Raw genomic sequence first — 250559 nt, forward strand, 5'->3', positions numbered from 1 at the left:
ACCCTAACCCTAACCCTAACCCTAACCCTAACCCTAACCCTAACCCTAACCCTAACCCTAACCCTAACCCTAACCCTAACCCTAACCCTAACCCTAACCCTAACCCTAACCCTAACCCTAACCCTAACCCTAACCCTAACCCTAACCCTAACCCTAACCCTAACCCTAACCCTAACCCTAACCCTAACCCTAACCCTAACCCTAACCCTAACCCTAACCCTAACCCTAACCCTAACCCTAACCCTAACCCTAACCCTAACCCTAACCCTAACCCTAACCCTAACCCTAACCCTAACCCTAACCCTAACCCTAACCCTAACCCTAACCCTAACCCTAACCCTAACCCTAACCCTAACCCTAACCCTAACCCTAACCCTAACCCTAACCCTAACCCTAACCCTAACCCTAACCCTAACCCTAACCCTAACCCTAACCCTAACCCTAACCCTAACCCTAACCCTAACCCTAACCCTAACCCTAACCCTAACCCTAACCCTAACCCTAACCCTAACCCTAACCCTAACCCTAACCCTAACCCTAACCCTAACCCTAACCCTAACCCTAACCCTAACCCTAACCCTAACCCTAACCCTAACCCTAACCCTAACCCTAACCCTAACCCTAACCCTAACCCTAACCCTAACCCTAACCCTAACCCTAACCCTAACCCTAACCCTAACCCTAACCCTAACCCTAACCCTAACCCTAACCCTAACCCTAACCCTAACCCTAACCCTAACCCTAACCCTAACCCTAACCCTAACCCTAACCCTAACCCTAACCCTAACCCTAACCCTAACCCTAACCCTAACCCTAACCCTAACCCTAACCCTAACCCTAACCCTAACCCTAACCCTAACCCTAACCCTAACCCTAACCCTAACCCTAACCCTAACCCTAACCCTAACCCTAACCCTAACCCTAACCCTAACCCTAACCCTAACCCTAACCCTAACCCTAACCCTAACCCTAACCCTAACCCTAACCCTAACCCTAACCCTAACCCTAACCCTAACCCTAACCCTAACCCTAACCCTAACCCTAACCCTAACCCTAACCCTAACCCTAACCCTAACCCTAACCCTAACCCTAACCCTAACCCTAACCCTAACCCTAACCCTAACCCTAACCCTAACCCTAACCCTAACCCTAACCCTAACCCTAACCCTAACCCTAACCCTAACCCTAACCCTAACCCTAACCCTAACCCTAACCCTAACCCTAACCCTAACCCTAACCCTAACCCTAACCCTAACCCTAACCCTAACCCTAACCCTAACCCTAACCCTAACCCTAACCCTAACCCTAACCCTAACCCTAACCCTAACCCTAACCCTAACCCTAACCCTAACCCTAACCCTAACCCTAACCCTAACCCTAACCCTAACCCTAACCCTAACCCTAACCCTAACCCTAACCCTAACCCTAACCCTAACCCTAACCCTAACCCTAACCCTAACCCTAACCCTAACCCTAACCCTAACCCTAACCCTAACCCTAACCCTAACCCTAACCCTAACCCTAACCCTAACCCTAACCCTAACCCTAACCCTAACCCTAACCCTAACCCTAACCCTAACCCTAACCCTAACCCTAACCCTAACCCTAACCCTAACCCTAACCCTAACCCTAACCCTAACCCTAACCCTAACCCTAACCCTAACCCTAACCCTAACCCTAACCCTAACCCTAACCCTAACCCTAACCCTAACCCTAACCCTAACCCTAACCCTAACCCTAACCCTAACCCTAACCCTAACCCTAACCCTAACCCTAACCCTAACCCTAACCCTAACCCTAACCCTAACCCTAACCCTAACCCTAACCCTAACCCTAACCCTAACCCTAACCCTAACCCTAACCCTAACCCTAACCCTAACCCTAACCCTAACCCTAACCCTAACCCTAACCCTAACCCTAACCCTAACCCTAACCCTAACCCTAACCCTAACCCTAACCCTAACCCTAACCCTAACCCTAACCCTAACCCTAACCCTAACCCTAACCCTAACCCTAACCCTAACCCTAACCCTAACCCTAACCCTAACCCTAACCCTAACCCTAACCCTAACCCTAACCCTAACCCTAACCCTAACCCTAACCCTAACCCTAACCCTAACCCTAACCCTAACCCTAACCCTAACCCTAACCCTAACCCTAACCCTAACCCTAACCCTAACCCTAACCCTAACCCTAACCCTAACCCTAACCCTAACCCTAACCCTAACCCTAACCCTAACCCTAACCCTAACCCTAACCCTAACCCTAACCCTAACCCTAACCCTAACCCTAACCCTAACCCTAACCCTAACCCTAACCCTAACCCTAACCCTAACCCTAACCCTAACCCTAACCCTAACCCTAACCCTAACCCTAACCCTAACCCTAACCCTAACCCTAACCCTAACCCTAACCCTAACCCTAACCCTAACCCTAACCCTAACCCTAACCCTAACCCTAACCCTAACCCTAACCCTAACCCTAACCCTAACCCTAACCCTAACCCTAACCCTAACCCTAACCCTAACCCTAACCCTAACCCTAACCCTAACCCTAACCCTAACCCTAACCCTAACCCTAACCCTAACCCTAACCCTAACCCTAACCCTAACCCTAACCCTAACCCTAACCCTAACCCTAACCCTAACCCTAACCCTAACCCTAACCCTAACCCTAACCCTAACCCTAACCCTAACCCTAACCCTAACCCTAACCCTAACCCTAACCCTAACCCTAACCCTAACCCTAACCCTAACCCTAACCCTAACCCTAACCCTAACCCTAACCCTAACCCTAACCCTAACCCTAACCCTAACCCTAACCCTAACCCTAACCCTAACCCTAACCCTAACCCTAACCCTAACCCTAACCCTAACCCTAACCCTAACCCTAACCCTAACCCTAACCCTAACCCTAACCCTAACCCTAACCCTAACCCTAACCCTAACCCTAACCCTAACCCTAACCCTAACCCTAACCCTAACCCTAACCCTAACCCTAACCCTAACCCTAACCCTAACCCTAACCCTAACCCTAACCCTAACCCTAACCCTAACCCTAACCCTAACCCTAACCCTAACCCTAACCCTAACCCTAACCCTAACCCTAACCCTAACCCTAACCCTAACCCTAACCCTAACCCTAACCCTAACCCTAACCCTAACCCTAACCCTAACCCTAACCCTAACCCTAACCCTAACCCTAACCCTAACCCTAACCCTAACCCTAACCCTAACCCTAACCCTAACCCTAACCCTAACCCTAACCCTAACCCTAACCCTAACCCTAACCCTAACCCTAACCCTAACCCTAACCCTAACCCTAACCCTAACCCTAACCCTAACCCTAACCCTAACCCTAACCCTAACCCTAACCCTAACCCTAACCCTAACCCTAACCCTAACCCTAACCCTAACCCTAACCCTAACCCTAACCCTAACCCTAACCCTAACCCTAACCCTAACCCTAACCCTAACCCTAACCCTAACCCTAACCCTAACCCTAACCCTAACCCTAACCCTAACCCTAACCCTAACCCTAACCCTAACCCTAACCCTAACCCTAACCCTAACCCTAACCCTAACCCTAACCCTAACCCTAACCCTAACCCTAACCCTAACCCTAACCCTAACCCTAACCCTAACCCTAACCCTAACCCTAACCCTAACCCTAACCCTAACCCTAACCCTAACCCTAACCCTAACCCTAACCCTAACCCTAACCCTAACCCTAACCCTAACCCTAACCCTAACCCTAACCCTAACCCTAACCCTAACCCTAACCCTAACCCTAACCCTAACCCTAACCCTAACCCTAACCCTAACCCTAACCCTAACCCTAACCCTAACCCTAACCCTAACCCTAACCCTAACCCTAACCCTAACCCTAACCCTAACCCTAACCCTAACCCTAACCCTAACCCTAACCCTAACCCTAACCCTAACCCTAACCCTAACCCTAACCCTAACCCTAACCCTAACCCTAACCCTAACCCTAACCCTAACCCTAACCCTAACCCTAACCCTAACCCTAACCCTAACCCTAACCCTAACCCTAACCCTAACCCTAACCCTAACCCTAACCCTAACCCTAACCCTAACCCTAACCCTAACCCTAACCCTAACCCTAACCCTAACCCTAACCCTAACCCTAACCCTAACCCTAACCCTAACCCTAACCCTAACCCTAACCCTAACCCTAACCCTAACCCTAACCCTAACCCTAACCCTAACCCTAACCCTAACCCTAACCCTAACCCTAACCCTAACCCTAACCCTAACCCTAACCCTAACCCTAACCCTAACCCTAACCCTAACCCTAACCCTAACCCTAACCCTAACCCTAACCCTAACCCTAACCCTAACCCTAACCCTAACCCTAACCCTAACCCTAACCCTAACCCTAACCCTAACCCTAACCCTAACCCTAACCCTAACCCTAACCCTAACCCTAACCCTAACCCTAACCCTAACCCTAACCCTAACCCTAACCCTAACCCTAACCCTAACCCTAACCCTAACCCTAACCCTAACCCTAACCCTAACCCTAACCCTAACCCTAACCCTAACCCTAACCCTAACCCTAACCCTAACCCTAACCCTAACCCTAACCCTAACCCTAACCCTAACCCTAACCCTAACCCTAACCCTAACCCTAACCCTAACCCTAACCCTAACCCTAACCCTAACCCTAACCCTAACCCTAACCCTAACCCTAACCCTAACCCTAACCCTAACCCTAACCCTAACCCTAACCCTAACCCTAACCCTAACCCTAACCCTAACCCTAACCCTAACCCTAACCCTAACCCTAACCCTAACCCTAACCCTAACCCTAACCCTAACCCTAACCCTAACCCTAACCCTAACCCTAACCCTAACCCTAACCCTAACCCTAACCCTAACCCTAACCCTAACCCTAACCCTAACCCTAACCCTAACCCTAACCCTAACCCTAACCCTAACCCTAACCCTAACCCTAACCCTAACCCTAACCCTAACCCTAACCCTAACCCTAACCCTAACCCTAACCCTAACCCTAACCCTAACCCTAACCCTAACCCTAACCCTAACCCTAACCCTAACCCTAACCCTAACCCTAACCCTAACCCTAACCCTAACCCTAACCCTAACCCTAACCCTAACCCTAACCCTAACCCTAACCCTAACCCTAACCCTAACCCTAACCCTAACCCTAACCCTAACCCTAACCCTAACCCTAACCCTAACCCTAACCCTAACCCTGGGGTGGCGTTTTTAAGACACTTCTCTAACCCTAACCCCAGGGGTCATTAAGACACTTGGAGACCAGGGTTGGTTCGGCAAGTTACTTGGGAAAGGGGGAAAACGCAAACTCCTGGGATTAGGTTTAGGCTGCAACTCCAATGGTTAGGGTTAGAGTAGAAAACAGGGGAGGGATAGCACGTTCGATCGCATTAAGACACTTGGAGACCAGGGTTGGTTCGGCAAGTTACTTGGGAAAGGAGGAAAACGCAAACTCCTGGGATTAGGTTTAGGCTGCAACTCCAATGGTTAGGGTTAGAGTAGAGAACAGGGGAGGGATAGCACGTTCGATCGCATTAAGACACTTGGGGAACCGGGAAAACGCATTAAGACACTTGGGGAACCGGGAAAACGCATTAAGACACTTGGGGAACCGGGAAAACGCATTAAGACACTTGGGGAACCGGGAAAACGCATTAAGACACTTGGGGAACCGGGAAAACGCATTAAGACACTTGGGGAACCAGGAAAACGCATTAAGACACTTGGGGAACTGGGAAAACGCATTAAGACAGTTGTCGAACCCTAACCCTAACCCTAACCCTAACCCTAACCCTAACCCTAACCCTAACCCTAACCCTAACCCTAACCCTAACCCTAACCCTAACCCTAACCCTGGGGTGGCGTTTTTAAGACACTTCTCTAACCCTAACCCCAGGGGTCATTAAGACACTTGGAGACCAGGGTTGGTTCGGCAAGTTACTTGGGAAAGGGGGAAAACGCAAACTCCTGGGATTAGGTTTAGGCTGCAACTCCAATGGTTAGGGTTAGAGTAGAGAACAGGGGAGGGATAGCACGTTCGATCGCATTAAGACACTTGGAGACCAGGGTTGGTTCGGCAAGTTACTTGGGAAAGGGGGAAAACGCAAACTCCTGGGATTAGGTTTAGGCTGCAACTCCAATGGTTAGGGTTAGAGTAGAGAACAGGGGAGGGATAGCACGTTCGATCGCATTAAGACACTTGGGGAACCGGGAAAACGCATTAAGACACTTGGGGAACCGGGAAAACGCATTAAGACACTTGGGGAACTGGGAAAACGCATTAAGACAGTTGTCGAACCCTAACCCTAACCCTAACCCTAACCCTAACCCTAACCCTAACCCTAACCCTAACCCTAACCCTAACCCTAACCCTAACCCTAACCCTAACCCTAACCCTAACCCTAACCCTAACCCTAACCCTAACCCTAACCCTAACCCTAACCCTAACCCTAACCCTAACCCTAACCCTAACCCTAACCCTAACCCTAACCCTAACCCTAACCCTAACCCTAACCCTAACCCTAACCCTAACCCTAACCCTAACCCTAACCCTAACCCTAACCCTAACCCTAACCCTAACCCTAACCCTAACCCTAACCCTAACCCTAACCCTAACCCTAACCCTAACCCTAACCCTAACCCTAACCCTAACCCTAACCCTAACCCTAACCCTAACCCTAACCCTAACCCTAACCCTAACCCTAACCCTAACCCTAACCCTAACCCTAACCCTAACCCTAACCCTAACCCTAACCCTAACCCTAACCCTAACCCTAACCCTAACCCTAACCCTAACCCTAACCCTAACCCTAACCCTAACCCTAACCCTAACCCTAACCCTAACCCTAACCCTAACCCTAACCCTAACCCTAACCCTAACCCTAACCCTAACCCTAACCCTAACCCTAACCCTAACCCTAACCCTAACCCTAACCCTAACCCTAACCCTAACCCTAACCCTAACCCTAACCCTAACCCTAACCCTAACCCTAACCCTAACCCTAACCCTAACCCTAACCCTAACCCTAACCCTAACCCTAACCCTAACCCTAACCCTAACCCTAACCCTAACCCTAACCCTAACCCTAACCCTAACCCTAACCCTAACCCTAACCCTAACCCTAACCCTAACCCTAACCCTAACCCTGGGGTGGCGTTTTTAAGACACTTCTCTAACCCTAACCCCAGGGGTCATTAAGACACTTGGAGACCAGGGTTGGTTCGGCAAGTTACTTGGGAAAGGGGGAAAACGCAAACTCCTGGGATTAGGTTTAGGCTGCAACTCCAATGGTTAGGGTTAGAGTAGAAAACAGGGGAGGGATAGCACGTTCGATCGCATTAAGACACTTGGAGACCAGGGTTGGTTCGGCGACCAGGGTTGGTTCGGCAAGTTACTTGGGAAAGGAGGAAAACGCAAACTCCTGGGATTAGGTTTAGGCTGCAACTCCAATGGTTAGGGTTAGAGTAGAGAACAGGGGAGGGATAGCACGTTCGATCGCATTAAGACACTTGGGGAACCGGGAAAACGCATTAAGACACTTGGGGAACCGGGAAAACGCATTAAGACACTTGGGGAACCGGGAAAACGCATTAAGACACTTGGGGAACCGGGAAAACGCATTAAGACACTTGGGGAACCGGGAAAACGCATTAAGACACTTGGGGAACCAGGAAAACGCATTAAGACACTTGGGGAACTGGGAAAACGCATTAAGACAGTTGTCGAACCCTAACCCTAACCCTAACCCTAACCCTAACCCTAACCCTAACCCTAACCCTAACCCTAACCCTAACCCTAACCCTAACCCTAACCCTAACCCTAACCCTAACCCTAACCCTAACCCTAACCCTAACCCTAACCCTAACCCTGGGGTGGCGTTTTTAAGACACTTCTCTAACCCTAACCCCAGGGGTCATTAAGACACTTGGAGACCAGGGTTGGTTCGGCAAGTTACTTGGGAAAGGGGGAAAACGCAAACTCCTGGGATTAGGTTTAGGCTGCAACTCCAATGGTTAGGGTTAGAGTAGAAAACAGGGGAGGGATAGCACGTTCGATCGCATTAAGACACTTGGAGACCAGGGTTGGTTCGGCAAGTTACTTGGGAAAGGAGGAAAACGCAAACTCCTGGGATTAGGTTTAGGCTGCAACTCCAATGGTTAGGGTTAGAGTAGAGAACAGGGGAGGGATAGCACGTTCGATCGCATTAAGACACTTGGGGAACCGGGAAAACGCATTAAGACACTTGGGGAACCGGGAAAACGCATTAAGACACTTGGGGAACCGGGAAAACGCATTAAGACACTTGGGGAACCGGGAAAACGCATTAAGACACTTGGGGAACCGGGAAAACGCATTAAGACACTTGGGGAACCAGGAAAACGCATTAAGACACTTGGGGAACTGGGAAAACGCATTAAGACAGTTGTCGAACCCTAACCCTAACCCTAACCCTAACCCTAACCCTAACCCTAACCCTAACCCTAACCCTAACCCTAACCCTAACCCTAACCCTAACCCTAACCCTGGGGTGGCGTTTTTAAGACACTTCTCTAACCCTAACCCCAGGGGTCATTAAGACACTTGGAGACCAGGGTTGGTTCGGCAAGTTACTTGGGAAAGGGGGAAAACGCAAACTCCTGGGATTAGGTTTAGGCTGCAACTCCAATGGTTAGGGTTAGAGTAGAAAACAGGGGAGGGATAGCACGTTCGATCGCATTAAGACACTTGGAGACCAGGGTTGGTTCGGCAAGTTACTTGGGAAAGGAGGAAAACGCAAACTCCTGGGATTAGGTTTAGGCTGCAACTCCAATGGTTAGGGTTAGAGTAGAGAACAGGGGAGGGATAGCACGTTCGATCGCATTAAGACACTTGGGGAACCGGGAAAACGCATTAAGACACTTGGGGAACCGGGAAAACGCATTAAGACACTTGGGGAACCGGGAAAACGCATTAAGACACTTGGGGAACCGGGAAAACGCATTAAGACACTTGGGGAACCGGGAAAACGCATTAAGACACTTGGGGAACCAGGAAAACGCATTAAGACACTTGGGGAACTGGGAAAACGCATTAAGACAGTTGTCGAACCCTAACCCTAACCCTAACCCTAACCCTAACCCTAACCCTAACCCTAACCCTAACCCTAACCCCTAACCCTAACCCTAACCCTAACCCTAACCCCTAACCCTAACCCTAACCCTAACCCTAACCCTAACCCTAACCCTAACCCTAACCCTAACCCTAACCCTAACCCTAACCCTAACCCTAACCCTAACCCTAACCCTAACCCCTAACCCTAACCCCTAACCCTAACCCCTAACCCTAACCCTAACCCTAACCCTAACCCTAACCCTAACCCTAACCCTAACCCTAACCCGGGGGTGGCGTTTTTAAGACACTTCTCTAACCCTAACCCCAGGGGTCATTAAGACACTTGGAGACCAGGGTTGGTTCGGCAAGTTACTTGGGAAAGGGGGAAAACGCAAACTCCTGGGATTAGGTTTAGGCTGCAACTCCAATGGTTAGGGTTAGAGTAGAGAACAGGGGAGGGATAGCACGTTCGATCGCATTAAGACACTTGGAGACCAGGGTTGGTTCGGCAAGTTACTTGGGAAAGGGGGAAAACGCAAACTCCTGGGATTAGGTTTAGGCTGCAACTCCAATGGTTAGGGTTAGAGTAGAGAACAGGGGAGGGATAGCACGTTCGATCGCATTAAGACACTTGGGGAACCGGGAAAACGCATTAAGACACTTGGGGAACCGGGAAAACGCATTAAGACACTTGGGGAACCGGGAAAACGCATTAAGACACTTGGGGAACCGGGAAAACGCATTAAGACACTTGGGGAACCAGGAAAACGCATTAAGACACTTGGGGAACTGGGAAAACGCATTAAGACAGTTGTCGAACCCTAACCCTAACCCTAACCCTAACCCTAACCCTAACCCGGGGGTGGCGTTTTTAAGACACTTCTCTAACCCTAACCCCAGGGGTCATTAAGACACTTGGAGACCAGGGTTGGTTCGGCAAGTTACTTGGGAAAGGGCGAAAACGCAAACTCCTGGGATTAGGTTTAGGCTGCAACTCCAATGGTTAGGGTTAGAGTAGAGAACAGGGGAGGGATAGCACGTTCGATCGCATTAAGACACTTGGAGACCAGGGTTGGTTCGGCAAGTTACTTGGGAAAGGGGGAAAACGCAAACTCCTGGGATTAGGTTTAGGCTGCAACTCCAATGGTTAGGGTTAGAGTAGAGAACAGGGGAGGGATAGCACGTTCGATCGCATTAAGACACTTGGGGAACCGGGAAAACGCATTAAGACACTTGGGGAACCGGGAAAACGCATTAAGACACTTGGGGAACCGGGAAAACGCATTAAGACACTTGGGGAACCGGGAAAACGCATTAAGACACTTGGGGAACCGGGAAAACGCATTAAGACACTTGGGGAACCAGGAAAACGCATTAAGACACTTGGGGAACTGGGAAAACGCATTAAGACAGTTGTCGAACCCTAACCCTAACCCTAACCCTAACCCTAACCCTAACCCGGACCCGGGGGTGGCGTTTTTAAGACACTTCTCTAACCCTAACCCCAGGGGTCATTAAGACACTTGGAGACCAGGGTTGGTTCGGCAAGTTACTTGGGAAAGGGGGAAAACGCAAACTCCTGGGATTAGGTTTAGGCTGCAACTCCAATGGTTAGGGTTAGAGTAGAGAACAGGGGAGGGATAGCACGTTCGATCGCATTAAGACACTTGGAGACCAGGGTTGGTTCGGCAAGTTACTTGGGAAAGGGGGAAAACGCAAACTCCTGGGATTAGGTTTAGGCTGCAACTCCAATGGTTAGGGTTAGAGTAGAGAACAGGGGAGGGATAGCACGTTCGATCGCATTAAGACACTTGGGGAACCGGGAAAACGCATTAAGACACTTGGGGAACCGGGAAAACGCATTAAGACACTTGGGGAACCGGGAAAACGCATTAAGACACTTGGGGAACCGGGAAAACGCATTAAGACACTTGGGGAACCGGGAAAACGCATTAAGACACTTGGGGAACCGGGAAAACGCATTAAGACACTTGGGGAACCGGGAAAACGCATTAAGACACTTGGGGAACCGGGAAAACGCATTAAGACACTTGGGGAACCGGGAAAACGCATTAAGACACTTGGGGAACCGGGAAAACGCATTAAGACACTTGTGGAACCGGGAAAACGCATTAAGACACTTGGGGAACCGGGAAAACGCATTAAGACACTTGGGGAACCGGGAAAACGCATTAAGACACTTGGGGAACTGGGAAAACGCATTAAGACACTTGTCGAACCCTAACCCTAACCCTAACCCTAACCCTAACCATAACCCTAACCCGGGGGTGGCGTTTTTAAGACACTTCTCTAACCCTAACCCCAGGGGTCATTAAGACACTTGGAGACCAGGGTTGGTTCGGCAAGTTACTTGGGAAAGGGGGAAAACGCAAACTCCTGGGATTAGGTTTAGGCTGCAACTCCAATGGTTAGGGTTAGAGTAGAGAACAGGGGAGGGATAGCACGTTCGATCGCATTAAGACACTTGGGGAACCGGGAAAACGCATTAAGACACTTGGGGAACCGGGAAAACGCATTAAGACACTTGGGGAACCGGGAAAACGCATTAAGACACTTGGGGAACCGGGAAAACGCATTAAGACACTTGGGGAACCGGGAAAACGCATTAAGACACTTGGGGAACCGGGAAAACGCATTAAGACACTTGGGGAACTGGGAAAACGCATTAAGACACTTGTCGAACCCTAACCCTAACCCTAACCCTAACCCTAACCCTAACCCGGGGGTGGCGTTTTTAAGACACTTCTCTAACCCTAACCCCAGGGGTCATTAAGACACTTGGAGACCAGGGTTGGTTCGGCAAGTTACTTGGGAAAGGGGGAAAACGCAAACTCCTGGGATTAGGTTTAGGCTGCAACTCCAATGGTTAGGGTTAGAGTAGAGAACAGGGGAGGGATAGCACGTTCGATCGCATTAAGACACTTGGAGACCAGGGTTGGTTCGGCAAGTTACTTGGGAAAGGGGGAAAACGCAAACTCCTGGGATTAGGTTTAGGCTGCAACTCCAATGGTTAGGGTTAGAGTAGAGAACAGGGGAGGGATAGCACGTTCGATCGCATTAAGACACTTGGGGAACCGGGAAAACGCATTAAGACACTTGGGGAACCGGGAAAACGCATTAAGACACTTGGGGAACCGGGAAAACGCATTAAGACACTTGGGGAACCGGGAAAACGCATTAAGACACTTGGGGAACCGGGAAAACGCATTAAGACAGTTGTCGAACCCTAACCCTAACCCTAACCCTAACCCTAACCCTAACCCGGGGGTGGCGTTTTTAAGACACTTCTCTAACCCTAACCCCAGGGGTCATTAAGACACTTGGAGACCAGGGTTGGTTCGGCAAGTTACTTGGGAAAGGGGGAAAACGCAAACTCCTGGGATTAGGTTTAGGCTGCAACTCCAATGGTTAGGGTTAGAGTAGAGAACAGGGGAGGGATAGCACGTTCGATCGCATTAAGACACTTGGAGACCAGGGTTGGTTCGGCAAGTTACTTGGGAAAGGGGGAAAACGCAAACTCCTGGGATTAGGTTTAGGCTGCAACTCCAATGGTTAGAGTTAGAGTAGAGAACAGGGGAGGGATAGCACGTTCGATCGCATTAAGACACTTGGGGAACCGGGAAAACGCATTAAGACACTTGGGGAACCGGGAAAACGCATTAAGACACTTGGGGAACCGGGAAAACGCATTAAGACACTTGGGGAACCGGGAAAACGCATTAAGACACTTGGGGAACCGGGAAAACGCATTAAGACACTTGGGGAACCAGGAAAACGCATTAAGACACTTGGGGAACTGGGAAAACGCATTAAGACAGTTGTCGAACCCTAACCCTAACCCTAACCCTAACCCTAACCCGGGGGTGGCGTTTTTAAGACACTTCTCTAACCCTAACCCCAGGGGTCATTAAGACACTTGGAGACCAGGGTTGGTTCGGCAAGTTACTTGGGAAAGGGGGAAAACGCAAACTCCTGGGATTAGGTTTAGGCTGCAACTCCAATGGTTAGGGTTAGAGTAGAGAACAGGGGAGGGATAGCACGTTCGATCGCATTAAGACACTTGGAGACCAGGGTTGGTTCGGCAAGTTACTTGGGAAAGGGGGAAAACGCAAACTCCTGGGATTAGGTTTAGGCTGCAACTCCAATGGTTAGGGTTAGAGTAGAGAACAGGGGAGGGATAGCACGTTCGATCGCATTAAGACACTTGGGGAACCGGGAAAACGCATTAAGACACTTGGGGAACCGGGAAAACGCATTAAGACACTTGGGGAACCGGGAAAACGCATTAAGACACTTGGGGAACCGGGAAAACGCATTAAGACACTTGGGGAACCGGGAAAACGCATTAAGACACTTGGGGAACCAGGAAAACGCATTAAGACACTTGGGGAACTGGGAAAACGCATTAAGACAGTTGTCGAACCCTAACCCTAACCCTAACCCTAACCCGGACCCGGGGGTGGCGTTTTTAAGACACTTCTCTAACCCTAACCCCAGGGGTCATTAAGACACTTGGAGACCAGGGTTGGTTCGGCAAGTTACTTGGGAAAGGGGGAAAACGCAAACTCCTGGGATTAGGTTTAGGCTGCAACTCCAATGGTTAGGGTTAGAGTAGAGAACAGGGGAGGGATAGCACGTTCGATCGCATTAAGACACTTGGAGACCAGGGTTGGTTCGGCAAGTTACTTGGGAAAGGGGGAAAACGCAAACTCCTGGGATTAGGTTTAGGCTGCAACTCCAATGGTTAGGGTTAGAGTAGAGAACAGGGGAGGGATAGCACGTTCGATCGCATTAAGACACTTGGGGAACCGGGAAAACGCATTAAGACACTTGGGGAACCGGGAAAACGCATTAAGACACTTGGGGAACCGGGAAAACGCATTAAGACACTTGGGGAACCGGGAAAACGCATTAAGACACTTGGGGAACCGGGAAAACGCATTAAGACACTTGGGGAACCGGGAAAACGCATTAAGACACTTGGGGAACCGGGAAAACGCATTAAGACACTTGGGGAACCGGGAAAACGCATTAAGACACTTGGGGAACCGGGAAAACGCATTAAGACACTTGGGGAACCGGGAAAACGCATTAAGACACTTGGGGAACCGGGAAAACGCATTAAGACACTTGGGGAACTGGGAAAACGCATTAAGACACTTGTCGAACCCTAACCCTAACCCTAACCCTAACCCTAACCCTAACCCGGGGGTGGCGTTTTTAAGACACTTCTCTAACCCTAACCCCAGGGGTCATTAAGACACTTGGAGACCAGGGTTGGTTCGGCAAGTTACTTGGGAAAGGGGGAAAACGCAAACTCCTGGGATTAGGTTTAGGCTGCAACTCCAATGGTTAGGGTTAGAGTAGAGAACAGGGGAGGGATAGCACGTTCGATCGCATTAAGACACTTGGGGAACCGGGAAAACGCATTAAGACACTTGGGGAACCGGGAAAACGCATTAAGACACTTGGGGAACCGGGAAAACGCATTAAGACACTTGGGGAACCGGGAAAACGCATTAAGACACTTGGGGAACCGGGAAAACGCATTAAGACACTTGGGGAACCGGGAAAACGCATTAAGACACTTGGGGAACTGGGAAAACGCATTAAGACACTTGTCGAACCCTAACCCTAACCCTAACCCTAACCCGGGGGTGGCGTTTTTAAGACACTTCTCTAACCCTAACCCCAGGGGTCATTAAGTTACTTGGAGACCAGGGTTGGTTCGGCAAGTTACTTGGGAAAGGGGGAAAACGCAAACTCCTGGGATTAGGTTTAGGCTGCAACTCCAATGGTTAGGGTTAGAGTAGAGAACAGGGGAGGGATAGCACGTTCGATCGCATTAAGTTACTTGGAGACCAGGGTTGGTTCGGCAAGTTACTTGGGAAAGGGGGAAAACGCAAACTCCTGGGATTAGGTTTAGGCTGCAACTCCAATGGTTAGGGTTAGAGTAGAGAACAGGGGAGGGATAGCACGTTCGATCGCATTAAGACACTTGGGGAACCGGGAAAACGCATTAAGACACTTGGGGAACCGGGAAAACGCATTAAGACACTTGGGGAACCGGGAAAACGCATTAAGACACTTGGGGAACCGGGAAAACGCATTAAGACACTTGGGGAACCGGGAAAACGCATTAAGACACTTGTGGAACCCTAACCCTAACCCTAACCCTAACCCCCTAACCCTAACCCTAACCCTAACCCGGGGGTGGCGTTTTTAAGACACTTCTCTAACCCTAACCCCAGGGGTCATTAAGTTACTTGGAGACCAGGGTTGGTTCGGCAAGTTACTTGGGAAAGGGGGAAAACGCAAACTCCTGGGATTAGGTTTAGGCTGCAACTCCAATGGTTAGGGTTAGAGTAGAGAACAGGGGAGGGATAGCACGTTCGATCGCATTAAGTTACTTGGAGACCAGGGTTGGTTCGGCAAGTTACTTGGGAAAGGGGGAAAACGCAAACTCCTGGGATAAGGTTTAGGCTGCAACTCCAATGGTTAGGGTTAGAGTAGAGAACAGGGGAGGGATAGCACGTTCGATCGCATTAAGACACTTGGGGAACCGGGAAAACGCATTAAGACACTTGGGGAACCGGGAAAACGCATTAAGACACTTGGGGAACCGGGAAAACGCATTAAGACACTTGGGGAACCGGGAAAACGCATTAAGACACTTGGGGAACCGGGAAAACGCATTAAGACACTTGGGGAACCGGGAAAACGCATTAAGACACTTGGGGAACCGGGAAAACGCATTAAGACACTTGTGGAACCCTAACCCTAACCCTAACCCTAACCCGGGGGTGGCGTTTTTAAGACACTTCTCTAACCCTAACCCCAGGGGTCATTAAGTTACTTGGAGACCAGGGTTGGTTCGGCAAGTTACTTGGGAAAGGGGGAAAACGCAAACTCCTGGGATTAGGTTTAGGCTGCAACTCCAATGGTTAGGGTTAGAGTAGAGAACAGGGGAGGGATAGCACGTTCGATCGCATTAAGTTACTTGGAGACCAGGGTTGGTTCGGCAAGTTACTTGGGAAAGGGGGAAAACGCAAACTCCTGGGATTAGGTTTAGGCTGCAACTCCAATGGTTAGGGTTAGAGTAGAGAACAGGGGAGGGATAGCACGTTCGATCGCATTAAGACACTTGGGGAACCGGGAAAACGCATTAAGACACTTGGGGAACCGGGAAAACGCATTAAGACACTTGGGGAACCGGGAAAACGCATTAAGACACTTGGGGAACCGGGAAAACGCATTAAGACACTTGGGGAACCGGGAAAACGCATTAAGACACTTGTGGAACCCTAACCCTAACCCTAACCCTAACCCTAACCCCTAACCCTAACCCTAACCCTAACCCTAACCCCTAACCCTAACCCCTAACCCTAACCCTAACCCTAACCCTAACCCGGGGGTGGCGTTTTTAAGACACTTCTCTAACCCTAACCCCAGGGGTCATTAAGTTACTTGGAGACCAGGGTTGGTTCGGCAAGTTACTTGGGAAAGGGGGAAAACGCAAACTCCTGGGATTAGGTTTAGGCTGCAACTCCAATGGTTAGGGTTAGAGTAGAGAACAGGGGAGGGATAGCACGTTCGATCGCATTAAGTTACTTGGAGACCAGGGTTGGTTCGGCAAGTTACTTGGGAAAGGGGGAAAACGCAAACTCCTGGGATTAGGTTTAGGCTGCAACTCCAATGGTTAGGGTTAGAGTAGAGAACAGGGGAGGGATAGCATGTTCGATCGAATTAAGACACTTGGGGAACCGGGAAAACGCATTAAGACACTTGGGGAACCGGGAAAACGCATTAAGACACTTGGGGAACCGGGAAAACGCATTAAGACACTTGGGGAACCGGGAAAACGCATTAAGACACTTGGGGAACCGGGAAAACGCATTAAGACACTTGGGGAACCGGGAAAACGCATTAAGACACTTGGGGAACCCTAACCCTAACCCTAACCCGGGGGTGGTGTTTTTAAGACACTTCTCTAACCCTAACCCCAGGGGTCATTAAGTTACTTGGAGACCAGGGTTGGTTCGGCAAGTTACTTGGGAAAGGGGGAAAACGCAAACTCCTGGGATTAGGTTTAGGCTGCAACTCCAATGGTTAGGGTTAGAGTAGAGAACAGGGGAGGGATAGCACGTTCGATCGCATTAAGTTACCTGGAGACCAGGGTTGGTTCGGCAAGTTACTTGGGAAAGGGGGAAAACGCAAACTCCTGGGATTAGGTTTAGGCTGCAACTCCAATGGTTAGGGTTAGAGTAGAGAACAGGGGAGGGATAGCATGTTCGATCGAATTAAGACACTTGGGGAACCGGGAAAACGCATTAAGACACTTGGGGAACCGGGAAAACGCATTAAGACACTTGGGGAACCGGGAAAACGCATTAAGACACTTGGGGAACCGGGAAAACGCATTAAGACACTTGGGGAACCCTAACCCTAACCCTAACCCGGGGGTGGCGTTTTTAAGACACTTCTCTAACCCTAACCCCAGGGGTCATTAAGTTACTTGGAGACCAGGGTTGGTTCGGCAAGTTACTTGGGAAAGGGGGAAAACGCAAACTCCTGGGATTAGGTTTAGGCTGCAACTCCAATGGTTAGGGTTAGAGTAGAGAACAGGGGAGGGATAGCACGTTCGATCGCATTAAGTTACTTGGAGACCAGGGTTGGTTCGGCAAGTTACTTGGGAAAGGGGGAAAACGCAAACTCCTGGGATTAGGTTTAGGCTGCAACTCCAATGGTTAGGGTTAGAGTAGAGAACAGGGGAGGGATAGCATGTTCCATCGAATTAAGACACTTGGGGAACCGGGAAAACGCATTAAGACACTTGGGGAACCGGGAAAACGCATTAAGACACTTGGGGAACCGGGAAAACGCATTAAGACACTTGGGGAACCGGGAAAACGCATTAAGACACTTGGGGAACCGGGAAAACGCATTAAGACACTTGGGGAACCCTAACCCTAACCCTAACCCTAACCCTAAAACCCTAACCCTAACCCTAACCCGGGGGTGGCGTTTTTAAGACACTTCTCTAACCCTAACCCCAGGGGTCATTAAGTTACTTGGAGACCAGGGTTGGTTCGGCAAGTTACTTGGGAAAGGGGGAAAACGCAAACTCCTGGGATTAGGTTTAGGCTGCAACTCCAATGGTTAGGGTTAGAGTAGAGAACAGGGGAGGGATAGCATGTTCGATCGAATTAAGACACTTGGGGAACCGGGAAAACGCATTAAGACACTTGGGGAACCGGGAAAACGCATTAAGACACTTGGGGAACCGGGAAAACGCATTAAGACACTTGGGGAACCGGGAAAACGCATTAAGACACTTGGGGAACCCTAACCCTAACCCTAACCCTAACCCTAACCCGGGGGTGGCGTTTTTAAGACACTTCTCTAACCCTAACCCCAGGGGTCATTAAGTTACTTGGAGACCAGGGTTGGTTCGGCAAGTTACTTGGGAAAGGGGGAAAACGTTCGATCGGTCGCATTAAGTTACTTGGAGACCGGGATTGGCGTCATGTTCCCCTAACCCTAACCCTAACCCTTTTTTCTGCTTTTTTAACCACAAATAAAGTTAGTTTAAAAAAAAAAAAAAAAGCCTCTGCTGAGGTCATTTCCTGTTACAACCCCCTCTTCTCCATTTTGCCTTCTTGTTGCATTCAACATGCCGCACATTCAGCCCCATTGGCTTCTTTCCCCACAACTAAACCATCTTTTGTTGCTGACAGCACTGCTTTTGCTGCACCACCACAGCGAGCAGGTAAGATAATGTTATTGGATGTGCTCACTTTGTGGATTAGACTACTTTCACATTACCGTTGGCCCGACGTACCGACGCACACTGTGCAAGCGACATACAACGGGAGCAGCGGATGCATTTTTCCAGCGCATCCGCTGCCCCATTGTGAGTTGCGGGGATGTGGGGGTGGAGTTCTGGCCGCAACGTAGCAAAAAACGTTACATGTAACGTTTTTTGCTGCCGATGGTCCACCAAAACTCGATGCAACCGTCACACGACGGTTGCGACGTGTGTCAATGCGTCGCAATTCGTTGCTAATGTTAGTCAATGGAGAAAAAATGCATCCTGCAAGCAATTTTGCAGGATGCGTTTTTTCTCAAAAACGACGCATTGCGACGTGCAGTGCACAACGCTAGTGTGAAAGTAGCCTTAGGCTGCAGATATGCAGCGCTTCTGATGCCGTGGATTATTGTACTTCACACTTCTGTCTGAGCTCCGCCGCAATTTGTCGTTTTTGGAAAAAAACGGATCCTGCAAATGGGCTTGCACGATGGGTTTTTTTCCCCATACACTTGTATTTGCGATGGATCGCGATGGACTGCCACATGTCGCATCCATCGTGCGATGGATGCGTTGTGTTTTGGCGGACCATCGGCACAAAAAGTCTTCCATGTTACTTTTTTTGTGCATCACGTCCGCCATTTCCAACTGCGCATGCACGGCAGAAAATGCACCCCCTGCTCCACGGACTGCAAAATGGGCAGCGGATGTGTAGAAAAACTGCATCCGCTGCCCTCGTCGTGCTGTTATTTCACAACGTCCATCGCTACGTCAGCCCACCTTATTGCAACAGGCCAGTAACGCGTTTTTCCATGCGTTCAACAGTACCATGTAATAATAAACACTATATTCTCCCATAGGAGCAATCTCGGAGAAGGAGTAGAAGATGTCCAAAACGGATGTGGGTTCATCCCATTGTTCAAGACCGGGAGGAAAAGGGACACTTCCATGTCATTTACCAAGATTTAAGGAGGTAATATATATGGAGAAAATATATATTCTCATCTGTGTTCAGTTATTATTTTTATTGCTGTTATAGAATGTTGTGGTACATAATATCTGTGTGTTTAATTTTTTTTTTTAATTCAGTTATCCCAAGAAATTTATACAGTTTTGCCGGCTTAGGATTCAGGCATTTGATCGGCTTCTGATAACTCTGGCTCCACACCTCAGCTACAAACACACGGTCATGCGAAGATCAATCTCTGCAGAGGAAAGGCTGCTCATCACCTTGCGGTAAGGCCAATTTTTTTTTTTTTTTTTTTTTTTACATACTCCCTGACACATTGCCCCCACAGTTAATGCTGCCACTGCACACATAATGCCACTGTGCCACAATGCTGCCAGTTCCTGCCCCATAATGCTGCCACTGCCTGCCCCATTATTAATCCTATAGTAATAAAGGGTTAATAAAACACACCCACAATATGAAAAAAGTATTTTTAATGAAATAATAACACCACGTTTTTGACCATATTTTTTATTGCACAGCACATGAAAGCAAAGGGTTAACAAGTTTACAACGGGACTGGTGCTAATGCTGTAAACCACTCCCCGGCTGACCGGAGATGAACTGATAGTGTGGGAAATTCACCTCCGGTCAGCCGGGGAGTCCGCGCAGCCGCAGTGACTGCCGAACAAGTTCACCGGAGCAGCGCGAGCTGCCTTCGGGAGAACTCGGTATACAGTGAACGGGATCGCTTTACGATCCCATTCATTGTATCGGCGGCCGCGGTTTACAGCAGCCACATGTTATGTGGCTGCTCTAAACTCTAGATCATCGTGGGACACTCATTTAATTGGATGCTGCGGAGGGTAGGTATACATTGTGGTTTGTTTTCTTACTTTTTTCTAACAAGGGATTCGTGGAATTGGGCGTGTAGGTGAGTATGGAGTTTGTTTTTTTAATTTTATTTTAGGTGGTGATCGTCGGGGACAGGTATTTATAATTTATTTCACAGGTAACCACTGGCCACCAATGAACCTTTTTTTTGGGGGGACGGGACACTGGCCACCAATGAACCTTTTTTTTTGGAGGGGGGATGGGACACTGGCCACCACTGAACCTTTTTTTTTTGGGGGGGATGGGACACTGGCCACCAATGAACCTTTTTTTTTGGGGGGGGGGGACGAGACACTGGCCACCAATGAACCTTTTTTTTTTGGAGGGGGGATGGGACACTGGCCACCAATGAACCTTTTTTTTTTTGGAGGGAGGACGGGACACTGGCCACCAATGAATCTTTTTTTTGGAGGGAGGATGGGACACTGGCCACCAATGAACCTTTTTTTTTTTGGAGGGAGGACGGGATACTGGCCACCAATGAACCTTTTTTTTTGGGGGGGGACGGGACACTGGCCACCAATGAACCTTTTTTTTGGGGGGGGTGGGACACTGGCCACCAATGAACCTTTTTTTTGGGGGGGGGACGGGACACTGGCCACCAATGAACCTTTTTTTTTGGGGGGGGTGGGACACTGGCCACCACTGAACCTTTTTTTTGGGAGGGGGACTGGCCACCAATGAGCCTTTTTTTCTGGGGGGAAGGGGGGGGACGGGACACTGGCCACCAATTAACCTTTATTTTTTTGGGGGGGGATGGGACGCTGGTCGCCAATGAACCTTTTTTTTTTTTTTTTTGGGGGGGGGGGGGACGGGACACTGGCCACCAATGAACTTTTTTTTTTGGGGGGGGGGACACTGGCCACCAATGAAACTTTTTTTTGGGGGAGGGGGGGAATAAATAAGGGACACTGTCCACCAATGAGGGGGGGGAAGTGTTTTTTTTGGGGGGAAGCAGGAACAGTTCGATGGGAAATACTGCTCCCATCGAGCTGAGCCTGCCGCGACTATGATAGGGAGCAGACATAGGCCGATGGGAATAGTAGTAGTAGTCTCATCGGCCTATGTCTGGCAACACACATACACAATATACACCACACACAGAAACACACACACACACACACACACACATAGACACTTAACACACTAATCATTTTAAACACATCCAGCGCCATATGGTCATACCAGTCCATGTTGGCAGCCATCATCCAGGAAGACGGATATTATCTTGTCTTCCTGGATTATGGGATGCTCCTGGCATGGAATGATGGGATGGACATTATGGGATGGCCATGTTACTTCCTGCGTGCCGCATTTTTTTACCACTTGAATTCCGCAAACATTTTTAATATTTGCAGAATTCAAGCGGTACAATAGAAGTCTATGGGCGCAGAATCGCGGCAATTCCGCAAATATAATGAACATGCTGCATATTTTACCGCAAATCTTTTCCGCTGCGGAAAAATACTCAGTATGTGCACAACATTTGCAGAATGCATTCTAATTAATAGGATGCTTAATATTAGCGTTTTTTCACAGTTTTATAACGTTTTTATAGCAAAAAATATTCTACAATGTGACTGTGGCCGGTGATTGTCAGCAGCTCATCTCCTGTCTGCTCCATAATATTCTACAATGTGATTGTGGCCGGTGATTGTCAGCAGCTCATCTCCTGTCTGCTCCATAATATTCTACAATGTGACTGTGGCCGGTGATTGTCAGCAGCTCATCTCCTGTCTGCTCCATAATATTCTACAATGTGACTGTGGCCGGTGATTGTCAGCAGCTCATCTCCTGTCTGCTCCATAATATTCTACAATGTGACTGTGGCCGGTGATTGTCAGCAGCTCATCTCCTGCCTGCTCCATAATATTCTACAATGTGACTGCGGCCGGTGATTGTCAGCAGCTCCTCTCCTGCCTGCTCCATAATATTCTACAATGTGACTGCGGCCAGTGATTGTCAGCAGCTCCTCTCCTGTCTGCTCCATAATATTCTACAATGTGACTTTGGCCGGTGATTGTAGAATATTATGGAGCAGACAGGAGATGAGCTGCTGACAATCACCGGCCACAGTCACATTGTAGAATATTATGGAGCAGACAGGAGAGGAGCTGCTGACAATGTGACTGTGGCCGGTGATTGTCAGCAGCTCATCTCCTGTCTGCTCCATAATATTCTACAATGTGACTGCAGCTAGTGATTGTCAGCAGCTCCTCTCCTGCCTGTTCCATAATATTTTACAATGTGACTGTGGCCGGTGATTGGCAGCAGCTCCTCTCCTGTCTGCTCCATTATATTCTACAATGTGACTGTGGCCGGTGATTGTCAGCAGCTCCTCTCCTGCCTGCTCCATAATATTCTGCAATGTGACTGCGGCCGGTGATTGGCAGCAGCTCATCTCCTGTCTGCTCCATAATATTCTACAATATGACTGCGGCCGGTGATTGTCAGCAGCTCATCCCCTGTCTGCTCCATAATATTCTACAATGTGACCCCAAAAGTTGTTGTCCAGTTTCTCCTGAGTACGCTGATACCCCATATGTGGGGGTAAACTACTGTTTGGGCACATGCCAGGGCTCGGAAGTGAAGTAGTGATGTTTTGAAATGCAGACTTAGATGGAATGGTCTGCGGGCATCACGTTACATTTGCAGAGCCCCTGATGTGGCTAAACAGTAGAAACTCCCCACAAGTGACCCCATTTTGGAAACTAGACCCCCAAAGGAACTGATCTAGATGTGTGGTGAGCACTTTGAACCAGCATACTCAGGACAAATTGGACAACAACTTTCGTGGTTCAGATTCTCCTTTTACCATTGGGAAAATAAAAAAATTGTTGCTAAAAGATCATTTTTGTGACTAAAAAGTTAAATGTTCATTTTTCCTTAAATGTTGCTTCTGCTGCTGTGAAGCACCTGAAGGGTTAATAAACTTCTTGAATGTGGTTTTGTGCACCTTGAGGGGTGTAGTTTTTAGAATGGTGTCACTTTTGGGTATTTTCAGCCATATAGACCACTCAAACTGACTTCAAATGTGAGGTGGTCCCTAAAAAAAATGGTTTTGTAGATTTCGTTGTAAAAATGAGAAATCGCTGGTCAAATTTTAACCCTTATAACTTCCTAGCAAAAAAAAATTTTGTTTCCAAAATTGTGCTGATGTAAAGTAGACATGTGGGAAATGTTATTTATTAACTATTTTGTGTCACATAACTCTCTGGTTTAACAGAATAAAAATTCAAAATGTGAAAATTGCAAAATTTTCGCAAAATTTCCGTTTTTATCACAAATAAACGCAGAATTTATTGACCTAAATTTACCACTAACATGAAGCCCAATATGTCACGAAAAAACAATCTCAGAACCGCTAGGATCCGTTGAAGCGTTCCTGAGTTATTACCTCATAAAGGGACACTGGTCAGAATTGCAAAAAACGGCCAGGTCATTAAGGTCGAAATAGGCTGAGTCATGAAGGGGTTAAAGTGAAGCAGCCTGTTTAAGAAGCAAAAAGGGACAAAGGTAGTTTGAGATAAAAAGAGGGGACAATAACAAAAGTTTATATTTTTGGTTTATCGCTTTCACTCCCGCCATTCTCGCAGCCATAGCTTTATATATTCATATAGTTTTATGACCAGCTTATCTTTTTGCAGGACAACTTATAAGTTCTAATGGCAGTGGAGGGCAATGGGGTACTCGGATCCGGGCCCTTCTTCTGTACTCAGTGGGGATGTCACGGTGGCTTGACTCGGTCCGTGGCCCTTTGAGGGGTGTCCAATAAAAGGGCAACAGTTTATAGTATAGTGTTCGTGACGCCACCTGTGTTATTCAGTCAGGGTGACCGACGCTGCTTAGGGGTCCACTGGGGTGATGTTATGGCAGCTAGATGGTATACCTTCCCACAGGTGAAGTGTACCCCCAGGGCTTCCCAGAGTGTAGATGGTGGATGATGTGAGGCGCAGGAAATAACGAGGACACAAGGTTGCAGTCTCTTTACCTTTACTGAAGGCTTCAGCATCCACAGTCCAGGGTAAGGACCACAGGGCCAGTCTGAAGGCAATATCCAGAGTCTCCTTGTCCAGGAGGAATTCAGTAGCCTTCCCCTAGCGCACAGTAACACAGTAGGTCCCTACTTGCATAAGGTTCCATAAGGTCCTCAATGTTGTTACTCCTCTCTGTCCCCCAGATGGTGTGGATAGGACAATCCCATATGACTGATGGCCTGAGGCTTTTTATAGGGACCCTAGAGACGCCACGGCCCCCACAAGTTGTCGTGTCTTCTTAGGTATAAAAGGTCGGGCAGCCAACTTGGAATTGACTGTCCTGCCAGTCTCTGAAATAATGGGATAGAGCTCTTTACTCCCTCGGTGTTTTGGCTACCGGTCGTGCGCTTCAGATAGAGGCAGCCTGCTTCTAGCTGGTCTCCCACTAATGTGTTACTCCTCTTGCTATTGTGGCACCCCTAGGGGTATTTGCCACAAAAATAGTTACTGACACTAAATGCGAATACTAAAATAGCAAGACTGCACTACCACCTCCGGCCAGAAGGGGGAGCTCCAGAGACTCCCCTTGATCCATTCTGGTCTGAGAGAAGAAATGGCAGTTGGGCTAAGGAGCTGATAGTGAGAGGTCATACAGCTGAATTTCTAACAGCCCTATGACGGTTTCCAGGCCCAAATCACCGGCCTGAGGAGAAGAGGGACAGAGAAAAGGGACATTGTGAGAACCGGGTAGCATTAATCACTACCCAGAACAGGCGCAAAGACGGATACCGGATCCGTGGCTGTATTCATTATATATAATACAGCAACCGGAAAAACGTGAGGTGATATCAGCTTCACTAGGGCCGGACGCAGCAACAGACACAGAGTTCAGCAGTACTCCCGGAGGGGGTAAGCTGATAAAAGGACTCGGGTTGCCCGTCGAACCAGGACCCGGAGGGGACAGATTGGGCCGGCAGCCAGTTCACATACAGCAGCAGGGCCACACAGAAATTGCGCACAATAAGAGGCGAAGACCCCGGCAGGGTCAAAGTAACTCAGAGTTCCCATACAGACTACGGTGACAGGACTGGTTGTAAATCCTTTTATGTTAAAGTAAACTGGTTAAACGTTTCAGTGCCTCAGTCTTTCATTTGGACAATAGCTATCTATCCAGGATCAGGATCATCACCGCTGAGAGAACTTGCTGCTGATCAAGTAAGTGCCTGTTCCCTCATGATACCCCTTACACTGTGCATTGCCTGAGGCCACAGCACCGGGTCAAGCCACCCGTGACATTCCGCTTAAGAGACAGACCCCATTGGTCCGGTGCTGGGTACCCCGGTCTCCTGGGCGTCACAATTGGCGTCACGAACAGGATTCAGCCAGCCCGTATACCGGGTATTGTGTGCCGTGATTGGAGCCCAAAACTGTGAAAACTTGGATGAAAAATCTTGAAAATTGACTTTATTAAAGAAAATTCCATTTCCCATTAAAAACTATTGAAAGTGACTTTTCCCCATTGGTTATAATGGAGTAAAGATGGCCGCCATCACCTCATAACCGTTAGGCACGAGACTGTTAATTGAGCTACGCCATTACCTGAGCCCCAGTCTGACTGAAAAGCTTCAGAATCCGCCATTACAGAGCGCGCGGCGGGCGGGAGCAGCAGGGGGCGTGTCATTGTGGGCGGCACCAAGCTGAGCGCTCTGACGTCAGAGCAAGGGGAAAACCAATCCTGCTGCACAGCGGAACGAATCTACACTATCCCGACGGAAGCGGAGGACCGGAAGGGTCCGGATTAACTAAGGGGGCACAGTATGTCACAGCACGGAGACGCCGCAGCACCCGGCGACGCTAATGCAGCTGAAAGACAGAGTGTCGATAGAGAGTCCGGTAGCGCAGCGGTGCAAGGAGTGGTGCCCATCATGCCTGTGCTGATGCCATATACCCCGGGTGGCCCATGGCTTCCAATGTATGAAGGTGAGCCTAATACCCTTGACGATTTCAGAGAAAAGATGCTGGCCCATTTTAACATGTTCCCCGTGGGTGAAGTTCAGCGTGTAAGTCTCCTGATGATGCAGTTAAGTGGCCATGCTAAGCGAGAAGTCACAGCATGGGCAGCTGATCTAAAAGGCACTGTTGAACGCATATTTGCTGGATTAAAAGCTACATTTGAAACCACTGCCAGCAGCAAAGCTAAAGTACGATTCTTTAATTGCAAACAAAAAGTTAATGAGGGCGTGAGAGACTTTGCCTTAAACCTGCAGGAAGCCCTTAAATCACTTACACTGGCTGAACCCATTTTTAACACCGGAGCGGATAAACTGCTAAGAGATCAATTTATTGAGGGACTCTACACCCCTTCTCACCGGGGGCATGTGAGTATGCTTGTTTTTAAGAACCCTGAATTGACATTTGCCCAATTAAAGGAGAGCGTTATACGTCTCCAGCTGGCAGAGGCACCTCGGGATCAGGAGCCTGTGCAACCCATGGCAGAGGTTCCTCAACAACAGGGAGTGCCAGTGACATCAGCTATGTCCGGGGCCATTGCTAAGCCCCTGGGGCCCAGTACTAATGAGGCTCTTCAACAAAAGCTTGACTCTTTAACTGATGTTGTTGCTTCAATGGCTAAAATCATGCAGGAGATGAGAGGACCCAAGATGGAGTTGGCAAACCGTAGAGAAGATGTTCCATGGATGAGACCCCGGAGATACCCGACATGGAGAGGACGACCCCGCGACCGCTACCAACCGGATGGACAGCCCATTTGCCGCCGTTGCCAGCAGCCAGGCCACTTTGCACGAGATTGTGATTTAAACGGGAATCCCCTGGGAATGCGGGCCGCTTCGCAGGAATGAACTTTCAAGGCCCAACACCCTGGCACGACAGGTACATCGGAGGACGACCCATTATCCCTATCGTGCTGGACGGAATTCCCCTCAACGCTTTGCTGGACACAGGTTCCCAGATTTCATCTATACCGTATATCCTTTATAAGAGGTACTGGGCTGATGCAGATATTGATAAAGGGCCCTCTGATGTTGAACTAGATATATGGGCCAGTAATGGTAAGTTGGTACCGAAACTAGGATTCAGGGAGATGACCATAAAGATTGGTAAAGTAGAATTGAAGAAACAGGGTATAATTGTTGTTGATGTTGACCGGCGGAACTGTGAACCAACTGTATTGATAGGAATGAATGTGTTAGAGAACTGCTTTGCCGAAGTTATTTCTGTCTTACAGCAAATTGCTGAAACTGCCCAATCCTACCAGCAGAGAGTTCTCCGGAGGGAAATAAAAGTATTGATGTTAAGGCAACAGGTAGAAGTTGCAGGTGGAAAAATCGGCAGTGTGAGGGTAAGTGATCCGACATCTATTGTAATCCCACCAAAAACAGAAATGCTGGTATGGTGTAGAGCAGCCATTGGTACTAAGGGACGAGATTATCAAGCCTTAATAGAACCAGTGTACACCGACAGCAGGCCCACTATACTCACAGCACGAGGGGTAGTCGAGGTACACCGGGGACGAGTGCCGGTACGACTTTTGAACTGTGGAGAGGAAGAGGTCACTTTGCCAAGGTATGCTACAGTGGCAAAGCTATATACTGTTGACAACAATGCCATCACAACCATTGAGCCCTTAGAACCAACCTGTCAGGTGGAAGTCAACGGCTCAGATGGAGAATTGGAGGATTGGTGCCAACAGCTACACGTGGGCATAAATTCAACACCTACCCATCAAAAACAAGGGGTGTATAGGCTAGTGACGGAATATGAACAAGTCTTCAGTAAACACCCATTGGACTTCGGACGGATAGAAGGGGTAGAACACACAATCCCCACCGGTGACCATCCCCCAATAAAAGAAAGATATAGACCCATACCGCCCGCTCACTATCAGTGTGCAAAAGATATGCTGAGGGAGATGAAACAGGCTGGGGTAATAAGAGACAGCTGTAGCCCCTGGGCGGCCCCTCTAGTGATTGTCAAAAAAAAGGACGGAACCATGAGAATGTGCGTAGACTACCGGCGGATTAATAACATCACCCATAAAGACGCCTACCCCTTGCCTAGGATAGAAGAGTCCTTAACTGCTTTGAAATCTGCTAATTATTTTTCCACCTTAGACTTAACAAGCGGGTATTGGCAAGTCCCTGTGGCTGAGAGAGATAAGGAAAAGACGGCATTCACTACACCAATGGGTCTATGTGAATTTAATCGCATGCCGTTCGGACTCTGCAACGCATCCGGTACCTTCCAGCGGCTGATGGAATGCTGCCTCGGACACAAGAACTTCGAGACCGTCCTCCTGTACCTAGATGATGTGATCGTCTACTCAAAGACTTACAAACAACACTTAATAGACCTGGCAGAAGTGTTCGAAGCCTTATCCAGGTATGGCATGAAAGTCAAGCCATCCAAATGTCACCTTCTCAAGCCAAAGGTACAGTACCTGGGACACATCGTGAGTTCGGAGAGAGTAGCACCAGATCCCGAGAAAATAAGCGCCATAATGGATTGGCCAAGACCTACCAGCGCAAAAGAAGTGAGACAATTCCTGGGATTGGTGGGTTACTATCGCAGATTTATAAAAGGATTTACCAAGTTGGCAGCACCCTTGCAAGACACCTTGGTAGGGCAGAGGAAGAAACCGTCAAACCGAAACCCTCCTTTTCAGTGGAAAGACGAAAGGGAAGACTCATTTGAACAACTAAAGAAGGCACTAACCGGAGAAGAGGTTCTGGCATACCCAGATTACCATCAACCTTTCATCCTCTACACCGATGCCAGTAATGTGGGACTAGGAGCGGTGCTGTCACAAAAGCAAGAAGGTCGGGAGAAAGTCATCGCCTTTGCAAGTAGAAAGCTCCGGCCTACTGAAAGAAATCCAGAAAATTATAGCTCCTTCAAATTGGAACTACTGGCAGTAGTTTGGGCTGTGACTGAACGTTTCAAACACTATCTGGCCGCTGCAGAATTTATTGTCTATACTGACAACAATCCGTTGACCCACCTGGACACAGCCAAATTAGGTGCGTTTAGAACAGCGATGGATAGCCCGGTTATCTAATTACAACTTCAAGATCAAGTATCGAGCAGGTCGCAAGAATGGAAATGCCGATGCCCTATCCCGGATGCCACACTTGAGAGATGTAGAAGAAGAAACGGGGGAGCTTGAAGAAATTGAACTACCAGCCTTCCATCATCCCAAGGAAAAAAATCATCAGTCAAGTACCTATCAGAAACAACAAGAGGTGAATTTTAATCCGTTAGCACACCATAGATGGGCTGACACCCAAGACAGCAATCCGGCTGTGAAGTTGGTGAAGGAACTGTTAACTGAGCAAAGTGCATATCCCGATGAGGATGCCCCAGAAGAGACGCATCAACTCTGGAAAGAGAGAGGCAAAATGTTCCTGTATCAAGGGAAGCTCTGTAGAAGGTACACCAATCCGAAAACACATGAATTGGTTTGGCAGATTATCGTGCCTAAACAAGATGTCAAGATGGTCCTCGACGCTTACCATAATGGTGCTGGTCACTTTGGTTGGAAAAAGTTAGAAGTACTTCTAAGAGAAAGATTTTATTGGGTCGGGATGAGAAAATCAATCGAACAGTGGTGCAGAAATTGTGGCCCGTGCAACCTCAGAAGAAACGATCAAAAGAACCAAAGAGCACCACTGCAGCCCATAATCACCAAACAACCACTTGAACTTGTAGCCATAGACCACGTGAAGTTAATACCAAGCCGGTCCGGCTATGTCTATGCCTTGACCATCGTGGACCATTATTCACGCTTCTTGGTAGTAGTACCCGTAAAAGATCTGACAGCAAAAACAGCAGCCAAAGCGTTCCAAACGTACTTTTGTAGACCCCATGGATATCCGGAACAGGTTCTCACCGACCAAGGTACAGCCTTTGAATCAGAGATCTTCAGAGAATTCTGTAATATGTATGGTTGCAAAAAGATCCGGACGACGGCCTATCATCCACAAACAAACGGCTTATGCGAGAAGATGAACCATATTGTAATAGACCTACTAAAGACTTTACCTGAGACAGAAAGGAATCAATGGCCAGAGAAATTGCCTGACTTGGTGGATCTGTATAATCATGTCCCGGTGAGCTCCACCAACTGCACCCCAGCTTACCTTATGCGTGCAAGACCCGGCCAATTACCAATCGATCTAGAAATGGGAATTCTGAAACCAGACGCAGAAGTTCAAGACTCCAATTGGGATATCATACGGCAAAAGCAGTATCGCCAAGTGCAAGAGAGTGTGGAAAGAAGCCTTCAGCAAACTAGAGAAAGACAAGAGCGAACTTTCAACCTGAATGCTCTAGCGACCCCATTAAGACCGGGTGACCAAGTGCTCAAGAGAAATCGTCGAACCAATAAACTGGACGATCAGTGGGAAGCCGTACCCTACACAGTTTTACCAACAAGAGTGGATAATCCTAAAATGTGTCTCATTAGCAAAAACGGAGGCTTAACATCTGTATTAGTGTCAAGAGACAATCTTAAATTGTGTCCGGAAGCATTGAAAGAGCCAGAAGTTGTCCAGCCAGAACCAGAAGTTATTCAACCCATGCAGGTCCAACCAGTAAAGGAAAAAGAAGAGGAAATGTATCACACCTGTATAGGAGACTTTCCCAAAACCCTACTAACATACCATGGTGCAGTAGTGGTTCCCATGGTGGCCTTTTACCCAACACCGAACCCAATACCAGAAGTCCCAAGACAGGAAGAGGCTGACCCCGTACTACGGGAGGTTCCAGGCCAGGAAGAACAGATTCCTGATCAGAGTAATCCCATTCACGGTGGACTTGCCAACTCCATAGTCGTGGAATTATCTTTAGCAGAGCGGGCAGATACTACATCCGCAGTAGACAGTAGTACACCACATGAAGAGACACCGCTATTACGTAGATCACAGCGTAGTACCCAGGGTCAATTACCGGCCAGGTATGCAGATTACCAACTATAAAGCTCATAATGTGAATTGTATATATGTTATGCTGTATATAGTTAAACAGAAAATGTAGTATAGTCATTGTTATCAGTCTGCAACGTTTAAGCCCAGTGCCTACAGAGACTTGTCTGTATGAACTTCTTGCATATTCTTGAACTTTTTATCAGCCCGGAGGCACTAAATCAAAGCTCCGGAAAGACTGCTTTTTGAACTTTGCTTTTTGCTCTTTTTGAACTTTCTTTAGACTTTATATTAATAACTCCGTTGGAAAAAGGGAACTAAATTCCTGGACACAAAGTGCAGTGCCTTTCCTAGTACCTTCAAGAATAGAACTGTATTAATAGACGCTATTTGAAGTGACTTTTTACATAACTCTATTTTTGTTTCCTTGAGTGGTTTTTGTAACTTTTCATTTTTAAGACTCTGTACATATTAATTGTTATTTCAAAATGTTATCGTCCCACAGTCCCGGAGTACTGTTCTTAACTAAGGGGGAATGTGGCACCCCTAAGGGTATTTGCCACAAAAATAGTTACTGACACTAAATGCGAATACTAAAATAGCAAGACTGCACTACCACCTCCGGCCAGAAGGGGGAGCTCCAGAGACTCCCCTTGATCCATTCTGGTCTGAGAGAAGAAATGGCAGTTGGGCTAAGGAGCTGATAGTGAGAGGTCATACAGCTGAATTTCTAACAGCCCTATGACGGTTTCCAGGCCCAAATCACCGGCCTGAGGAGAAAAGGGACAGAGAAAAAGGACATTGTGAGAACCGGGTAGCATTAATCACTACCCAGAACAGGCGCAAAGACGGATACCGGATCCGTGGCTGTATTCATTATATATAATACAGCAACCGGAAAAACGTGAGGTGATATCAGCTTCACTAGGGCCGGACGCAGCAACAGACACAGAGTTCAGCGGTACTCCTGGAGGGGGTAAGCCGATAAAAGGACTTGGGTTGCCCGTCGAACCAGGACCCGGAGAGGACAGATTGGGTCGGCAGCCAGTTCACATACAGCAGCAGGGCCACACAGAAACTCACAGGCCACTCAGAGTTCCCATACAGACTCCGGTGATAGGATTGGTTATAAATCCCTTTATGTTGAAGTAAACTGGTTAAACGTTTCAGTGCCTCAGACTTTCATTTGGACAATAGCTATCTATCCAGGATCAGGATCATCACCGCTGAGGGAACTTGCTGCTGATCAAGTAAGTGCCTGTTCCCTCATGATACCCCTTACACTGTGCATTGCCTGAGGCCACAGCACCGGGTCAAGCCACCCGTGACATCCCGCTTAAGAGACAGACCCCATTGGTCCGGTGCTGGGTATCCCGGTCTCCTGGGCATCACAATATGACTTCTTTTCTCACTCACTACAGCACAATTCTCTTTGTGTCCTTTCCTGGGATGCTGCCGCATGGGTTGCAGGCGCAGCTCTGTGTACCCTCGTCCTCCTCAGACCTCAGTCTGGATCTGACACTCCAGCCAGCTCGACCTGGAGACCTTTCCACGTCAGTCCCCAACCAGGAACTCTCTCTAACTTTCCTCCAACTACCAGTTTTACCCTAATGTGAGGAGTGGCCTAGTAGATAGAACTTTTTGCTCCCCCTGGTGGCTAGAGTGTGAAGTGTGTGTGGGGCTATGATACCTGGACAGAAGATCTCCTTCATTGCCTTCAGACGTAACATCACTCCCCCTGGTGGAAGAATAACATTACTGCAACGAACCAGGACTCTGGGGCACTGCAGCAGCACTTAATATTAGGTACAAGTGGAAAGCAGAAAAAAAAAAATCAAAATGGGGTGCAATTTGAAAAGAAAATTCAATTTTTCCAGTTTTATGGCTTTTATTTTAATGCCGTTCCCCACGTGCTCTGAGGAACCTGTCAGCAGGATTGTGCTCAGTAAACTACAGTGTCAGGTCGGCGCTGATATACTTACAGTGATACCTGGTGCTGAAATCCATCTTGTGGTTGTTCTTTAATCTATATTTTCAGTATTGAGTTAATGACATGCTCGTGCTTCGGGGCGGCCTGTGGTGGGTCTTCATGTGGTGCTCTGATTAGCTATTCATAATGCAAAATGCTGACAGGTCACTGATCCCTCACTGACCCGCCCCCTAGTTTCCATAATGAATACCATGACATAGTGAATAAAAAAAATAAATGCTTTTGCAGGCAGATGCCAGCCTTGGCCCCTGCACTTGCAGCATGATCACATGGTTACTGTGCACTTAATCCATTTTGCAGATTTACTTGAGCAAAAATGAAATATCAATTTTGTCAGTGGCACTTGGGGCACCTGTGCAATAGCAGCTATCGGTTTGTATAGAGATCCGATAGCTGCTACTGCGCATGCGCCGGCGTCGACATCTTACTGGAGAAGATTTAAAAAATCCTCATCAAATATGGCGCAGCTCGCGCTTGCGCAGTAGCAGCTCTCAGGGATCGCCAAGGGATCAGTGACCTGTCAGCAGTCTGCATTATGAATACCTAAGCAGAGCACCACATACATGAACCCAGTCTTAGGACTTGAGCATATCAGCACCACAAAACTGGAAATAAAGATTAAGAAACAACAAAAAGGATTTCATCACCAGGTATCATTTTATTCAGTATAACGCCATCGACCTGACACTGTGTGTAGTTTACTGTGCACAATCCTGCTGACAGGTTCCCTTTAACGCCCTTCTCCAGGTCACTATGACTACAGCAGCACAACAATAAGTAGAGCTTTACTTGTGTTTACTAGAAAAAAAACAAAACTTTGGAACATTTTTATTCTGCTTGTTTCATTGCCATATTCTAAAATATATTTTTTTATATTTCCGGATCTGTGTGAGAGCTCATTTCTTGTGTCACAGCCTTTACTTTTTAGTTATATGATGATATAGTGTGTATCACTTTTTGAATACTTTTGATTCGATATTTTCACAGATGTGAAGTCACTAAACAAAAGGAGAATCAGCCATTTAGATTTCTTTTCTATTATGCTGTTTGCCGTATGGAGGAAAAAAATATATTGTAATAGTGCAGGCAACTTCAGCTGGTAAAACACTTGGTCCTTGAGCATAAGACCAAAAAGAAAATCTTTTCTTGCAGCTGTGGGGTGACCCTTCAAAAACACTTGGACAAGTTGAATGAAGGTATCACTTAGGCCGGGATCACACATGCGAGAAACACGTCCGTGTCTCGCATGTGAAATCCAAGCTCTGGCGCCGGCACTGTGGAGCGGCTCCATGTGTTGCTATGTGGCCGCACACTCCGCTCCTCAGTACCGGCGCCAGAGCTTGGATTTCACATGCGAGACACGGACGTGTTTCTCGCATGTGTGGTCCCGGCCTCACAGAGAGAAACGATGCTCCGCAGATCTGTGAGATGGCAATGAACAACACAGGCACGGCCCCTGCAGAACCAGATAGTGCAGGATTCGCCCATATGTCCGGCCCCTGCAGAACCAGATAGTGCAGGATTCGCCCATATGTCCGGCCTCTGCAGAACCAGATAGTGCAGGACTCGCCCATATGTCCGGCCCTTGCAGAACCAGATAGTGCAGGACTCGCCAAAATATGTCCGGCCCCTGCAGAACCAGATAGTGCAGGACTCGCCCATATGTCCGGCCCCTGCAGAACCAGATAGTGCAGGATTCGCCCATATGTCCGGCCCCTGCAGAACCAGATAGTGCAGGATTCGCCCATATGTCCGGCCCCTGCAGAACCAGATAGTGCAGGATTCGCCCATATGTCCGGCCCCTGCAGAACCAGATAGTGCAGGATTCGCCCATATGTCCGGCCCCTGCAGAACCAGATAGTGCAGGATTCGCCCATATGTCCGGCCCCTGCAGAACCAGATAGTGCAGGATTCGCCCATATGTCCGGCCCCTGCAGAACCAGATAGTGCAGGACTCGCCCATATGTCCGGCCCCTGCAGAACCAGATAGTGCAGGACTCGCCCATATGTCCGGCCCCTGCAGAACCAGATAGTGCAGGACTCGCCCATATGTCCGGCCCCTGCAGAACCAGATAGTGCAGGATTCGCCCATATGTCCGGCCCCTGCAGAACCAGATAGTGCAGGATTCGCCCATATGTCCGGCCCCTGCAGAACCAGATAGTGCAGGATTCGCCCATATGTCCGGCCCCTGCAGAACCAGATAGTGCAGGATTCGCCCATATGTCCGGCCCCTGCAGAACCAGATAGTGCAGGACTCGCCCATATGTCCGGCCCCTGCAGAACCAGATAGTGCAGGATTCGCCCATATGTCCGGCCCCTGCAGAACCAGATAGTGCAGGACTCGCCCATATGTCCGGCCCCTGCAGAACCAGATAGTGCAGGACTCGCCCATATGTCCGGCCCCTGCAGAACCAGATAGTGCAGGACTCGCCCATATGTCCGGCCCCTGCAGAACCAGATAGTGCAGGACTCGCCCATATGTCCGGGCCCCTGCAGAACCAGATAGTGCAGGACTCGCCCATATGTCCGGCCCCTGCAGAACCAGATAGTGCAGGACTCGCCCATATGTCCGCTTTGTGCTGCTACAGAAGGACGCGGCCTCCCACACAGCGGATTAGTGAGACTCTAGTGCTCATGACTTTGCAGCCAGTTCTTTGGTGGATGCAAACAAAAAAATTCTATAAAGTAATTTGATCAGTAGAGCATTTCCTATAACATTAAATGTACAGTCACTTGAACATAGATATATAGTAAATTAGTGCCTCCCACCCAATTTCTTTGGCCATCTGATTTTCCATGTAATTACACAGCATGTCTGAAACTCTTTGCTATCACGTCAGAAGAATAATAAAAATGTCAGATATTAAAAGTGGAACATGATTGGAGTTTATGTGGTAACCTGCAACCTTTAAAAAAACAGTCAAATGTGGGATTTGAACCCAGAAAAAGCTCCCTTGTAGAGTCCACAGCCGGCAGACTTACCATTGTACCACAAGCTCAAGTGATATCTCACAGTGATTTTCTTTACCTATGAAATCTATGCACACTCTCTGGAACTGGAACTAAATCATTTTGATTTTTTTTCTGACATATGGTATGTGACTTTCTTAGGCTAGTTTCACACTTGCATTCGGCAGGGCTGCGTAGTTCCTCCGTGAAGCCCCGCCCACTGCCGCGCCTCTTCATTCAGCTCCGCCTACGGCTGCATGCGACATGCGCACCCTATCTTTACCATTGGGTACACAGGCCGTGCCGATGTATGCGGATGCCTCCGCATGCGTCGATTTGATGGTGTGGCAACCACACCAAATTGCAGCTCGCTGCGTGCGGCACAGGTCGCCGCACAGTCAAAATGATGCATGCGGAGGCATCGGCATACATCGGCATGGCCTGTGTTCCAACGTAGACGGAGCTGACCGGAGGAGGCGCGGCGGTGGGCAGAGCTTTACAGAGGAGATACACAGCCCTCCATCTGCAAATGTAAAACCAGCCTGTGAAACATCTCTTTGATTAGTGCAGAATGTCACATATCATAGGTCACGTTTAAAAAAAATAAATAAATAAAGAAATTTACTTTCACTGGGGATAGAGCCCACGTTTCCCACTGCCCAGTCCAAGAGATTAACCACTCAGCCATCAGCTGCACTAGCAGGTCATGGCTCCCTTTTCTTATGAGGTGAACAATTCATGTACTGCATTGAGGGTATCTGAAAAACCTTTTGACTTTGATGTTTGAAAGTAGTCAGGTATCAGACAAAAACCATTTTGATGTTTGACAGAAGTCAAGTATCAGACTCATTTATTGAAATCACAGAAGTAGGAGTGTCTGCCACGTTTACATTGACGGTGACATAAGCCAACTAGACGACAGGTAAATTACAACAGAGTGTATAGTATGGTGGTAAGGTGTGCAGGCTTGGAAACAGAGAGCTGTGAGTTCAAATCCCAGCAACAGAAGTTATTATTTTTTATTGTTATTATTTTTCTTATTATTTTTAACCAAAACTATGTGATAAAAAAAAGGATAAGGCCATGTTCACACTATGCGGTTTTTACTGCGGAACCGCGGCGATTTTGCCGCTGCGGGTCTGCAGCAGTTTTCCATGCAGGGTACAGTACAATGTTACCCTATGGAAAACAGAAACCGCAGTGCACATGATGCGGAAAAACCCAAAAAAAACCGCGCAGAATTGCTGTGGAAAAAAAGGAGCATGTCACTTCTTTGTGCAGAATCGCAGCGATTCTGCACCCATAGAAGTGCATTGATCCGCTTACTTCCCGCATGGGGCTGTGCACACCATGCGGGAAGTAAGCGGATAATGTGCGGGTGGTACCCGGGGTGGAGGAGAGGAGACTTTCCTCCAGGCCCCGGGAACCATATTTGTATTAAAAAAAAAAGAATTAAAATAAAAAATCATGTATACTCACCCTCGGAAGTCTCAGCGCTGCACGCGGCCGTCCGGTCTCAGGTTTGCTATGCGACCAGGACCTTCGGTGACGTCGCGGTCACATGACCGTGACGTCACCGAAGGTCCTGGTCGCACAGCATCTTTGGAACCGGACCGCCGCCTGCAGCGCCCAGGAGATCGGGACATCAGAGGGTGAGTATATCATCATGATTTTATTATTTTTAACACTACTATTGATGCTGCATATTGCTGCATATGCAGCATCAATAGTAGGGGTAAATCCCGCAGCGGAACCCGCAGGACAAACCGCGATAAATCTGCGGGGATAACCGCAGCGGGTTTGCCCTGCAGATTTATCAAATCCGCTGCGGGAGAACTCACAGAATAAAAAGCAACATGTGAATGTGGCCTAAGGCTGCTTTCACACATCAAGTTTTTGCCATCAGGCACAATCCAGCGAGTTTCGCAAAAAACGGATGCTGGGGGAAAAAAACGGATCTGGCAGAAAAAAACAGATCCGGCAGAAAAAAACGGATCTGGCGGAAAAAAACGGATCCGGCAGAAAAAAAACAGATCCGGCGGAAAAAAACGGATCCGGAAGAAAAAAACGGATCCGGCGGAAAGAAACGGATCCGGCAGAAAAAAACAGATCCGGCGGAAAAAAAACGGATCTGGCGAAAAAAAAACAGATCGGCGGAAAAAAACCATCCGGCGGAAAAAAAAAGGATCGGCAGGAAAAAAAAGGATCATGCGGAAAAAACGGATCCGGGAAAAAAACCATATCCTGCGGAAAAAAGGATCCGGCAGAAAAAAAGGATCCGGCAGAAAAAAAAACAGATCCGGCGGAAAAAAACGGATCCAGCAGAAAAAACGGATCCGGCGGAAAAAAAGGATCCGGCAGAAAAAAACAGATCCGGCGGAAAAAACGGATCCGGTGAAAAAAAAAAAAAATGATCCGGCAGAAAAAAACGGATCCGGCGGAAAAAAACGGATCCGGCAGAAAAAAACGGATCTGGCAAAAAAAAAACGGATCCGGCAGAAAAAAAAACGGGTCCGGCGAAAAAAAAACAGATCCGGCAGAAAAAAAAACGGATCCGGCGAAAAAAAAAAAACGGATCCAGCAAAAAAAAACGGATCCAGCAGAAAAAAACGGACCTGGTGAAAAAAAAAAACGGATCAGGCAGAAAAAAAACGGATCCGACGAAAAAAAAAAAACGGATCCGGTGAAAAAAAACGGATCCAGCAGAAAAAAAAACGGATCCGGCAGAAAAATAAAACCGATCCGGCGGAAAAAAAAGGATCGGCGGAAAAAAAAACGGATCCTGCGTCTACAGACCACAGCCGTTGCCTTACCATTGCACCACAAGCTCAAGTGATCCCAGGTACTAATTTTAGCTAATTTTACTAATTTCATGTATCAGACTCAGGTATCAGACTCAGGTATCAGACTCAGGTATCAGAGTCAGGTATCAGAGTCCATCCTCTCAGCGTCGCTGCTGCTTGTCCTGTATGAGCGGTCACATGGTGCCGCACATTACAGTGATGAATATGCGGCTCCACCTCCCATAGGGGTGGAGCCGCATATTCATTACTGTAATATGTGGCACCACGGGACCGCTCATACAGGACAAGCAGCGGCGCTGAGAGGATGGAGGCGCCGAGGGAGCTGGGTAAGTATTTTAATGCCAGCGGGCGGGCGCACAGGGGGTGGGAGGGGGCAGATTACCAGCAACTTTATTTTAAAAACAAACCAAAAAAAAAGATTATTCATTCCTTCTTACTAGTGAACGCTGCTAGTGAATGCAAATGTGGTGCCAATATTCAAAAAGGGCTCTAAAAGTGAACCTGGAAATTATAGGCCAGTAAGTCTAACCTCTATTGTTGGTAAAATATTTGAAGGGTTTCTGAGGGATGTTATTCTGGATTATCTCAATGAGAATAACTGTTTAACTCCATATCAGCATGGGTTTATGAGAAATCGCTCCTGTCAAACCAATCTAATCAGTTTTTATGAAGAGGTAAGCTATAGGCTGGACCACGGTGAGTCATTGGACGTGGTATATCTCGATTTTTCCAAAGCGTTTGATACCGTGCCGCACAAGAGGTTGGTACACAAAATGAGAATGCTTGGTCTGGGGGAAAATGTGTGTAAATGGGTTAGTAACTGGCTTAGTGATAGAAAGCAGAGGGTGGTTATAAATGGTATAGTCTCTAACTGGGTCGCTGTGACCAGTGGGGTACCGCAGGGGTCAGTATTGGGACCTGTTCTCTTCAACATATTCATTAATGATCTGGTAGAAGGTTTACACAGTAAAATATCGATATTTGCAGATGATACAAAACTATGTAAAGCAGTTAATACAAGAGAAGATAGTATTCTGCTACAGATGGATCTGGATAAGTTGGAAACTTGGGCTGAAAGGTGGCAGATGAGGTTTAACAATGATAAATGTAAGGTTATACACATGGGAAGAAGGAATCAATATCACCATTACACACTGAACGGGAAACCACTGGGTAAATCTGACAGGGAGAAGGACTTGGGGATCCTAGTTAATGATAAACTTACCTGGAGCAGCCAGTGCCAGGCAGCAGCTGCCAAGGCAAACAGGATCATGGGGTGCATTAAAAGAGGTCTGGATACACATGATGAGAGCATTATACTGCCTCTGTACAAATCCCTAGTTAGACCGCACATGGAGTACTGTGTCCAGTTTTGGGCACCGGTGCTCAGGAAGGATATAATGGAACTAGAGAGAGTACAAAGGAGGGCAACAAAATTAATAAAGGGGATGGGAGAACTACAATACCCAGATAGATTAGCGAAATTAGGATTATTTAGTCTAGAAAAAAGACGACTGAGGGGCGATCTAATAACCATGTATAAGTATATAAGGGGACAATACAAATATCTCGCTGAGGATCTGTTTATACCAAGGAAGGTGACGGGCACAAGGGGGCATTCTTTGCGTCTGGAGGAGAGAAGGTTTTTCCACCAACATAGAAGAGGATTCTTTACTGTTAGGGCAGTGAGAATCTGGAATTGCTTGCCTGAGGAGGTGGTGATGGCGAACTCAGTCGAGGGGTTCAAGAGAGGCCTGGATGTCTTCCTGGAGCAGAATAATATTGTATCATACAATTATTAGGTTCTGTAAAAGGACGTAGATCTGGGGATTTATTATGACGGAATATAGGCTGAACTGGATGGACAAATGTCTTTTTTCGGCCTTACTAACTATGTTACTATGTTACTATGTAATACCGGCTTCAGCACCGCACGCAGGGGACAGCGCTTAACTGTAGCGCTGTCTCCTGCACGGTCCGTGTGGTCCTCAGTCGGCACACGGGCGGCACACGGCTGACGCACGTGTGCCACACTGATGTGCTAACATTATATTACGTTTTGTGTTTACATAGTCCAAGCAGCCCGCCAAAAAAAAAGGAACATTGTGGTTGACGGAGAGCCCTTGGACATACAGAACGAGACGCTGATCACTCTAGTGGAAGCCAATCCGTCCATATGGGACCAAAGTGACAGCTCCCACCACGATATAATTAAAAACAGGAAGTTGTGGGATAAAATCATATGCCATTTTGACCCACGATATATGGAGAAGTCGGCATCCTCTAAGAAAAAAATTGGTAAATATTGATTAAATTTTAACTTGCGAAATGTAAAGATTGCAAGCTGCCGAAATTTTAATTTTTTTTACTTTTAAGCCGATGCTGTCCATACCCGTTGGAGATCTATTAGAGATTGGTTTGTACGGGACTTCCGCAACAGCCAAAACACCCCCAGTGGATCTGGTGGCAAACGGGTCACCCCTTATGTGCATTATGAGCAACTGCTGTTTCTACAAAAAACTTTGTCACAGCGCTCATAAGTAAAAAGCTTTAGGTGTGAGGGACAAACTAGTATAAATTAAAATAATTTTTTCTTGTTTTTTGTTATAGAACGATATGCAGTACTGCTGCGCCTAGAGAGGCAGAGGAACCGGAGCCATCTCAACTGTAAACAAGTCAGCAGACGAGCGCTGAAGATGTGTCTGGCATGAGCGAGCCACGATCTATGGAGAGAAGTACTGTGGCTTCTGTTGTCAGTGCCCGTTTGCAAGCACAGCACGGACGCAAGCGAGCATCCAAAAAAGATGAAGTCAATGCCATAATTGTAGATGGACTCCAACGGGTAGAGGATCTGTGTCGCAGTGAACACAGAGACCTGAGGCGGGAAATTACGGACTTGCAAAGCCGTGAATCTGTATATGCAGCCAATGAGTGGAAGCGCCTGCTTTTGTCATATGTGCCTGTAGTTCAAAATACCCAGGCGCACAGAAATATAATGTTTAGGCAAAGACTTAATGACCTCGTTGAGGAATTTTTTGGCCCCCAGGAACCCGCTTCCTCGAGATCAAGAAGCATGGACATGCCGGCCTACAACCCACAATACAGAGGCCAGGGTGAACCGAGTCTGGAACAGCAGAGGCAATGTAGCAGTCCATCGTACAGTTGGGCAGACAATACGCCCGTGCAATATCACAGTCTATAAGTACTGTTTACTTTCACCAACCTGTTGCAATTACAGCGTTTAAATTTTTTTGGTAAAATTTTAGTTCACCAAAGTTTTTTGTGTATGTTTTTGTTCATCCCTATGGGATATTATATGTTAAAATGTCTACCAACACTGAGGTTGGAATATTTTCTATGATTTTTAGTAAACTGTTACCATAAAATGTCATATTCTTGTATGACTTGAACTTTTTACACTAGATAAGGTTATATAAACTCAAATAAAAATTGCCCCACACATTTCACCAATAACATCAGGCTTCAACATTTTCACACGTGTATGTCTTGCCATGGAACAAGGCCTTCATGTGTGAAGTAATTTGCAAATTGATCACAAATCCTCATAATTTCAACTGTAGACTGAACAGCAGTCGAATCTATGCTGATGAGGTTCGAATCACAGTCATGGGGGTCAACCACCTGGGGTTCATGCCTGGAAACAAAATTGTGCAGACAGACGCATGCTTTCACTACACGGTCCACATTTTCAGGTTGAAGTTGCATGCAAGTTAGTAATATACACCATTTCAAGGTCAAAATACCAAAGGCACACTCCACATAACATCTTGACCGGCTCAAGCGATAATTAAAAATGCGTCTTGTGGAGTTTAGACTACGGCTTGAGTACGGCTTTAGGAGATTGCATCCGAGTTGGAACGCCTCATCCCCAACTACAACATAGAGCAAACTTGGGCCTTCGGTCTCCGGAAGAGGTCGTGCTGAGGGTATGTTGAAGTTGTTGTACAAACATTTCCCCATGTTGGAGTCTCTGAAGACTCTGGAATCGTTCGTCCGTCCATATGCACCAATATCCACAGCAGCAAAACGGTATCTAGCATCCGCAATAGCCATCAATACAATAGAAAAGTATTTTTTGTTGTTATAGTATAGGGATCCACTATGCGCTGGTTTCTGAATACGAATGTGCTTGCCGTCCATGGCACCAATGCAATTTGGGAAATTAGCCACATCCTTGAAATGTTTGGAAATCGCTAGCCACATTTCTGTTGTCGGGGTTGGTAGCACATGTGGTTGATAGTTGTTCCAAATGGCATCACAAGTTTCACGAACCAGTTGGCAATTGGTTGATTTCCCAAGTCTAAATTTAAAATGCAGTAATGCAAATGATTCTCTGGTAGCCAGATATCTGTCGGCAATCACAAAGAAAAAAAAATTTTGTTAGGATTTTAAAGGACAACTAACAAAAAGGCAAGTTAAAATTGAATGCTACAATTGCCTAAATGTACATAATTATGCCCCACAATAAATTACATCTTGTCTTTGTCAATAGAAGAATGTTAAAAAAAGGATAATTACCTCAGTCACCACTAAACGTTGCTCCGCACAAATGCTTTCACGGAAAGTGATGCGCTGATGATGTATCTCATCCTTCACATGCGAGAGCAGAACATCAAAGGTCTCAATGGACATCCGTAGATAACGTTGAAATTTAAATGGATGATCCCGAAGCTGAACATACAGGGTGTGAAAGGCACCATGTATATTCCGTCAAAAATTCACTTCATGGGGGGCGTGGCCTGGACTGCTATGGCGTAGGTTGTGCGGTGCTGGAGCTCCTGAGAAAAATCCTCTATAATCAACCAAAATCGCCTAAAAAACGTTTTTATTGTCAAATCCTTGGTTGGATCTTATCCAGTGCCTCATCTGGGTCACTATGATCCAAAAATTATTTTAATTTTACCACATAAATTTTTGAAATCAGCCCTAGAAAAGTTTGGGCCTTCAAACTACAGGGTTGAGGTAATCCAGCCTCAGGAAGCTAATACCTTCTAACAAGCAGCTCAGCTAATAAGCCAAAGGACCTGAGGTAAAAAACATCAGATTTTATTATAAACTCCCTCTTTGGCTTTGGTAGTGAGGAGGAGGGAAGTGACAGCTACAGGGACACACTATGGAGCCGTCTCTGCACAGCTGCTGCTCCCTCCCCTATTGCCTGGGGATATACCGCCCTGTGCTCATTAGCATAAAGTGCTAAGCCTCCCCGGATTGAAAGACGGAGGCAGAAGAAAGCGATCCAGAAGCATCGGGGAAGACCCGGAGCAGTGACGTGATATCAGCTCCACACAGAAGCCGACGCTGACACTCCCCCAGACCTTGGAACAAAAGGCGGGAAAAGACGGCTGCCATTTTATTGGTGGACGGCGACAGATCAGAAGGCGTGAGAGACTAGAGTACACCAGCGACAGCAAAGAAGAAGATCTGCGCTGGTCAACACATCGCAGGCTCCGGGTCCAAGCACCACCGGACTCAAACAGCGGTAAGTTCCGGCCCCCTGCTGGGAACGAAAATACACCGGCGGTCCAGCGGGGAAGACAGCGACGACCGACGGCTCCTGTGCAGGACAACGGTGGAACCACACAGACAGCCATCTCTGCAGGAGCGACAGGAAGACTCCAGTGCAGCATAAACTGTTGTTGAAACAGCTAGGAGCTCTGCAGGGCTCACAAAGCAAAAGAGCTATAGCCTACTATATCAGTCTCTGGCAGGATCTAATCCAGGTAACCGGCTATTTTAGTGAAGCTGACTGGGAAGTCCTAAATCCAGTCATATTATTTGGAGAGTTTTATTTCTACCCTGATTCCTTCCTTATTAGCACATGTCTCTAGGAGAACAATCAGTTCTTGAAAGATATTTGTTTGTTTTGGGGAATTAACCTGTACCCTTTAACTAACAAACACAAAGTGTTATATAAGCATGCTCTGTTAGGAAAAATCTATTTGTATGCCCCAGTGATTTAATCTGCACTTTTTAATTCTCAGGTGCTAGGTATTATCTAAGCATATTCTTCTGTAATTACTGTGAAACTATATACACCACCTGTTGACACAGCTAATTGCTTGTTTATATTCAGATGATTTCTATTACCACACTCACAGGGGTATTTCCATAGTTGCTCCCCTTTTGCTGTTTGAGACCACTTTGTGGGGATTTTTTATACACCAGGGCCAGCATCACCAGGATTAACCTGAGATCAACATAGAGGACATTGTCTACAATTCCAGCTTTGCTTGGGGCTACTATTTGTGGAAAATCTTTAATCTTTATTCTGAGACCGTCCTAAGTAGACACTCTCTGCAAATCAGGCTATTGCTTGGGGATAACAATGAGCAAGAACTCGTCTAAACCCCAATTCTTAAACATGGCCTCATCTATACCTCAAAAACCCCAAAGGTACAAAGGTTCTGGGCGCAATCCATCAAAGGACTTAATAACCACAACAAGTCCCAATAGATCCAGGTCTCCATTAAAAGACGATGAGGAATTAGACTATGATAAACTCCCCAATTCAAACAGAGTAAAAAAGAACCTCCCAAACACTTTTGTAGAGATGGACTCATCTACATCTTTAAAGAGGAAAACTCCAGGGGCTATAGGAGAGAAATACACCACTCCTAATGATTCATCTGACGAGGTCTCAGAGATATTCTCTCCTAATACAAGCCCCTCCAAGCCAAAACCAAAAAAAAGTAATCCAAACCCCGACAATACTCAAGGATTTGATATGAATTCTGTTGGGAAACTTCTGTCTAATTTGACAGAAAAAATGGATAAGTTTGAAAACAGCATGAACGAAAGGTTTGATAAGCAAAATAAAATGTTCAAAGAATCATTAATCCCTCCTAAGCAATAGGATGGACAAATTTGAAGATAGAATTAAAAAGATAGAGGAGAGGCCAGATAATATATCCAAAGTAAATAACGACATCATCAGAGAGATGCTAAAGCTTAAGGTAGCAGATCTGGAAGACCGGAATCGGAGAAATAACATCAAAATTAGGGGGATTCCTGAGAATATAGGCCCAAATAAATTGGAAGAGTACACCAAGAAGTTATTCAGAAAAATAATCCCTACCCTGACTGATCAAGAACTAGAAATAGACAGAATCCACAGGTTGCGAAAACCGCCCACTATTCCTAAAGATCTACCTAGAGACACGTTAATGAGAATCCACTTTTTCAAAAGAAAAAATTCAAAATTACTTTAAAGAAAATAAAAACTTCCCTGAGCCATTTGAAAAACTCAAATTATATGCCGATCTCTCCAGAGATACGATCGAAGGGAGGAAAGCTTTCCAGAATATCACCATACCTCTCAGAGACAATGAGATCTCTTATAAGTGGGGATTCCCGCTAAAATTATTAGTAAATTACAGAGGCAATGTTATCGCCCTAAACTCCCCAGAGGAAGGCAGGGACTTCTTAAAATCCATCAATATCCCATTATATTCACGACACAAAGTTCACCCTGATTCTGACAGCAAGACATGAAAGGGTTTTGATATATTTATATTGAGTGATCTAAATGGGAAAACACCCGGGTACAATGCTATAACTTGCCCTAGGATGTTTAACTATTCTATTAATCTGTTATTGTTAGTAACGAGTTTATGTATTTAATATATTGCGTTTATGTTCATCAACAAAGAGGATGTTGCTCGGGAGCGAGTAACACGGACTTTTTCCCCCAACAGGTGAAGTCAGGTTCACTGAAGTGAACCCCTTCAAGTGGACATTCCAGTTTATTATTTATTGTTACCACTTGTATTAAACACTTATAGGTTTGTTAAGATTTTCTTCACAGGTTTGCAAAATAGACTTCCATATAATTTAGATCATAATGAGTTTAAAACTACTATCCTACAATGTAAGAGGACTTAATAGTCCACACAAAAGACATACACTTTGGAAAGAAATAAGTAAAAGTCAAGCTGAAATAATTTGTATACAGGAATCCAAATTCAAAGACAAGGCCAACCCAAAATTCTCACATAAAAATTTCCCATATATTTACAAGTCTGACAATGTGAAAAAGAAAGCCGGAGTAATCACAATCATCAAAGGCACAATTTAATTTGAATTCATAGAGGAGGTCAAAGATGTTAAAGGTAGATTCCATATTCTTATTTGTTCATTAAACAACCAGGTATGCACAATTATCAATATCTACGCCCCCAATACGGGTCAAATAAATTTCCTGAACAAAATAAATAAAACAGTCATGTCAGTTAAGAGAGGTGCCATGATTTGGCTGGGAGATTTCAATCTGGTCCCAAACGCAAATATGGACTCCTCCACCCCAAATAGATACAGACCAAACAATTTAGACAACTGGATCCATCATAACGAATTATTTGACATCTTTAGGTGTCTTAACACCACATCAATCGAATTCTCCCATTTTTTTGACCCTCACCAATCAGCGTCACGTATTGACTTAATTTTATCAGACATTTTTACACTTCCCAAGTTCCATAGAATTAATATAGAAAGGAAAACCTTCTCGGACCACTCTCCAGTATCAGCTGAAGTACAAATAGGCCACACAATTAACAAAAATTCATTATGGAAATGCGACTCTAATCTGTTACACCATCCTGAATATAGATTACCAATAGAAAAATCATTAATAAATTATTTTACAGAAAACTCCCCTACAGATACAACCCCATTCATAAATTGGTGTGCCCATAAGGCGGTTATAAGAGGTACCATGATACAGATCTCTGCCAAAAGGAAAAGAAAATTTAGGACTCAGATTGAGGACCTTCAAAATAAGATAAAAGACAAGGAAAACGAGCAAATAAATTTAAATTCCCCCTCTACACAAATCTAAATTGATTTACTAAAACTCAGGCAGGATCTCAAAAGAATCATATTTTCATCATACCATACCATGGTCAAAAACTCCAAAATGAAGCAATACTCTTCAATAAATAAGCCAACACGATACATGGTTAATAGATTGAAAAAGACTAGACAATCAAATAGGATCAACAAAATAAAGAACCAAAATGGAATAACGGTATCTCATCCTCAAGACATAGCTAATTCCTTCGCTGATTTTTATAATAAATTATACAATTTACAGTCACAAACTTCTACCCCAAAACCCCATACCTCTGACATTGAAAAATTATTGTCCACAATTGAACTCCCCAAACTGACCCATGACGATTTAGAAAACCTAACTTCCCCATTCTCCCAAGAAGAAATTGAAAAGACCATTCTTCAACTCAAAGATTTTAAATCACCAGGCCCGGACGGTTTTGGGAATGAATACTACAAATCCTTCTCCAAAATACTTTCCCCACACTTACAAAAAATCTTTAATATAGCTAGTTCCTCAGGAAATTTCCCAGAAGAAATGTTAGAATCCACAATAATATTGATCCCCAAACACAATTCCGACCTGACTCTTGTAAATAATTACAGACCAATTTCCCTCATAAATGCAGATTTGAAGATATACTCCAAATTAATAGCGAATAGGCTCAAATCCTACCTACCATCATTGATAAATGGGGATCAGATCGGTTTTATCAAAGGTCGTCAAGCGACAGATGGCACTAGAAGACTGATTAATTCAATCAAACTGGTACACTCCTCTAAATTGCCAACGGTAATTATAACCTTAGATGCCGAAAAGGCTTTTGACCGCCTAAATTGGCTCTATCTAACATCAGTTCTAAGTAAATTTGGTTTTAATGAAAAATATATTAACAGCATCATGGCACTTTACTGTAGGCCAAAAGCCAGAATATATACTAACAATTATTCTTCTGCACTATTTGACATATCAAATGGTACAAGACAAGGTTGCCCCCTTTCTCCACTTCTTTTTATACTGTCAATGGAACCATTGGCGCAATCGATCAGACAAAACAATAACATAAAAGGTTTGAAAACACAAACACGTCAGTATAAGATTGGCCTTTTTGCCGACGACCTGATATTTACCCTGACTGATCCTTACAAATCAATCACAGAACTGCAAAAAACCCTTAAAACGTTCTCAAATATTTCCTTTTTTAAGATTAACGAAAATAAATCAAAAATCTTGCCATTTTATTTGAGCGACTTAGAAACAAAGAAAATTGAGAATATATCTTCACTAAGCTGGTCAGAGGGGGACTTAGAATATCTAGGCACGATCATCTCAAAAAACCTTGAGGCAATAATGAAGAAAAATCTGGACAAACTCTTAGAGACAATTAACAATGACCTTAATTTCTTTGGTATAAAAGACCTATCATGGTGGGGTAGAATATTGGTTATCAAAATTTTTATCATCCCAAAAATCTCTTATATACTAAGAACACTCCCCCTAAAAGTCAACACATCTTATCTAACCAGTATACAATCCACAATTAATTTGTTCATCTGGAATAAAAAAAGGGCCCGAATACCCACAAACATATTATATAAGTGCAAAGAATTTGGGGGTATAGGCCTACCCAATATAACCGCCTTATACTTATCAAACCTTATCAAACAAAGCCAATATTGGTTCATGCAAGAGGACTATCCAAATTGACTTGATCTAGAAATTACCCACAATCATAATAAACCTCCCAAAGAATTAGTCTTCAACCATATTCTAAACAGAACCAATAATATTCACCCTATTTTCTCTTCCATTATATATGCATGGGACAAACTTTCTAAAAGGAAAAGAGGATCCAACAAGAAAATTCTACTCTACAATACCCCTATAGATATTATTACGCTTACCCAAAACGCTGACCCCTCTCCCATGTGGCGAGAAAAAGGGATCCTAAAATTAAGCGATATTCATGATGGGGTTAAATTTATCAGTTTCAGCTCTTTGAAAGAAAAATTTAACATTCCCTACTCAGCCTTTTTTCCTTGTATGACACTGAAAGAACAAGCCCAAAATTTTATCATTAAAAAAACAAAAATCTCCGAAGCTACTACTAATTTATTAAAAAACCCCAAACATTACTTATTTTGGAGTAATAAGCAAATTTATCGGTGGTTCAACAACGACACAAAATTTGACAAGTTATCTTACATGAATAAATGGGAAAATGATTTGAACACGACATTTACTCCAGAACAGTGGGAAAACGCGATCCATTTCACCTATGCATCAAATATTTGCACGACACTACAAGAAGCATATTTTAAAATCATCACAAGGTGGTACTTCACTCCGGCTCGCCTCTCCCACCTGCCATCGGGAGGGTCTCCCCTGTGCTGGAGAGAATGTGGAGAATACGGAAGTTTGCTACATATGTTTTGGAAGTGTCCAAAGGTGAAACCCTTATGGAGACAGGCCACAAAACTAATCAACAAAATATTAAAAGATGACATCATAGTTACCCCAGCAATGGCCTTGTTGTCTTTACAATGGGAAAGCATTGACACAAATGCGAGACCTATTATAATCCACATTTGTTTAGTGGTTAAACAAATTATAGCATTCCATTGGAAAAATCCAATTTTACCAGCCTTTACTGAAATCATAGACCAAATTAACCTACATAAAGCATATGAAGAAAACTTTGCAATAGCAAACAACTATTATAAGAAATATGATAGGAAATGGAAGAAATGGGTTGAGGTATATCCCAACTTACCACATTAAAAGGAAAGGTGACAATTAATGTATACCTGTGAAGGTAATATATGTTAACCTGTTAATAATTGTTAATAATTAATCAAATTCTGTTATGACTGGACAGCATGTCCACAATTTTTCTCTTACCCTTTTCCCATTCCCACTTCCCTCACCTCCCGCCCTCTCCCCACCCTTATTTCCTTGAAAGTTGAATATATGATTATCTACAAAACACAATATTAAATTTCAAAATGCTTAATAAAAATTATTTGAAAGGGAAAAAATTCACTTCATGCATCCAATATCTCCTTTGGGAAAAACGCTTGCCTATAACTACTAAGACCCTGCAGATGAAAGGCGCAGATAAGTGTCACTGCTGCCTGTAACGACTAAGACCCTGCAGATGAAACGCGCAGACATGTGGCAGCGCTGCCTGTAACGACTAAGACCCTGTGGATGAAACGCGCAGATACGTGTCAGCACTGCCTGTAACGACTAAGACGCTGCAGATGAAACGCGCAGATACATGTCACCGCTGCCTGTAACGACTAAGACCCTGCAGATGAAACGCGCAGATACGTGTCAGCGCTGCCTGTAACGACTAAGACCCTGTGGATGAAACGCGCAGATACGTGTCACTGCTGCCTGTAACGACTAAGACCCTGCGGATGAAACGCGCAGATACATGTCACCGCTGCCTGTAACGACTAAGACCCTGCGGATGAAAGGCAGATACGTGTCACTGCTGCCTGTAACGACTAAGACGCTGCAGATGAAACGCGCAGATACATGTCACCGCTGCCTGTAACGACTAAGACCCTGCGGATGAAAGGCAGATACGTGTCACTGCTGCCTGTAACGACTAAGACCCTGCGGATGAAACGCGCAGATACGTGTCACTGCTGCCCGTAACGACTAAGACCCTGCGGATGAAACGCGCAGATACGTGTCACCGCTGCCTGTAACGACTAAGACCTTGCGGATGAAAGGCGCAGATACGTGTCAGCGCTGCCTGTAACGACTAAGACCCTGCGGATGAAACGCGCAGATACGTGTCACTGCTGCCTGTAACGACTAAGACCCTGTGGATGAAACGCGCAGATGTGTGTCACCGCTGCCTATAACGACTAAGACCCTGCAGATGAAACGCGCAGATACGTGTCAGCGCTGCCTGTAACGACTAAGACCCTGCGGATGAAACGCGCAGATACGTGTCAGCGCTGCCTGTAACGACTAAGACCCTGCGGATGAAACGCGCAGATACGTGTCAGCGCTGCCTGTAACGACTAAGACCCTGCGGATGAAACGCGCAGATACGTGTCACCGCTGCCTGTAACGACTAAGACCCTGTGGATGAAACGAGCAGATACGTGTCAGCGCTGCCTGTAACGACTAAGACCCTGTGGATGAAACGAGCAGATACGTGTCAGCGCTGCCTGTAACGACTAAGACCCTGTGGATGAAACGAGCAGATACGTGTCAGCGCTGCCTGTAACGACGAAGACCTTGCGGATGAAACGCGCAGATACGTGTCACCGCTGCCTGTAACGACTAAGACCCTGCGGATGAAACGCGCAGATACGTGTCACCGCTGCCTGTAACGACTAAGACCCTGCGGATGAAACACGCAGACACGTGTCTCCGCTGCCTGTAACGACTAAGACCCTGCGGATGAAACGCGCAGATACGTGTCACTGCTGCCTGTAACGACTAAGACCCTGTGGATGAAATGCGCAGATGTGTGTCACCGCTGCCTAAAACGACTAAGACCCTGCAGATGAAACGCGCAGATGCGTGTCAGCGCTGCCTGTAACGACTAAGACCCTGCGGATGAAACGCGCAGATACGTGTCAGTGCTGCCTGTAACGACTAAGACCCTGCGGATGAAACGCGTAGATATGTGTCACCGCTGCCTGTAACGACTAAGACCATGTGGATGAAACGCGCAGATACGTGTCACCGCTGCCTGTAACGACTAAGACCCTGCGGATGAAACGCGCAGATACGTGTCAGCGCTGCCTGTAACGACTAAGACCCTGCGGATGAAACGCGCAGATACGTGTCAGCGCTGCCTGTAACGACTAAGACCCTGCGGATGAAACGCGCAGATACGTGTCAGCGCTGCCTGTAACGACTAAGACCCTGCGGATGAAACGCGCAGATACGTGTCACCGCTGCCTGTAACGACTAAGACCCTGCGGATGAAACGCGCAGATACGTGTCACTGCTGCCTGTAACGACTAAGACCCTGTGGATGAAATGCGCAGATGTGTGTCACCGCTGCCTAAAACGACTAAGACCCTGCAGATGAAACGCGCAGATGCGTGTCAGCGCTGCCTGTAACGACTAAGACCCTGCGGATGAAACGCGCAGATACGTGTCACCGCTGCCTGTAACGACTAAGACCCTGCGGATGAAACACGCAGATACGTGTCTCCGCTGCCTGTAACGACTAAGACCCTGCGGATGAAACGAGCAGATACGTGTCACTGCTGCCTGTAATGACTAAGACCCTGTGGATGAAATGCGCAGATGTGTGTCACCGCTGCCTAAAACGACTAAGACCCTGCAGATGAAACGCGCAGATGCGTGTCAGCGCTGCCTGTAACGACTAAGACCCTGCGGATGAAACGCGCAGATACGTGTCAGTGCTGCCTGTAACGACTAAGACCCTGCGGATGAAACGCGTAGATATGTGTCACCGCTGCCTGTAACGACTAAGACCATGCGGATGAAACGCGCAGATACGTGTCACCGCTGCCTGTAACGACTAAGACCCTGCGGATGAAACGCGCAGATACATGTCAGCGCTGCCTGTAACGACTAAGACCCTGCGGATGAAACGCGCAGATACGTGTCAGCGCTGCCTGTAACGACTAAGACCCTGCGGATGAAACGCGCAGATACATGTCAGCGCTGCCTGTAACGACTAAGACCCTGCGGATGAAACGCGCAGATACGTGTCAGCGCTGCCTGTAACGACTAAGACCCTGCGGATGAAACGCGCAGATACGTGTCACCGCTGCCTGTAACGACTAAGACCCTGCGGATGAAACGCGCAGATACGTGTCACTGCTGCCTGTAACGACTAAGACCCTGTGGATGAAACGCGCAGATGTGTGTCACCGCTGCCCATAACGACTAAGACCCTGCGGATGAAACGCGCAGATACGTGTCAGCACTGCCTGTAACGACTAAGACCCTGTGGATGAAACGAGCAGATACGTGTCAGCGCTGCCTGTAACGACGAAGACCTTGCGGATGAAACGCGCAGATACGTGTCACCGCTGCCTGTAACGACTAAGACCCTGCGGATGAAACGCGCAGATACGTGTCACCGCTGCCTGTAACGACTAAGACCCTGCGGATGAAACACGCAGATACGTGTCTCCGCTGCCTGTAACGACTAAGACCCTGCGGATGAAACGCGCAGATACGTGTCACTGCTGCCTGTAACGACTAAGACCCTGTGGATGAAATGCGCAGATGTGTGTCACCGCTGCCTAAAACGACTAAGACCCTGCAGATGAAACGCGCAGATGCGTGTCAGCGCTGCCTGTAACGACTAAGACCCTGCGGATGAAACGCGCAGATACGTGTCAGTGCTGCCTGTAACGACTAAGACCCTGCGGATGAAACGCGTAGATATGTGTCACCGCTGCCTGTAACGACTAAGACCATGCGGATGAAACGCACAGATACGTGTCACCGCTGCCTGTAACGACTAAGACCCTGCGGATGAAACGCGCAGATACGTGTCACCGCTGCCTGTAACGACTAAGACCCTGCGGATGAAACGCGCAGATACGTGTCAGCGCTGCCTGTAACGACTAAGACCCTGCGAATGAAACGCGCAGATACGTGTCAGCACTGCCTGTAACGACTAAGACCCTGCGGATGAAACGCGCAGATACGTGTCAGCGCTGCCTGTAACGACTAAGACCCTGCGAATGAAACGCGCAGATAACTGTCAGCGCTGCCTGTAACGACTAAGACCCTGCGGATGAAACGCGCAGATACGTGTCAGCGCTGCCTGTAACGACTAAGACCCTGCGGATGAAACGCGCATATACGTGTCAGCGCTGCCTGTAACGACTAAGACCCTGCGGATGAAACGCGCAGATACGTGTCAGCGCTGCCTGTAACGACTAAGACCCTGCGAATGAAACGCGTGGATACGTGTCAGCACTGCCTGTAACGACTAAGACCCTGCGGATGAAACGCGCAGATACGTGTCACCGCTGTCTGTAACGACTAAGACCCTGCGAATTAAACGCGCAGATACGTGTCACCGCTGCCTGTAACGACTAAGACCCTGCGGATGAAACGTGCAGATACGTGTCAGCGCTGCCTGTAACGACTAAGACCCTGCGGATGAAACGCGCAGATACGTGTCAGCGCTGCCTGTAACGACTAAGACCCTGCGAATGAAACGCGCAGATAAGTGTCAGCGCTGCCTGTAACGACTAAGACCCTGCGGATGAAACGCGCAGATACGTGTCAGCGATGCCTGTAACGACTAAGACCCTGCGAATGAAACGCGCAGATAAGTGTCAGCGCTGCCTGTAACGACTAAGACCCTGCGGATGAAACGCGCAGATACGTGTCAGCGCTGCCTGTAACGACTAAGACCCTGCGAATGAAACGCGTGGATACGTGTCAGCACTGCCTGTAACGACTAAGACCCTGCGGATGAAACGCGCAGATATGTGTCACCGTTCTCTGTAACGACTAAGACCCTGCGAATGAAACGCGTGGATACGTGTCACCGCAGCCTGTAACGACTAAGACCCTGCGGATGAAACGCGCAGATAAGTGTCAGCGCTGCCTGTAACGACTAAGACCCTGCGGATGAAACGCGCAGATACGTGTCAGTGCTGCCTGTAACGACTAAGACCCTGCGGATGAAACGCGCAGATACGTGTCAGCGCTGCCTGTAACGCCTAAGACCCTGCGAATGAAACGCATGGATACGTGTCAGCACTGCCTGTAACGACTAAGACCCTGCGGATGAAACGCGCAGATACGTGTCACCGCTGTCTGTAACGACTAAGACCCTGCGAATTAAACGCGCAGATACGTGTCACCGCTGCCTGTAACGACTAAGACCCTGCGGATGAAACGTGCAGATACGTGTCAGCGCTGCCTGTAACGACTAAGACCCTGCGGATGAAACGCGCAGATACGTGTCAGCGCTGCCTGTAACGACTAAGACCCTGCGAATGAAACGCGCAGATAAGTGTCAGCGCTGCCTGTAACGACTAAGACCCTGCGGATGAAACGCGCAGATACGTGTCAGCGATGCCTGTAACGACTAAGACCCTGCGAATGAAACGCGCAGATAAGTGTCAGCGCTGCCTGTAACGACTAAGACCCTGAGGATGAAACGCGCACATACGTGTCAGCGCTGCCTGTAACGACTAAGACCCTGCGAATGAAACGCGTGGATACGTGTCAGCACTGCCTGTAACGACTAAGACCCTGCGGATGAAACGCGCAGATATGTGTCACCGCTGTCTGTAACGACTAAGACCCTGCGAATTAAACGCGTGGATACGTGTCACCGCAGCCTGTAACGACTAAGACCCTGCGGATGAAACGCGCAGATACGTGTCAGCGCTGCCTGTAACGACTAAGACCCTGCGGATGAAACGCGCAGATAAGTGTCACCGCTACCTGTAACGACTAAGACCCTGCGGATGAAACGCGCAGATACGTGTCAGCGCTGCCTGTAACGACTAAGACCCTGCGAATGAAACGCGTGGATACGTGTCACCGCTGCCTATAACGACTAAGACCCTGCGAATGAAACGCGTGGATACGTGTCACCGCTGTCTGTAACGACTAAGACCCTGCGGATGAAACGCGCAGATACGTGTCACCGCTGCCTGTAACGACTAAGACCCTGCGGATGAAACGCGCAGATACGTGTCAGCGCTGCCTGTAACGACTAAGACCCTGCGGATGAAACGCGCAGATACGTGTCACTGCTGCCTGTAACGACTAAGACCCTGCGAATGAAACGCGCAGATACGTGTCAGCGCTGCCTGTAACGACTAAGACCCTGCGGATGAAACGCGCAGATACGTGTCAGCGCTGCCTGTAACGACTAAGACCCTGCGAATGAAACGCGCAGATACGTGTCAGCACTGCCTGTAACGACTAAGACCCTGCGGATGAAACGCGCAGATATGTGTCACCGCTGTCTGTAACGACTAAGACCCTGCGGATGAAACGCGTGGATACGTGTCACCGCTGCCTGTAACGACTAAGACCCTGCGGATGAAACGCGCAGATACGTGTCACCGCTGCCTGTAACGACTAAGACCCTGCGGATGAAACGCGCAGATACGTGTCACTGCTGCCTGTAACGACTAAGACCCTGCGGATGAAACGCGCAGATACGTGTCACTGCTGCCTGTAACGACTAAGACCCTGCGGATGAAACGCGCAGATACGTGTCACTGCTGCCTGTAACGACTAAGACCCTGCGGATGAAACGCGCAGATACGTGTCACTGCTGCCTGTAACGACTAAGACCCTGTGGATGAAACGCGCAGACACGTGTCAGCGCTGCCTGTAACGACTAAGACCCTGCGGATGAAACGCGCAGATACGTGTCAGCACTGCCTGTAACGACTAAGACACTGCGAATGAAACGCGCAGATACGTGTCACTGCTGCCTGTAACGACTAAGACCCTGCGGATGAAACGCGCAGATACGTGTCACTGCTGCCTGTAACGACTAAGACCCTGCGGATGAAACGCGTGGATACGTGTCAGCGCTGCCTGTAACGACTAAGACCCTGCGAATGAAACGCGCAGATACGTGTCACTGCTGCCTGTAACGACTAAGACCCTGCGGATGAAACGCGCAGATACGTGTCACCGCTGTCTGTAACGACTAAGACCCTGCGAATGAAACGCGCAGATACGTGTCACTGCTGCCTGTAACGACTAAGACCCTGCGGATGAAACGCGCAGATACGTGTCAGTGCTGCCTGTAACGACTAAGACCCTGCGAATGAAACGCGCAGATACGTGTCACTGCTGCCTGTAACGACTAAGACCCTGCGGATGAAACGCGCAGATACGTGTCACCGCTGTCTGTAACGACTAAGACCCTGCGAATGAAACGCGCAGACACGTGTCACCGTTGCCTGTAACGACTAAGACCCTGCGGATGAAACGCGCAGATACGTGTCAGCGCTGCCTGTAACGACTAAGACCCTGCGAATGAAACGCGTGGATACGTGTCAGCACTGCCTGTAACGACTAAGACCCTGCGGATGAAACACGCAGATACGTGTCACCGCTGTCTGTAACGACTAAGACCCTGCGAATGAAACGCGCAGATACGTGTCAGCGCTGCCTGTAACGACTAAGACCCTGCGGATGAAACGCGCAGATACGTGTTAGCACTGCCTGTAACGACTAAGACCCTGCGGATGAAACGCGCAGATACGTGTCAGCGCTGCCTGTAACGACTAAGACCCTGCGAATGAAACGCGCAGATAAGTGTCAGCGCTGCCTGTAACGACTAAGACCCTGCGGATGAAACGCGTAGATACGTGTCAGCGCTGCCTGTAACGACTAAGACCCTGCGGATGAAACGCGCAGATACGTGTCAGCGCTGCCTGTAACGACTAAGACCCTGCGAATGAAACGCGCAGATACGTGTCACTGCTGCCTGTAACGACTAAGACCCTGCGGATGAAACGCGCAGATACGTGTCACTGCTGCCTGTAACGACTAAGACCCTGCGAATGAAACGCGCAGATACGTGTCACTACTGCCTGTAACGACTAAGACCCTGCGGATGAAACGCGCAGATACGTGTCAGCGCTGCCTGTAACGACTAAGACCCTGCGAATGAAACGCGTGGATACGTGTCAGCACTGCCTGTAACGACTAAGACCCTGCGGATGAAACGCGCAGATACGTGTCACCGCTGTCTGTAACGACTAAGACCCTGCGAATGAAACGCGCAGATACGTGTCAGCGCTGCCTGTAACGACTAAGACCCTGCGGATGAAACGCGCAGATACGTGTCAGCACTGCCTGTAACGACTAAGACCCTGCGGATGAAACGCGCAGATACGTGTCAGCGCTGCCTGTAACGACTAAGACCCTGCGAATGAAACGCGCAGATAACTGTCAGCGCTGCCTGTAACGACTAAGACCCTGCGGATGAAACGCGCAGATACGTGTCAGCGCTGCCTGTAACGACTAAGACCCTGCGGATGAAACATGCAGATACGTGTCAGCGCTGCCTGTAACGACTAAGACCCTGCGGATGAAACGCGCAGATACGTGTCAGCGCTGCCTGTAACGACTAAGACCCTGCGAATGAAACGCGTGGATACGTGTCAGCACTGCCTGTAACGACTAAGACCCTGCGGATGAAACGCGCAGATACGTGTCACCGCTGTCTGTAACGACTAAGACCCTGCGAATTAAACGCGCAGATACGTGTCACCGCTGCCTGTAACGACTAAGACCCTGCGGATGAAACGTGCAGATACGAGTCAGCGCTGCCTGTAACGACTAAGACCATGCGGATGAAACGCGCAGATACGTGTCAGTGCTGCCTGTAACGACTAAGACCCTGCGAATGAAACGCGCAGATAAGTGTCAGCGCTGCCTGTAACGACTAAGACCCTGCGGATGAAACGCGCAGATACGTGTCAGCGCTGCCTGTAACGACTAAGACCCTGCGGATGAAACGCGCAGATACGTGTCAGCGCTGCCTGTAACGACTAAGACCCTGCGGATGAAACGCGCAGATACGTGTCACTGCTGCCTGTAACGACTAAGACCCTGCGGATGAAACGCGCAGATACGTGTCAGCGCTGCCTGTAACGACTAAGACCCTGCGAATGAAACGCGTGGATACGTGTCAGCACTGCCTGTAACGACTAAGACCCTGCGGATGAAACGCGCAGATACGTGTCAGCGCTGCCTGTAACGACTAAGACCCTGCGAATGAAACGCGTGGATACGTGTCAGCGCTGCCTGTAACGACTAAGACCCTGCGGATGAAACGCGCAGATATGTGTCACCGCTGTCTGTAACGACTAAGACCCTGCGAATGAAACGCGTGGATACGTGTCACCGCTGTAACGACTAAGACCCTGCAGATGAAACGCGCAGATACGTGTCAGCGCTGCCTGTAACGACTAAGACCCTGCGAATGAAACGCGTGGATACGTGTCACCGCTGCCTGTAACGACTAAGACCCTGCGGATGAAACGCGCAGATACGTGTCACCGCTGCCTGTAACGACTAAGACCCTGCGGATGAAACGCGCAGATACGTGTCAGCGCTGCCTGTAACGACTAAGACCCTGCGGATGAAACGCGTGGATACGTGTCACCGCTGCCTGTAACGACTAAGACCCTGCGGATGAAACGCGCAGATACGTGTCAGCGCTGCCTGTAACGACTAAGACCCTGCGGCTGAAACGCGCAGATACGTGTCAGCGCTGCCTGTAACGACTAAGACCCTGCGAATGAAACGCGCAGATACGTGTCAGCGCTGCCTGTAACGACTAAGACCCTGCGGATGAAACGCGCAGATACGTGTCACCGCTGCCTGTAACGACTAAGACCCTGCGGATGAAACGCGCAGATACGTGTCACCGCTGCCTGTAACGACTAAGACCCTGCGGATGAAACGCGCAGATACGTGTCAGCGCTGCCTGTAACGACTAAGACCCTGCGGATGAAACGCGTGGATACGTGTCACCGCTGCCTGTAACGACTAAGACCCTGCGGATGAAACGCGCAGATACGTGTCAGCGCTGCCTGTAACGACTAAGACCCTGCGGCTGAAACGCGCAGATACGTGTCAGCGCTGCCTGTAACGACTAAGACCCTGCGGATGAAACGCGCAGATACGGATTTCTAAGGTGATCTCTTTACTTTTCTATCCGGATTTGTGGCCACCACCCAGTGAGACGTGCAGACATGTGGAAGCCCCGGACCACCGTACACCTCTCCTGCGTCAGGTGGGGTTGGACCAGGAGAGGACCCACATCTCCCACAATGCTACGCTAACTTTCTTAGGTGACGGCCCGACTGAACACGTGACCCAGATATAATATTCACGGAAAAGACACGCCCATGACGTGCCTCACGCATTAACTACTTGAGCACCGGAACAGCCCTTGTACTGTGAGCTCTATACCAAAGCTGTATGTACGCAGAAGTCTCGCGCCTGGAGGAAGTGACGTGACAGTATGCACAGCTCCTGGCGGAAGTCACGTGATAGTATGCCCAGCTCCTGGCGGAAGTGACGTGGCAGTATGCCCAGCTTGTTGCGGAAGTCATATGATCGTGTGTCTTTCCTGGCGGAGGTGACGTCCTCATGTTTCAGTCCTGGCGGAAGTGTCCGAGTGCTCTTGACGTAGCTGAGTATGGAGGAGGAGAGTCTAGAAGCCCGGATCAGTAAGTGTGGGTCTGGGGGGCTGCGGTCACAGGACAGACGCTGCTGCAGCTTATAGGGGGCGCCCCCTGTACAGAGATGAGCGCTCGGAAACTTCATCAACTCGATTATCACATCACTGAGCCATGTACTGAGGAATCCAGTACAGTGACATGACGGGTCTGTGTCACGATAGTATAGTGACGGGAAAGATGACGGGTCTGGGTCACGATATTATAGTGACAAGGAAGATGACAGGTTTGTGTCACGATAGTACAGTGACAAGGAAGATGACAGGTCTGTCACGATAGTATTGTGACAAGGAAGATGACGGGTCTGGGTCACGATAGCACAGTGATGGGAAATATGACAGATCTGTATCACGATAGTACACTGACAGGGAAGATGACGGGTCTGAGTCACGATAGTATAGTGACAGGGAAGATGACGGGTCTGGGTCACGATAGTACAGTGACAAGGAAGATGACGGGTCTGTGTCACGATAGTATTGTGACAAGGAAGATGACGGGTCTGGGTCACGATAGCACAGTGATGGGAAATATGACAGATCTGTATCACGATAGTACACTGACAGGGAAGATGACGGGTCTGGGTCGCGATAGCACAGTGACGGAGAAGATGATGGGTCTGAGTCACAATAGCACAGTGACAGGATAGATGACATGTCTGGGTCACGATAGTACAGCGACGGGAAAGATGACGGGTCTGGGTCACGATAGTACAGCGACGGGAAAGATGACGGGTCTGGGTCACGATAGTACAGCGACGGGAAAGATGACGGGTCTGGGTCACGATAGTACAGCGACGGGAAAGATGACGGGTCTGGGTCACGATAGTACAGCGACGGGAAAGATGACGGGTCTGGGTCACGATAGTACAGCGACGGGAAAGATGACGGGTCTTGGTCACAATAGTACAGCGACGGGAAAGATGACGGGTCTGGGTCACGATAGTACAGCGACGGGAAAGATGACGGGTCTGGGTCACGATAGTACAGCGACGGGAAAGATGACGGGTCTGGGTTACGATAGTACAGCGACGGGAAAGATGATGCGTCTGGGTCACTGTAGTGAAAAATGTAAAAATATACATGTGTGCAGTGAACTATGTAACCGAGTAGAAAGGGAACACTTGACACCTCCTAGCTCTTTGGAAGGGAGATGTCAATTACTGCCTGACACTATCTGTGGGAAGCTTTACACAAAGGATCTCAAAGAAAATAATATATTCATTGGGGGCGTGGCCATGGTCCAATCAAAAACAAGCAATTAGAAAATCAACCTGAGGGGCTGGTCTAGAAATCTGACCTCCAGGGTGACTCTATAAATTTGGCTTGTACACATTTAAAATTGTTCACACGTGAGGGCAGCCTGGGAAGCTGATGTGATCCAGTCCATATTCACCCCCCTCAGGGAGCAGAAGAAGACTACAAGTTAGCTATTTCTGTACGTTTCCACCTGTTATTTTATACTGTTTTGCATACCTGTATGTCTTTTTATTACCATATTTTTATACCTTTTTCTTTACTGTAAGCACTGAAACTTTTTTGTATTAAACCATAAAACTTTAACAGTTGAACCTTGTATGTTCTAAAGAATCCATAGCCTGAGGTGTGTGAGCCTTGAGTGGTAGACAGTATTAGTAATATTTCCGGGACTCATCGCCCGTGTATTCGGTGAGTGGTGGCAGCGTGTATGAGCGGCTGTGTGGCCTGGGTCGGTATGTGATTTATGCTCCCTTGAATGCTGGACTGAGAGTAGGGAGATAGATTAACCCTTGCAGGCACAACCCCAAGTCACGTGCTGAGAGCGGATACGTGACGAATTAATGACAGCACGGAGACGAATCCGTGACAATTCGTGGCAGAGCGGTGGGATAGAATTATTTCTATTAGAGCACTAGTGCATGGTTTAAGCAATTATTCTGTAGTAAAGAATTGGTATCCTTGCGAGGAGTGCACCAGTTCTTCAAGGTTCAACTCAGTGCTTACTTAGACATACTTGCAAACAGTTTCCCCTCCCCATTTTTCTTTTCTATCTTTTATTTGGAAGGCTGTTCATCGATATGGCAGCCCAGTACAAGAAGCAGAGCAAAGAAGCTCTGACCGGACTCTGTGAGCAGAGAGGAATAGAGACAGCCGACAGATCCAGGGAGCGGCTGACACGCGCCCTGGGCGAGCAGGACATAGAGCAAAGTGCTGGAACATCTGGGCAAGGAGAGAGCCCACCTCAGAGAGACCCAGCAATGCCAGCTCTTGCATCGGAGATGCCTGAGGGAAGTGCCAGTGCTGAGGAGACTATGGACTGTACTTTACAAATGGACTTACAATGGCTGGGAACAAGTGATCCCAATCTGCGCATGCAGCTGATTTTACAGTACCAACAGGCTGAGAGAGGCTGCAGAACGTCGGGACCGACAGGCTAAGAGAGAGGCTGCAGAACGTCGGGACCGACAGGCTGAGAGAGAGGCTGCAGAACGCCGGGAGGGCAGAGCTTTCCAGCTTCAGATGGCTCAAATAGAGCAGGGTATCAGTCCTCAGATAACCCCCTCCCAGGACATAAATCCGAGGAGACCACATCTGGAAAACTTCCCTGTGATGGAGAAGGATACAGACTTAGATACTTTCCTTCGGGGGTTTGAAAAAAACCTGCAGGCAGTACCATCTACCCCGTGAGCAGTGGGCACAGTATCTAATCCCAGGGTTGAGAGGCAAAGCCCTGGAAGTTTTTTTTTTTATACAGTACAAACCAAAAGTTTGGACACACCTTCTCATTTAAAGATTTTTCTGTATTTTCATGTCTATGAAAATTGTAAATTCATGCTGAAGGCATCAAAACTATGAATTAACACATGTGGAATTATAAACTTAACAAAAAGTGTGAAACAACTGAAAATGTCTTATATTCTAGGTTCTTCATAGTAGCCACCTTTTCCTTTGATGACTGCTTTGCACACTCTTGGCATTCTCTTGATGTGCTTCAAGAGGTAGTCACCGAGAATGGTTTTCACTTCACAGGTGTGCCCTGTCAGGTTTAACAAGTGGGATTTCTTGCCTTATAAATGGTGTTGGAACCATCAGTTGTGTTGTGCAGAAGTCTGGTGGATACACAGCTGATAGTCCTACTGAATAGACTGTTAGAATCTGTATTATGGCAAGAAAAAAGCAGCTAAGTAAAGAAAAACATGTGGCCATCATTACTTTAAGAAATGAAGGTCAGTCAGTCCGAAAAATTGGGAAAACTTTCAAAGTGTCCCCAAGTGCAGTGGCAAAAACCATCAAGCGCTACAAAGAAACTGGCTCACATGAGGACCGCCCCAGGAAAGGAAGACCAAGAGTCACCTCTGCTTCTGAGGATAAGTTTATCCGAGTCACCAGCCTCAGAAATCGTAGGTTAACAGCAGCTCAGATTAGAGACCAGGTCAATGCCACACAGAGTTCTAGCAGCAGACACATCTCTACAACAACTGTTAAGAGGAGACTTTGTGCAGCAGGCCTTCATGGTAAAATAGCTGCTAGGAAACCACTGCTAAGGACAGGCAACAAGCAGAAGAGACTTGTTTGGGCTAAAGAACACAAGGAATGGACATTAGACCAGTGGAAATCTGTGCTTTGGTCTGATGAGTCCAAATTTCAGATCTTTGGTTCCAAACACCGTATCTTTGTATGACGCAGAAAAGGTGAATGGATTGACTCTACATGCCTGGTTCCCACCGTGAAGCATGGAAGAGGAGGTGTGATGGTGTGGGGGGGCTTTGCTGGTGACACTGTTGAGGATTTATTCAAAATTGAAGGCATACTGAACCAGCACGGCTACCACAGCATCTTGCAGCGGCATGCTATTCCGTCCGGTTTGCGTTTAGTTGGACCATCATTTATTTTTCAACAGGACAATGACCCCAAACACACCTCCAGGCTGTGTAAGGGCTATCTGACCAAGAAGGAGAGTGATGGGGTGCTACGCCAGATGACCTGGCCTCCACAGTCACCAGACCTGAACCCAATCGAGATGGTTTGGGGTGAGCTGGACCGCAGAGTGAAGGCAAAAGGGCCAACAAGTGCTAAGCATCTCTGGGAACTCCTTCAACATTGTTGGAAGGCCATTCCCGGTGACTACCTCTTGAAGCTCATCAAGAGAATGCCAAGAGTGTGCAAAGCAGTCATCAAAGCAAAAGGTGGCTACTTTGAAGAACCTAGAATATAAGACATAATTTCAGTTGTTTCACACTTGATGCCTTCAGTGTGAATGTACAATTTTCATAGTCATGAAAATAAAGAAAAATATTTAAATGAGAAGGTGTATCCAAACTTTTGGTCTGTACTGTACATATTTCACTACAGTCACCATAGTATAGCGACGGGAAAGATTACGGGTCTGGGTCACAATAATAGTGACGTGGAACACAATATCCTCAACAATATACTATGGGGCCGTAACTGCATGGAGCATTATATGGGGTATCTATGGGGCCATAAAGAACTGAATGGAGCATTATATGGAGCATCTAGGGGGCCATAAAGAACTGAATGGAGCATTATATGGGGCATATATGGGGCCATAAAGAACTGCATGGAGCATTATATGGGGCATCTAGGGGGCCATAAAGAACTGAATGGAGCATTATATGGGGTATCTATGGGGCCATAAAGAACTGCATGGAGCATTATATGAAGCATCTAGGGGGCCATAAAGAACTGAATGGAGCATTATATGGGGCATCTATGGGGCCATAAAGAACTGCATGGAGCATTATATGGGGCCATAAAGAACTGCATGGAGCATTATATGCGGCATATTTGTATATGGAGCATCTTGTGGGGCCATAATGAACTGTATGGAGCATTATATGGGGCTCCTGATTCAATATGGATATTCAAAAACACTTAACCTACTGATGTCTCAATTAACTTTACTTTTATTGGTATCTACCGTATTTTTATTTTTTACATTTTCTGGTAGCTGCTGCATTTTCCACCCTAGGCTTATACTTGAGTCAATAAGTTTTTCCATTTTTATTGTTGCAAAATTAGGGGGTCGGCTTATACTCGGGTCGGCTGATACTCGAGTATATACGGTATTTTAAAAGTATGAATATTGTGAGTTGCATTTTTATATTTAGCCCACTTGAGGCACTACTTCTGTAGGACCGACTTTCTCTGCTATTCCTGTTGCAGTCTTTTGGGGTCTGTCTTGCCCAGCTTTGCACATCTAGATGTGACATTTTGCCCCTTTTTTTGCACACTTGCTCTTACTCAGTGAAATTGCTGAAAGACATCTGTGATCAGCAAGTTTCACTTCTTGTCGCTGAGTCTCTGGGATATAGGTCTGTACTGTGACTGGGCCATTAACACACATGAATATGCTCTGATCTAAACCCTCCATTGTACACTGTGTGCAGAATTATTAGGCAAGTTGTATTTTAGAGGATTATTTTTATTATCGATCAACAACTGTTCTCAATCAACCCAAAAGAGTCATAAATATCAAAGCTTAATATTTTTGAAAGTTGGAGTTGTTGGGTTTTTTTTTACATTTGGCTATCTTAGGACGATATCTGTTTGTGCAGGTAACTATTACTGTGCAGAATTATTAGGCAACTTAATAAAAATAAAAACTAAATATATTCCTATCTCACTTGTATATTTTCACCTGGTAAACCAATATAACTGCACAAAATTTAGAAATAAACATTTCTGACATGCAAAAACAAATCCCCCCAAAATAAGTGACCAATATAGCCCCTTTTCTTTATGATGACACTCGGAAGCCTCCATCCATAGATTCTGTCAGTTGCTTGATCTGTTTATGACCAACATTGGTGCAGCAGCCACCACAGCCTCCAGACACTGCTCCGAGAGGTGGACTGTGCTCCCTCCCTGTAGATCTCACATTTTATGAGGGACCACAGGTTCTCTATGGGGTCCAGATCATGTGAACAAGGGGCCATGTCATTATTTTATCTTCTTTGAGACCTTTGCTGGCCAGCCACGCTGTGGAGTAGTTGGAGGCATGTGATGGAGCATTGTCCTGCATGAAAATCATGTTTTTATTCGGTCGTCCATGACAGCACTACGGAGAGAGGGGATCCGCCCTTCAGGAACAGGAAACCTACAGATACATAAGGGCGCCACCTTTCCCCACGCATCAGTTGGTTTCCTGTTCCTGGAGGACAGGATTCCCTACAGATTTGTCTTCAGTCACCTATCAAGCACCCAGGCCGGCTGTCCGACCCAGGTAGCGAGGGGGTCTCCTACCTCGGGCAGTGCGGGTCCCTGGAAGCGCCACGGTGGGCCCGGGTAGGGCTCCACGACAGTGAGCGGTGCAGTGGGGAGCAGCGTCCGGAGGAGGTCTGTCTCTGTGGCCGGCAAAGGTGAGTATGTCTCCCCCACCCCCCCGGTCCATTCGCTCTCCCGTGCCCCTGTCCTCCCTACCTCTGACTCCTATCCGTGCGGCGAAGGCTTCCCGGTGCGCCCCTCTGCGCTCCTTTGGGATCGGGGCGGGTCGGGCGCCGGCTTCCGCCGCGATCGCCGCTGTGCTGGGGCCATGTGCGGTGGTGGTATAGCGGCGTGCGGCTGGGGGATCCGGCGACGCCGGCTTCCGGGCGCTTCCCTGAGCGCTCCAGCGTTGCCGGAAGTGACGCGAGGGGGGGGCGGAGCCGGGACCGGAAGTTAGACGCCGGCCGGCTTCACCTGGGAATGCCGCAGTCATGCATGCGGTGGGAGCGACGGGGAGGGAGCGTCCAGGGGCGGGGGAGGGTGGAGCAGGGTCCGGCACAGGGGGGGGATTGATTAAGCTGGCCATGCACACCTGCACATGTTCCGGATGGGGGAGGGCTATATATGGCCGATTAGACTGCTGCAGAGCTGCTGATGGCTTCTGCAGCTATGGAGGTGCCAGAAGCTGCCGGTGACCTGCTGGAGCAAGAGGACAGATCCTCGGAGGCAAATACCCAGCAGAAGACCCGCGGGCGCAGTGCTCAGGCCAGTCGCAGATCAAGACAGAAGGATCTGGACCGACCCCCCAGTAATCCGGTACCTACCGCTACTGCCTGGGTAAGAGATCTTCGTGAATGTACCCTGATGCAGTCTTTTCCTATGTTTATTTCCATAGGGGATAAAGAGCGCTGGTAAATCAAAAAACAAGGAGTGCGCGCTATGCGCTTGCCCTTTGCCAGACGCCTACCCTAAGAGACTTTGTCAGTCGTGTGTGCGTTGCTGTTTAAAAACTGCTTTATGGTAGTATTGGATTTGAAGGACGCCTATTACCATATCCCTATTTATGCAGGTCACCAACGATACCTGAGGGTGGCGGTACGGTTGGATGGGGTAATAAGACACTTCCAGTATAGGGCCCTTCCCTTTGGGATTTCAGTCGCCCCTCGGGTATTTACCAAGGTAATGGCGGAAGTTATGGCACACCTACATGAGTCCAACATTCTAATAATCCCCTACCTGGACGATCTCCTTATCGTAGGTAAAACGGCGGATCACTGTCTAGAACAGTTACATAAAGTGATGTCGGCTCTAGAGCGCCTGGGGTGGATGCTAAACGTTAAAAAATCACGGTTACAGCCCATGACGGTGCAGCGATTTTTAGGCCTGACCCTGGATTCCCAGGTTCAGGAATGCCGTTTGCCTCAAGAAAAAATTAATCGCCTGCACCTTCAGGTGCTGAATGCCTCAAAAAACCCCACCATGTCCCTTCGTAGAGCCATGTCTCTGTTAGGCTCTCTCTCGTCCTGTATTCCAGCGGTCCGATGGGCTCAGTATCATACGAGGATACTCCAGGGCGAGGTGCTGTTACATCAAAAAAGGTTGGGAGGAGGTCTAGACAGTCTGCTGACCCTATCCCAGGACGCTGTGGTATCCCTCGAGTGGTGGTTAGATCAAAAGAACCTGTCCACGGGGGTCCCCTGGGAGTATAACATAACTCGTGTTATCACCTCGGACGCTAGCCCTTCCGGGTGGGGGGCTCACATGGGGGATTCATTAGTCCAGGGCCTTTGGGATCATGATCAGATGGAGATGTCTTCCAATCTAAAGGAGTTAACGGCTGTGGAGCAGGCGGTTAAAACACTCCTTGTCTGTCTACAGGGCCACCACGTGCGGGTATTCTCGGACAATCGAGTCACCGTGGCATACATAAATCACCAAGGCGGGACTCGTTCCAGATCCCTGATGTGTGTAGCAGATCGTCTGTTTCATCTAGCAGAGCAACATCTCTCGTTGACGGTTACACATAAAAGGGGCAGAAAACACTACAGCGGATTTCTTAAGTCGCAACACATTAAGGCAGGGAGAGTGGTCCCTGAACAGCACCGTCTTCGACCTTATCGTGGAAAGGTGGGGACAACCAGAGGTAGACCTGTTTGCCACAAAAGGAAACAGGAAAGTGGCACAATTCTGCTCTCTGAACCCCAGAGAAAATCCCCTGTCAGTAGACGCCCTCCTCATAGACTGGAACTTCAGGCTAGCCTACGCCTTTCCTCCCCTGTCTCTACTTCCTCTGGTGGTGAGGAAAATCAGGAAGGACAAGGCCACAGTGATAGTAATTGCCCCCTTCTGGCCCAGAAGGACGTGGTTTCCATGCCTGAGGGCTATGTCGATGTCCGATCCATGGGTCTTGCCAGACATTCCGGATCTCCTATCCCAGGGCCCAGTCTACCATCCTCGAGCGGTTGGCCTTCATCTGACGGCGTGGATTTTGAGCGGGCGCTACTAAAAGATAGGGGGTTCTCGCCGGCCCTCATTAACACACTGCTGAAAAGCAGGAAAGTGATAACCACAAAAATCTATGTCAGAATCTGGAAGAGATTTCTTCAGAACTCGGGGGTAATAGCTGGTCAGTCAATACCAATAGACCAGATCTTGGAGTTCTTACAAAGGGGGTTAGATATGGGGTTATCCCCAAATACTCTTAAGGTGCAGGTATCAGCCTTGGGGGCCCTCTTTGGCTGCAACATCGCTGAGAATCACTGGATCAGCAGATTCATCAGGGCAACAAAACGGTCTAGGCCAATTGTGAAGAATAGAGTCATGCCATGGGACCTGAACCTAGTCCTCTCAGCCATGACAGAGGCCCCATTTGAGCCAATTACTTCAGCCTCTATTAAACATCTATCCCTTAAAGTAGCCTTCCTGGTGGCCATAACATCGGCGCGTAGGATAGGTGACATACACGCATTATCCAGGGTTCCCCCTTACATGCAGCTTAGGGATGATAGAGTGATACTGTCCCCTGATCCAGCATATCTTCCTAAGGTAGTGTCCAGTTTCCACAGAACACAGGAAATAGTTCTTCCATCTTTCCTCCCCAATCCTACTAACGATAAGGAAAAGAATTTACACACTTTAGATGTAAGAAGATGTATCCTGGAGTATCTAGCGGTAACTGATCCCTGGAAGTTAGATAATGCCCTATTCGTGTCCTATCAGGGTAGTAGGAAAGGGCATAGAGCATCGAAGTCTACTCTAGCTAGATGGATCAGGGAGGCTATCTCGCTGGCTTATATCTCAAAGGGCAAGCCGGCGCCTGAAGGTCTTAAAGCGCATTCCACTAGAGCTATGGCGGCTTCGTGGGCGGAAAGATTGGAGGTGTCGATCGACCAGATTTGTAAGGCTGCTACTTGGTCTTCTCCAAACACTTTCTATAACCATTATAGATTGAACCTGGGTGCCTCCTCTGACCTCTCTTTTGGTGTAAGGGTGCTGCAAGCTGTAGTCCCTCCCTAGTTAGTTACTCTCTGTAATTCTCTCCGTAGTGCTGTCATGGACGACCGAATAAAGTCTTAGTTACTCACCGGTTAACGGTGTTTTTCGGAGTCCATGACAGCACCTGTACATACCCTCCCGTCTTCTTAAAAGTTCTGGGTGTACACCTCTTCCTTTATATATACTTCACGGGTAGTGAATAGTTAATATTGTATTATTGTTTATTGTGTATGCTATTAACCTTGGTGGTCCTCTTGTGCTCTGTAAACCAACTGATGCGTGGGGAGAGGTGCCGCCCTTATGTATCTGTAGGTTTCCTGTTCCTGAAGGGCGGATCCCCTCTCTCCGTAGTGCTGTCATGGACTCCGAAAAACACCGTTAACCGGTGAGTAACTAAGACTTTCTTGAACGATACTGACTTCTTCCTGTACCACTGCTTGAAGAAGTCTTCCAGCAACTGGCAGTAGGTCTAGGAGTTGATCTTCACTCCATCCTCAACCTGAGAAGGTCCCACAAGTTCATCTTTGATGATCCCAGCCCATACCAGTCCCCACCTCCACCTTGCTGGCGTCGGAGTGGAGCTCTCTGCCCTTTACTGATCCAGCCTCTGGCCCATCAAGAGTCACTCATTTCATCAGTCCATAAAACCTTTGAAAAGTCAGTCTTAAGATATTTCATGGCCCAGTCTTGACGTTTTATCTTATGTTTCTTGTTCACAGGTGGTCGTTTTTCAGCCTTCCTTACCTTGGCCATGTCCCTGAGTATCGCACAGCTTGTGCTTTTTGTTACTCCAGTAACGTTGCAGCTCTGAATATGGCAAAACTGGTGGCAAATGGCAGCTTCACGCTTGATTTTTCTCAATTCATGGGCAGTGGTTTTGCACCTTTTTTGCCCAACACGCTTCTTGCAACCCTGTTGGCTGTTTGCCATGAAACGCTTGATTGTTCGGTGATCACGCTTCAAAAGTTTGGCAATTTTAAGACCGCTCCCTCCCTCTGCAAGACATCTCACAATTTTGGACTATTCGGAGCCCGTCAAATCTCTCTTCTGACCCATTTTGCCAAAGGAAAGGAATTTGCCTAATAATTAAGTACACCTTATATAGGGTTTTGATGTCATTAGACAACACCCCTCCTCATTACAGAGATGCACATCACCTGATTTACTTAATTTGTAGTTGGCTCTCCAGCCTGAACAGCTTGGAGTAGGACAAGATGTATAAAAAGTGTCATGGGATCAAAATACAACTTGCCGAATAATTCTGCACACAGTGTAGTTCTGGAAGGATGTCGTCACGACTCTGTTGTTGGTTGTCCCAGGACAAGGGGCTCCTTCCCTGTACTTAATCCTAGGGGCGCCCCTGCTCGCCCTGTTCCCCGGATTACTTCTGGTTGTGAAGATATTGGGAGTTCGTACCTTGTCTTAGCTCCTAAATCTGCCCTCACTTTGTACCCTTCCCCCACCCAGTGTACTGTAATACACCAACCAGACTAACGAGGTAATACGAATAGGGGTAACTAAAAATGCCAACCATACAAATAGACTCACACAGGCAACAAATGAATATACCAGGGAGTAGAGGATGGGGTTAAACCAAAGTAGGAGAATAAAGTAAATTCTCACATTCAAAACCTAGCAAGAGTCGTGTAAACCCACCAAAAGCCGCCTTCTGTAATAACCAACAACAACCTCCAGACATACAGCATGAGCTGGCTCTTACAATAATTGCTAGCCAGAGCCTAGTTTATATAGTAGACTAGATGGTGGCCCGATTCTAACGCATCGGGTATTCTAGAATATGCATGTCCACGTAGTATATTGCCCAGCCACGTAGTATATTGCCCAGCCACGTAATATACAGCTGCATAATTTTAAAACGTTAACAGGCTGCAGAGGTACAATTATACCGTATATACTCGAGTATAAGCCGAGATTTTCAGCCCAAATTTTTGGGCTGAAAGTGCCCCTCTCGGCTTATACTCGAGTCAAGGTGGGTGGCAGGGTCGGCGGGTGAGGGGGTGAGGGCGCTGAGGCATACTTACCTGCTTCCAGCGATCCTGGCGCTCCCCCTGCCGTCCCACGGTCTTCTGTGCTGCAGCTCTTCCCCTCTTCAGCGGTCACGTGGGACCGCTCATTAGAGAAATGAATAGGCGGCTCCACTGTTGTGAATTCTGTTGTCGAACTCCCTCCTGTGGTCGTGAATGGTAATTCGGCGAGTTCTGTCTATGGGCTCCCTCTGGTGGCTGTGAGTGAAGCTGCTGCTTCTGAGGTTCCTTACACAGGTGACGTGGTTTATCCTTTGGTTGACTGCTCTATTTAACTCCTCTCAGATCGTTACTCCATGCCAGCTGTCAATGTTTTTGCATTGGTTAAGTTCGCTCCTGGATCTCTCTGGTGACCTGCCTTCTCCTGCAGAAGCTAAGTTCCTGATAGTCATTATTTGGTCATTGTTTTCTTGTCCAGCTGGTTTTCATGATATTGTCTTGCTAGCTGGAAGCTTTGGGATGCAGAGTGGCCCCTCCGCACCGTCAGTCGGTGCGGAGGTCTTTTTTGCACACTCTGCGTGGTCTTTTGTAGGTTTTTGTGCTGATCGCAAAGTTACCTTTCCTATCCTCTGTCTATTTAGTAAGTCTGGCCTCCCTTTGCTGAAACCTGTTTCATTTCTGCATTTGTGAATTTCATCTTTACTCACAGTCAATATATGTGGGGGGCTTCCTTTACCTTTGGGGAATTTCTCTGAGGTAAGGTAGGCTTTATTTTCTTTCTCTAGGGCTAGATAGTTCTTAGGCTGTGACGAGGCGCCTAGGTCTGGTCAGGAGCGCTCCACGGCTATTTCTAGTGTGTGTGATAGGATTAGGGCTTGTGGTCAGCAGAGCTCCCACATCCCAGAGCTCGTCCTGTATGAGGTTTAACTACCAGGTCATTCCGGGTGCTCCTAACCACCAGGTCATAACACTCCACCTCCCATAGGGGTGGAGCCGCCTATTCATTTCTCTAATCAGCGGTGCTGGTGACCGCTGATAGAGGAAGAAGCTGCGGCACCGAAGACAGCTCTCCGGGAGAAGGAGCCGGACGCCAGGACCAGGTAAGTATGTCATATTTACCTGTCCCCATTCCAGCCGCCGGGCGCCGCTCCATCTTCCCGGCGTCTATCTGCACTGACTGTGCAGGTCAGAGGGCGCGATGACGCATATAGTGTGCGCGGTGCCCTCTGCCTGATCAGTCAGAGCGGGGAGACGCCGGGACCGGACGCTGGGAGCTGCAATCAAGAGAGGTGAGTATGGCTTTTTTTTTTATTATTGCAGCGGCAGCATTTATGTGGAGCATCTATGGGGCAGTATGAACGGTGCAGAGCACTATATGGGGCACAGCTATGGGGAAATATGAACGGTGCAGAGCACTATATGGCAGAGCTATGGGGCAATATGAACGGTGCAGAGCACTATATGGCAGCTATGGGGAAATAATGAACGGTGCAGAGCACTATATGGCACAGCTCTGGGGAAATATGAACGGTGCAGAGCACTATATGGCAGAGCTATGGGACAATATGAACGGTGCAGAGCACTAAATGGGGCACAGATATGGGGAAATATGAACGGTGCAGAGCACTATATGGCACAGCTGTGGGGAAATATGAACGGTGCAGAGCACTGTATGGCACAGCTATGGGACAATATGAACGGTGCAGAGCACTATATGGCACAGCTATGGGGAAATATGAACGGTGCAGAGCACTATATGGCACAGCTATGGGGAAATATGAACGGTGCAGAGCACTATATGGCACAGCTATGGGGAAATATGAACGGTGCAGAGCACTATATGGCACAGCTATGGGGAAATATGAACGGTGCAGAGCACTATATGGCACAGCTATGGGGAAATAATGAACGGTGCAGAGCACTATATGGCACAGCTATGGGGCAATATGAACGGTGCAGAGCACTATATGGCACAGCTATGGGGCAGTATGAACGGTGCAGAGCACTATATGGCACAGCTATGGGGCAATAATGAACGGAGCAGAGCACTATATGGCACAGCTATGGGGCAATAATGAACGGTGCAGAGCACTATATGGCAGAGCTATGGGGCAGTATGAACGGTGCAGAGCACTATATGGCAGAGCTATGGGGCAGTATGAACGGTGCAGAGCACTATATGGCACAGCTATGGGGCAGTATGAACGGTGCAGAGCACTATATGGCGCAGCTATGGGGAAATAATGAACGGTGCAGAGCACTATATGGCAGAGCTATGGGGCAGTATGAACGGTGCAGAGCACTATATGGCACAGCTATGGGGCAGTATGAACGGTGCAGAGCACTATATGGCACAGCTATGGGGCAGTATGAATGGTGCAGAGCACTATATGGCACAGCTATGGGGAAATATGAACGGTGCAGAGCACTATATGGCACAGCTATGGGGAAATATTAACGGTGCAGAGCACTATATGGCACAGCTATGGGGCAGTATGAACGGTGCAGAGCACAATATGGCACAGCTATGGGGCAGTATGAACGGTGCAGAGCACTATATGGCACAGCTATGGGGCAGTATGAACGGTGCAGAGCACTATATGGCAGAGCTATGGGGAAATATGAACGGTGCAGAGCACTATATGGGGCACAGCTATGGGGAAATATGAACGGTGCAGAGCACTATATGGCACAGCTATGGGGAAATATGAACGGTGCAGAGCACTATATGGCACAGCTATGGGGAAATATGAACGGTGCAGAGCACTATATGGCACAGCTATGGGGAAATAATGAACGGTGCAGAGCACTATATGGCACAGCTATGGGGCAATATGAACGGTGCAGAGCACTATATGGCACAGCTATGGGGCAATAATGAACGGTGCAGAGCACTATATGGCACAGCTATGGGGCAGTATGAACGGTGCAGAGCACTATATGGCACAGCTATGGGGCAATAATGAACGGTGCAGAGTACTATATGGCACAGCTATGGGGCAGTATGAACGGTGCAGAGCACTATATGGCACAGCTATGGGGCAATATGAACGGTGCAGAGCACTATATGGCACAGCTATGGGGCAGTATGAACGGTGCAGAGCACTATATGGCACAGCTATGGCGCAGTATGAACGGTGCAGAGCACTGTATGGGGCATAGCTATGGGGCAATAATGAACGGTGCAGAGCACTATATGGCACAGCTATGGGGCAGTATGAACGTTGCAGAGCACTATATGGCACAGCTATGGGGCAGTATGAACGGTGCAGAGCACTATATGGCGCAGCTATGGGGAAATAATGAATGGTGCAGAGCACTATATGGCAGAGCTATGGGGCAGTATGAACGGTGCAGAGCACTATATGGCACAGCTATGGGGCAGTATGAACGGTGCAGAGCACTATATGGTACAGCTATGGGGAAGTATGAGCGGTGCAGAGCACTATATGGCACAGCTATGGGGCAGTGTGAACGGTGCAGAGCACTATATGGTACAGCTATGGGGCAGTGTGAACGGTGCAGAGCACTATATGGCACAGCTATGGGGCAGTATGAACGGTGCAGAGCACTATATGGCACAGCTATGGGGCAGTATGAACGGTGCAGAGCACTATATGGCACAGCTATGGGGCAGTATGAACGGTGCAGAGCACTGTATGGGGCACAGCTATGGGGCAATAATGAACGGTGCAGAGCACTATATGGCACAGCTATGGGGCAGTATGAACGGTGCAGAGCACTATATGGCACAGCTATGGGGCAGTATGAACGGTGCAGAGCACTATATGGCGCAGCTATGGGGAAATAATGAACGGTGCAGAGCACTATATGGCACAGCTATGGGGCAGTATGAACGGTGCAGAGCACTATATGGCACAGCTATGGGACAATATGAACGGTGCAGAGCACTATATGGCACAGCTATGGGGAAATATGAACGGTGCAGAGCACTATATGGCACAGCTATGGGGAAATATGAACGGTGCAGAGCACTATATGGCACAGCTATGGGGAAATATGAACGGTGCAGAGCACTATATGGCACAGCTATGGGGAAATATGAACGGTGCAGAGCACTATATGGCACATTTATGGGGAAATAATGAACGGTGCAGAGCACTATATGGCACAGCTATGGGGCAATATGAACGGTGCAGAGCACTATATGGCACAGCTATGGGGCAGTATGAACGGTGCAGAGCACTATATGGCACAGCTATGGGGCAATAATGAACGGAGCAGAGCACTATATGGCACAGCTATGGGGCAATAATGAACGGTGCAGAGCACTATATGGCAGAGCTATGGGGCAGTATGAACGGTGCAGAGCACTATATGGCAGAGCTATGGGGCAGTATGAACGGTGCAGAGCACTATATGGCACAGCTATGGGGCAGTATGAACGGTGCAGAGCACTATATGGCGCAGCTATGGGGAAATAATGAACGGTGCAGAGCACTATATGGCAGAGCTATGGGGCAGTATGAACGGTGCAGAGCACTATATGGCACAGCTATGGGGCAGTATGAACGGTGCAGAGCACTATATGGCACAGCTATGGGGCAGTATGAATGGTGCAGAGCACTATATGGCACAGCTATGGGGAAATATGAACGGTGCAGAGCACTATATGGCACAGCTATGGGGAAATATTAACGGTGCAGAGCACTATATGGCACAGCTATGGGGCAGTATGAACGGTGCAGAGCACAATATGGCACAGCTATGGGGCAGTATGAACGGTGCAGAGCACTATATGGCACAGCTATGGGGCAGTATGAACAGTGCAGAGCACTATATGGCAGAGCTATGGGGAAATATGAACGGTGCAGAGCACTATATGGGGCACAGCTATGGGGAAATATGAACGGTGCAGAGCACTATATGGCACAGCTATGGGGAAATATGAACGGTGCAGAGCACTATATGGCACAGCTATGGGGAAATATGAACGGTGCAGAGCACTATATGGCACAGCTATGGGGAAATAATGAACGGTGCAGAGCACTATATGGCACAGCTATGGGGCAATATGAACGGTGCAGAGCACTATATGGCACAGCTATGGGGCAATAATGAACGGTGCAGAGCACTATATGGCACAGCTATGGGGCAGTATGAACGGTGCAGAGCACTATATGGCACAGCTATGGGGCAATAATGAACGGTGCAGAGTACTATATGGCACAGCTATGGGGCAGTATGAACGGTGCAGAGCACTATATGGCACAGCTATGGGGCAATATGAACGGTGCAGAGCACTATATGGCACAGCTATGGGGCAGTATGAACGGTGCAGAGCACTATATGGCACAGCTATGGCGCAGTATGAACGGTGCAGAGCACTGTATGGGGCATAGCTATGGGGCAATAATGAACGGTGCAGAGCACTATATGGCACAGCTATGGGGCAGTATGAACGTTGCAGAGCACTATATGGCACAGCTATGGGGCAGTATGAACGGTGCAGAGCACTATATGGCGCAGCTATGGGGAAATAATGAATGGTGCAGAGCACTATATGGCAGAGCTATGGGGCAGTATGAACGGTGCAGAGCACTATATGGCACAGCTATGGGGCAGTATGAACGGTGCAGAGCACTATATGGTACAGCTATGGGGAAGTATGAGCGGTGCAGAGCACTATATGGCACAGCTATGGGGCAGTGTGAACGGTGCAGAGCACTATATGGTACAGCTATGGGGCAGTGTGAACGGTGCAGAGCACTATATGGCACAGCTATGGGGCAGTATGAACGGTGCAGAGCACTATATGGCACAGCTATGGGGCAGTATGAACGGTGCAGAGCACTATATGGCACAGCTATGGGGCAGTATGAACGGTGCAGAGCACTGTATGGGGCACAGCTATGGGGCAATAATGAACGGTGCAGAGCACTATATGGCACAGCTATGGGGCAGTATGAACGGTGCAGAGCACTATATGGCACAGCTATGGGGCAGTATGAACGGTGCAGAGCACTATATGGCGCAGCTATGGGGAAATAATGAACGGTGCAGAGCACTATATGGCACAGCTATGGGGCAGTATGAACGGTGCAGAGCACTATATGGCACAGCTATGGGGCAGTATGAACGGTGCAGAGCACTATATGGCACAGCTATGGGGCAGTATGAACGGTGCAGAGCACTATATGGTACAGCTATGGGGCAGTATGAACGGTGCAGAGCACTATATGGTACAGCTATGGGGCAGTATGAACGGTGCAGAGCACTATATGGCACAGCTATGGGGCAGTATGAACGGTGCAGAGCACTATATGGCACAGCTATGGGGCAGTATGAACGGTGCAGAGCACTATATGGCACAGCTATGGCGCAGTATGAACGGTGCAGAGCACTATATGGCACAGCTATGGGGCAGTATGAATGGTGCAGAGCACTATATGGTACAGCTATGGGGCAGTATGAACGGTGCAGAGCACTATATGGCACAGCTATGGCGCAGTATGAACGGTGCAGAGCACTGTATGGGGCACAGCTATGGGGCAATAATGAACGGTGCAGAGCACTATATGGCACAGCTATGGGGCAATAATGAACGGTGCAGAGCACTATATGGCACAGCTATGGGGCAGTATGAACGTTGCAGAGCACTATATGGCACAGCTATGGGGCAGTATGAACGGTGCAGAGCACTATATGGCGCAGCTATGGGGAAATAATGAATGGTGCAGAGCACTATATGGGGCACAGCTATGGGACAATATGAACGGTGCAGGGCACTATATGGCACAGCTATGGGGCAGTATGAACGGTGCAGAGCACTATATGGTACAGCTATGGGGCAGTATGAACGGTGCAGAGCACTATATGGCACAGCTATGGGGCAGTATGAACGGTGCAGAGCACTATATGGTACAGCTATGGGGCAGTATGAACGGTGCAGAGCACTATATGGCACAGCTATGGGGCAGTATGAACGGTGCAGAGCACTATATGGCACAGCTATGGGGCAGTATGAACGGTGCAGAGCACTATATGGCACAGCTATGGCGCAGTATGAACGGTGCAGAGCACTATATGGCACAGCTATGGGGCAGTATGAATGGTGCAGAGCACTATATGGTACAGCTATGGGGCAGTATGAACGGTGCAGAGCACTATATGGCACAGCTATGGGGCAGTATGAACGGTGCAGAGCACTATATGGCACAGCTATGGGGCAGTATGAACGGTGCAGAGCACTATATGGCACAGCTATGGGGAAATATGAACGGTGCAGAGCACTATATGGCACAGCTATGGGGCAATATGAACGGTGCAGAGCACTATATGGGGCACAGCTATGGGACAATATGAACGGTGCAGGGCACTATATGGCACAGCTATGGGGAAATAATGAACAGTGCAGAGCACTATATGGCACAGCTATGGGGCAATATGAACGGTGCAGAGCACTATATGGGGCACAGCTATGGGACAATATGAACGGTGCAGAGCACTATATGGCACAGCTATGGGGAAATATGAACAGTGCAGAGCACTATATGGCACAGCTATGGGGAAATAATGATCTATTTTTATTTTTGAAATTCACCGGTAAATGCTGCATTTCCACCCTAGGCTTATACTCGAGTCAATAAGTTTTCCCAGTTTTTTGTGGCAAAATTAGGGGGTCGGCTTATACTCGGGTCGGCTTATTCTCGAGTATATACGGTATTCTGGACCAAAACTGCAGAGATGTCACGAAATTTCAGCCCTCTACGACTTTTCGAAAAAAAAGTTATTGCAATTTTAAAACGGAATAGTTACAATTGTACCTACTCAGCCGGACGAAGGTTAAAATATGCCCCATATAATCCTGCATAAAGGTTAATAATGGCCCCATAATATGCTCCATAAAGATATTTGCCCCATATAGTGCTGCACAAACGTTGATTATGGCCCCATACAGACACTTGCCCCATATAGTGCTGCACAAATGTTGATTATGGCCCCATAAATGCTCCATACAGACACTTGCCCCATTTGCTGTTGCTGCGATAAAAAAAAAAAAATCACATACTCACCTCTCCGTCGCTCAGGCCCCCGGCACTTTCAATATTCACCTGACTTTGTTCAGGGCGCCGCTCTGTCTTCAGCATCTTCTGCACTGACGTTCAGGCAAATGGCGCGCACTAACCACGTCATCGCGCCCTCTGACCTGAGCGTCACTGCAGAAGATGCTGAAGATGGAGCGGCGCCCGGAATTTGGAGCAGGTGAATATCGCGCAGCGCTCCCCTCCCCGCTACTCACCTGCTCCTGGCGCGGTGCAGTCCCTGGTTCCCCGACGTCGCAGCTTCTTCCTGTATTGAGCGGTCACCGTTACCGCTCATTACAGTAATGAATATGCGGCTCCACCCCTATGGGAGGTGGAGCTGCATATTCATTACTGTAATGAGAGGAACCATGTGACCGCTCAGTACAGGAAGAAGCTGCCGGGGGGCAAGGGATGTGCAGGGACCACGCCAGGAGCAGGTGAGTATAATTAGATAGCAGATTTAGGCCACGTGCACATGTTGCGGATTACTCTGCGGATTTTTCCGGACTTATTTTGATAAATCCGCAGGTAACCAGCACTGTGGATTTCCTGCGACATTACAGTGGATTTACCTCGATTATTTATTTATTTTTTTTTTCCGGATTTTGTGCGGATTACACCTGTGGATTCCTATTATGGAGCAGGTGTAAACTGCTGCGAAATCCGCACAAAGAATTGACATGCATGTGCACTGCGGATTTGGTTTTCCATAGGTTTACATGGTACTGTAAACACATGGAAAACTGCTGCAAATCCGCAGCAGCCAATCCGCTAAGGATCCACAGCAAAATCCGCAACGTGTGCACATGGCCTTAGTCAGCCACCAATTGTGCAACTTCTCCCACTTAAAAAGATGGGAGAGGCCCGTGATTGTCGACATAGGTAGACCACAACTATGAGAGTCAAGAGTCAAAATTGAGAAAGCAAATCCAGAAAATCACCTAGTCTGAATTGGTAAGAGTTACTTTGAAAATTATGGTGGTCAATAAGTATTTGGTCATTAACAAAAGTTCATCTCAATATTTTGTTATATATCCTTTGTTGGCAATGACAGAGGTCAAACATTTTCTGTAAGTCTTCACAAGGTTGGCACACACTGTTGGTACGTTGGCCCATTCCTCCATGTAGATCTCCTCTAGAGCAGTGATTTTTTGGGCCTGTCGCTGGGCAACACGGACTTTCAACTCCTTACAAAGGTTTTCTATGGGGTTGAGATCTGGAGACTGTCTAGGCCACTCCAGGACCTTCAAATGCTTCTTCCGAAGCCACTCCTTCGTTGCCCTGGCAGTGTGCTTGGGATCATTATCATGCTGAAAGACCCGTCCATGTTTCTTCAATGCCCTTGCTGATGGAACAATGCCCTTAGGATGGAACGAAGGATGGAACGAAGTTTGCATTCAAAATTTCACTTTACATGGCCCCATTCATTCTTTCATGTGCACGGATCAGTCGTCATGGTCCCTTTGCAGAGAAACAGCCCCGAAGCATGATGTTGCTACCCCCATGCTTCACAGTAGGTATGATGTTCTTTGGATGCAACTCAGCATTCTGTCTCCTCCAAACACGATGAGTTTTGTTTCTACCAAACAGTTCAACTTTTGTTTCATCAGACCATTTTTTTTTTTTAACAAATTTTAACAAATTTTACAAAACCATTTTTTAGGGTCCACCTCATATTTGAAGTGACTTTTGAGGGATCTATATGATAGAAAATACTCAAAAGTGAGACCATTCTAAAAACTGCACCCCTCAAGGTGCTCAAATCACATTCAAGAAGTTTATTAACCCTTCAGGTGCTTTACAGGAATTTGTGGAACGTGGAAGGAAAAAATAAACATTTACTTTTCTTTCACAAAAATTTTCCTTTAGACCTATTTTTTTTTACTTTCACAAGGTTATCAGGAGAAAACGACCATACAGTTTGTTGTGCAATTTCTCCTGAGCATGCCGATACCCCATATGTGGGGGAAATCTACTGTTTGGGCGCATGGCTGGGCTTGGAAGGGAAGGAGTGCCATTGGACTCTTGGAATGCAAAATTTGATGGAATAATTAGCTGATGCCATGTCGCGTTTGAAGAGCCCCTGATGTGCCTAAACAGTGAAACCCCCCCCCCCCCTCCCCACAGGTGACACCATTTTAGAAACTAGACCACTTGGGGAACTTATCTAGATGTGTATTGAGCACCTTGAACCCACAGGTGCTTCATAGAAGTTTATACTGTAGAGCGGTGGAAAAAAAAACATTTTTTCCAAATCTTTTTAGCTCCAAATTTTGCTTTTACAAAAATATACCATACAATTTGTTGCGCAAATTCTCCTGAGTACGCTGATACCCCATATGTGGTCAAAACCTACTTTTGAGACCCAGTGCAAAGCTCAGAAGGGAAGTAGCTCCATATTACAGTGCAGATTTTGCTGCTCTTGTTTGAGGGTGCCATATTACATTGACAGAGCCCCTGAAGTGCTAGAACAGCAGTACCCCCCCCCCTCCCATAAGTGCCCCCATTTTGGAAATTATAACCCTTTGGGAATTTCTCTACAGATGTAGTGACGATTTTGACTCCATTGGTGTTTTCCAGAAACAGGCAGCAGTTGATGTTATTGAGTGAAAAATTCAAACTGCCGTTGTAGTGACCAGTACGTTGCAGTCACCAGTACGTTATTCCCAGTCCGTGCTGGAAACACGCACCTGTAAATTAGGCGGGCTCTTATACCTACAGAAATGATTGGTGCCAGCGGGTGATACCACTGCCTCTTCCCCTGTGCTAAGTGCTTCCCAATCCTCCCTCCATGACATTGGAACAGATGCCTCCTGCTCTGCACCTGTGGGGATTGGGGATTAATCGTATTAACCTAGGTAGTGCATTCCAAAGAATCGGCGCAGCACGTGTAAAGTCTTGGAGACGGGAGTGGGAGGTTCTGATTATTGAGGATGCTAACCTGAGGTCATTAGCTGTGCGGAGGGCACGGGTAGGGTGGTAGACTGAGACCAGAGAGGAGATGTCTGCTGTTGGAAGAACATGTGAGTCTGATCTGAAGAGCTGTACCTCATGCATTGGGACTTTTGGGAGCTCCGCCCACCAGCATGGTTTTTGCCTGAACTGATATGAACTGAGAACATGTGAGTTGCACCTTTTCTTATGTAATCCCTGTTTATTTTATAATTATCTTGTACATATTTTCAATTGTCTCATATTGCAACATCTTTATATAACCGTTTATAAACACTGCCTGAAACTTTTGATGTGGTATATTATTTAATACTAGTTCATTCTTCCTGTTCTAAAACATACCCTGTCTCCTGAAGGGAATTACGCTACTGTTTTTGGGTTAGCTTCGGACCCGTTTAATCGAAGCTGGTGGCAGCTTACCGTGTGCAGGCTTTTGGGAGTTGTTGTAGCGACTGCAGCGTTGATAATTATTGTTCCTGCCTAAGCGGGAGTAGTTTATCGCGTCACTGCAGCGTGCCCAATTACCAGTACATAGCAGGCAGCCTTTCTGGCGACTAATTACCCCAGGTGCAGTACCTAATCTGACCTGAGAATAAGGGGGACGCCAGAGAGCTGCAAGTGTTAAGTGGAACTGTAAGCGGGATATACATAAATCCCTGCAGTTCGTGGTATATTGAGTAGCAGTGGGATACCTAGAATAAGCCCCTGCTGTAAACTAAGAGGTCAATAGCCTTGTGTGTTTTTTTTCCATCACATTGTAGAGTGGAGGGATAACTAAGATAAGCCCCCCTGCACATGTGATAGCTGTCTGTTGGCCCAAAGTCACCCCGACCCGTGACGTAGGGGTGACGGTCACGGTGTGAATCATGACAAATTTTCACAATCCCACCTTCAGTTCCTGTTTTGGAACAATGCAGCTCCCTGGCGCCCCCCTTTAACCTCAGGTAAGTCAGGGAACTACACCTAGGATAAGTAGTCGCCAGAAGGGCTGCCTGATCATGTACTGGCTATTGGGGCACTCTGCAGGGAGGGTGGTATCTATGTCCCCAGTCTCAGGCAGGTAATACATAATAACCTCCGTTCGTTACTGCCAGAATCTCCCCAAATACCCCAGGACACGCTTTGCTGCCACCAGCTCCTAGTACTGATATTAAAATCAATATCGGGTCAGGAGCCAACCCAACAGTAGCGTAGTTTTAGCACGGAGGACGTGGAAATAAGTTTATAGAGCAAGGGAAACAGAACTAGTAGATTTTTATAGTTTTACTCCAGAAAAATAGGCAGTGTTTACAAAAATATAAAAAAGATGTTACAAACGAGACAACTACTGTATATACAACAATTACAAAATACCAGGGATTAAAATATGAAACTTAGTTATCAGTCAATGGCATGCCATGTGGAGGAGGGGGGAGGGACGCCTTCCCCAAGGGAAAATGGTTCATCAGCACAGCTGTCTTCTAGCTGGCACCCCAGGCAAATGACTCCCTTTTGTCTGAGCTTTTATACCTTTGTCCACAACCAAGGGTCACCCTTCTCAATGATGTCACAGGGTGTGGTGGTTAGCCCCCTTTAGAAAGTTACCGCAAAAAAACTTATTTTAGTCATTAGTGATGAGCGAGTACACTTGTTGGGTTGAACAATTAATAAAATGTTCACTTCAGTTGCCTACTCCTGGCCTAATGGATATTGATCAGGTGTAAACTAAAGAAATAACATATGACACACACAGTCAGATGTAAATTCTCCTTGATCAATCTATGGATCAGCACCAAGGGCCTTTATTCAGTCAGGACACAGATTTAAATATCCCCTGTAAGGGGGCTCGGTTAGCTTTAAAATGGGAGTGATCGGATGTATTCCATTGGTTAGTGGGTTCGGCAATGAGCAAGTCCATGGGCGGATCCATGAGGTCATCAGGTTGGGTTGGTCAATGAGGTCATCAAGGTGGGTTGGTCCATGAGGTCATCAAGGTGGGAGTGACTGTGGGTTGGTCCATGAGGTCATCAGGGTGGGCGTCATCTTGGATATCAGCACATGGTGTGCTGATACAGGAAATGGCAACCATCTTTAGGGTCTCACTTAGAAAGCTTAAGTAAGGTTAAACAATACACGTTATGGGTCTCTTCTCTCAACCTCTTATGTCTTGAGGTTAATTAAGTATTTGATCTTATGGCTCTCCTCAACAGTCCCCCCTAAATACATTGTTAACCCTTTTTTTATCTTGATCCCACCGTGGTTCCCTAACCCACCAGTGTTAAGTGTCACTATGACATCAGAGGCTTCATGACAATACGGATGCTATAGACACCAGAGAATGTGTGACCAATTATGGATATATTAGGAGGTACATCGGAGCGCGCTATCCGTGTCCTCGGGACTTTTCTACCTGCTGGATCTATTACTCTCCAATCTCCCATCTCCATGGTTACATAAAATACACATGTCACTCACCCTGATTTAACACATCCTAGATCTGACTGTCTCGCCCAGGAGGGGGGAATTGGAGTTTTCACCAGTTTGAGACAAGTTTTCCCTTGTGGAAAACCTCCCTTTGTAGCTGGACTTTGACAAGCCTAACCCTAAGCAGGTCAGATCCTACTCTGTCCTTCTCTGTCCCTAACTGTCTAACAAGTTTACAATGTGAGAGATGGATCCAGGAGGCGCTCAGCAATCCTGACCGAAGTAGGAGTAGTCTGGAGCAATTGGTAAAGACCCTTAAATCTCAACTCCAGGGATGTCTTTCTGATTAACTTCTTTACCAGCACGTAGTCACCAGGTTGGAAAGCATGGGTACCTTCACTGGAATCTGGACCTGGAATGGATGATAAAACTTGTACATGTGTTACTGACAGTTCTTTAGTAAGGGCAATTACATAATTTGCAAGAGTATCACTTCCTAAGGCTGTGTGCACATGTTGCGTTTTTTTTCGCGTTTTTCCCGATAAAAACGTTATAAAACCGCAAAAAAAAACATATACAATATGCATCCCATCATTTAGAATGAATTCCGCATGTTTTGTGCACATGATGCAGTTTTTTCCCCGAAAAAAACACATAGCGGTAAAAACCGCAGCATGTTCATTAATTTTGCGTTTTTTTGCGGATTTCCCACTACAAAATGCATTGGGAAGTGTCCAGAAAAAACCACGGCAAAACCGCATGCAGATTTCTTGCAGAAAGTGTCTGGTTTTTCTCAGGAACTTTCTGCGAGAAATCCTGAACGTGTGCACATAGCCTAAGGCTAGCTGTTGTGGAAAATATTGACCGAACCTTGGAGGCCTCCCACCTCCCCCCCAAAAAAAAAAGAATCCCGTATGGTGTGAGTTTAGTGGGAGCCCTTGGAGTGTTTCTGACTGAGTATAAGGCAACAGGCAAAATGTCTGTCCAAGTCTGACCTCCTAACTGGCTTTCAGTATTTTATTTTTCAAGGTGCCATTCAGTGTTTCTACTTTCCCACTGCTCTGTGGGTGATATGGAGTATGTAAACCCAAATCAGCTCCCACCAATATCCATAGTTCCTTAGTCAGTGCTGCAATGAATGCGGGTACTTGGTCACTCTCAGTTACCTCTGGGACCCCATATTTGCATACTACTTTAGTCATCAGTCTCTTAACAGTCACTCTGGCAGTCATGTTTGTTACTGGATAGGCTTCGGGCTATCCTGACAACATGTCAGTCACTACCAGTACATTCTCGCACTTCCCTACTTTTGTCATTTGAATGTGATCTATCTGAATGCTCTGAAAGGGATAGAGTGGTTTAGCCAAATATTTCTGAGTAACTTTCTGGGGCGGTGCTGGATTGCATGTTGCACACACAAGGCAGGACTTGCAATATTTTGGGGTGACAGTAGAGATCCCAGGTGCCATATAAGTCTTTGAAATCAGGTCATTCATCTGATTCTTGCCTCTGTGAGTGATACCTTGTGCCCATTCTGTCACTGAGGGGTACAGATTACGGGGTAGACAGACCTTTTTGTTCATCCTCCAGACTCCTTCTTTATCCTTTTAAGCTCCTCCTTCTTGCCATGGCTTCTTTTCATCATCTGATGTCTTGTCTTGATGTAGATGGATAATCCTCTTAAGAGAGCCTTTAGGCCCTTCTTCAGTGTCTTGTGACACGTACACCGCTGCTTTCTCTTTCCCAAATGGATCCGCAGCATAGGTTTTTGCTGTTTTGTCAGCAAAGAAGTTCGCCCTTGCTTCTGGAGAATCCAATCTCCCATGAGCTTTGATCTTGATCACTGCAACCTCCAAAGGTAGATCTAGAGCGACCACAAGTTCTTGTATGGTAGCAGCATATTTTACAGGAGTTCCACTGGACGTTAGGTATCCTCTGGCTGCCCAGATACTGCCGAAGTCATGAGCCACTCCGAAAGCGTATCTTGAATCCGTGTAGATGTTGACCACCTTCTCCGTCGCTTCCTGACAAGCCAACGTCAAAGCTTTAAGTTCCGCTTCTTGTGCAGACATGTGCGGTGGTAGTGATCCAGCTGAGATGACCTGGTCATGTGTAACCACGGCATATCCCGTATGGAACCTTCCTGTTTCATCTGCAAATCTAGAACCATCAGTGAAGAACGTTAGGTCAGCATGTGGGAGTTCGTCTTCAGACACGTTTTTCTTGGAGGCTGCTTCTTCCTGCATTTGTTCGAGACAGTCATGATCCTCTGTAAGTGAAGAGGCATCTTCTCCGAGAGCATCAGTATCATCATCCACATCCCCCCCTGGAAAGAGGAAGCAGCGTGGACGGGTTGAGGATGGTGTATCGGACAAGAGTGACATTATCCGGAATCAAGAGGGAACATTGGAGTCTCATATGACGCTGTAGCGACAGGTGTTTAGGTTGAATCTGGCCTAGAATAGCTTTTATGTCTTGTGGAGCCATTAAGAGAACCGGATGTCCTAAGATGATATCAGAAGTTTTATCCAGAAGCCTATGTGCAGCATGAACGGCTCTGAGGCAGGTCGGGGAAGCTTGAGACACCGAGTCCAGGCGGGCAGAGTAATAGCCGATTGGTCTTGTTCTTCCCCCATGTTTTTGTGCTAGGACTCCGGAAGCATGTCCTGCTACTTCACTGACAAATGTTATGACCTGGTGGTTAAGAGGCCACACTGAAATGACCTGGTGGCTAAAACGCAAAATGGAACGAGCTCTGAGAAGGTGGTATCTCTACTGACCGCAGTCCCTAATCCTAACAACACAACTAGAAATAGCCGTGGGATGTTCCTGACACTCCCTAGACACCTCGTCACAGCCTCAGATATAACTACCCCTAAAGAAGGAAATAGAAAGCTATCTTGCCTCAGAGAAACCCCCAAAAGGAAAGACAGCCCCCCACAAATAATGACTGTGGAAGGAGAGGGAAATGACGAACACAGAAATGAAATTAGATTTCAGCAAAGGGAGGCCAAAACTAAACTAGATAGAGAGCAAAGGATACTGTGCGGTCAGTATTAAAAACTACAAAATCCACGCAGAGTTTACAAAAATGAACTCCACACCGACTCACGGTGTGGAGGGACAAATCTGCTTTCCCAGAGCTTCCAGCTAGCCTGAATAAGACATAGTGACAAGCTGGACAAAATGCAAAGCAATAGAGTCCAAACAAATGGACAAACAAAACTAGCAAAACTTATCTTTTGCAGACAAGGACTGGCCATATGAGAAATCCAAGGGAAGAATCAAATCCAACCAAGAACATTGACAGCAGGCATGGACTAAAGCCCAGAGCAGCTTTAAATAACAAACCCAGGCAAGGCGATTAGTGAAGACAGCTGCTACAGCTACCTAATGGAGCAGCAGTTCCACTTGAAACCACCAGAGGGAGCCCAAGGGCAGAACTCGCAAAAATACCATTAGCAACCACAAGAGGGAGCTCCAGAACGGAACTCACAACAGACAAACAAGTAAAATGGTAGTTGATAATTTGGGATTCCAAGAGCTGGTGCAGATTGTATGGCCTGTTTAAGAGCGTAGAAGGCTTCCACAGATTTGGGACGTAGTTAAGGTAATCGTACAATGGCTGCATAAGCTTGGAGGCATCTGGGATCCATTGGCGACAATATGTGATAGGTCAGCCAACTCATCAGAGGCCCATTTCTTAAGTTGTTGGCAGAACTCAACACTAGAGTCCCATGTAGTGTCACTGGCAAGTGAGGCATCATTGAACGCGATTTCCATAAAAGGCCAATATGCATCGCCTGCTTTAAGATTTGCCAGGTAAATGAGATCTTGCCACGTGGCTGAGTAATTCCTTTGGATTTGAAGCATGCTTCTGTAGAAAGGCATCGGATGTTTTTCTGGATCTGGAAGTTGGTTCAACAGAGTAGCAGCTTGCTGGGGTGTAAACTTGACATAGAGGGTGGGCTCCTCAGACATGAGCATTGGCACTGTTGGTGGTGGCACCTGAGGCGGGAGTAGAGATGGCACCGGGAGTACAGATGTAATCCCTTGTGTATGAGGAGCAGGAGGAGGTAACAGTCCTGGAATGAGGGGCTCTATTTGGGCAGCTCCAGTATCATGGTGTGGGGTCCAGGTGACGGAGGCAGTCTTAAAAGCTTTAACAGTCATGTCCTCATTACTAATTAACCTGATTTCAGAGAGGCAGCAAATGCTTGGGGGCTACACCTGTTTATTATAATTCCAACGATTTCCCTTGTACATCCATGAACAGGGAAACCGAAAATGCCAACACCAATGGCGGGAATTGTCAAGGTCTCAATCTGCTCGCTAATATTCGCATACTCTAAAATGCGAGTTATTGCTGCACGAAGTTGTTGAGCACTAACGTCTGGATGAATAGGGTCAAAAGTAGGGGTCACAGCGTGAATGATTATTCTACACGGAAGATTGCCAGCTTTAGTAACCACTATGTCCCCAACAGCTATCTGACCACGTAACTCAACAATGATTTGACTGTCAGCTTGAATAGTCGCCCCTCCTGCTTACACTATAGCTCTAGCTACACCTCCATTATGCTCTAACCGAGAATTGGCAGCATTAACAATAGCGTCTGTCTCCATTGTTATGTCACCCTTTCCCCCCACTAACAAGGGTCCCTCAGGAAGTTCTTGTTCAAAAAATAGGTTGCCAACATTCCCTCCACTTTGTGCTTCCTGTGCTATTGGTACCCCCATCCCAGATTGAGCCCCCCCCCCCCTTGATACAGTTGCCACCGTCCCATACAGGTGTGCGCTTGGCTGTGAGAGAGCCTGTGAGGTACCGGGTATAGGGTTAGGTAGACTGCGTGATAGTGCTGTTGTAGTAGAAGCATTGGGAGGAGAGGTTGTTGCTTAGAGCATCTCATGTGGGTGTGCGGCTAAATTGGCAGTAGAAGTGACAGTAGAAAGTGTCAGGGACGATCCAGGGAGGAGGATTGCTGGATTCACGACAGGAGTGATAGGGGAAAGGGTCGGTGCCCCATTGGAAACCACTGAGACAAGAAACATGGGTAAAGCTTGTTCACTTTCCGAAGGAATATAGTATTGGCCGTTAGTGGTCATTACTGGGTAACAAGGATTTAGTGATGTGGTGTGTAGCCTTAGTCTAAAATGTTCACCACCAAGAGCAGCACATTTCTCATCCACAAAATGGCCGCAGTCAGAATTACATTTGCCATCCACAAAATGGCCGCCACCAGCATTAACACATTTGCCATCCACAAAATGGCTGCTGTCAGCATTAATATATTTGCCATCCACAAAATGGCTGCTGTCAGCATTAATATATTTGCCATCCACAAAATGGCTGCTGTCAGCATTAATATATTTGCCATCCACAAAATGGCTGCCACCAGCATCAGAATAAGCACATGGCCCATCCACAAAATGGCTGCTATTAGAATTAGCACATGGCTCTGGGCCACCATTATACGGCGCTGGCCGCTCACAGGATATATTTTTGTAATACACATAACTCAAAACTATGCCCTTTTTATTCCTTTTAAATGGCTACTGCCAGCATTAACACATTTGCCATCCACAAAATGGCTGCTGCATCAGAATAAGCACATGACCCATCAACAAAATGGCTGCCGCCAGAGTTAGCACATGGCTCTGGGCCACCATTATACGGTGGTGGCCGCTCACAGGATATATTTTTGTAATACACATAACTTAAAACTCTTTTCTTTTTATTCCTTTCGCCTTCTACCCAATTTTCTCTAAACAGACTTTCAGAAACTCTTTCCCCTGCCCTAGCAATAGACCACAATCCATTATCTTCTAGGATACCTTTCCTTTCTTTCAAGACAATCTTCCACTCCAGGGGCTGTAACCTCCCCCCTTCTGGCATTCCACACAACTTCATAAGCTTTTTACATTGTTTAACATGACTCTTCCCTTCACGAGTCGCCACTAATGAACACAGGTCTAACTTGCCATCTGAATTTGGCTTAGTGCCAATACGGCAGAACTGCATTAATTTCTCCATCTTTCTATAGATATCTATCAAGATAACAAACACCAAACAAACAATAAGACGGGGGAGATGACTCAAACCTGAGATTCTAAAGAGAACTGAGTCTGCAGCACTCAGTTCCTATTCCTTCTTGTCACGTGGTCCCTGTCTGACTTCCGTGTTCCGTACTTTACAAGCCAATTATTCCCTACTTAATCAAATTATTCCTAAATTACCAGTCCCCTTGCAGAGTCAATTCACTCGATGTCACACGGCAAAACTAAATTTAATTGGCTCGAACTGAGTCATCTCTCTCCAAGTTTACTGGGCCCCTCCTAGGCCCAGTCAATTCACTCAAGGTCCTAGTCTCTCCTATACAGAACTGAAAATCGTATCACAGGCGACAACCCTAACCCTAACCACAGACAAAAAATTTTAATTTTTTTTTTTTAAATTTGCTTTTTTTTAAACGCTGAAAAATCCACTTGCTCTCTTAACTACCAGTCATCTCCCCTCTTCACAAAACAGGCAGTAGGCAACTAAAACATGTGACGGTTCTTGCAATTAAATGACCAGCAGCGGAGAGACCCGTCTGACGTCTTACAGATACCGCGAAAACCGGACACGGTCAGGCAATCTGCACAGGATACCCTGAAGGACACAGGTAAAGACTACAGATTATAAAAATCAGCAGACTTACCTGTTCTGATAAGGAGCTGATCAGTCTCCAGGTTTGGGGTATTCAGCGCGTCCTGCTGTTCCACTCTCCGGTCCTCAGGGTTCAGGGCTCTTCTTCTGCTGGCCCCAGGTTGGGCGGCCAAATATGTTGGGTTGAACAATTAATAAAATGTTCACTTCAGTTGCCTACTCCTGGCCTAATGGATATTGATCAGGTGTACACTAAAGAAATAAACATATGACACAGACAGTCAGATGTAAATTCTCCTTGATCAATCTATGGCTCAGCTCCAAGGGGCTTTATTCAGTCAGGACACAAATTTATATATCCCCTGTAAGGGGGCTCGGTTAGCTTTAAAATGGGAGTGATCGGATGTATTCCATTGGTTAGTGGGTTGGGCAATGAGCAATTCCATGGGAGGATCCATGAGGTCATCAGGGTGGGTTGGTCAATGAGGTCATCAAGGTGGGCGTCACTGTGGGTTGGTCCATGAAGTCATCAGGGTGGGCGTCATCTTGGATATTAGCACATGGTGTGCTGATACAGGAAATGGCAGCCAACTTTAGGGTCTTACTTAGAAAGCTTATGTAAGGTTAAACAATACACGTTATGGGTCACTTCTCTCAACCTCTTATGTCTTGAGGTTAATTACCGTATATACTCGAGTATAAGCCGAGATTTTCAGCCCAAATTTTTGGGCTGAAAGTGCCCCCCTCGGCTTATACTCGAGTCACGGTAGCGGTGGGGTCGGCGGGTGAGGGGGTGAGGGCGCTGAGGTATACTTACCTAGTCCCAGCGATCCTCGCGCTGTCCCTGCCGTCCCACGGGCTTCGGCGCTGCAGCTTCTTCCTCTCTTCAGCGGTCACGTGGGACCGCTCATTACAGAAATGAATAAGCGGCTCCACCTCCCATAGGGGCGGAGCCGCTTATTCATTTCTCTAATCAGCGGTGCCGGTGACCGCTGATAGAGAAAGAAGCTGCGGCACCGAAGACAGGAGGGGACAGCGCGAGGATCGCCAGGACTAGGTGAGTATGTTATATTCACCTGTCCTCGTTCCAGCCGCCGGGCGCCGATCCATCTTCCCGGCCGGCGCCTCCATCTTCCCGGCGTCTCTGCTCTCTGACTGTTCAGGCAGAGGGCGCGATGACGCATATAGTGTGCGCGGCGCCCTCTGCCTGATCAGTCAGAACAGAGACGCCGGGAAGATGGAGGCGCCGGAACGAGACGCCGGGAGCTGCAATCAAGGGAGGTGAGTATGTGTTTTTTTTTCTTTATTGCGGCAGCGGCGGCACAAATTTATGTGGAACATCTATGGGGCACAGTGAACGGTGCAGAGCACCGTATATGGCACAGCACAGCTATGGGGCACAGTGAACGGTGCAGAGCACCGTATATGGCACAGCACAGCTATGGGGCACAGTGAACGGTGCAGAGCACCGTATATGGCACAGCACAGCTATGGGGCACAGTGAACGGTGCAGAGCACCGTATATGGCACAGCACAGCTATGGGGCACAGTGAACGGTGCAGAGCACCGTATATGGCACAGCACAGCTATGGGGCACAGTGAACGGTGCAGAGCACCGTATATGGCACAGCACAGCTATGGGGCACAGTGAACGGTGCAGAGCACCGTATATGGCACAGCACAGCTATGGGGCACAGTGAACGGTGCATAGCACCGTATATGGCACAGCACAGCTATGGGGCACAGTGAACGGTGCAGAGCACCGTATATGGCACAGCACAGCTATGGGGCACAGTGAACGGTGCAGAGCACCGTATATGGCACAGCACAGCTATGGGGCACAGTGAACGGTGCAGAGCACCGTATATGGCACAGCACAGCTATGGGGCACAGTGAACGGTGCAGAGCACCGTATATGGCACAGCACATCTATGGGGTACAGTGAACGGTGCAGAGCACCGTATATGGCACAGCACAGCTATGGGGCACAGTGAACGGTGCAGAGCGCCGTATATGGCACAGCACAGCTATGGGGCACAGTGAACGGTGCAGAGCGCCGTATATGGCACAGCACAGCTATGGGGTACAGTGAACGGTGCAGAGCGCCGTATATGGCACAGCACAGCTATGGGGCACAGTGAACGGTGCAGAGCACCGTATATGGCACAGCACAGCTATGGGGCACAGTGAACGGTGCAGAGCACCGTATATGGCACAGCACAGCTATGGGGCACAGTGAACGGTGCAGAGCACCGTATATGGCACAGCACAGCTATGGGGTACAGTGAACGGTGCAGAGCACCGTATATGGCACAGCACAGCTATGGGGCACAGTGAACGGTGCAGAGCACCGTATATGGCACAGCACAGCTATGGGGCACAGTGAACGGTGCAGAGCACCGTATATGGCACAGCACAGCTATGGGGCACAGTGAACGGTGCAGAGCACCGTATATGGCACAGCACAGCTATGGGGCACAGTGAACGGTGCAGAGCACCGTATATGGCACAGCACAGCTATGGGGCACAGTGAACGGTGCAGAGCACCGTATATGGCACAGCACAGCTATGGGGCACAGTGAACGGTGCAGAGCACCGTATATGGCACAGCACAGCTATGGGGCACAGTGAACGGTGCAGAGCACCGTATATGGCACAGCACAGCTATGGGGCACAGTGAACGGTGCAGAGCACCGTATATGGCACAGCACAGCTATGTATGGGGCACAGTGAACGGTGCAGAGCACCGTATATGGCACAGCACAGCTATGGGGCACAGTGAACGGTGCAGAGCACCGTATATGGCACAGCTATGGGGCACAGTGAACGGTGCAGAGCACCGTATATGGCACAGCACAGCTATGGGGCACAGTGAACGGTGCAGAGCACCGTATATGGCACAGCTATGGGGCACAGTGAACGGTGCAGAGCACCGTATATGGCACATCTATGGGGCACAGTGAACGGTGCAGAGCACCGTATATGGCACAGCTAGGGGGCACAATGAACGGTGCAGAGCACTATATGGTTCACACCTATGGGGAAATATGAACGGTGCAGAGCACTATATGGCACAGCTATGGGGAAATAATGATCTATTTTTATTTTTGAAATTCACCGGTAAATGCTGCATTTCCACCCTAGGCTTATACTCGAGTCAATAAGTTTTCCCAGTTTTTTGTGGCAAAATTAGGGGGGTCGGCTTATACTCGGGTCGGCTTATACTCGAGTATATACGGTAAGTATTTGATCTTATGGCTCTCCTCAACACACTCATTTCTCGGGTTTTCCTGAGCATGCTTGGGTGATTTGTATTTTTCGGAGATTTAGTTTTCGTTGCCTCAGCTGGATGATTTACGGCTGCTACACAGCTTGAATACATGTTGGGATTCCCTAGTAACGAGGCAACCCCCACATGTCCTCAGGCTGGCTAGTAGCTGTAAATCATTTAGTTGTGTCAACAAAAACTAAATCTCCGAACACTAACAAAAACTCGATCACCCGAGCATGCTCTGGAAAACCCAAGCAATGAGTATACTCGCTCATCACTATTCGTCATATCTTTGGTGAGAACCTCGGGCAGAGACAATAGGGGTATCATGGGTTTGCTTACGAGTTTCTCTTTTATTTAACACTAAATCTGCCGTGGCTGTGTGGCTTGGTCGGGTCGAAATCCGTTTCTCGGCTCCTTCTGTTTGCTGAAGCTTCAAAACCCACCAGTGGGTAGCTCTAATTATGCAGATGCCAAAAATGTAGGTTTCTCGCCTCTATGAATATTCGGTGTTATCAGGGCTGGCTCCAGGTTTTCGAGGGCCCCGGGCGAAAGAGTCTCAGTGCCCCCCCCCCCTTTAACCCATACCCCAATTTATGATGCACAGATACGGCAGAGAAATGTATAGTACAATGCCAGATTTCACTTCTTACATGAGTGACAGCTATTGTAGATTCTGCAGTGTATATATACAGGAGGAAAGGTGCTGTGCACTGTATATATACAGGAGAGGTGCTTTTCTGTTTTGAGTTTTTCTATGAAACAAAGACTTTTCTACATAAACAACGTTGTTTGGTTTTGCGGCCCTAACAGATCTGTGCTACAAAGTAACAGGCGGCTCGGGCATCAATGAGGGACCTGATGCTGAATCCTTTCCACAAACCCTAATGACCCAATTAGTGCCCTGTCATTAGAAGCTCATTAAACGCCTCCCTGTCCCGAGCAATCATGTACAGTATGGGGGGATCCTGCAGCCCACCCCCTGAATGCTCCATACCATACACTGCCCTCTGTCGCGCTCACTATTATCCTGTACATTTCTCCTTCATCGTTACCCCATGTTACACTTGTCACCCCCCACTACAGAGTAGCAGGGCAGCCAATGTCACCCCCTCCCGGACCCTAATGGCAGCAGGAAATGTCTGCTCCTCTATTGGGTTGGAACCTGATTTAATCAAGGAATAATGTGGATTTGTTGCCGGTGGCTGCAGGGGAAGGGTTAAGTGATGCCATGTCCGTGGTGGGAGCAGTGGCAGCTGCTGGGACCTGGACAGACACAACCAATGTTGCTGTGACTGCACAGTGTGACCTGGAGGAGAGAAGCTGAGACTCCGGAGCAGAATTCACCCACATGCCAGCACTGGGCAGAGTCCCTCCAGTCACCAGCCTGGGGCCACGGGGCCCCAATGTACAGCCCACAGCTCAGTTTTATCCATGGCAGCAGCTCCCCTTCCTCCTGGCATCTAGTTAACCCCATTTATGCGGGTCGGATTGTTATCTTTAAGGTTTAGCAATAACCTTCATACAGATGGGAAGGGGTTAAGCTTCTTCCTACCCCACTAGTGCAGGTTTGGTGCAGCATGCATGTATTCTGGGAGAGCTGGGCGGCTGCAGGCTGCACCCCACCAGCTGCTCCTCCAGACATCACCCACATTTTTAGGCAGCGGAGACAGACAGCAGCAGACTGAGCCACAACTGCAACCACTGCATAACACTCACTCAGGCACTGGTAGGACTGAGCTCCTCGGAATCTGCCTGATAAGTTCAGCACTGTCTGCAGCCACCCAGGGGGGAGAGCAGAGAACATGCTCTCTCAGCCCACAATGTCACACTGGCTGCCTTCTGTTAACCCCTATGTGTGCCTGCCTGGCTGCACTCACTGAGTGAGAAGATGCTTGTGTCAGAGCTGGCACATAGGGGTTAAGAGAACGCAGCCAGCAGTGACTTTGTGGGGGGAGAGAGCATGTTATCTCCTGCTCTGCTCTCCCAGCTGTATCTATGACAGCATGAGTGGGCCCCCCCCTCTCCCCAGGGCCCCGGCATTTGCCCGCTGTGCCGGGTGCTGACGCCGGCCCTGGGTGTTATGATATTAGAATTTGCAAGAACAAAGAAAACCTGTACTTAACAAACTGTGTTTAACCAGGTAAGGTCATAAACAGTCTTTGAGTGGCCGGCATACCATGGTTTGACATTACATCAGCTTGGAATAACTAGTGGGAGGAGGCGAGTAGGAAGAGGGGGCTAGAATCACAGGCAGGCACATGCAGGCAGAGGAAACTGCAGCTGAGAGCTCTGTATATGTAATTGGCACAATAAGAAGTTCTTACTATTTCCTGACAGACTCCCAATATACTCGTTATTCGAAATGAGCATTTGAGTATTAGAAATTGCTTGGTTTGGGTAACGAGCATCTGAGCATTTTAGTGCTCGCTTGTCCTTAGTACTCACACAAACCTATGAGGCCTTCACAGAACAGCTGTTATACTAAGAAGAAATCACACACAGGTGTACACAATACACAATGTACTAATGCGACTTCTGGCGACAATTGGTTACTCAGGATGTTATTTAGGGGCATCAGGCTACAGGGGGCTAAATACAAATGCATGTAACAATTTTCATATTTATAGTTTTAAACTACTTAGAAAACCTTGTATCATTTCCTGTACATGTCACAAATACTCAGCATGTTCATCTCAGGAGACAGTGGGGCTGGAGCATGTGCATGGCAGGAGACAGTGGGGGCTGGAGCATGTGCATGGCAGGAGCATGTGCATGGCAGGAGCATGTGCATGGCAGAAGACAGTGGGGGCTGGAGCATGTGCATGGCAGAAGACAGTGGGGGCTGGAGCATGTACATGGCAGGAGACAGTGGGGCAGGAGCATGTGCATGGCAGGAGACAGTGGGGCTGGAGCATTTGCATGGCAGGAGATAGTGGGGCTGGAGCATGTGCATGGCAGGAGATAGTTGTGGCTGGAGCATGTGCGTGGCAGGAGATAGTTGGGGCTGGAGCATGTGCATGGCAGGAGATAGTGGGGCTGGAGCATGTGCATAGCAGGAGATAGTTGGGGCTGGAGCATGTGCATGGCAGGAGATAGTGGGGCTGGAGCATGTGCATGGCAGGAGATAGTTGGGGCTGGAGCATGTGCATGGCAGGAGATAGTTGGGGCTGGAGCATGTGCATGGCAGGAGACTGTGGGGGCTGGAGCATGTGCATGGCAGGAGACGGGGCTGGAGCATGTGCATGGCAGGAGACAGTGGGGCTGGAGCATGTGCATGGCAGGAGACAGTGGGGGCTGGAGCATGTGCATGGCAGGAGACAGTGGGGCTGGAGCATGGCAGGAGACCGTGGGGGCTGGAGCATGTGCATGGCAGGAGATAGTGGGGCTGGAGCATGTGCGTGGCAGGAGACCGTGGGGGCTGGAGCATGTGCATGGCAGGAGATAGTGGGGGCTGGAGCATGTGCATGGCAGGAGATAGTGGGGCTGGAGCATGTTCACGCAGGAGATAGTTGGGGCTGGAGCATGTTCACGGCAGGAGATAGTAGGGGCTGGAGCATGTTCACGGCAGGAGATAGTTGGGGCTGGAGCATGTTCACGGCAGGAGATAGTTGGGGCTGGAGCATGTTCACGGCAGGAGATAGTTGGGGCTGGGGCATGTTCACGGCAGGAGATAGTTGGGGCTGGAGCATGTTCACGGCAGGAGATGGGGCTGGAGCATGTTCACGGCAGGAGATAGTTGGGGCTGGAGCATTTTCACGGCAGGAGATAGTTGGGGCTGGAGCATGTTCACGGCAGGAGACCCTGTTGCTGCTATCTTCATCTGTGGAATGGGAGTGTGTGGTGCGCTAACTCCGTCCACAAAGCATGTCGAGAAGCAGGCACTGGTCATCGTCGGGATGTAATTCTTCACTGCTAGTGCCGCAGCATTCAGTAGTTTACGCCACTTGCTCATTTTTGCAGAGTAAGGCTAGTTTCACACTAGCGTTTTGAGGAGCTGTGGAGGGCTGCGGACTTCCTCTGTGAAGCCCCGCCCTCGGCCGCACCTCTGCCGCTAGCTCCGCCTACTTCTGCATGCGGCCTGCGTACCTATCTTTAACATTAGGTAAGCAGGTCGTGCAGCTGTATGAGGATTATTCCGCATGCATCGTTTTGACGATATGGCGACCAGCGTAGGACGCAGCTGGTTGCAATTTCTTTTTTTCTCCGCATCGTCAAAACGACGCATGCGGAAGCATCCGCATACAGCCGCACGACCTGTGTACCTAATGTTAAAGATAAATACACAGGCCGCATGCAGAAGCAGGCGGAGCTAGCGGCCGAGGGCGGCGCTTCACGGAGGAAGTCCGCAGCTCCTCAAAATGCTAATGTGAAGCCGGCCTACGAAGGAATTTAAACAGTGGGCAAAATGCTGCCGCTATCCTAAGTGCTGCATTCCCTGGGAATCTGTCCTGGGGCCAGTGAAATATCATCCCCTGCCTTCTGTTTTAGAGTGTCAAGTACCACCGTTAAGGTTGTATATCCTTGGAAATTCACTATATACATGACTCAGATGCTCTCCCAGTATACCCTAGCGATTCCTAGTGCCGGCTTGATTCCTTCTATTTCTTTTGTTACTTATCACAATACTGGGACAGTTTTTTCTGGAATATGATTTATTGTTCATTTCCTTCCTTCAGACCGTGCGACAAACCCGCTGAACAAAGACCAGGAGTGGGAAGATGTTCAAGCCTTTTGTGATCAACTTAACCAAGACCTGGAAGGGTTAATATCAACATATCATTATATATCAAGTTTGTCATTTCTGGATTCATATAATTTATTTCATTCTGCTTGATATTAAAATAATCCCAACTTGAGAATGTCAGGGTGGTGATGATATACAGCAGAGGGGGCTCATCAGGGTGGTGGTGTTATACAGCAGACAGGACCTGGTGGTGTGGTGGTGTTATACAGCGGACAGGACCTGGTGGGTAGGTTGTGTTATACAGCAGACAGGACCTGGTGGTGTGGTGGTGTTATATAGCGGACAGGACCTGGTGGGCAGGTTGTGTTATACAGCGGACAGGACCTGGTGGGCAGGTGGTGTTATACAGCAGAGGGGGCTCATCAGGGTGGTGGTGTTATACAGCAGACAGGACCTGGTGGGCGGGTGGTGTTATACAGCAGACAGGACCTGGTGGTGTGGTGGTGTTATATAGCGGACAGGACCTGGTGGGCAGGTTGTGTTATACAGCAGACAGGACCTGGTGGTGTGGTGGTGTTATACAGCAGACAGGACCTGGTGGTGTGGTGGTGTTATATAGCGGACAGGACCTGGTGGGCAGGTTGTGTTATACAGCGGACAGGACCTGGTGGGCAGGTTGTGTTATACAGCGGACAGGACCTGGTGGGCAGGTGGTGTTATACAGCAGAGGGGGCTCATCAGGGTGGTGGTGTTATACAGCAGACAGGACCTGGTGGGCGGGTGGTGTTATACAGCAGACAGGACCTGGTGGGCGGGTGGTGTTATACAGCAGACAGGACCTGGTGGGCGGGTGGTGTTATACAGCAGACAGGACCTGGTGGGCGGGTGGTGTTATACAGCAGACAGGACCTGGTGGGCGGGTGGTGTTATACAGCATACATGAGTCGGCGGTTGGTGGTGATGGTATAATACCGCAGACAGGACTCGGCGGGTGGTGGTGTTATACAGCAGGCGGGATGTGGCGGTGTTATACAGCAGACGCCACTCGGCGGGATGGTGGTATTGTAGAGCAAACAGAATTCCGCGGATGGTGGTGTTAAGCAACATACAGTGGGTACGGAAAGTTTTCAGACCCCTTTAAATTTTTCACTCTTTGCTTCATTGCAGCCATTTGTAAGTTTAAAAAAGTTCATTTGTTTCTCATTAATGTTCACTCTGCACCCCATCTTGACTGGAAAGAATACAGAAATGTATAATTTTTGCAAATGTAATAAAAAAGAAAAACTGAAATATCACATGGTCATACACTCATATTTAAGGCTACTTTCACACATCAGGTTTTTACCGTCAGGCGCAATCTGGCAAGTTTTGCAAAAAAAACTGATTTTTTTTTTCCCCCCAGAGTTGTATTAGTGCCGGATTGCGCCTGATGGCCACACGTTTCATCTTTTTTTTTGCTGGATCCGTAAAAAAAGCTGTTTCCGGCAGACGGAGAAAACGTGCAGAGGAACGTTTTTTTCTGTCCGGTGAAAAAAAAAGCCCAGCAACTGATCTGGCGGAAAACGTATGAAACTGACATGTGAAATGACGAATCCGGGAACCAAATCCGGTTTACCATGCATTTTCCATTCAAGTCATGCACATTTTCCATTCTGCTCGCCCTCTCTCTCTCTCGCTCTCTCTCTCTCGCTCTCTCTCTCGCTCTCTCTCTCGCTCTCTCTCTCGCTCTCTCTCTCGCTCTCTCTCTCGCTCTCTCTCTCGCTCTCTCTCTCGCTCTCTCTCTCGCTCTCTCTCTCTCGCTCTCTCTCTCTCGCTCTCTCTCTCTCGCTCTCTCTCTCTCGCTCTCTCTCTCTCGCTCTCTCTCTCTCGCTCTCTCTCTCGCTCTCTCTCTCTCGCTTTCTCTCGCTCTCTCTCGCTTTCTCTTTCTCTTTTTCTTTCTCTCTCTCTTTCTCTCTTTTTCTCTTTCTTTCTCTCTCTTTCTCTCTTTTTCTTTCTTTCTCTCTTTCTCTTTCTTTCTCTCTTTCTCTCTCTTTCTCTCTCTTTCTCTCTCTTTCTTTCTCTCTTTCTCTCTCTTTCTCTCTCTTTCTCTCTCTTTCTCTCTCTTTCTCTCTCTTTCTCTCTCTTTCTCTCTCTTTCTCTCTCTTTCTCTCTCTTTCTCTCTCTTTCTTTCTCTTTCTCTCTCTTTTTCTTTCTTTCTCTCTCTCTCTCTCTCTCTTTCTCTTTTTCTTTCTCTCTCTCTCTTTTTCTCTCTCTCTCGCCAAGTACAGAGATATCCTGGATGAAAACCTCTTCCAGAGTGCTCTGGACCTCAGACTTGGCTGAAGGTTCACCTTCCAACAAGACAATGACCCTAAGCACACAGCTAAAATAACAAAGGAGTGGCTTCAGAACAACTCTGGGAACATTTTTGACTGGCCCAGCCAGAGCCCTGACCTAAACCCGATTGAGCATCTCTGGAGAGACCGGAAAATGGCGACACCAACGTTCATCATCCAACCTGACGGAAGTGGAGAGGATCCCCAAATCCAGGTGTGAAAAACTTATTTCATCATTCCCAAGAAGACTCGTGGCTGTACTTAGCTCAAAAGGGCGCTTCTCCTCAATACTGAGAAAAGGGTCTGAATACTTAGGACCATGTGATATTTCAGTTTTTCCTTTTTAATAAATTTGCAAAAATGACTACATTTATTATTATTTATATAGCACTATTGATTCCATGCTGTACATGAGAAGGGGTTACATACAAATTACAGATATCACTTACAGTAAGCAAACTAACAATGACAGACTGATACAGAAGGACGAGGACCCTGCCCTTGCAGGCTTACATTCTACAGGATGGTGAGAAAGGAGACAATAGGTTGAGAGTTGCAGGAGCTCCGGTGTAGGTGAGGCGGTAGCTTCGGTAGTGGTGAGGAAGCAGTGGGGTCAGTGCAGGCTGTAGATTTTCCTGAAGATGTGGGTTTTCAGGTTCCGTCTGAAGGATCAGAATGTGGTTGATAGTTGGACGTGTTGAAGCAAAGAATTCCAGAGGATGGGGGATATATAGGAGAAGTCTTGGAGGCGGTTGGGTGAGGAGCGAATAAGTGTGGAGGAGAGAAGAAGGTCTTGGGAAGACCAGAGATTACGTGAGGGAAGGTATCGGGAGATTAGTTCAGAGATGTATGGACGAGACAGGTTATGGATGGCTTTGTAGGTTAGTATTAGTAATTTGAACTTGATACGCTGAGGGAATGGGAGCCAGTGAAGAGATTTGCAGAGGAGGGAAGCGGAGGAGTAGCGAGGAGAGAGATGAATTAGTCGGGCAGCAGAGTTAAGCATGGACTGGAGAGGTGCAAGGGAGTTAGCAGGGAAACGACAGAAAAGGATGTTGCAGTAGTCAGGGTGGGAGATGATGAGGGCATGCACAATCATTTTAGTAGATTGACAGTTGAGGAAAGGACGGATTCTGGAGATATTTTTGAGTAGGAGGCGACAGGAGGTGGAAAGAGCTTGGATGTGCGGTTTGAAGGACAGGGCAGAGTCAAGGTTTACTCCACGGCAGCTGACTTACGGTATAAGAGAAAGCGTGATGTCTTTAATTGCGATAGATAGGTCAGGTAAGGCAGATCTTTGATGTGGAGGAAAGATGATGAGTTCAGATTTGTCCACATTGAGTTTGAGGAAGCGAGAGGAGAAGGAGGATATGGCTGATAGACACTCTTGGATTTTGGACAGTAGAGAGGTGAAATCTAGGCCACAAAATTAGATCAGCGTGTGGTCAGCATAAAGGTGGTACTGGAATCCATGGGACTTTGAGTTGCTCCAGGCCAAGTGTATAGATTGAGAAGATTAGAGTTAGGGTTAACCCTAACCCTAGAACAGAGCCTTGGAGGACTCCAAAAGAGAGAGGGTGGGATGAGGAGGTATTGTAGGAGTGGGAGACGCTGAATGTGCGTTTGGAAAGGTATGAGGAGATCCAGGATAGGGCGAGGTCTTTGATGCCAAAGAAGGAGAGGACCTGTAGTAGGAGGCAGTGGTCAGCTGTGTCGAAAGCAAGAGGACAGGTTTAGAAGGAGGAGTACAGAGTATTGTCCCTTAGCTAGGACTGTAAGTACAGTTAGGTCCATATGTATTTGGACAGAGACAACATGTTTCTAATTTTGGTTAGAGAGATTACCACAATGAATTTTAAACAAAACAATTCAGATGCAGTTTGGTCCCTTTAAATACAGGGTGGCACATGTTAAGGAGCTGAAACTCCTAAACCCTTCATCCAATTTTAATGTGGATAACCTCAAATGAAAGCTGAAAGTCTGAACTTTAACTGCATCTGAATTGTTTTGTTTAAAATTCATTGTGGTAATGTCTATAACCAAAATTAGAAATATGTTGTCTCTGTCCAAATATATATGGACCTAACTGTAGGTTGTTAGTACTTTTGGTCAGGGCTGTCTCAGTTGAGTGATGGGTGCGGACACCAGATTGTAGATTGTCAAAGAGCAAGTTAGATGAGAGGTGGGAGGAAAGTTCAGCGTGGACGTGCTGCTCCAGGAGTTTGGAAGCGAATGGGAGCATCGATATTGGGCGATAGCTGGACATTGCGGTTGGGTCGAGGGTTGGAATTTTAAGGTTAGGCGTGATTGGGGCATGTTTGAAAGCAGAAGGGAAGGTGCCAGAAGATAGTGATAGGTTGAAGAGGTGGGTTAGGGATGGGATAAGAGTGGTGGTGAGGTTGGGGAGAAGATGGAATGGGGTCGAGCGCACAGGTGGTGAGGTGCGATTTGGAGAAAAGACGGTTAAACCCCCCTTCAGTGATGTTGGATAGGGAGTTTATGGGGTTTGGGCATTGGTCTGGTATACAAAGGGGTTGTGGTGGTTGAACAATGAAGACTTGCCTTGTTCGGTCAATCTTATTTTTAAAGTGTGTCAAAGTCCTCAGCAGACATGAAGGAGGTACAAGGGGGCAGTGGGGGGCGGAGGAGGGAGTTAAAGGTTTTTGTGGTGAAATATGTATAAATATATGTGTGCAGTGAACTATGTCTAGGTCTATTGTGTGACTAGTAGTAATTTAACATCTGTCCTGAAGGATGCAGGTCTCACCCAGGTGTTAATATGTATTTTCCTGAGACAGCAGACTTCTGTCTCCGATCTCACCAGGGGTCGTGCTGGGAACCAAGAAGAAAAGGAACATTTGACACCACCTCTCTTTGAAGAGAGATGTCAATTACAACCTGACACTATCTATCTGTGGGAAGCTTTACACAAAAATTTAAGAGAAAATAATATATTCATTGGGTGGCGCGGCCGTGGTCCAATCAAAAACAAGCAATTAGAATATCATCTTGAGGGGCTGGTCTAGAAATCTGACCTCCAGGGTGACTATAAATTTGGCTTGTATAAATTCAAAATTGTTCACAAAATGGGGGAAGCTGAGCTGATGTGATCCAGTCTATATTCATCCTACCCTCAGGGAGCAGAAGCAGCCTACAATTTAGCTATTTCTGTAAGTTTTCTCCTGTTTATTTTATACTGTTTTGCATACCTGTATGTCTTTTTATTACCATATTTTCATATATTTTTCTTTACTGTAAGCACTGTACTTTTGTATTAAAGCTTAAAAAACTTTAACAAGTTGAACCTTGAATGTTCTAAAGAATCCATAGCCTAAGGTGTGTGAGCCTTATGAGTGATAGACATATTTTTATTAGTATTATTATTTCCGGGACTCATCGCCAGTGTATTCGATGAGTGGTGGCAGCGTGTATGAGCTGGTGTGTGGCCTGGGTTGGTGTGATTTATGCTCCCATTACAGCATAGGACAGAGGTTGAATGCTGGACTGAGAGTGGGGAGATAGATCAACCCTTGCAGGCACAACCCCAATTCGCGTGCTGAGAGTGGATACGTGACGAATTAGTGACAGCACGGCGTGGGATCCATGACAATTGGTGGCAGAGCGGTGGGATAGAATTATTTCTATTAGAGCATTAGTGCATGGTTTAAGCAATTATTCCCTGTACTAAAGAATTGGTATCCTTGCGAGGAGTGCACCAGTTCTACAAGGTTCAACTCAGTGCTTACTTATACATACTTGCAAACGGTTTCCCCTCCCCGTTTTTCTTTTCTATCTTTTTTTTAGCCAAGGCTGTTCACCGATATGGCAGCCCAGTACAAGAAGCAGAGCAAAGAGGCTCTGACCGACCTCTGTGAGCAGAGAGGAATAGAGACGGCAGACAAATCCAAGGAACTGCTGATACGCGCCTTTGTCGAGCAGGACATGGAGCAAAGTGCTGGAACATCTGGGCAAGGAGAGGGTTCATTTCAGAGAGACCGAGCAATGCCAGCTCTTGCACCGGAGATGGACGTGGCAGTGCTGAGGAGCATATGGACACTGCTTTACAAATGGACTTAAAACAGCTGGGAACAAGTGATCCCAATCTGAGCATGCAGCTTATACAGCTCTACAGTACCGACAAGCTGCAGAACGCCGGGACCGGGCCGAGAGAGAGGCTACAGAACGCCAGGCTGAGAGAGAGGCTGCAGAATGTCGGGAGCAGAGAGCTTTCCAGCTTCAGATGCCTCAAATAGAGCGTGGTATCCGTCCTCAGCTAACCCCCTGCCAGGACATAAATCCGAGGAGACCACGTGTGGAAAACTTCCCTGTGATGGAGAAGGATACACACTTAGATACTTTCCTTTGGGGGTTTGAAAAAACCTGCAGGCAATACCATATACACCGTGAGGAGTGGGCCCAGTATCAAACCCCAGTCCTCCCACCAGCGCTAGATGGGAACTATGAGGCCATAAAAGAGGCCCTGATCAGGAAATACAACCTAACACCAGAAGTGTATCGGAGGAAGTTCCGAAACCTACAGCGTGGATCAACTGACACCTATGCAGATGTTGTGAGCACCTTGAGGACCACGTTCCATCAATGGATCAGAGGACTTTCTGTTAACAGTTTTGAGGACTTAATGGATCTTATGGTCAAGGATCAATTTCTTCACATGTGCCCCACGGATGTACGACAATTTGTGTGTGATCGGGAGCCACAAACTGCGGATCAGGCTGCAAAGATTGTGGACTGCTATGTAGCTAACAGGATGCCTGAGGTGCGGAAGCCATCGGGATTCAGCTGGAGGGGAGGTAAGCCAAACGGGGACCCTTCCTCTGCTGGCCGATCACCAGTGCTGTTGTGAATTCTGTGGTCAAGCTCCCTCCTGTGGTCATGAGTGGTACTTCGGCTGGTTCTGTCTATGAGCTTCCTCTGGTGGATGTGAGTGGGGCTGTGGCTTCTGAGTTTCCTTCCTCAGGTGACGAGGTTAAGTCGTTAGGTGCTGCTCTACTTAACTCCACCTAGTTCTTTGTTCCTGGCCTCCAGTCAATGTTCCAGTATTGGTCTAGCTCTCTGCTTGATCGTTCTTGTGGCCTGTCTGCCCTGCATAAGCTAAGTTTTGCTTGTGTTACTTTTGTTTGCTATATTTTCTGTCCAGCTTGCTATATTGGTTTTTCTTGTTTGCTGGAAGCTCTGAGACGCAGAGGGAGCACCTCCGTACCGTTAGTCGGTGCGGAGGGTCTTTTTGCCCCCTCTGCGTGGTTGCTTGTAGGTTTTTGTGCTGACCGCAAAGCTATCTTTCCTATCCTCGGTCTATTCAGTAAGTTGGGCCTCACTTTGCTAAAATCTATTTCATCTCTGTGTTTGTATTTTCATCTTACTCACAGTCATTATATGTGGGGGGCTGCCTTTTCCTTTGGGGAATTTCTCTGAGGCAAGGTAGGCTTATTTTTCTATCTTCAGGGCTAGCTAGTTTCTCAGGCTGTGCCCGAGGCGCCTAGGTTTTTGTCAGGAGCGCTCCACGGCTACCTCTAGTGTGGTTTGATAGGATTAGGGATCGCGGTCAGCAGAGTTTCCACGTCTCAGAGCTCGTCCTATGTTAGTAACTATCAGGTCACTTTGTGTGCTCTTAACCACTAGGTCCATTGTGGTTCTGAATCACCTGTTCATAACAGTACTGGAGGCCCAAAGTACTAATGCTTCTCAATAGAGGGAAAAGAGAAGTTCTGAGACCATTTTTTTTTCTCTGTACTGTGTTTTGTCTTTCTTTTCCCCTAGACATTTGGGTGGTTCAGGACACAGGTGTAGTGATGGACATTAAAGGTCTGTCTTCTTGTATGGATCATCTCACTGCAAGAGTACAAAATATTCAAGACTTTGTGGTTCAGAATTCTATGTTAGAACCAAGAATTGCTATTCCTGATTTGTTTTCTGGAGATAGAGCTAAGTTTCTGAGTTTTAAGAATAATTGTAAACTGTTTCTGGCTTTGAAACCCCGCTCCTCTGGTGACCCAGTTCAACAAGTTAAGATCATTATTTCTTTATTACGTGGCGACCCTCAAGACTGGGCATTTTCCCTTGCACCAGGAGATCCTGCATTATGTAATATTGATGCGTTTTTTCTGGCGCTCGGATTGCTGTATGATGAACCTAATTCAGTGGATCAGGCAGAGAAAAATTTGCTGGCTCTGTGTCAGGGTCAGGATGAGGTAGAGATATATTGTCAGAAGTTTAGGAAGTGGTCTGTGCTCACTCAATGGAATGAATGTGCGCTGGCAGCAATTTTCAGAAAAGGTCTCTCTGAAGCCCTTAAGGATGTCATGGTGGGATTTCCTATGCCTGCTGGTCTGAATGAGTCTATGTCTTTGGCCATTCAGATCGGTCGACGCTTGCGTGAGCGTAAAACTGTGCACCATTTGGCGGTATTATCTGAGCATGGACCTGAGTCTATGCAGTGCGATAGGACTTTGACCAGAGCTGAACGGCAAGAACACAGACGTCAGAATAGGCTGTGTTTTTACTGTGGTGATTCCACTCATGCTATCGCCGATTGTCCTAAGCGCACTAAGCGGTTCGCTAGGTCTGCCACCATTGGTACGGTACAGTCGAAGTTTCTTTTGTCCGTTACTTTGATCTGCTCTTGGTCATCCTATTCTGTCATGGCATTTGTGGATTCAGGCGCTGCCCTGAATTTGATGGACTTGGAGTATGCTAGGCACTGTGGGTTTTTCTTGGTATCCTATTCCATTGAGAGGAATTGATGCTACGCCTTTGGCCAAGAATAAGCCTCAGTACTTGACCCAGCTGACCATGTGCATGGCTCCTGCGCATCAGGAGGATATTCGCTTTTTGGTGTTGCATAATCTGCATGATGTGGTCGTTTTGGGGTTGCCATGGCTACAAGTCCATAACCCAGTATTGGATTGGAAATCAATGTCTGTGTCCAGCTGGGGTTGTCAGGGGGTACATGGTGATGTTCCTTTTCTGTCTATTTCATCATCCACCCCTTCTGAGGTCCCAGAGTTCTTGTCGGATTACCGGGATGTATTTGATGAGCCCAAGTCCAGTGCCCTACCTCCGCATAGGGATTGTGATTGTGCTATCGATTTGATTCCTGGTAGTAAGTTTCCTAAAGGTCGACTGTTTAATTTGTCTGTGCCTGAGCACGCCGCTATGCGGAGTTACGTAAAGGAATCCTGGGAGAAGGGTCATATTCGCCCGTCGTCGTCGCCATTGGGAGCAGGGTTCTTTTTTGTGGCCAAGAAGGATGGTTCGCTGAGACCTTGTATTGATTACCGCCTTCTAAATAAAATCACGGTCAAATTTCAGTACCCCTTGCCGCTGCTGTCTGATTTGTTTGCTCGGATTAAGGGGGCTAGTTGGTTCACCAAGATAGATCTTTGTGGTGCGTATAATCTTGTGCGTTTAAACAGGGTGATGAATGGAAAACAGCATTTAATACGCCCGAGGGCCATTTTGAGCACCTGGTTATGCCATTCGGGCTTTCTAATGCTCCATCAGTGTTTCAGTCCTTTATGCATGACATCTTCCGAGAGTACCTGGATAAATTCCTGATTGTACACTTGGATGATATTTTGGTCTTCTCGGATGATTGGGAGTCTCACGTGAAACAGGTCAGAATGGTGTTCCAGGTCCTGCGTGCAAATTCTTTGTTTGTGAAGGGGTCAAAGTGTCTCTTTGGTGTTCAGAAGGTTTCATTTTTGGGTTTCATTTTTTCCCCTTCTACTATCGAGATGGACCCTGTTAAAGTTCAGGCCATTTATGATTGGACTCAGCCGACGTCTCTGAAGAGTCTGCAAAAGTTCCTGGGCTTTGCTAATTTTTATTGTCGCTTCATCAATAATTTTTTTAGTATTGCTAAACCGCTGACTGATTTAACCAAGAAGGGTGCTGATGTGGTCAATTGGTCTTCTGCTGCTGTGGAAGCTTTTCAAGAGTTGAAGCGTCGTTTTTCTTCTGCCCCTGTGTTGTGCCAACCAGATGTTTCGCTCCCGTTCCAGGTCGAGGTTGATGCTTCTGAGATTGGAGCAGGGGCTGTTTTGTCGCAAAGAAGTTCTGATGGCTCGGTGATGAAACCATGCGCCTTCTTTTCCAGGAAGTTTTCGTCTGCTGAGCGCAATTATGATGTTGGCAATCGAGAGTTGCTGGCCATGAAGTGGGCATTCGAGGAGTGGTGTCATTGGCTTGAAGGAGCTAAGCATCGCGTGGTGGTCTTGACTGATCACAAGAACTTGACTTATCTCGAGTCTGCCAAACGGTTGAATCCTAGACAGGCTCGTTGGTCGCTGTTTTTCTCCCGTTTTGACTTTGTGGTTTCGTACCTTCCGGGCTCTAATAATGTGAAGGCGGATGCCCTGTCTAGGAGTTTTGTGCCCGACTCTCCGGGTTTGTCTGAGCCGGCGGGTATTCTCAAAGAGGGGGTAATTTTGTCTGCCATCTCCCCTGATTTGCGGCGGGTGCTGCAAAAATTTCAGGCTAATAGACCTGACCGTTGCCCAGCGGAGAAACTGTTTATCCCTGATAAATGGACGAGTAGAGTTATCTCTGAGGTTCATTGTTCGGTGTTGGCTGGTCATCCTGGAATCTTTGGTACCAGAGATTTGGTGGCTAGATCCTTTTGGTGGCCGTCTCTGTCGCGGGATGTGCGTTCGTTTGTGCAGTCCTGTGGGATTTGTGCTCGGGCTAAGCCCTGCTGTTCTCGTGCCAGTGGGTTGCTTTTGCCCTTGCCAGTCCCAAAGAGGCCCTGGACACATATCTCTATGGATTTTATTTCCGATCTCCCCGTCTCTCAAAAAATGTCGGTCATTTGGGTTGTTTGTGATCGCTTCTCTAAGATGGTCCATTTGGTACCCTTGTCTAAATTGCCTTCCTCCTCTGATTTGGTGCCATTGTTCTTCCAGCATGTGGTTCGTTTACATGGCATTCCGGAGAACATCGTTTCTGACAGAGGTTCCCAGTTTGTTTCGAGGTTTTGGCGAGCCTTTTGTGCTAGGATGGGCATTGATTTGTCTTTTTCCTCAGCTTTCCATCCTCAGAAAAATGGCCAGACTGAACGAACCAATCAGACCTTGGAAACATATCTGAGATGGTTTTTTTCTGCCGATCAGGATGATTGGGTGTCCTTTTTGCCTTTGGCTGAGTTCGCCCTTAATAATCGGGCCAGCTCGGCTACTTTGGTTTCGCCGTTTTTCTGCAATTCTGGTTTCCATCCTCGTTTCTCTTCAGGGCAGGTTGAGTCTTCTGACTGTCCTGGTGTGGATACTGTGGTGGATAGGTTGCAGCAGATTTGGACTCATGTGGTGGACAATTTGACATTGTCTCAGGAGAAGGCTCAACGTTTCGCTAACCGCAGGCGCTGTGTGGGTTCCCGACTTCGTGTTGGGGATTTGGTTTGGTTGTCATCTCGTTATATTCCTATGAAAGTTTCCTCTCCTAAGTTTAAGCCTTCGTATTATTGGTCCGTATAGGATTTCTGAGGTTCTTAATCCTGTGTCTTTTCGTTTGACCCTTCCAGCTTCTTTTTCCATCCATAACGTATCCCATAGGTCATTGTTGCGGAGATACGTGGCACCTGTGGTTCCATCCGTTGATCCTCCTGCCCCGGTTTTGGTTGAGGGGGAGTTGGAGTATATAGTGGAGAAGATTTTGGATTCTCATATTTCGAGACGGAAACTCCTGTACCTGGTTAAGTGGAAGGGTTATGGTCAGGAAGATAATTCCTGGGTCTTTGCCTCTGATGTTCATGCTGCCGATCTGGTTCGTGCCTTTCATTTGGCTCATCCTGGTCGGCCTGGGGGCTCTGGTGAGGGTTCGGTGACCCCTCCTCAAGGGGGGGGGTACTGTTGTGAATTCTGTGGTCAAGCTCCCTCCTGTGGTCATGAGTGGTACTTCGGCTGGTTCTGTCTATGAGCTTCCTCTGGTGGATGTGAGTGGGGCTGCGGCTTCTGAGTTTCCTTCCTCAGGTGACGAGGTTAAGTCGTTAGGTGCTGCTCTGATAGTTACTAACATAGGACGAGCTCTGAGACGTGGAAACTGTACTGTCCAAGCCCACCTCATATGGGATCCCGAGGAATAGACATTCTCTGGGTGATGCACGCCTGTGCTTCTCCTGCAACAAAATGGGACATGTTAGTGCTGTCTGCCCTGATAGGGAGAAACGCCCAACCACAAGGCCGTCTGTTTCCCCACCGTCTGTCCTCTTGAGGGTCGTCTCTGATGCGAGGGCTAATGAGAACTGTCAATCTGTCACTGTTGGCGATAAAGTCACCATTGGTCTCGGGGACACTGGGGCAGAGGTGACCCTGGTGCGTCCAGCCATGATAACCCCTGTCGATATCATACCAGGAAAGACTGTTTATAACCGGGATTGGAGGGCTCAGCCCTGCCGTGCCCATGGTCCGTGTGTACCTGGACTAGGGAGCAGGGAAAGGATCGAGAGAAGTGGGAGTAGCAGAGGCTATTCCCACCAATGTGTTGCTAGGCACGGACCTGGGGAGGATGGTGTCCCACTATGTTCCTCCCTTGCAAGTAAATGCTACAGAGAAGGTGTAAGCAAGTGACCCACCTGAGATCCCGTGCGAGGAGGGAAAATGTCCCAATGCACAGGACTGTACATATGTGGCAGCCGTGACCCGTAGTCAGGCTGCGGCTCAGACTCAGGCCCAGAGATTAGAGGATGAGTCTCAGAACTGCCAGGACAAGAGGCCCATACTGTGGCCCAGGAGCCTCCTCACATGGCAGACCCAACAAGGTCCCTGATAGCAGACACTGAAGACTCAGCTTCAGACCAGGGCCTGGCAGTCACACTAGGCCAGGGCCTGCAGGCTGACAGTCAGAGCTTCCAGGAGGCCCTGCAGACAGATGTCAGTCTGGAAGAGCTCAGATGTCTTGCAGACCGACCCTCTGCTGCTTCTGACAAAGAGAGGGTATACTGGGACCAGGGCAGACTGTATAAAGAGACACTTCCAAAGGATACTACAGAATCTTGGGACTATTAACAGCGGCTGATCGTCCCTTATCCATTTAGGGAACAATTATTGAGAATTACCCATGAAATTCCTCTGGCCGGACACCTTGGAGTACAAAAGACTAAAGCTCGCCTGACCCATAAATTCTATTGGTCCAAGATGGGGACAGATATTGCCAATTACTGTTGATCATGTGTAGTTTGTCAGAGAGTTGGAAAGTCCGGGAATATACAGAAAACTCCATTGATACCACTGCCTGTGATCGATGAGCCTTTCCAGCGAGTGGCTGTGGATATCACAGGGCCACTTGCAATCCCTAGCAGCTCTGGTAAAAGGTACATCCTCACAGTGGTGGACTATGCTACACGATACCCAGAAGCTGTGGCACTATCCTCCATCCGAGCAGACAAAGTGGCGGATGCTTTACTGACTGTGTTCTCTCGTGTGGGTTACCCCAGAGAAATGTTAACCGATCAGGCATCCCAGTTCATGTCCCAGCTGATGGAAAGCCTCTGCGAGAAAATACAAGTACAGCATGTTGTGGCCAGCGCCTATCATCCCCAAATCAATGGACTCTGCGAGCATTTTAATGGAACATTAAAGCAAATGCTCAAAATGCTGGTGGAGACTGAAGGGAGAGACTGGGAGCAGTACCTCCCCCAACTATTGTTTGCCTACAGAGAGGTACCCCAGGCATCTACAGGATTCTCCAACCAGGGGGCCACTTGATTTGATCAAGGACTGTTGGAAGGACGACCCCAAAACTATGGGAGTCTCAGTGGTTGAATATGTACTGCGGCTCAGAGAAAGAATGCAAAAACTCAGCAACCTGGCCAATGAGAACATGAGGCAGGCCCAAATCAACCAGAAGGTCTGGTACGACCGTAATGCCACACTAAGGGCCCATGACGGGCAGAAGGTTTGGGTGTTGGTCCCTATGTTACAGAATAAATTACAGGCTGCATGGGCGGGACCATACACTGTACATAAGCGGCTAAATGATGGTAATTATGTGGTGACACTAGATGAGCACGCAAAGCGTCAGAAAGTATTTCATGTAAATATGTTCAATGCTCATCATGACAGGGAGACCTGTGTCTTACCTGTCTGTAGCCTCCTGAAGAGGGGGAGGCTGATCTGTTACTACATGTGAGCGCTGGGACTCAGTACATGGAGTCCCTGGAGTCAGCAGAGTTTAACCCTGAGCTATCCCACAATCAGAGGTCTGAGCTGATGAAGGCGCTCAGCGAGTTCACAGAAGTCTTCACAGGGGAGCCTGGGAGGACGCCCTCAGCAGCTCACCATGTGGGCACTGTTACTAATCCCCCAGTACGGCAGTCTGCGTACCGTGTGTCAGCAGAGGTGAAGGCACACATGAGGGAACAGGTAGAGGAGATCCTGAACCTCAAGGTGATACAAAAATCCCAGAGTGCCTGGGCCTCGCCTGTGGTGCTTGTCTCGAAAAAGGACCGTACTACCCGATTCTGTGTAGACTACAGGAAATTAAATGTACTGACTACAGGTGAGGTCTACTGTTGTGAATTCTGTTATCGAGCTCCCTCTTGTGGTCATGAATGGTACTTTGGCGAGTTCTGTCCATGGACTCCCTCTGGTGGCTGTGAGTGGAGCTGCTGCTTCTGAGGTTCCTTCCACAGGTGACGTGGTTTATTCCTTGGCTGGCTGCTCTATTTAACTCCACTCAGATCGTTACTCCATGCCAGCTGTCAATGTGCTTGTACTGGTTCAGTTCGCTCTTGGATCTGTCGGGTGTCCTGTCTACTCCAGCAGAAGCTAAGTCCCTGCTAGTTTATTATTTGTTCTTTGTTTTCTTGTCCAGCTTTGCTATCATGATTTTGCTTTGCTAGCTGGAAGCTCTGGGATGCAGAGTGGCACCTCCGCACCGTGAGTCGGTGTGGAGGTCTTTTTGCACACTCTGCGTGGTCTTTTGTAGTTTTTTGTGCTGACCGCAAAGTTACCTTTCCTATCCTCTGTCTGTTTAGTAAGTCTGGTCTCCCTTTGCTGAAACCTGTTTCATTTCTGTGTTTGTGACTTTCATCTTAACTCACAGTCAATATATGTGGGGGGCTGCCTTTTTCTTTGGGGAATTTCTCTGAGGCAAGGTAGGCTTTATTTTCTATCTCTAGGGCTAGTTAGCTCTTAGGCTGTGAAGAGGCGTCTAGGGAGTGTCAGGAACGCTCCACGGCTATTTTTAGTGTGTGTGATAGGATTAGGGGTTGGCAGTCAGCAGAGCTCCCACTTCCCAGAGCTTGTCCTTTGTTGGTTTAACCATCTGGTCTTTTCGGGTGCTCCTAACCACCAGGTCATAACAGTCTACCCCATGCCAATGATAGATGAGCTGTTAGAGCAGCTAGCTAAAGCATCTTACTGTTATGGACCTGGTGGTTAAGAGCACCCGGAACGACCTGATGGTTAAACTCACACAGGACAAGTTCTGGGAAGTGGGAACTCTGCTTACCGCAACCCCTAATCTTATCACACAACTAGAAATACCCGTGGAGCGTACCTAACACGACCTAGACGCCTCTTCACAGCCTAAGAGCTAACTAGCCCTAAAGATAGAAAATAAAGCCTACCTTGCCTCAGAGAAATTCCCCAAAGGAAAAGGCAGCCCCCCACATATATTGACTGTGAGTTAAGATGAAAGTCACAAACACAGAGATGAAACAGGTTTCAGCAAAGGGAGCCCAGACTTACTAAACAGACAGAGGATAGGAAAGGTATCTTTGCGGTCAGCACAAAAAACTACAAAAAACCACGCAGAGTGTGCAAAAAGACCTCCGCACCGACTCACGGTGCGGAGGTGCCACTCTGCATCCCAGAGCTTCCAGCTAGCAAGACAAAATCATGATAGCCAACTGGACAAGGAAACAATGAACAAATAATTTAACTAGCAGGGACTTAGTTTCTGCTGGAGTAGACAGGTCACCAGAAAGATCCAAGAGCCAACTGAACCAGTACAAGAACATTGACAGCTGGCATGGAGTAACGATCTGAGTGGAGTTAAATAGAACAGCCAGCCAAAGAATAAACTACGTCACCTGTGGAAGGAACCTCAGAAGCAGCAGCTCCACTCACAGCCACCAGAGGGAGTCCATGGACAGAACTTGCCGAAGTACCATTCATGACCACAGGAGGGAATTCGAAAACAGAATTCACAACATCTTACCTCACCATTATGGACCTGAGTAGGGGATATTGGCAGATACCCCTGCCCAGAGAAGTGGATTATGCCACCATTGAGAAGGAGTGTTTGGCAATTGTGTGGGTTCTGCAGACACTGCAACCATACCTCTATGGGTGCAACTTCACCGTGATCACAGATCATACCCCATTGAGTTGACTCAACAGAGTAGTTGGGGACAACGGGAAATTGCTTAGATGGAGTCTGATATTACAACAATATGATTTCACAATTCAGCATAAGAACGGAATCGATCATGGCAATGCTGATAGCCTATCTCGCCAAGGTGGGGCGGAACCAGATACGTGCTCAGGAGCTGACCTGTAAGTCAACCCCCATGCACGTTCATAAGGAGGGAGGTGTGGTGAAATATGTATAAATATATGTGTGCAGTGAACTATGGATAGGTTTATTGTGTGACTAGTAATAATTTAACATCTGTCTTAAAGACTGCAGGTCTCACCCAGGTGTTAATATGTATTTTCCTGAGACAGCAGACTTCTGTCTCCGATCTCACCAGGGAGTCGTGTTGGGAACCAAGAAGAAAGGGAACATTTGGCACCTCTTATCTCTTTGAAGATGGATGTCAATTACAGCCTGACACTAGCTATCTGTGGGAAGCTTTACACAAAGAATCTCGGAGAAAATAACATATTCATTGGGGGCGCGGCCGGGGTCCAATCAAAAACAAGCAATAAGAATATCAACTTGAGGGGCTGGTCTAGAAATCTGAGCTCCCGGGTGACTCTATAAATTTGGCTTGTATAAATTCAAAATTGTTCACATAATGGGGGCAGCTGAGCTGATGTGATCCAGTCTATATTCATCCTACCTTCAGGGAGCAGAAGCAGACTACAATTTAGCTATTTCTGTAAGTTTTTTCCTGTTTATTTTATACTGTTTTACATGCCTGTATGTCTTTTTATTACCGTATTTTCATATCTTTTTCTTTAGTGTAAGCGCTGTTCTTTTGTATTAAAGCTTGAAACTTTAACAAGTTGAACCTTGAATGTTCTAAAGAATCCATAGCCTAAAGTGCCCGTGTATTCGGTGAGTGGTGGCAGCTTGTATGAGCGGGTGTGTGGCCTGGGTCAGTGTGCGATTTATGCCCCATTACAGTATAGGACAGAGGTTGAATGCTGGACTGAGGGTGGGGGGGATAGATTAACCCTTGCAGGCACAACCCCAAGTCACGTGATGAGAGCGGATACTGTTATGATCCGGTGACCTAGGAGCTGCATGAGAACTTTCACTGGAGAAAGTGGCCACTGTACTGACCGCAATCCTGAACTTAACACCGCAACTTGAAGTAGCCGTGGAGTGTACCTAACACATCTAGACACCTCGTCGCAGCCGGAGAACTAAATACCCCTAAAGATAGAAATAGGAATACTATCTTGCCTCAGAGAAAATCCCCAAAGGATAGACAGACCCCCACAAATATTGGCGGTGAGTCGGAGAGGAAAAAACATACACGGGCAGAAAAACAGGATTAGCACAGGAGGCCACTCTAGCTAGATAGGACAGGATAGGACAGAGTTCTGTGCGGTCAGTATAAAACCCTTCAAAACAACCACAGCAGAATATACAAAAACTTCCTACATCTACTAAAAGATGCAGGAGCGTATATCTGCAACCCCAGTGAATCCTACAATCAGAGCAGGAATAAAACTGAAACAAGCACACCGGCAGTGTGCCACAGAAAAAACAAAAAAACAAACAAACACTTATCTTTGCTGAAATTGCCAGCGAGCAGGAGAAGCCAGAAAGTGATCCAACACTTCACAAGGAACATTGACAACTGGCAGGGACTAAAGAGTCCTGCAGAGCTAAATACCCCAGTCAGCCTTGCAATTAGCAGATACACCTGTCCAATCCAGCAGTCCAGGCACAACTGCATTACCATCTACAACCACCGGAGGGAGCCCAAAAGCAGAATTCACAACAGGATACGTGACAGCACGGAGAGGGATCCGTGACAGTTTTTAACAACTTTTTGGGGTTAATAATAATAATGGGGTTGTAGGATAGGGAAGATATGAGGGTTGTGAAGTAGGCCTGTTTTAGCAGAGGTGAGAGCAGATTTAAAAGCGAGTTTTGCCTGTTTGAATGCACTGAAGTCGTCTTGCAAATGTGTTTTCTTCCAGTGCCGCTCTGCAACCCTAGACACTTGCCGGAGCTTTTTAGTGGTGTTATTGTGCCAGGGTTGCCTGTTGATACATCGCACTCTGCCATGAAGGAGAGGGGCAACCGTGTCAAAAGCTGATGTGAGAGTGGCATTGTAGAAAGCAGTGGCACTATCTGTTTCGTGGAGTGAGGATATGTATGCCAGTGGTAGGATAGAGTCAGAGAGTGTGTGGGTGTCTAGGTGTGCAAGGTTTCTGCGGGGGTGTGCACGTTGCTGGACATGGGTGACCGGTGAGGAGGGCAGGGATGAGAAAGTGAGCAGATGGTGGTCGGATAGAAGGAGAGGGGAGGTGGTGAAGTTAGATAGAGAGCAGAGATGGGGAAGACAAGGTCTAGTGTACACTCCCTGACAGAAGTTTTGTTGCTTATCCATGTTATGTACATAAAAGCTTATAACCTGATGTTAAATTCATCCATTGGTTGTATAAATTATTCTTTTGAAAGCTGAAACCCTCCAAAATGTGGTGTAGGTTAAGAAAATAAATTGGCATCGATGCAGAAATGTCCAGCAACGTGCACACCCCCGCAGAAACTTTGCACACCTAGACACCCACACACTCTATGACTCTATCCTACCACTGGCATACATATCCTTACTCCACGAAACAGACAGTGCCACTGCTTTCTACAATGCCAGGTTATAAGATTTTATTTACATAACATGGATAAGCAACATAACTTAAGTCAGGGAGTGTATGTCCGTCTGTGTGGGTGGCTGCGGAGGACCACTGAGTAAGTCCAAAAGATGAAGTAAGGGACAGAAGTTTGAAGGCTGTTGACTGACTGGTATCAGTGGGGATGTCGAAGTCACCCATGATGATGCTGGGAATGTCAGCAGAGAGAAAGTGAAGAAGCCAGGTGGAGAATTGGTCAATAAAGGCAGTGGCTGAGCCCAGAGGTCGGTATACGTCGGCCACTTGGAGGTTGGAGAAAGAGTAGATGCGGACAGTGGACTTCAAAAGAGGGGAGGGTAGAGGTGGGATTGGGTTAAAGGTGCATTTTGAAGAAATGAGAAGACCCACTCCTCCACCGTGTTTGTTGCCGGGGCGAGGGGTGTGGGTGAAGTGGAGGCCGCCGTTACACAGCGCAGCAGGGGAGGTGGTGTCAGAGGGTGTTAGCCATGTTTCTGTGAGGCCGAGGAAGGCAAGCTTGTGAGAGAGAAAAAGGTCATGAATCACATGAAGCTTATTGCAGATTGAGCGGGCATTCCAGAGTGCTCCAGAGAGAGGGAGCAGGGGGGTGGGCATCAGGGGCACGGGTTTTATGTTGGAAAGATTGCGGTTGTTCATAGATAGGGAGATGTAGAAGGGGGTACTAATGGGAGGTATGAACTGTGGGGGTCCAGGGTTGGGAGATATGTCGCCAGCAGTGAGGAGATGCAGAGAAAGGGAGAGCAGTAGGAGAAGGAGAGTGGCCTGCTTGTTTTGTGTTTTATTAGGACAGATTTGAGGTTGAGGAGCAGGTCAGCAGAGGAGGTCAGGTGGGGAGGGAAGGGGAGATGATTATTTGGTTAGAGGGTGCTGGGGTTTGTGGACAGCGAAGGAGAGAGAGAATTAGTGGAGCAAACACTGTAAGGGCATATGTAAACATGGTGAAGGAGTAAGATGGGTTAATACAGAAGCAAGATCCAAGTAATAAGAAGTGCTTATTCAGCAGACATACCCAATAGAGACAGATACATAGATTGGGGTCCTGACTCCTGCCGTGACTAACTGCCGTTGAAATAACTGCACTTGATGATAATTTAGCTGCCATGATACTTTGCTGCTGGGAGACGCTTGCGCCCCCTTGAATGCTACTAAATTTATAGGATTAAGTAGAGGATCAGGTGAGAGCGATTGTGAGGGCTGATTTGGGATAAATTAGCAATTGGCTAACACATCGGGGGAGGTTACATGATCAAAGGCACTGGGCCTGGCTACAGCCATATGCTGTAACGCCTTGCACCAGATAGTATCTCTTGTGACCCCAGCATGGATGTACAGCAGTAAGTATTGAATACAATGCAACAAATGAATTTAGCAAACATTCAGCAGGCACTGTTATATACCATTAAAGGAAATGTTGCAGGATGATAAGCAGCAGATGACAGCAAGCAGAGATTGTACCATGAAAGGAAATGTTGCAGGATCATAAGCAGCAGATGACCGCAAGCAGAGATTGTACCATTAATGGAAATGTTGCAGGATGATAAGCAGCAGATAAAAGCATGCAGAGATTGTTCCATTAAAGGAAATGTTGCAGGATGATAAGCAGCAGATAAAAGCAAGCAGAGATTGTACCTGTGTGAAGAGAGGAGATGGATGTTAATTCCCGGCCGTCGAAATAACTGCACTTCACGATACTTTAGCTGCTGTGATACTTTGCTGACCCGCACGCGTGCCCCCTAGAATGCTACTGCATTTATGGTTTTTCAGTCAAGATGGGGTGCAGAGGGTACATTAATGAGAAAAAAATGCAGCAGACCGGATTCGGCGGGTGGTGGTTGTTATGCTGCAGACAGAACTCGGCGGGTGGTGGTGTTATGCAGCAGGCGGGTTTTGGCAGGTGGTGGTGTTATGCAGCAGACGGGACTCGGCGGGTGGTGGTGTTATGCAGCAGACGGGTTTCGGCAGGTGGTGGTGTTATGCAGAAGGCGGGTTTCGGCAGGTGGTGGTGTTATGCAGAAGGCGGGTTTTGGCAGGTGGTGGTGTTATGCAGCAGACAGGTTTCGGCAGGTGGTGGTGTTATGCAGCAAACGGGACTCGGCAGGTGGTGGTGTTATGCAGCAGACAGGATTCGGCAGGTGGTGGTTGTTATGCAGCAGACAGAACTCGGCGGGTGTAGACCGAAAAAGAGTTTGCTCAGCAAGAGCAGCACAGCCCGTAGTCAGAAAATAATTGGGTGACCATATGGAGACCCACAAAAGTAATATATCCTAGAACAGACTGTAAAAGACAACTAGGGGTAAATAATGCAACCAATTTTATTAAGTATATACAGTATACACAAATACGGACAACATGCAAAAAAAGCAATGTAGGTAATGAGAGAAGCAGCTAAAAGATACTGACATCCACACAGATGAAAAGATTGGATGCCAGAAAAGAAAAAATGATAACAAAGAACACGGCCGCACACAATGATAATAGACAACAGGTAATGAGCGGTAGACTGTCAAAAATCTAATCTAATTGGCAGAGAATATAATGATGAACAATAGAGTACTAGCCTAGTAATCATAAAAAGTAAGTAGTTATTATTATTCTCATGCCAATCTGCCATAAGACCCGCATAAAGGCTGCTAACAAGTCCACCATACAATTAGGCTAGTCGGCAGCACATGATTGAAAAAATGCTAAGTAGCTGGCAAAAAATGAAAGTGAGACTGCTCGCCTATCCGAGATAAATACCGCCGCACAATTCATCTCCGCAATGAGCGGTAGTGCCAAGACAGTTGGTGGTCAGGGTCAAGTGGCAGCATATTTACCTTGTGACATGATCCTCTCGGTGTGCCGCCGCGTCTGTGAGACACGCTATGCCTCGACGCGCGTTTCACCGCCCACGGCTTCGTCAGAACTCGGCGGGTGGTGGTGTTATGCAGCAGGCGGGTTTCGGCAGGCGGTGGTGTTATGCAGCAGACGGGACTCGGCGGGTGGTGGTGTTATGCAGCAGACGGGTTTTAGCAAGTGGTGGTGTTATGCAGCAGGCGGGTTTCGGCAGGGGGTGGTGTTATGCAGCAGACGGGTTTTAGCAAGTGGTGGTGTTATGCAGCAGGCGGGTTTCGGCAGGGGGTGGTGTTATGCAGCAGATGGGACTCGGCGGGTGGTGGTGTTATGCTGCAGACGGGACTCGGCGGGTGGTGGTGTTATGCAGCAGACGGGTTTCGGCGGGTGGTGGTGTTATGCAGCAGACGGGTTTCGGTAGGTGATGGTGTTATGCAGCAGACGGGTTTTAGCAAGTGGTGGTGTTATGCAGCAGGCGGGTTTCGGCAGGGGGTGGTGTTATGCAGCAGACAGAACTCGGTGGGTGGTGGTGTTATGCAGCAGACGGATTCGGCGGGTGGTGGTGTTATGCAGCAGGCGGGTTTCGGCAGGTAGTGGTGTTATGCAGCAGACAGAACTCAGTGGGTGGTGGTGGTGTTATGCAGCAGACAGAACTCGGCAGGTGGTGGTGTTATGCAGCAGGCGGGTTTCGGCAGGTGGTGGTATGCAGCAGGCGGGTTTCGGCAGGGGGTGGTGTTATGCAGCAGACAGAACTCGGTGGGTGGTGGTGTTATGCAGCAGACGGATTTGGCGGGTGGTGGTGTTATGCAGCAGGCGGGTTTCGGCAGGTAGTGGTGTTATGCAGCAGACAGAACTCGGTGGGTGGTGGTGGTGTTATGCAGCAGACAGAACTCGGCAGGTGGTGGTGTTATGCAGCAGGCGGGTTTCGGCAGGTGGTGGTATGCAGCAGGCGGGTTTCGGCAGGGGGTGGTGTTATGCAGCAGACAGAACTCGGTGGGTGGTGGTGTTATGCAGCAGACGGATTTGGCGGGTGGTGGTGTTATGCAGCAGGCGGGTTTCGGCAGGTAGTGGTGTTATGCAGCAGACAGAACTCGGTGGGTGGTGGTGGTGTTATGCAGCAGACAGAACTCGGCAGGTGGTGGTGTTATGCAGCAGGCGGGTTTCGGCAGGTGGTGGTATGCAGCAGACGGGTTTCGGCAGGTGGTGGTGTTATGCAGAAGGCGGGTTTCGGCAGGTGGTGGTATGCAGCAGGCGGGTTTCGGCAGGGGGTGGTGTTATGCAACAGACGGATTCAGCGGGTGGTGGTGTTATGCAGCAAACGTGACTCGGCAGGTGGTCGTGTAATGCAGCAGACAGAAGTCGACAGGTGGTGGTGTTATGCAGCAGGCGGGTTTCGGCAAGGGGTGGTGTTATGCAGCAGACGGGTTTTGGCGGGTGGTGGTGTTATGAAGCAGATGGGATTCGGCGGGTGGTGTTATGCAGCAGGCAGGTTTCGGCGGGTGGTGGTGTTATGCAGCAGGCAGGTTTCGGCGGGTGGTGGTGTTATGGAGCAGACAGCATTCGGCGAGTGGTGGTGTTATGCAGCAGGCGGGTGGTGGTGTTATGCAGCAGACGGGATTCGGCGGGTGGTGGTGTTATGCAGCAGACGGGATTCGGCGGGTGGTGGTGTTATGCTGCAGGCAGGTTTCGGCGGGTGGTGGTGTTTTGGAGGAGATGGGATTCGGCGGGTGGTGGTGTTATGCTGCAGGCAGGTTTCGGCGGGTGGTGCTGTTATGCAGCAGACGGCATTCGGCAGGTGGTGGTGTTATGCAGCAGGCGGGTTTCGGCAGGTGGTGGTGTCATGGAGCAGATGGGATTTGGCGGCTGGTGGTGTTGTGCAGCAGATGGGATTCGGCGGGTGGTGGTGTTAGGCTGGTTTCACACTTGCGTTTTAAAACGCAGCGTTTTAAACGCAAACACATTTGGTGCAAAAACGTGTTTAAACGCGTTTAAACGCAGCATTTTTTAGGCGCATGTTTTTGCGTTTAGACGCGTTTAAACGCGTATTTTCCTGCGTTTGCGCTTTTGAAACGCATGATGAGAAGTGTGTGACAGCTGCCAATCATCAAAATCAACTAGAAAACCCACTATAAACATAAATCCCTAGGGTTAGGGTTAGGGTCCCTAACACAAACCCTAACACAAACCCTAACACAAACCCTAACACAAACCCTAACACAAACCCTAACACAAACCCTAGGGTTAGGGTTAGGATCCGTGTTATGGTTAGGGTTAGGATCCCTAGGGTTAGAGTTTGTGTTTTAGGGTTAGGGTTGGGGGTGGCTTATAAGTGTGTATTTTTGTGTTTTTCTATAAAAATGCATGCAAACGCATGTGCTTAAAAACGCCGCTAAAATTGCTACAGATAAAAACCGCATGCATTGCAAAAACGCGTCAAAACGCATGCAAAAAAATGCATGCGTTTTTAATGTTAAGTATAGGGAAAAAACGCATGCTTTTTTTGCGTTTTTTACCGCAAAAAAAAAAAACCGCAAATGTGAAACCAGCCTTATGCAGCAGATGGCATTCGTCAGGTGGTGGTGTTATGCAGCAGGCAGGTTTCGGCGGGTGGTGGTGTTATGCAGCAGACAGCATTCGGCGGGTGGTGGTGTTATGCTGCAGGCGGGTTTCGGCGGGTGGTGGTGTTATGCAGCAGGCAGGTTTCGGCGGGTGGTGGTGTTATGCAGCAGACGGCATTCGTCAGGTGGTGGTGTTATGCAGCAGGCAGGTTTCGGCGGGTGGTGGTGTTATGGAGCAGATGGGATTTGGCAGGTGGTGGTGTTATGCAGCAGGCAGGTTTCGGCGGGTGGTGGTGTTATGCAGCAGACGGCATTCGTCAGGTGGTGGTGTTATGCAGCAGGCAGGTTTCGGCGGGTGGTGGTGTTATGCAGCAGACGGCATTCGTCAGGTGGTGGTGTTATGCAGCAGGCAGGTTTCGGCGGGTGGTGGAGTTATGCAGCAGACGGGACTCGGCGGGTGGTGGTGTTATGCTGCAGGCGGGTTTCGGCGGGTGGTGGTGTTATGGAGCAGATGGGATTCGGCAGGTGGTGGTGTTATGGAGCAGATGGGATTCGGCAGGTGGTGGTGTTATGGAGCAGATGGGATTTGGCAGGTGGTGGTGTTATGCAGCAGGCAGGTTTCGGTGGGTGGTGGTGTTATGCAGCAGACGGCATTCGGCGGGTGGTGGTGTTATGCTGCAGGCGGGTTTCGGCGGGTGGTGGTGTTATGCAGCAGGCAGGTTTCGGCGGGTGGTGGTGTTATGCAGCAGACGGCATTCGTCAGGTGGTGGTGTTATGCCGCAGGCAGGTTTCGGCGGGTGGTGGTGTTATGCAGCAGACGGGACTCGGCGGGTGGTGGTGTTATGCTGCAGGCGGGTTTCGGCGGGTGGTGGTGTTATGGAGCAGATGGGATTCGGCAGGTGGTGGTGTTATGGAGCAGATGGGATTCGGCAGGTGATGGTGTTATGCTGCAGGCGGGTTTCGGCGGGTGGTGGTGTTATGGAGCAGATGGGATTCGGCGGGTGGTGGTGTTATGGAGCAGATGGGATTCGGCGGGTGGTGGTGTTATGGAGCAGATGGGATTCGGGAGGTGATGGTGTTATAGAGCAGATAGGTTTCAGTGGGTGGTGGTGTTATGGAGCAGATGGGATTCGGCGGGTGGTGGTGTTATGGAGCAGATGGGATTCGGCAGGTGGTGGTGTTATGGAGCAGATGGGATTCGGCGGGTGGTGGTGTTATGGAGCAGATGGGATTCGGCAGGTGATGGTGTTATAGAGCAGATAGGTTTCAGTGGGTGGTGGTGTTATGGAGCAGATGGGATTCGGCGGGTGGTGGTGTTATGGAGCAGATGGGATTCGGCGGGTGGTGGTGTTATGGAGCAGATGGGATTCGGCAGGTGGTGGTGTTATGGAGCAGATGGGATTCGGCAGGTGGTGGTGTTATGGAGCAGATGGGATTCGGCGGGTGGTGGTGTTATGGAGCAGATGGGATTCGGCAGGTGGTGGTGTTATGGAGCAGATGGGATTCGGCGGGTGGTGGTGTTATGGAGCAGATGGGATTCGGCAGGTGGTGGTGTTATGGAGCAGATGGGATTCGGCAGGTGGTGGTGTTATGGAGCAGATGGGATTCGGCGGGTGGTGGTGTTATGGAGCAGATGGGATTCGGCGGGTGGTGGTGTTATGGAGCAGATGGGATTCGGCAGGTGATGGTGTTATAGAGCAGATAGGTTTCAGTGGGTGGTGGTGTTATGGAGCAGATGGGATTCGGCGGGTGGTGGTGTTATGGAGCAGATGGGATTCGGCGGGTGGTGGTGTTATGGAGCAGATGGGATTCGGCAGGTGGTGGTGTTATGGAGCAGATGGGATTCGGCGGGTGGTGGTGTTATGGAGCAGATGGGATTCGGCAGGTGGTGGTGTTATGGAGCAGATGGGATTCGGCAGGTGGTGGTGTTATGGAGCAGATGGGATTCGGCAGGTGGTGGTGTTATAGAGCAGATAGGTTTCAGTGGGTGGTGGTGTTATGCAGCAGACTGGACACCCTGGAGCAGTAGGGTGATGCTGTGACTTAAATGTGGCAATCTTGGTCATTGCGCTCTGTTGACCAGCGCTTTAGTCGGGTCTTGCGATGTCTTTCTTACATTTTGTTCTCTTGGGCTGTGTAGTAATTTCATCTTTTCTTTGTTGATAGGCCTCAGCTTGCAACGCGTCTTTTGGCTCACAAAATACAGTCCCCTCAAGAATGGGAAGCGATGCAGGCGCTGACGGTGAGGAGTGACGAATAACACTTCTGATTATTGAAGACTTCCTGATTAGTCTGTCAGCGAGTGCCGACCTGAAGAGTTAAACTCTCCTTGTGTTACGGGGTCACTACTTCTCTATCCATATCATGGCGTCTGTGTCTTTTCTAATCAACATGTCCTGTTAGCCTATGTTCATTGTTGTTTTTATGCAAATTATAAGCTGCATTTTGCACTACCAGAAAAAGCTATGAGACTTTAGAAATCTGCAGACATTGTTTTTTTTCCCTGACTGGATTGGAAAACTGCAGCATGTCACTTCTTTCAGCGTTTTTCAACCATAGAAAGTAATGGGTAAATGCAAAAACGCAAGTGTCAGATTTTGGTGCAGAAAACTCAGGAACAACAGGCAGTAAACTGTATCGGCATGCACAAGAGGGTAGTGCACTCGAAACGCCGCCTTATTAAGCAGTGTGAGCATAGCCTTAGGAGACCTGTAAGTAAGACTTCATCCATTCTAGTAATGGAGAAATGACACGTCTCTAAGCTTCAGATCCCAGTCCAGCTGTCCACGGGGAAGAGAGCCGGGGCCACAGATCTGGAGGGTGACGGCACACGCCTGGTAGATGATTGTGCCCCCGACCATCTCCAGTCTGTAGAGGAGTGTTTCCCAAACTCCAGTCCTCTCGACACTCCTAGACATCACATTTTCAGGATTTACTTAGTATTTCGCAGGTGTTGGAATTATCAGTCTATAAAGGGATCTAATATCGAGCCAAATCAGTCTATAAAGGGATCTAATATCGAGCCAAATCAGTCTATAAAGAAATCTAATATCGAGCCAAATCAGTCTATAGAGGGATCTAATATCGAGCCAAATCAGTCTATAAAGGGATCTAATATCGAGCCAAATCAGTCTATAAAGAAATCTAATATCGAGCCAAATCAGTCTATAGAGGGATCTAATATCGAGCCAAATCAGTCTATAGAGGGATCTAATATCGAGCCAAATCAGTCTATAAAGGGATCTAATATCGAGCCAAATCAGTCTATAAAGAAATCTAATATCGAGCCAAATCAGTCTATAGAGGGATCTAATATCGAGCCAAATCAGTCTATAAAGGGATCTAATATCGAGCCAAATCAGTCTATAGAGGGATCTAATATCGAGCCAAATCAGTCTATAGAGGGATCTAATATCGAGCCAAATCAGTCTATAAAGGGATCTAATATCGAGCCAAATCAGTCTATAAAGGGATCTAATATCGAGTCAAATCAGTCTATAAAGGGATCTAATATCGAGCCAAATCAGTCTATAAAGAAATCTAATATCGAGCCAAATCAGTCTATAAAGGGATCTAATATCGAGCCAAATCAGTCTATAAAGGGATCTAATATCGAGCCAAATCAGTCTATAAAGAAATCTAATATCGAGCCAAATCAGTCTATAGAGGGATCTAATATCGAGCCAAATCAGTCTATAGAGGGATCTAATATCGAGCCAAATCAGTCTATAAAGGGATCTAATATCGAGCCAAATCAGTCTATAAAGAAATCTAATATCGAGCCAAATCAGTCTATAGAGGGATCTAATATCGAGCCAAATCAGTCTATAGAGGGATCTAATATCGAGCCAAATCAGTCTATAAAGGGATCTAATATCGAGCCAAATCAGTCTATAAAGGGATCTAATATCGAGCCAAATCAGTCTATAAAGGGATCTAATATCGAGCCAAATCAGTCTATAAAGGGATCTAATATCGAGCCAAATCAGTCTATAAAGGGATCTAATATCGAGCCAAATCAGTCTATAAAGGGATCTAATATCGAGCCAAATCAGTCTATAAAGGGATCTAATATCGAGCCAAATCTGTCTATAAAGGGATCTAATATCGAGCCAAATCTGTCTATAAAGGGATCTAATATCGAGCCAAATCAGTCTATAAAGGGATCTAATATCGAGCCAAATCTGTCTATAAAGGAATCTAATATCGAGCCAAATCGGTCTATAAAGGGATCTAATATCGAGCCAAATCGGTCTATAAAGGGATCTAATATCGAGCCAAATCGGTCTATAAAGGGATCTAATATCGAGCCAAATCGGTCTATAAAGGGATCTAATATCGAGCCAAATCGGTCTATAAAGGGATCTAATATCGAGCCAAATCTGTCTATAAAGGGATCTAATATCGAGCCAAATCAGTCTATAAAGGGATCTAATATCGAGCCAAATCAGTCTATAAAGGGATCTAATATCGAGCCAAATCAGTCTATAAAGGGATCTAATATTGAGCCACATGTACAGCAGGAGGCCCACATGGACACAAGGTGCTACTCCATGACAGACCACGGCCGCACGGCAGCTGACCCCCAAGGTACAGGTAGCTGGATTGGCCCAGTAGGAGAGTACAGCTGATACAGGCAGGCACATCATCAACCGCAGATGCAGATGGGTTTGGCTGATGTACAGACTGGCACAACAGGTACTGGCATGGAGGTTCGGACGGACAGACACTAGCGGGAACAAATAGGCAGGGACCTGAAGACTAGCAAGCGTGTAGGAACTAGCTAACAGTGTGGCACAGGCACCTCCACCTGCATAAAGTGTCTCCTAGCCATTGGCCAGGGACATTTTAGGACAGCGCACGCAGCCCCTTTAAGGCCCCTTTCACTCATCAGGTTTTTGCCGTCAGGCACAATCCGACGAATTTTGAAAAAAACGGATCTTGCAAAAGTTGCCACCATATCCGTTTTTTTTCTCATAGACTTGTATTAGCGCCGGATTGCGACTGATGGCCTCACGTTTCATCCATTTTTGCCGGATCTGTCGAAAATGAGTTTTCCATCGGCCGGAGAAAACATACACAGGAACGTTTTTTTTCTGTCTGGCGCAAAACGCACAGCGACGGATCCTGTGAAAAACTCTCTCTCACACACTCTCACACACACACTAACAATAACACTCACACACACACACACCCTCACACACACTCACACACACACTCACTCTCACTCACACACTCTCACTCACACACACTAACACACTCTCCCACTAACACTCTCACACTAACACAATCTCACACTAACACTCACACACTAACACACTCTCACACGAACACTCTCACACTAACACACTCCTACACTAACACACTCTCACACTAACACTCTCACACTAACACACTCTCACACTAACACTCTCTCACACTAACACTCACACTAACACACTCTCACACTAACACACTCTCACACTAACACACTCTCACACTAACACACTCTCACACTAACACACTCTCACACTAACACACTCTCACACTAACACACTCTCACACTAACACACTCTCACACTAACACACTCTCACACTAACACACTCTCACACTAACACACTCTCACACTAACGCACTCACACTAACGCACTCACACTAACACACTCTCACACTAACACACTCTCACACTAACACACTCTCACACTAACACACTCTCACACTAACACACTCTCACACTTACACACTCTCACACTTACACACTCTCACACTAACACTCTCACACTAACACTCTCACACTAACACACTCTCACACTAACACACTCTCACACTAACACTAACACTCTCACACTAACACTAACACTCTCACACTAACACTCTCACACTAACACTCTCACACTCACACACTAACACACTCACACACTAACACACTCTCACACTAACACTCTCTCACACTAACACTCTCACACTAACACACTCTCACACTAACACACTCACACTAACACACTCTCACACTAACACACTCTCACACTAACACACTAACACACTCACACTAACACTCTCTCACACTAACACTCTCACACACTAACACACACTCACACTAACACACTCTCACACTAACACACTCTCACACTAACACACTCACACTAACACACTCTCACACTAACACACTCTCTCACACTCTCACACTAACACACTCTCTCACACTCTCACACTAACACACTCTCACACTAACACACTCTCACACTAACACACTCTCACACTAACACACTCTCACACTAACACACTCTCACACTAACACACTCTCACACTAACACACTCTCACACTAACACACTCTCACACTAACACACTCTCACACTAACACACTAACACACTCTCACACTAACACACTCTCACACTAACACACTCTCACACTAACACACTCTCACACTAACACACTCTCTCACACTAACACACTCTCTCACACTCTCACACTCTCTCACACTCTCACACACTAACACTCTCTCACCCTAACACTCTCACACTCTCTCACACTAACACTCTCTCACACTAACACTCTCACACACTAACACTCTCTCACACTAACACTCACACTAACACACTCTCACACTAACACACTTTCACACTAACACTCTCACACACACACACACTCTCTCTCTCTCTCTCACACACACACACACACACACAAAACGGATCCGTCGCATCAGTTTTTAACAATTTGCAACGGATCCGTTTTTTTCAAAATTAACTGGATCCTGCCTGATGGCTAAAAACTGATGTGTGAATCAGGCCTAAAAAGGAGGGAGCGCGTGTCCTAATTACAGTGCCCCCCGGGGGTCTGCGCGCAGTACACAAAGGAGCCAGAGAGGAGGTGCGGAGCAGGGGCCACTGCAGAGAGTGCGCCAGCGTCCCTGCTGGGGAGAGGAGCCGCATGCAGGGATGCCAGCGCTACAGTGTGTACGTACGTGTGTGTGGGTGGTCTTTGGTGTGTTTTTATAGGCGTTTATGACATGGATTCTTTCTTCTGATTATTTGTTCTCATTTGTGCATTGAGTGAATTTGTTTCGGTGTTTTTGGGCAATCGCTTAGTGTGAGCTGGCGAATGCTTGTGGGCAGATATGGCCGGACACGCGCCTTGTGCCCCTGGACAATCCTCAGTCTGTGAGCGTCTTATCAGACTCTGGGTTCTCCATGCTTCGTCATAAAACATTTTGTTTCTTTCAGGTACTAGAATCCTGTATGAAGAACTGTGGCAAGAGGTTTCACAATGAAGTTGGCAAGTTCCGATTCCTTAATGAGCTGATAAAAGTTGTTTCCCCTAAGGTGAGTGCAGTCTTTCTAAACATATTTTTCTGGCAGCGTATTTTTGGATTCTTTTGTACTTTATGTTGTAATTTTTCTTCTCCATGTTGAAAGTATAACACCAAGAAGGAAAAGTCATGGAATTATGGCAATCACAGAATGGAGGCATGTCACTGATATGCAAATGGTTAAAAAAGAAAACCAAAGTTTTGCTCAAATGTCTATTCAAGTAGTTCTGTGCATGGCGCACGTACCTCCACGCCATGCCATTAATGAAGGTATTCATGGTAGTCTGTGGAAAGTTCTGCCACTCTGAATGCTCTCGAGCACACAAATCCACAAGAACCACTGTGCAGCTCTTTATGCAGTTTACACCGATGACGTCCCAGATGGGCTCAATGGAAGACAAGTCTGGAGACACTGCAGGCCGCTCACAGTACACAAGAACCATGGCATCGTCGTCCTGGTATGCTGGAGTAATGGCGGCACCGCTGATTGTACAGTGTAATGTGGCTACCGTAGAGGAGACCTGTATGCAGCGTTCCATCCCTGGTGATATTGGGGCACATGCACAGCCATGATCTGTCATCGCCCAGCAGGGTGGCAGCATTACTATAATAATTATAAGTCCGTAGTTATTGGTGTTTGTGGCTGGCTTCACACACACGGGAACAATATCGGGAAGTAAAACCCTCTTATTACCCATCATGCATTGGGTCCACTGTATAACTGCAGTGTTAGTGTGATTGTATATACAGGAGCTGGGGAGCAAAAAAGCGCAGTGTTGGTGGGGTTGTCAGAACCACATTTTATTTGGAGACTGGCTAAATTTTCAGGTCAATCTGGCAGATTTCTGTGCACCACCTGTAAGATCGGTCACCTTAGTACATAATTTTGCAGTGGAGGGGTGTCTGTAATGGTCATGGGGTGGAGAATATATGGTTTATACTGCAAAAAACATATCTTTGTAATGTGGTAGTCAGTATAAAAGAAAAATTGAGTCCTCAATGTTTAAAGGTCTTGTCCAGGTTTGGCACAAAAATCTATGGTCACTTTGTAGACTTGTGAGTCTTCATAGTGCGCACTTTCAGGATTCTCTGGTACGGGCGGCGAGACCAAGCAGTCATGTGACCGCAACTAAGCGGCATGTCTACTTCCGGCCACATGCTGCATACAGGTGCCCGCAGATGACTGCTATTGAGCGAGGCCGTGCGTGTCTAGTTGGATTGTGGCCAGAAGTGTGCATATCACAGTGTTCCAGTCACATGACCACCGGAGAATACTTACAGCACGCACTATGCACGATGTGAGGATTCACAAGTCTGCAGTCACATAGTGACATAAAGGGGCCGCAGGCATTTGTGCCATGACCACCGGAGAATACTTACAGCACGCACTATGCACGATGTGAGGATTCACAAGTCTGCAGTCACATAGTGACATAAAGGGAGCGCAGGCTTTTGTGCCATGACCACCGGAGAATACTTACAGCACGCACTATGCACAATGTGAGGATTCACAAGTCTGCAGTCACATAGTGACATAAAGGGGCCGCAGGCATTTGTGCCATGACCACCGGAGAATACTTACAGCACGCACTATGCACGATGTGAGGATTCACAAGTCTGCAGTCACATAGTGACATAAAGGGAGCACAGGTTTTTGTGCCATGACCACCGGAGAATACTTACAGCACGCACTATGCACGATGTGAGGATTCACAAGTCTGCAGTCACATAGTGACATAAAGGGAGCGCAGGTTTTTGTGCCATGACCACCGGAGAATACTTACAGCACGCACTATGCACGATGTGAGGATTCACAAGTCTGCAGTCACATAGTGACATAAAGGGAGCGCAGGCTTTTGTGCCATGACCACCGGAGAATACTTACAGCACGCACTATGCACAATGTGAGGATTCACAAGTCTGCAGTCACATAGTGACATAAAGGGAGCGCAGGCTTTTGTGCCATGACCATCGGAGAATACTTACAGCACGCACTATGCACAATGTGAGGATTCACAAGTCTGCAGTCACATAGTGACATAAAGTGAGCGCAGGCTTTTGTGCCATACCTGGACAACTACTTTAATAATGACTGTTAGCAATTCCGATGAGGAAACTGAAGTTTGGAGAATTGCTGTTTGTTAGCACACAATAAAAGATATATCGGCTCACCACCACAATAAGCAATGCACAGAAAACTCCAGGCCAGTGTCCTGGAGCAGAGGTATTGTACTAGAAAAAAAATGTAATCCAGAACTGCAAGGACATATTAAAGCGCTGTCTTTTTATGAAATTACCATTTTCATGAAATACTAATAAAAATCATGCATGGAAAAATGAACGTACCGTATAAACTCGAGTATAAGCCGAGATTTTCAGCCCATTTTTTTGGGCTGAAAGTCCCCCTCTCGGCTTATACTCGAGTCATACCCAGGGGTCGGCAGGGGAGGGGGAGCAGCAGCTGTGTAATCATACTCACCTGCTCCTGGCGCGGTCCCTGCACGTCTTTTCCCCCGGCGCCGGCAGCTTCACATGGTACCGATCATTACAGTAATGAATATGCGGCTCCACCTCCCATAGGGGTGGAGCCGCATATTCATTACTGTAATGAGTGGTAACGGTAACCGCTCAGTAGAGGAAGAAGCTGTCAGTGCCCGGAGAACCAGGGACCGCGCCAGGAGCAGGTGAGTATAGTGGGGAGGGGGAGCGCAGCGCTGCGCGATATTCACCTGCTCCCCGTTCCGGGCGCCGTTCCATCTTCTGCGTCTTCTGCAGTGATGCTCAGGTCAGAGGGCGCGATGACGTGGTTAGTGCGCGCCCTCTGCCTGAACGTCAGTGCAGAAGACGCTGAAGACGGAGCGGCGCCCGGAACGGAGTCAGGTGAATATTGGGGCCATAATCAACGTTTGTGCAGTATTATATTGGGCAAATATCTCTATGGAGCATCTTATGGGGCCATTATTAACCTTTATGCAGGATTATATGGGGCATATTTTAATATGGAGCATCTTATGGGGCCATCATAAACTTTATGGATCATTATATGGGGCTCCTGATTCAATATGGATATTCAAAAACACTTAACCTACTGATGTCTCAATTAATTTTACTTTTATTGGGATCTATTTTTACTTTTGACATTTACCGGTAGCTGCTGCATTTCCCACCCTAGGCTTATACTCGAGTCATTAAGTTTTCCCAGTTTTTTGTGGCAAATTTAGGGGGTCGGCTTATACTCGAGTATATACGGTATATGGCAGCCTTCTTTTCTTCTTTTTTCCTTGAGTGATTTTTATAATTTTATGTAGCTGATAAATTAAAGCTTCATCTTTATTTTTTTCTTGCAGTGCTGAACTGTAACTTTTTATGTTGTTGTTGGCACTTTTTTGCGAGCCATTAGGAGGGTGGAGCGCGTGGTGGAGTCTCCATTTTTATGTTTTATCTTGCTGTTATTGTTGCTGTTCTTAGCTCCACTTTACTCATCCAGACTTTATTTTTTAGTACCTTGGCACCCGCTCTTCTGAGAAAGTGAAGTTAAAGATTTTGGAGCTTTTGTACAGCTGGACTCTTGGACTTCCCAGTGAAGTGAAAATAGCCGAGGCCTACCAGATGTTAAAGAAACAAGGTGCGTTTCTCCGCCCCCACCTCCCCGCAACTCACAATGAGGCAGCGGATGCGTTGTAAAAATGCATCTGCTGCCCCCGTTGTGCGGCGCTTCCACAGTATGCGTCGGTACGTCGGCCCGACGCACTGCGACGGGCCGAGTACGACGCTAGTGTGAAAGTAGCCTTATACTGCTGTGGGGAGAAGCTGCACACAGCAGCAAGGGAGCTGAGCACAGCGCCAGGTTACTAACCAGGTACAAACAGGACCTGAACCATGTAACAGAGTGGGAGGTGGTCGGGGATGGAGCCAGACGCCGGGGTGCAGAGAAGAGATAAACACGAGAGTAGTTAAACAAGCTAAGATCGGAGCCAGGAGATCACTGGGTACCAAAGGGGTGAGACAGGGGATTGTCATAAGTGAAGCCAGAGATCAGAAATCCAGAACAAGTATAGCAAGTATAGCAAGAAAAGTATAATCCCAGAACAGTATAGCATGGAGAGCAAGCGAAGGAATTGCAAAGCGGGCACACACTCCAGGGGTCAGGCAAACAGACTAGAACAGAAAGTATAGCTTACAGCGAGTCTGGAGTGAGTATAAATATCCCTCTCTGATCGAAAGAGAGGCCAGCAAAATTAACCCTGAGAGAACAGGACATTAACCATGTCCTAACCATGACAGGATGTAAGTGTCAGCTCCCTCTCACTTCCCGTGTTATAATTAGTTTCTCTCTCCCTCAGCCACAATTTATCTCATATGTTCAATGTGATGGTGATATGACCCCTCTCTGGAGAAGCCCATATGGATTTAAATTTTTCTCCAAGACGGTTATCAAACATTGGGAGGTAATATTCTATCACTCCTTTCATTTGTGTCCATTATTTTTATAGGGATTTTAAAGGAAGATCCACAACTGCAAGTAGAAGCCATGATGCCGCCTCCACCACCCCGACCAAAAAATGCTATATTTGATGATGATGAGAAATCCAAGGTAATGTACTTATTGCTTTTTGTAACGTTTCACTCGTAACCCGTCTTCACTTTTTCCACTTTGAAATAAATATAATCCCATGGTGGGCTCATACTTCTGTTGCTGGGGGTATCCCCTGGTGTCCTGTGCAGCTTGCCCGCCGGTGTCTGTATGATGCCGGACGTCGTGGAGCTGGAGAACTTATACTCCCTATTCCTGGCCCACAGCTTTTTGTAAGGAGCTGCAGAGATTGAGAGCTGTCTCAGGGCTCATAACGACGACGTAGCCAGCAGAAATAGGGAGTGGATTGAAAGTAAGAACAACCGTTTATTATTGACCTTCACTTTACTAATTCTGAACGCTGCCAAGTTTCATTGTCCATGCGTTGGAAGTATCTTCTTCTGTCAGGAGCATCTCTGAGGATTTCGGTTGTTTGTGAAGGCGATCTCATACAAATGTAAGATTTCTTCAGACTTTGTGAGCTCTGTGCAATGCACAATAACTGTAAGGATGCAGTCCATGGTGGAAGCTACTCATGGATACATAAATGTTCAGACCAGGCCCGCCCTGCCTGCTTTCAGAGGTTTCTTTACATTTCTTTTTTCTTCAATATGTTTTTCTCGATCCTTGGCAATACAATAGCATGGGTGCAGGCTTTGCTGCCTATGTTAGCAGTATTACGTGCACCAGAAGCAATTGCACAAGGAAGCTTGATTGTAACACGACCATGTAGATGTGTAGATCGCAGCACATTTCCCTTTCCACTATAAGGGTCTGAACGTCTTCCATGGACAGCAATCCATTAAAACTGGGCGCACAAACCGAGGAAGAAGCTTAGTGATAGAAGTCAGTGTTTCTCAAGACCCCACAACAGGTCATGTTTTCAGGATTTCCGTAGTATTGCACAGGTGATGGAATTATTGCTTGAGCAGGTGATGAAATTATCATCTGTGCAATACTAAGGAAATCCCAAAAACATGACCTGTTGTGGGGTCTTGAGGACTGGGGTTGAGAAACACTGCTATAAGTAGTGAAATCTTAGAGTAAAGCAACGGCTGATGTCTTTGCTTGCTGTTTGGGTTTTTCTACGTAACGCAGGTCCCAGGGTCTCTCCTGAGTTGTGGACAAGTGGCCTTACTGATGGTCTTAGCGTTGTGCACAAGGTTCATGTCTGTGCTGAACTTTTATCTTGTATGTTTCCAGCATAATTTACTCAGCTCATAGGAGGTGACCCCGATACTGGCCACTGTATCCTGAAAACTAACTTTGTCTGCAAGGAGAGATATTCCACGGTTGCTTATTCTAGGTTTGTCCCCATTGACAAGAAAAAGTAAAGTGGAACCCTCCTACCTTCAATCAGATCTCAGGGACACAGATTCCCCCTAAATGTCATTCTTCTTTTGCGTGGTCTTCCTTGCTGACTCGATGAGCTTAGAAGAAAAGCCTCCATTCTCGTCTGCCCTCGTTCTCTTGCAATACTTTCCTGTGTTCCTTTTTTGATGCAGCTGTTTATTAGATATTTTCATCTTTTATCTCAAGATGTTGGCCCGTCTGCTAAAGAGCACACATCCGGAAGACTTACGAGCAGCAAATAAACTTATTAAAGAAATGGTGCAGGAGGTGAGACCATTCTCTCCATCTTTCTCCATTCTCCCACTTACAGTATTCAACTTCTCATCTATTTGATCTCATGTTTCCTCATCAGGACCAGAAACGCATGGAGAAAATCTCCAAAAGAGTACATGCCATAGCAGAAGTGAATGACAATGTGAAGCTCCTGAGTGACATGTTGGGGGCATTTAGAACGGGACAATGCTCCGAAGGCAGTGACGACCTAATGAAGGTCAGTGCAACATTGCAGACACAGGTGAAGCCACGAGAGACAACGTCTTGTATCTGTGATTTGTATCTCTCACCTGACAGGAGTTGTATCACCGCTGTGAAAAGATGAGGCCGACACTTTTCCGCTTGGCTAGTGACACAGAAGACAATGATGAAGCTCTAGGTAAGGAAAAAAGCAGCTTGCAGATCCATAAATGGATAGTTTTGAAATATATATATATATTTTGCTCAAAAAGTAAAGGGAACCCTAAAATCCCACATCCTAGATATCACTGAATTAAATATTGCACTTGCAGATCTTTATTAATTACATAGTGGAATGTGTTGAGAACAATAAAAGATAAAAAATGATCAACGTAAATCACAACTAATATCCCACGGAGGTCTGGATTTGGAATGATGCTCAAAATCAAAATGGAAATGAAGTTTACAGGCTGATCCAACTTCAGTGGAAATGCCTCCTGACAAGGAAAATATGCTCAGTAGTGTGTGTGGCCTCCATGTGCCTGTATGACCTCCTACAATGCCTGGGCATGCTCCTGATGAGGTGGTGGATGGTCTCCTGAGGGATCTCCTCCCAGACCTGGACTAAAGCATCAGTCAACTTCTGGACAATCTGGTGCAACGTGACGTTAGTGGATATAATGAGGTATAGTGTCCCAGATGGTGGGCTCGATTGAATTCGGGTCTCGGGGTGACCTGTTAGATCGCGGTGTGTCCACTCATCACAGGGGTCTACAATCCTGGAGTCAGTGCGTGGCCGGTATATAGGGCTACAGATATCACTGTGCTGTGTGGTGACATGTTAGATCGCGGTGTGTCCCCTCATCACATGGGTCTACAATCCTGGAGTCAGTGCGTGGCCGGTATATAGGGCTACAGATATCACTGTGCTGTGTGGTGACATGTTACATCGCGGTGTGTCCCCTCATCGGGGTCTACAATCCTGGAGTCAGTGCGTGGCCGCTATATAGGGCTACAGATATCACGGTGCTGTGTGGTGACATGTTAGATCACGGTGTGTCCCCTCATCACAGGGGTCTACAATCCTGGAGTCCGTGTGTGGCCAGTATATAGGGCTACAGATATCACTGTGCTGTGTGGTGACATGTTAGATCTTGGTGTGTCCCCTCATCACAGGGGTCTACAATCCTGGAGTCCGTGTGTGGCCAGTATATAGGGCTACAGATATCACGGTGCTGTGTGGTGACATGTTAGATCACGGTGTGTCCCCTCATCACAGGGGTCTACAATCCTGGAGTCAGTGCGTGGCCGGTATATAGGGCTACAGATATCACTGTGCTGTGTGGTGACATGTTAGATCGCGGTGTGTCCCCTCATCGGGGTCTACAATCCTGGAGTCAGTGCGTGGCCAGTATATAGGGCTACAGATATCACTGTGATGTGTGGTGACATGTTAGATCGCGGTGTGTCCCCTCATCACAGGGGTCTACAATCCTGGAGTCAGTGCGTGGCCGGTATATAGGGCTACAGATCCTCACTGTGCTGTGTGGTGACATGTTAGATCACGGTGTGTCCCCTCATCACAGGGGTCTACAATCCTGGAGTCAGTGCGTGGCCGGTATATAGGGCTACAGATATCACTGTGCTGTGTGGTGACATGTTAGATCGCGGTGTGTCCACTCATCACAGGGGTCTACAATCCTGGAGTCAGTGCGTGGCCGGTATATAGGGCTACAGATATCACTGTGCTGTGTGGTGACATGTTAGATCACGGTGTGTCCCCTCATCACAGGGGTCTACAATCCTGGAGTCAGTGCGTGGCCGGTATATAGGGCTACAGATATCACTGTGCTGTGTGGTGACATGTTAGATCACGGTGTGTACCCTCATCACAGGGGTCTACAATCCTGGAGTCAGTGTGTGGCCGGTATATAGGGCTACAGATATCACCGTGCTGTGTGGTGACATGTTAGATCATGGTGTGTCCCCTCATCACAGGGGTCTACAATCCTGGAGTCAGTGCGTGGCCGGTATATAGGGCTACAGATATCACTGTGCTGTGTGGTGACATGTTAGATCGCGGTGTGTCCCCTCATCACAGGGGTCTACAATCCTGGAGTCAGTGCGTGGCCGGTATATAGGGCTACAGATCCTCACTGTGCTGTGTGGTGACATGTTAGATCGCGGTGTGTCCACTCATAACAGGAGTCTACAATCCTGGAGTCAGTGCGTGGCCGGTATATAGGGCTACAGATATCACCGTGCTGTGTGGTGACATGTTAGATCACGGTGTGTCCCCTCATCACAGGGGTCTACAATCCTGGAGTCAGTGTGTGGCTGGTATATAGGGCTACAGATATCACTGTGCTGTGTGGTGACATGTTAGATCGCGGTGTGTCCCCTCATCACAGGGGTCTACAATCCTGGGATCAGTGAGTGGCCGGTATATAGGGCTACAGATATCACTGTGCTGTGTGGTGACATGTTAGATCGCGGTGTGTCCCCTCATCGGGGTCTACAATCCTGGAGTCAGTGCGTGGCCGGTATATAGGGCTACAGATCGTCACTGTGCTGTGTGGTGACATGTTAAATCGTGGTGTGTCCACTCATCACAGGGGTCTACAATCCTGGAGTCAGTGTGTGGCCGGTATATAGGGCTACAGATATCACTGTGCTATGTGGTGACATGTTAGATCGCGGTGTGTCCCCTCATCACAGGGGTCTACAATCCTGGAGTCAGTGCGTGGCCGGTATATAGGGCTACAGATCGTCACTGTGCTGTGTGGTGACATGTTAAATCGTGGTGTGTCCACTCATCACAGGGGTCTACAATCCTGGAGTCAGTGTGTGGCCGGTATATAGAGCTACAGATATCACTGTGCTGTGTGGTGACATGTTAGATCACGGTGTGTCCACTCATCACAGGGGTCTACAATCCTGGAGTCAGTGTGTGGCCGGTATATAGTGCTACAGATATCACCATGCTGTGTGGTGACATGTTAGATCGCGGTGTGTCCCCTCATCACAGGGGTCTACAATCCTGGAGTCAGTGCGTGGCCGGTATATAGGGCTACAGATATCACTGTGCTGTGTGGTGACATGTTAGATCGCGGTGTGTCCCCTCATCACAGGGGTCTACAATCCTGGAGTCAGTGCGTGGCCGGTATATAGGGCTACAGATCCTCACTGTGCTGTGTGGTGACATGTTACATCGCGGTGTGCCCCCTCATCACAGGGGTCTACAATCCTGGAGTCAGTGCATGGCCGGTATATAGGGCTACAGATCCTCACTGTGCTGTGTGGTGACATGTTAGATCGTGGTGTGTCCACTCATCACAGGGGTCTACAATCCTGGAGTCAGTGTGTGGCTGGTATATAGGGCTACAGATATCACTGTGCTGTGTGGTGACATGTTAGATCGCGGTGTGTCCCCTCATCACAGGGGTCTACAATCCTGGAGTCAGTGTGTGGCCGGTATATAGGGCTACAGATATCACTGTGCTGTGTGGTGACATGTTAGATCGCGGTGTGTCCCCTCATCACAGGGGTCTACAATCCTGGAGTCAGTGTGTGGCCGGTATATAGTGCTACAGATATCACCATGCTGTGTGGTGACATGTTAGATCGCGGTGTGTCCCCTCATCACAGGGGTCTACAATCCTGGAGTCAGTGCGTGGCCGGTATATAGGGCTACAGATATCACTGTGCTGTGTGGTGACATGTTAGATCGCGGTGTGTCCCCTCATCACAGGGGTCTACAATCCTGGAGTCAGTGCGTGGCCAGTATATAGGGCTACAGATCCTCACCGTGCTGTGTGGTGACATGTTAGATCGCGGTGTGTCCACTCATCGCAGGGGTCTACAATCCTGGAGTCAGTGCGTGGCCGGTATATAGCGCTACAGATATCACTGTGCTGTGTGGTGACATGTTAGATCGCGGTGTGTCCACTCATCACAGGGGTCTACAATCCTGGAGTCAGTGTGTGCCAGTATATAGAGCTACAGATATCACCGTGCTGTGTGGTGACATGTTAGATCATGGTGTGTCCACTCATCACAGGGGTCTACAATCCTGGAGTCAGTGCGTGGCCGGTATATAGGGCTACAGATATCACCGTGCTGTGTGGTGACATGTTAGATCACGGTGTGTCCACTCATCACAGGGGTCTACAATCCTGGAGTCAGTGCGTGGCCGGTATATAGGGCTACAGATATCACTGTTCTGTGTGGTGACATGTTAGATTGCGGTGTGTCAACTCATCACAGGGGTCTACAATCCTGGAGTCAGTGCGTGGCCGGTATATAGGGCTACAGATATCACTGTGCTGTGTGGTGACATGTTAGATCGCGGTGTGTCCCCTCATCACAGGGGTCTACAATCCTGGAGTCAGTGCGTGGCCGGTATATAGGGCTACAGATATCACCGTGCTGTGTGGTGACATGTTAGATCACGGTGTGTCCACTCATCACAGGGGTCTACAATCCTGGAGTCAGTGCGTGGCCGGTATATAGCGCTACAGATATCACTGTGCTGTGTGGTGACATGTTAGATTGCGGTGTGTCCCCTCATCACAGGGGTCTACAATCCTGGAGTCAGTGTGTGGCCGGTATATAGGGCTACAGATATCACTGTGCTGTGTGGTGACATGTTAGATCGCGGTGTGTCCCCTCATCACAGGGGTCTACAATCCTGGAGTCAGTGCTTGGCCGGTATATAGGGCTACAGATATCACTGTGCTGTGTGGTGACATGTTAGATCGCGGTGTGTCCCCTCATCACAGGGGTCTACAATCCTGGAGTCAGTGTGTGGCCGGTATATAGGGCTACAGATATCACTGTGCTGTGTGGTGACATGTTAGATCGCGGTGTGTCCACTCATCACAGGGGTCTACAATCCTGGAGTCAGTGCGTGGCCGGTATATAGGGCTACAGATATCACTGTGCTGTGTGGTGACATGTTAGATCGCGGTGTGTCCACTCATCACAGGGGTCTACAATCCTGGAGTCAGTGCGTGGCCGGTATATAGGGCTACAGATATCACTGTGCTGTGTGGTGACATGTTAGATCGCGGTGTGTCCACTCATCACAGGGGTCTACAATCCTGGAGTCAGTGCGTGGCCGGTATATAGGGCTACAGATATCACTGTGCTGTGTGGTGACATGGTGGGTATCACACTCAGCATGGACCAGAGGAAGCGAAGGAAAGAGTTGTCTCAGGAGATTAGAAAGAACATTATAGACAAACATGTTACAGGTAAAAGTTATAAGACGTCTCCAAGCAGCTTGATTTTCCTGTGACTACAGCTGCACATATTATTCAGAAATATAAGATCCATGGACTGTAGCCGACCTCCCTGGATGTGCCCACAGGAGGAAAATTGGTGACAAATCAAAGAGACGGATAATACGAATGGTAACAAAAGAGGCAGAAAAACTTCTAAACAGATTAAAGGCGAAATTCAACCTCAAGGAACATCAGTGTCAGATTGCACCACCGTCGTATGAGCCAAAGTGGACTTCATGGCAGACGACCAAGGAGGACAACATTGTTTAAAAAAAATCATAAAAAAGCCAGATGGGAATTTGCTAAACTACATGTTGACAAGCCACAAAGCTTCTAGGAGAACGTCCTGTGGACAGATGAGACAAAAATGGAACTTTTTGTCAAGGCACATCAGCTCTATGTTAACAGATGGAAAAATGAAGCATACCAAGAAAAGAACACTGTCCCTACTGTGAAACATGGAGGAGGCACTGTTATGTTCTGGGGCTGCTTTGCTGCATCTGGCACAGGGGGTCTAGAGTCTGTGCAGGTTACAATGAAATCTCAAGACTATCGAGATTCTAGCGAGAAATGTGCTGCCCAGTGTCAGAAAACTTGGTCTCAGTCACAGGTCATGGGTTTTGCAACAGGATAATGACCCAAAACACACAGGTAAAAACACCCAAGAATGGCTAAGAGGAAAACATTGGACTATTCTGAAGTGGCCTTCTGAGTCCTGACCTAAATCCTATTGAGCATCTATGGAAAGAGCTGACATATGCCGCCTGGAACAGGCAACCTTCAAACATGAGACAACTGGAGCAGTTTGCTCTTGAGGAGTGGCCAAAATACCTGTCGAGAGGAGCAGAAGTCTCATTGACAGGCACAGGAATCGTTTGATTGCAGCAATTGCCTCAAAAGGTTATGCAACAAAATATTAAGGAACCATCATTTCTGTCCAGACCGATTTCATGAGATTTTTTTTTTTTTTTTAAATTATGTGGAAGCATGGCTGAAAAGCAATGTTTGACTTTCATTTGTTAATTTTCATAGATTTTTTATTTTTATTTACGGTATATACTCGAGTATAAGCCGAGGCACCTAATTTCGCCACAAAGAAACTGGGAAAACTTAATGACTCGAGTATATGTCTAGCGTGGGAAATGCAGCAGCTACCGGTAAATGTCAAAAATGAAAATAGATCCCAATAAAAGTAAAATTAATTGAGACATCAGTAGGTTAAATGTTTTTGAATATCCCTATTGAATCAGGAGCCCCATGTAATGCTCCATATAAAATATGCCCCATATAATGCTCCATAAAGTTCATGATGGGCCCCATAAGATGCTCCATACAAAAAATATGCCCCATATAATGCTCCATAAAGGTTATTGATGACCACATAAGATGCTCCATATTAAAATATGCCCCATATAATGCTCCATAAAGGTTAATGATGGCCTAATAAGATGCTCCATATTAAAATATGCCCCATATAATGATCCATAAAGGTAAATGATGGCCCCAGAAGAAGCTCCATATTAAAATATGGCCCATATAATGATCCATAAAGATTAATGATGGCCCCATAAGATACTCCATATTAAAATATGCCCTATATAATGATCCATAAAGGTAAATGATGGCCCCATAAGAAGCTCCATATTAAAATATGCCCCATATAATGATCCATAAAGATTAATGATGGCCTCATAAGATGCTCCATATTAAAATATGCCCCATATAATGATCCATAAAGATTAATGATGGAGTCATAAGGTGCTCCATATTTAAATATGCCCCATATAATGATCCATAAAGATTAATGATGGCCCCATAAGATGCTTCATATTAAAATATGCCCCATATAATGATCCATAAAGATTAATGATGGCCCCATAAGATGCTCCATATTAAAATATGCCCTATATAATGATCCATAAGGATTAATGATGGCCTCATAAAATGCTCCATATTAACCCCTCTGTGACCTTGGACGTACTATCCCGTCGAGGTGCCCTGGGCCTATCTGACCCTTGACGGGATAGTACGTCCTGCCCTTTAATGCGATACCGCGACTTAAGTCGCGGTGATCGCATTAAAATTCCGACGCCATCTCACCTGGGGGGAGATGGCCTCGGCATCCAGGGCATTGTCGCCGCCCACCCGCCCTCTCGATCGCTGTGATTGGCTGTTCAATTCTGAACAGCCAATCACAGCCATTCTCATTGTTTCAGCCAATCGGAGCGGCTGAAACAATGAGATCACAGGTTAGGATCGAGTACCGATGTACTCGATCCTAGGTCCGGTGCCTGGCAACGCCAGGCACCGGCAAGAACACCCCGGATTGGCGCGATCGCCGATCGCATCGATCGCGCCAATCGCAGGGCACCGCGCGGTATTACCGCGCTGTGCCCTGCCGGAACCTGCGTGGATCGGTGCTCTAATAGCACCGATCCTAGGATAGGACACAGTGCAGGCCCAGCAGGGCCTGCAGGAGCCGATTGGCGCGATCGATGTCATCGTCGATCGCGCCAATCACAGGGCGCAGCGGCGATCACGCTGTGACCGCTCTGTGCCCTGCAGGTGACCTGGCTGTGACCTGCCTAGGATGGCGCGAACAGATCCGATCCTAGGCAGGTCACAGCCAGGTCACCAGGAAAGCTCTGATTGGTGGGATCGATGTTATGGTCGATCCCACCAATGACAGGTCACAGCAGCAGCATGACCGCTCTGTGACCTGTCTGTGTCACCTGCCTGACCTGTGTATGACCGCTCTGCAGGGTCCTCATTCTAGCTGAGGATTCCTACAGAGCGGTCATACTGCTGGATCTCCCTGCTGGATTTTGTGCCTGGATCTCCCTGCCGTGCTGGGTATTGTGGTGCCACAGCAGCCTGTAGCACCACAATCCCTGCTAAAGAAAGAAGACAACTAAACGTAAGTTTTATCCCTGATCCCTGCCCAATCCCCGTTCATCCACCCCAATCCCCGTTCATCCACCCCAATCCCCGTTCATCCACCCCAATCCCCGTTCATCCACCCCAATCCCCCCTTCCCCCTCTTTTTACCCCCTCCACCCCCATTTGTGCCGCCTCCGTGCGCACATTTAGTAGCCGCCGAGCGTTGATTGGTGACGCAGTTCACCGATCAACGCTCGCGCTCGCTTTTTTTCCCTCGCCCCCGTTGCGCCAACTCCGTACACACATTCCGCAGCCGCCAAAGTTTGATAAGTGACGCAGTTCACTTATCAGAGTTTGTGCCTGCCGTTTTCCTTTTTTTTTTTTTCACCCCCCTTTTGCGCCACCTGACTACAACCGTACGTTTTGATCACTGATCCCTGCCCAATCCCCACTTCCACCCCCATCTCCCTTCCCCCTCTTTTTACCCCCCTTTGCACCTCCTTCCGTGCGCCCATTTAACAGCCGCCGAACGTTGATTGGTGACGTAGTTCACCGATCAACGCTCGCGCTCGCTTTTTTTCCCTCACCCCCGTTGCGCCAACTCCGTACACACATTCCGCAGCCGCCAAAGTTTGATAAGTGACGCAGTTCACTTATCAGAGTTTGTGCCTGCCGTTTTCCTTTTTTTTTTTTTTTCACCCCCCTTTTGCGCCACCTGACTACAACCGTACGTTTTGATCACTGATCCCTGCCCAATCCCCACTTCCACCCCCATCTCCCTTCCCCCTCTTTTTACCCCCCTTTGCACCTCCTTCCGTGCGCCCATTTAACAGCCGCCGAACGTTGATTGGTGACGCAGTTCACCGATCAACGCTCGCGCTCGCTTTTTTTCCCTCACCCCCGTTGCGCCAACTCCGTACACACATTCCGCAGCCGCCAAAGTTTGATAAGTGACGCAGTTCACTTATCAGAGTTTGTGCCTGCCGTTTTCCTTTTTTTTTTTTTCACCCCCCTTTTGCGCCACCTGACTACAATCGTACGTTTTGATCACTGATCCCTGCCCAATCCCCACTTCCACCCCCATCTCCCTTCCCCCTCTTTTTACCCCCCTTTGCACCTCCTTCCGTGCGCCCATTTAACAGCCGCCGAGCGTTGATTGGTGACGCAGTTCACCGATCAACTCTCGCGCTCGCTTTTTTCCCTTCAGCCTTTTTGCGCAACCTCCGTACACACATCCCGCAGCCGCCAAACTTTGATAAGTGACGCAGTTCTCTTATCAGAGTTTGTGCCTGCCTTTTTTTTTTTTTTTACAGGTTTTTCTTCTCCTTTTAGCATTTTCTTTTCAGATAAGTTTGCACAAATCACTATCCCCCCACACATACAGTTATCAATAAAGTGCACCCAATCACCATATTCACACAAAAATGTCCCGCTCGTCCCGTTCGTCCCAACAGCGCTATTCATTGGAGGAGGCTTTCCTTGCCTCCGACACTGATAGCGAGGGAGAGGATCCCACTTTTCTTCACTTTTCTGATTCTTCATCCTCTTCCTCCTCCTCCTCCTTCTCGGGTCCTGCGGAACCACCACGCAGACGCCCCAGGACAGAAGATGAGGCAGCCCCCACCACTCCTGAACCAGCGCTCCCCACTGCGGAACCCACATGGACCTCGCCCCCCGAAAATTACGAGCCACTGATTCCTGATTTTGTGGCAGAATCAGGAATCAAGTTTGACACCACGGGCCTCACAGAAACAGACTTTTTCAAAGTCTTTTTCTCTGAGGATTTTATTAACCTCATGGTGGAGCAAACTAATTTGTATGCTCGTCAATTTTTGGAGCAAAACCCCGGTACATCATTTTCCAACTGGTCTCCTGTAGACGCAGTTGAAATGATGCAGTTTTGGGGCCTGGTCCTCCACATGGGGATCGTGAAGAAGCCAGAAATGCGGCAATATTGGAGTGTAGATGTTTTATATAACACTCCAGTATTCCGAATGGCCATGGTTCGGAGAAGTTTTGAGGCCATCCATAAATTCCTGCATTATTCCGATAATGCACAGTGTCCCGCACGAGATGACCCCAACTTTGACCGTCTGTTCAAAGTTCGGCCGGTCATCGAACACTTCAACAAAAAGTTTTCTGAAGTGTACGTGCCCAAAAGGGACATCTGCGTGGATGAGTCCTTGGTCCATTTTAAGGGGCGGCTCAGATTCCGTCAATACCTGCCCAACAAAAGGGCCAGGTACGGAATCAAACTCTACAAGCTGTGTGAGAGTGCCTCAGGGTACATCCACAGGTTTAGAGTGTATGAAGGGAAGGACAGCAGGATTGAACCCCCTGAGTGTCCTCCTGTCCTGGGAGTGAGTGGGAAGATCGTGTGGGATTTGGTGCACCCACTGCTGGATAAAGGTTATCACCTCTATACTGATAACTTTTATACCAGCATCCCACTCTACAAATCCCTCTCTGCGCGAGGTACCGCAGCCTGCGGTACTGTGCGCAAAAATCAGAGAGGCCTCCCAAAGACGCTACTTCGGCAGATGCTCAGAAAAGGTGAGAGCAAGGCCCAATGTAGCGACCACCTGCTGGTGGTCAAGTACAAGGACAAGAGGGATGTCCTTCTCTTGACCACCATACATGGTGATGGCAGAGCCCTCAGCACTGTACGGGGTACCTCTACACAGGTCTGCAAACCGGACTGTGTACTGGGCTACAACAAAAGCATGGGGGGGGTTGATCTCTCTGATCAACTCCTCCAACCATACAGTGCTTTGAGAAAGGCCAAGGTGTGGTACAAAAAGTTGGCCGTCCACATCGTACAAATGGCAATGCTCAACGCTTTCCTGCTGTTACGATGTGCACGCCACACCGATACGTCGTACCTTCAGTTCCAGGAGGTAGTGGTTAAGGCCCTGATATTTGGTACTCCGGAAGGAGAGGGCCCCAGTACTTCCGGAACTGAAGGTGCTCGTATCGTACCAGGCCAGCATTTTCCGGGGGTGGTCCCGCCAACCGGCAGAAAAGGTAAGCCGCAAAAAAGGTGCCGAGTGTGTTACAAAAGGGGAATACGCAAGGACACCATTTATCAATGCGACACCTGCCCCGAAAAACCTGGCCTGTGTATGAAGGATTGCTTCAGATTGTACCACACCTCCATGCACTACTAATTTACTTTACAAGAAAGCGTACATTAGTTCCAAAAAGGGGGCACATCTAGATAAGTTCCTTGGGGGGGGTCTAGGTTCCAAAATGATGTCACTTGTGGTTTTTTTTTACTGTTTAGGCACATCAGGGGCTCTGCAAACGGAACATGACGACCGCAGACAATTTCTGCATTCCAAAACGTCACCACTTCCCTTTCGAGCCCCAACGTGTGCCTAAACAGTTTTTTCCCACATATGGCGTACCAGCGTAATCAGGACAATTTGGACAACAACTTTTGATGTCCAATTTCTCCTGTTACCTTTGGGAAAATTAAAAATTGGGGACTAAAATATCATTTTTGTGGGAAAAAATAGGATTTTTTATTTTCACGCCTGGGCATTATAAACTTTAGTGAAGCACGTGGGGGTTCAAATTTCTCACCAAACACCTAGATAAGTTCCTTAGGGGGTACAGTTTCCAAAATGGGGTCACTCTTGGGGGGTTTCTACTGTTTAGTCACATCAGGGGCTCTGCAAATGGAACATGATGCCAGCAGAACATTCCATCAAAGTCTGCATTCCAAAACGTCACTACTTCCCTTTCGAGCCCCAATGTGTGCCCAAACAGTAGTTCCTCCCCACATATGGGGTATCAGCGTACTCAGGACAAATTGGACAACAACTTTTGGGGTCCAATTTCTCCTGGTACCCTTGGGAAAATTAAAAATTGGGGACTAAAATATCATTTTTGTGGGAAAAAATAGGATTTTTTATTTTCACACCTGGGCATTATAAACTTTAGTGAAGCACGTGGGGGTTCAAAATTCTCACCACACAACTAGATAAGTTCCTTAGGGGGTACAGTTTCCAAAATGGGGTCACTTGTGGGGGGTTTCTACTGTTTAGTCACATCAGGGGCTCTGCAAATGGAACATGATGCCAGCAGAACATTCCATCAAAGTCTGCATTCCAAAACGTCACTACTTCCCTTTCGAGCCCCAACGTGTGCCCAAACAGTAGTTCCTCCCCACATATGGGGTATCAGCGTACTCAGGACAAATTGGACAACAACTTTTGGGGTCCAATTTCTCCTGGTACCCTTGGGAAAATTAAAAATTGGGGACTAAAATATCATTTTTGTAGGAAAAAATAGGATTTTTTATTTTCACGCCTGGGCATTATATACTTTAGTGAAGCACGTGGGGGTTCAAAATTCTCACCACACAACTAGATAAGTTCCTTAGAGGGTCTAGTTTCCAAAATGGGGTCACTTGTGGGGGGTTTCCACTGTTTAGGCACATCATGGGCTCTCCAAACGCGACATGGCGTCCGATCTCAATTCCAGCCAAAGTTAGCTTGAAAAAGTCAAACGGCGCTCCTTTCCTTCTGAGCCCTGCCATGCGCCCAAACAGTGGTCCCCCCCCACATATGGGGTATCAGCGTACTCAGGACAAATTGGACAACAACTTTTGGGGTCCAATTTCTCCTTTTACCCTTAAGAAAATAAAAAATTGGGGACTAAACGATCATGTTTGTGGAAAAAATAGGAATTTTTTTTTTCACGCCCGGGCGTTATAAACTTTCGTGAAGCACTTGGGGGATAAAAGTGCTCATGACACATCTAGATAAGTTCCTTAGGGGGTCTAGTTTCCAAAATGGGGTCATTTGTGGGGGGTTTCCACTGTTTAGGCACATCAGGGGGTCGCCAAACGCGACATGGCGTCCGATCTCAATTCCAGCCAAATTTAGCTTGAAAAAGTCAAACGGCGCTCCTTTCCTTCTGAGCCCTGCCATGCGCCCAAACAGTGGTCCCCCCCACATATGGGGTATCAGCGTACTCAGGACAAATTGGACAACAACTTTTGGGGTCCAATTTCTCCTTTTACCCTTGAGAAAATAAAAAATTGGGGACTAAACGATCATGTTTGTGGAAAAAATAGGATTTTTTTTTTTCACGCCCGGGCGTTATAAACTTTCGTGAAGCACTTGGGGGATAAAAGTGCTCATGACACATCTAGATAAGTTCCTTAGGGGGTCTAGTTTCCAAAATAGGGTCACTTGTGGGGGGTTTCCACTGTTTAGGCACATCAGGGGGTCGCCAAACGCGACATGGCGTCCGATCTCAATTCCAGCCAAATTTAGCTTGAAAAAGTCAAACGGCGCTCCTTTCCTTCTGAGCCCTGCCATGCGCCCAAAAAGTGGTTCCCCCTCACATGTGGGGTATCAGCGTACTCAGGATAAATTGGACAACAACTTTTGAGGTCCATTTTCTCTTTTTACCCTTGGGAAATTAAAAAGATTATTGCTGAAAGATCATTTTTGTGACTAAAAAGTAAAATGTTAATTTTTTCCTTCCATGTTGCTTCTGCTGCTGTGAATCACCTGAAGGGTTAATAAACTTCTTGAATGTGGTTTTGAGCACCTTGAGGGGTGCAGTTTTTAGAATGGTGTCGCTTTTGGGTATTTTCTGCCATATAGACCCTTCAAAATGACTTCAAATGTGAGGTGGTCCCTAAAAAAAATGTTTTGTAAATTTGGTTGTAAAAATGAGAAATTGCTGGTCAAATTTTAACCCTTATAACTTCCTTGAAAAAAAAAAGTTTGTTTCAAAAATTGTGCTGATGTAAAGTAGACATGTGGGAAATGTTATTTATTAACAATATTGTGTCACATAACTCTCTGGTTTAACAGAATAAAAATTCAAAGTTGGAAAATTGTGAAATTTTCAAAATTTTCGCCAAATTTCCGTTTTTTTCACAAATAAACGCAAGTTATATCGAAGAAATTTTAGCACTATCATGAAGTACAATATGTTACAAGAAAACAATCTCAGAATCGCTAAGATCCGTTGAAGCGTTTCGGAGTTATAACCTCATAAAGGGACAGTGGTCAGAATTGTAAAAATTGGCCTGGTCATTAACGTGCAAACCACCCTTGGGGGTAAAGGGGTTAAAATATGCCCTATATAATGATCCATAAAGATTAATGATGGCCTCATAAGGTGCTCCATATTAAAATATGCCCCATATAATGATCCATAAAGATTAATGATGGCCCCATAAGATGCTCCATATTAAAATATGCCCTATATAATGATCCATAAAGATTAATGATGGCCTCATAAAATGCTCCATATTAAAATATGCCCTATATAATGATCCATAAAGGTAAATGATGGCCTCATAAGGTGCTCCATATTAAAATATGCCCCATATAATGATCCATACAGGTAAATGATGGCCCCATAAGATGCTCCATATTAAAATATGCCCTATATAATGATCCATAAAGATTAATGATGGCCTCATAAAATGCTCCATATTAAAATATGCCCTATATAATGATCCATAAAGGTAAATGATGGCCTCATAAGGTGCTCCATATTAAAATATGCCCCATATAATGATCCATACAGGTAAATGATGGCCCCATAAGATGCTCCATATTAAAATATGCCCCATATAATGATCCATAAAGATTAATGATGGCCTAATAAGATGCTCCATATTAAAATAGGCCCCATATAATGATCCATAAAGATTAGTGATGGCCCCATAAGATGCTCCATATTAAAATATGCCCCATATAATGATCCATAAAGGTAAATGATGGCCCCATAAGAAGCTCCATATTAAAATATGCCCCATATAATGATCCATAAAGATTAATGATGGCCCCATAAGATACTCCATATTAAAATATGCCCTATATAATGATCCATAAAGGTAAATGATGGCCCCATAAGAAGCTCCATATTAAAATATGCCCCATATAATGATCCATAAAGATTAATGATGGCCTCATAAGATGCTCCATATTAAAATATGCCCCATATAATGATCCATAAAGATTAATGATGGAGTCATAAGGTGCTCCATATTTAAATATGCCCCATATAATGATCCATAAAGATTAATGATGGCCCCATAAGATGCTCCATATTAAAATATGTCCCATATAATGATCCATAAAGATTAATGATGGCCTCATAAGGTGCTCCATATTAAAATATGCCCCATATAATGATCCATAAAGATTAATGATGGCCCCATAAGATGCTCCATATTAAAATATGCCCTATATAATGATCCATAAGGATTAATGATGGCCTCATAAAATGCTCCATATTAAAATATGCCCTATATAATGATCCATAAAGATTAATGATGGCCCCATAAGATGCTCCATATTAAAATATGCCCTATATAATGATCCATAAAGATTAATGATGGCCTCATAAAATGCTCCATATTAAAATATGCCCTATATAATGATCCATAAAGGTAAATGATGGCCTCATAAGGTGCTCCATATTAAAATATGCCCCATATAATGATCCATACAGGTAAATGATGGCCCCATAAGATGCTCCATATTAAAATATGCCCCATATAATGATCCATAAAGATTAATGATGGCCTCATAAGATGCTCCATATTAAAATATGCCCCATATAATGATCCATAAAGATTAATGATGGCCCCATAAGATGCTCCATATTAAAATATGCCCTATATAATGATCCATAAAGGTAAATGATGGCCTCATAAGATACTCCATATTAAAATATGCCCCATATAATGATCCATAAAGGTTAATGATGGCCTCATACGATGCTCCATATTAAAATATGCCCCATATAATGATCCATAAAGGTTAATGATGGCCTCATAAGGTGCTCCATATTAAAATATACTGTATATAATGATCCATAAAGATTAATGATGGCCTCATAAGGTGCTCCATATTAAAATATGCCCCATATAATGATCCATAAAGGTTAATGATGGCCCCATAAGATGCTCCATATTAAAATATGCCCCATATAATGATCCATAAAGATTAATGATGGCCCCATAAGGTGCTTAATATTAAAATATCCCCCATATAATGATCCATAAAGATTAATGATGGCCCCATAAGATGCTTCATATTAAAATATGCCCCATATAATGATCCATAAAGGTTAATGATGGCCCCATAAGATGCTTCATATTAAAATATGCCCCATATAATGATCCATAAAGGTTAATGATGGCCCTATAAGAAGCTCCATATTAAAATATGCCCCATATAATGATCCATAAAGGTTAATGATGGCCCCATAAGATGCTTCATATTAAAATATGCCCCATATAATGCTGCTGCAATTAAAAATAAATAAAAATGACGCTCCCCTCTCGTCGCTGCTCCTCAGCGTCGCCGGCTCTCTGCAGTGACTGTTCAGGCAGAGGGCGCGCACTAACCACGTCATTGCGCCTTCTGACCTGAATATCACAGCCAGAGGACCCGGAATACACCGCGCGGCGGTAGAACGGGGACAGGTGAATATCCTATGGCTCACCCTCCCCCAATCCTACTCAACCTCCTGGTGCTGCATATCAGTCCCTGCATCTCGGGTGCCGCCATCTCTCTTCCTGTCTTCCTTCCTATGCTGAGTGGTCAGTGATACCACTCACTAAAGTAGTGAATATGTGCTCCGCCTATGAGAGTGGAGACGCGTGCATATTCATTACTTTAATTAGTGGTACCACGTGACCGCTCAGCACAGGAAGGAAGACAGGAAGAGAGATGCTGGCACCCGAGATGCAGGGACTGATATGCAGTGATGACACCAGGAGGGTGAGTGTGATGTCTTCTGTTCCCAAACACACCTCCCCCGCCGGCAATGACTCATGTATAAGCCGAGAGGGGCGATTTCAGCACAGAAAAATGTGCTGAAAATCTCAGCTTATACACGAGTATATACGGTACTTTTGTCAGATTCAAGTTATTTCTGTGACCGCTGTGGGTTTTTCTGCCATTAAACGAGGGGTACCAACAAATTTGACCATGTGTATATATGTTTATAGGTTTATAGATTATATATATATATATATATATATATATATATATATATATATATAATCTGTGTGTGTTTGTGTATATCAACAGGAAAGAGAGAGTTGTAGGTTAGCCTGTAGCTGCATGGGTGACAGAGCCGTGGTTGCTGTAGAAGAGGAGCGGTCGGCCCGTAGCTGCATGGGTGACAGAGCCATGGTTGCTGTAGAACAGGAGCGGTCCGCCTGTAGCTGCATGGGTGACAGAGCCATGGTTGCTGTAGAATAGGAGCGGTCGGCCTGTAGCTGCATGGGTGACAGAGCCATGGTTGCTGTAGAACAGGAGCGGTCGGCCTGTAGCTGCATGGGTGACAGAGCCATGGTTGCTGTAGAACAGGAGCGGTCCGCCCGTAGCTGCATGGGTGACAGAGCCATGGTTGCTGTAGAACAGGAGCGGTCTGCCTGTAGCTGCATGGGTGACAGAGCCATGGTTGCTGTAGAATAGGAGCGGTCGGCCTGTAGCTGCATGGGTGACAGAGCCATGGTTGCTGTAGAATAGGAGCGGTCGGCCTGTAGCTGCATGGGTGACAGAGCCATGGTTGCTGTAGAATAGGAGCGGTCGGCCCGTAGCTGCATGGGTGACAGAGCCATGGTTGCTGTAGAACAGGAGCGGTCCGCCTGTAGCTGCATGGGTGACAGAGCCATGGTTGCTGTAGAATAGGAGCGGTCGGCCTGTAGCTGCATGGGTGACAGAGCCATGGTTGCTGTAGAACAGGAGCGGTCCGCCCGTAGCTGCATGGGTGACAGAGCCATGGTTGCTGTAGAACAGGAGCGGTCCGCCTGTAGCTGCATGGGTGACAGAGCCATGGTTGCTGTAGAACAGGAGCGGTCTGCCTGTAGCTGCATGGGTGACAGAGCCATGGTTGCTGTAGAACAGGTGCGGTCTGCCTGTAGCTGCATGGGTGACAGAGCCATGGTTGCTGTAGAACAGGAGCGGTCCGCCTGTAGCTGCATTGGTGACAGAGCCATGATTGCTGTAGAACAGGAGCGGTCCGCCTGTAGCTGCATGGGTGACAGAGCCATGGTTGCTGTAGAACAGGAGCGGTCCGCCTGTAGCTGCATGGATGACAGAGCCATGATTGCTGTAGAACAGGAGCAGTCTGCCAATCAAAATAAGGGAACTGAAGGTAAACTAAACAAATTGACGGACGATGCAAAGCTACGAGGGATAACTAACACTAGAGACCACAGAGAGAGGATTCAGAAGGATCTGGATAAGCTGTAAGAATGGCAGCGACTAATAGAATGGTATTTAACAGGGAGAAATGCAAGATTCTAGATCTGGGTAAGAAAAACGAAAATTACTTCTACAGAATGGGAGGAATAGAACTAAGCAGCAGCACGTGTGAAGAAGACTGGAGTATACTAATAGATCACAGACTGCATACGAGTCAACAGTGTGATGCAGCAGCAAAAAAGGCAAACACAGTTCTAGAATGTATAAGAGAAGCATAGAGTCTAGATCACGTGAAGTCATTATTGTCCTCTGCTCCTCCTTGGTCAGTCTCATCTAGAATACTGTGTCCAGTTCTGGGCTCCACATTATATAAAAGACATTGAAAAACTGGAGCAAGTTCAGACAAGAGCGACTAGAATGGTGAGCAGACTGCAAAGTATGTCCTATGGGGAACGGTAAAAGGATCTGGGAATGTTTAGCTGCAAAAAAGAAGGCTAAGAGCCATCTACAAATATCTGAAGGGCTGTCACAGTGTAGAGGGATCATCATTATTCTCATTTACACATGGAAACACGAGAAGCAATGATGAAACTGAAAGGGAGAATATACAGATTTGATATTAGAAAAAACTGTCAGTGAGGGCGATCAATGAGTGGAACAGGTGGCCACGAGAGGTGGAGAGTTCTCCTTCAATGGAAGTCTCCAAATAGAGGCTGGACAGACACCTGTCTGAGATGGTTTAGTGAGTCATGTGCTGCATTGGGCACGATTACCATGGAGGTCCTGTCCGACTCTAACATTCTAGGATTCTATGTCACATCTCACCTCCTCCTCTTCTATATTGAATGATAACTTCTATATACAGTAGATAACGCGGGGTCAACTATTCACAATAGGCGATGTCACAGCTCACCTCCTCCTCCTTTGCACACGCTCAGTATATGTTGTTCATTAGGGCATATATTTGTGGAAATTGCCTAAAAAACAAGAAGTCAGAGTCTAAAAAAAGCCGCAGTGTCCAGTTTGAAAATTACAAGATTTCTATTTTTATTTTTAATACAAATTGTGACTTGGAAAAAGTTGTTAATTTTTTAATACATGTAACAGAAAAACCTGCTTTAACCCCTTAGCGACCGCCAATACGCCTTTTAACGGCGGCCGCTAAGGGTACTTAAGCCACAGCGCCGTTAATTAACGGCGCTGTGGAAAAAAGTACATAGCGCCCCCCAGAGGCCGATTTTCTCCGGGGTCTCGGCTGCCGGGGGTAGCCGAGACCCCAGAGAACATGATTCGGGTCGGTTTTCACCGACCCCGCTTTTGCGATCGCCGGTAATTAACCGTTTACCGGCGATCGCAAAAAAAAAACGCATTAGTATTGTGTTTCTCTCCCCTCTAATGTGATCGGACATTAGAGGGGAGAGAAATAGGGTCCCCCGAGCCCCCCACGGTACCTTATGTACCGGAGAAGGTGCCCCCCCGGTCCCCGACCCTCCTCCTTCCTGTCCGGGCTCCAAAATGGCGGGCGCATGTGCAGATGCGCCCGCCAAAGCCTAGCTTCCCCCGGTGTATTGGGGTCTGTTTTTACAGACCCCCTGGAGCGATCGCAATCCCGGGGGTCTTTACAGACCCCCGGGATTGCGATCGCTGCAAATAGTTTGTAAAAAAAAAAAAAATGCTTTGCATTTCTCTCCCCTCTGATGTGATCGCACATCAGAGGGGAGAGAAATAGAGCCCCCGAGCCCCCCACCATACCTCCTCCTGATGTCCCCCTGTCCCCGGTCCACAGCCCTTGGTCCCCGGTCCACAGCCCACTGCTCCTGGCCCCCCTTCTTCTTCTCTGCTGGAAGAAAATGGCGGGCGCATGCGCAGTGCGCCTGCCATGATCTGCCAGCAGAGACCCAGCAACCTATGAGAATTTTCTCATTGGCTGCTGGGTTTTGATTACTGTAACATGTCCAATTACAGTGATCAAAACCCCTAATATTTAATAAATATGGCAGCACTTGGGCTGTACCTCTCTCTTCTCTCCTTGTAGTTGTTCTAGGAGAGAAGAGAGAGACTACAGTTCAAGTGCTGCCCTGTCAGTTATTCACAAAACATATCTGCCTCCGCTAGCATCCCATTTACCCACCCCCGTTCTCCGTAATCCCTGCATCATCAGCAGAGGATTATAAAAAAAAGAAAAAAAAAATTATAATTTTTTTTTTTTAATTTTTTAGGGTTAGGGGAGGAATTAGATAAAATGGCTCGCAGAACTTTTAGCGCGGAGCAAGCTTACAGCCTGCTTTGCTCCGGCAGCTCCGGCAGCGAAACAGATTCTGCCCCTGAAGTTGAGCAGTTTTCAGACAGTGATGATGACTCTTCCTCCACGGGATCCCCCAGCCCGGTGGTAGCGGAGTCGGTCGTCACTGCTGAAGCTTCAGAGGCAGTACCAAGTACCGCAGTCCCCCCACCGCTGTGGTATAATGGCACCTCATTTTCCCCTCAAATTCCCCCTTTTTCTGCAGTCCCTGGAATAAAAGTAGATGTCGCAATTTTACCCCCATTGATTTTTTTGAAATTTTCATTAGCCCCGAAGTCCTGCAATTAATCGTCCACCAAACTAACCTATATGCCCGGCAATATATTTCCCAAAAACCCACTGCCTTTCATTCCCGTTCCTGGATCCCCACAAATGTCCCCGAAATTAAAAAATTCTTAGGCCTCACCCTGAATATGGGTATAGTAAAAAAACCCACTCTCCGCTCTTACTGGGCAACAAAAGCTGTCCACTGCACCCCTGTATTTGCAGCCATCATGTCCCGAGCCCGTTACGAAGCCCTGATGAGATTCCTCCACTTCAGTGACAATTCCCAAGCTCTCCCAAGAACTGACCCCAACTACGATCGGCTAAATAAATTAAGACCCCTAATTTCCCTCCTAAAAACTTCCTTTCTAAATTCCTATACCCCAGAGCAAAATATGGCAGTCGACGAGTCCTTGATGAGCTACAAGGGCCGTCTGTCATTCCGCCAATTTATTCCCTCCAAGAGAGCCAAATATGGCGTAAAATTATATAAAGCTTGCGAGAGCTCATCAGGGTACACGTCCACCTTCCTAATTTATGAAGGTAGGGACCGCCAAATAAACCCCCCAAACTGCCCCCAGACAATTGGTATCCCAGGCAAAATTGTCTGGGAGCTAATGACGCCCTTTCTCAATCAAGGGTACCACGTGTACACAGATAACTATTACACTAGCATCCCCCTATACAAATCCCTCCATGCTGCAAATACAGGGGCCTGTGGGACAGTGAGGAAAAACAGAGTGGGGTTTCCGTCACAGTTGGTGTCCAGACGTTTGGAGAGGGGGGCGTCATTTTCACTTGCAAGCGACCAACTACTTGCAGTGAAGTGGAAAGACAGGAAGGACGTCTATATGCTTTCCACACTGCATACGGACACCACTGTGACGGTCAGAGAGAGGGGTGCCACCAGGGACAAAGAAAAACCTGTCTGCGTCACAGACTATAACAACCATATGGGTGGCGTAGACCTGTCAGACCAGGTTCTGCAACCATACCTGGTCAAGAGGAAGACCAGGGCGTGGTATAAAAAGGTGGGAATCTATCTAATTCAGACTGCCACCTACAACAGCTTTGTCCTATATAAAAAATCTCAAGGACCGCTAACTTTCCTGCACTTTCAGGAGAAAGTAGTAGAGAGCCTCATATTTGAGTCCATGGCACCGGGGGAAGCCTTCGACTCTGAGGATTCCCGGAGACTGTCAGAACGCCATTTTCCTCACCCTGTCCCTGTCACTCCCACCCAAAGGTATCCTCAAAAAAGGTGCCGAGTTTGCAGAAAGCATGGCAGGCGGAGTGATTCCCGATTCTATTGCCCCACATGCCCATCCCAACCAGGCCTTTGTATCTCCCCCTGTTTTGAGACCTACCACACCACCTACAATTATTAGTTTGCTTTTTTTCAATAATTTTTATTTTCTGCTTAGTGGCCCCAGTAGTACAATTTGGAACAATTGATAAATAATATTTTAATTAGTAGATCCCATTTTACCCCATTTCACAATTAATTCCAGAACTTGATCAATCCCATACCAAACTACTATCCCAACAAATTCTCGTCCACGTACCCACGTCTGTACGCTCTAGAGTGTGGACCCCACAAATGTTCTTGCAAAGTCAGGTCATCTGAAAATTCTACGACTCGATCAATCCCATACCAAACTACTATCCCAACAAATTCTCATCCACGTACCCACGTCTGTACGCTCTAGAGTGTGGACCCCACAAATGTTCTTGCAAAGTCAGGTCATCTGAAAATTCTACGACTCGATCAATCCCATACCAAACTACTATCCCAACAAATTCTCATCCACGTACCCACGTCTGTACGCTCTAGAGTGTGGACCCCACAAATGTTCTTGCAAAGTCAGGTCATCTGAAAATTCTACGACTCGATCAATCCCATACCAAACTACTATTCCAACAAATTCTTGTCCACGTACCTATGTCAATAAGCGTTAGAATGTGGACCCCAGAAATGATCATGAAAAGTGAGATTATCTGAAAATGAATTCTAGGACTTGATTACTCACAAACATTTTTGACCATTTATCTAACTTTGACTGGTTTTATAACTGTCTTGCTACACAAAACTTTGGCTTCCATTTATATTACTTATATTTATGTTGATGATACGGGCATGATCATTTTATTGTAGGATTTCTAAAAAATGAGGAAGTTCCGTACTTATACACTATGGGCTTTACTTTATGGTTCTTGCCGAACCTCTGGTACCAGACAATACTTTCTATAGAGAACTGGTTGTTTTGTGCATATAGCGGTTCTGACCTTGGCGGGTGGGAGCTTGCTATGGTGTACCACGTCTATTGGCACATTCGTCTCTCATATAGGGATTGATGGAGCTAAAAGGACGTTGTACGACCAGTCTCTGAAAGTGTCTGCCATTCTAGCCCTGATGGTGTTCTTTCATCTTTGGAACAAACTCCGCTTTGCCACATAGTTGGCTGCATTTTCCTACACATTTTGCCCTTCATTCCAGTACAGTTTATTCTTCCTGCTACAATATACGCAAATGCGGGACAACTGTTTTGTTAGCAAGACCAATTTTATAGTCAGCCATTGTGTTTTAGGAGCATGCCTCCCTCTGTGAGTAATAATTCCTGGAAGGATTTTCTTTTTTGCTCAATGTCTCTAGAAGCTTTGAATGGGTCCTGGATCTTCAATTTCAAATAAAGCCAAATTTGTCACATTGTGCCCCTTTCTGTCCAAGCCCTGCCATTTGTCCAAACAGAACTTTTTTACTACATATGGGATATCGCTGCACTCATAATAAAGTGGGTAACGAATTGTGGGGTCCACTTTTTGATGTTATTTCTGAAAAAGTGAGACATTCAGGTCTAAAACAAGATTCTCGTGGAAAAAAATGAATTTTTTCAATATGACGACCTAATGTTATCAAACTCTGTGTCATACATGTGGGTTCAAATTGCTCAATATACCCCTGATTAAAATCTTTGAGGGGTGTAGTTTCCAAAACGGGGTCAGTTGTGGGGGGTTTCTGCTGTTAGGCACATCTACAAACCCAAAATGGCGTCCGCTCTCACAATTAAGAGATTAAAAAGCCAAACGGCGCGCCTTCCCTTCCAAGCTCCGCAGTGCGCTCAAACAGAGGTTTACCCCCACATACGGGGTATCGACATACTCAGGACAAATTGCACAACAACTTTTGGGGTCCATTTTGTCTTGCTACCCTTGGGAAAATAAAAAATTGGGGGTGAAAAGATCATTTTTGTGAAAAAAAAAATGATTTTTAATTTTTTCGGCTCTACGTTATAAACTTGCGTGAAGCACTTGGGGGGGTTCAAAGTGTTGACCACACACCTAGATAAGTTCCTTAGGGGGTCTAGTTTCCAAAATGGTGTCACTTGTGGGGGGTTTCCACTGTTTAGGCACATCAGGGGCTCTCCAAACGCGACATGGTGTCCGATCTCAATTCCAGAGAATTCTATGTTGAAAAAGTCAAACGGCGCTCCTTCCCTTCTGAGCTCTACTGTGCACCCAAACAGAGGTTTACCCCCACATACGGGGTATCGACATACTCAGGACAAATTGCACAACAACTTTTGGGGTCCATTTTGTCTTGCTACCCTTGGGAAAATAAAAAATTGGGGGTGAAAAGATCATTTTTGTGAAAAAAAAAATGATTTTTAATTTTTTCGGCTCTACGTTATAAACTTGTGTGAAGCACTTGGGGGTTCAAAGTGTTGACCACACACCTAGATAAGTTCCTTAGGGGGTCTAGTTTCCAAAATGGTGTCACTTGTGGGGGGTTTCCACTGTTTAGGCACATCAGGGGCTCTCCAAACGCGACACGGTGTCCGATGTCAATTCCAAAGAATTCTATGTTGAAAAAGTCAAACGGCGCTCCTTCCCTTCTGAGCTCTACTGTGCACCCAAACAGAGGTTTACCCCCACATATGGGGTATCGACATACTCAGGACAAATTGCACAACAACTTTTGGGGTCCATTTTGTCTTGCTACCCTTGGGAAAATAAAAAATTGGGGGTGAAAAGATCATTTTTGTGAAAAAAAAATGATTTTTAATTTTTTCGGCTCTACGTTATAAACTTGTGTGAAGCACTTGGGGGTTCAAAGTGTTGACCACACACCTAGATAAGTTCCTTAGGGGGTCTAGTTTCCAAAATGGTGTCACTTGTGGGGGGTTTCCACTGTTTAGGCACATCAGCGGCTCTCCAAACGCGACATGGTGTCCGATCTCAATTCCAGGGAATTCTATGTTGAAAAAGCCAAATGGCGCTCCTTCCCTCCTGAGCTCTACTGTGCACCCAAACAGTGGTCCCTCCCCACATATGGGGTATCGGCATTCTCCGGACAAATTGCACAACAAATTATGTGGTTCATTTTCTTTTTTTACACATGTGAAAATAAAAAAAATTGGTTCTGAAGTAAAATATTTGTGAAAAAAAGTAAAATGTTCATTTTTTCCTTCCACATTGCTTCAGTTCCTGTGCAGCAACTGAAGGGTTAATAAACTTCTTGAATGTGGTTTTGCGTACCTTGAGGGGTGCAGTTTTTAGAATGGTGTCAATTTTGGGCATTTTCTGCTACATAGACCCCTCAAACTGACTTCAAATGTGAGGTGGTCCCTAAAAAAAATGGTTTTGTAAATTTTGCTGTAAAAATAAGAAATTGCTGGTCAAATTTTAACCCTTATAACTCCATAATAATTTTTTTTTTCCAAAATTGTGCTGATGTAAAGTAGACATATGGGAAATGTTATTTATTGACCATTTTGTGTGACATATCTCTTTGATGTAAGGGAATAAAAATTCAAATTTTGAAAATTGCGAAATTTTCAAAATTTTTGCCATATTTCCGTTTTTTTAATAAATAAAAGCAAGTAATATCAAATAAATGTTACCACTAACATGAAGTACAATATGTCACGAAAAAACAATCTCAGAATCAGCGGGATCCGTTGAAGCATTCCAGAGTTATAACCTCATAAAGTGACAGTGGTCAGAATTGTAAAAATTGGCCTGGTCATTAAGTACCAAATTGGCTCTGTCACTAAGGGGTTAAGCAATATGATTATTATTATTATTATTTATATAGCACCATTAATTCCATGGTGCTATACATGAGAAAAAGGTCACATACAGGGTTATAGATATCGTTTACAGTAAACAGGTTTACAGTGACGGACTGGTACAGAGGGGCGAGGACCCTGTCCTCTTACATTCTATGGGATATATATATATATATATAAGCAATATAATATTTTCTGATGACATGTTCCCTTCAATTTTCTTCCAGCTGAAATCCTGCAGGCAAATGATAGTTTAACACAAGTCATTAACACATATCGACAGCTGGTGAAAGGAGAAGAGGTGAACGGAGAGTCTGCTTCTGGCAGCGTGTCAGGTGAGGGCCAACACTCGGACCCTAGACATTTCCTCTAGAATCACCGGGTTTAGGGTCATCTTCTTGTTTTTTCTCAGCTAGCAGTTCTGCCCTGCTGGATCTGTCGGGACTAGACATGACTCCATCGTACCCTCCCATTCCCGCTCAGCCTTGTGATCTGACTCAGGTGTCCTCATCCACTTCTCTTCTTGATGATGAGCTCATGTCATTAGGTAAGAATCACTAGAAATGTGACTTCATCACCGTAAGGACTGGGGTTATTTCGGTTTTTCCGTCTCCGTTTTTCACTCCCCTCCTTCCCAGTGGCACAATGTTATTTTTCCGTCAACATGGCCAGGTGAGGGCTTTTTTTTTGCGGGACGAGTTGTACTTTTGAAAGACACCATTGGTTTAATCCCCACGATTAATCCCCAATCCCCACAGTTTTAAGCGTGCCCTAAAAACTCATTTGTTCAGACTGGCCTACCGCCTCAATGCATTAACCTAACGATCCCTGTGTGGCCTATTTATAATAAAAAAAAAAAAAAAAAAGGTTCCTCGTATCATGTTCTCATACACTTTATGCAGTATTAGCCCTCTGTGTCTGTACTGCTACATACTTAGGCAGTTAACTGGTTCATGCAGCTTTACATGAACACCTGAGCCTTACACTATAGCCGGTCCGAATAACTAAAGCAATTGTTACCATCCACCTCTCGTGTCTCCCCTTTTCCTCATAGTTTGTAGCTTGCGAGCAGCAGGGCCCTCACTCCTCCTGGTATCTGTTTTGAACTGTATTTCTGTTATGCTGTAATGTCTATTGTCTGTACAAGTCCCCTCTATAATTTGTAAAGCGCTGCGGAATATGTTGGCGCTATATAAATAAAAATTATTATTATTATTATTATTATTGGTTTTGCCATATAGTGTACTGGAAAACGGAGAAAAAAAATCAAAGTGCGGTGAAATTGCAAAAAAGTGCTATTCCACAATTATTTTTTTAGCATGCTCACTAAATTCTAAACTTGACCTGCCATTATGATGCGCCAGGTGATTACGAGTTTGTAGATACCAAACATGTCTAGGTTCTTTTTTTGTTCGTGGTGAAAAAAATCCAAAGTTGGTAAAAAAAAAAAAAAAGTCATTTTCTAAGACCTTTAGCATCGCCATTTTTTGTGATCTTGGGTTGGGTGAGGGCTTTATTTTTTGGCGCTGAGCTGACTTTATTGATATTTTCTCTCTGAACCCTGCTTATATAGGTACTATACAGATGATCAGGTTTTTAAATACATCAGATAGGGATTATATACATTAGACAGGACTGCTCTATTATGGGTGTACCTTGATGATTGGTGGAGCAGCTTAATATACATTTTTTTTGCAAAAAAACGTATTAACTAAATACCCTGTATTTTTTTAATTTTTTGACTAGCACTTGCTCATTTACTGTGACTTCTTTACAACAGAGTATTTTTGACCTCGCTGTGCTCTTTTTGTGTCTTCTAGATACCAAACATGTCTAGGTTCTTTTTTTGTTTGTGATGAAAAAAATCTAAAGTTGGTAAAAAAAAAAAAAAAAAAAAGTTGTCATTTTCCAAGACCTTTAGCATCGCCATTTTTTGTGATCTTGGTTTGGGTGAGGGCTTTATTTTTTGGCGCTGAGCTGACTTTTTTATTTATACCATTTTGGTGTAGATAAGTACGACCTTTTGATCACTTGTTTCATTTTAATGCAGTGTTGCGGCGACAAAATAAATTCTGGTGTTTTGATTTTGTTTTGCCTTATGCCTTTTACAGATCGGATTAACTATTTTTATATATTGATAGAGCGGGCGATTCTGAACGTGGTGTTACCAAACATGTGTATTGTTGTTATTTTTATTGTTTTATTTTGAATGGGGTGACTGGGGGGCGATTTAAACTTTTTATATATTTTTTATATTTTTAAAAACATTTTTCCACTTTACATTAACTTCAATAGTCTCCATGGGAGACTAGAAGCTGCGACCATCAAGGCTTAAGCCCTGCTCTGTGTAGCAGAAATGCTCACTTGCTATAAGCGCCAACCGCTGGGCGGCGCTAATAACAGTCTGGCTATGACAATCCCAGGGGTTTGCTGCGGACTGTGTTAGTCCAACCTATCGGCGACCACCGGTCATGTGACAAGGGCGCCGATGGGCGTGGTTTGCAATGTGCTTCCGGCACGTGCATGTTAAATGCTGCTATCAGAGACTGACCGTGGCATTTTGCATGTTAACAGCTGCAGGTGGATCACGATTCCACCCATGGCGGTTATGAGCACTGAACAGCTGATCATATTAGCTGTCATGTGCCAGAAAAGGTGCGGGCCCATCGCCGCAGCCCGCACAAAAAAGGGAACGCACCCAATGACTGACACTACACGTCATTGCTTATTAAGGGGTTAAAGCAATACCTGCAGGGGACCCTGTGGCTTAGTGATTAGCCTATTAACACCAGAGTCGACACTGCCATGTCTGACAACATTGCAGTGCAGTCTTTACACTCTTTATGGGGGTATATTGTGAGCTCCTCTCGGCACTGCTAACCATGAGTTATGTCACTCTTTGTACCAGGCTACAGAATACTTCAGCAGCATTTAACACATGGTAGATAGGTTGGCCCAAAATAGAAAAATTTTAAATTTTAAAATGTTGTCTGAATTGCTCGTTTGGCCAGTAGTTATAGAGTGAACCACATAATTATTATACATCATCTCAAAGATCACAGCTAGAGGGGTCTCATCCACGTGCTGTTATCTTTGGAGCGAACAGTTCTCTGCTGCCCCCTTTCGTCTGGACAATTACGTGATCGACCGGCCACAGGCTGTTTCCACTGATGGATCAGGTTATTGGGTAACTAATAGTGCGTTTATGGTATATACACCTCTCCTGTCAGGTCTCACAATGGCGGCTGTCTGCTGCCTTCTCATCTATCTCCCTGTGGCAGGGCTCAGATCCCTGTGGCCTATCTCCTGTCAGGGTCTCACAATGGTGGCTGTCTGCTGCCTTCTCATCTATCTCCCTGTGGCAGGGCTCAGATCCCTGTAGAGCCGGTCTCCTGTCAGGGTCTCACAATGGCGTCTGTCTGCTGCCTTCCCTTCTATCTCCCTGTGGCAGGGCTCAGATCCCTGTAGAGCCGGTCTCCTGTCAGGGTCTCACAATGGCGGCTGTCTGCTGCCTTCTCATCTATCTCCCTGTGGCAGGGCTCAGATCCCTGTGGCCTATCTCCTGTCAGGGTCTCACAATGGTGGCTGTCTGCTGCCTTCTCATCTATCTCCCTGTGGCAGGGCTCAGATCCCTGTAGAGCCGGTCTCCTGTCAGGGTCTCACAATGGCGTCTGTCTGCTGCCTTCCCTTCTATCTCCCTGTGGCAGGGCTCAGATCCCTGTAGAGCCGGTCTCCTGTCAGGGTCTCACAATGGCGGCTGTCTGCTGCCTTCTCATCTATCTCCCTGTGGCAGGGCTCAGATCCCTGTGGCCTATCTCCTGTCAGGGTCTCACAATGGCGGCTGTCTGCTGCCTTCCCTTCTATCTCCCTGTGGCAGGGCTCAGATCCCTGTAGAGCCGGTCTCCTGTCAGGGTCTCACAATGGTGGCTGTCTGCTGCCTTCTCATCTATCTCCCTGTGGCAGGGCTCAGATCCCTGTGGCCTATCTCCTGTCAGGGTCTCACAATGGTGGCTGTCTGCTGCCTTCTCATCTATCTCCCTGTGGCAGGGCTCAGATCCCTGTGGCCTATCTCCTGTCAGGGTCTCACAATGGTGGCTGTCTGCTGCCTTCTCATCTATCTCCCTGTGGCAGGGCTCAGATCCCTGTAGAGCCGGTCTCCTGTCAGGGTCTCACAATGGCGGCTGTCTGCTGCCTTCTCATCTATCTCCCTGTGGCAGGGCTCAGATCCCTGTGGCCTGTCTCCTGTCAGGGTCTCACAATGGTGGCTGTCTGCTGCCTTCCCTTCTATCTCCCTGTGGCAGGGCTCAGATCCCTGTAGAAACCTGTCTCCTGTCAGGGTCTCACAATGGCGTCTGTCTGCTGCCTTCCCTTCTATCTCCCTGTGGCAGGGCTCAGATCCCTGTAGAAACCTGTCTCCTGTCAGGGACTCACAATGGCGGCTGTCTGCTGCCTTCCCTTCTATCTCCCTGTGGCAGGGCTCAGATCCCTGTAGAGGCCTGTCTCCTGTCAGGGTCTCACAATGGCGGCTGTCTGCTGCCTTCCCTTCTATCTCCCTGTGGCAGGCACCGATCCCTGTAGAGGCCTGTCTCCTGTCAGGGTCTCACAATGGCGTTTGTCTGCTGCTTTCCCTTCTCTCTCCCTGTGGCAGGGCTCAGATCCCTGTAGAGCCGGTCTCCTGTCAGGGTCTCACAATGGCGGTTGTGTGCTGCCTTCTCATCTATCTCCCTGTGGCAGGCTCAGATCCCTGTAGAGGCCTGTCTCCTGTCAGGGTCTCACAATGGCGGCTGTCTGATGCCTTCCCTTCTATCTCCCTGTGGCAGGGCTCAGATCCCTGTAGAGCCGGTCTCTTGTCAGGGTCTCACAATGGCGGCTGTCCGCTGCCTTCCCTTCTCTCTCCCTGTGGCAGGGCTGAGATCCCTGTAGAAACCTGTCTCCTGTCAGGGACTCACAATGGCGGCTGTCTGCTGCCTTCCCTTCTATCTCCCTGTGGCAGGGCTCAGATCCCTGTGGCCTGTCTCCTGTCGGGGTCTCACAATGGCGGTTGTCTGCTGCCTTCCCTTCTATCTCCCTGTGGCAGGGCTCAGATCCCTGTAGAAACCTGTCTCCTGTCAGGGTCTCACAATGGCGTCTGTCTGCTGCCTTCCCTTCTATCTCCCTGTGGCAGGGCTCAGATCCCTGTGGCCTGTCTCCTGTCAGGGTCTCACAATGGCGGCTGTCCGCTGCCTTCCCTTCTATCTCCCTGTGGCAGGGCTCAGATCCCTGTGGCCTGTCTCCTGTCAGGGTCTCACAATGGCGGCTGTCTGCTGCCTTCCCTTCTATCTCCCTGTGGCAGGCTCCGATACCTGTGGCCTGTCTCCTGTCAGGGTCTCACAATGGTGGCTGTCTGCTGCCTTCCCTTCTCTCTCCCTGTGGCAGGGCTCAGATCCCTGTAGAGGCATGTCTCCTGTCAGGGTCTCACAATGGCGGCTGTCTGCTGCCTTCCCTTCTATCTCCCTGTGGCAGGCTCCGATCCCTGTGGCCTGTCTCCTGTCAGGGTCTCACAATGGTGGCTGTCTGCTGCCTTCCCTTCTCTCTCCCTGTGGCAGGGCTCAGATCCCTGTAGAAACCGGTCTCCTGTCAGGGTCTCACAATGGCGGCTGTCTGCTGCCTTCCCTTCTATCTCGTGACTTTCCGAGAAGCAGTCATTGGCTGACTGCATGGTCAATACTCCTTCCCATAAAACTCACTTAAACCTTTGCTGATGTTGACCCTGTAAGAAAACTCACAATTAAGTAAGACAAGCAAAGAAATGGGAATAACATAGGAAAAACCACATACATTGAAAATGCAGAAATAACGTAATAACAAAAATACTTCTATCTCAGACACTTTGATAGAGCAAAACTAAGCACATCAAACTCCATAAGAGACATATTACCTTTGCTGATGATTTTTTTATGTTGGCAGTGTAATAATTTTATTTCCATAGCACCAACATATTCTGCAGCACTTTACATTTTAGAGGGGACTTGTACAGACAATAAAGGACATCACAGAATAACAATAATCACATAAATCACCACATACAGGAGCAGTGAGGACCCTGCTCGCAAGCTTACAATCTGAGGAATTAGGGGAGACACGAAAGGTGGATGGTAACAATTATTTTCTTTGTTCTGACCAGCCATAATGTAATAAAATGAGTGTTCATGTAAAGCTGCATGAACCAGTTATCAGCCAGAATGTGTAGCAGTACAGACACAGAGGGCTATTAACTGCATAAAGCGTGTGAGAACATGATACAAGGAACCTGGTTATGGTAAAAGATATTGAATGGGCCACACAGGGATAGTTAGGTTAATGCATTGAGGCGGTAGGCCAGTCTGAACAAATGCATTTTCAAGGCACGCTTAAAACTGTGGGGATTAATCGTATTAACCTGGGTAGTGCATTCCAAAGAATCAGCGCAGCATGTGTAAAGAGACGGGAGTGGGAGGTTCTGATTATTGAGGATGCTAACCTCAGGTCATTAGGGGAGGGCACGGGTATGGTGGTAGGCTGAGACCAGGGAGGAGATGTAGGGTGGTGCTGAGCCACGGAGGGCACGGGTAGGGTGGTAGGCTGAGACCAGAGAGGGGATGTAGGGTGGTGCTGAGCCATGGAGGGCACAGGTAGGGTGGTAGGCTGAGACCAGGGAGGGGATGTAGGGTGGTGCTGAGCCATGGAGGGCACGGGTAGGGTGGTAGACTGAGACCAGAGAGGAGATGTAGGGTGATGCTGAGCCATGGAGGGCACCGGTAGGGTGGTAGGCTGAGACCAGAGAGGAGATGTAGGGTGGTGCTGAGCCATGGAGGGCACGGGTAGGGTGGTAGACTGAGACCAGAGAGGAGATGGAGGGTGGTGCTGAGCCATGGAGGGCACGGGTAGGGTGGCAGACTGAGACCAGGGAGGAGATGTAGGGTGGTGCTGAGCCATGGAGTGCTTTGTTAGGGATAAAAAGTCTCGGCTCTAAATCCAGAGAATGAGCTGTGAAGTTGGTAAGTGGAGCTGCACATGATGTCCAGGTTTTGGCCGGATGGATGAGTGGCAATAATCTGTAAAAAGATGATACTGACTGCCATTCTCTTTTCTGCTTTATATTATCTAGGATTAAACGACCCCGTTCCCCCTTCACAGACTCGGGAATCTTCGTCATGGAATAGCTTTCAGGTAATAATCATAATCATTTTTATCTCTATAGCACCAACATATTCTGCAGCACTTTACAATTCAGAGGGGACTTCTACAAAACAAATAAGACATTACAGAGTAACACATAGTTCAACACATACCTAGAGGAGTGAGGACCATGCTGCTCTCTGCTTACAGTCTATGAAGAAATAGGGGAAACGAAGAAGGTAAAAAAGTGCTCGTCATGTATGGTCCAGCCATGATTATAATGGATAGTTGCATTCGCTGCATGAACCGGTGACCAGTATACACATAAAGTGCTACAGAGTGCATGGAGGCTGTGGAAACAGACGATAGGAGGGACCAGATTCTGAGTACAAGTTGGAAGGAAGAACAGAGAATAATTATATTAGTGAGGTGAAATGATAGGCCAGTCGAAAATATTTGTTTTTTTAGAGCATCATACTGGGAATTAACTGGATTGTTTGGGGCAGTACATTCCAGAGAACTGGTGCAGCATGAGAGAAGTCCTGGTCAGTCTTAAATCATTAGCAAAACAAGAAGGAAGAGAACAGTGGTAAACAGAGCTGAGGGAGGGGATGTAGGGCATTGCAGAACTGTGGACAGCTTTGTAGTGAGAGTGATGAACTTGTGTAGTACTCCGTCACGGATGGGTAGGCAGTGCAATGACTGGCACAAAGTGGAGGCTTTGGTATTGGCTGTTGCATTCAGGTTACATTGTAGAGGAGAGAATTTAGTAAGAGGGAGACCGATTAGTAGAGGGTTGCGCGCGTGATCGTGTATAGGGGTGAAGGAAAGGTCTGAGTCACATATAACCCCAAGCGAGCGTGCTGCTGGGGAGGGAGTAATGGTAGAACCATACACTGAAATGGCAATATCTGGTATAAGTAGGTTAGTGGATTAGGGAAACACGAGGAGTTCAGTATCAATTTTAAGTAGAGGGACGACATAATGTTTTAGACCACGGACAGGCAATCACTGGTATTTTGTAGTAATGCAGGGGGGATATCAGTGGAAGACATGTGTAACTGGGTGTCATCAGCATAGAGATGATACTGAAAATCTGCTTTTGGTTTGTACAATATGAGCAGTGTATAAAGAAAAGCGGAGGAGACATAGGACTGAATCCCGAGGGACTCTGATAGTAAGAGAAGGGGACCTAGGACTGAACCCTGAGGAACCCTGACAGTAAAAGGAGGGGACCTAGGACTGAACTCTGAAGAACCCCCCACAGTAAGAGGAGAGGACCTAGGACTGAACTCTGAGGAACCCTGACAGTAAGAGAAGGGGACCTAGGACTGAACTCTGAGGAACCCCGACAGTAAGAGGAGAGGACCTAGGACTGAACCCTGAGGAACCCTGACAGTAAAAGGAGGGGACCTAGGACTGAACTCTGAGGAACCCTGACAGTAAGAGAAGGGGACCTAGGACTGAACCCTGAGGAACCCTGACAGTAAAAGGAGGGGACCTAGGACTGAACCCTGAGGAACCCTGACAGTAAAAGGAGGGGACCTAGGACTGAACTCTGGGGAACCCTGACAGTAAGAGGAGAGGACCTAGGACTGAACTCTGGGGAACCCTGACAGTAAGAGGAGAGGACCTAGGACTGAACTCTGGGGAACCCTGACAGTAAAAGGAGGGGACCTAGAACTGAACTCTGAGGAACCCTGACAGTAAGAGGAGAGGACCTAGGACTGAACTCTGGGGAACCCTGACAGTAAAAGGAGGGGACCTAGGACTGAACTCTGAAGAACCCCCCACAGTAAGAGGAGAGGACCTAGGACTGAACTCTGAGGAACCCTGACAGTAAGAGGAGGGGATGTAGGACTGAACTCTGAGGAACCCTGACAGTAAGAGAAGGGGACCTAGGACTGAACCCTGAGGAACCCTGACAGTAAAAGGAGGGGACCTAGGACTGAACTCTGAGGAACCCTGATAGTAAAAGAAGGGGACCTAGGACTGAACTCTGAGGAACCCTGACAGTAAGAGAAGGGGACCTAGGACTGAACCCTGAGGAACCCTGACAGTAAAAGGAGGGGACCTAGGACTGAACTCTGAGGAACCTTGACAGTAAAAGGAGGGGACCTAGGACTGAACTCTGAGGAACCCTGACAGTAAAAGGAGGGGATGTAGGACTGAACTCTGAGGAACCCTGATAGTAAGAGAAGGGGACCTAGGACTGAACCCTGAGGAACCCTGACAGTAAAAGGAGGGGACCTAGGACTGAACTCTGAGGAACCCTGACAGTAAAAGGAGGGGATGTAGGACTGAACTCTGAGGAACCCTGACAGTAAGAGAAGGGGACCTAGGACTGAACTCTGAGGAACCCTGACAGTAAAAGGAGGGGACCTAGGACTGAACAATGAGGAACCCTGACAGTAAAAGGAGGGGATGTAGGACTGAACTCTGAGGATCCCTGACAGTAAGAGAAGGGGACCTAGGACTGAACTCTGAGGAACCCTGACAGTAAGAGGAGAGGACCTAGGACTGAACTCTGAGGAACCCTGACAGTAAAAGGAGGGGACCTAGGACTGAACTCTGAGGAACCCTGACAGTAAGAGAAGAGGACCTAGGACTGAACTCTGAGGAACCCTGACAGTAAAAGGAGGGGACCTAGGACTGAACTCTGAGGAACCCTGACAGTAAAAGGAGGGGACCTAGGACTGAACTCTGAAAAACCCTGACAGTAAAAGGAGGGGACCTAGGACTGAACTCTGAGGAACCCTGACAGTAAAAGGAGGGGATGTAGGACTGAACTCTGAGGAACCCTGACAGTAAGAGAAGGGGACCTAGGACTGAACTCTGAGGAACCCTGACAGTAAGAGAAGGGGACCTAGGACTGAACTCTGAGGAACCCTGACAGTAAGAGAAGGGGACCTAGGACTGAACTCTGAGGAACCCTGACAGTAAAAGGAGGGGACCTAGGACTGAACTCTGAGGAACCCTGACAGTAAAAGGAGGGGATGTAGGACTGAACCCTGAGGAACTCTGACATTAAAAGGAGTGGGCCTAGGAGTGAACCCTGATGACCCTAGACAGTAAGAGGAGGGGAATGTAGACCTGAGTCCTGAGGAACCCAGCAATAAGAGGAGGGAGGTAGGACTGAACCCTGAGGAACCCTGAAACTAAGGGAAAGAGGAGGAGGAGAAGAATAGCTGGCAAATGAGAGACAGCAGGACTGGTCATAAAAGTAAGAGGAGGACCAAGAGAGTGTGGAGCATAGTGAGGAGGAGCTGGTGATCTGCGGTGTCAGATGCTGCATAGAGATCCCGGAGAATCAGAATGGATCAGGGACCAATAGAAGTAGCTGTTAGTAGATTGTTATTGACTTTAAGTGCAATTTCAGTAGTGTGAGGAGCGAAAACCAAATTGTGAAGGGTCAAGAAAAGCGATATTTAAGATATCTGACAAGAGTGGACCAAGCGTTTCAGGAATTCAGATGAATGGGACATTAGGGACCGGTCTCTAGGTAGCAAAGCAGATCTGGTTGAGTGATGGTTTTTTAGCAAAGGGTATTTGACTGCATTTTTTTGAAGGATGAGGGAAAGATACCTGACCAAAGTGAGAGCTTAGATAATTTAGTTAGGTGAGTAGTGAAAGAAAGAGCAGGTGAGGGAATAGGATGACCGGTAGTAGGGTGAGAAGAAGTGAGGAGCCTGTGAATGTCTTTTTCTGTGATCGGTTCAAAGGTATGGAGGGAAGACGATACATGACATTAATTAATTTGGGAAAAATGTTCATGTCTGATGTAATGACAAGAAAATGAGCAGACAGGGAGCCGCAGCATGTTCACACAGGCGTACAATTGTTCTGGGCCCAATCACCTTTTCATTGGCCTGTCAGTATTTTCTGGGAGATTGTGATTTATTGTGGAAGTATCGGTGTCTTGAACCTTCCAGTGTATTAGTTCTATTAGAACGTATATACCGATAGTTCTGTGCAGAGTGGATCTGTCACTCTGTAGTCATGTCTTGTTTTGGGACTTTTGATATGATCACTTTTTGCAGGGCACACAGTCATTATACCATAATTTCAATATTTTTCAGTCTTCAGAATCTGAACCAAACAATGAAGCTGCTGAGAAGTTCCCAACCATTGTACAGAACGCAGCACCGTCTACCAAAGCTTTAGAGGAGCTAGACCTACTGGGAAAGACACTGCTACAGCAATCGCTGCCTCCCAATGCCCTGCACATGCCCTGGTGAGATTAGCCCTGCCCTAATGGCTGCTCCTACCCTGATTGTCTCCTCGTGGGCAGGCTCATGTCTCTGTATGTCAGCATGTTACCCTATTTTATGTTCGCTGTTAGTGACCGCTGTGGGAAGTGTCGCTGCAAATTTTTCTCTCATAGATACTTAGCAGAGTTTTTAAAAAAAGTGTCCAAGACGTCCCATGTGCGTGCCTGCCTGTGTGTGTGTGTGTACGCATGCATGCATACATGTGTGTATGCACCTGCGTATATGCCTGTGTGTGTGTGCGCGCCTGCGTGTGTGTGCGTGCATGCATACGTGTTCGCCTGCGTACATGCCTGTGTGCTCTCCTGTGTGCATGTATACGTGTGTTCGCATGCGTACATGCCTGTGTGCGCTCCTGTGTGCATGCATACGTGTGTTCGCCTGCGTACATGCCTGTGTGTGTGCGCCACTGCGTACATGCCTGTGTGTGCGTGTGTGTGCCTGCATGCATACGTGTGTGTGTGTGTGTGTGTGCCTGATTGTGTGCAAATGCATGCATATGTGTGTGCGCCTGCGTACATGCATACGTGTTCGCCTGCGTACATGCCTGTGTGTGTGCGCGACTGCGTATATGCCTGTGTGTGCGCGCCTGCGTGTGTGCACGTGCATGCATACGTGTGTGCTCCTGCGTACATGCCTGTGTGCTCTCCTGTGTGCATGCATACGTGTGTGTTCGCCTGCGTACATGCCTGTGTGCGTTCCTGTGTGCATGCATACGTGTGTGTTCGCCTGCGTACATGCCTGTGTTCGCTCCTGTGTGCATGCATACGTGTGTTCGCCTGCGTACATGCCTGTGTTCGCTCCTGTGTGCATGCATACGTGTGTTCGCCTGCGTACATGCCTGTGTGCGCTCCTGTGTGCATGCATACGTGTGTGTTCGCCTGCGTACATGCCTGTGTGCGTTCCTGTGTGCATGCATACGTGTGTGTTCGCCTGCGTACATGCCTGTGTTCGCTCCTGTGTGCATGCATACGTGTGTTCGCCTGCATACATGCCTGTGTGCGCTCCTGTGTGCATGCATACGTGTGTGTTCGCCTGCGTACATGCCTGTGTTCGCTCCTGTGTGCATGCATACGTGTGTGTTCGCCTGCGTACATGCCTGTGTTCGCTCCTGTGTGCATGCATACGTGTGTTCGCCTGCCTACATGCCTGTGTGTGTGCGCCACTGCGTACATGCCTATGTGTGTGCGTGTGTGCCTGCATGCATACGTGTGTGCGCCTGCATGCATACGTGTGTGTGTGTGCCTGATTGTGTGTGCGAATGCATGCATACGTGTGTTCGCCTGCGTACATGCATACGTGTTCGCCTGCGTACATGCCTGTGTGTGCGCGTCTGCGTACATGCCTATGTGTGTGTGCCTGATTGTGTGTGCGCATGCATACGTGTGCGCCTTCGTACATGCATACGTGTTTGCCTGCGTACATGCCTGTGTGTGTGCGTGTGCCTGATTGTGTGTGCACCTGCGTACATGCCTCTGTGCGCTCCTGTGTGCATGCATACGTGTGTGTGCCTGCGTGCATATGTACGTACGTGCGTGCATGGACGAATATGGAGTAAGGAGGGGTGGGCATTTAGTTTCCTACAATGTATCAGGAACATGTAGCCGTTGGTAATCAGGAGTGAACCCCGATGTAATGGCCGCTCTTGCTGCAGCTTTCGGCCTCCTGTTAATAATCTGCGGGCTTGGCCTCGTGACTTGCCCAGACCTCGGTGTGCACGTCAGCTTGCTTGTTTGTTGGCTCTCTGCTTGTATCCTTGGGCCATTTAGAAGTCATATCATCACATTCTCTTTGTGCCGGTCCCTTCGGGGATCTATAAAGCTTTATCTTGATGGATTTGTCTTTTTATAAGCTTAAATCTACAATGAAACTATCAGCAAATGTATAGAAATCTATGAACCTCGGTCCGCGAGGACTCTGTGGTGTAACAGGAGCTTTATCCATTTACATTCAACCTTCATCTCTAGTAGAAGAGAAGGCCTCGCTGTGCTCCCTCAGGACCATATGACTTGTCTCATTTCAGGGAAAAGATCCAGCATAAGCCGACTCTGCGAGATCTACAGAGTAAAGCTCCTCCGTCTGCACCGCTGGTGCCACAGCCCTCTGCACAGGGAGATCTGACGTCCTTCGCTGCTCCAGGGCAGATGTCCCCCACAACATCCGAAGCCTCCCTTAATGCGGTCACCGTGCCTCTGGAGTCTATCAAACCAAGTACGGATCAGTAAGCAGTAGACAGGGATGGAATCTCTTCTTTTTCCAGTTTATGCTTTATATAGGGTATATAGACACTCTAGTGGGGGCTTTCTTAGGCTACTTTCACACTAGCGTCGGAATCTCCCCGTCGCAATGTGTCGGGCAGAGATTCTGACACTAGCGTTTGATGCACTGCACAACGGGTGCAGCGGATGCATTTCTCCGGCACATCCGCTGCCCCATTGTGAGGTGCGGGGAGGTGGGGGCGGAGTTCCGGCCGCGCATGCGCGGTCGGAAAAAGCGGTCCGTCAGGAGCAAAAAACGTTACATTTAACGTTTTTTGCTCCCGGCGGTCCGCCACAACACGGCGCAACCGTCGCACGACGGTTGCAACGTGTGGCAAAGTGTCGCAATGCGTCGCTAATGTTAATCTATGGGGCAAAAACGCATCCTGCAAACAACTTTGCAGGATGCGTTTTTTGCCATAAACGACGCATTGCGACGTCTGGCAAAAACCGCCAGTGTGAAAGTAGCCTTACTCTGGACCTCCCATCCGCTAGAAGCCCAGCTTTGCTCTGCCATTTAGTACAACGTTTTCCTGCTGTACATCATGGTGGCAGCTTGTACTCTTGAAGGCCTTTCTGTGGAAAGACCCTTTAACTCTGTGACTTATCAGTCTGCATTTTTCTGTTTTTGGTCTGCACTCCGTGCACACTTGTCGGCTGTTTTCCTTGTTTGCAGGTAATATCCTTCCCGTCACAGTGTACGACCAACGTAGTTTCCGTGTGCTCTTCCACTTTGCTCAGGGCGCTCCAGCAGGGAGACCGGATGTCCTGGTGGTTGTGATCTCCATGTTAAGTACAGCCCCACTCCCTGTCACCGGCATCAGTTTTCAGGCTGCTGTCCCTAAGGTAGGATGGGATGTTCCATAAATTATTATTGCTGCACACAAACCTAGGTTTATCGATAATAATTCTCTCTTCTTGTAGACCATGAGGGTAAAGTTGCAGCCGGCGTCTGGCTCTGAACTTCCGGCATTCAACCCAATCCTGCCTCCATCTGCTGTCACTCAGGTGCTGCTGCTGGCCAATCCCACACAGGTAAAATGCTGTCACCAGCACCAGCGACAAACAGAGCAGTCAGTAAATGGCAGCACCGAGATACAGATCAGTCAGTAAGTGGCACCAATGACATACAGACCAGTCAGTAAGTGGCACCACCGAGATACAGAGCAGTCAGTAAGTGGCACCAGCGACAAACAGAGCAGTCAGTAAGTGGCACCACCGAGATACAGAGCAGTCAGTAAATGGCACCACCGAGATACAGAGCAGTCAGTAAGTGGCACCAGCGACAAACAGAGCAGTCAGTAAGTGGTACCACCGAGATACAGAGCAGTCAGTAAGTGGCACCAGCGACAAACAGAGCAGTCAGTAAGTGGCACCACCGAGATACAGAGCAGTCAGTAAGTGGCACCACTGAGATACAGAGCAGTCAGTAAATGGCAGCACCGAGATACAGATCAGTCAGTAAGTGGCACCAATGACATACAGACCAGTCAGTAAGTGGCACCACCGAGATACAGAGCAGTCAGTAAGTGGCACCAGCGACAAACAGAGCAGTCAGTAAGTGGTACCACCGAGATACAGAGCAGTCAGTAAGTGGCACCAGCGACAAACAGAGCAGTCAGTAAGTGGCACCACCGAGATACAGAGCAGTCAGTAAGTGGCACCACTGAGATACAGAGCAGTCAGTAAGTGGCACCACCGAGATACAGAGCAGTCAGTAAGTGGCACCACCGAGATACAGAGCAGTCAGTAAGTGGCACCACCGAGATACAGAGCAGTCAGTAAGTGGCACCACCGAGATACAGAGCAGTCAGTAAGTGGCACCAATGACATACAGACCAGTCAGTAAGTGGTACCACCGAGATACAGACCAGTCAGTAAATGGCACCACCGAGATACAGAGTAGTCAGTAAATGGCACCACCGAGATACTGAGCAGTCAGTAAGTGGTACCACCGAGATTCAGAGCAGTCAGTAAGTGGCACCACCGAGATTCAGAGCAGTCAGTAAGTGGCACCAATGACATACAGACCAGTCAGTAAATGGCACCACCGAGATACAGAGTAGTCAGTAAATGGCACCCCCGAGATTCAGATCAGTCAGTAAGTGGCACCACCGAGATACAGAGCAGTCAGTAAGTGGCACCAATGACATGCAGACCAGTCAGTAAGTGGTACCACCGAGATACAGACCAGTCAGTAAATGGCACCACCGAGATACAGAGTAGTCAGTAAATGGCACCACCGAGATACAGAGCAGTCAGTAAGTGGCACCACCGAGATACAGAGCAGTCATTAAGTGGCACCACCGAGATACAGAGCAGTCAGTAAGTGGCACCACCGAGATACAGAGTAGTCAGTAAATGGCACCACCGAGATACAGAGCAGTCAGTAAATGGCACCACCGAGCTACAGAGCAGTCAGTAAGTGGCACCACCGAGATACAGAGCAGTCAGTAAATGGCACCACCGAGATACAGAGCAGTCAGTAAGTGGCACCACCGAGATACAGAGCAGTCAGTAAGTGGCACCACTGAGATACAGAGTAGTCAGTAAATGGCAGCACCGAGATACAGATCAGTCAGTAAGTGGCACCAATGACATACAGACCAGTCAGTAAGTGGCACCACCGAGATACAGAGCAGTCAGTAAGTGGCACCAGCGACAAACAGAGCAGTCAGTAAGTGGTACCACCGAGATACAGAGCAGTCAGTAAGTGGCACCAGCGACAAACAGAGCAGTCAGTAAGTGGCACCACCGAGATACAGAGCAGTCAGTAAGTGGCACCACTGAGATACAGAGCAGTCAGTAAGTGGCACCACCGAGATACAGAGCAGTCAGTAAGTGGCACCACCGAGATACAGAGCAGTCAGTAAGTGGCACCACCGAGATACAGAGCAGTCAGTAAGTGGCACCACCGAGATACAGAGCAGTCAGTAAGTGGCACCAATGACATACAGACCAGTCAGTAAGTGGTACCACCGAGATACAGACCAGTCAGTAAATGGCACCACCGAGATACAGAGTAGTCAGTAAATGGCACCACCGAGATACTGAGCAGTCAGTAAGTGGTACCACCGAGATTCAGAGCAGTCAGTAAGTGGCACCACCGAGATTCAGAGCAGTCAGTAAGTGGCACCAATGACATACAGACCAGTCAGTAAATGGCACCACCGAGATACAGAGTAGTCAGTAAATGGCACCCCCGAGATTCAGATCAGTCAGTAAGTGGCACCACCGAGATACAGAGCAGTCAGTAAGTGGCACCAATGACATGCAGACCAGTCAGTAAGTGGTACCACCGAGATACAGACCAGTCAGTAAATGGCACCACCGAGATACAGAGTAGTCAGTAAATGGCACCACCGAGATACAGAGCAGTCAGTAAGTGGCACCACCGAGATACAGAGCAGTCATTAAGTGGCACCACCGAGATACAGAGCAGTCAGTAAGTGGCACCACCGAGATACAGAGTAGTCAGTAAATGGCACCACCGAGATACAGAGCAGTCAGTAAATGGCACCACCGAGCTACAGAGCAGTCAGTAAGTGGCACCACCGAGATACAGAGCAGTCAGTAAATGGCACCACCGAGATACAGAGCAGTCAGTAAGTGGTACCACCGAGATAGAGTAGTCAGTAAGTGGTACCACCGAGATACAGAGTAGTCAGTAAGTGGCACCACTGAGATACAGAGTAGTCAGTAAATGGCACCACCGAGATACAGAGCAGTCAGTAAATGGCACCACCGAGCTACAGAGCAGTCAGTAAGTGGCACCACCGAGATACAGAGTAGTCAGTAAATGGCACCACCGAGATACAGAGCAGTCAGTAAATGGCACCACCGAGCTACAGAGCAGTCAGTAAGTGGCACCACCGAGATACAGAGCAGTCAGTAAATGGCACCACCGAGATACAGAGCAGTCAGTAAGTGGTACCACCGAGATACAGAGTAGTCAGTAAGTGGCACCACCGAGATACAGAGTAGTCAGTAAATGGCACCACCGAGATTCAGATCAGTCAGTAAGTGGCACCACCGAGATACAGAGCAGTCAGTAAGTGGCACCAATGACATACAGACCAGTCAGTAAGTGGTACCACTGAGATACAGACCAGTCAGTAAATGGCACCACCGAGATACAGAGTAGTCAGTAAATGGCACCACTGAGATACAGAGCAGTCAGTAAATGGCAGCACCGAGATACAGATCAGTCAGTAAGTGGCACCAATGACATACAGACCAGTCAGTAAGTGGCACCACCGAGATACAGAGCAGTCAGTAAGTGGCACCAGCGACAAACAGAGCAGTCAGTAAGTGGCACCACCGAGATACAGAGCAGTCAGTAAGTGGCACCAGCGACAAACAGAGCAGTCAGTAAGTGGCACCACCGAGATACAGAGCAGTCAGTAAGTGGCACCACTGAGATACAGAGCAGTCAGTAAATGGCAGCACCGAGATACAGATCAGTCAGTAAGTGGCACCAATGACATACAGACCAGTCAGTAAGTGGCACCACCGAGATACAGAGCAGTCAGTAAGTGGCACCAGCGACAAACAGAGCAGTCAGTAAGTGGTACCACCGAGATACAGAGCAGTCAGTAAGTGGCACCAGCGACAAACAGAGCAGTCAGTAAGTGGCACCACCGAGATACAGAGCAGTCAGTAAGTGGCACCACTGAGATACAGAGCAGTCAGTAAGTGGCACCACCGAGATACAGAGCAGTCAGTAAGTGGCACCACTGAGATACAGAGTAGTCAGTAAATGGCAGCACCGAGATACAGATCAGTCAGTAAGTGGCACCAATGACATACAGACCAGTCAGTAAGTGGCACCACCGAGATACAGAGCAGTCAGTAAGTGGCACCAGCGACAAACAGAGCAGTCAGTAAGTGGTACCACCGAGATACAGAGCAGTCAGTAAGTGGCACCAGCGACAAACAGAGCAGTCAGTAAGTGGCACCACCGAGATACAGAGCAGTCAGTAAGTGGCACCACTGAGATACAGAGCAGTCAGTAAGTGGCACCACCGAGATACAGAGCAGTCAGTAAGTGGCACCACCGAGATACAGAGCAGTCAGTAAGTGGCACCACCGAGATACAGAGCAGTCAGTAAGTGGCACCACCGAGATACAGAGCAGTCAGTAAGTGGCACCAATGACATACAGACCAGTCAGTAAGTGGTACCACCGAGATACAGACCAGTCAGTAAATGGCACCACCGAGATACAGAGTAGTCAGTAAATGGCACCACCGAGATACTGAGCAGTCAGTAAGTGGTACCACCGAGATTCAGAGCAGTCAGTAAGTGGCACCACCGAGATTCAGAGCAGTCAGTAAGTGGCACCAATGACATACAGACCAGTCAGTAAATGGCACCACCGAGATACAGAGTAGTCAGTAAATGGCACCCCCGAGATTCAGATCAGTCAGTAAGTGGCACCACCGAGATACAGAGCAGTCAGTAAGTGGCACCAATGACATGCAGACCAGTCAGTAAGTGGTACCACCGAGATACAGACCAGTCAGTAAATGGCACCACCGAGATACAGAGTAGTCAGTAAATGGCACCACCGAGATACAGAGCAGTCAGTAAGTGGCACCACCGAGATACAGAGCAGTCATTAAGTGGCACCACCGAGATACAGAGCAGTCAGTAAGTGGCACCACCGAGATACAGAGTAGTCAGTAAATGGCACCACCGAGATACAGAGCAGTCAGTAAATGGCACCACCGAGCTACAGAGCAGTCAGTAAGTGGCACCACCGAGATACAGAGCAGTCAGTAAATGGCACCACCGAGATACAGAGCAGTCAGTAAGTGGTACCACCGAGATAGAGTAGTCAGTAAGTGGTACCACCGAGATACAGAGTAGTCAGTAAGTGGCACCACTGAGATACAGAGTAGTCAGTAAATGGCACCACCGAGATACAGAGCAGTCAGTAAATGGCACCACCGAGCTACAGAGCAGTCAGTAAGTGGCACCACCGAGATACAGAGTAGTCAGTAAATGGCACCACCGAGATACAGAGCAGTCAGTAAATGGCACCACCGAGCTACAGAGCAGTCAGTAAGTGGCACCACCGAGATACAGAGCAGTCAGTAAATGGCACCACCGAGATACAGAGCAGTCAGTAAGTGGTACCACCGAGATACAGAGTAGTCAGTAAGTGGCACCACCGAGATACAGAGTAGTCAGTAAATGGCACCACCGAGATTCAGATCAGTCAGTAAGTGGCACCACCGAGATACAGAGCAGTCAGTAAGTGGCACCAATGACATACAGACCAGTCAGTAAGTGGTACCACTGAGATACAGACCAGTCAGTAAATGGCACCACCGAGATACAGAGTAGTCAGTAAATGGCACCACTGAGATACAGAGCAGTCAGTAAGTGGCACCACCGAGATACAGAGCAGTCAGTAAGTGGCACCACCGACATACAGAGCAGTCAGTAAGTGGTACCACCGAGATACAGAGCAGTCAGTAAGTGGCACCACCGAGATACAGAGCAGTCATTAAGTGGCACCAATGACATACAGACCAGTCAGTAAATGGCACCACCGAGATACAGAGCAGTCAGTAAGTGGCACCAATGACATACAGACCAGTCAGTAAATGGCACCACCGAGATAGAGTAGTCAGTAAATGGCACCACCGAGATTCAGATCAGTCAGTAAGTGGCACCACTGAGATACAGAGCAGTCAGTAAGTGGCACCACCGAGATACAGAGCAGTCAGTAAGTGGCACCACTGAGATACAGAGCAGTCAGTAAGTGGCACCAATGACATACAGACCAGTCAGTAAGTGGTACCACCGAGATACAGACCAGTCAGTAAATGGCACCACCGAGATACAGAGCAGTCAGTAAGTGGCACCACTGAGATACAGAGCAGTCAGTAAGTGGCACCAATGACATACAGACCAGTCAGTAAGTGGTACCACCGAGATACAGACCAGTCAGTAAATGGCACCACCGAGATACAGAGCAGTCAGTAAGTGGCACCACCGAGATACAGAGCAGTCAGTAAGTGGTACCACCGAGATACAGAGCAGTCAGTAAGTGGTACCACCGAGATACAGAGTAGTCAGTAAGTGGCACCACCGAGATACAGAGCAGTCAGTAAGTGGCACCACCGAGATACAGAGCAGTCAGTAAGTGGTACCACCGAGATACAGAGCAGTCAGTAAGTGGCACCACCGAGATACAGAGCAGTCAGTAAGTGGTACCACCGAGATACAGAGCAGTCAGTAAGTGGTACCACCGAGATACAGAGCAGTCAGTAAGTGGCACCACCGAGATACAGAGCAGTCAGTAAGTGGTACCACCGAGATACAGAGCAGTCAGTAAGTGGCACCACCGAGATACAGAGCAGTCAGTAAGTGGCACCACCGAGATAGAGTAGTCAGTAAATGGCACCACCGAGATACAGAGCAGTCAGTAAGTGGCACCAATGACATACAGACCAGTCAGTAAATGGCACCACCGAGATACAGAGTAGTCAGTAAATGGCACCACCGAGATTCAGATCAGTCAGTAAGTGGCACCACCGAGATACAGAAGCAGTCAGTAAGTGGCACCACCGAGATACAGACCAGTCAGTAAATGGCACCACCTAGATACAGAGTAGTCAGTAAATGGCACCACCGAGATACAGAGCAGTCAGTAAGTGGCACCACCGAGATACAGAGCAGTCAGTAAGTGGTACCACCGAGATACAGAGCAGTCAGTAAGTGGTACCACCGAGATACAGAGTAGTCAGTAAGTGGCACCACCGAGATACAGAGCAGTCAGTAAGTGGCACCACCGAGATACAGAGCAGTCAGTAAGTGGCACCACCGAGATACAGAGCAGTCAGTAAGTGGCACCAATGACATACAGACCAGTCAGTAAATGGCACCACCGAGATACAGAGTAGTCAGTAAATGGCACCACCGAGATACTGAGCAGTCAGTAAGTGGCACCACCGAGATACAGAGTAGTCAGTAAATGGCACCACCGAGATTCAGATCAGTCAGTAAGTGGCACCACCGAGATACAGAGCAGTCAGTAAGTGGCACCACTGAGATACAGAGCAGTCAGTAAGTGGCACCAATGACATACAGACCAGTCAGTAAGTGGTACCACCGAGATACAGAGCAGTCAGTAAGTGGCACCACCGAGATACAGAGCAGTCATTAAGTGGCACCAATGACATACAGACCAGTCAGTAAATGGCACCACCGAGATACAGAGCAGTCAGTAAGTGGCACCACCGAGATACAGAGCAGTCAGTAAGTGGCACCACCGAGATACAGAGTAGTCAGTAAATGGCACCACCGAGATTCAGATCAGTCAGTAAGTGGCACCACCGAGATACAGAGCAGTCAGTAAGTGGCACCACTGAGATACAGAGCAGTCAGTAAGTGGCACCAATGACATACAGAGCAGTCAGTAAGTGGCACCAATGACATACAGACCAGTCAGTAAGTGGTACCACCGAGATACAGACCAGTCAGTAAATGGCACCACCGAGATACAGAGTAGTCAGTAAATGGCACCACCGAGATACAGAGCAGTCAGTAAGTGGCACCACCGAGATACAGAGCAGTCAGTAAGTGGTACCACCGAGATACAGAGCAGTCAGTAAGTGGTACCACCGAGATACAGAGTAGTCAGTAAGTGGCACCACCGAGATACAGAGCAGTCAGTAAGTGGCACCACCGAGATACAGAGCAGTCAGTAAGTGGTACCACCGAGATACAGAGCAGTCAGTAAGTGGTACCACCGAGATACAGAGTAGTCAGTAAGTGGCACCACCGAGATACAGAGCAGTCAGTAAGTGGTACCACCGAGATACAGAGCAGTCAGTAAGTGGCACCACCGAGATACAGAGCAGTCAGTAAGTGGCACCAATGACATACAGACCAGTCAGTAAGTGGCACCACCGAGATACAGAGTAGTCAGTAAGTGGTACCACTGAGATACAGAGCAGTCAGTAAGTGGCACCACCGAGATACAGAGTAGTCAGTAAATGGCACCACCGAGATACAGAGCAGTCAGTAAGTGGCACCACCGAGATACAGAGCAGTCAGTAAGTGGCACCACCGAGATAGAGCAGTCAGTAAGTGGCACCACCGAGATACAGAGTAGTCAGTAAATGGCACCACCGAGATACAGAGCAGTCAGTAAGTGGCACCAATGACATACAGACCAGTCAGTAAATGGCACCACTGAGATACAGAGCAGTCAGTAAGTGGCACCACCGAGATACAGAGCAGTCAGTAAGTGGCACCAATGACATACAGACCAGTCAGTAAGTGGCACCACCGAGATACAGAGCAGTCAGTAAGTGGCACCACCGAGATACAGAGTAGTCAGTAAATGGCACCACCGAGATACAGAGCAGTCAGTAAGTGGCACCACCGAGATACAGAGCAGTCAGTAAGTGGCACCACCGAGATACAGAGTAGTCAGTAAATGGCACCACCGAGATACAGAGCAGTCAGTAAGTGGCACCACCGAGATACAGAGCAGTCAGTAAGTGGCACCACCGAGATACAGAGTAGTCAGTAAATGGCACCACCGAGATACAGAGCAGTCAGTAAGTGGCACCAATGACATACAGACCAGTCAGTAAATGGCACCACCGAGATACAGAGCAGTCAGTAAGTGGCACCACCGAGATACAGAGCAGTCAGTAAGTGGCACCACCGAGATACAGAGTAGTCAGTAAATGGCACCACCGAGATACAGAGCAGTCAGTAAGTGGCACCACCGAGATACAGAGCAGTCAGTAAGTGGCACCACCGAGATACAGAGCAGTCAGTAAGTGGCACCACCGAGATACAGAGTAGTGAGTAAATGGCACCACCGAGATACAGAGCAGTCAGTAAGTGGCACCAATGACATACAGACCAGTCAGTAAATGGCACCACCGAGATACAGAGCAGTCAGTAAGTGGCACCACCGAGATACAGAGCAGTCAGTATGTGGCACCACCGAGATACAGAGCAGTCAGTAAGTGGCACCAATGACATATAGACCAGTCAGTAAATGGCACCACCGAGATACAGAGCAGTCAGTAAGTGGTACCACCGAGATACAGAGCAGTCAGTAAGTGGCACCACCGAGATACAGAGCAGTCAGTATGTGGTACCACCGAGATACAGAGCAGTCAGTAAGTGGCACCACCGAGATACAGAGCAGTCAGTAAGTGGCACCAATGACATACAGACCAGTCAGTAAGTGGCACCACCGAGATACAGAGTAGTCAGTAAATGGCACCACCGAGATACAGAGCAGTCAGTAAGTGGCACCAATGACATACAGACCAGTCAGTAAATGGCACCACCGAGATACAGAGCAGTCAGTAAGTGGCACCACCGAGATACAGAGCAGTCAGTAAGTGGCACCACCGAGATACAGAGCAGTCAGTAAGTGGCACCAATGACATACAGACCAGTCAGTAAGTGGCACCACCGAGATACAGAGTAGTCAGTAAATGGCACCACCGAGATACAGAGCAGTCAGTAAGTGGCACCAATGACATACAGACCAGTCAGTAAATGGCACCACCGAGATTCAGATCAGTCAGTAAGTGGCACCACCGAGATACAGAGCAGTCAGTAAGTGGCACCACCGAGATACAGAGCAGTCAGTAAGTGGCACCAATGACCATGACAATTTGGAATGCACTACCTAGGTTAATACGATTAATCCCCAATTCCCACAGTTTTAAGCGTGCCCTAAAAACTCATTTGTTCAGACTGGCCTACCGCCTCAATGCATTAACCTAACGATCCCTGTGTGGCCTATTTATAATAAAAAAAAAAAAAAAAAAAAAGGTTCCTCGCATCATGTTCTCATACACTTTATGTAGTTAATAGCCCTCTGTGTCTGTACTGCTACATACTTAGGCAGTTAACTGGTTCATGCAGCTTTACATGAACACCTGAGCCTTACACTATGGCCGGTCCGAATAACTAAAGCAATTGTTACCATCCACCTCTCGTGTCTCCCCTTTTCCCCATAGTTTGTAAGCTTGCGAGCAGCAGGGCCCTCATTCCTCCTGGTATCTGTTTTGAACTGTATTTCTGTTATGCTGTAATGTCTATTGTCTGTACAAGTCCCCTCTATAATTTGTAAAGCGCTGCGGAATATGTTGGCGCTATATAAATAAAAATTATTATTATTATTATTATACAGGCCAGTCAGTAAATGGCACCACCGAGATACAGAGCAGTCAGTAAGTGGCACCACCGAGATACAGAGTAGTCAGTAAATGGCACCACCGAGATACAGAACAGTCAGTAAGTGGCACCACCGAGATACAGAGCAGTCAGTAAGTGGCACCACCGAGATACAGAGCAGTCAGTAAGTGGCACCACCGAGATACAGAGCAGTCAGTAAGTGGCACCACCGAGATACAGAGTAGTCAGTAAATGGCACCACCGAGATACAGAGTAGTCAGTAAGTGGCACCAATGACATACAGAGCAGTCAGTAAGTGGCACCAATGACATACAGACCAGTCAGTAAGTGGCGCCATTGACATACAGACCAGTCAGTAAGTGGCACCAATGACATACAGACCAGTCAGTAACTGGCACCAATGACATGCAGACCAGTCAGTAAGTGGCACCACCGAGATACAGAGCAGTCAGTAAGTGGCGCCAGTGACATACAGACCAGTTAGTAAGTGGCACCAATGACATACAGACCAGTCAGTAAGTGGCACCAATGACATACAGACCAGTCAGTAACTGGCACCAATGACATACAGACCAGTCAGTAAGTGGCGCCACCGAGATACAGAGCAGTCAGTAAGTGGCGCCAGTGACATACAGACCAGTCAGTAAGTGGCACCACCGAGATACACAGCAGTCAGTAAGTGGCACCAATGACATACAGACCAGTCAGTAAGTGGCACCACCGAGATACAGAGCAGTCAGTAACTGGCACCAATGACATACAGACCAGTCAGTAAGTGGCGCCACCGAGATACAGAGCAGTCAGTAAGTGGCGCCAGTGACATACAGACCAGTCAGTAAGTGGCACCACCGAGATACACAGCAGTCAGTAAGTGGCGCCAGACCAGTCAGTAAATGCTGCCACTGACATACAGACCAGTCAGTAAGTGGTGCCAGCGACAAACAGACCAGTCAGTAAATGGCGCCACTGACATGCAGAGGAGTCAGTAAGTGGTACCACAGAGATACAGAGCAGTCAGTAAGTGGTACCACCGAGATACAGAGCAGTCAGTAAGTGGCACCACCGAGATACAGACCAGTCAGTAATTGGTGCCAGCGACAAACAGACCAGTCAGTAAATGGCGCCACTGACATACAGACCAGTCAGTAATTGGTGCCAGCGACAAACAGACCAGTCAGTAAATGGTGCCACTGACATACAGAGCAGTCAGTAAGTGGTACCACCGAGATACAGAGCAGTCAGTAAGTGGTACCACCGAGATACAGAGCAGTCAGTAAGTGGCATCCCTGACATACAGACCAGTCAGTAAGTGGCGCCACCGAGATACAAAGCAGTCAGTAAGTGGCACCACCGAGATACATACCAGTCAGTAAATGGTACCACCGAGATACAGAGCAGTCAGTAAGTGGCACCAATGACATACAGACCAGTCAGTAAGTCGTACCACCGAGATACAGAGCAGTTGGTAAGTGGCACCAATGACATACAGACCAGTCAGTAAGTGGCATCACTGACATACAGACCAGTCAGTAAGTGGCACCAATGACATACAGACCAGTCAGTAAGTGGCACCAATGACATACAGACCAGTCAGTAAGTGGCATCACTGACATACAGACCAGTCAGTAAGTGGCATCACTGACATACAGACCAGTCAGTAAGTGGCATCACTGACATACAGACCAGTCAGTAAGTGGCACCAATGACATACAGACCAGTCAGTAAGTGGCACCACCGAGATACAGAGCAGTCAGTAAGTGGCACCAATGACATACAGAGCAGTCAGTAAGTGGCACCACTGAGATACAGAGCAGTCAGTAAGTGGCACCAATGACATACAGACCAGTCAGTAAGTGGCACCACTGACATACAGACCAGTCAGTAAGTGGCATCACTGACATACAGACCAGTCAGTAAGTGGCACCAATGACATACAGACCAGTCAGTAAGTGGCACCAATGACATACAGACCAGTCAGTAAGTGGCACCACTGACATACAGACCAGTCAGTAAGTGGCATCACTGACATACAGACCAGTCAGTAAGTGGCACCAATGACATACAGACCAGTCAGTAAGTGGTACCACCGACATAGAGCCAGGGTCGGCTCCAGGTTTTTGAGGGCCCCAGGCTAAAGAGTCTCAGTGGGCCCCCCCCCTTAAACACATACCACGATTCATGATGCACAGATACAGCAGAGAAATACAGGTATAGCACAATGCCAGATTTCACTTCTTACATGAGTGATAGCTATTGCAAATTCTACACAAACATACAGTAGAGGGGCTTTATATAAGTCAACCCCTTATACGCCAATTTTTGTGACCTACTCCCTCTTCCTCAGTTACCAGTAGGCATTTTATTGTTAGCTGAACTTGCTGCAAAGAAAAAACTGCATACATTGAATGACAATTTTTTAATGGAAAACTTTTTAAAGTAAATATTAGAAAGTATTAACGTAGAACATTTGTAAAAGTGCAAAATGGGGAGCATATAGCACAGCCACGTAGTATATAGCATAGCCACGTAGTATATAACATATATAGCACAGATACGTAGTATATAGCACAGCCACGTAGCATATAACACAGCCCACATAGTATATAGCACAGCCACATAGTATATAACACAGCCCACGTAGCATATAGCACAGCCATGTAGTATATATCACAGCCACGTAGTATATAGCACAGCCATGTAGTATATAACACAGCCCACGTAGTATATAACACAGCCCACGTAGTATATAACACAGCCCACGTAGTATATAACAGCCCACGTAGTATATAGCACAGCCACGCAGTATATAACACAGCCCACGTAGTATATAGCGCGGCCCACGTAGTATATAGCACAGCCACGTAGTCTATAGCACAGACACGTAGTATATAGCACAGCCATGTAGTATATAACACAGTCCACGCAGTATATAACACAGCCCATGCAGTATATAGCACAGCCCACGTAGCATATAGCACAGCCATGTAGTATATAACACAGCCACATAGCGTATAGCATAGCTATGTAGTATATAGCACAACCCGCATCTCTTCCCCCCCACCCCCCCAACAATGGCCCCACAGTCCAGTACTCACGTTTATAGTAAAAAAAAAAAATACACTCCTCACCTCTACTCATGCCTACGCTGCTCCTTGCTCCTGTCTCAGCGGCTGCATTGCCTGGCACACAGTGAGTGGGCGATGACACAGCCCACATAGTATATAGCACAGCCATGTAGTATATAGCACAGCTACATAGTATATAACAGCCCACGTAGTATATAACAAAGACACTTAGTATATAACACAGCCCACGTAGTATATAGCACATCCACGTAGTATATAACACAGCCCACGTAGTATATAGCACAGCCCACGTAGTGTATAGCACAGCCACTTAGTATATAACACAGCCCACGTAGTATATAGCACATCCACGTAGTATATAGCACATCCACGTAGTATATAACACGGCCCACGTGGTATATAACACGGCCCACGTGGTATATAACACGGCCCACGTGGTATATAACACGGCCCACGTGGTATATAACACGGCCCACGTGGTATATAACACGGCCCACGTGGTATATAACACGGCCCACGTGGTATATAACACGGCCCACGTGGTATATAACACGGCCCACGTGGTATATAACACGGCCCACGTGGTATATAACACGGCCCACGTGGTATATAACACGGCCCACGTGGTATATAACACGGCCCACGTGGTATATAACACGGCCCACGTGGTATATAACACGGCCCACGTGGTATATAACACGGCCCACGTGGTATATAACACGGCCCACGTGGTATATAACACGGCCCACGTGGTATATAACACGGCCCACGTGGTATATAACACGGCCCACGTGGTATATAACACGGCCCACGTGGTATATAACACGGCCCACGTGGTATATAACACGGCCCACGTGGTATATAACACGGCCCACGTGGTATATAACACGGCCCACGTGGTATATAACACGGCCCACGTGGTATATAACACGGCCCACGTGGTATATAACACGGCCCACGTGGTATATAACACGGCCCACGTGGTATATAGCACAGCCATGTAGTATATATCACAGCCACGTAGTATATAGCACAGCCACGACGTTCTCTCCTCCATCATTGCTTTGAACTGTACCGGCAGATGGCGGTATAGCTCAATGCGGCAGCAATGGGATGTTGGCGGCGGGCCCACCTGCCTCACAGGGACCCTGTATCGGCTGCGCGATGTGCCGCTAGCTGAGGGCCCCTGGGGAAGCGGGGGCCCTAGGCAGCTGCGGCTCCTAACGCCGGCCCTGCCTGCAGGGGCCCCACAGAGCCTCAGTGTACCGTACCGTGAATGGGATCCCCCCCCCCCCCATCTCGCCAGGGCCCCGGCACTTGCCCGGGTGGGTTGGGTGCTGACGCCGGCCCTGTGCAGAGCAGTCAGTAAGTGGCGCCAGCGACATACCAACCAGTCAGTAAATGGCACCACTGACATACAGACCAGTCAATAAGTGGCGACACTGAGATACAGACCAGTCCGTAAGTGGCACCACTAACATACCGACCAGTCAAAAAGTGGCGACACTGAGATACAGATCAGTCAGTAAATGGCACCACTGACCTACAGACCAGTCTGTAAGTAGTGCCGCCAAGATATAGACCAGTCAGTAAGTGGCCCTGCCAACAAACAGAACAGGAAGTAAGTGGCGCCAGCGACATACAGACCAGTCAGTGACACCACCACGATACAGACCAGTCAGTAAGTGGTGCCACTGAGCTAGAGACCAGTCAGTAAGTGGCGCCGCTGAGCTAGAGACCAGTCAGTAAGTGGCACCACCGAGATACAGATCAGTCAGTAAGTGGTACCACTGAGCTAGAGACCAGTCAGTAAGTGACGCCAGTGACATACTGACCAGTCAGTGACTCCACCGCGATACAGATCAGTTAGTAAGTGGTACCACTGAGCTAGAGACCAGTCAGTAAGTGACGCCAGTGACATACTGACCAGTCAGTGACTCCACCGCGATACAGATCAGTTAGTAAGTGGTACCACTGAGCTAGAGACCAGTCAGTAAGTGACGCCAGTGACATACTGACCAGTCAGTGACTCCACCGCGATACAGATCAGTTAGTAAGTGGTACCACTGAGCTAGAGACCAGTCAGTAAGTGGCACCACTGCGATACAGGTCAGTCAGTAAGTGGTACCACTGACCTAGAGACCAGTCAGTAAGTGGCACCACTGCGATACAGGTCAGTCAGTAAGTGGTACCACTGAGCTAGAGACCAGTCAGTAAGTGACGCCAGTGACATACTGACCAGTCAGTGACTCCACCGCGATACAGATCAGTTAGTAAGTGGTACCACTGAGCTAGAGACCAGTCAGTAAGTGACGCCAGTGACATACTGACCAGTCAGTGACTCCACCGCGATACAGATCAGTTAGTAAGTGGTACCACTGAGCTAGAGACCAGTCAGTAAGTGGCACCACTGCGATACAGGTCAGTCAGTAAGTGGTACCACTGACCTAGAGACCAGTCAGTAAGTGGCACCACTGCGATACAGGTCAGTCAGTAAGTGGTACCACTGAGCTAGAGACCAGTCAGTAAGTGGCACCACTGCGATACAGGTCAGTCAGTAAGTGGTACCACTGACCTAGAGACCAGTCAGTAAGTGGCACCACTGCGATACAGGTCAGTCAGTAAGTGGTACCACTGAGCTAGAGACCAGTCAGTACGTGGTGCCGCTGAGATAGACCAGCCAGTTGTGCTCATGTCTCCTCTGTCGTTTCTATTGTATGTAACCAGCTGTTAATCGTGACCTTTCCATTTTGCTTTGTTCTCACACAGGAAAAGGTTCGCTTACGATACAAACTGACCTACAGCCAAGGAGAGAAAAGCTTTGATGAATTGGGAGATGTGGAAGACTTTCCTCCTGTTGAGAAGTGGGGAAATCTGTAGGATAAATCTGATAGAAAATGTTGGGAAATGATGAATGTCAGACCCCCAACATGAACTGTTCTGCTATCAATCTTCTCTGACTTGTTTGGCTGCTGTTTACTGTCCCCTTCCTGCTGTTACGGGACCCCAGGGACACTGTCAGATTTCAGACTTTAGCTCTCTTATTCTTTTGCCTCTGTCTTTTCTGGAGCAGGCCTTCATGTTATGGGGTAAATCTCAACCGTTCTTGCCGTGGCAGTAACTGAGCTCAGCCATTGCCATCTTCTCATTCTCCTGCAATATGTTACTTGTTTTTGTCTAATATACTTCTTATTTCTATGATTTTGTGAAATCTGCAGATGATCTTGTTGAATGTTGGTCTCCTTGTTTTATTCTCACTTATCGCATGCAGCAGGATTCGTGTAGCTAAACAAGTCGTGACATAAACTTCATGTGTGCTTTGGTGGCTATCTGCTCCTAAATCCCAGCCTTCTTGGGGCTTTTAGATCTCATTTCCATTGCCTTTTCGAATCTATTGCCACTTTTTAGCTACAAACCCTTCACCAGAAGGCAATGAGAACTTCTGACTGTGCTGAGATCTGTGGATACCAGACACTTACGGGGATCTGCAGTACATGAGATCTGTAAGGTAGCGAGCTGCAGCAACAAGAGATGTGTAGTTGTGTGAAAAAGTGTTTGTCATCTTCCTGATATCCTTTTCTTTTGTATATTTATCACACATAAATGTTTCAGATCCCCAAACAAATTTAAATATTAGATAAAGATAATACTAGTATCCACAAAATGCAGTTTTTAAATGAAGATCTTTATTATTAAATCCAAACCTCCAGGGCTCTGTGTGAAAAAGTGATTCCCCCCTCCCCCTTTAAAACATAAATTAACTGGTATATCACATTTTTGGGAAGTATATAAAGGCACAGATGATTGGCCTCGGGGAGACCAAAACATCCAACACTGCGGAGACACCATCACGTGTTTCTCAACGCAGTGATTCCAGAACACTGCCCCCATCCCTTATGGGAAATATGCAGATGCATGTAAAGAAGCTGCGGAGACACCATCACGTGTTTCTCGACGCAAGCAGTGAATAGCCAGGCCTTTCCCCGGGAAGGAACAACCACGGGAAGGGCAGCATCCTATGAAGGAAAGCCACCTATGCCAAGCATGGTATCCATCCACAGACAGCTGTTTCGGGGTTTTTGCCCCTCATCAGTGTGGAGTAGGAATCTGGCTATTAGGAACAGTGCCTAGTAAAAAGGCTATAAAGGCACAGATGATTGGCCTCGGGGAGACCAAAACATCCAACACTGCGGAGACACCATCACGTGTTTCTCAACGCAGTGATTCCAGAACACTGCCCCCATCCCTTATGGGAAATATGCAGATGCATGTAAAGAAGCTGCGGAGACACCATCACGTGTTTCTCGACGCAAGCAGTGAATAGTCAGGCCTTTCCCCGGGAAATGTTTCAGATCCCCAAACAAATTTAAATATTAGATAAAGATAATACTAGTATCCACAAAATGCAGTTTTTAAATGAAGATCTTTATTATTAAATCCAAACCTCCAGGGCTCTGTGTGAAAAAGTGATTCCCCCCTCCCCCTTTAAAACATAAATTAACTGGTATATCACATTTTTGGGAAGCACACTTAAAATTCCCTAGCCATACGCAGGCCTGATTACTTCCACACCTGTACTCAATCAAGAAATCACTTAAATAGGACCTGTCTGACAAAGTGTAGTAGACCAAAAGATCCTCAAAAGCTAGACATCATGCCACGGATCACAGTGAAAGCCATTATCCACAAGTGGCAATAGGAAATCGGGAAGAGGGAAAACACTTTTTCACACAGCTGTGTCAGATGGCAGATCCTCCTGAGCCCATGCTGATGGTCACTGTAATATGCAAGACACTCCAAGGATCTACCCTGAATGATGAAGCTCTGCTGGCACTGGCTTGTGGCAATACATGAGGCCGAATCATTGAACATCAATTATATTTACTGTATAAACGTAAGTGAAATTTCCCTAAAATTCAGTCTCACCTACACATTTCCTCACTGTTGTAGCAGTCTGAAGCATACTGTACTCAGCCTCAGCCGACTCCATGTGGTCTTATGAAATGACTCTTGTGGTTTCTGTCTGCTGCTGCATTGGGCCTACCACATCCCTCATCGACTGAGTCAGACGCTGTTTACTTCCCTTCTGTAACTTCCATCCACTTGCACATAGATGATGATAGATGTGGTGCAAGCTCCATATTCACCATCAGCTCATCCTCCTGCGGTTCTGTAATTGAAGTTATATCTGTGCTCAACCATGATCATATCCTCACCCTCTGCCCCTAGTTCCAGCCCAGCCTTGTGAGGCTATGTAATTGGAGTTATGTCTGAACCAACGATGTTCATATCCTCACCCTCTGCCTCTAGTTCTGGCCCAGCCTTGTGAGGCTATGTAATGGGAGTTATGTCTGAACTAACAACGTTCATATCCTCACCCTCTGCCTCTAGATCCGGCCCAGCCTTGTGAGGCTATGTAATGGGAGTTATGTCTGAACCAACGACGTTCATATCCTCACCCTCTGCCTCTAGATCCGGCCCAGCCTTGTGAGGCTATGTAATGGGAGTTATGTCTGAACCAACGACGTTCATATCCTCACCCTCTGCCTCTAGATCCGGCCCAGCCTTGTGAGGCTATGTAATGGGAGTTATGTCTGAACCAACGACGTTCATATCCTCACCCTCTGCCTCTAGATCCGGCCCAGCCTTGTGAGGCTATGCAATGGGAATTATAACTGTACCCAACCATGTTCATATCCTCACCCTCAGCCTCACAAGGCTGGGCCAAAGCTAGAGGCAGAGGGTGAGAATATGAACGTGGTTGGTACGGCCGTAACTCCTATTACATAGCCTCCCAAGGCTGGGTTGGAACTAGAGGCAATGTAATAGGAGTTATGGCTGTACCAACCACATTCATACCCTCATCCTTGGTCACTAGTTCTGGCCCAGCCTTGTGAGGCTATGTAATTGTATGTAGTTGTACCCAACCACGGTCATATCCTCACCCTCTGTCAGTAGTGCCGGCCCGACCCCTCAGAACCAGGCAGATATCCAGGCCTTACTTCCCCATATTTCATTCACATACTGGGCATTATTGCTGTAACTCGGCATGTTGGTTTCCTCGTCTTGCTGCTGTCATACAGAATAATAGGGAAGTTACTGGGATCTCCAGCTGCGGCTTGATAATCTTATAGATTGATATCTCTTCACAATAAAAGTCATTATTTGATTCTGACAGAAGATTTTCTAATAACCAATGCAGTGGATATGCTGGAGTTTACTGAGGTCCTGCCCTTCTGTAATTTATCCACCATGTCCTGTATTCAACACCCACTTGTCACTAGCACTCCTGTTATGCCTGTGGAGTAATTGTGGTTTTAGAGGGTAACACAGCAACAAGCTCAGCTTCACATGCAAAATCTGCAATCTGGAACAGTGTCTTTACTACTGAATTTAATAAATGAAGCCAATACCATAAATGTGGCTACGAGTGCAGTGGTGATGCGGCCCTTTGCTCTTGTGCTAGTCACACAATTCCTCAATCACAGGCAGTGGAGTTGTATCTGAACAGGAGGACACTTGTATATTAGCATGGGGCAAATTGAAGTTGGGAATCACAAATCTGTGGCTGGAGTTGTTTTCGAGATTGGTAATTATATTCTAGCATCGTTACCTGCAGGATGTAAGTCTGTGGGTTTTATATTCGCAATGAATGCTAGGTAGAAATGAGCAGAATAAATCTGAGCTTCCAGAGTGGTAGACTTCTACAGACCGAAAGTGGTCACTTCACGGAACAGATTCCAGTCTACGACAAACCGCTCCATACACAAGGTCTAATGGAAAAAAGGCTATAACTAAGACAATGTGGACATGTGGTTCTTATTGTATGAAGGTCACTCATCCGATAACTGCTCTATCTGACATGACATAATGTGAACGTGGAGTTCTTCCTACAGAAGTGTTCAAATTAATAGCCATCCAACATGACTGACCAGACTAATCACTGATTTTGGTGTAAATTCTATCACCACATGTCACACAATTTACCAGTCGGTGCAGTAGATTCTAAGAGAACCACCAGACTCCGCATTCACGATCTGCAGGTTTTTGAGTCTGTGTATTAGAATAATTAATTGAAAGAGGTGTGTTCAAAATAATAGCAGTGTGGCGTTCAATTAGTGAGGTCCATCATTCAGTGAAGAAACAGGTGTGAACCAGGTGGCTCTTATTTCAGGGTGAAGCCAGGACGTGTTGTACATACATTTCTCCTGCAAACACTGAGGAAAATGGGTTGTTCGAAACCTTGTTCGGGAAGAACAGTATGCTTTGATTAAAAAGTTGATTGGCGTGGGTAAAACTTAGAAAGAAGCGCAGACAACGATTAGCTATTCAGCTAAAATGATCTCCAATGCTTTATAATGGAAAGCCAAACCAGAGAGACGTGGAAGAAAACTGAAGACTACTATTCCAATGAACGGAAGAATAACCAGCATGGCCAAGGCTCCGCCAATGATCGGCTCCTGGATGATCACAGACGGTCTCACGTTACCTGTGAGGACTGTGAAGGTACCTTCACACATAACGATATTGTTAACGATATTGTTGCTTTTGTGACGTAGCAACGATATCGTTAATAAAATCGTTATGTGTGACAGCGACCAACGATCAGGCCCCTGCTGGGAGATCGTTGGTCGCTGAACAAAGTCCAGAACTTTATTTGGTCGCTGGCTCTCCCGTGGACATCGCTGGATCGGCGTGTGTGACACCGATCCAGAGATGTCTTCACTGGTAACCAGGGTAAACATCGGGTAACTAAGCGCAGGGCCGCACTTAGTAACCCGATGTTTACCCTGGTTACCATCCTAAAAGTAAAAAAAACAAACAGTACATACTTACCTACCGCTGTCTGTCCCCCGGCGCTGTGCTCTGCACTCCTGTACTGGCTGTGAGCGTCGGTCAGCCAGAAAGCAGAGCGGTGATGTCACCGCTCTGCTTTCCGGCCGCTGTGCTCACACAGACAGTACAGGAGGAGTGCAGAGCACAGCGCTGGAGGACAGATAGCGGTAGGTAAGTGTGTACTGTTTGTTTTTTTTTTACTTTTAGGAAGGTAACCAGGGTAAACATCGTGTTACTAAGCGTGGCCCTGCGCTTAGTTACCCGATGTTTACCCTGGTCACCGGCATCGTTGGTCGCTGGAGAGCGGTCTGTGTGACAGCTCTCCAGCGACCAAACAGCGACGCTGCAGCGATCCGGATCGTTGTCGGTATCGCTGCAGCGTCGCTTAATGTGAAGGGGTCTTGATAGAAGACGCCTGTGTGAAGCTAATCTCTTAGAAGTCCCTGCAAAGTCCCAGTGTTAAAAAAAAAAATGTACTGAAGCTGATACAATTTGGGTCCAATGTCCGCATACAGTTTGTCAGATGACCCCCAAACCCTGCATTCAATCCACAGTCCACTCTGAAGACAGTGAAGCATGGTGGTGCAGGCTTCAAGAAATGGGCAGGTTTCTCTTACTATGGTGCTAGTCTTATTTACCGCATACCAGGGATCATGACCAGTTTGCATATATTAAAGTACTTGAGATCATGTTGTCTTATGCTGGAGGATATGCCCTTGAAATGGGTGTTTCAACATGACAACACCCCAAACGCACCAGTAAACCAGCAAGATCTTGGTCCCTGTCCAGCAAAATTGAGGTTATGGAGTGGCCGGCCCAATCCCCGGACCTTAATCCGATAGAACACTTGTGGGGTGACATAAAAATGCTGTTTCTGAGGCAAAGACAACAACTGCCCAAAAATTGTGGGATGCAGTCCAAGCATCCTGGGCTGAAATGACAGAAGCCAGAAGATGGGTGACGCTATGCAACATAAATGTGAAGCAGTCGTAAAAATAAAACGGGGTAACAACTAAATATTAGGCTAGTCATTTACACTAATGCTAAATACACAAAGTACATTGTGAGTCTGTAAAGACAAATACAGACACTGCTAGCTTTTTAGGACGGCCCAATGTTCATTTTTTGTTATTTTCTGTAAAGTAGTTAAACATTATCTACATTTCTCCTCATGTTTTGAATTAGAAAACAGTGTGCAATGCTCCCTATGCTGGAAAAAAACTAGGAGAAAGATTTTGTGATTAACTCATGTTTTTGAACACACTGCTATTATTCTTAACACTACTATATGTTCTATACTATATGATATAGATAGATAGATACTATATGATCATACAATCTTAGAGTTGGAAGGGACATTCAGGATCATCCTATCCAACCCCCGCTCAATGTAGAACTCACTAAACCATTTCAGACAGGTGTCTGTCCAGCCTCTGTGTGGAGAATTCCATTGAAGGAGAACTCACCACCTCTCGTGGCCGCCTGTTGCTCTCATTGATCGCCCTCACTGACACAGTTTTTTTCTAATATCAAATCTGTATCTTCTCCCTTTCAGTTTTTTTTCCGTTTTTTCTCGTGATTCCATGTGCAGATGAGAATGATGATGATCCCTCTACACTGTGATGGCCCTTCAGATATTTGTAGACGGCTATTAAGTCTCCTCTCAGTCTTCTTTCTTACAAGCTAAACATTCCCAGATCCTTTTACTGTTCCCCATAGGACATACATTGCAGTCCACTCACCATCCTGGTCGCTCTTCTCTGAACTTGCTGCAGTTTTTCAATGTCTTTTATATAATGTGGAGCCCAGAACTGGACACAGTATCCAGATGAGACTGACCAAGGAGGAGTAGAGGACAATAATGACTTCACGTGATCTAGACTCTATGCTTCTCTTAAGTGTTCAAAATACGAGCTGTCCAATATCACTAACTAGATTAATCACTGTTTTTGTTATAAATTATGTCACCACATGTCACACAATTTAGCAGTTTGTGCAGTAGATTCTAATAAAAACAAAAGACTCCACATTCATGATCTGCAGTTTTTTTAGTCTTAGATTAATTAATTTAAAGGGGGGTGTTCAAAATAATAGCAGTGTGGAGTTTAATTAGGTCCATCATCACTTTTTTTTGGGAAGTGCATTGAACAGCAAAGTGGATTGCTGCTGAGGGGAAAGAGAAAAAAAAAATATTTAAATCTTCAGCTTAGCAAGTGTGAACGAGCTGAGTGTGAGCTGAGCGTAAGTGTGAGCTGAGCGTAAGTGTGAACGAGCTGAGTGTGACCTGAGAGTAAGTGTGAACGGCGGTAAGTGTAAGGGTACCGTCACACAGTGAAATTTTGATCGCTACAACGGTACGATCCGTGACGCTCCAGCGTCGTAACAATATCGCTCCAGCGTCGTAGACTGCTGTCACACTTTGCAATGTATGACGCTGGAGCGATAATTTCATGACGTATGTGCGATGTAGAAGCCGTTGGTTACTATGCGCACATCGTATACGATATATGTTACACCATGCGATCATGCCGCCACAGCGGGACACTAGACGACGAAAGAAAGTTTCAAACGATCTGCTACGACGTACGATTCTCAGCGGGGTCCCTGATCGCAGGAGCGTGTCAGACATTGCGATATCGCTCGAACGTCACAGATATATCGCTCGAACGTCACGAATCGTGCCGTCGTAGCGATCAAAATTTCACTGTGTGACGGTACCCTAACTTGTGATTCAGTGACTTTGGAGTTAGGGAGTTTCCAAGGGAGGAATTACTGTATTTTTTTTATTTAACGTTTCGGTCTGGTGCAATCCCCGTTAGGAAATGTGCTCCACTCTTGTTATGCCTCCAGTGCACATCTTGCCACATGTATGCAGTCCTTGAGCAGCCGATCGAGGGTGCATACTGCTGTGCGAGAGGTGAGCACGTTGTGCATTTGGAAGCCCAGATTCTGGATCTAAATGTGCAGCACTGAGATCCATTGACAATATGGAGAGGAGTCTTCTGCTCATGGAGCGGACGCTTAATGGGACAGATGGGGGGGGGGGGATGGTGGGATGGAGCTGCAGGACGGTGAAGTAGGAAGCTGGGTGACAGAAGGCCGGGTAGAGGGAAGAGTGCCAGGGAGGCTAGTCCTGATCTGTAACACCCCAATAAGTTGGCAGATGAGGGGGGTGCCAGTACAGGGGTAGCACTGCTGCAGCCAGGCATGTCCTCTGAAAGCTGGAGGAGTGACTGCTCCAGTAAGGAGGGAAATAGGAGAGCAGGGCAGGGCAGACAGGTGCTGGTAGTGGGGGGCTCCATTATTAGGGGAACAGATAGAGCAATCTCACAAAGACAGGGATCGTCGAGCGGTGTGCTGCCTACCTGGCGCTCGAGTCCGACACATCCCTGATGGGGTGGACAGATTACTGGGAGGGGCTGGTGAGGACCCAGCGGTCATGGTGCACAGCGACTTAGTATTCAGCACAGAGCCACGTAGTATATTGCCCAGCCACATAGGTATATAACAGCCCACGCAGTATTTAGCAATGTGTGCACCATATCCCTGTTAAAAAAATTATTAAAATAAAAAATAGTTATATACTCACCCCTGGGATCCAGCGAAGCTGTGTGATGTGGCTGCCATCTTCCGTTCCCAAGATGCATAGCGAAATTACACAGATGACTTAGCGGTCTCGCGAGACCGCTATGTCGTCTGGGTAAATTCGCAATGCATCGCTGGGAACAGAAGATGGCGGCCGGCGCGAGCGCATCGTCCGACGACGGAAGGTGAGAATAGCAGGTTTTGTTATTATTTTTAGCATTACATCTTTTTACTATTGATGCTGCATAGGCAGCATCAATAGTAAAAACTTGGTCACACAGGGTTAATAGCAGCGGATACGGAGTGCGTTACCCGCGGCATAATGCGGTCTGTTACCACTGGCATTAACCCTGTGTGAGCGGTGACTGGAGGGGATTATGGAGCGGGCACCGGGGACACTGACTGCGGGGAGCATGGAGCAGAGCATCGGGGACACTGACTGCGGGGAGTATGGAGCGAGCGTCGGAGACACTGACTGCGGGGAGTATGGAGCGAGCGTCGGAGACACTGACTGTGGGGAGTATGGAGCAGAGTGCCGGGGTCACTGACTGTGGGGAGTATGGAGTGGGCGCTGGGGAGACTGACTGCGGGGAGTATGGAGCGGAGCTCCGTGGACACTGACTGCGGGGAGTATGGAGCGGGCGCTGGGGACACTGACTGCGGGGAGTATGGAGCGAGCGTTGGGGACACTGACTGTGGGGAGTATGGAGCAGAGCGCCGGGGTCACTGACTGTGGGGAGTATGGAGCGGGCGCTGGGGAGACTGACTGCGGGGAGTATGGAGCAGAGCGCCGGGGACACTGACTGCGGGGAGTATGGAGCGGGCACCGGGGACACTGACTGCGGGGAGTATGGAGCAGAGCGCCGGGGACACTGACTGCGGGGAGTATGGAGCGGGCACCGGGGACACTGACTGCGGGGAGTATGGAGCGGGCACCGGGGACACTGACTGCGGGGAGTATGGAGCAGAGCATCGGGGACACTGACTGCGGGGAGTATGGAGCGAGCGTCGGGGACACTGACTGCGGGGAGTATGGAGCAGAGCGCCGGGGACACTGACTGCGGGGAGTATGGAGCAGAGCATCGGGGACACTGACTGCGGGGAGTATGGAGCAGAGCGCCGGGGACACTGACTGCGGGGAGTATGGAGCAGAGCATCGGGGACACTGACTGCGGGGAGTATGGAGCAGAGCGCCGGGGACACTGACTGCGGGGAGTATGGAGCAGAGCGCCGGGGACACTGACTGCGGGGAGTATGGAGCGGGCACCGGGGACACTGACTGCGGGGAGTATGGAGCGGGCACCGGGGACACTGACTGCGGGGAGTATGGAGCAGAGCATCGGGGACACTGACTGCGGGGAGTATGGAGCGAGCGTCGGGGACACTGACTGCGGGGAGTATGGAGCGAGCGTCGGGGACACTGACTGCGGGGAGTATGGAGCGAGCGTCGGAGACACTGACTGTGGGGAGTATGGAGCGGAGCATCGGGGACACTGACTGCGGGGAGTATGGAGCGGGCGCCGGGGACACTGACTGCGGGGAGTATGGAGCGAGCGTCGGGGACACTGACTGCGGGGAGTATGGAGCGAGCGTCGGGGACACTGACTGCGGGGAGTATGGAGCGAGCGCTGGGGACACTGACTGCGGGGAGTATGGAGCGGGCGCTGGGGACACTGACTGCGGGGAGTATGGAGCGAATGTCGGGGACACTGACTGTGGGGAGTATGGAGCGGGTGCCGGGGACACTGACTGCGGGGAGCATGGAGCAGAGCATCGGGGACACTGACTGTGGGGAGTATGGAGCGAGCGTCGGGGACACTGACTGCGGGGAGTATGGAGCAGAGCGCCGGGGACACTGACTGCGGGGAGAATGGAGCGGGCGCCGGGGACACTGACTGCGGGGAATATGGAGCAGAGCATCGGAGACACTGACTGCGGGGAGTATGGAGCGAGCGTCGGGGACACTGACTGCGGGGAGTATGGAGCAGAGCATCGGGGACACTGACTTCGGGGAGTATGGAGCGAGCGTCGGGGACACTGACTGCGGAGAGTATGGAGCGGGCGCCAGGCACACTGACTGTGGGGAGTATGGAGCGGGCACCGGGCACTGACTGCAGGGAGTATGGAGCAGGCGCTGGGCACTGACTGCAGGGAGTATGGAGTGGGCGCCGGGCACTGACTGCAGGGAGTATGGAGTGGGCACCGGGCACTGACTGTGGGGAGTATAAAGCGGGCACTGGGGACACTGCGGGGAGTATGGAGCGGAGCTCCGGGGACACTGACTGCGGGGAGTATGGAGCAGAGCGCCGGGGACACTGACTGCGGGGAGTATGGAGCGGAGCTCCGGGGACACTGACTGCAGGGAGTATAAAGCGGGCGCTGGGGACACTGCAGGGAGTATGGAGCGGGCGCTGGGGACACTGACCGGGGAGTATGGAGCAGAGCGCCGGGGACACTGACTGCGGGGAGTATGGAGCAGAGCGCCGGGGACACTGACTGCGGGGAGTATGGAGCGGAGCGCCGGGGACACTGACTGCGGGGAGTATGGAGCGGGCGCTGGGGACACTGACTGCGGGGAGTATGGAGCGGGCGGCGGGCACTGTGACTGTAGGGGAGGGACTAATCGGACTGTGCCCGTCACTGGTCACGGCAGCCATGACAGGCAGCTGCCGAGACCAATCAGTGACGCGGGATTTCCATTACGGAAGTTGAGGACAGAAAGACAGAAGAACCCCTTAGACCAGGGGTGTCAAACTGCATTCCTTGAGGGCCGCAAACCATGCGTGTTTTCAAGATTTTCTTAGCATTGCACAAGGTGCTGCATTCATTATGTGTGGAGGTGATTAAATTATCACCTGTGCAGTACAAGGAAATCCGGAAAACATGACCTGTCTGCAGCCCTCGAGGAATTCAGTTTGACACCCCTGCCTTAGACAATTATTATATATATCTATATATATAATTGTCTAAGGGTTTCTCCGTCTGTCTGTCTGTCTGTCCTGGAAATCCCGGCTCTCTGATTGGTCGAGGCCGCCAGGCCTCGACCAATCAGCAACGGGCACAGCGACGATGATGTCATAAAGGACGTAGACATCCCGCGTCTCTGATTGGTCGAGGCTGCCAGGCCTCGACCAATCAGCTACGGGCACAGCGACGATGATGTCATAAAGGACGTAGAAATCTTACGTTTCTGATTCAGCGACGGGCACAGTATCGACGTAGATGTCATAATGGTTGCCATGGCGACGATGATGTCATAAAGGTTGCCTCGACCAATCAGCGACGGGCACAGTCTGCCGCGAATTCTGGAATCATCATTGTCCATATACTACGGGGACATGCATATTCTAGAATACCCGATGCGTTCGAATCGGGCCACAATCTAGTATATATATATATATATATATATATATATATATATATATGCAAATAATAGCTACCCAAATTTACCACTAACATAAAGTACAATATGTCACGAAAAAAAACAATCTCAGAATCCCTGAAGCTCCAGAATTATTACCTCATAAAGTGACACTGGTCAGATTTTAAAAATGAGACAGGTCAATAAGCTACAAAGTGGCTTGGTCCTTAAGAGGTTAAGTTTTGGTTGTGATAGACCACGCCCCCTTCTCTGATTGGCTGAGGCCACTATATATACATAGGGCTGATCAGCTGCTCTACAAGGCGACTCTGGAGCAGAAGGATGATGGCAGCTGCTGCTGTGAGTGGGGTTGGGCTGTGGGATTTGTGTGGGGCTGAGACATGGGCTATGTTGTAGGATTTGTTTTGGGCTCGGACGTGGGCTATGTTGTGGGATTTGTTTTGGGCTGGGACGTGGGCTATGTGGGGGGCTGGGACATGGGCTATGTTGTGGGGGGCTGGGACATGGGCTATGTTGTGGGATTTGTTTTGGGCTGGGACGTGGGCTTTGTTGTGGGATTTGTTTTGGGCTGGGACGTGGGCTTTGTTGTGGGATTTGTTTTGGGCTGGGACTTGGGCTATGTTGTGGGATTTGTGTGGGGCTGGGACGTGGGCTATGTTGTGGGATTTGTGTGGGGCTGAGACATGGGCTATGTTGTAGGATTTGTTTTGGGCTCGGACGTGGGCTATGTTGTGGGATTTGTTTTGGGCTGGGACGTGGGCTATGTGGGGGGCTGGGACATGGGCTATGTTGTGGGGGGCTGGGACATGGGCTATGTTGTGGGATTTGTTTTGGGCTGGGACGTGGGCTATGTTGTGGGATTTGTGTGGGGCTGGGACGTGGGCTATGTTTGGGGCACAACGTCCCACTACCCCCCCCCCCTTCCCCATCTAGATCATCTTTCCTATCTAGTTACCGTACAGACTGGCGGCGGCTGTTATAACGGTTCTCTTGCCGGCTCCTGAGAGCTGAGCGTCCACCGCTGCTCTCTATACAGAGTAGTTAACTCTCTATTTCCCCATTTTAGACAGCCAGAGGTTCGGCAACTGGTGGCGTTTAACCCTTTAAATACAGCCCTCTGCCCCCTCCCTGTATAAGGGGATGATGTGTCTAACTTCCTGCAATTCTGCCTGTGACTTTGGAGGGTTTTTTCGGCAGTTGAGGGTGATGAAGATGATGGCGGTGGGAGTTGTGCAGGAGCCAACTCTGCCCTATATTTAGACTCCTCGCATGACTGTTAACTCTTCATTGTGTTCATCCCTTGTGTGCAGGGTGTGGTCCTAACCAATCTCAACCTGACAGCGGGGCACTGCGTGGAAATCAAGGGCTTCATCCCCCCGGACTGCAAAGGGTAATAGTTATTTCTGTAACTGCGGCTAAACTTCTCCAGATGCGCGATCTCATCCCTTCTGGGATTGTGCAGCTACGGAGTCGGCTCAAAAATACTTTCCTTTCAAACTTCCAAAAATATAATTTTCTTAGAACATCTGGAAAATAAGTGCAGCACTAGAGTAACATGATCCCAACCCACACGATGCACATGTGTAGCGTTTTCTTTTTCTTTTGTCTGCACAGATGGTCACAAAACGTAAGGCGGCATTCACACTGCAGTGTTTGGTCAGTATTTGTAGCCAAAACCAGGAGAGGAACAATCAGAGGAAAAGTCTAAGGCTGCCGTCACACTAACAGTATTTGGTCAGTATTTTACATCGGTATTTGTAGCCAAAACCAGGAGTGGGTGATAAATGCAGAAGTTTATACTTTTCCTCTAATTGTTCCACTCCTGATTTTGGCTACAAATACTGATGTAAAATACTGACCGAATACTGAGCGTGTGACGACAGCCTAAGGCCGGCCTCACACTCAGCATATAAAAATACGGTCCGTAAATTACGGCTGTAATATGCAGAAAAGTCCCCAAAATAGTGGTCCGTAGCTCCTCCGTAGGCAGGGTGTGTCAGCGTATTTTGCGCATGGCATCCTCCGTATGTAATCCGTATGGCATCCGTACTGCGTGTTTTTCTCGCAGGCTTGCAAAACCGACATACGGATATACAATGGATCCATGAGCTAAAAAAAATCATAAAAACATATATACTGTGTATATATAGATAGAGAATATCCAACCAGCACTCCCAATGTGAATACATGCAAGCTGTATCATATAGATATAAAAGAACACAGCAGCACATGTACATGAATCTAGGCAATGTGAAAACACAGACAAATGTTCGATATGAATCCTATTTCTCAAAAATATTTTTTCATAAAACTTAGTTATAGATAAAATGAAGATTCTTAGCGCATAAATTGGCCAATTCATGTGTGCCCATCAACCACGGCCGTGGTTGATGGGCACACATGAATTGGCCAATTTATGTGCTAAGAATCTTCATTTTATATATACATAGTAACATAGTTAGTAAGGCCGAAAAAAGACATTTGTCCATCCAGTTCAGCCTATATTCCATCATAATAAATACCCAGATCTACGTCCTTCTACAGAACCTAATAATTGTATGATACAATATTGTTCTGCTCCAGGAAGACATCCAGGCCTCTCTTGAACCCCTCGACTGAGTTCGCCATCACCACCTCCTCAGGCAAGCAATTCCAGATTCTCACTGCCCTAACAGTAAAGAATCCTCTTCTATGTTGGTGGAAAAACCTTCTCTCCTCCAGACGCAAAGAATGCCCCCTTGTGCCCGTCACCTTCCTTGGTATAAACAGATCCTCAGCGAGATATTTGTATTGTCCCCTTATATACTTATACATGGTTATTAGATCGCCCCTCAGTCGTCTTTTTTCTAGACTAAATAATCCTAATTTCGCTAATCTATCTGGGTATTGTAGTTCTCCCATCCCCTTTATTAATTTTGTTGCCCTCCTTTGTACTCTCTCTAGTTCCATTATATCCTTCCTGAGCACCGGTGCCCAAAACTGGACACAGTACTCCATGTGCGGTCTAACTAGGGATTTGTTCAGAGGCAGTATAATGCTCTCATCATGTGTATCCAGACCTCTTTTAATGCACCCCATGATCCTGTTTGCCTTGGCAGCTGCTGCCTGGCTGCTCCAGGTAAGTTTATCATTAACTAGGATCCCCAAGTCCTTCTCCCTGTCAGATTTACCCAGTGGTTTCCCGTTCAGTGTGTAATGGTGATATTGATTCCCTCTTCCCATGTGTATAACCTTACATTTATCATTGTTAAACCTCATCTGCCACCTTTCAGCCCAAGTTTCCAACTTATCCAGATCCATCTGTAGCAGAATACTATCTTCTCTTGTATTAACTGCTTTACATAGTTTTGTATCATCTGCAAATATCGATATTTTACTGTGTAAACCTTCTACCAGATCATTAATGAATATGTTGAAGAGAACAGGTCCCAATACTGACCCCTGCGGTACCCCACTGGTCACAGCGACCCAGTTAGAGACTATACCATTTATAACCACCCTCTGCTTTCTATCACTAAGCCAGTTACCCATTTACACACATTTTCCCCCAGACCAAGCATTCTCATTTTGTGTACCAACCTCTTGTGCGGCACGGTATCAAACGCTTTGGAAAAATCGAGATATACCACGTCCAATGACTCACCGTGGTCCAGCCTATAGCTTACCTCTTCATAAAAACTGATTAGATTGGTTTGACAGGAGCGATTTCTCATAAACCCATGCTGATATGGAGTTAAACAGTTATTCTCATTGAGATAATCCAGAATAACATCCCTCAGAAACCCTTCAAATATTTTACCAACAATAGAGGTTAGACTTACTGGCCTATAATTTCCAGGTTCACTTTTAGAGCCCTTTTTGAATATTGGCACCACATTTGCTATGCGCCAGTCCTGCGGAACAGACCCTGTCGCTATAGTCACTAAAAATAAGAAATAATGGTTTATCTATTACATTACTTAGTTCTCTTAGTACTCGTGGGTGTATGCCATCCGGACCCGGAGATTTATCTATTTTAATCTTATTTAGCCGGTTTCGCACCTCTTCTTGGGTTAGATTGGTGACCCTTAATATAGGGTTTTCATTGTTTCTTGGGATTTCACCTAGCATTTCATTTTCCACCGTGAATACCGTGGAGAAGAAGGTGTTTAATATGTTAGCTTTTTCCTCGTCATCTACAACCATTCTTTCCTCACTATTTTTTAAGGGGCCTACATTTTCAGTTTTTATTCTTTTACTATTGATATAGTTGAAGAACAGTTTGGGATTAGTTTTACTCTCCTTAGCAATGTGCTTCTCTGTTTCCTTTTTGGCAGCTTTAATTAGTTTTTTAGATAAAGTATTTTTCTCCCTATAGTTTTTTAGAGCTTCAATGGTGCCATCCTGCTTTAGTAGTGCAAATGCTTTCTTTTTACTGTTAATTGCCTGTCTTCTTTGTTTAGCCACATTGGGTTTTTCCTATTTCTAGTCCTTTTATTCCCACAAGGTATAAACCGCTTACACTGCCTATTTAGGATGTTCTTAAACATTTCCCATTTATTATCTGTATTCTCATTTCTGAGGATATTGTCCCAGTCTACCAGATTAAGGGCATCTCTAAGCTGGTCAAACTTTGCCTTCCTAAAGTTCAATGTTTTTGTGACTCCCTGACAAGTCCCCCTAGTGAAAGACAGGTGAAACTGCACAATATTGTGGTCGCTATTTCCTAAATGCCCAACCACCTGCAGATTTGTTATTCTGTCAGGTCTATTAGATAGTATTAGGTCTAAAAGTGCTGCTCCTCTGGTTGGATTCTGCACCAATTGTGAAAGATAATTTTTCTTGGTTATTAGCAGAAACCTGTTGCCTTTATGGGTTTCACAGGTTTCTGTTTCCCAGTTAATATCCGGGTAGTTAAAGTCCCCCATAACCAGGACCTCATTATGGGTTGCAGCTTCATCTATCTGCTTTAGAAGTAGACTTTCCATGCTTTCTGTTATATTTGGGGGTTTGTAACAGACCCTAATGAGAATTTTGTTACCATTTTTCCCTCCATGAATTTCAACCCATATGGACTCGACATCCTCATTCCCTTCGCTAATATCCTCCCTTAAAGTGGACTTTAGACAAGACTTTACATAGAGACAAACCCCTCCTCCTCTCCGATTTTTACGATCCTTTCTAAACAGACTGTAACCCTGTAAGTTAACTGCCCAGTCATAGCTTTCATCTAACCATGTCTCGGTTATTCCCACTATGTCAAAGTTACCTGTAGATATTTCTGCTTCTAGTTCTTCCATCTTGTTTGTCAGGCTTCTGGCGTTTGCGAGCATGCAGTTTAGAGGATTTTGTTTTGTTCCAATCTCCTCACTGTGGATTGTTTTAGAAATGTTCTTACCTCCCTTCTGAATATGTTTTCCTGGGTCGTCTTTGTTCGAGTCTAATGTTTTTCTTCCCATTTTTAGAAAAAATATTTTTGAGAAATGATTCATATCAAACATTTGTCTGTGTTTTCACATGGCCTAGATTCATGTACATGTGCTGCTGTGATAGATATATATATCTCAGTGGACACATATGTGTATATACAGTGGGGCAAAAAAGTATTTAGTCAGTCAGCAATAGTGCAAGTTCCACCACTTAAAAAGATGAGAGGCGTCTGTAATTTACATCATGGGAAGACCTCAACTATGGGAGACAAACTGAGAAAAAAAAATCCAGAAAATCACATTGTCTGTTTTTTTAACAATTTATTTGCATATTATGGTGGAAAATAAGTATTTGGTCAGAAACAAACAATCAAGATTTCTGGCTCTCACAGACCTGTAACTTCTTCTTTAAGAGTCTCCTCTTTCCTCCACTCATTACCTGTAGTAATGGCACCTGTTTAAACTTGTTATCAGTATAAAAAGACACCTGTGCACACCCTCAAACAGTCTGACTCCAAACTCCACTATGGTGAAGACCAAAGAGCTGTCAAAGGACACCAGAAACAAAATTGTAGCCCTGCACCAGGCTGGGAAGACTGAATCTGCAATAGCCAACCAGCTTGGAGTGAAGAAATCAACAGTGGGAGCAATAATTAGAAAATGGAAGACATACAAGACCACTGATAATCTCCCTCGATCTGGGGCTCCACGCAAAATCCCACCCCGTGGGGTCAGAATGATCACAAGAACGGTGAGCAAAAATCCCAGAACCACCCGGGGGGACCTAGTGAATGAACTGCAGAGAGCTGGGACCAATGTAACAAGGCCTACCATAAGTAACACACTATGCCACCATGGACTCAGATCCTGCAGTGCCAGACGTGTCCCACTGCTTAAGCCAGTACATGTCCGGGCCCATCTGAAGTTTGCTAGAGAGCATTTGGATGATCCAGAGGAGTTTTGGGAGAATGTCCTATGGTCTGATGAAACCAAACTGGAACTGTTTGGTAGAAACACAACTTGTCGTGTTTGGAGGAAAAATAATACTGAGTTGCATCCATCAAACACCATACCTACTGTAAAGCATGGTGGTGGAAACATCATGCTTTGGGGCTGTTTCTCTGCAAAGGGGCCAGGACGACTGATCCGGGTACATGAAAGAATGAATGGGGCCATGTATCGTGAGATTTTGAGTGCAAACCTCCTTCCATCAGCAAGGGCATTGAAGATGAAACGTGGCTGGGTCTTTCAACATGACAATGATCCAAAGCACACCGCCAGGGCAACGAAGGAGTGGCTTCGTAAGAAGCATTTCAAGGTCCTGGAGTGGCCTTGCCAGTCTCCAGATCTCAACCCTATAGAAAACCTTTGGAGAGAGTTGAAAGTCCGTGTTGCCAAGCGAAAAGCTAAAAACATCACTGCTCTAGAGGAGATCTGCATGGAGGAATGGGCCAACATACCAACAACAGTGTGTGGCAACCTTGTGAAGACTTACAGAAAACGTTTGACCTCTGTCATTGCCAACAAAGGATATATTACAAAGTTTTGAGATGAAATTTTGTTTCTGACCAAATACTTATTTTCCACCATAATATGCAAATAAATTGTTAAAAAAACAGACAGTGATTTTCTGGATTTTTTTTTCTCAGTTTGTCTCTCATAGTTGAGGTCTACCTATGATGTAAATTACAGACGCCTCTCATCTTTTTAAGTGGTAGAACTTGCACTATTGCTGACTGACTAAATACTTTTTTGCCCCACTGTATATTAATATTGCATCCAGCGCGAGATAGCTTTAAAGCCGGTAATTCAATTGCCGGCTTTTGCTATCTCCTTCCTAAACCCGACATGATATGAGACATGATTACATACAGTAAACCATCTCATATCCCCATTTTTTTTGCATATTCCACACTACTAATGTTAGTAGTGTGTATGTGCAAAATTTGGTGGCTCTAGCTATTAAATTAAAGGGTTAAATGGTGGAAAAAATTGGTGTGGGCTCCTGCGCAATTTTCTCTGCCAGAGTAGTAAAGCCAGTGACTGAGGGCAGATATTAATAGCCTGGAGAGGGTCCATGGCTATTGCCCCCCCTTCCCCCCCGGCTAAAAACATCTGCCCCCAGCCACCCCAGAAAAGGCACATCTGTCAGATGCGCCTATTCTGGCACTTGGCCACTCTCTTCCCATTCCCGTGTAGTGGTGGGATATGGGGTAATGAAGGGTTAATGTCACCTTGCTATTGTAAGGTGACATTAAGCCAGATTAATAATGGAGAGGCATCAATTCTGACACCTATCCATTATTAATCCAATTGTATGAAATGGTTTAAAAAAAACACCCACACATTATTTAAAAGTATTTTAATGAAATAAACACACAGGTTGTTTTAATATTTTATTGCTCTCTCAATCCACCTGAAGACCCTCGCTCTGTGACAAATAAAAAATAATAAACCAACAATATACATACCTTCCGTTGATCTGTAACGTCCCACGATGTAAATCCATCTGAAGGGGTTAAAATATTTTACAGGCAGGAGCTCTGCTATAATGCAGCTGTGCTCCTGCCTGCAAAACCCCGGGAAATTAAGGTAATGTAGGTCAGTGACCTATAGCTACCTTCAGTCGCAGTGATGCGCCCTCTGCTGGTTGTCCTCATATGAACTCGAGCCTGGGAGCTTTCCAGGAAAGTTCCCACGCTCGAGGGACATCCATTTCCCCTTGATGAAGATCTGATTAAAGGGTCTCTGTCACCCCCTCCAGCCGTTAGAAACTAAAAGAGCCACCTTGTGCAGCAGTAATGCTGCATTCTAACAAGGTGGCTCTTTTAGTTTTTGGTGCAGTTATTGCCAAAATAAAGCGTTTTATAATTTCGCCAAAATACCTTTCTTTAGACAGGGAGGCAGGTCTTAACCCCCATGCTGGAAACGCCACACTGCAAGTCCGTGCGGTGGATACCGCGTCCTCCACTGACCGGACACGCTGGCTCTAGATCACAGAAAGCAATATCGCCGGATCCGGCCATCCCCCTGAGATACTGGCTGTGTCCATCTATATCTATGACCTTAATGAAAACCCACAGTCTTTCGGGTCCACCAGCTCCCGTTCACGATCAGCTATTGTGACTGATGAAGGTCCGGCTATAGGACCGAGATGTTTCTTCTGTAAGGCTAGGTTCACACTGCGTTGTGTGAACTCGTTTAACGGACTACGTTATAACGCGGTGTAACGTAGTCCGCTAACGCCGCCATTGCTTTTAATGGTGAACGCATCGCTAGCTATGTGCCGTCATTTGAGTGACGGACCTCGAACGCTGCTTGCAGCGTTTGCGGTCCGTTCCTCGCTAGCGCAGATCGGGCATCTGCCCCAGCTGGATCGGCAAACGCGATCCCCTTTGGGACATTGCGTTAGCGCAGTCCGTTAGCGTATGCGCTATACGGACTGCCCTAACGCAATGTGAACCTAGCCTTACTTACCGTGGACACCATTAAATCACTTTATCTGATTAAGTTAAGTCTGAGTGCAGAATTTTTTTGCCATACTCTAGAAGGCGACTTGGTTCATGGTTGACGCCTCTACGGAGTCAATTCGTATTGCCACCAGATTTTCCGTCCAGGCTAACTCAGCCAGAAGGGCACTCTGGCTCATGATGTGGAGCGGAGATGTAACCTCAAAGATAAGAAAACACTATGCTCCATTCCCTTTAAGGGCTTTAAGAGTATGTGTTGTATGTGTGAACTCCCTTTAAAAGTATGTCTTCGGGCCAGCTCTGGATGAAATCCTGGAGAAGGCCATGGATAGAAAGAAGGCCCTTCTTGAACAAAGACCACCCAGGAAGCGTTTTTTTTTTCTGCCAAAGCAATCTCAGCCCTCCCAATCCAGGGGAAATCTGGGAGATGGAGCTATGCCGAGGGGAAACCCCAAAATATTCTTATTCCACAGCAAGAAAAACAATGACTCTGATCAGTGCTGTGGGCTGACACTGTCATTTGACAGCATGGGAATCGTGGCTGTCTGACCGGCGGTAATGATTTTACTACTGATCAGAAGCAGTGTTTGCCGCTCTGTCATGCACATGACACTATGGCAAACACTGTATGGTCGAGCCATCCATTCAAGTGAATGGGGTCCGGGTACTCTTCAGGTACCCCATCCAAACTTTATTTTTTTTTTTTTTCCGTCCATCTCTAATCATGTGTTTCCTGCGTCTAGCATGTGACTGGTAATGAATATACTTGCTCATCACTAGTCCTGTGTCTAGCATGTGTATGTGGCACATGTCTACTAAATACAATCTTTCTGTGCTTCTAGAATATAATTGTTCTCTGCAGCACTTGACTTGTTTACACAAAATTATATGCTGCCGATGAGGATGGTTTTTAAATCTAACATAATAATCATTGCACCCAACAAATGAGCGTTTTGCTGGTTTGTCAGGTGATTGTTTGGACAGGTCCATAGTTGGAAAAAATTCTCTGATTATCAGGTTGACAAGATGGAAGCTAAGAGAAGACTCTGCAGCTACCACCTCTTGGGCACTGTGGGCCCCAAGAATGATTTTCTCTGGTGTGCCCAAACTACTCCAGTCCGACACAGCCCTTTGCTCACAGATGCGCTTCATACATCAATCCCGGCTTTATTTTTCAGAATAGTCACTCTAATATTTTTACAAAACTTTTTCCAGTAAGGCCCATTCACACATCAGTGTTCTGCCATCAGTCACAATCCGTTGACTCGACGGATCTGTTGCAGATTGTGAAAAACTGATGCGTCGGATCTGACTAGCGGATCTGGCTAATTGGATCGGTGTATGCTCCGTTAAAAAAAAAAAAAAACGGAATCCAGCGCCAGATTCTGTCATTTGACGGATCCAGCACCCCATAGGCTTCCATTCGAGCAAACAACGGACGGATCTGGCACTGTCCGTTTTTTTTTTTCGACGGACACAAAAAACGTTACTTTGTCCGTTGTCTCCGGCCGCTGGACAATTTTCGATGCATCCGGCGAACGACTGATGAAACGTTCTAACACCTTGTATGGTCTACACTTGCTAGATAGTAGCAAATCTGAACATTTTGTCTGCATCTTTTCTAACTTCCAAGAGATCAGGCTTTGGCTGCAGCAAAAAAAAAACAAAAACAAAAAACAACGTGTGAACCTAACCTAATGAGGGCAGAAAAATATGCTTTTTTTTTGGTGGATTTTTCACAAGCATTGGCAAAATTTCTATACCAAATGCTTACAATTTGCACAGTGGCGTAACTGGAGTCCGATGGGCCCCGATGTAAAATTTGGATTTTGCCCACCCCCACTCCCGGATATAGTCAGATGTATGGGCCCTTATAGCGTTCTAAATCTTATAAGAACATACAAGTGTGTGTGTGTGTGTCCGGCAGGCAGCGTGTATTGCCGCTAACAGACGTGGAGGGTCTCTGCGCTGCAATACACTTCAGCAGATGTCGGAGGATGCAGATCCAGTTGAAGTTTGCATCGGTGTGCCCGGTTACAACCTCGCCGACTGATTGTTATACCCCTGGCTGTGCACATACCTTTACCGTAGGGGGAAGGCAAGATGAAAAATGCTAAGTGAATTATTGTGGGTATCTGATCTCTGACCATACACAGTATCCACGTGCAGGGCGGTACTCTGTGCCATCTGCCCCATGAACACTTATAGGGTCATTCTCAGTGTTTTGTAATGGAAAATGGGGATTACTGTTTGACTAACACAACTTGTTCCAATTAAGCCAGGTTCAGACAGTTGAATTGAAAATTGGTCAGTCGCATCTGCAACTTGCAGCCATAATGGTTTTTGGGTGCTACCTTTTACTTTGCATACATTATTTTGATCCATAAAACGGAGCAGATTTATCCCCCATCTAAATCATTGGTCCATGTGGACACTTGCATGTAATATCCAACCCATCTTTCTTTATTTCAACAAGAAATAATAATGGAATTGTAAGGTTGTACATCTGACACATATTCCTATAAATGCTGCTTTTGGGCAGTGCTCTCTATACTGCAGAAACTAAGAAAACAGACAAAGGAGCACACATCACTTGTCTGTCAGATGATGTTTGAACAGTCCTCTGTGGCCGACTATCTTCTCCATGTGGCTGTCCCTCCTACCCCCATCCTCCTCCTCCCTCTTCTGCATGGCTGCCTTCTTGCACTCTTTCTGTCCTCCCTCTCCCTCTTTTTCTGTGTGGCAGGCCCTCAGCCACCTTCTCCCTCTCTTTGTGTGGTTGGCCCTCAGCCACCTTCTCCCTCTCTTTGTGTGGTTGGCCCTCAGCCACCTTCTCCCTCTCTTTGTGTGGTTGGCCCTCAGCCACCTTCTCCCTCTTTTTCTGTGTGGCGGTCTTCTTGCTCTCATTCTCTCCTCCCTCATCCTCCGCCTGGCTAGCCCACCTTCCTTCCTCCACTAATTCTGCATGGCTGGGTGAGTATAGTGAGCTCCTCAGCAGATGACAATACTATTACTGCATAGAAATAACTAAACCAACCCTGAGAGCAGTATTGCCACCAAACATTGGCCGTACAGTGGTCAATCCCAGGTCTGCCAGTGATTACTGGCCAGCCACAGAGGAAGAGGAGAGAATGAGGGCAAGAAGGCAGCCATGCAGAGGAAGATGGTGGGTTGGCCACATGGAGGAGATAATCGGCCACAGAGGACTCTGTTCAAACATCATCTGATATAGTGCACATCACTTGTTGTCTCCCTTCGTCTGTTTTGTTAGTTTTTGCAGTATAGAGTACTGCCCCAAAACAGCATTACTATGTATCAGATGTACTTCACATGTAGTGTGAACAGAGCCAATCAATAAGGCTTCATTTATTGAAGACTGTTATGATGGCCCAAAACAAATCCTTCCTAGTGATGTAATTCTCCTTGACTTGCTCGGCCAGCTATATAAAGTGTGGGTACAACCTTACAATTCCATTATTCTTGTCTAGATAAAGTATTTGGCACTGATTTGTGATAGTTATTGGCTGAATTATTTATACAAATGAAAAGATAATTTCACATCTGATACCCGTAAATGCAGGGTGGAAAAGGCAGATCACAAGCCACGGCACTAATGGCATCAAAACACCGGGTAAAATGACAATCTACCTGGGGCAACAAGGCCATTGGTCACATGCTGCCCAGACTCTGCACTATCCGTATTCGCGCAGTGTGCGGGATCATGCTGGTGTGACATCCTTGTGGACGGACATCTGCCCTGATCTACCTGGGGCAACAAGGCCATTGGTCACATGCTGCCCAGACTCTGCACTATCCGTATTCACGCAGTGTGCGGGATCATGCTGGTGTGACGTCCTTGTGGACGGACATCTGCCCTGATCTACCTGGGGCAACAAGGCCATTGGTCACATGCTGCCCAGACTCTGTGCGAATACGGATAGTGCAGAGTCTGGGCAGCATGTGACCAATGGCCTTGTTGCCCCAGGTAGATCAGGGCAGATGTCCGTCCACAAGGACGTCACACCAGCATGATCCTGCACTATCCGTATTCGCACAGTGTGCAGGATCATGCTGGTGTGACGTCCTTGTGGACGGACATCTGCCCTGATCGGGCTCCTAACGGGACCGTGTGACACTGTCCAGTCATAACACACAAGTGGTCAACATTGCAACAATGTAACAGGATTTCTTCTTATTTTGTAGCTTTGCAATAAACTTGGGGGAAAATGCTTCAAACTTTCTCCTCCACTTCAACCCTCGTTTTGATCTATATGGAGACATCCAAAAGATAGTCTGCAATTCCAAGGAGGCGGATGACTGGGGATCTGAACAAAGAGAAGATACGTTTCCCTTCCAGCAAGGGGCGGAAACTACGGTGAGAATGGGCAACACTTCTTGGAGACTTTACTCCTCCAGTGTTTATCAGGTGGTTGCTGGTTTCAGGTCACTTTGAGCTCATGTTGGCTTAGGATATATTGTCAAAACCCAGAATAAAAATAAAATCGGCAAATACCCTGCAGTAAATGGCAATGGGGCATGGAAATGCTACAGGGCGCTTGGTTAGTATAATTTTGATTTAAAAAATAAATAAATGTAAAAAGTCATCCTAATGGGGTCACTGATGTGGTGAGATGCTTTTATGTTTTATTAAGAGAACACGGCATCCTATATTTTCATGCACTATTGCTGTTACTGCAGGGCGTTTGCTTACTTTGGTTTTATATTGGGTTTTGTCTGCTTAGTGCCAGTGTGAATGTCTCCACATGCAAAGCAAGTTATATTCCAGTTCTTGTTTAGTCCATATTTTGTGAGCCTTATGTTGTCATATACACTGGGAAAGGCTGTTGGCTTTGACGAGAAGTGTTCATGAAGCTGGCTCCAATTACATGTTTGTGCCTGGAGGCCTTCAGCAGACCTTCTTATGTTGCGTAAAGTCACCATAAAAAATGGTGCAGGACTGTTAGAAGCCTTTATAACTGGGTCGGTGTTCTCACAGCAGCATGTCGGCCTAATCTCAGCTGAAAGTAAGGCAGAAACTTGTACCTCTGACTTCTCTAAAATTGCCCACATGGGCGCAGATGTGACACGCACAGAGCTGAACGTCCCCAGCGGGATGGGTTGCGTGGATGGAACTGTAACACTGCTGCCTGTCTGTTTTGTCTTTGCAGATTTGCTTTGAGTACCAGACAGACAAGATCACTGTAAGGCTGCCTTCAGGAGAGGACTTCTCATTCCCTGTCCGCACGGTGCTGCCCTGCATCTCCTTCCTCTCCATGGAAGGCATTCAGTTCAAGTCCATTACAACGGAGTAGTGACGGGCTCCAGGTGGCTTCCCCGGGCTCCAGGTGGCTTCCCCGGGCTCCCCGTCTATCCATTAGTCTAGAATCCAATGCTGTGCTTGATCTCACAAGGTAGCATAATGGTGACAACCTCTGGTGTTGGGTCCTGATGGCTCAGTACCGGCCATTATTGCTTTGTGCTGAGTTACACGTTTCAGTCTGCATGTGCTTCTTCCTTCCCAACTTCAACACATAAGCAATTGGCTCTAATTAAAGATTGTCCACGTCTGTAAAATAGAACTTTGATGGTTTGGCTGGAAGCTAGTTACCCTGGTTCTGCCAATCCCTCCTGTGTCCTCTGAGAGCTGCTGACAGTCATCTGACATTGGCCCTGTCAGGGGGACAAGCCAAAAGACACAATCTTATAGTCCATAGGTACAAACACAATCTTTATTGATCACATGAACAAGTATGGGTAGGCAAGGTTAAAAAGGTGGGCAAACAGCCATGCAGTGCAGTGGGCAAGTAATACCAAATACATGCTGTGACTAAACTGTCCAATATATAGCTAAACTAGCCATTATAACACAGATCCACTGTCAAATGCATAAAAAGTGTCTACTCTGTACACATGTATCAAAGCAATGACATAAAGCGTGCTCAAAGAACTTGATAATTGTGTACTATTTCTTTAAGGCCAGGGTCACAGTTGCGAGTGCAATGCAAGAAACTCACATGACTCTCGCCTCAATACCCGGCACGGCCGCCGGCACTCTGGACTGCATGTATTTCTATGCAGCTAAACGCTCCAGTCCGGAGTCTCGGCGGCCGTGGCGGAAATTGATGCGAGAGATCCATGCGAGTTTCTTGCATTGCACTCGCAAGTGTGACCCCGGCCTAAATCTTAGGATTTCAAAAGTATATTGCATATGCCTTGCTCAAAGGTTACCTGGTAGAGTGCAGCGGTGGAATCTCCTGTGGTCAGCCCTCCCACCCCTACGCACGTTTCAGAATGCTCCTTCCTCAGGGGGCGACCCTAAGATTTAAAGACATAGTACACAATTATCAAGTTCTCCTAGTGAGCATGGTTTATATCATTGGCTTAATACATGTGTGCAGAGTATACACTTTATATGCATTTGACAGTGGATCTGTGTTATAATGGCTAGTTTAGCTATATATTGGACAGTTTAATCTCTGCATGTATTTGGTCTTACCTGCCCACTGCACTGCATGGCTGTTTGTTTGCCCACCTTATTAACCTTGTCTACCCATACTTGTTATGTGATGTCATGTGATCAATAAAGATTTTGTATTTGTACCTATGGACTATACGATTGTGTCTCTAGTCTTGTCCCCCCCCTCCCCCTTCCCTGTTACCATACTGTAACAATCAGGCCACATTGAGGCCACCCCTGACACATATATGACTATCATACACTATATAGCTGGCAATTTTCTATAACTATTTTTTATATTGTCGGGTTCTTCCCCCTGACATCTGTCATTTCTTTATAGTCTGCACATACGCTTATGGGATAGCACTATCAGTAAATGCTGCGGGTTGGATGCTCCGTACTTGTGCAGCGTCCAGATGTTACAGCATAGTGGAGAATTTCAAGAAACCCATCTCCACTATGTGGCCAGAGACCCCTGCGGCTCCCCCGCAGAGATGAACATGCAGCATGTCTTTCCAAGCCGCAACATGTCTATTCTCTTGTGGAGATGCTAGTCTGCGCAAGATAAATTTCCCCCAAACCATGTGTTGGGCGTGGTGAATCCGCATGGTCAGTGATGATAATTCACTGCATTCAACAGACGGCAGCACTTTGGACGCAGCGAGCATGGATCCAAAGTGGTGCCGCTTCCGGATCGTCTGCACATACCCTTGGCCTGCCAAGATCAGTGCGTTTGGACGATATTGGCCCAGTGAGCATGGGGGACTTTAGGCAACATTCCCATTATTACCAACCACCGGCACCGAAATCCGTGGAGGTTGAGAAGGTACATTGCAAATTCACTGTAACATTACTTGTTCCTTGGCTTGTGTCACGTTACACTGCCGTCCACACGACGTGCGCATGGTACAATGTAATTGCCATCCTCTCTTTAATGAGCTGAGGATTGGTCTGTCAGCTTTAAGAATCTGAGAACCATTGAATAGAGGGAGATGATATTGTGAACCCACTTGGGCTCATGGGAGCCACATTCTGTGTAGACTGGATAATAAACTCCTGCAATGTACAGTAGATGCATCTCCTCTGTCTGACTTCATGAGTGTGGGAATGGATCGCCTCCGTGTAGGGCAGTGGGGTACTCGGTAGCGGGTCCTTCGGTTTACAAGGGGGATGTCACGGTGGCTGACCCGGTCCGTGGCCCTCGGGAGGTCCGTTGTAAAAGGGAAAGGTCTTTAAAGGGGAAATGTTTGTGACGCCACCTGTGGTATTCAGTCAAGGTGACCGATGCTGCTTAGGGGTCCGCTGGGGTGATGTTATGGCAGCTAGATGGTGTACCTTCCCACAGGTGAAGTATATCCCCAGGGCTTCCCAGAGTGTAGGTGGTGGATGGTGTGAGGTGAATAACAAGGACACAAGGTTGCAGTCTCTTTACCTTTTACTGAAGGCTTCAGCATCCACAGTCCAAGGTAGGGACCACAGGGCATACAGAGTCCGGCCGGTTTGGAGGCAAATCCAGAGTCCCCCTTATCCAGGTGGAAATCAGTAGCCTTCCTCTAGCGCCTGGGTGTTGTAGTACCTTATTGCTGAGCCTCTCCTAAGGTCCTCACAACTGATGTTGGTGTTCTAGATGTTATGTCTCTCTCTCTCTCTGTCCCCCAGATGGATAGGAACAACCCGTATGACTGATGGCCTGAGGCTTTTTACAGGGACTCTAGCACGCCCCAGCCCCCACAAGTTGCCACCATGCCTCCTGGGTATAGGGCAGATCAGTAACTTGGAATTAGCTGTCCTGCTGGTCTCTGGAGCAAGGCATAGAGACTGTTGTCCCCTCGGTGTTACGGCTACTGGATCCTGCGCCTCAGGAGGCAGCCTTTGCAGGGCATAACTCCTTCTGGTTTCCTCTCATTTTGCTTTGACTTCATGTCTCACTCTCTACAATACAATTCGCTGTTCGTGTCTCTTCCTTAGGATGCTGCCGCACGTTGGACAGGCACAGCTCCGTGGCCTTCTGTCTAGGCCTCTGACAGGATCCCACCCCTGTCAGGGACCCTCTCTGTCAGCAACTACTCGATGTTCCTCCTTCCTCTGTCTGCCTGACAGGAACTGCCTAACTTCCTATCCAGACCACCAGTTTTACCTAAATGTGAGGCGTGCCCTAATAAATAGGAGCATAGCTCCCCCTGGTGGACTGGAGTGTGAAGTGTGTTGCATGGTTTGTGATACCTGGTAAAGAGATCTCCTTTATTGCCTTCAAACGTAACATCACCCTCCCTTAGAGGAGAATGGTATTACTGCAACGACCAGGACCCTGGGGCGCTGCAGGAACATCTCATGTGGGCCAGGGACTTTCCTGTCCATATTCTCCTCCCTCTGTGAAGCCCTAATCGGGTGGGGAAAGACCTTTCCTGCAGGGGCTCGCAGCACTTTGAGGACTTGAGCACTGACTAAAGTTATCCAGCCTCAAAACTGAGTAGAGAAGTCGCAAATAACTTTGTAACACAATACCCGAATGTCGGGTGTGCTCTTACCTTCTCCTCGCAGAGCTCCACTAACTCCTCACTATGCCAGGTGCGCTCTCTTACCCTCTCCTCGCAGAGCTCCACTAACTCCTCACTATGCCAGGTGTGCTCTTACCTTCTCCTCGCAGAGCTCCACTAACTCCTCACTATGCCAGGTGTGCTCTTACCTTCTCCTCGCAGAGCTCCACTAACTCCTCACTATGCCAGGTGAGCTCTTACCCTCTCCTTGCAGAGCTCCACTAACTCCTCACTATGCCAGGTGTGCTCTTACCTTCTCCTCGCAGAGCTCCACTAACTCCTCACTATGCCAGGTGAGCTCTTACCCTCTCCTTGCAGAGCTCCACTATCTCGAGTGCGCTCTCTTACCTTCTCCTTGCAGAGCTCCACTAACTCCTCACTATGCCAGGTGTGCTCTTACCTTCTCCTCGCAGAGCTCCACTAACTCCTCACTATGCCAGGTGTGCTCTTACCCTCTCCTCGCAGAGCTCCACTAACTCCTCACTATCTCGAGTGCGCTCTCTTACCTTCTCCTCGCAGAGCTCCACTAACTCCTCACTATGCCAGGTGCGCTCTCTTACCCTCTCCTCGCAGAGCTCCACTAACTCCTCACTATGCCAGGTGTGCTCTTACCCTCTCCTTGCAGAGCTCCACTAACTCCTCACTATGCCAGGTGCGCTCTTACCCTCTCCTTGCAGAGCTCCACTAACTCCTCACTATCTCGAGTGCGCTCTCTTACCCTCTCCTCGCAGAGCTCCACTAACTCCTCACTATGCCAGGTGTGCTCTTACCCTCTCCTTGCAGAGCTCCACTAACTCCTCACTATCTCGAGTGCCCTCTCTTACCCTCTCCTCGCAGAGCTCCACTAACTCCTCACTATGCCAGGTGCGCTCTCTTACCCTCTCCTTGCAGAGCTCCACTAACTCCTCACTATGGCTACGTTCACACTAGCGTTATGCTAGTTTGTGTCGGGTTAGCGTCGGGCGACGCACGCGTCATGCGCCCCTATATTTAACATGGGGGACGCATGCGTTTTGGTTTGTTGCGTTGTGCGACGCATGCGTCTTTTTTGCCGCAAGCGTCGGACCAAGAAAACGCAACAAGTTGCATTTTTCTTGCGTCCGATTTTCGGCAAAAAACGACGCGTGCGTTTTTGCGTGCGTTGCGTCGCCGACGCAGCGGCGCACAACGCTAGTGTGAACGTTACCTATCTCGAGTGCGTTCTCTTACATTCTCGCAGAGCTCCACTAACTCCTCACTATCTCGAGTGCGTTCTCTTACCTTCTCCTCGCAGAGCTCCACTAACTCGTCACTATGACATGAAAACATGCATGATGTAAGAGCATGTTCACACTGGCCATGGAAATAAACAAAACCAAAGAAAAAACAATATGTGCATATACTCTCTAATGAAAATAAATAAAAAAGAAAGTGCATTAGATAATTAGCATAGGGTACTTAGAAAACACTGGTCTTGATAATAAAAAAAAAGCATAAAGCTGTCCCACCGCGGCAAGGTGTACCGAATTGGGGCAGTAACTACACTGTTAAAACTTACTATTTGTGGCCCCCTTTTCACTGAGCTGGCAGTTTATATAAAGTTCCTCCAAAGCTGGGTATCCGGTTGGGACCCTGTGACTCTCTGCCACTGTCCACACTGCGTAGGTTTTAACATTTGAGACTGTAGTTACCGTCCCAATTGGGTACATCTTGCTGCGGTGGGACAGCTTTATGCTTATTTTAATCAAACAGTGTTTTCTAAGTACCCTATGTTAATTATCTAATGCACTTGCTTTTTTACTTCTTTATTTTCATTAGGGTATATGCATATATTGTTTTTTCTTTGGTTTTGTTTAACTCCTCCTAAGCCAGGTGCGCACTCTCCACCCATTCCTCACTATGTCACGGACAGGACGGGTGACAGACGGGAGACGTCCTCTGGTAACACTGAATGATCAGCGCTGAGAGCAATTAATTATAGATTAGAATTACTCATCAGAAAAAAGTATTTTGCTCAAATATATGTGTAAAGAACATTTGTTTCTGACCTGTGATGTGCGCTCCAATAAATCCATAAATAAACAGTAAAACTCCAGATGATGACAGGAGTATAGGAGAATCCAGGAGCCAAATCCACTGTAGTCACCTCAGCATTGACCTGTGTACATCGGGGGGGCAACATGACAGAGTCGAAATAATCCGTATATCACATTGACATAGATATGACATCATGCCTTCAATAATAAAGTAAACAAATAAAACATAACCTGCAGTATAATATATTCTACCAGGCATTGCACTTCCTAATCAGAGTCTTTATAAAAGTTTTTAAGCTCGTACAAGGTCAGGTTATAATAGACACATTATTAATCCTACACAAATATCACTTTCATGGTCCAGAATGTCTATACATCAGGGACTAGATCGCAAGATTGAAGAGACCATAGCGCCAGGAGCGTCAATGGCGAGTTACACCACCTTTCCCAAATCTTCTGAGGACATCCTGTTTCTGTATAATGTTTTCATAAGGAATTATGTCATTCACTTGTTTCTTCTAATGAATAATTGAAGATTCCCCCCATCCACCTCAATACTATCGCTTCCATAGCCATAAATGGAACTTCCCTAAGAAATATTCTATCATGGTGGACCCACATCTCCTCGTCCACGGCACCCAGAATGCACAACTCCGGACTACATTCCATCGGTATCCGCTCCAATGCAGCTATAACCTCACTCCAATATCTACGTATAATCCTACAGATCCAAATAAGGTTCCAGAAATCCGCTCCAGATTCCCCACACCTGTGATATTCGTCAGTCGCCCCTCTACCAAATCTATGTAATCTACTTGGGGTCAGATAGGATTGGTGAAGAATATACAACTTGTTATTAGGTGACACCATGGTATGTAACATAGTTAGTAAGGCCGAAAAAAGACATTAGTCCATCCAGTTCAGCCTATATTCCATCATAATAAATCCCCAGATCTACGTCCTTCTACAGAACCTAATAATTGTATGATACAATATTGTTCTGCTCCAGGAAGACATCCAGGCCTCTCTTGAACCCCTCGACTGAGTTCGCCATCACCACCTCCTCAGGCAAGCAATTCCAGATTCTCACTGCCCTAACAGTAAAGAATCCTCTTCTATGTTGGTGGAAAAACCTTCTCTCCTCCAGACGCAAAGAATGCCCCCTTGTGCCCGTCACCTTCCTTGGTATAAACAGATCCTCAGCGAGATATTTGTATTGTCCCCTTATATACTTATACATGGTTATTAGATCGCCCCTCAGTCGTCTCTTTTCTAGACTAAATAATCCTAATTTCGCTAATCTATCTGGGTATTGTAGTTCTCCCATCCCCTTTATTAATTTTGTTGCCCTCCTTTGTACTCTCTCTAGTTCCATTATATCCTTCCTGAGCACCGGTGCCCAAAACTGGACACAGTACTCTATGCGCTTCCAGGCTATCGCTCCACTGATCATCATGTGTCGCCATTTACGTTCTACAGCGAGCTAAGCGGATGCGATTTTCGAGTTTAACAAAAAGGTATAGAGGGAGGATGTAACGCTCGCGCCCAGACTGGTTGGCACGGGGTGCCCACTGACCAGACTACCCTGGAAGGGGCGAGACTAAGCAGCTACCTTGGTGCTCACTGGAGCCTCTGATGGTGAGGTCAGGCTTGTGCTGCACGTAGCGACCAGGTGCCACTCCAGGGCGGTGTCTGGCTGTGGCTGCTGTTCCCACCGGGAGCGGAACACTCGGACGGCTGCGGGCGAGTGTCGACAGGCAGGACAAGTAGGTACCGGAATACAGGCATGTATATGGGAACAGGTAGGAGCCTGCGCAGACAGGAGAGTATATGGGAACGGGTAGGAACCTGCGCAGACAGGAGAGTATATGGGAACGGGTAGGAACCTGCGAAGACAGGAGAGTATATGGGAACAGGTAGGAGCCTGCGCAGACAGGAGAGTATATGGGAACGGGTAAGATCCTGCGCAGACAGGAGAGTATATGGGAACGGGTAGGAGCCTGCGCAGACAGGAGAGTATATGGGAACGGGTAAGATCCTGCGCAGACAGGAGAGTATATGGGAACAGGTAGGAGCCTGCGCAGACAGGAGAGTATATGGGAACAGGTAGGAGCCTGCGCAGACAGGAGAGTATATGGGAACGGGTAGGAACCTGCGCAGACAGGAGAGTATATGGGAACGGGTAGGAACCTGCGAAGACAGGAGAGTATATGGGAACAGGTAGGAGCCTGCGCAGACAGGAGAGTATATGGGAACGGGTAAGATCCTGCGCAGACAGGAGAGTATATGGGAACGGGTAGGAGCCTGCGCAGACAGGAGAGTATATGGGAACGGGTAAGATCCTGCGCAGACAGGAGAGTATATGGGAACAGGTAGGAGCCTGCGCAGACAGGAGAGTATATGGGAACGGGTAAGATCCTGCGCAGACAGGAGAGTATATGGGAACGGGTAAGATCCTGCGCAGACAGGAGAGTGTATGGGAACAGGTAGGAGCCTGCGCAGACAGGAGAGTGTATGGGAACAGGTAAGAACCTGTGCAGACAGGAGAGTATATGGGAACGGGTAGGAACCTGCGCAGACTGGAAGGACAAAGGCCCGCGAGGTGCGGATCGAGAGCGGAGCAGAACCGCAAGGAGCAGAGCTGCAGAGCGAGAGACGAGCAGAGCCGCAGCGTGATAAGCCAATAGAGGACAATGAAGGAACAATATGATCCAAAAGTTCAAATTTATTTAAAATCACAAATAATATATATATAAAGGAAATGTTATAAATATATTAAACAATAAATACACAGGATACAAAGCAATGTTGCCTAAAAAGGAGACTGGCTGTATATCAGGAAAACCGATAGAACCACACACCTGTTGGAATGACATATCTAACCCCCCAGGGAGACACTGGAGAAAATCTCAATCTAAACTAACACAGGTCTGTCCCCTATGCAGGTTAGGTACAGGTTGCGCTGACCATAATACATATAACAGCAGCACCTCACATTGCTAAATTGAATGTAGTGTGATCTAACATGATCATGTGCAGCATAATGAAATAAGTGGATCTCAGAACTGGAAAAAATATATTGCCTGCAAGAAATAGTATAACAAGTGGACAGAGCAATATCAGTGAGCCTTAAAGGGAAGGTGCCACCAGTTTTCTTGTATTTTTTTTTTTTTTAAATTAAGCTTAAAATAGTAATTAACCCCTTAGTGACAGAGCCAATTTGGTACTTAATGACCGAGCCAATTTTTGCAATTCTGACCACTGTCACTTTATGAGGTTATAACTCTGGAACGCTTCAACGGATCCCGCTGATTCTGAGATTGTTTTTTCGTGACATATTGTACTTCATGTTAGTGGTAACATTTCTTCGATATTACTTGCGATTATTTATGAAAAAAACGGAAATATGGCGAAAATTTTTAAAATTTTGCAATTTTCAAACTTTGTATTTTTATGCCCTTAAATCAGAGAGATATGTCACGAAAAATAGTTAATAAATAACATTTCCCACATGTCTACTTTACATCAGCACAATTTTGGAAACAAAATTTTTTTTTGTTAGGGAGTTATAAGGGTTAAAAGTTGACCAGCAATTTCTCATTTTTACAACACCATTTTTTTTTAGGGACCACATCACATTTGAAGTCATTTTGAGGGGTCTATATGATAGAAAATAATGAAGTGTGACACCATTCTAAAAACTACACCCCTCAAGGTTCTCAAAACCACATTCAAGAAGTTTATTAACCCTTTACGTGCTTCACAGGAACTGAAACAATGTGGAAGGAAAAAATGAACATTTAACTTTTTTTTGCAAACATCTTAATTCAGAACCATTTTTTTTATTTTCACAAGTGTAAAAACAGAAATGTAACCATAAATTTTGTTATGCAATTTCTCCTGAATACGCCAATACCCCATATGTGGGGGTAAACCACTGTTAGGGCGCACCGCAGAACTTAGAAGTGAAGGAGCGCCGTTTGACTTTTTCAATGCAGAATTGGCTGGAATTGAGATCGGACGCCATGTCACGTTTAGAGAGCCCCTGATGTGCCTAAACAGTGGAAACCCCCCACAAGTGACACCATTTTGGAAACTAGACCCCTTAAGGAACTTATCTAGATGTGTGGCGAGCACTTTGAACCCCCATGTGCTTCACAGAAGTTTATAACGTAGAGCCGTGAAAAAAAAAAAAATCGCATTTTTTCTACAAAAATGATCTTTTTGCCCACAAATTTTTATTTTCACAAGGGTAACAGGAGAAATTAGACCACAAAAGTTGTTGTGCAATTTCTCCTGAGTACGCTGATACCCAATATGTGGGGGTAAACCACTGCTAGGGCGCACCGCAGAGCTTGGAAGAGAAGGAGTGCCGTTTTACTTTTTCAATGTAGAATTGGCTGGAATTGAGATCGGACGCCATGTCGCGTTTGGAGAGCCCCTGATGTGCCTAAACAGTAGAAATCCCCCACAAGTGACCCCATTTTGGAAACTAGACCCCCCATGGAACTTATCTAGATGTGTGATGAGAACCTTGAATGCCCAAGTGCTTCACAGAAGTTTATAATGCAGAGCCGTGAAAATAAAAAATATTTTTTTTTTCCACAAAAAAGATATTGTAGCCCCCAAGTTTTTATTTTTACAAGGGTAACAAGAGAAATTGGACCCCAAAAGTTGTTGTCCAATTTGTCTTGAGTATGCTGGTACCCCATATGTGGGGGTAAACCACTGTTTGGGCGCACGGCAGAGCTCGGAAGGAAGGAGCGCCGTTTTGGAATGCAGACTTTGATAGAATGGTCTGCGGGTATTATGTTGCATTTGCAGAGCCCCTGATGTACCTAACCAGTAGAAACCCTCCACAAGTGACCCCATTTTGGAAACTAGACCCCCCAAGGAACTTATCTAGATGTGTGGTGAGAACTTTGAATGCCCAAGTGCTTCACAGAAGTTTAGAATGCAGAGTCGTGAAAATAAAAAATATTTTTTTTTTCACAAAAAAGATTTTGTAGCCCCCAAGTTTTTATTTTCACAAGGGTAACAGGAGAAATTGGACTGCAATAGTTGTTGTCCAATTTATCCCGAGTACGCTGATGTGCCATATGTGGGGGTAAACCACTGTTTGGGCGCACGGCAGAGCTCGGAAGGGAAGGAACGCCTTTTTGGAATGCAGACTTTGATAGAATGGTCTGTGGGCATTATGTTGCGATTGCAGAGCCCCTGATATACCTAAACTGTAGTAACCCCCCACAAGTGACCCCATTTTGGAAACTAGACCCCCCAAGGAACTTATCTAGATGTGTGGTGAGAACTTTGAATGCCCAAGTGCTTCACAGAAGTTTAGAATGCAGAGTCGTGAAAATAAAAAATATTTTTTTTTTTCACAAAAAAGATTTTGTAGCCCCCAAGTTTTTATTTTCACAAGGGTAACAAGAGAAATTGGACCCCAGAAGTTGTTGTCCAATTTATCCCGAGTACGCTGATGCCCCATATGTGGGGGTAACCCACTGTTTGGGCGCACGGCAGAGCTCAGAAGGGAGGGAGCACCATTTGACTTTTTGAGCGCAAAATTGGCTGTCGTGTTTGGAGACCCCCTGATGTACCTAAACAGTGGAAACCCCCCAATTCTAGCTCCAACCCCTAACCCTAATCCCAACCTGATCCATAATCCTAATCACTAACCCTAACCATAATCACAACCCTTACCCCAAAACAACCCTAATGTCAACCCTAACCATAACCCTAATCAAAACCCTAAATCCAACACACCCCTAATCCTAATCTCAACCCTAACCCTAATCCCAATACACCCCTAATCACAACCCTAACCTTAACCCTAATCCCAAACCTAACCCTAATCCCAAGCGTAACCCTAATGCCAACCCTAACCCTAATACCAACCCTAATCCAAACCCTAAACCTAATCCCAGCTCTAACCCTAACTTTAGCCCCAACCCTAACCCTAAGGCTACTTTCACACTTGCGTTGTTTGGCATTCCGTCGCAATCCGTCGTTTTGGACAAGAAACGGATCCTGCAAATGTGCCCGCAGGATGCGTTTTTTGCCCATAGTATTGCCGACGGATCGTGACGGATGGCCACACGTCGCGTCCGTCGTGCACTGGATCAGTTGTGTTTTGGCGGAGCGTCGGCACAAAAAAACGTTCAATGAAACGCTTTTTTTTACGTCGCATCCGCCATTTCTGACCGCGCATGCGTGGCCGTAACTCCGCCCCCTCCTCCCCAGGACATAGATTGGGCAGCGGATGCGTTGAAAAACTACAGCTGCTGCCCACGTTGTGCACAATTTTCACAACGTGCGTCGGTATGTCGGGCCGACGCATTGCGACGGCCCCGTACCGACGTAAGTGTGAAAGAAGCCTAACCCTAAATTTAGCCCCAACCCTAACCCTAAATTTAGCCCCAACCCTAACCCTAAATTTAGCCCCAACCCTACCCCTAACCCTACCCCTAACCTAACCCTAGCCGTAACCCTACCCCTAACCCTAACCTAACCCTACCCCTAACCTAACCCTAGCCGTAACCCTACCCCTAACCTAACCCTAACCCTACCCCTAACCCTACCCCTAACCTAACCCTAACCCTACCCCTAACCTAACCCTACCCCTAACCCTACCCCTAACCCTACCCCTAACCCTAACCCTACCCCTAACCCTACCCCTAACCTAACCCTAACCCTAACCCTACCCCTAACCCTAATTTTAGCCCTAACTGCTGTTCTCCTGCCGGCCGGCAGGTGGAGACAGATGGCGGGCGCACTGGGCATGCGTCCGCCATGTTCTTCTGCCGGCGGCCAGGAGGAGCAGCAAGAGGATCCAGGGACCTAGGTGAGTATGCTAGGGTCCCCGAATCCCCCTATTTCTCTGTCCTCTGATGTGCGATCACATCAGAGGACAGAGAATTACACTTTACTTTTTTTTTTTTTTTTTTGCGGTCGCCGGTAAACAGTTAATTACCGGCGATCGCAAAACAGGGGTCGCTAAAACCGACCCCCGATCATGCTCTTTGGGGTCTCGGCTACCCCAGGCAGCCGAGACCCCAAAGATTCTCCCGGTGCCGGCCGGCGGGCGCACTGCGCATGCGCCCGCCATTTTGAAGATGGCGGCGCCCACCGGGAGACACGAGGAGCATCGGGGGAGCTAGGTGAGTATTGGGGGGCCACCTGGGACCCCTTTTCTCTGTCCTCCGATGTGCGATCACATCGGAGGACAGAGAAATTAAAAAGAGATCGCTTTTTTTTTTTTTTTTTTTTTTGCGATCGCCGGTAAACGGTTAATTACCGGCGATCGCAAATGCGGGGAGGGTTAAAAAACCCCCGAATCATGTTCTCTGGGGTCTCAGCTACCCTCGGCAGCCGAGACCCCGGAGAAAATCGGCCTGTGGGGGGCGCTATACACTTTTTCCACAGCGCCGTTAATTAACGGCGCTGTGGTTTAAGTACCCTTAGCGGCCGCCGTTAAAAGGCGTATCGGCGGTCGCTAAGGGGTTAAAATGTATTAATACAATGTTTGCAAACATTTCTATATGAAAAATATATATTTTTTACAAATATACATATTTACCACTAGGGGGAGCTTTTTCCGTTTTAGACCTCAAGCAGCTATAGTAAGATTTACCAGCTTTACTGTTAGCAGCAAAATTGGGGCAGTAACTGCTGACATCACCATTTCTCTCCCCTTTTGGGTGGTCTAATATCCCTGGAGCAGAATGAAGAGCAGCATCACAGGGCAGCGCCATTTTGTGTGTGACTGCCCTGTGACCTGCTGTCACCAGCAGTTACTGCATCAGAGGCACAGCTTGTTTACACAGGAGCAGAACACAGTGGGCTCAGCAGCATTTTTTGTGAATAACATTCTTGCCATCCCCCACCTTAAAGGGAACCTGTCACCCCGTTTTTTCAGATTGAGATATAAATACTGTTAAATAGGGCCTGCGCTGTGCGTTTCTATAGTGTATGTAGTGTACCCTGTTTCCCCACCTATGCTGAGAAATACATTACCAAAGTCGCCGTTTTCGCCTGTCAATCAGGCTGGTCAGGTCGGGTGGGCGTGTTCACAGCGCTGTTTCTTCCTCAGCTTTACGTTGGTGGCGTAGTGGTGTGCGCATGTTGAAGTGACTAATCCACTGTGGGCACGTGAACAAGCAGCGCGCGATCTGCGCTGTCATCCCTTTCATCGGTGGGGCAGCGCGTGCGCAGATAGAGTGCTCTGCTGCACGGGGCTTCAGGAAAATGGCCGTGGGATGCCGCGCGTGCGCACAAGAGATCGCGGCGGGCATTTTCCCAAAGCCGAGTTTGCATCTCGGCTTTGGGAAAATGGCCGCCGCGATCTCTTGTGCGCACGCGCGGCATCCCGCGGCCATTTTCCTGAAGCCCCGTGCAGCAGAGCACTCTATCTGCGCACGCGCCGCCCCAGGAAGATGCCCGCCCCCACCGATGAAAGGGATGACAGCGCAGATCGCGCGCTGTGTCTTCACGTGCGCGCAGGGAATTCGGAACTTGGACATGCGCACACCACTACGCCACCAACGGAAAGCTGGGGAAGAAAAGAGCGATGTCACCACGCCCACCCGACCTGACCAGCCTGATTGACAGGCGAAAACGGCGACTTTGGTAATGTATTTCTCAGCATAGGTGGGGAATCAGGGTACACTACATACACTATAGTAACGCACAGCGCAGGCCCTATTTAACAGTATTTATATCTCAATCTGAAAAAACGGGGGTGACAGGTTCCCTTTAAGCCCTGTCCTGTCAGCTGTCCTGCTCTCTCTCTTCAGGTGTCACCTCCCTCTCTGCAGGCTGTGAGTGCAGCTTACTGGAGATCACAGGGACTGTGTGTGAGGGGGAGACACAGCAGGAGAAGCACACAGGGCAGCGTGTGAGGAGCAGAGGATGTCTGCCCAGGACATGCCTGCCTGGAGTACAGAGGAGCAGTGAGCGCTTCTTCTGTCCTGCGATAGAGGAGCTCGGCAGATAGCACAGGGCTATAATAAAATGGCAGCTAGTCACACCTACAGCAGTGAGTTGTGCAGCCCACAGAGGCTGCCCAGCTCACTGCTAATGCTGCTACGTTAGAGATAGGGTCAGCGCTGGTCTATTACCTCCTATGTCAATGGGGTGCCATAATCTGACACTGATAGTGCCCTGCTACTGCTGCAAAACCAAGATGTCAGCCCCCAGTGCATTCTTTAAACTCATAACACATGAAATCTGTTTCACATGCATTTAAAACTTGCTTATAGCAGCACGTTATGCTACATTACAGTGATTTATTAATGATCTACAAACACAGTACCTTACCTTTAAGATTACATGTAGTCATTATGCAGCCTGAATGTGGTCCAGTAGCGCACCTCGACGCGCGTTTCACTGCCTCTGCAGTTTCGTCAGGAGGACCAAAGCCAGAGTGCAGAGCAAAGACACAGAGTGCAGAGCCGAAAGCCAGAGTGCAGAGCCAAGAGCAGAGTGCAGAGCCAAGAGCAGAGCAAAGCCACAGAGTGCAGAGCCAAGAGCAGAGCAAAGCCACAGAGTGCAGAGCCAAGAGCAGAGCAAAGCCACAGAGTGCAGAGCCAAGAGCAGAGCAAAGCCACAGAGTGCAGAGCAAAGCCACAGAGTGCAGAGCCGAAAGCAGAGCAAAGCCACAGAGTGCAGAGCCGAAAGCAGAGCAAAGCCACAGAGTGCAGAGTCGGGAGCAGAGCAAAGCCACAGAGTGCAGAGTCGGGAGCAGAGCAAAGCCGCCGAGAGCAGAGCCACAGGTTGTGGCTAGAAGAACAGAGGCGCAGAGCCACTGGTTGAGCAGAGCAGGAGGGAGTGAACATAAAAGGTACAAACAGCAGAGTGGGAAAGGCAACAGGCAAGGAACAGCAGGAACGGACATAGACCAGAGTACAGACAGGGACAGACTCGGATACAAGAACTGACATGGATTTAGGCCTGGGTATTGTACACCCCCGAGACAGGACCTGGCAACTCAGTAGCAAGATACTGAGGGAAATAGTTTGCTCAGGCATCCTCCAATGGGTGAGGATGCCTTAAGTATCAGAGGCCTCTAGGCAATTGGCCGGGGACACCTTAGGGAGGTGCACAGTCTCAATAAGAATCCGGATTTGCCAGCAGCACGCAGCCAGGAAGCGTGCACAGAGCAGGCAGACATGAGGCTCACAGCATGGAGCCGGCAGCAGAGAGCACTCGCAGCATGGCCTGGGGTAAGTAGGTGGGGGATGGGAGGCCATGTAGAGATGCCGGCAGGGTTGTTACAGAGGATATCACACCTGTGGGTCCTTGAGCTGATAATACTCCTAGTAGTGGGTATTTAGATATTCTCATTCTAGGAAACGGGAACTGGTACATCATGGCGTGTCTCAGTTGCAGATATCTATGAAAGTCTCTGTGGGGAACTCCAAACCTGATGTCACAATCCATGTTTGGATCTGTGGCGGATCTGGTTTCCCTCTGATTTAAACCTTTTTTAATTTCTGGTCATTGGGGTTAATGCAGTTCCCAATCCCCCCCCCCCCCCGTGGCCGCTGGTGTTATTGCATTGCTGCTGGGTCAGCTGATGATTGTGACCACTCCCACCATCCTTTATAAGGTCACCTGGTGCATCAGCTGACTGCTGGTTATACAGGTCCTTTCAGGAGACCAACCTCATAGTAGCAGCTCCCTGGTGTCAGCCTAGTCTGGTGTTTGGAGCTCTGTTGCTGTACTATCTTTGTTGTGGAGTCTGCAGCGGCGTGCACAAGCTAAGTTCTGAGTTTTGTTATTTTGTAGTTTGTGCATTCACCTTTTGGTGTCGTGTTCCCCTCTTATATTGTTTATTCCTTTTTATTTGCTTTGTGGTGCTGTTTACACTGTTCACCTCCTGGGGTGGGGGGTTTAGTTCAGGGTTTAACAGGAGACAGGGACAGGTTGGTGACTTGGGCCTCCCTACCTTCAAGGGTACCCCCAAGTTAAGGAAAGACAGGGCTTCCCCTAGCCTGAGGGGCAGTTCAGGGGCCCAGATTCCTCATCTCCTGTTTTCCTATTTCTGCCTCATGACACCTGACATGGATTTGTTTGAAGGATAATAACATGGGCAGCACGGTGGCTCAGTGGTTAGCACAGCAGCCTTGCAGCGCTGGAGTCCTGGGTTCAAACCCCACCAAGGACATCTGCAAAGAGTTTGTATGTTCTCTCCGTATTTGCGTGGGTTTCCTCCGGGTTCCTCCCACATTCCAAAGGCATACAGATAGGGAATTCAGATTGTGAGCCCGTCGGGGACAGCGATGATAATGTGTGCAAACTGTAAAGCGCTGCGGAATGTTAGCGCTATATAAAGATTATAAAGTTTCATTTTCAAAAATCTGATTAAGTGTTGTTATTCCATTTTGTTTCCAGAAACCCGGGTCCTGTAAATTTTGAAGGTGCGGGAACTCAGGATTATCCCATATCTGAATTTCCCCAATTTAATCAGTGAATTTCAAAATACGTTTACTTTCTTGCCAAACCTGTATTGCTAAGCTATGCGCAAATAACAAACCCTGTGATGGTCTGTATGAACCCCCCAACATTACCCAAACATGCATGACATGAGCTTCTGCATTATTTAGTCCATCTTGATTTACCCAATGTTTTAAGTGGCGCAGTTGACCAGCTGGATAATACAAATATAAGTCAGGGACCGCGTATCCACCTTGGGTTTTGGGCCTCTGCAGGGATCCAATACTTAATTGTGGTTTTGAAGGACCCCATATAAATGCGGCTATCATGCTATGCATTTTCCAAAAGAAACTTTTAGGGACCCTTAATGATGTTTGTTCCAGTATATATAAGCATTTGGGAAGAATTATCATTTTAATTAATCAGACTCTGCCCGCCACAGATGGGGAAGTCGGGACCATATCCCAAACTTACTCCTCATCATAGCTCCCAAAGGGTATATAAACAGATCCATTCTTTTAGGGTTTTTAATGTTTTTTCATGGAATTGCTGAAGGTGTTAATTGCGCACACATCACAGGTCAGACATGAATATTTTTTAGTGTTCTATATTTTATGTATTTGGGCAAAATTCATTTTTTCCCCGATTTATAAAACTTACATTTTTGTTGTCACTTTTTGTAATATAAATAAACAAATCGCTGATTGTTTAGTTTTGAAAAAAATGTGACTTTTCCTGTATATCCACTAGTCCTGTCCGCAGCAGCGACATTTTTGAAGAGTGGTTGGAGCTTCATGGGGAGAGGAGTAAAAGAGCGCAACCAAGAGTCACCATAAAAGAGCGCAACCAAGAGTCACCATAAAAGAGCGCAACCAAGAGTCACCATAAAAGAGCGCAACCAAGAGTCACCATAAAAGAGCGCAACCAAGAGTCACCATAAAAGAGCGCAACCAAGAGTCATCATAAAAGAGTGCAACCAAGAGTCACCATAAAAGAGCGCAACCAAGAGTCACCATAAAAGAGCGCAACCAAGAGTCACCATAAAAGAGCGCAACCAAGAGTCATCAGAAAAGAGCGCAACCAAGAGTCATCAGAAAAGAGCGCAACCAAGAGTCATCATAAAAGAGCGCAACCAAGAGTCACCATAAAAGAGCGCAACCAAGAGTCACCATAAAAGAGCGCAACCAAGAGTCACCATAAAAGAGCGCAACCAAGAGTCATCAGAAAAGAGCGCAACCAAGAGTCATCAGAAAAGAGCGCAACCAAGAGTCATCAGAAAAGAGCGCAACCAAGAGTCATCATAAAAGAGCGCAACCAAGAGTCACCATAAAAGAGCGCAACCAAGAGTCACCATAAAAGAGCGCAACCAAGAGTCACCATAAAAGAGCGCAACCAAGAGTCATCATAAAAGAGCGCAACCAAGAGTCACCATAAAAGAGCGCAACCAAGAGTCATCAGAAAAGAGCGCAACCAAGAGTCATCAGAAAAGAGCGCAACCAAGAGTCATCAGAAAAGAGCGCAACCAAGAGTCATCAGAAAAGAGCGCAACCAAGAGTCACCATAAAAGAGCGCAACCAAGAGTCACCATAAGAGCGCAACCAAGAGTCATCAGAAAAGAGCGCAACCAAGAGTCATCAGAAAAGAGCGCAACCAAGAGTCATCAGAAAAGAGCGCAACCAAGTCATCAGAAAAGAGCGCAACCAAGTCATCAGAAAAGAGCGCAACCAAGAGTCACCATTAAAGCGCGCAACCAAGAGTCACCATAAAAGAGCGCAACCAAGAGTCATCATAAAAGAGCGCAACCAAGAGTCACCATAAGAGCGCAACCAAGAGTCACCATAAAAGAGCGCAACCAAGAGTCATCAGAAAAGAGCGCAACCAAGAGTCATCAGAAAAGAGCGCAACCAAGAGTCATCAGAAAAGAGCGCAACCAAGAGTCATCAGAAAAGAGCGCAACCAAGAGTCATCATAAAAGAGCGCAACCAAGAGTCATGATAAGAGCGCAACCAAGAGTCACCATAAAAGAGCGCAACCAAGAGTCATCAGAAAAGAGCGCAACCAAGAGTCATGATAAAAGAGCGCAACCAAGAGTCACCATAAAAGAGCGCAACCAAGAGTCATCAGAAAAGAGCACAACCAAGAGTCATCAGAAAAGAACGCAACCAACAGTCATCATAAGAGCACAACCAAGAGTCATCAGAAAAGAGCGCAACAAAGTCATCAGAAAAGAGCGCAACCAAGAGTCATCAGAAAAGAGCGCAACCAAGAGTCATCAGAAAAGAGCGCAACCAAGAGTCATCAGAAAAGAGTGCAACCAAGAGTCATCAGAAAAGAGCGCAACCAAGAGTCATCAGAAAAGAGCGCAACCAAGAGTCATCAGAAAAGAGCGCAACCAAGAGTCATCAGAAAAGAGCGCAACCAAGAGTCATCAGAAAAGAGCGAAACCAACAATCATAAAAGAGCGCAACCAACAGTCATCAGAAAAGAGCACAACCAAGAGTCATCAGAAAAGAGCGCAACCAAGAGTCATCAGAAAAGAGCGCAACCAAGAGTCATCATAAAAGAGCGCAACCAACAGTCATCAAAAAAGAGCACAACCAAAAGTCATCAGAAAAGAGCGCAACAAAGTCATCATAAAAGCGCAACTGACATTCATCATAAGAGCACAAATGACAGTCATGATAAAAGAGCGCAGCCGACAGTCATGATAAAAGAGCACAATCAAGAGTCATCATAAATAAGCACAACCGGTCATAAAAGAACAACTGACATTCATCATAAAAGAGCGCAACCGTCAGTCATCATAAAAGAGCACAAATGACAGTCATGATAAAAGAGCGCAGCCGACAGTCATGATAAAAGAGGAGAACCAAGTCATGATAAAAGAGCACAACCAAAAGTCATCATAAAAGAGCGCAACCAAGAGTCATCATAAAAGAGCGCAACCAAGAGTCATCATAGAATGGCACAACCGACTGTCACCATAAAAGAGCCCAGCCGACAGTCATCATAAAAGAGCACAACCGTCAGTCATAAGAGCACAACCAAGATTCATCATAAAAAAAGTGCAACCGACAGTCACCATAAAAGAGCCAAGCAGACAGTCTAAAAGAGCGCAACCGTCAGTCATCATAAAAGAGCACAACTGACAGTCATGATAAGAGTGCAACCAAGAATCATCATAAAAGAGGGAAACCAAGAGTCATCATAAAAGAGCGCAACCAAGAGTCACCATAAGAGGGCAACCGACAGTCATAATAAAAGAGCACAACTGACCGTCATCATAAAAGAGCGCAACCAAGCATCATGATAAAAGAGCGCAACCAAGAGTTACCATAAAAGAGGGCAACCGACTCATCATAGAAAGGCGCAACTAACAGTCATCATAAAAGAGCACAACCAACAGTCATCATAAGAGTGCAACCGAAAGTCATCATAAAAGTTTGCAACCAAGAGTCATCATAAACGAGCACAACTGACAGTCCTCATAACAGAGTGCAGCCGGCAGTCATCATAAATGAGCACAACCAAAAGTCATAATAAAAAAGTGCAACTGAGTCATCATGAAAGAGTGCAGCCAGCAGACTTCAAAAAAGTGCAACTGAGTCACCATAAAAGAGCGCAACCGACAGTCATCATAAACGAGCACAACCGACAGTCATCATAACAGAGCGCAACCGACAGTCATCATAAACGAGCACAACTGACAGTCATCATAATTTATAACACACAATTTATATAAATGATTACAACGATGTCCGGGATCACTGAAGAACATTTCTGGTGTAATTTTCACAACTCTTTTGGGGGAGTAGATTCTGATTTTGTCAGTTGCGCTCTTTTATGATTCCGTTGGCTGTGCTCCGTCACTGGATGAGACTTCTGTACATAGAGGAAGAGTTGAATTCCATCGAAACTGAACAATCAGAGCTGTGCGTAATGTCTTATATTCCGAAAAGCAATAATTAAAAAACTAACTTTATTAATTAGAAAAAAAAAAAAAATGCACAAGGTGGCTCCTACTTTCTTTCTCCAACCCTTCATTAAAGGGGATATCCAGGACTTTATGAAAACAAAAAATGTGCCTAAGCACAAACATGTAGGTAATTACTACTTACCTGCCTGTTGTGCCCGGCTCCGTTCTTCCCCAACACAGAGGTCAGATGCTCCTGTCGGAGATTCAGCTGCCTCTCCTGACATCATGTAGACAGAGCTGAGGCTTCTTTTTTGCTCCGCTCTTGTTGACAGGGAGGGACTACCGACATTATTCTGATTGACAGCTGGATTCCCGCTAACTGGAGGAGCCGGCTATCAGAATCAGTTGGAAGTCTCACCCTCTCGCGTCGGCAGAGGCAGCTGAATCCCCGGCAGGAGCGGTCTGTAACTTATCTGTCCCGGGGAAGAACGGCGCTGAGCACAACAGGCAGGTAGGTAGCAATTACCTGCTTCTTAGGCCATTCGGGATTCAGCTTCACTAGCTGCCCGGAGACTGCAGTCACATCTACAGCTGAGGTTGTGCGCTCGAGAGCCGCCAACCTGCCCTCCAGCTGCTGGATGTACCGCTGTAGTCGCTGCTCGCCCGCCATTACTAGCCAGACCCTGCCGCTAGTATGTTAGGGCCGTCTGAACGCACCAAATAAATATAAAGATAATAAGGTGCGTTTGCAGCCCGGGGTCCACCATGCAGGGATGTTAACTGCTGCTCGGTAATGGCAGAACAAGATGGCGGGAGAACACCGCACACATGCAGGCAACTCGTCACCCGGTGTGTACTACGGTGAGCTCTGTTACTGCACAGAACCAGAGTATACGGATACCGCACAGCTAAATCAGCGCTCCGTTCTATATGTACTAGATGATGGCCCGATTCTAACGCATCGGGTATTCTAGAATATGCATGTCCACGTAGTATATTGCCCAGTGACGTAGTATATTGCAGCCACGTAGTATACAGCAGAGCCACATAGTATATTGCACAGCCACATAGTATATTGCACAGCCACATAGTATATTGCACAGCCACATAGTATAGTGCACAGCCACATAGTATAGTGCACAGCCACATAGTGCACAGCCACATAGTGCACAGCCACATAGTATATTGCACAGCCACATAGTATATTGCACAGCCACATAGTATAGTGCACAGCCACATAGTATATTGCACAGCCACATAGTATAGTGCACAGCCACATAGTATAGTGCACAGCCACATAGTGCACAGCCACATAGTGCACAGCCACATAGTATATTGCACAGCCACATAGTATATTGCACAGCCACATAGTATATTGCACAGCCACATAGTATAGTGCACAGCCACATAGTATAGTGCACAGCCACATAGTATAGTGCACAGCCACATAGTGCACAGCCACATAGTGCACAGCCACATAGTGCACAGCCACATAGTATATTGCACAGCCACATAGTATATTGCACAGCCACATAGTATATTGCACAGCCACATAGTATATTGCACAGCCACATAGTGCACAGCCACATAGTGCACAGCCACATAGTATATTGCACAGCCACATAGCATATTGCACAGCCACATAGCATATTGCACAGCAACGTACTATATTGCCCAGTCACATACTATATTGCCCAGCCACGTAGTATATTGCCCAGTCACATAGTATATTGTCCAGCGACGTAGTATACAGCAGAGCATATTGCCCAGCCACGTAGTATATTGCCAAAAACACGTAGTATACAGCAGCCACGTAGTATATTGCCCAGCCACATAGTGCACAGCCACATAGTGCACAGCCACATAGTATATTGCACAGCCACATAGTATATTGCACAGCCACATAGTATATTGCACAGCCACATAGTATATTGCACAGCCACATAGTGCACAGCCACATAGTGCACAGCCACATAGTATATTGCACAGCCACATAGCATATTGCACAGCCACATAGCATATTGCACAGCAACGTACTATATTGCCCAGTCACATACTATATTGCCCAGCCACGTAGTATATTGCCCAGTCACATAGTATATTGTCCAGCGACGTAGTATACAGCAGAGCATATTGCCCAGCCACGTAGTATATTGCCAAAAACACGTAGTATACAGCAGCCACGTAGTATATTGCCCAGCCCACGTAGTATATTGCCCAGCCCACATAGTATATTGCCCAGTAACGTAGTATATTGCCCAGCCACATAGCATATTGCCCAGCCACGTAGCATATTGCCCAGCCACGTAGCATATTGCCCAGTCACATAGTATATTGTCCAGCGACGTAGCATATTGCCCAGCCACGTAGCATATTGCCCAGCCACATTGTATATTGCCGAGTCACGTACTATATTGCCCAGCCACATAGTATACAGCAGAGCATATTGCCCAGCCACATAGTATATTGCCCAGCAACGTAGTATACAGCAGAGCCACGTAGTATATTGCACAGTGATGTAGTATACAGCACAGAGCCACGTAGTATATTGCCCAGCCACGAAAGTCACAGGATAAAAAATAAACACACTCACCTTCAGATCCGCGGGCTCCTTGTAGTTCTGTCAACTGTTCGCCAACTTCTGGTCCCAGGGTGTGATGACGTCGCGGTCACATGACCGTGACGTCATGGAAGGTCCTTGTCGCGCAGGACCTGTGATGACGTCGCAGTCACATGACCGTGACGTCATGGAAGGTCCTTGTCGCATACCATCTTTAGCACCGCAGGAGCGGGAAAGGCGCCGGAGGGTGAGTATATGATGATTTTTTTTTTTTTTTAATTATTTTTAACATTAGATATTTTTAAAATTGTAACACACAAGAGCAAGCGTATGCATCACAATAGGGATCACCACAATATATTAATTAATAGAAAACAGTCTTTATTCAAAAGGACAACGTGTACAAAAACATTTAAAAACAAATACACTACATTATTGGGTCCTCCAAAATAACACAATAAGTATTGACAAAGATTGTGCAACCCACACAGCTAGTACAAATATTAAATCTCTATAGAGTATAAGTTACCATAAGTACCGATACCGCACCCAATGCCCGTGTACACCTAATAACTATAAAGGTCTCTCAAGGTACTGGGCAAGAGCATAATCCTAAATGGGACACAGGCGAGCGTAGTACCCTAACATGAATCTCTACCTAATAGGAATCTACCTCCAGACATTCATAAGGCACAATAGTTACCCCACTACGTCCTCCTGAGGGTCCACAGTGGTATATCACCCAGTCCCAGTGCCAGCAAACCTAAAGGCAGTGTAAAGCTAACAGGCCCATCAGGTCGGATCAGTCAAGCTGTGTGGGTGCTAAGACCCACGCGTATCGACGCTCAAGGCGTCTTTCTCAAGGTCAGTGTGGTCTTGTCCACGTCATTACCTTATATAATTATAGTCCAAAATCATGCTCTGAGCCGCAACCGCTGTGACGGGGCATGGCGGCGCCGGGAAATCCACCCGGCGTCATACAGGTTACACTGCGCAGGCGCTAAGGGCGCCGGAATCCCAAGAGGCAAAGCGCGGGCTTCGGTCATGCGCATTGCCGCCAGGGTCCGGACATGGACTCCATGGAAACAAGAGGCGTACGTTGAATATGGTACGCCCACCAGTCGTCGGGGTCCCCGGGTCTCCCAGCGCAATTAGTTATCTAAGACCCTGATACCGTTCCGCACCCAACAGCTGCTACCACCAGGGGAAGATAGTAAAATCCCCCTAGCGAACAATACATAATGGTGCAGCGGTGCAATAATGAGCTGTATAAAAATGGCACAGCCTGGACGGTCAGGTGTAATGTAACCATATCGGCCACCAGTGCCATCCCACAAAATAATGCTGCCGCTAACCCCCTCGCCGTAGAACACCGCAGAGTGGGAGCGGCAACATGGCAAAAGGGGTATAAAAATATACCCAACACCCCAGTCACATCAGTTGCGGGGGAGATACGGATCACGTAGGCACACATACAACATACATACAGTCAAACCATAACCCTGGCCAGGGTACAAGCACCAACATGTCCATAATACATCCAACCACGGCGGTCGAGCAGAATATCCCCAATATTCAAGATTTGTATGATTTCAAAATCAATCCTATCGGAACCAGGGGCGAAGGTAGGTACTAATATCAGGGGAACCTCCCCCAACATACCAATTCCGCCCAGGGAAATGTGGGCACCAAGTCTGGTAACCACAGAGAAGGTCCAGGGACCAAGAATGATCCTGATGGTTTCTTCAGTAAAAATAAGTTCAGCTGAGAAAGAGGTTGTTGGGTCAAGAGTGGCTGTAATATTCTACAGCCACCCAAGATATTATTAGACCCAAAAGGGGGAATGCAAAGCCCAAATTTATCAAACAAGGAGAGACATTACATAATATACTGCAAGTTTGATAACTCTTCATTTCCAGTTCTTCCAGGTGTTGTCTACGCGTGTAGGATTATGGTTCCCGTAGTAATCAGGGATTGGGATCCTCGACATCTATTCAGGCTGCCAGCCACCTGTAGAGTCATTCATGTTACCTATACGGGAAAATCAAAAAATATATAGGTTTAGCACCTGAGGGTGCCAACAGTTAGCCCTCCTGATGAGCCCAGGCACACGGCAAGCATGGAAAAGTCGAAGGTCAACAAGGGACTAGAGTTTTCTATAAAAACCCGTGTACAATAACTCCTCATTCAAACCATCCGGAGCCAAACTCTTTAGTTCAAACAGCATATCTCGAATATTAATATGGCCAAAGTTGATAGGGAAAGAGGGAAACAAATCACCTTCGTGGCCACTCATTTTTTGGAACATCATAATGGCAGCTACAGGACTCTGCGTGTCATGAGCCTTGAGGGGGTTATCCCCAGTATTAGGGGCGGGAGGGTCACAGACGAACTGTTAAGAAAGGAATCCCGCCTTATTTTTGAACTAAAGAGTTTGGCCCCGGATGGTTTGAATGAGGAGTTATTGTACACGGGTTTTTATAGAAAACTCTAGTCCCTTGTTGACCTTCGACTTTTCCATGCTTGCCGTGTGCCTGGGCTCATCAGGAGGGCTAACTGTTGGCACCCTCAGGTGCTAAACCTATATATTTTTTGATTTTCCCGTATAGGTAACATGAATGACTCTACAGGTGGCTGGCAGCCTGAATAGATGTCGAGGATCCCAATCCCTGATTACTACGGGAACCATAATCCTACACGCGTAGACAACACCTGGAAGAACTGGAAATGAAGAGTTATCAAACTTGCAGTATATTATGTAATGTCTCTCCTTGTTTGATAAATTTGGGCTGTGCATTCCCCCTTTTGGGTCTAATAATATCTTGGGTGGCTGTAGAATATTACAGCCACTCTTGACCCAACAACCTCTTTCTCAGCTGAACTTATTTTTACTGAAGAAACCATCAGGATCATTCTTGGTCCCTGGACCTTCTCTGTGGTTACCAGACTTGGTGCCCACATTTCCCTGGGCGGAATTGGTATGTTGGGGGAGGTTCCCCTGATATTAGTACCTACCTTCGCCCCTGGTTCCGATAGGATTGATTTTGAAATCATACAAATCTTGAATATTGGGGATATTCTGCTCGACCGCCGTGGTTGGATGTATTATGGACATGTTGGTGCTTGTACCCTGGCCAGGGTTATGGTTTGACTGTATGTATGTTGTATGTGTGCCTACGTGATCCGTATCTCCCCCGCAACTGATGTGACTGGGGTGTTGGGTATATTTTTATACCCCTTTTGCCATGTTGCCGTTCCCACTCTGCGGTGTTCTACGGCGAGGGGGTTAGCGGCAGCATTATTTTGTGGGATGGCACTGGTGGCCGATATGGTTACATTACACCTGACCGTCCAGGCTGTGCCATTTTTATACAGCTCATTATTGCACCGCTGCACCATTATGTATTGTTCGCTAGGGGGATTTTACTATCTTCCCCTGGTGGTAGCAGCTGTTGGGTGCGGAACGGTATCAGGGTCTTAGATAACTAATTGCGCTGGGAGACCCGGGGACCCCGACGACTGGTGGGCGTACCATATTCAACGTACGCCTCTTGTTTCCATGGAGTCCATGTCCGGACCCTGGCGGCAATGCGCATGACCGAAGCCCGCGCTTTGCCTCTTGGGATTCCGGCGCCCTTAGCGCCTGCGCAGTGTAACCTGTATGACGCCGGGTGGATTTCCCGGCGCCGCCATGCCCCGTCACAGCGGTTGCGGCTCAGAGCATGATTTTGGACTATACTTATATAAGGTAATGACGTGGACAAGACCACACTGACCTTGAGAAAGACGCCTTGAGCGTCGATACGCGTGGGTCTTAGCACCCACACAGCTTGACTGATCCGACCTGATGGGCCTGTTAGCTTTACACTGCCTTTAGGTTTGCTGGCACTGGGACTGGGTGATATACCACTGTGGACCCTCAGGAGGACGTAGTGGGGTAACTATTGTGCCTCATGTATGTCTGGAGGTAGATTTCTATTAGGTAGAGATTCATGTTAGGGTACTACGCTCGCCTGTGTCCGATTTAGGATTATGCTCTTGCCCAGTACCTTGAGAGACCTTTATAGTTATTAGGTGTACACGGGCATTGGGTGCGGTATCGGTACTTATGGTAACTTATACTCTATAGAGATTTAATATTTGTACTAGGTGTGTGGGTTGCACAATCTTTGTCAATACTTATTGTGTTATTTTGGAGGACCCAATAATGTAGTGTATTTGTTTTTAAATGTTTTTGTACATGTTGTCCTTTTGAATAAAGACTGTTTTCTATTAATTAATATATTGTGGTGATCCCTATTGTGATGCATACGCTTGCTCTTGTGTGTTACTACTGTTCATTTAGTATGCATATGGTGATCCCCCTTTATTGGAATATTTTGATGGTGCCCGCTTAAA

The 250559-nt window shown here is 47.5% G+C and overlaps 2 protein-coding genes and 1 long non-coding RNA gene across 7 annotated transcripts; all 3 read left to right on the plus strand.

Moving 5' to 3' along the window:
* The first annotated feature begins 41165 nt into the window (after window positions 1-41165).
* LOC138647062 (uncharacterized) lies at window positions 41166-42857 on the plus strand. The gene is made up of 2 exons (XR_011314862.1): window positions 41166-41764; window positions 42077-42857. It is a non-coding gene; the product is annotated as an uncharacterized lncRNA (long non-coding RNA).
* Window positions 42858-61360: 18503 nt separating this feature from the next.
* Window positions 61361-199729, plus strand: GGA1 (golgi associated, gamma adaptin ear containing, ARF binding protein 1). 5 transcript variants are annotated; one of them, XM_069735944.1, is made up of 18 exons: window positions 61466-61519; window positions 101213-101297; window positions 118680-118775; window positions 128122-128197; window positions 133158-133256; window positions 136745-136868; window positions 137737-137837; window positions 139356-139436; window positions 139522-139659; window positions 139740-139821; window positions 165849-165956; window positions 166034-166168; window positions 172748-172809; window positions 176838-176992; window positions 179050-179237; window positions 179961-180130; window positions 180209-180319; window positions 196329-196791. In XM_069735944.1, the coding sequence occupies exons 4-18, from the start codon at window positions 128183-128185 to the stop codon at window positions 196437-196439; spliced, it is 1680 nt and encodes a 559-aa protein (XP_069592045.1). In that variant the 5' UTR covers window positions 61466-61519; window positions 101213-101297; window positions 118680-118775; window positions 128122-128182; the 3' UTR covers window positions 196440-196791. The 5 variants fall into 5 exon arrangements, with proteins under 5 accessions (XP_069592043.1, XP_069592042.1, XP_069592045.1 ...); XM_069735941.1 differs by lacking the exon at window positions 118680-118775 and having other exon boundaries at window positions 61398-61519; window positions 196329-199729; XM_069735943.1 differs by lacking the exons at window positions 61466-61519; window positions 118680-118775 and adding an exon at window positions 93143-93278.
* An 8929-nt stretch (window positions 199730-208658) lies between these two features.
* Window positions 208659-224768, plus strand: LOC138647151 (galectin-1-like). The gene is made up of 4 exons (XM_069735946.1): window positions 208659-208701; window positions 209673-209752; window positions 221444-221615; window positions 222409-224768. Exons 1-4 carry the CDS (start codon window positions 208684-208686, stop codon window positions 222550-222552), a joined length of 414 nt encoding a protein of 137 aa, XP_069592047.1. The 5' UTR covers window positions 208659-208683; the 3' UTR covers window positions 222553-224768.
* The last annotated feature ends 25791 nt before the right edge of the window (window positions 224769-250559 follow it).

Source organism: Ranitomeya imitator, chromosome 8, assembly GCF_032444005.1.
Source record: "Ranitomeya imitator isolate aRanImi1 chromosome 8, aRanImi1.pri, whole genome shotgun sequence".
Taxonomy (NCBI): domain Eukaryota; kingdom Metazoa; phylum Chordata; class Amphibia; order Anura; family Dendrobatidae; genus Ranitomeya; species Ranitomeya imitator.

Excerpts from the sequence above, each read along its gene's own strand:
- GGA1 (XM_069735941.1), top strand. The coding sequence starts at position 61,489 with ATGGAGGAGGAGAGTCTAGAAGCCCGGATCA. Across the intron at positions 133,257-136,744 it reads TAAAAGTTGTTTCCCCTAAG|TACCTTGGCACCCGCTCTTC; the intron begins GTGAGTGCAGTC and ends TTTATTTTTTAG. Across the intron at positions 139,660-139,739 it reads GCAGTGACGACCTAATGAAG|GAGTTGTATCACCGCTGTGA; the intron begins GTCAGTGCAACA and ends CTCACCTGACAG.
- LOC138647151 (XM_069735946.1), top strand. Across the intron at positions 209,753-221,443 it reads ATCCCCCCGGACTGCAAAGG|CTTTGCAATAAACTTGGGGG; the intron begins GTAATAGTTATT and ends CTTATTTTGTAG. Across the intron at positions 221,616-222,408 it reads AGCAAGGGGCGGAAACTACG|ATTTGCTTTGAGTACCAGAC; the intron begins GTGAGAATGGGC and ends TTGTCTTTGCAG.